Raw genomic sequence first — 288358 nt, forward strand, 5'->3', positions numbered from 1 at the left:
ATCAAAAGGTCTGGCTCCCCTGAAATTCACATTCAAGCAACCGTCTGACTACCCTGTCAGTATTTTTGCTTTTAGTTTCGATGCTAGCAGTTAGAAGTTTTCATGAGAGAATAGGGTCTAGGGGACACAGTCCTCCAGATGCAGGAATGCAGGGAGTAGCTTAGAGAGAATGCCATCCTGAGACGAGGAGGTAGAGCTCAGGGGAGGCAACCAAGAGAAGCACCCCAGGTGTATGTTAAGGGAACAAGAGAATGTAATACCCCACCTCCCCTGGGACCCCAGACCTTGGAGCTCAGAGGAGAGAAGGTAAACTTCATGCCAAACAAGGACTGTCCTGGGCCCAGTGATGGTTAATGACATAGCAGAGGGGGCTTAAATTTGGGGTGCTGGAAAGGACATGGAATGAGTACAAACCAAATACTGTCTAGTGTTTCACTCACGTGTTCCTGAGAGGAATTCAGATTAAATGTTTGAGTTAGAGCAGAGAAGGACGTGAGGACATCAGATGATCCTGTCCTGCCCCAGAAGAGAATGAGAGTCTACCTCATTTGGCCAAGGGCTTTGGTGGGGAGTGAGCATGAAGAAGTCTTCCCACCTCCCCTTTTCTCAAACTAGCTGTGCCCATCTGCACCCTCTTCCTGCAGGCCTCTCGCCGTATCTCAAAAAATTGAGGAAATCAAAAACTTTCTGCTCTCGGCGGGGCAAAAGGACACCAAATCTGTCAAAATCAAGGGAAAGAATAATAATGTGAAATTTAAAGTTGAACACAGCAGATACCTTGCTTATTATAAAGACGAAGCAGAGAAAATGAAGGAGTCTCTGCCTCTGGGGGTTTGGCAGTAAGGTGCTGAAATGAACCAGACACATTGATTTGAACTGTATTAACATTTTTGAAATCAAAAAGAAAAAAGTATGAATAGAAACAGACAATTAACACTAAGCATGGCCGGGCACAGTGGCTCACGCCTGTAATCCCAGCACTCTGTGAGGCCGAGGTGGGCGGATCACTTGAGACCAGGAGTTTGAGACCAGCCTGACCAGCATGGTAAAATGCTGTCTCTATTAAAAATACAAAAAGTAGCTGGGCATGGTGATTACAAGACCTGTAATCTCAGCTACTTGGGAGGCTGAAGCTCGAGAATCACTTGAACCTGGGAGGTGGAGGTTGCAATGAGCCAAGATTGTGCCACTGCACTCCAGTCTGGGTGACAGAGCAAGACTCTGTTTCAAAAGGAAAAAAAAAAAAAGACTCTTAAGCATAACAGTAATCACATGTGTTGTTTTGGGTCCTCCCTCTCCTGCCTTCTCTTTGCCCCACAACCATTGCCTCCTGGATCTTTGGTTTCTGCTGAAGATGAGATTCAAGGCCCTGGGCAAATAAATAAGATTAGAAACTTACAGAAGGTAGCAGGTTTATTGAACAAATGATATGAAAAAGGAACGTCTTCCTTAAACTAGTCATCGTAAGTCCTTTCTAGACAAAGCAAGGTAGGTAGAAAATAATGAAATAAAATAAAAATTAATATTGAAATTAAAAAGGGAAGGGTGATGATGCTGTTTATAAAAATTCTTTGAATATAGAAATATAGAACTTAAACCTACTGAGTCATCAGTAGCACCCATTGGGTCAGCTAAAGAAAAAAGCGTGTCAGCATATACACCATGGAATACTATGCAGCCATAAAAAATGATGAGTTCATGTCCTTTGTAGGGACATGGATGAAATTGGAAATCATCATTCTCAGTAAACTATCGCAAGGACAAAAAACCAAACACCGCCTGTTCTCACTCATAGATGGGAATTGAACAATGAGAACACATGGACACAGGAAGGGGAACGTCACACTCTGGGGACTGTTGTGGGGTGGGGGGAGGGGGGAGGGATAGCATTAGGAGATATACCTAATGTTAAATGACGAGTTAATGGGTGCAGCGCACCAACATGACACATGTATACATATGTAACTAACCTGCACATTGTGCACATGTACCCTAAAACTTAAAGTATAATAATAAAAAAAAATAGCATGTCAGAAGGGGAAACATTCATTACAGAAAGAACAAATGATGATCTTCAGAAATCAGTTTGGCCTTTAAGAGTGAGCATTATATAAGAATGCAAAGGCCGTATCCCACGTGGAAATCATTGCTCCTGTTTGTGGAAGCAATGTGTTTAAACTTGAATGTCAAAAAACTACATGAATCAACAGTGACTGGGTGAAGCAATTGAAATGCATCCAACTTCCTACCTGTAAAAGGTAATAATGTTTCACAATTATGTATGATAATAACCTTTGATGGCATGAGAACACAGCAAGGCTGAAAAAATCGTGTAAAATGGAAGTGACTTTTTGAAACTGACTCTCCTGAAATTCAAATTCAAGCAAACATCTGACCACCTTCTTAGGAGGTGGGGGCTCCTTCAGCGATTGCTGTTTGGACCACACTAGATTAGCCTTTTTTACTTCCATAAGTACTCAAAAGACATTTTGAATGCTGTGTTCTGAAAAATATTTTTATAATGATTAAAAAAGAAGTTCAGATGCAGATGCACATTTTTTATTTTAGTGTAGATGCTAGCCATTAGAAAGTCTTATGAGGGAATGGACACACACTCATACACACACACACACACAACACAGAGGCTTTGTGCTGCTCAGTTACTTCAACTGAAAGTCCTTCCATGGAAAAAGTCATTGAAGATCCACCTGTGTTCAAAGCACAGGTATACCATGGGATAAAATTGACGAAAAATAGCCAAGAAAAAATAGCAGCTCAACTTCTCTTCAAAAGAGGGAATGAAAAGTTATGCTGTTCAGATTCCATTACTATATGTAAATATACAGAATAAATTCAGAGAGTATAATTCCTATGCTAGCAAAATTTCAAAGAAACTTTGTAAATTAATACCAAAGGAAACATTTTTTACCAGTCTATTGTGTGTTCTAGAACTTGCCGAGGGCTTTGTGAGATACAAAGGAAATAAGACATCATCAAGTCCCTCCAATTTAAATCTAGTTGGGGCCGGGTGCGGTGGCTCATGCCTGTAATCCCAGCACTTTGGGAGGCTGAGGCGGGTGGATCACCTGAGGTGGGGAGTTCGAGACCAGCCTGGCCAATATGGTGAAATCCCGTCTCTACTAAAAATACAAAAATTAGCCAGGTGTGATGGCAGGCACCTGTAATCCCAGCTACTTGGGAGGCTGAGGCAGGAGAATTGCTTGAACCCAGGATGCAGAGGTTGCAGTGAGCTGAGACCGTGCCACTGCACTCCAGCCTAGGCAATAAGAACAAACTCCATTTCAAAAAAGAAAAAAAAAAAATCTAGCGGGTAGACAAAACAAATGTACCTTAAAAGATGAACAGTCCAGGCCGGGCGTGATGGCTCACGCCTGTAACCTCCCAGCACTTTGGGAGGCCGAGGCGGGCAGATCACGAGGTCAGGATATCGAGACCACCCTGGCTAACACAGTGAAACCCCGTCTCTACTAAAAATACAAAGAAAAAAAAAAAAAATTAGCTGGGCATGGTGGTGCATGCCTATAGTCCTGGGAGGCTGAGGCAGGAGAATGGCGTGAACCCAGGAGGCGGAGCTTGCAGTGAGCCTAGATAGCTCCACTGCCCTCCAGCCTGGGCGACAGAGCGAGACTCCGTCTCAAAAAAAAAAAAAAAAAAAAAAAAGATAAACAGTCCAGAGCAATGGGTGAGGGGGAAGGAGGGTTGTGTGGCTCAGATGCCTGGCGACAACATGTGCTACGGGACTAGACAGAGAAGGATTCACAAAGTAAGTGAATCTAAAGAAATTACCTGGGGTTATAATGTCCAGTTCTGGCCAGGATGCCCAAATAAATAATCATCACAAGGGTACTTGATGAATATCTCCAGAGCTTGTTACACTTTAGGGCTTACCATCTGCAAAGTGCCTTAGGTGTGTTATTCCATCTAACTCTTACACCAACACCAAAAGGGGTCCCTACTACCATCCCTGTTTTTCAGATGAAGAAGGGAGGCACAGAGAAGGTGCTCATCTTTCCTTAAGTGACAATATCACAAGCAGCCTGCAATATTAACTGCTATACTAGCCAGAGAGTAAATGCTCAGTAACTGCAGAGGCTTCTGGTCAAATGGAAAAACTATCACAAGTCTCAGTGTTAACCTACATATTTCTGCTATAGTAACAACTACTTTAAAACACAGAAATCTGGTTTGGAAATCTCATAGATATCAGTGCATTATATAACGTAGCTATTGTACAAAGGATTTTCAATGAATTACTACCACTCGGGATGTTTGCCAATGAAATGTTGAGGTCTTCTCAGCATTCCATTCAGCTTATGATGCTGATTGTTAACAAGCAGAGTTTTGGCAAAATGTCATTCTTTCCTAAATTGGAATGTCTGATTCTGCCTAGCTTTGTTAGTGGAGGTTAGGTTTAATGCATGCAACTGGATTTCATCTTTGGCCATATTTAGCCTGGAAGAAGATCTGTTAAGAGCCACCGAAGTTAGTAGTCTTTTACCTAATGGCATTTAAAACAAGCCAAGACATGGCTACATTTCACAGAGATTTTGCTTGAGGTGACCCAGTGGTCCCTGCTAGTGACTGCCCTTCTGTTAAAATTCAGCCTGAAAGGGTATCAGGATTAAATGAAACTAAGATCCCAAGATTCCCAGCTCTTTTTGTAGCATTAGGAGTCTGATTATTTTCTTACTGCCATTCGCACATATTGTTTGGGCTTATTATTATAGTCAAACAAATACAAAACACTTGGATTTTTTTGCGTATGTTGCATACGTATGTTGGAGTAAGTGTATCTATTATACAGAAACACATAAATAATGAGACATAAAATATATATCTTATAGGCCAGAGAGACAATTTTTATCACAGATAAATTCTCATTCTGGTCCATAAGGAGACATAAGCAAGGATGATTACTGCAGAGCTGAAGTGTTGGGGAGCTGGAAGCAATGTGGATGGATGTCACTGGGGGCGTGCATGGAAAATGTGGGAGAGCACAGACTGGAATACTTTGCAGCAGTTAGGAGCAACTGACTGGATGTACTCACAGCAACATGGATGGAGTAAAAAATTAACAATCAGAATGAGTCTTGAAGACAATATATCTACATAAAGTAAAACTGCAGGCATAAAAAGTGGCAAAACAGGCCGGGCGTGGTGGCTCATACCTGTAATCCCAGCACTTTGGGAGGCCAAGGTGGACAGATCACGTGAGGTCAGAAGTTTGAGACCAGCCTGGCCAACATGGTGAAACCCCATCTCTACTAAAAATACAAAAAATTAGCCAGGCGTGGTGGCAGGTGCCTGTAATCTCAGCTATTCAGGAGGCTGAGGCAGGAGAATCCCTTGAGTCTGGCAGGCAGAGGTTGCAGTGAGCCGAGATCGCACCACTGCACTCCAGCCTGGGTAACAGATCAAGAGTCTGTCTCAAAAAAAGAAAAAGCAGCAAAACATGTTTGTGTAAGAATGCATATAAACACATGTATGTACCATAATTCATCAAAGACATTAGAATGGTTGGTTGCCTCTGGAGGAGAAACAGGAATAAAGAGGCAATGTATAAAACCAGAGAAGAGTCTTGCATGGGCCAATGAAGCCACTGTGCTGTGAACTGATGAAAAAGGCAGACTCAACTCTCTGCACCTGAGGTCCAAAAAGCAGAGAAGAAATGCATGCAACTCAAAAAGATTTTCATCTTGGGTGCTCAGCCCTGTGGCTCCTGAACGAGACGTTTGAGAGGGCAGTTAATGGTTACCAGGTGGGTTTCTTAAGCACTTTCGATGTGCTTGGATGCTCTTTAGGCCAGAGGTTCCCAGTCATGGCAGCACATTAGAGACATGTGGGGACATATTAAAAAATGCCACTGCCAGGCCCCACCCTCAGAGATTCTATTGTGCCTGGGCATCAGCATGTTTCAGAGCCTCCAGGTGATTCTAACGTGCACCCAGGACTGAGAACCATTGATTAGATTTCTGCATTTTTTTCCTAGTGGCAAATGTTTCATTCTTTGGCATTTGGAAAGAGACTACTGAAATCAGGTTATTTTCCTTTAGCCAAACATTAATTTCATTATTAACAGAGAGCACCCAAAATAGCAAAATTAATTTATTCATTTGATCATACATCCAAAACTTTTTGCTGGGCCACTGTGTGTTTAGGCTGGGCACTGCATAATTCTATGAGGTGCTTCCACAGTGTAGTCTATGCAAATGGAGCCCCCTGAAGTTACTCAGTGCACAACCTACCCCATAGTATGTAGCAGCCGGTCTGAGGGTCCACTGTGTGGCATGCATTGAACTCAGTGTCTTGACTATACTAGTGAACAAGATGATACAGTCCCTGCCCAATGGACCTTCCAGCTTCTAGGGAAGGCAGTCACACATGTGACTCTTGGGAAGTGTGACTGTGCTGTGGAGGGAGGGGTACTGCCGGAGCTCATGTTAGGGCTCCTCACACAGTCTGGAGGGGGCAGGGAGGGCTTGCTGGAGAAATTGAAATTTGAACCAAAACATGACAAATGAGTACTGGAGCTGGGGGAGAAGAACAGTGTTATACACCCAGAGGAAGCATCCCTGACAAGACAGGGAGAGGTTACTGTGCTCCTAACACAGCAAAGCAGCTGCATGCAAAATGGGACTTCAAAGGAAGACAGGGCCTGCTGACACAGGGGCTAGTGGGCCAAGTTAAGAAGTGTGGACTTTATCTCATGGGCGATAAAAAAGGAAATAATCATAGATGAGGCTTGAAAGAACATTCTGGAAACAAATGGAGTTGGGCGGCAGGGAGCTGAGAGTGGATGCGGGGACTAGTTATGGGACTATTGTGCAGGTCTGGGTAGGAGAGGGTGGTGGCTTGGATGAGAGCAGAGGTTTGGGGAGGGAAAGAGGTGGACACATGTGAAAGGTGTTTGGGAGAAACGGGACTGGAGAGTGCCTGGATCTGGGGCTGGGGGAGAGAGCTGGCACTAGACAGAGTCAGTTGGGCATTTGTTGAAAAAAGGCACAGAGAAGAGAGGAAGTCCTGGGTGGGGGGAGAGCGTGGGGAAGATGGTGACTTTGTTTTGGACATGTTGCTTTTGAGGGGCTGGTCTCACAGGCTGAGCTCCTGAGAAGTAGGCTCTGAGACAGAGTTTAGAGAGTAGGGTTATTTCTTAAAGTGCGCTCTCGAGGGCAGCACAGAAAATGGGAGGAGGACACAGAAGTGCAAAGAGGGAGATGTTGAGCTGCAGGGCAGGCCTAATGACAGACTTGGCTCTGGCAGAGTGTACTCCTCAAAAACAGCCACATCAATGTGTGTTCTCACAGTGTAATGCTGGCTCTCCTCCATGGAGGGGTGGGGTTCACGTTCCATACCTTTGAAACTGGGTGCAGTTTTGTGACTGTGTGACCAGTGTGATGTGGCATGACTTCTGAGGTCATATCATAGAAAGGAATAATAGCTTCCACCCAGCTCTCTCTCAGGTGCCTTTAGTCCACAAGTAAGAAGCCTGGCTGTCCTGAAGCCTCCATGCTGGAGAGGGCACATGGAGAAACCACACACACACACATACACAAAGATGCCCAAGGAGCCCAGTGGCTCCAGCCCCTACAGTTTGAGTGTGCCCAGTCCAGGCACCAGACCTGTGAGTAGTTGGGTTTTAGATGCATCCAGCCCCAGCCTCCAAGCCATCCCAGCAGACACCAAGTGGAGCAGAGACAGACTAGCTCTTCGTTTTCTTCCCTCACCCCAACCCCTGTCCAGAATGCAGATTCATGAGCAAAGTAAATGTCATTGTTTTAAGCAGTTACATTTGGAGGTGGTTTGTTACACAGCTTTACATAACCAGCACATCAGCTCACCCTTGGGGAGCTCTGGAGCTAGGAAAGCCTTTCAGAGCTGTTCCAGGTTGAGCCAAGACGGCTGAGCTTCTATATTCCTGCACTGATCAGTGATTGAATATGAGCTTCCCTAAAAAGTGACATGACCTTGGACAAGGAGATTGTTTCCAGTGGAGGCAATCCTGGATGATGACAGCACTTCCTGCATCTGGGGGCAAAAAGTCCCTTCCTGAAGGGGGAGTTGAGTGGCACATCACTGTGACTTCTATGGCCAAGGAGACAGCAAATCAACTACGTAGTAGGAAAGTAGCTATTCAGGCCTGGAGTTTGGAAATACCAGTTTGTATAGCTCGATGTGTTTCATCCTGTGGTCTGAGAACTGAGAGCAGCCTGCATCTGATCATCCTAATGCAGCCTCCCTGCCTGACCCAACAAATCAGTAGTCAGGATTATTGCCCAATCATCCTCATGCCCACTAACATTGAGAAACTCTGGATGAAGATGATATAAAAGCCAAGGGGGAATAGATAAGGCATCCAAGGGAAACTACATAGGATGAAAAGAGAACCCCAGAGACACCACCATTTGGGAAGAAGATAGAAGTTGCAAAGGAGATGGGGTGAGAGTGGGGAACAGATGTGGCTTCCAGGGGGAGCAGTCAATAGTAGCAAGTGCAGAGAAGAGATCAAGTAGGGTGAGAATGCTGGAGTGTCTGTGGGATTTGGCAACAAGGAGGTTATTGTTGGCTCTAGCCAGGGCAGTTGGGGTGACTGTTATAATTTCATGGTACAGCCTTGGTGATATTTATCCTGAGCCTTTTGGCTGGGGCCTCTGGTGCAGAGGAAGGGACTAGAGCCGAGAAGGACCCCAGAGGACTTGATGGGATTGTTTAGGATGGGCCCTCTGCTCAGAGTAAAAAGAAAGGGACTGACTAAGCAGAGGCAATGCAAAGTAAGATACAAGAAAGTAAACGAGTGATAAGTTAAAAGGAAAGGAAACAGCCCATCAGGGGAGACTAAGGACTAGCTAAAGGAGCTAAACCCAGAAGACTGTTTATTAAGCAAGTACCCATGAGGGTACAATCAAAACAAGGCAACCTAGTGGAGGCCCTTACTAGAATAGTCACTTTAGTAGCCAGGAGAGCAAATGTGTTTGGAATCAACCAACTGGGATGTAGTTCCCAGCGCCACAAGGCAGTATCTCCTAGGAAGCCGTCTCGCTTTGAGCATCCATTTCCTTATCTGTAAAATGGAGATGATCATGCCTAACTTGCTACTCTGCTGCAAGGACTGTAGCTCATTCATTTGTTCAATGAGCGTTTACTAAGCAATGCCACATGCCAGACACTACACTAGACACAGACTATATAACGGCAAACAGCAGAGACCAGGCCCACACCCTCCTGGAGTTTGTCATCTAGTGAGCAAGGTAAACATGAAATAGATTGTGACAATAGTAATGATGTCATGACATTTGTGATTAGTGCTATAAGGAAGAAGAAAGACAAAGTATATTAGATGCCAAATAGTGCTTGGGACATGGTAGGTGCTCAGAAAATGGAATTTACAATCATCCTTACCATTGGGAGGATGTTTAATGGGACCATGTTCAGCAAAATTGTGAAAAGAGATATTTTATCTTTATCTTGTCTCTGCAGATTCTCTTTCTCTGCTGTTTTTCTCTTCTGAGGCAGTATGAAATTTCATTTTTGTCTTATTAAAATTTGTGGGTTTTTTTAACACCATTAAATACTTGCAGGAAGAAGTGAACATAAAGGTCCTTTTCTTGTGAGGGTAATCGGTATAGTATATTGGTGCCTCTTTTTTTAAAAAAAATATTTTGGAGCAAGGTTGACACAAAACTGACTCATTTGGCAGGAAAGTTTGCCAATATGAGTTGAGAGTGAGTCAGAGAGACATTTTACAACGTATCAGCCAGAAGAATCACTGATAATGACCTTTGTTGCCATAGCAAGTTCCTGTCAGCCATGGGATTTGATACTCTCTCCAACTCCATAACATATTAGCTCCATTCTACAGCTGAGGAAATCAAGACTCAGAAGTTTCAGCAGCTTATCCAAGGTCCCAGAACCGTGGCTTGCCCCAGGCCTTATTTTTCCCAAAGCCCTGTCCACCTGATCAAACTGTCTCCAGAAGAAGAAAGAGCCAGAGGGGTGCGAGATGCCAGTAGCCCCTGTGAGAGGCCAGCTATGGGGCCTGCCTTTTACCCCAGTGACCACACAGTCAGAACGGTCACACTTACTTGCAGTGGCTTCGGGTCTCTCACACAGTCATCATTTGAAGTGCAGGAGAGTGTGACCAGGCTCTGAGGGAAAGGTGAAGACAGCATGGCAGCCCGGTGAGCCAGGCCTGAGGATGCACAGGCTGGGGCTGGGCCCAGAAAGAGACCTGGGCAGGTATAATGGCCACAGGCTTGCCAGGAGCATGCATGTGCAGACAAGAGAGAGTAGGAGTGTGTGTATGTGTGTGAGGGAGAGAAAATGCGTGCCTGTGAATGTGTAAATGTGTGAGTGTAATGTGAGCTTGTGTTTTTGCACATGGATATGTCTGGGTGTGAATGTGTAAGAGAGCATGCATGTGTATGTGCGGGTACGTGTCTGAGAGTGCCTACATGTGTGCATGTGAAGAGTCCACCTGAAGAGGTTCAGAGTTAAGGTGATTTGCTGCCCTGGGTCACTCTGAAGTATATCTGTTCCCTGTTGACCAGGATGCTACAACCGCTTACAATGTTTTTTAGGGGGAGTCCGAAGAAACACAGTCCCAGAGCTACCCCGAGTCTCTAATCCCCCAGGAATGAAATCCCTGCACCCCAGCAGCTATCATTTAGAGCCTTTCTCAATTAGCAATCATAACGCCTAAAGCTTTGAACAGTTGTTGTATGTTTATCTTTCTCTTCAAGTTCACTCTGTTGGCTCTCATAACCAGCCAAGTTCAAACAACCTTCTGTCTGGCAGCCACCAAGACAGCTCCCCCAGCCCCCACCCCAAAGCAGTTATAACCAGACAGAGGTTGGAGCAGATTTCCATGATCTCTGTGTGTGTTCTGCTGCTTTTTAAAAAAACTGAGCTTTGTGATGTGCCTATTTTCATCAAGGATTTGCGGTGGCTTACAATATTAAAAATACACATCCAGCAGAAATACTTCAAAAACTCAGATCAAAACTCAATTCTAAAGAAGAGAAAGAGGTTTCATTGTGTGTGTTCTGTTGCTTCCCTTATGGTAAAATAAAGCCATGAGAGGTGCAACATTGGGTAATGGTTAAGAATATGCCTTGTCTGAGCAAGGTGGCTCATGCCTGTAATCCCAGCACTTTGGGAGGCTAAGGTGGGTGGATCACTGAGGTTAGGAGTTCGAGACCAGCCTGGCCAATGTGGCGAAATCCTACCTCTCCAAAAAAAAAAGAGAGAGGAGAATATGCCTTTAGGAGTTACACACTCTGGCTTTTAATTATTGTACTGTTTGTTTTCTCTAAGCCTAAGTTTACTCATCAATAAAAACAAGGACAATGATAGCCCTACCCTGTATGATTGAAGAGTGGAATAAGATAATGTATATAAAGTGCTTAACACAGTGCCTGGAATACAGTGAGCAGTCAATTTAGCTAGGTGGTTGTTATTTTCACTGCCATGGTAGGATTTGAATGGTATCCACGTTGCATCTCTTTTTGGTGGTATGCAGAGATCCAGGTGGAAATTCCCCCTCTCTTCTGGTCCGCTGGGAAGAGAGGTGAAATGAATACAGTACTAGAGCCCCATCATCCAGTAGCCAAGAGCAGATGTGTGGCCTGACCTTGTGTACGGCAGCAGGGTTGTTTAGGCTGCATGAGAGAGTATGTGATGGGATTTCCTTTAATTTTCTGTTTTTTAGTTTTGGTTTTGTTTGCAAGCTCTGCTGGGCATTTGCATGGGCTGGATTGGCTTGCAGGCTCTGTGATCACTAGGAATAGGGCTGAGCTGAGCCAAGGTGATGGCTTGTGCTCAACTGCAGGTCAGGTGTGGCTCCCTGGGGCATAGTCCTGGAAGACCTGTGGGCCTCCTTCTAAGGCCTCCTTGAGTTCTGTTGATCTTTGAGGAACAACAGATCTTAAGGGCAACTAATCTCAGAGAACATGGTAGCCTATTCAACAGACCCAGCCTATAGCATAAACACCTCCATGTGGGTTTTTTACTCAACCCGAAATATCTAGACACACAGTCATCACATGCATACATTCCTGATGTCTCCATCAGGTGGGTGAGAGGTGATCTGTGATCTCTTTAAATGTAGTGAAGTGCTCAGGACAGTCCCACTGAGCCTTCCTACCCACTCAAGAACACTGCTACCTTCTATCTTCCCCTTGGCATTACCTCAGTTTCCCAGATTTCTGAGGCAAGCACCCTCTGTACAGGCCTGTGTGGGGAGTTACCCCAGGAGCTATCAATCAGATCCCACCCAGTAGTATTATCCATGTAGATGTCTGTCTCACATTCTCACCCTCCACCCAGCAAGTTGGATTCAAGGGTTGGAGCCGCCCATTGTTTATCTATGCATCCCCATCCCCACCTCCAACTCCAGGTCTCCTTTGTGCCTGGCACTGAGCAGGTGCTGTATAAATATTTGTTGAATCAGGGCATGAGTATGAAAGTAAGTGAGCAAAGGAAGGGCGCATTTCACAGAATGAGAAAATAGTAAAGCAGAAGTCAACCCTGCCAGTCTTTAGATTAAGCACCCATATAATACAGTCATGGACACAGAGGCCAGGACTCCCCTAAGAGGTGGAACATCTCAGTGGCAGGACCAGAGTCCAGATGTCCCATTCTTGCTGTGACCCTGGGCTGCTGCGTGTTCCCTCTCTCAGTCTTCATCTGTCATTCTCAGAGAGAGACTCCAGAAAATGCCTGAGAAACAGCGGAGTCCACCTGGGTCTCTGTCAGCCCCACCTCTCATTGAAGTCAGTAGTTCATTAACCAGGATATAACTTGGTCTGGCCTCATTACAAAACCAAATCAATAAATATTGATTGAGTGCCCCCTATGTGGACAACCAGGTGAGAATGAGGGAAGACAGGAAACAAGAGAAGAGAGAAGCCTTGTGCATATCTGCCTTACAAATGGTTGGTCTGACACCGCAAGTCATGTCCCTAACACAGTCCAGAGGACGTAGCAGGCATGCCTGTGGGCTTTCAGCACTAAAGATAAGGGGAGGTGGTGTCTCTCCTGGCTCCAGAGAAAGCCCCTTTCCCCCTCAGGTGAGAGGGAGAGGAAAGAAAAATGTTATGTAAATAATGAGTCCACAACTACACCCTGTTCATGCACGAAAATTCCAGGAATGATTAAACCTGACTGTGGCTCCAGGATAAATGAAATTTAGCGTTGCAATTGCCTTGTGCACTTGCACGCACACTTTCTCTTTCTCTCTCTATGTCACACTGACACACACACAGTATGTTGGTGCGTGTCTATCAGCTTGTAACCGGCCCACAAGGAAGGCAGTTCTTCTGATGAGAAGGTGATACTGGGAGCCCTCAAAGACGCCCACTGTCCCTGCTCAGCCACTCTTTCATTGTGTCCTGGGCACATCGGTTAGCTGCTCCAGGCTTCTACTTGTCCATTTTAAAAAAGGGAATACTACCAGCCGGTCATGGTGGCTCACACCTGTAATCCCAGCACTTTGAGAGGCCAAGGCAGGAGGATCACTGGATCACTTGAGGTCAGGAGTTCAAGACCAGCCTGACCAACATGGTGAAACTCCATCTCTACTAAAACACACACACACACACACACACACACACAATTAGCCAACATGGTGGTGCTCACCTCTGTAATCCTAGCTACTCGGGAGTCTGAGGTGGGAGAATCACTTGAGCCAGGTAGGCAGAGGTTGCAGTGAACTGAGATCATGTCACTGCACTCCAGCCTAGGTGACACAGTGAGACTCTGTCTCAAAAAATAAATAATGAAATAAATAAAATAAAAAAGAGAATACTCCTGAGACACATTCCTCCTGGGGAACAAAGAAAAGAACTATAAATATCATTATTTATCTGCTTTACACTATGCTGTGACTATAATCGTGCTTCATAGATATAAATACACCTTAGAAGTTGAAATACTGTATGCCTCACATAGTCCAAGTATTTTTCAAAGGCCAAGTCCATCCTTCAATATACTACTTTCAATGGTGGATAGACCAACTGGACAGATCAACAAGGAAATAAAAGACCTGAATAACATGTAAAACAACTAGGCCTAGCTGCCATGTGTGGAACACTCCACCCAACAACAGAAGAATGCACATTCTTCTCAAGTGCAAATGGAACATTCTGCAGGATAAACCATGGGCTAGGCAACAAAACAAACCTCAATACATTTTAAAAGATAAAAATACGGGCCAGGCACGGTGGCTCACGCCTGTAATCCCAGCACTTTGGGAGGCCGACACAGGCAGATCAACTGAGGTTGGGAGTTCAAGCCTAGCCTGACCAACATGGAGAAACCCCAACTCTACTAGAAACACAAAATTAGCTGGGTGTGGTGGTGCATGCCTGTAATCCCAGCTACTCAGCAGGCTGAGGCAGGAGAATCGCTTGAACCTGGGAGGCAGAGGTTGCAGTGAGCCAAGTTCGCACCATTGCACTCCAGCCTGGGCAACAAGAGCGAAACTCTGTCTCAAAAAAAAAAAAAAAAAAAAAAAAGGAAATACTACCAAGTGTGTTCTATGAACACAGTGGAATAAAATCAATAGTAGGAAAAAAGTTGGAAAACTCACAAAAAGAAATAGCCTGACATGAATGAAAGTGAAGATGCAACATATGAGAACTTACGGGAAATATCTAGGGCAGTGACTAAAAGGAAATTTATAGCTCTGAATGTTGACATTAAGAAAGGACAAAAATTTCAGATCAGTAACCTAACCTTCCACCTTAAGAAACAGGAAGACAGCAAACTAAATCTAAGGCAAAAAGAAAGAAGAAAATTACAGAGATGAGAGCAGAAATTAATAAAATAGAGACTAGAAAAACAATAGAGAAAAATATCCATGAAACTGAAAGCTGGTTCTTTGAAAAGATCAACAAACTGACCAAAAGTCTGCCAGGTGCTGTAGCTCGCACCTGTAATCCCAAGACTTTGTGAGGCTGTGGAGGGAGGATTGCTTGAACCCAGGAGTTCAAGACCAGCCTAGGCAACAAAGGGAGACCCTGTCTCTACAAAAAAAAAATACAAAAATTATCCAGGTCTGGTGGTACACACCAGTAGTCCCATCTACTTGGGAGGTTGGGGCAGGAGGATCCTTTGAGCCCAGGATGTCCAGGCTGCAGTGAGCCAAGATCGCATCACCACAGTCTAGCCTGGGTGACAGCGAGACTCCACCTCAAAAAATAAAAATAAAATAAATAAAATATATTGACCCAAAGTCATTCCTAAACAGAATTCACTGTGGATAGGGCCCTTAGACAACTTACTCATGCTTTACCATGGCCAAGGAGGTTGAGGCTTCGAGAGCTGGTGGTGTGGCCAAGGCAGAGGTAAGATTGGAAACCAAATGTCCTGATCTCTACCTGAGGCTTCTGACACTCTCCCTCCTCATTAAACACCTAATAGCAAATCAAATGCTTGTATGTCCACTTATATTTGAAATGCAATAGGAAAACCATTGGAGAGAATTTTACCATTATGTAAGATAATAAATATTCAAATAAGTCAAATCATTGTCTACTATTTTGTCTCCAACATAAATCAAAAAGTATTTATTTTTATTTGCTTGAAGTAGATTACTCTTCCAAGCAAGCTTGAAGTACATTACTCTTCCAAACGACCTATTTTCTCTGGTTGTTTAAGAACAACCGAAGACCGCAATAGATGTGGCAAAAGAGAATTTGAATAATGTGCCTATAAACAACTATTCTCCTGCAAATTCAGGTAGTTCAAGACCAGCCTGGCCAACATAGAAGTATTTTATATAAACTCAATTAATCTTCTAAAAAATTCTATGACATAGTTGCTATTACTGACTCCACTTTACAGACGAAAAAACTGAGATGGAGAAGTTAGGTAATATGTCCAAGGTCATAAGCAGCTGAGCTGAGCATCATTAAGTCTGTGTTCTTAACTATGCCACATAAACAGCCCCTTGAGGAACCCAGATTTAAGATCTGGCTCTATCAACTATTGTTTATGGTGATGATGATGATTTTAGCCTCTTTCTTTTAAATTCCTACTTATTTCCTCCAGCTGAAATCCTCTTCAGGAATTGGAGCAATTAGGAATCATAATATGATAAAATGTTAGAGCTGGGAGGGACCTTGGAAACCATATAAGCTAAGCCTCTATTCTACAGATGAGGAGACTAGGGTCTAGTGTATTTACATAGTTGTTGGGTGGTTGTTAATGATAGAAGAACGATTTACATATGGTACAATCAATCCAATAGCTCTGGTTTTGTAGTTAGAGACCTCCAAACAACAAATTTATTTTCTAGATCTTTCTAAAATAAATTCTGGATCTTTCTGTAAAGGAAAGAGCCTAGCCCAAGTGTTCTGAACCCCGGCTGTCTATCAGAATCACCTGAAGGGCTTATAAAAGATACTCAGTGCCAGACATGGTGGCTCACACCTGTAATCCCAGCACTTTGGAAGGCCGAGGTGGGCAGATCACTTGATGTCAGGAGTTCAAGGCCAGCCTAGCCAACATGGTGAAACCCTGCCTCTACTAAAAATACAAAAAAAAAAAAAATTAGCCAGGCACAGTGGCACATGCCTCTAATCCCAGCTACTTGGGAGGCTGAGGCAGGAGAATCGCTTGAACCAGGGAGGCAGAGGTTGCAGTGAGCAAAGATCACGCCACTGGACTCCAGACTGGGCAACAGAGCTAGACTCTGTCTCAAAAACAAAAACAAAAACAAAAACAAAAAAAAACAGAAGACACTTAGGCCTAGGCTCATAGAACCAGAATCTCTGGGGGGACAGAATCTGAACTGCATGTTTTTTGACCACCCCAGGTAAATCCCATATACAGCAAAGGCAGAAAACTACTTGCTTAGCCAATATGTGATATACTCAGGTCGGGTGCGGTGGCTCAAGCCTGTAATCCCAGCACTTTGGGAGGCCAAGGCAGGTGGATCACGAGGTTAGGAGTTCGAGACCAGCCTGACCAAGATGGCGAAACACTAGCTCTACTAAAAATACAAAAATTAGCCGGGCGTGTTGGCGCATGCCTGTAATCCCAGCTACTTAGGAGGCTGAAGGCAGGAGAATCGCTTGAACCTGGGAGGCGGAGGTTGCAGTGAGCCGAGATCACACCACTGCACTCCAGCCTGGGTGACAGAGTGAGACTCTTGTCTCAAAAACAAAAACAAAAAAGTGATATACTCTTGCTGCTTGGCCAAACTAACACTTTATTTTGTCAAGGAGTCCGTTGGTGATTGTGGAACAGTTTTTCATTCCATAGGTAGTCCTTCCTAAGTAGGGTTTGGGCATCTCAGAAAAACAAAGTTAGTTAAGTGTTTTCTCAACCTACTGAAAAATAAAAGTAATTATAAAAGAAAAATTAGTGTGACTGTTGGTGTCTTGAACTCTTTTGTGAATAAAAAACCACCTCATGGCATGCAGCCACTTCCTGCTATTCCATAAACAAGACACTAAGTTTCAGAAGGTGAGGGTGGTAGAGGCAACACAAGCTTTTGGAAGTAATTGGCATGTGCTGTCTAATCCAGTAAAGCCTTGCAGACCTACCTGATATCCACACTGATCTTGGCCTTGGCCTTCCCTCTCTCAACATGCAAAGCCATTCCTCTCCCAGGCCCACCATGTGGCCCCTAAGTTAAAACCAAGCTAAAATGGAAATATATTTAGTTGTTATAAAAAAGTAAAATGTGGGCAGTCTCCCAACAGAAATAATCAGCCTGCTTGCCCAGAGGGCAAGTGCTAATGTATCAGAGCAGAGGAATGAAGTGGGGAGGAAACAGAAGGCTGTCTCCCAAGCCTGGTCCCTAACGCCCTGTGCACTCAATAAACAAACAGCCATTTGAATCACTTTGGTCCTCCTTTTTTATTATTCTGCAGAATGATAAAGACCTAAAGCCTGTTTATATAGTGTTTTCATGGCTAGAGTTGTATAAAACTGCATTTTGTCAGTTTGAATAAGTCCATTTGAATGAGTCAAATTTTTTAAAAGCCTCGAGATCCAACAGAGCTGGACGAAAGTAAGGGTGGGGGTTAAATGGTTCATTTGAGATGTTTGCCTTCAGTAACGTGAGAGGGAAAGCAGAACAAATGGGCGGGACAGGCAAGGAGGGGCACGGGCTAACACCAACTCTGAAGGACACAGAGAACATGTTGGGATTCAACACCCGCTCTAAGGCAGAACTCCCTGAAGCCTTGTGAGTTAATGAAAGCTCTTTGACAACAGTGGACAGGAACTAAAGCATCAGGGTCCAAGGGAAACAATTATACATGGAAAAAATAGTTGAAATGCTTCTTATACTTCTAAAGGAGAAACAAAGTGCGTGCTAAGACTATTGAATGTCTCAATGAGTTGTACCTAGGATCAGCTTGATATTGATGAGAAAATGTCAATAAAATGATCACAACAACACATTACGATCTTACCTTAGATTCTGAAATCTGTGAGTCTATATGAATTGTTACTCTACAGGCCCTGGTTCTCTCTTTTTGGCATATTTCATAGCACACAGGAAAACTCAGCTGTAACAACCTTCTATTCCCCCCACCCTCTCCACCTCTAGTCTTCCTTTCTAAGGTTTGGTCCTTCTGCTAATGACAAAGGGGGCACCAGGAGGGAGGGCTTTTCTCCCCAAGATCCTTTTGTTCCCAGCATGGGCTGGAGTCAGGGAAGGGGCAGGCTCACCCCTGTCAGAGACGGAGCATTGCAAACAGGAGCCTCTGCTGTTTTCCAAGTTGGAAAACCCTCCTGATGAGCCAGATGGTAAGCAGAGATAGGGATACCACTGGCCAAAGTTTCTCAACCACTCTTTATTTTTGGCTTGCATATTCACTGTCAAAGATTCTCATTGTTAGAAGCAGTCTGAAGCCTTTTTATACGCATTTAAGCAAAGTGATGTGCTTTCCCTAATCCCTAGGAGAAGGGAGGAAAACCAATGTGTATTAAATTCTTAATACATGCTAGATCCCTTAAAAACACCATCATTTTAAACTGTGTCATTTGTGACCCAGTGAGGTCAGCATTATTAGTCCCCTTTACACAGATGGTTTCAAGCCCAACTGTGCCAGGCTTTTGAATTTTGCTCTTGTTCTCTGTAGCATGCAGCCTCTTTCTCTATTTTCTCCTTTTGGCCCATCATTATCTTACTCAATTCTCTTGCCTTCTTTCCTAAGGGGAGGTTTTACCAAGGACAACATATTTCCCACACACTCTACTTATTCCCAATGACAGGGCAGTTGCCCCTGAATGAGGCTCCCTGAAGGCTTTATTAAAAGCTTGGGAATTTCTGATCTGAACAATTACAACCTGATGGTGTTTTACGACCAGAAGAGAGGATAAACCATAGTCCATTCCATGATATTTCAATCTTGCATCTCTCCTCTAGCTGTTCTTATGCTCCTTCTTGATAATAGGATGGCATTTCATTTCCATCTTCGGTCATAAAGGCTCTGGAATGAAAGACAGCCAAGTCGAAATGCAGTGTGTGGCTTTTCATCGGTGACTTCAGTTTTCACATTTCTAAATTGAGGATAATCATGGATTGTTGTGAACAGTGCAAGAAGCAATGTAAGTAAGAGCTTAGTATGGTGACTGCTCATAGAAGATGCCTCAGTAAGCATTTTCCCTCATTTCCCTCCTTCTTCATCCCTGGAAATTGGAGACCAAGCAGGGGTGCAGAATCATATGTCTGCCAAGGGGGTACAGTCGTGTTACAGGAAAGGGGTCCCAATCCAGACCTCAAAAGAGGGTTCTTGGATCTTGAGCAAGAAAGAATTCAGGGTGAGTCCATAGAGTAAAGTGAAAGAAAGTTTAAGAAAGTAAAGGAATAGGCTGGGTGTGGTGGCTCATGCCTGTAATCCCAGCACTTTGGGAGGCCGAGGCAGGCAGATCACGAGGTCAGGAGATCAAGACCATCCTGGCTAACATGGTGAAACCCTGTATCTACTAAAAATACAAAAAAAAAGAAAAAAATTAGCCGGGCTTGGTGGCGGGCACCTGTAGTCCCAGCTACTTGGGAGGCTGAGACAGAATGGCATGAACCTGGGAGGCCGAGCTTGCAGTGAGCCGAGATTGTGCCACTGCACTCCGGCCTGGGCAACACAGCGAGACTCCATCTCAAAAAAAAAGAAAAAGAAAAAAGAAAAAGAAAAAGAAAGAAGAAATAAAGGAATAAAAGCTGGGCATGGTGGCTCATGCCTGTAATCCCAGCACTTTGGGATGCCGACGTAGGCAGATCACCTGAGGTCAGAAGTTTGAGACCAGCCTGACCAACATGGAAAAACTCGTCTCTACTAAAAATACAAAATTAGCAGGGCATGGTGGTGCATGCCTGTAATCCCAGCTACTTGAGAGGCTGAGGCAGGAGAATCACTTGAATCTGGGAGGTGGAGGTTGTGGTGAGCCGAGATCGCGCCATTGCACTCCAGCCTGGGCAACAAGAGCAAAACTCTGTGTCAAAAAAAAAAAAAAGAAAGTAAAGGAATAAAGAATGGCTACTGCTCCACAGACAGAGCAGCCCCGAGGGCTGCTGGTTGCCCATTTTTATGGTTATTCCTTGATGATATGCTAAACAAGGGGCTGATTATTCATGCTTCCCCTATTTAGACCATATAGGGTAACTTCCTGATGTTGCCATGGCATTTGTAAACTGTCATGGCACTGGTGAGAGTGTATCCATGAGGAAGACCAGAGGCCACTCTTGTCACCATCTCGATTTGGGGGATTTTAGCTGGCTTCTTTACTGCAACCTGTTTTATCAGCAAGGTCTTTACGACCTGTATCTTGTGTCAACTTTGTATGTCATCCTGTGACTTAGAATGCCTTAACCGTCTGGGAATGCAGCCCGGTAGGTCTCAGCCTCATTTTACCCAGCTTCTACTCAAGATGGAATTGCTCTGGTTCACACAGTTTTGACAGTCTGGCCTCCAGTTCAGCCATCAGCAGGCTGTCGGGATGGTGAGGAAACTGAGCAGGTCAGTGGCTATGCATGTGAGGCAAGTCCTCTAGTCTTTGCCCTTTCCTCCCGCTCCAGTGGTATAGGCCCGGGATGACCACCTCACAGACTTCACTGATCATGTGACTAAGAACTGGCGGTAGACATTGGGGATTGTGGGAAGAGAGCTGTTAGGGCTACCAAGACTGGAGCTTGTATAAAATCCAACCATGGGAGTGAAATGGAAAGAATGTGGGTTTTGAATTCAACCAAAAATGCTGGTGTTTGTTTCCACTATGTATCAACTTTATCTTCAGACCTGTGATTTCACTTCTCCATCCCAACATTCACTGAGCTGCTAACACATGCCAGGCACCTTCTTACTCACTTTTTAAAATTTTTTTATTTTTGTGGGTACATAGTAGGCATATACATTTATGGAGTACATAAGATGTTTTGATACAGGGCATGTGGTGTGAAATAAGCACATCATGGAGAATGGGGTATCCATCCCCTCAATAATTTATCCTTTGAGTTACGAACAATCCAATTGCACTCTTTAAGTTACTATAAAATGTACAATTGAGTTATTATTAACTATATCAGGTATACTTTTCATATATATAGTTTTTGTATATAGCAGGGCTTACATTCATAAACATTCTGGAAGATGTTGTCATATCCCAGTCTATTTTATGCCACTGCTTAGCATTTACTTGCTTAGCAAATAGCTGAGCCATATACTCACCCTCACATTGTTTATATTCCAGAGGTAATTTGAGGTGTAAGTGGGTTACCAAGCCTAGTATATATTGTCTTCAATAAATATCAGTTCCCTACTCCTTTAGCCTACATCACTTTATTGTAGGCCACAGAGTTCAACTATTAAGTTGAATGACATAAAACTGACATTTAAAAAATCAAAAATGGTAAAATTATTGCAGAAATAGTAAAGCCCATACTAAAATTCATATGGAATCCCTAGGGACCTAAAATAGTCAAAAATCTTGAAAAAGAAAAACAAAGCTGAAGGACTCACACTTCCTGATTTCAAAACTTAGTACAAAGTTACAGTAATCAAAACAGTATGGTATTGGCATAAACACAAACATATAGGCCAATGGAACAAAATAAAGAGCCCAGAAGTAAACCTTTATATGTATATATGGTCAAACAATTTTTGAGAAGAGTGTCAAACCCATTCAATGGGAAAAGGACAGTTTTTTCAACAGACGGTGCAGGGAAAAGCGGCATATCCACATGCAAAAGAGTGAAGTTGGACTCGTCTAACACCATATAAAAAAGTCATTTCAAAATGGTTCAGAGACCTAAATGTAGAACTTAAAACCGTGAAACTCTTAGAAGAAAACATAGGGCAAAAGCTTCATAGGCCATGTGCAGTGGGCTCACACTTGTAATCCCAGCACTTTGGGAGGCCAAGGTGGGTGGATCACCTGAGATCAAGAGTTTGAGGCCAGTGTGGCCAACATGGTGAAACCCCGTCTCTACTAAAAATACAAAAATAGGCCAGTGCGGTGGCTCACGCCTGTAATCCCAGCACTTTGGGAGGCTGAGGTGGGCGGATCACCTGAGGTCAGGAGTTCGAGACCAGCCTGACCAACATGGTGAAATCCCGTCTCTACTAAAAATACAAAAATTAGCTGGGCATGGTGGTGGGCGCCTGTAATCCCAGCTACTCAGGAGGCTGAGGCAGGAGAATCGCTTGAACCTGGGAGGCAGAAGTTGCAGTGAGCTGAGATTGCGCTATTGCACTCCAGCCTGGGCGACAGAGTGAGACTCCATCTCAAAACAAAAATTAGCCAGGAGTGGTGGTAGGAACCTGTAGTCTCAGCTACTTGGGAGGCTGAGGCAGGAGAATCACTTGAACCTGGGAGGTGGAGGTTGCAGTGAGCTAAGATCATGCCACTGCACTCCAGCCTGGGCACAGAGTGAGACTCTGTCTCAAAAAAAAAAAAAAAAAAAATAGCTTCATGACATTGGACTGGGCAGAGATTTTTTGGATACAACATCAAAGGCACAGACAAAAAAAGAAAAAAATAGATGAACTTCGCAAAATTTTAAAATTTTGGGCATCAAAAGGCACTATCAACAGAGTAAAACAGAAACCCACAGAATGGGAGAAAATATTTGCAAATCATATATCTGATAAGGAATTGATACCCAGAAATCTTAAAAATTAATAACAACAACAAAAAACAACCAGATTCAAAAATGGAGAAAAGACTTGAACAGACATTTCTTTAAAGAAGACACACCAATGGCCAATAAGCAAATGAAAAGATGCTCAACATCACTAATCATTAGAAAAATGCAAGTTAAAACTATAGTGAGATACCACCTCACACCCATCAGGATGGCTAGTATCAAGAAAACAGAAAATAACAAATGTTGGCAGGATATGGAAAAACAGAAACTCTTGTGTACTGTTGGTGGGAATGTAAAATGGTGCAGTCACTGTGGAAAACAGTTCCTCAAAAAATTAAAAATAGAATAACCATAGAATTTAGCCATTCTACTTCTGGGTATCTACTCAAAAGAATTGAAAGCAGAGTCTCAAAGATGTATCTGTATATACCCACGTTCACAGCAGCATTATTCACATTGGCAAAAACATGGAAGCAACCTAAGTGTCTACCAACAGAGGAATGAATAAACAAAATGTGGTGTTTTCATATAATGGAATAGTATTCAGCCTTAAGAAAAAAAAAGCCTGACATGTGCTATAACTTTGATGAAACTTCAGGACACTATGCTAAGTGAAATCAGCCAGTCACAAAAGGACAAATACTGTATGATTCCACTTGTATGAAGAAGAGTAGTCAAAATCATAAAGACAGAAGCTAGTGTAGTGGTTGTCAGGGTTGAGGGGAAAGGACAATGAGAAGCTATGGTTTAATTTGTACAGAGTTTCAGTTTTACAAGATGAGAAGCGTTATAATGATGGGTGGTGGTGATGGTTGCACAACATTATGAATGTTTTTAATACCATTAAATCATATGCTTAAAAATGGTTAAGATGGTAAATGTTATGTGGTTTTTACCACAATTTTAAAAAAATACATTTAAAAATGGTTAAATAGCAGCTATTGTATATGTCCTAACATAATATGGAAGGAAGAAGGCTTTCTTTAATATAATGCAGAAATAGCCAGATGTGGCGGCTCATGCCAGTTATTCCAACACTTTGGGAGGTCGATGTGAATGAATCACTTGAGGCCAGAAGCTCAAGACTAGTCTGGGCAACATGGCAAAACCCCTTCTCTACGAAAAATACAAAGATTAGCCAGGCATGGTGGTTGCACCCGTAGTCTCAGCTACTAGGGAGGCTGAGGTGGGAGGCTTGCTTGAGCTCGGGAGGATGAGGCTGAAAGTGAGCTGTGATTGTGCCACTGCACTCTAGCCTGGGTGACAGAGCGAGACTCTGTCTCAAAAAATAAGTGAATAAAAATAAAGCAGAAATAGTAACAATAACCTACCAGTGGAAGCTCGATTAGATTTGTTTTTCTTGACTTCCTAGGAAAATGATTCCATGCCTTGCTTTGTTAAACCTGGCTCTAAAAGCAAGGCGTCAAAACAGACTGTTGAACGCTCACTGAGGTAGAAAACCAAAGCCCACAGCAGTGTCCCACATTAGGAGCCAATGGGTGAAAATGAGGGATTGGAAAGGTGAAACAGCAAATGGAGGAAGGCTGACTGGCGCGCTGCCTGACTGGACAGCCTGACACAGCCACCAGCCTCAACCCGGGTCAGGGAGACCTGTGGGGCCCTGTCTCTTTCCCTGAAGCCAACAATAAAGTGACAGGCACCCAAGAGAATATACTGCCTGTCTGAACCCAGATGAAGCACCGTCAAGGGGGATTGCCAGAAAAACGTGCTCTATCCAAATGTAAGTTCCTTCCACAAAAATTGGGCAGCTTCTAGAATTTAACTCTATTAACATCTCAATACCTCCAAACATTTGATTACCAGAGCTCATCAATAGCTGCTCTCAAGGGCAATTATCTATCATTATCAATGTATTGCCTTACCCTTTTAATTAGGATGTTAATGTCCAGTGTAAACAAAGCCTTCTTTGCTAATTTCAGCTGTGCACAATGAAAAGCCCTTTTTTCTTTTCCATCCCCCTAGGGTTCTGTGGACTGAATTTACTCTAGTTCCTGAAGTGTGGAAAAAGTAAACAAGGTTTTGTTTGGATTCCAACCTTAAGTTTCTCTGGACTAAAACCCAGCAAAGTGGCAGAAAGTTATCCCAAAGGAAAAAAAAATTGTCCCTGAGGTATGAAAATAATTTCAGAGAATGTTACGAAAACAAACAAGAAAATCCCCACAAATCCAGAGGTTTTTTTAATAGTTAAAGAGATGAGAGGGGAAATGTTTGGCATATTTTCAATTGCTTTGTATTACCACAGAAAGGTAAACAATTTTAAAATCATGTTAAATTTTAGCTAAACAGGTATTCAGGTCATTAAAAAAGGGTCCCTATCCAGATTAACTATTTCATACGGTTATATCAATTTCTGACACAGGGACTTAAAACAATCAATACAAAATTTCTGAAAGAAAGATGAGATGAAACAAATATCAGAAATTTAAAAATACACGCACATAAAGAAACAAAAATCATCTACATAAGTGATCTTAATATTTCTTTGTTGTCCTAGCGATCCATGGAGTGGTCTGGTTAGTGAAAATTGCCTTATCTCTGGGGAATGTGCTAAGCGTTCCCAAGGTACTGGTGTCCCTCACTGGACACAGCCAGCTTGACTCTGGAAGAACCGCCTGGCACAAAGCAATCAGGCAGTGGGCGTTCCCTTTGACAGGCTGGCTGCCTCTACATAGAACCTACTGGAACCATCACATCTGCCTGGCCTATTTTGAACATTGTTTTGAGGCTAAAATGGGGCAAGACTCATTCAATGGTTTGAAAGTTTAGGGGAGAAAATAATTTGAAACAAAAATGTCACAGTTCAGTGGTTAGATTGAGTTGACTGTTGTATCCTTTCTCTCAATGTTGATTATTGAAATGAATTCTATTACATTTATAGTAGAAAAAATTAGTAAACTTTTTCTACTGTACAAAGTACCACTTGGCCACTTTGGGAGGCCAAGGTGGGCGGATCACGAGGTCAGGAGATCAAGACCATCCTGGCTAACACGGTGAAACCCCATCTCTACTAAAAATACAAAAAATTAGCCGGGCGTAGTGGCAGGCGCCTGTAGTCCCAGCTACTCGGGAAGCTGAGGCAGGAGAATGGCATGAACCCAGGAGGTGGAGCTTGCAGTGAGCCGAGATTGCGCCACTGCACTCCAGCCTGGGCGACAGAGCAAGACTCCATCTCAAACAAACAAACAAACAAACAAACAAAAATCCTATCTTGATTGGCCCACTCAAGGAGGTTTTTTTTACAATGGTTAATTCTTACTCCAATTTCCATTTGTAAATAGAGGTCTGGTTAATAAAGGGTAAACACATAAAGGCACTCAAAAAAATCTATAAAACCACTTCCATCTACCATCATCAAAAACTGATTGTTTTTTCCTTTTCTGTCTCTTATCAGCAAAATCCTTGAAAATTGTCTTTGATATATTCCTTATAAATGCCAAAAATACATTTGAATGTGCAAATATGTCTTTAAAAACACATTTTTCTTTGACTATAAAAAGTAATACAAGCCTACAGAAATTTTAGAGACTATAAAATAGTACCACCCCAAAGTATCACCCATAAACCTACAAACTGGTGTCAGCCATTGTCAATATTTCTGTGTAATAGGCAATTTGTCCCCAGACAGGGAGCCAGGATGGCTGGGAGAAACCTTGGCTTCCCAGGTTGAGGGGAATGCATGACAAAGCTCAGCTGAGTTTGCCACCAGACCTATTATGCTCCTTATAATGTAAGTGATTTACTTGAATATTACATAAACTAAAGGAATATGAGTGTGAAGACAAACAGAATTGTTCTTTTGCTTGTTTATTTATTTATTTAGAGATGGAATCTCACTCTGTCACCCAGGCTGGAGTGCAGTGGCACGATCTTGACTCACTGCAACCTCTGCCTTCCAGGTTCAAGCGATTCTCCTGCCTCAGCCTTCTAAGTAGATGGGATTATAGGCGCCTACGACCACACCAGGCTAATTTTTGTATTTTTAGTAGAGACGGGGTTTCACCAAGTTGGCCAGGCTGGTCTTGAACTCCTGACCTCAAATGATTCACCCACCTCGGCCTCCCAGAGTGCTGGGATTACAGGCTTGAACCACCATGCCCAGCCAGAATTGTTCCTTCTATGCAAACTAAATTGAATGCTTTAGAAAGACTCCATCAAGGTAAGATTTTTCGAATCAAAAGTGTTCTGCACTCAGTGGGCATTGCAATTGCCTGATTCCAGATCAAATGACACCCTTCCCAGGCACTACAGGCCAGTGTTCCAGGACGGTAGTGGGCAGGATTGGGGCAGGTGGCTGAGGCAGACACATGGGCCATCACAGATGCTCTCCTCAGCCCAGTAAATCAGGATCTGGAAATGAACACTGTGTGGACTTCAGCTCCCCACCATTTGAGATAAGATCACTCACTCATCTGGAGAATCTCCAAATCTAGAGGACTGAAGAGACTCCTAAGGGTGTCTGCTAGTTCCATACACTTTTGAGTCTACCCCGGATCTTTTAATTGAGGAATCTGTGGATGACATTGATTAATGCTTTAACTAAACACCAGCTTGTCTTCCCCTGCCACCCCCGGGAAAGTGTCCCACCTCTCTCCCCTACCCCACCATTGGCTTTTCCTTTTGGTTTTCCTGATTTGAAAAGTGCTGGAGGCAGTTTAGGAATGAGAGAAAAACCATCCACCAAAGCTGTGTTGGTCCAGGACCCCGAGGCAGAAATACTTCCAAGTGTGGGATGGAAGGGAACATTGAGACAGCATTCACAGATGGAGCTGCAGTGGGGTGCCAAGGCTGAGGGACATCTCCGTCTCTCCTGGGTGCCTGTATTAGAAGCTTCCGAGCTACTTTCCAGCAGGCAGAATGAAGGGGACAGGTAGCAGCCAGCTCACTTTCCATCGCGGTAACTGCCCCAGAGGTCTGAAGTGGCTCCTGCAGTAGACTCCACTACCTTTGCCTATCTAGACAATTTCCCTCTTCCCAGTCTTGATGTGGGGGCCCTACCCTTATTCCACTGGATGCCTTCTCCCTGGGCTCTGAGTATTGAACTAGGAGCAGAAAGTGGCGTGACAGTGCCCTGTGCCAACCATCAACTCATCCCCATGGAGAGCCAGAGGAACAGCCCCAGCTCCTGTTCCTCCTGAGCCCTGATATAAAGGTTCCCCTTTGATTCTGTCAGCTGCCCATATACTTCTATAGAAATCCATTTCTGGCCAGGCGCGGTGGCTCACGCCTGTAATCCCAGCAATTTGGGAAGCCTAGGTGGGTGGATCATTTGAAGTCAGGAGTTCGAGACCATCCTGACCAACATGATGAGACCCCCCGTCTCTACTAAAAATACAAAAGTTAGCCAGGCATGGTGACAGGCACCTGTAGTCCCAGCTACTTGGGAGGCAGAGGCTGCAGTGAACCAAGATTGCACCACTGCACTTTAGCCTAGGCGATAGAGCGAGACTCCTTCTCAAAAAAAAAAAAAGAAAAGAAAAGAAAAGAAAAGAAATCCATTTCTGATTAAAGTAGCCAGAGCTATTTTTTTTTCTCTGATTGTAATTAAAAAATCCTAAAGGACACAGCTCACAGCAGTATGTGTATATATGTTTGTGTGTGTCTATGCATATGTGCATATATGCACAGTTTGTGTTTTGCCCTCAAAGCACAGCCTGGGTCTGTGCATTTTTACAGTCAATAACTCAACAAAAACATCAATTCAGTTTACTGCATACATTCCCTTCACTAACATGTAGGCTACTAAGCTAGGTACAGAAAATACAAAAAGGAATAAGGTGCAATTATACAAAAAGGAATAAGACGCAATTACCTTGCTTCAAAGCACCCCCTGCCCATGTTCGGCCGGGAGAAAAATCAGATACATTTATTACACTGTTTTAGTGAGCACCTAGTGAATTATCAGCCCAGCCCTTCTAAATTAGTGATCTTGGTGGTGGTGGTGGCAGTGAGGTGGGGGGGTTGTGGGGCGGGGACAACCTGTCCCATGGAATCAAACAATACCTTATGATGTATGGCCACTGTGATCAGCCCAAGTGGGTTTCTGTGTTTGCAATCCAGAGTTTTAACTTTATGCTTTTTTCAAAGCATAAATCCCAAGTGCCATGGGAATCCAACCTAGAGAATGACTAATTCTCTAGGGATGAGAAGAGGCCTTGTAAGGCTGCCCGTAGGAGGTGACATTTCATTCCTCTTTCATGCAGGACCACAGAATGTTCCTTTACCTTTCCTGTTGCTATCTCAGGTCTTATTCTTCATGCTGCGCTACTCCAAGTTTAGCGTGGAATTCTCTAGGTGAGATTCTTTTAATTCTGTTTCATAATAGAAAACAACTATGTGCAAGTGTACGTACCTCTGTTTTTATAGGTAGGGTAACTTCTCCCAAGATACTTACAGAATTAGGTATTCCAGTATGGGCATGTTTTGCTTTTATGTGATACTCCATTCAGTAGCTTCCACTTCTACGTTCCATGAATGTAGAACATATTACCATCTTGGATTAGGATGTGAAGCGAGTCTGACATTCACAGTGTTCTTCATAGGAACATCCCCAGCGGTCACACTTAAAGAGTTTTACCAGTGCAGGTTTACACTACATACACAGTCATAAAACCAAATCTTTTCCTGTCGTGGTTGCCATGTCTAAGAATTCCGAGGTTCCCTCTAAATTCTCATTAACACCATTCATTCATAAAGCTAACTAGAGGATATTGTTTATATCTGAACTCTCATCAAAGAATAACACATCATTGGTAATTTTATTTTATTTTATTTATTTATTTTCTCGAGACAGAGTCTTGCTCTGTCACCCAGGCTGGAGTGCAGTGGCATGATCTTGGCTCACTGCAACCTCCGTCTCCTGGGTTCAAGTGATTCTCCTGCCTCAGCCTCCTGAGTAGCTGGGACTACAGGCACCCACCACCTCACCTGGCTTTTTATTTTTATTTTTAGTAGAGACGGTGTTTCACCATGTTGGCCCCGCTGATCTCAAACTCCTGACCTCAAATGATGCACCCACTTCGGCTTCCAAAATTGCTGAGATTACAGGCGTGAGCCACCGCACCCAGCCCATCATTGGTGATTTTAGAGTGACTTGTCTGATTTGAAAATTTAGGAAGGGAAACGGGACATACTTATGATGGCTTCCAGCTTTCCTTTCTTCTTTTGAACAAAATCTGCCTATGGGTTTGGTCTCACATAGTGTCAGTTTGCAGGTTGGGGACTGGAATTCTGGACTTCAACATGCAGGCTCAATTCTGCTCTCTTATGAAGTCACAACCTCAACTGTACCTCTCTCAATTGTATTTGACATTTGTAATTGTCTTTTGTAGTTGACATTTTGGCCTCCACCTTTAATCTTTATTTTGTTTCTCACGATGTTAGAACATAGGTAGGAAAAAAAGAGTGCAATTTATTGGGGGTCCCCTTGGAGACTCCAACAAACTATTTCTCTAATTTTTCCAGCCCTGTCTTCAACATGCTGAGTTACATTGTTTCTCAATGCTGGTTGGGGAGGATATATTTTGTTTTCTATGGTCAATAGATACTTTTTTTACAAATTCACCATCTGTAACAGGCTTAAATGTCCTGACATCAAATTTATAACTACATTGTTGCAGCAACTTTGCTTGTAAAAACAAACTCTTGAAGTGGCTATCCTCTTTCAGTTTGGTAACATTTTCATTCTGTATTGTTTCATTTATCCTACCTCTTAATGTAGTTTTAAAAATGGCAATTGTTCATTTGTGTTCTTTAAATACAGTGATTCTTTACATAATAAACACACAGCAATTTTCTTTATTTTCATAGAGAAAGAGGATCTCTTGTAATTTCTTAAAATAGGTGATCCTTTTAGTTTGGCCTTTTTCCTCATTAATGATAAAGACATATGCTCAGAAAAAAATGTTAGAAAAATAGTAGAAGAGTGATTTTAAATGGCAGCTGACACCCAGCCTGAAGATTGTGGAGATGCAGAGCGTGGTAGAGACGGAGCAAATAGGAGGTGTCTATCTTTGCTTAAGGCCGTTATTGCCATGTGGGCCCAGTGTTGTCAGATCATGTGTTTTTTTTTTTTTTTTAAGAAGATAAAATCAGACTTTTAAGTGACATTTTACTTTAAAAATACTGTCTCAATTTAAAAAAAAAGAAATCACTAAAGATATCAACAAAGTACACTTTAGGGCAGAATTCCCTATTCCCTCCCCCACCCCCAGGCTGCCAGTTTGTCTTTTTTTTTTTTTTTTTTTTTTTTTTTTTTTTTTTTTGAGACGGAGTCTTGTGTCTCGCTCTGTTGCCCAGGCTGGAGTGCAATGGCATGATCTCGGCTCACTGCAACCTCCGCCTCCTGGGTTCAAGTGATTCTCCTGCCTCAGCCTCCTGAGTAGCTGGGATTACAGGCACGCATCACCACGCCTGGCTAATTTTTGTATTTTTGGTAGAGACAAGGTTTCACCACGTTGGTCAGGCTGGTCTCGAACTCCTGACCTCAGGTGATCCGCCCTCCTTGGCCTCTCAAAGTGCTGGGATTACAGGCGTGAGCCACTGCGCCCAGCCTAGTTTGTCTATTATCAGAGACAACAGAGGGCCTCTAAGGTTGTTTGGCATAGGTGGCTGCCTATATCATAAAATCTGAGGCAGGGAGGGTTGGGGCCCCTCTTAGGGACAGGCTGTCTTCCTTTCAAAGAGCTGAGATGCCTGCAGCAGGGAACGGAGCGGGTGGGGACAGTGGGCAGATCCTGGCTAAGGACCCATTTTGCATTTTGCCTGGGGCAACTCAGGCAGCTGGTGACTCACTGGAGAATTTTACTCTCAGGCTGTTCTTTCACTCCCTCCTAATCTGCCTGTTCTCGCTGATTCTATTTTTTAAACCAGAGAATTTCAGACTCAGTTGAGATTCTGTAGATTGGTAAATTGGTAAATTCCTACCAGCTGAAGGACACAGCTAGACAGCTGAGACAAGGACACAATCGATTTAACCAAAAAGGCAAAATGCCTTGGATGAAAATAGAGCAGCCAGGAAAAACAAGAAAGGATTGCATTTATTATGGAAACATATAATCATTAAAGCATACCAAATATCTTGTTCGAAGTAGCATGCACTAATAAAAATAAAAGGAAAAGATAAAAAAAAAAAGGAAAAAAAATCCAAAATAAAAGACCTATGAAACACTTTAAGCTCTCCTGTTAAGACTGATTCGACGTTCTAACAGGATGCATACACAGCTATATATTACACAATATCCTCACACCTATTTTATTTTTATAAGCATCTTGTTTGAATAAGGTGTATTACAAACAAGTTGTTTTTTTTTTTTAAGCTTTGGAAACTACCCATATTGGGTAGGCAGTCTTTAAGACAGCCCCTGAAGATTCTGTGTCCCTCATACATTTTTTTCTTACACTGCACCAAGATTGGTCTATATGAACAATAGGAAACAGCAGAAAGAATAGTTTTTCACTTCCAAAATCAGGTTATGAAAGATGCTGTGACTTCTGTTTCTGTCTCTCTCTTTCTCTCTGTCATTTGCTTTAGGGGAAACCAGCTTTTGTATGTCGTGAAGATATTCAGACATCGATGTGGAGAGCTTCACAAGGCCTATAATTAAAGCGTGCCCAGCAGTCTGTGGAACAACCATGCGATCCTCTGACCTTCAGATGACCACAGCCCCTGCTGGTAGCTTGACCATAAGTTCATGAGAGACCTTGAACCCTGGCTGAGCTGCTCCTGGATTGCTGACTCTTAGAAACTATGTGGTATGTTCAGTGTTTGTGTTTTAAGCTGCTAAATTTTGGGATAGTTTGTTACACAGCAACAGACAACAAACATACCATTGTTTCATTTTAAAAATGCTTACTTAGGCGGGGCACAGTGGCTCACGCCTATAATCCCAGCACTTTGGGAGGCCGAGGCACGTGGATCATGAGGTCAGGAGTTTGAGACCAGCCTGGCCAATATGGTGAAACCCCGTCTCTACTAAAAATACAAAAAAAAAAAAAAAAAAAATGAGTGGTGCGTGGTGATGGACGCCTGTAATCCCAGTTACTCAGGAGGCTAAGGCAGGAGAATTGCTTGAAACCAGAAGGTGGAGGTTGCAGTGAGCCGAGATCACACCATTGCACTGCAGCCTGGGCAACAAGAGTGGACTCCGTTTCAAAATAAATAAATAAATAAATAAATAAATAAATAAATAAATAAATAAATACAGTTAAAAAGAAATAAAATGCTTACTTAGTTACAAATACATACAGAACTCTTAAAATTGTTACTTTTGGTGGGGCGTGGAGGCTCACGCCTGTAATCCCAGCACTTTTGGAGGCCGAGGTGGGCAAATTACATGAGGCCAGGAGTTTGAGACCAGCTTGGCCAACATGGTGAAACCCATCTCTACTAAAAATACTGGGTGTGGTGGTGCACGTTTGTAATCTCAGTTACTCAGGAGGCTGAGGCACAAGAACTTCTTGAACCTGAAAGGTGGAGGTTACAGTGAGCTGAGATGGTTCCACTGCACTCCAGCCTGGGTGACAAAGAAAGACTCTGTCTCAAAACAAACAAACAAACAAACAAAAACAGCTGAAAAATGCAATATTTAATGTGCAGAGCAGAGCAGTTCAACTGGTGCACAGAGTCAGTGAAGGGGAGTATTGGGGAGTAAGATTGAGAAAGGTAAATTGATGTCCTTTTATTCTTGGCCCTTAGGGCTGGGACGAGCAACCAGTGAGCCAAGCACCAGGTGGTTGTTAATTGTCTAAATCAAGATCCAAACCAGGTCCACAGATTACATTTAGTTCTTTGCCTTTTAAATCCATTTTAATGTAGGTTCTTCCCCTCTCCAACCTTCACATGTTTTCCCCCATGCCACTGACTTGTTGCAGTAACTAACTCTGCTGCCTGTAGGCTTCCCAACATTGGAGATTGTTTTCCCTTGGCTCTTTGGAGTGTCATTCAACTTGTTTTCTTATCTCCCTTATTTCCTGTAGGCATTAGCTCTGGAGGCTTGATTCAATTCATCTTACTTTTCAGACAAGAACACCTCAAAGGTAATGCCATGGGCTTGGCCATGTTGGTCCTTCAGGAGGCCCATCAGGTCTGGTGATGTTAAGATTGATCAACGGGTTTAGGTGGTGACCAACTCATAGCTCATTCTAAAGTTTCCCATCAACACTTCGCCATATTAATTTCATTCATTGATAATCACAGCTGATTTTTGAAGAGTAATCTCTGATACAACAATACACTTGGTCCATTGGTCACAATTTACCTACAAAAATTCATGTCATTCTTTACCCTGAATCCCCAGAAGCTACAGCTTCCACTCATGGCTGTATCTCCAAGCCTTAGACAAGTGTTTCTCAAACTCTAATGTCCATACAAATCTTGTGAAACTGCAAGTTTGATTCAGGAGGTCTGAGGTGCAGCCTGAGATTCTGTACTTCTAGCCAGCTACCAGGTTATTCCAACAGCAAACTGGTCTGCTGCTGCACTTTAAGTAGCAAGCCTTTAGTGCGTCTCTAACATCTGACATCCAGGCAGGAGACAGAAGGAGCTGTAGGTCACTCTGAGAGATCCTCTCTCGTGACTGAAAGGCCAACTGCCTAAGAATTAGAGAGGACACCTGAATTAGGTAACACTGTAGGGCTCTCTTCCTGGCAAATTTGCTGTCTCCCAACCTGGAAATCTGCTACGTGGGACCAGTCATGGCCTCAGATGCCTCCTTCACTTGTCTTCTGCTGCTAATGCCCGAACACATGACAAGACCCCCCCACCAACTGGGCTGGAACACCTAGATCTAGCCATGTCCTACTCCCCACCCCACAGATATCTCTGCCCGGATCTCTGCAACTAGAGATAGACAAAGTACAGTGGAAATGTACCGTGCTCTGGTTGTCTCCAAAACCTAGTATACTGAGAAGGGCATGAACCAGAAACTGTCACAGAGGCCTGTCTAATATCTCTGTAGTACCCTGAGAAATGTCAGGGCTTTTTGCCAGAACCACGTAGGAAGAGCTGACACCACCTTATGCAGGGGAGGGAGGGGCCGTGCTAAGACCAGGTCAGACAATAAAAGCAAATTATCCCATCAGCAAATGCTGCAGATGATTGTCCTAGGTTTTTCACTGTCTGAATCTTATGCTCCCATTTGGTTTTCACTCATTCACATCTCTTGGCTTGAGATCCTAGATTCCTGGTCCAGTTTTCTTTTTTCTTTTCTTTTCTCCTTCTCTTCCTCTTCCTCCTCCTCCTCCTCCTCTTCCTTCTGCTTCTTCCTCCTCCTCCTCCTCTTCTTCCTCCTCTTCTTCTTCCTCTTCTTCTTCTTCTTTCTTTTCTTTTCTTTTTTTTTTTTTTTGACCGTATCTCCCTCCATTACCCAGGCTGGAGTGCCGTGGTGTGATCACAGCTCACTGCAGCCCAGGCTGGCCTGGTTCTGTTTTGATATCTCTTTTCAGCCTCCTTAAGTTTTCCCTCCAAATGTCCTTTCTGGTATTTTTGACCTGCTCTCCAAATGTTTAGACATGGCTTAGGTGGTCAAATTTGTGATTGGGGCAAGGGTTGGGAAGGGGTCCCAAGGCTTGGACAAGAATGATTCTCTTCAGTCTGTAGCTCTGCAGACCTCATATAAGGCTACATCCACCTCGTTTCTTCTTATGTGGAAGACCACTGGGGATGGGTTCAGGCAATTGGGGTTAGAGGAAGGTTGCAACTGGTATGTTAGGTTGCCACATGTGTACTGAGGAATTGCTGAAGGTTTTCAAATAGGGTGGAGGAAGTTTCATGATAATAGGTTATTTGAATATGTTTTTCCAGTTTGAGACATTTCCAAGATGTTGAGGCATCAACAATAAGCATGTTTCATTAAAAATCTCAGAGGGAGCATTCTGTTCTGCTGTGGCCCCAGCCATGGTCTCTGGGTTCTCATTTTGGCATTTTCCCTTGGATAAATGTTATCTCAGTTTATTTATAGCTCATTTAGCCCATCAAAGCAATAATAATAATCCCCAAAATAGAGAGAGATGCTCTGATGATCAATAGGATACATAAAAAACATTTTTGCGCAGAGTGAAAGTCAAGAGGGTGCTATTATTAATACAACCTCCCACAACCACCCTCTCATTCTCTCCATCCACCCAGTTTGTGTTATTTCCTTCAAGACCTTTCCTCAAGTATTTTTCCTCTCTGAAGCCATTCCTGACTCAGTCTACCACATCTGTACACAGGAATAGGAACAACTTCATATTCAAGTCTAGGAGGTAGTGTGGTATAGGCTTTGAAAAAGGGCAGATCTAGGCTGGGCGTGGTGGCTCACACCTGTAATCCCAGTACTTTGGGAGGCCAAGGCGGGTGGATCACGAGGTCAGGAGATTGAGACCATCCTGGCTAACACGGTGAAACCCCTACTAAAAATACAAAAAAATTAGCTGGGTGTGGTGGCGGGTGCCTGTAGTCCCAGCTACTCGGGAAGCTGAGGCAGCAGAATGGCGTGAACCCCAGAGGCAGAGGTTGCAGTGAGCCGAGATCGCACCACTGCACTCCAGCCTGGGCAACAGAGCGAGACTCCATCTCAGGAAAAAAAAAAGAAAAAGGGCAGATCTAGATTTGAATTGTAGCTCTGCTACTTACATTATCCAAAGTGAAAGTCAAATTTATTATCTGTACTATGAAACTATTAATATTGTGGTATCACTGTTGGGTTTGTAAACATTATTTCATTTTATTATATATAATTTTTTGAGGTGGGATCTTGCTCTGTTGCCCAGACTAGAGTGCAATGGTGTGATCACAGCTCACTGCAGAGCTCAAGCAATCCTCCCTCCTCAGCCTCCTGGGTAGCTGGGATTATAGGCATGCATCACCATGCCTGGCTAATTTTTTTTTTAAATTTATTTTTAGTAGAAACAGAGGTCTCGCTGTGTTGCTCATGATGGTTTCAAACTCCTGGCCTCAGGTGATCCTCCCACCTTGGCCTCCCAAAGTGCTGGGATTACAGACTGTGCTCAGCTGCTGCTGGTTTGCTTTTGTTTTTGTTTTGTTTTTTGAGATGGAATCTCACTCTGTCACCCAGGCTGGAGTGCAGTGGTGTGATCTCAGCTCACTGCAACCTCTGCCTCCAGGGTTCAAGTGATTCTCCCTGCCTCAACCTCCTAAGTAGCTGGGACTACAGGCATGAGCACCTGACTAATTTTTTGTATTTTTAGTAGAGATGGGGTTTCACCACATTGACCAGGCTGGTCTCGAACTACTGACCTCAAGTGATCCACCCACCTCAACCTCCCAGGGTGCTGGGATTACAGGCGTGAGCCACCATGCCTGGCCCTGTTAAACACCTGTCTCTCACTTCTTTCTTGCTAAGATAACCCTGATTTGTTCAACTATTGGGTGGAGATTTTTTTTATCTCATGGACAGTGCTTCCAGCTCCTGAACCATTCTTGTCATGTGACCCAATTCTGGCCAATGAGATACAAGTGGAAGTCTGATGAGCGCTTCCGGGTAAAATGTTCATCCTGCACTGTCTACCTTCTTTATGCCTTTAAATTTGACTATGCAAGGACATGATATTTTCTACCATGAACAGTAGACTAGTGCAAAAACACTGATTCAGAGCTGTGAATTATGGAGTTGTTGATCTAATGTCAGCAATTGCCTCCCTCTGTTCCAGACTCCAGATCTCTTACCGTGCAAGAGAAGTTAAACAGTCTTGGCAAAGGCCCTACTAGCCCTACTAGCTGGCTGATCTTTGGTTTGCTGTAGAAAGCATCCTTAACCCTTATAATTACCATCTCATAGAGTACTGTTGAGATTTAAATGAGGAAGCCAGTTCACCTGGAGTATAGCAGAGGCTCCATAAACGTTTCTGGAATTTATCTGCTCGACAATGTTGATGAAGGTGCTCAATGTGATGCCTCACTCAGTTGAAGTTCCCCAACCATGGACTAGTTGTAGAATGGGAAGGGTGCTTGTAATTGAGAGTGTTTGTCACTTATTCATTCATCAGATATTTACTACCTGCCAGCTATGCACTGGGGAGATGATGGTGAACCAATAATAGACATGTTAGTTGCCTTCATGGAGCTTAGAGTCTAGTGGTGGGAGATGGTTGGTGATCAAAGACCACACAAGTAAATGTTAAATTACAACTGTAATTCAAGAAGAAAGATGTTGCTCCATACATAAATTATAGAGAGATGTATCTTTCCAAAATACCTATCTCTCATCTGGGAGAGTCAAAGAAGTTTCCCTGAGGAAGAGATGATTGAACACTGATGTGAAGGAAGGTTGGGAGCTAGTTGGGTGAAGGAGGAAAGAAAGCAAGAGTTTTGAGGAAACAGATCTGTAAATGGGCAAAAGAGTGGATGGTATGTTTGCAATTTGTACTTTAATTTCTTAAATTAACTTTATCTTGATTAAAAGTGTGTGTATATGTATATATGTGTATATAAACTCTACATGTATATAAAACTATATATGTAGTTTAAAAGTCAAGTGATTACATTGATTAATAATACTGAAAATAATATTGTTTATAATGCATGCCTCACTCCTATCCATTTGCCAGTCCTGCTTCTTAGAGGCAATTCTTTCTTTCTTTCTTTTTCTCTCGTTCTTTCTTTCTTCTTTCTTTCTTTCTTTCTTTCTTTCTTTTTCTTTCTCCTTCAATCCTCCCACCTTTGCCTGGGACTACAGATGCACGTCGCCATGCCTGGCTAAAGGTTTGCATTTTTTTTATAGAGACAGGGTTTCCTCATGTTGCCCAGGCTGGTCTTGAACTTCTGGGCTCAAGCAATCCTTCCACCTTGGCCTCCCAAAGTGCTGGGATGACAGGTGTGAGCCACTGTGCTTGGCAGCAATTCTTTTTCATCATTTGAACTTTCTCTTAAAAATTCTAACATTTACTCCTGCATTTCCAAATAATATGCTGATTTGCTAACCCAGAACACATTTCCAATTCCTTCTTTCTTGCCTGCCTTAGGGCTTGGAAAAGCTTGATAGCCACTCTTCCAGCCACTCTAGCAGATCGGGGTGACTGTGTGATCCAGTCCTGGCCAATGGGACATCAGATGAAGACACGTTGGAAGCTTCTAATATCAATGCTGGTATTGCTTTTTTTTAATGAATACCATAGCTGAGGCTAGCATCACTCCTCCCTCCTTCTTGCTGCCTTAAACACAGGTGTAATGGTTACAGTTGAAGGGATTATCTTTTGCCCATAGGGAAAAGGCCAAGAGAATCTTGGAGATACCAGAATTGACATCACTGAACATCAGGTCTGAAGCCAGTGTTGCTAACTTTGAGACCATCATTTATTTAAGTGAGAAAAACTAAATTCTATTTTTTCTAAAAAACTCTTAGCCTTGATTTACTAGCAGCCCAACACATTCCTGACTAACACTAATGCTGCTAGTTCATGATTTTTAAATTGCAGGCAGCAACTATGGACTTACTACTATGGCAGCTGGTTTAACTCTTCCACAACCTCCACTTCCTTTTTATCCATACAACTTCAGTACCTTTCTCCCTTTACCTTTCCAATTGAGTTTTATCACCAATTTTAGCAAATTATCATTCAGTAATTCTATTACTATGACCATATGAATATTATTCAGTTAAGCCAAGTATGTATTAATATGATTGTATTTCCATTCTTGTACTTTTTTTTTTTCCTGGAGCTACTGAATGCTAAATATCTCCTTCATTTTCCCTGTACCTATTGATAATATTTTCCGTACTCACAAAGACTATCAATATAATTTCCTACAATCTTAAATTTAGTAGTTGGATTCTCCCCCTCTATTTCATCCAGAGACCTCTGTTAAAGGAGAAGTTTAGTTACTCTCTAAGCTGGCTACAAAGCCATCATTCTCTGACTTTCCTTTTTTTTTTTTGAGACAGGGTCTCACTCTGTTGTGCAGGCTGGAGTGCAGTGGCACAATCTCAGCTCACTGCAGCCTCTGCCTCCTGTGTTCAAGTGATTCTCATGCCTCAGCCTCCCAAGTAGCTGGGATTATAGGGGTGCACCACCACACCTGGCTAACAGAGATGGGGTTTCACCAGTTTCGAGATGCAGCCTCAAACTCTTGGCCTCAAGTGATCCACCCACTTTGGCATCCCAAAGTGCTGGGATTACAGGCATGAGCCACCATGCCCGGCCCTTCCTCTTTTTCTGTTGGCTACCCTGTTTTCTGAGTCTTAGGTCTAGTCCTTTTTTTGGTGTTTTCCCATGTTTTAATGAAGGATATCATCCAACACCTTTCTGGGAAAGAGTGCATGACAGGCAATTTTTGACACCTTGCGCTTCTGAAATTAAATTTTATTCTACTTTTATACTTCACTGATAACTTGTCTAGGCATAGAATCCAGTATTTAAAGGCATTTTTCTAAACTCTTCAAGCTGGCAGTATTGCTAAAAAGTCTAATATATTCTGATTCTTGACCCTTCATGTGCAAGCAGTTTTTCTTTGCTTATTTCATTTTATTTTTACTCTCTGGAAAGTTCAGTCAAGAAGTCTAATAATCACTTCAATTTATGCCTTTCAGAATTCACTGGGCTGAGCATTAAGTGGGTCCTATCAATAAGAAACATAATGCTTTATTTAGTTCTTAAAAATCATATTTTATCTTTTCTTTAATAATTTTCTCCCCATTATTTTTTTCTACTCTTTCTGAAACATCTGTTAGCCATGTATTATTGTTTCTTAATTGACTGTACACTTTTCTTTTCTTTTTATTGTCCATTTTGCTGTCTTTTTGTTCTACTTTCTGGGAGATTTCCTAGATCCTGTCTTTAAACATTCCATTAAAGACTCTATTTCAGCTTTCCTATTTTTAATGTTCAGAAGCTCTTTTGACTCTCTGATATTTGTTTTTGTTGCATTTATTTATTTATTTATTTTTTTATTTTGAGACCGTGTTTTGCTCTTGTTGCCGAGGCTGGAGTACAATGGCGTGATTTCGTCTCACCACAACCTCCGCCTCCCGGGTTCAAGCGATTCTCCTGCTTCAGCATCCCAAGTAGCTGGGATTACAGGCATGCGCCACCACGCCTGGCTAATTTTTTGTGTTTTTAGTAGAGACGGGGTTTCTCCATGTTGGTCAGGCTGGTCTAGAACTCCCGACTTCAGGTGATCTGCCCGCCTCGGCCTCCCAAAGTGCTGGGATTACTGGCATGAGCCACCACGCCCGGCCTTCATTTTTAGTTTTTTGAGACAGAGTCTCACTCTGTCACCCAGGCTGGAGTGCAGTGGTACGATCTGGGCTCACTGCAACCTCCGCCTCCTGGATTCAAACAATTCTTCTGCCTCAGCCTCCCAAGTAGCTGGATTGCAGGGGCCTGCTACCACGCCCAGCTACATTTTGTATATTTTGTACAGATGGGGTTTCGCCATGTTGGCCACGCTGGCCTCGAACTCCTGTCCTCAAGTGATCTGCCCACGTCGGCCTCCCAGAGTGCTGGGATTGCAGGCGTCAGCCACTGCGCCTGGCCCTTTGTTGCTCTTAAATAGTACATCGTTCTTGTTTCATGGGTGCGTTGTTTACGTATTAATTATATACTCTTTATTCCATCCCTGTACTATCAGTTTTTCTCAAAGTTATTCTTTTAGTTAGACTTTTGTTCTGGTGATTTTACTTCCTTTTGGAGGCTTTTCTCAAACACTGATGATCTCTGACCTCATGTTTATATTTAAGTGTGGTATAAGAAGCTCATTAGAGGCTCTGTGTGAGGGTGGAACAGAACGACTTTTTTGAAGGGAGATATGGTAGACAGCAAGCATCTTTCTTCCTTTTTTTCTCTTTCCTTTCCTTTTTTTTTTTTTTTTTTTGAGACGGAGTTTCACTCTTGTTGCCCAGGCTGGAGTGCAGTGGTGCGATCTCAGCTCACTACAACCTCCACATGCCTGATTCAAGTGATTCTCCTGCCTCAGCCCACCGAGTACCCGGGATTATAGGCATGTACCACCGCGCCTGGCTAATTTTGTATTTTTAGTAGAGACGGGGTTTCTCCATGTTGGTCAGGCTGGTCTCCAACTCCTGACCTCAGGTGACACGCCCGCCTCGGCCTCCCAAAGTGCTGGGATTACAGGCATGAGCCACTGCACCCGGTTCCTTCCTTTCTTTTCTTTCTCCCTCTCTCCCTCCCTCCTTCCCTTCCTCCCTTCCTCCCTTCCTTCTTCCAGATTGGGGAACACCTACACATTCACATCTGTAGATCTTTTTCTAGGACCTTATAATTTATTTAAAGAAACATCCTCTGATCTCTTGCCTTGGGGGAGAGGCATGGGTGGTGGTGGTATAAACTTGGCTCCTGGCTTACTAAGCTGGGTGGAGGAAACTATGAGATGATATCTCACTGATTAGCATACGATCTTTCACTTGCTCTCCTTCTTGTAGGTCCAGTGGCTCTCTCCTGATAGTTCCCCTGATGTACCCAAGTGGGAAGTCCTCCTGGTTCAATTTCACTACAGTACACTCTGTCTCCTGCTAGCATGGAGGAGGGATGGAGTTTTGGGCTGAATCGTATCTCCCTAAATTCAAATGTTGAAGTCCTAACCCCCTCATACCCCAGAACGTGAGTGTATTTGGAGATAGGGCCTTTAAAGAGGTAAATAAGGTAAGATGGAGTCAAATGGGTGGGCCCTAATCCCATGTGTTTATAAGAAAAGGAGATTAGAACACAGACATGTGGGCTCACAGTGAAATGACCATGTGAGGACCCGGTAAGATGGCTGTCTGTAGGCCAAGGAGAGAGGCCTTCAAAAAAAGTATCTCTGCTGGCACCTTGATCTTGGACTTCTATCCTCCAGAACTGTGAGAAAATAAACTTTTGTTGTTTAAACCACACTATCTGTGGTATTTTGTTATGGCAACCTGGAAAACTAATATGGATGGGAGCGTACTTGCACTGGGTGGAGGTGGGGGCCTAGGGGCCTAGGGGCCTAACAGCTTTGTATCAAGCTTTTGAATCAATTCCTCTGGCATCAGCCCTATCACTTACTCCCACCTTCAATGATAATCAGACACTTGATTTTCTAGGCCAAGCTTGTCCAGCCCTTGGCCTGTGGGCCACATGTGGCCCAGGATGGCTTTGAATGCAGCCCAACACACATTTGTAACCTTCTTAAAACGTTATGAGATTTTTTTTTTTAAGCTCATCAACTATCGTTAGTGTTAGTGTATTTTATGTGTGGCCCAAGACAATTTTTCTTCTAATTTGGCCCAGAGCAGCCAAAAGATTGGACACCCCTGTTCTATGCCTTTCTGATGTTCTATAGGCTAAATGGTCACGATCCTCAGTGTCTACATATGATTAAGCTCATCTGTCTCAACTCTGCTAAATCAGTTTTTACTCCTTCAGTCACTTTCCAATTTCCCAATTTCCCAATTTTGTTGTCATCTTTAATACTTTCATCTCCTTCCTTACTGTTCTATCACTGAGGATTCAGGAAGGACTAGAGGGCCAGGATGTGGTGGCTCACACCTATAATCCCAACACTTTGAGAGGCCAAGCATTGCTTGAGCCCAGGAGATTGAGGCAGCCTGCAGTGAGCTAGGATTGTACCACTGCACTCTAGCCTAGGTTATAGAGTGACTCCTTGTCTTAAAATTTAAAAAAAAAAAAAAAAGATGAAGGAATAGAGATAAAGATACATGCTCAATGCTGTTTTAACAGGGTAGTGCTTTCTGTGAAAGGGTTACCTATGGCCAGTTCCAGCAACAGAAACACTTGCTATCCTTAATAAATATACAAACCTCAGCTGGCTGCTGGCTGAAAAAGAGGCTCCAAACTGCAAGGCAACTGCCATTGAATGTTCAGTTGGTTAAGTTATACATCCTTAGGTGGATTTCAAATTCAGGTACATTTTATTCTTCTCCAGGTTCCTTCTTGGGGATAATAGTCAATTTAATAAATTAGTGTTTTTATAGCGCAAAACAACCTAGGAGGAGATAGTACCTGTCATGGCTTCACAACAGATTCAATGGCAGATCTGCTATACTGGCCCCGCATATGATGACATATGGTGGAAGATGGTCAGCAGGCAGACTTGTTCAACTAGATCTGCAGCCCTTTAAAACTGGATTCTGGCTGGGCACGGTGGCTCATGCCTGTAATCCCAGCACTTTGGAAGGCCAAGGTGGGTGGATCATTTGAGGCCAGGAGTTCCAGATCAGCCTGGCCAACATGGTGAAACCCCGTCTCTACTAAAAATACAAAAATTAGCCGGGCGTGGTGGCAGGCACCTGGTGGTGGGCACAGCTACTCAGGAGACTGAGGCAGAAGAATCACTTGAACCTGGGAAGTGGAGGTTGCAGTGAGCAGAGATCACACCACTGCACTCCAGCCTGGGCAACAGAGCAAGACTCTGTCTCAAAAAAACAAAAACAAAAACAAACAAAAAAACACAACTGAATTCTTCTGCCCAGATGCCATAGAATGGCATCCTTTTCCCCAAGTCTCACTATAATAAGAGATTCATCATAATGAAATGACAATTTAGCATCAAATTCTAAATACTTTTTACAATAAGAAAATGAGATTAGCCATCTTAATAGATGCTAAAGACCATTACTTAAATGATAATCAAAATAACACTATTTTTCCCCAGGAATTTAATTAGAATTTTTACCTCATAAATAATTTCATTAGAAACAGCTCTATCTTGTTACCAGTTTTTATATGAACATTTGCTTTGTTGCTGCCTCCTAAAATAACCATCAAACTCTAAACTGTGCTGAAACTTCCAAGTTCATGATGCATACTGCAGCAGATTCCAGGATCATTATTTTGAGGAGCTAACTACTCCAACTAAGGACAGTGGCCAACCATTAAATAAATAATCACTAGGTTGAGACTGGAAGAATCCACACAGGTAAAATCCATTATTTACTCTATGGCTGTCTATTGCAAAACTGCATGTTCAGCATAATTTAGGATGATGGTCTTCAGTGGCTAAGGGTGTGCAACTTTATGCTGTCAGAATACTGTACTGTGTTTCTCAAATTTTAAGACGCATCAGAACCACCTATAGGCTTGTTAGAAACACAGGTTCTTTAAATTTCTGATTCCATGGGTCTGGAGTGAGTTGGTGAATCTGCATTCCTAACAAGTTCCCAGGGGATCTGATGTTGACAGTCCATCCAGGGACCACACTTTGGGAACCACTGCTGTACTTAAGTGTTTATGAATAAAGATATTTGGAGACAGAGTAGTAGAGTCTCATGGTGAGCGTGGCAGAAACTTTCATATTTATATACTACTCTTCTGCCAAAGGAATCAAAATATTTGGGTAACAGGTAATTTCATGGTTGACAATTTAAAATGGTCCTTTCGAACATTTTCCTTTGCTAATCTAACCAATGAATACAGCAGTAGTTAGCCAGTAGGGGGACAACAAGCTATCTGAACGAAGTTGAGTTATTAGATACCAGAGAAGAAGAAAAGATTCTTGACTATCATAAACCAACAAAAGGAATGGTTTAACCATAAACACTGGGTTTCTTTGCACAAACAATTTGGGACAGTTTGGTAAAACCTTTTGTATAATTTTGGAAATGGACTTCAGATTAAAGGATTAAACACACGTGTTTATCTTCATTCTCCCCTGAAAAGGATAGTAAAAGAACATGAAGGGATAAATCCAAAGGGGCAAAGAAGATAGAGGAGGAGTCATCAGCAAAAGCTATATTTCAACACAATTCTGAAGAATAGAGAGGGTCGATGGAGGAGTGAAAACTAGTTTAACAGAACAGTGAAAGCTACACTCTAATATGGCCATAGTGGTCAGTACAGAAAGAGCCCAATTCCCTACAAAACCCTAGAGTGGTCTGGGCCTTGGAGATGACAGAGAGCACTAGAAGAAAATGCTGATGAGGGGCCCCAGGATCCCGGAAGGGTGAGGGAGAGGTGAGCAGCTAAAAGCAAGAGGCCAGGTCAATGTTGGCACTTGGAGTTGCTGCAGTCTCAGGTGCCCTGTCCCACTCCTCGCAGTCAGCATGAGAAAGAGGAGAGAGGCTTGTCCAGCAGGCACAAAGAAGGGCAGGAATAAGGCAACTGCAGGAAAGAAAAGAGTGTGAAAGATTGCACCCTAAGCAGTTACTCATCCAGACCTCTTCCCCTGAACTACTTCCAGAACACTGGCAGCCAAGTGAATGCCTCCTCAGGCAAGAGATTATAAGATATTTCTCATGAGAAACTGACAAGCCCCAAAGAAAAGACATCTAGCTTCTGACATTTGAGGTACCTTCCCATGAAAAAATCAGCTTTCGTCTGATCACCATACAGCAAACCCACCAGTGAGCAAGCACACTTTTCTCACCCACATATAGAGTTTCTGGTGAGGTTTCTATTACCTCATTCCTACTTATGAAAGGAGAGGAAAAGGTTTGCAGACAGTTGATGAAAGCCTCTAACGTGATGGGATGAAAGCCTCTAACGTGATGGGATGAAAACAAATACATGAGAAGGGAAGCTAGAGAAAGCCAAGACAAGGCAGGAGGCAAAGAAAGCCCTACGGTAAGTAAATACTCTCAAAAGATAGAAAAAATTAGTGCGACTGTGACATAATCACTAAATTCTATTTATAACAGACAGCATGAAATGAGCTCTTTAAATAGTTGAGGTAACAACTGCAGTAGAAAGTAAAGCAAGAAAATATCTTCCAAAATAGGACAAAAGGTGAAGAGATGTGCAACAGGAAAAAAAAAAAAAAAAAAAAAAAAGAACATTCTGAGATTAATCCAGTTTAAAAAATAAATAATAAGATTGAATAATAATTGAGAATTTAATAAGTGCCTGGTAATGTTCTAAGTGGTTCAGACATATTAGTGAGATAATTACTATTATAATCTCCATTTTATAGATGAGGAAACTGAAGCACAGCAAAATTAAGTGACATTCTCAATAGTAACACTGGAAGCTAGAAGATAAAAGAGCAATTTTTGCCTGTAATCCCAGCTACTTGGGAAGTTGAGTCAGGAGGATCACTTGAGTCCAGAATTTTGAGGCTGCAGAGAGCTACGACCATGTCACTGCACTCCAGCTGGTGTGACAGAGTAAGAACTTGTTTTTAAAAATTTAATTATTTTTTTTAGAGACAAGGTTTTGCTCTGTAGCCCAGGCTGGAGTGCAGTGTCATGATCTTGACTCACTGCAGCCTTGACCTCCCTGGGGTCAGGCAATCTCCTCTCCTCAGCCCCCTGAGTAGCCGGGACTACAGGTGCACACCAGTATGCCTGGTTAATTTTTGTATTTTTTGTAGAGATGGGGTCTAGCTACATTGCCCATGCTGATCTTGAACTCCTGGACTCAAGTGATCCTCCTGCCTTGGCCTCCCAAAGTGCTGGGATTACAGGTGCAAGCCACTGTGCATGGCCTAAAAATTTTTTTTAATTAAAAAATTAAAATAAATAAGTGAAAAGCAATTTCTATAAAATTATGAATGAAGAAATTCTGGTAAGAATTCTACACTTGGTCAAACTCTAGTAAAAGTAAAAGTTGAATAAAGACATATTCAAGTATGTAATAACTCAAATTTTTACCTTCTGTACCCTTTCTTGGGCTGTTACTAAAACACGTGCCATGGAAAATGAAGCAGTAAACCAAGAAAGAAGGCACAAAACACAGAAATGAGGGTTCTCACACTACAGATTAAGGAGTGTCCCAGGCCGGGCGCGGTGGCTCACGCCTGTAATCCCAGCACTTTGGGAGGCCGAGGCAGGTGGATCACCTGAGGTTGGGAGTTCTAGACCAGCCTGACCAACATGGAGAAACCCCATCTCTACTAAAAATACAAAATTAGCTGGACGTGGTGGTGCATGCCTGTAATCCCAGCTACTTGGGAGGCTGAGGCAGGAGAATCACTTGAACCCGGGAGGCAGAGGTTGCAGTGAGCTGAGATCACACCGTTGCACTCTAGCCTGGGCAACAGAGAGAGACTCCGTCAAAAAAAAAAGGAGTGTCCCAGGATGACACTTGAGAAGCGGATCCATAGAGCAACTCATCTCCACTGAAACAGTAGAACAATGAATTTCTGGAGGAATTGTTTTCAGGACAAAATTGGAATTGATTGTTTGATCATTTGGAAAATAAACATGATAGTCATTTGATAGATCAGTTGTAGAAAAATATCAGGATGGGGCATAACAAACTAAGTAAATAGATACAAGGTTTTATAAGGAAGAAAACAAGAATAGTACACTATTGGCTGTGTTGTCATTGCTATTGGCATAGTCACTTACTTAGCTCCTAAACTGTGAAAGTGCTGTGTTGGAAGGAGAAGTTGCTTGGCATGAAAGAGCTAAATTCTAATCTGAAGCAACAGGTAGTCAGAGCACAACATCTATTGGCAAATCAAGAGATGGCAGTATAAATTATTTAGAAATAGGGAGGTAAATGACAGAAGAGACAGATAAAAGTAGAATATGGCTGCTTCTAAAAAGGAGAGGAACATGATAGGTATTGCATTATCTTAAAATATTATATTAAAATAGTACCTGCATTGTCTTAAAATAAAATATATATATTTTTAAAGTGTGTGTTTATATTGTTTTTTAAAAATACAATTTTGAAATTTATTGTTGAAAATGGACACATGGAACAAACCAAACCTTGTTTTATCATGTAATTTTCAGAAAATATGTGATCCATAAAGATTAAAAGAAAGTTGTATTAAGTCTGGCAGCTTTAGTATTAACTTGAAATAAAATATGGCAAGCTTTCCACGTCCTCCTTTATTTCCACAATCCATATGTACGAGCTAGATTCCAGTCAGAACTTCCACAAATACTTCACTCTTTGGTAGCAGCGGTTATAAATTACACCTTTGCTAATTTGCGTTGTTCCCAACCAGGAGAAACATTACCACAAAAAAAGTCAGTTTCATCCTGCAGTGTTTCCGTAGCAACCATATTAAGCTGGAAGAATAAAGCTCCTTTGTAGTAGTAGCGTCTATTGAATTACAATGTAAATGTTGATGCCTGCCTGGAAACGTCAAATGACAACAGGTTTACAGAACGAATTCAGGGGTTGTTTGCAGCTCTGGAATCCCAGGCTGCAGAGTTGAGATCGAAGAGGTGCGTCTGGCCATCTTAGCGTTCATTCAACCAAATCTCCTCACTCCATCAAAACCACGCCACTCCCCACCTGCCCAGCTCGTAAAAGGATGCTCACCTGTTTGAAAATCTGTAATATATCTGATGTCTTTTACACAGCAGGACACGAAAAAGTGTTTGTTGTGGATAAGAGTGTTAAAAATTCAATTACGCAACAGACCAAACTTTGTGCTTCTTTCCCCCTCTCAGCACAAAGTAACTTTAGTCGCGTCCTCTTCTGCCACTGTCAAACAGCCCTGTTACTGTGGGCATTAAATGCCTTGTGGCGTACTGCGCATTTGATTCTGGTTGACTTGGGATACCTGAGCTTGGCTCTCATTAGCTCTTCCGCTCGACCCACAATCCCTAGTGTTTGCAGGTGTTGCATTCCCCTAACCCCTTTCTTCTCTTCAACCAGTAGCCTCCACCTTCCCATCCCTGCTTTGGAGAAGGAGGAAAACGCAGCTTGAGATCTACTCGAAGAACTGACCCTCAGCTCTCACGGGCTGCCGCCGAGCTGCAAGCATGCCGCCGCTCCACTCAGGTAAACTTCGGAGTGAGTTACCTGCACTTGGAGAAGGGCCTTACCTGAGCGCGCCTCTGCCAATGGCAGCTCACCTGAGGGAGCTCCCCAGCCAATCATCGCGCAGCTCGTCCCTCGGGCTTGTACCCTTTAGTGAAAGAATTCAGCTCCTTGCGAGAAAGTTACCTGTGGCCGCCCAAGTCCGCCACTTTCTGCTCTGTGTCTGCCCATTGCCACGATCCAGGAGGACTCCGCGCCGCCCGGCCGCCTCCGAGCTCGGGCCCCATGTGAGGGGCCCCCCCTTATCCCACCTTTCCGGCTAGGTGAGGGCGCGAGCGGGCGAGCGAGCGAGAGTGGTGAGGGGGGACGGAAAAGCAGAATTACCTGTAGCTCTTGTTCTGCCATCTCGGGCGCTCTCACACACCTTCACCTGCACAGACTTGAAAGTCCAGTTTCACCAGAGGCTGAGGCTCCAGGAAAAGGGGAGCAAGTTCATTGGATCAAACATGTCACAAGAGTCGGACAAGTAAGTGGATCACACGCGCCGGCTGCTGCTACTACTACCACTTTGGGCTGATGGCAACTGGTTTGTTATGTTTTTGTTTTTAAGTTGCTATTGTTGGTATTTTTCTTTCTTTTTTCTTTTTCTTTTTGGTGGATCCAGACTTTTCCGCATTATGTTTCTACCCTGATTAAGGGGAGAAACCCTACAACAATGTGAATGTTTAATATCCCCTTTGGGCCTTGATAGTAAAAGTGGGTTTTCCTTTTCCTTCCTCCCTTAGGAATGGTCTCAGCTCCCGCTCCTGGATGAATACTTGGATATTGCCAGAGGTTTTGGTAGATGGGCGCGGGAGGCCTGCTCTTCCTTCTCTGTTTTAGCTGCTCCCACCGATCTGGCGTTTAGGGCCATTTGGAAGTTCAGCTGAGTTCCTTCGATTTGTCCAAAGGGCCTACTGGAAAAGTGGGGCTTGGCCGCTTTTGTGTGACCGCAACAAAGAGCTTTTATATGAGGCAGAAACGGCCATCTTCTCGCACCGGGCAGGAGGGTGGGCGTGAGTGCGCGCCCGCGTGTGGCCCCGATGGGAGGCTAGGCGCTGGGAGGCCGGGGGGCGCGGGGGCGGCCGGCGCCGTCCCCCACTCCCTCGACATCCCGCCTTCCTCCCCCCCTCCCCCGCCTCCCTCCCCCGGGTCCGCCCCCGCATTGTTTGGCCACCTTCCTCAGGTGCCCGGGGGGAAAGGACGGTTCGCGAACTGGGGGAACTCATGTGAGGCCTCGAGTTAGGGCCTCGGCGGGGCGCGAAGGGGCGCCTGCCACTGAGCGATTCACCCGCGCCCCGACGGCGTCTGCACGCCCCTCGAGCTCGCGGCCCTCCACGCAGTTGGCCGCCACCTCGGACGCGGCAGGCGGGACTGCGTGGGGCGCGCCGAGCCTTCTCGGGGTGCTCTCGCCGTCAAGGCCGAGGGCTCGGGGCGGCGGGAACGCTGGGCTCGCGTCCTTCCCGTCCTGGACAGGCACTCCAGACGCGCCGGGGAGCCACAGCCTGCGCGGCCGGAGCCGCCCGCGAGTCACTGGGCCCGGTCCGGCCGCGTCCTGACGGCCTCCCCGCGGGCCGGCCCCCGCCCTCGGAAGGCTTTGTGCGAGCCGGGGGAGGTGGGGCCTGGGCGGGCGCGGGAGGGAGCCGGAGGTGGGTCCCGCGGCCTTTCTCGGGATTCGGCGGGGACACTCCCTTCCCCCTCCTCTCGGGCGCGTCCGGGCCTGGGAACTGGCTGCGTCCTATTGGAAGTGCGCGGGGCCGCCCTTTTGCTTTCACCGGTAACTTTGCCGTGGTGTTGCGGCCACCCCGAGGGGACCTTCCTGAAGGTGTCTCGCCGGAGAGGGCCGGTGCCCCAAGGCCGCGGGCCGCTGGGCCTGTCATGGAGAAGTGGCGGGGACCCATCCCAAGTTGAGGGACCACGAGGGAGGAGTGGGAAGGCCCTGCGGACCTGTTCAGGGGTGGAGGGGAAGGACTAGCCTCAACATAAAGCCGCTGGCAGGTTAGGCGAACCTAAGAAAATGCGCTGTCATACTTAAGAAGCAAAAAACTGCCAGATAGTTGTAATCCGTTAGCCACCGATGAGGAATTAACCGAGTACAGCATACCGGAGGGGAAGAACTAGCGTTACCAACACGGGAGAGGGTCAGAGGCAGGGTAGGAAGAGGAGAGTGTGTGGTTGTCTGAGAACACCCCCAGCTCCTCCCCATATCTCTCTAGTCTTCAAGGAAACACGACTCGAGTTTGAAATTTTCAGTAGCCAAATCCGGAGGCGACAGCAAGTTTTTGGGGTTTGTTTTGATCCTTGCCCGCGTCAAAGATGATTGCAAATCTAGTTTAATTAATCGCGCAATTAACATTTAGTTTGCTTAGTTTTGTGATACAACAGAACTCGAATTCTGAATGAAAACGGGTCGGTCTTTATTTTCACCAGTTATACTTAGCAGCAATAAGAACAATGTGTTTACCATCAGAAATAAGTACTGAGCGCCCGCAATCTGGTTTCACCACACGCATCACCTGGTTTTTACAGGTGATAAGTATCTGGGATTACATATGCTTGCATTTAATCAACGTTGCTTTTATCTAGTCGTGGTTTTCAAGACGAAATTTTGTATCCTGGGAAAAGTAGTCGTTACAATGGTGCAAAGAGATAATTCGACTGGTTTTTTTCTCTCTCATTGGGCTGTTGAAAATGCTTTAAGTCAATACATGACTTCTGGATCATTTTTGCGAATTCTAGCCTAGTTTTCTTAATATCAGTATTCTAAGGGAGCCCCGGCAGGGGTGGGTCTGAAGCTTATGCAACTATGTGTGTGACATGGGGTGGGGACTGTAAGTAAACGGGCCCCTGGGTACAGCGTGGGGCTTCCTTCCTGAGCAAGTGAGAGGCTTCATCAGCCTCATGGAAAATCCACCTTACGAGGCCTGCCTGTAGTTTCTGGAAATAACATGAACGAACACACACTGGATGTTCTTTCATAATCCCATTGAGATTTAGGCAATCTTTGGGATTGCACAGGAAGATATTTCTGGTTAACAAGTCTGGACTGAAGTAGCATGGTCTTTTTTATGGTGTGGACTTTTCAGATTGAAACGTTCTGCTTTTGATGTTCTGCAGTGTTGATGCTATCGCCAATTAAAGTATTTTTAGGACATTTTGTCTTTGTACATATTTTAAAATTCTCTACTCCTCCATCTTAAATTTTATGAAGATTTAAGATCTTTGTCAGCAAGCATGTGTACAAGTGAAGCAATGCTAGATTAAGAAACTCTTATTTTACTGCCAAAATGTATAAAATATATTCAGAGAACGTGTAGGTACTATGTGATTTGATACTCACAGGTGTTTTTCATTAGGTAAGTGTATTTTCTGGTTACCTACTATTTGTAACACGTTCAGATAGGCGTAATAGAGGCATGCGAAGATGGATAAGATGAGCCCTGTTCTCAGGGGGCTTACACTGTAGTGGAAAGCAACTCATGGACAGACATACTTCTAATAAACACAATGCCTAATAGAAAAAATACAATAGTTACAAAAATGTTTTTAAAAATACAATACAGGGGCCAGGCGCGGTGGCTCACACCTGTAATCCCAGCACTTTGGCAGGCCGAGGCAGGTGGATCACGAGGTCAGGAGTTCATGACCAGCCTGATCAACATAGTGAAACCCTGTCTCTACTAAATATAAAAAAAATTAGCTGGGTGTGGTGGCAGGTGCCTGTAATCTCAGCTACTTGGGAGGCTGAGGCAGGAGAATCCCTTGAACCTGGGAGGCGGAAGTTGCAGTGAGCTGAGATCGCACCACTGCACTCCAGCCTGGGTGACAGTGCGAGACTCCATCTCAAAAAAAAAAAAATAAATAAAGGTCATGATAAACTGCCTCTCCCTACTCATCGCGTTTTTGCTTATGATAATTTCAGTCATTTTGTGTGTTTTTTATTAAGGAGTCCTGCTATTATTCAGAAAATGGCTGAAGTTATAGGTCTCTCATGTGGATAACCTTTCAAGTAATGGGATGACTACATTTTAATTAAACTCTCTAGTCTTTAGTTTTATAAATGCATATGCTTGTTTACATTTGGCTATGCAAAATTTCTTTTAAGGTTAGAAACGTCAAGAATTTATCATATCTTTTTCAAACCAATACATATACCCATTCACTTTTTGAAAGAATATGCCTTGAATGCCACTATATACTTGGCATTGAGATTCACTGGTGAATAGAACCTAGTCCCTGCCTGCATGGTGCTTACTGTGTGTGTGTTGGGGGTGGGGGAAAAGGGGCAGGCTTGTTGACACTAAATCAACAAAAAAGTAAACATATATTTAATTAGATGATGATAAGTGCTGTGAAGGAAAGCAAAACCAGCTGGAGGGACTGAGAATAATGGGGAGGTCTTTTGTATAGGGTGATCATGGACAGCTTCTCCAATGAGGTGAGCTTTGTGTGGAGGCCTGAGTGAAGTGAGGGATCAAGCCCTAAGATACCTGGGGTAAGAGTGTTACAGGCAGGTGGAAGAGCAAGTGCCAGGGCCCTGAGGTGAGAGTGTGGTTAGCATGGTCTAGGACCAGAAAGGAGCTCTGTGTGGGTGAATCAGAGTCAGAGATAACGGCACCATCAAATAAATTAACATGATCAGTTCTCTACTTATTAATCTGGACAGTTGCATACTCAAAACAGTCAAAATTATTCTTGTAAGTGGTCTTGGTAATCAAGAGATAGTAATACCTAAGGAGTAAATGATGAACCATCAGTCTTGTTTCTTTCCCTGAGTATCACCAGTTTAATGGTGAGGGGTTCAGAGTTCTGTTCCCTACAATGGATTAAATCTTGTACACTCCTTGATTCAGAGATGAATAAATGCATACACTCTGGAGGATCCCTGGGGATTCAAACTAAAGAAGAGAGACAAAGTACAGATAGTGTTTGCTCAGACACGCCCACCTCCCTAAAACTTGTAGTGTAACCTACTACCTTCAGCTACCATCTCCACTCCTTAACATTAGGCTTGTGCAAGGTAAAATTTGCCCTTGCTGCCTTCCTCTTGCTCTTGTTCAGTTTCTATAAACTATATCCATCAGAAAACATGGACTTGTCCACTGTGTCTGGAGGAACACTGCATAGCATGTGCTTTAGTGAGTTTCCCATTTTCAATGAAGTAAACTGACATACAGGCAAAGTTAACCTAACTGAAAAACAAGTTGTAGATGATGCACATGCTTAAAAACAGGAATCTCCACAGGAATTTCTAAAATCATTGTATCTCAAACTCACCTGAGTTTAAAACATATAAAATATCATCTGAGGCACCCTGGGTCCCAACCCAGCAGTGTTGAATCAGATTCTCCAGGCGAGAGCACAGGGAATCTGCATCTAAACAATGTTCCGGGCATTATAATTGCCTTAAATAGGGCAACACTGCTTCAAATTAAACTTAATGTTAGTTTACATAATAGATGCAATTTATATGCACCTTTTCAGGTGCATATCCAATGTGTAAGTGAAAGAAATCTGTGGACTTTTACTTTATGCTCCCTTAGATGAACAGCCTCAGATATGATTTTAACATGGATATAAGACTTCTTAGGCCTGCCCTAGATGTTGTTTGCTTTCATTGTTTTGCTGAACTGCTGCTTCTGGAAGAAAGGGGTCTTTTTGCAGGGGAATATGTTTCCAGAGCTGCAAAAGAACTGATTTGAAGTGATGTCACCCACATGGGCCTCCATCAGGCTTGCCAAAGGTCTAGCTAGGATTTCTGGCTGAATCCCACTCATGTGCGAGCTGGTGTTCAATTTTTATTTATTTATATTTTTATTTATTTATTTATTTTTGAGACAGAGTATTGCTCTGTTGCCCAGGCTGGAGTGCACTGGCACAATCTTGGCTCACTGCAACCTCCACCTCCCAAGTTCAAGAGATTCTCCTGCCTCAGCCTCCCCAGTAGCTGGGATTACAGGTGTGTGCCGCCACGCTCGGCTGATTTTTTGTATTTTTAATAGAGATGGGGTTTCATCATGTTGGCCAGGCTGGTCTCAAACTCCTGACCTCAAGTGATCCACCCACCTTAGCCTCCCAAAGTGCTGGGATTGCAGGCATGAGCCGCCATGCTTGGTGTTCACTTTTTTGAGGACTGTTGTTTCATTGAATTCAGATTCTATTTTGTAGCGCAAAGTCAAAGGTAAAGAGCGCTAGTTTGATGTTGGTCTCTGGTGAAATGATTTGATAGGATGATGATTGCAGTTTCATTTCTAAGGCTCATGGTAGCTTGAAGTATTACTCTGATAAGATGGTACTAGATCTTCTGTTGGCCTACAGTGAGGGTCTGTTTTAAACTGACTGCAGGGTCTAGGCCATTCAAATGATCCCAGTGCCACCTGACTTAAGGGAGATTAGGAGTAAGTATTAGAGCAATCAATGAAAAGCTATGTCTAGCAATTTCTACTAGGCTCAGGAAAGTAAAAGGAGAATTTAGAAAAGTAGCTGGATAAAGCCGGGCGCGGTGGCTCATGCCCGTAATCCCAGCACTTTGGGAGGCCGAGGCTGGCGGATCACGAGGTCAGGAGATCGAGACCATCCTGGCCAACACAGTGAAACCCCGTCTCTACTAAAAATACAAAAAATTAGCCGGGCATGGTGGCGGGCACCTGTAGTCCCAGCTACTTGGGAGGCTGAGGTGGGAGAATGGCGTGAACCCGGGAGGCGGAGCTTGCAGTGAGCTGAGATTGTGCCACTGCACTCCAGCCTGGGAGACAGCAAGACTCTGTCTCAAAAAAAAAAAAAAAAAAAAAGTACTTGGATAAATCAAACATACACAGAAGCATTTAAGCAACATTAACAGTACCCAATCACCTGAAGAAGTGTTTGTTTCAAATGTACAGAAAATTCAAATCAGATTTTTTGGATGTTAGGTTGTTAAATTTACTTTTTAAAAAGTTTTAGATAATTCAGGCAACTGCCTCAGTTCCTCTTTATGGCTTTGGTCTAACTATAGACATACATTTCTGGTTAAAAAATTAACTATGGTTACATAGTATTTTTCCCCTTCCTTACTTCCTCCCTCATTTAAACATTTTCTTCTTGTTCCCTCCTTCCCTTCTTTCCTTCCTTGGTTTGTCTCCCTAATGTCACTTTCCTGGTTTTTTTTTCCTCCCATATTAACTTGGTGAGAACTTGGTGAGAACTGCACAGCTTCTGCGCATAGAGATAATGGTGAGTCTGATTTTAGGTGCTGCTATAGTTAGTGAACTTTGCTGCATTCTTTCAGTATTTACAGCATCAGCAGCCCATCCTTGTTACCTGGGCCAAGAGGTAAGATCATTGCAGCAGATGATGTCAACTAGGTTTAACCTTGGAAAAATTTAAAGTCATTTTTAGTATAAGAAAAGCCTTACCTTAAGTTAATTAGAGTTCTCACTCATGATCCCTGGCATTCACTAGGGTACTGATACTCTCTTCCTTTTTAAGAGGTTTTCAATGACTCTTGTTCAATTATAAAAACTAGGCCTGGCCAGGCGCGGTGGCTCATGCTTGTAATCCCAGCACTTTGGGAAGCCGAGGCAGGCAGATCACGAGGTCAGGAGTTCGATACCAGTCTGGCCAATATGGTGAAACCCCGTCTTTAGTAATAACACAAAAATTAGCCAGGCATGGTGGCACGTGCCTGTACTCCCAGCTACTCGGGAGGCTGAGGCAGGAGAATCGCTTGAACGCAGGAGGTGGAGGTTGCAGTGAACCAAGATTGCACCACTGCACTCCAGCCTCACTCCAGAGTAAGACTCTGTCAGAAAAAAACAACCAAACAAACAAAAAATAAAAACAAACAAACAAAAAACAACAACAAAAAAAACTAGGCCTAACCTGATAAAGGGTAGTGATTGGTTTGGCAAACTTGTCCAGGGAAAATTCCTTAATGAGCAGCAACAGGCTGGATAGGAATTTTTGCTTTGGCCCAGGAGGACTGGTGGGTTGCTTAGTAACAACAACATGTACCTGGGAGTCCCTCAGATAGCTTCACTGGTCTTCAAATTTAGGCCTCCAAATTTCAGATTCACCCTACCATCTACCTGCCTGCATAGTTTCTTCCTTTGGATTAATTCAGGCTCTTCAGATCAGTTTTGTTTATTTTTCCATTACCAGGAGAGTACATTTTATGTTGTAAGTTTCTTATAATGGTAAATGGTAAACTGTATTATAATAGGTAATAACAAAAGTGTATATATATATATTTTTTGAGTTGGAGTTTTGCTCTTGTTGCCCAGCCTGGAGTACAATGGCACGATCTCGGCTCACTGCAACCTCCGCCTCCTAGGTTCAAGCAGTTCTCCTACCTCAGCCTCCTGAGTAGCTGGGACTATAGGTGTGCGCCACTACGCCCGGCTAATTTTTTGGTATTTTTAGTAGAGACAGAGTTTTGCTATTTTGGCCAGTCTTGTCTCGAACTCCTGACCTCAGGTGATCCATTCACCTTGGCCTCCCAAAGTGCTAGGATTACAGGCATGAACCACCATGCCCGACCGAAAGTGTGTTTTATGCTGTAAGTTTCTTAATGGTAAATGGTAAAAAAAAAAAAAAAAAGTACTGGATTATAATGGGTTAAGTGGGATAGAAATAAGAAAGCATTCCTTTGGGGATCTCTACCTCCCATCCCCAATTATACTGGGAAAAGAGAAGTGTTTCAGCTTCATGAGTTTTGGTGAGCAGTAGTAATATTATTTGTAAAAAGAGCACCTTTTGATTTGCCACATACAATACTAATCAAATAACACATTTTAAGAATTCTTATAGGAAGTGCTAGAAAAGCTGGTGCATTTCAGGAGACTTCAATGTATATTTTGAAAATAAGTCAGGGTTCTGGAGGTTGTTCATGCATTTGAATGGGCATTCAGTGGAAAGCAATCAATGCCTGTGGTAGATGAAGTACCTTATTTTACTTTGTAATGAACATGGCAATGAACTTTGTGGGGAGCACTTCACTTTCACTCCCAAGGAAATGCTTCCTTTACAAGTGTGAATGCAGATACCCTCCGGAACAGAAACGGAAAGCAAGAATTGCTTGTGGCTTCTCTTTATTTTGGCGCCAGCCTTTCATCTGAACTCTGAATATACAAATATAACTAACCCTGAGAGCCAGAGTCCCTTCTTTTTTAAGGCCCATGAATTTAGATCAGGGTTTTAGGAGACAAGGAAAGGCTGAAGTGAAGGAGAGAGGAGTGGAGAAAGGAAAGGACAGGAAGGAGCAGGAAGAAACTGCTTAACTACTGTTAAGTTGCCAGTGTTTTCTCAGTGGAGTGTGAGCGGCCAGCAGGGGCTGCTGCCGGGGCCTAGGGTGCGACAGCATGTGGCTGTTTGGCCTCCTAGATAATTGGTTTTGGTTTTAATTTGCAATCTAGAATCCTAGAGCTAGAAAGAGCCTTAGGGATCATCCAAATGCATCATAGGGCATGTGAGTGAGCAAGTATAGGATTTTGATCTAAAAGCCTGGATTGAGAAGAAATGTAAGAAGAAATCTTACATTTTTTCTTCTGTGTTTCATTTTGGGATTCTAAGTATAAATTGAAAATTTGGAGTTTTGATTAGTTTGAAAAAACATGCTTTTTTTTTTTAAGAAAGATTGAGAGCAAGATAAGCACTGCATGTTTACTTCTTAAACCATGAACATGAGTCTGTGAAATACCTGGTTAAGATTCTGATACCATTACTGGGGAGTTAAAATTGACTTTTCTTCCCACACTCACCCCAAATCATTGTTTTTGGTTCTCAGTTCAGTGAGTCCCATAAAATAACTGCCTTCTGTACTTCTTGGATCTAACTTTTCAAAGAAACAAGGAACAAAGGTAGCTTTTGCCTCTTTCCTGCATTGCCAATAAGATAATTAACATAAGATCAGAAGATTCTTCTTTCATTATTTTTCATCTGTAAAATGGAGTTGAACTAAATGATCTCCGTGAATAATTACCTGCTCCTATATTCTGTGTCTCATTTTCTCCCTCCAGAGGGGTCTGGGCTGGTGGCGGCTCACAGCAGGGGCCATGAACATTAGCAAGACAGGAGGTTACAGGCACAGTGGGACCTGCTTCTGCTCCCAAGCCCCCTCACCTCCTTCACCAAAATCAACGGTGGTCTGATTCAGATGACAAACAGACTTTTGGAAGGCAGGAGGAATTCAGAGGATCACATGGAATTCAGAAGGGCAGCAAGGCAGTGAAATCAATGGTTTAACTAGTGGACTCCTGCACAGCCTTGCTGGGATGGTAGAAAAGTGGTACAAGAAAATCAGATAAAATGGGCTGGCAGGGACGCTGAGAACTTCTTCCCAGAGACAGCCCAGGAAGTGTTCATTCTGGCAGGCTCATGGAGTGAGAGTGAGGCAATATCAGAATGAATGGAACATTGACTAAAATTTAGTAAGCTGAAAACCTTAAGTAGATGAAAGGGATGACCTCCTCCTCCTCCTCCTCCTCCTCCTCTTCCTCTTCCTCTTCCTTCTATTCTTTCTCCTCTTCCTTTTCCTCATCCTCTTTCTTCTCCTCCTCTTCTCCCTCCCCTTCTCCTTCTTTTTTTTTCTTTCTCCCCCTTCTCCCTTTCCCTATTACTCCTTTTAATAAAATGTAATTCACAGACACCCACTGTCAAAAAATATTGCCAAGTGAATAGTTTAGTAAATGTTCAGAAGAGATTTCAAATAATATAAAGATAAGAATAGCAGCTGCAGTTTCACTTCAAGGATAAGGTAATATATTATTTCACTTCAGGGCACACAATGATCATTTATTTAGGTCAGGAATAAAATCTCCTCTGGTATCCTACTGTGTTATAGAATTTAAAAGTCTCTGAAGTCGACTTTTTCTGAAGGCAATTGCCCCTGAAAGGTTCTCATGTTGGAGGGAATTTTGATTAGGTCACAGGACATTTATGTTTCCTCTGCAAACTAGGATTTTTAAGTTGCTCTGGAGTCCTGGTGTATACTTTTAAGAATATGTGTATCTTACATATTTTGGAAAATAATTTTAAAAAGAACAAATACCTCAATAGAAAGGTGGTCAAAGAGCATGAGTAGACAATTAGTAAAAGCTGTATAAGTGGCTAATAAAGACAGAAAATAATATTAGCTGTAAGCTGTATTAGTGATAAGAAAATACAGATGATATAACAGAGATATTCTAAGTCTCTCTGTCAAAGTGGCTAAAATTAACAAAACCGGGTTTGGGTAAAATATATTTGTGGAGTATTATAACTTATCACAAACTTTCTGGAAGGCAGTTTGGCAAAACTGGTTGAAATGGGTCTACCCATTGATAACTAAATTCCAGTTTCAGGGATTTGTCTTAAAGACATAACTAAAGATATAAAGTACCACATGATTTTTAAAAGTGAAAAATCAGTATAACCCTAAAAGCCTGGCTATCAAGGGTTGGTTTAGTAAATCATGGTTTAGTGAGATGATGGCACACTATGCAAGCATTACACATCACATTAATGAAAAAATCCTTAATGATAAGAGAAAGTGTTCATGATGTGTTATATCAGAATGTTTATAGGCATAAAAAGATGAAGAATAAAGAATTCAGAAAAAACACAAAAAGTTAACAGTGGTTTGCTCTCCTAAGTATAAAATAAAGGTACTTTTTTGTCCTAACAGACAAAAAAGTGTTTCTCTGTGTTTTCCTACTGTGCTGATGTGAGCTTGCACTGCTTTTGTAATTAAGGATAAATTTTATTTATGCATTTATGTATTTATGTATGTATTTATTTAAAAAAATTAAAGATTGTATATAAAAATAGTTATTAAGTGGAGACACTTAAGAATAATACACACTTCTCTAAATAAAATGGAAAAGCCTACTTGCTGCTTGCTTGTTGCAGGTAGAATTGACCCGATCCCCTGCAGAAGTCCCTGCCCTCTCCTCTCTGTCCCAGGTATGCCGCGCTGCCCTTCACGCTGGCATGCTGCCTGTCAGTTCTGTGCTATTCCTCAGTGACCTGTAGATTCGTTATCTGTGTCTCCACAACCTTGTCCTTTTAGATTTGCATATGTGTTAAGTCCAATCATTAAATCCAGTGATTTTTCAAAATAGCAAAAGTAGGTGTATAAGTTTCCAATATGTGTATAATTTGAAGCTGAGGAATGACTAAGAATGAAAGAAACTCAGTTTGTTCCACTCAGTGGGCTGCATGTGCCTATGGAGTTTCACTTGAAGCAAACTCTCTCGAGGCAAACCTGCCGGCCTCACCACCTCAGACCCCGCCTGAATGTTCATGGGAGAGACTTGGTGTTGGGCCCAGTTTTGAGCTTTTTTGAAGGGACAGGGAGAGCCTGGAATATGACTTCCTTTAAAAACAAAAGGTAGTTGTAGGCAAGGTCAGGTTTTTTTTTTTGTATTTTCTAGAATAAAAATTTATTTTTTTTTTTTAGAGTATAGACTTGCTTCTCCCTGGAGGGCCACACAGTGACTCATCTGACTGCTTCTGCAAGCTGGTGCATAGATCATGCCAGACCAGCTTGGGTCTGTTAGTTAAGCTGCAGGAGATTGCATCATAGGATTTACTGCAGGCGTCTTTAATGGAATTGTTGTCGCCAGCGTGAACTTCTTTGCTTATCAACCTATCCAAGAAGCATCCACAGCAGGGAACAAAAAGTACCTGATGGGAACTTGCTGGGGAAACTGGCCTCCCAGAGTCACTGAAGTTGCCAACATTGCATTAGGAAAAAAAAAAAAAAAAAAGAGAGGAGGCTAAAAATACAACAACAACAAAAAGGTGGAAATGAACTTTTGTAAAATGTGAGCAAAACCAAAGCAATCTTCGGCTGCAGAATAAACACAGAGGTGGTGAAACAGGAACTAGTAGGTATACATTTTGGCCGTGTGCTCAAAAGTGAATTTGCAATCGCCCCTTCTCTCCCACTCCCAACTGGCCCTCCCCTCCCCCATCCTTTTCTTCATATTGTATAGAAATTCTTCAAACCTCAAATACTATATCTAATATTTTCAAAAAATCATGATCTTCTTCGGATGTTGAAAGTCTAAATGGGCCGGGCATGGTGGCTCATGCCTATAATCCCAGCACTTAGGGAGGCCGAGGCGGGTGGATCACCTGAGGTCGGGAGTTTGAGACCAGCCTGACCAACATGAAGAAACCCCATCTCTATTAACAATACAAAATTAGCTGGATGTGGTGGTGCATGCCTGTAATCCCAGCTACTCGGGAGGCTGAGTCAGGAGAATCGCTTGAACCTGGGAGGCGGAGGTTGCAGTGAGCCGAGATTGCACCACTGTACTCCAGCCTGGGCAACAAGAGTGAAACTCTGTCTCAAAAAAAAAAAAAACAAAAAAAAAAAACAGTGTAAATAAAGGCACCTATCCTTACGGGGCTTGTGGGAGGGTTGAGGGAAGGACTACAGTCTCCCTTTATCTTGTGTTTATCTTTAGTTTTAGCAAACATTCTATAAGGTATGTTTTGTATCATATTCAGCCACATGAAAAACACAAATTTGCATTTCGATTTTGTTCACAAACTTTGGGACACAAGTCGTTTATCACTTTTAACATCCTGAAGTTGAATTGGTGCAGCAGTAGTATCGTTATGCTTGTTAGCCTTCATAATCCTTCCTAAGCAATAAAATACCCATGTGGTCAAATCCCAGGACACATTGAATTACAAGCTCCAAGTTTTTCCACTGCAGCGTATCCAAGTGTGCTTGGAAAGAAGAACAAAATTAAACATGCTATTTAGAGCTTTCAGGGCTAACTAGATTTTGATGTTGTCATTGTAGCAAATAGTTCTAGAGTATGGAAGAAGTTGAAAATGTTTTTATGATAACAGAGATTTTTATTGTACTGCATATTTAATGAATTATTTTATAAATTGCTGTTGTGAAGCATTTCTGAATGACCTGCCTCCTAGCTTTCAATGCTATTGCCCAGGCTGACTTTTATTGCAACTGTTTTATGATACAGTTTTGCATTGTATGTGTTTACTTTTTAAAGAAGCATTTCCTGGGAGGTTTCTTTTTCTGGTTATGAAAATAATATATGCTTATGGGGAAAAATTGGAAAATAGAAACAAGTATCTAGAAGAAAAATCACTCATAATTCCAGCACCCTGTTAATACTTTGTCTTTTCTTACAGTTTCTACTATGTGCATGCATAGTATATCAATGTGGTTTTACAAAGAGTGTGCAAATTATGATTCTCTTTTTTACATCATTCATGCCATTCTGCATTTTCCACTTAATACTATACTATTGGTACTTTACCAATCCCTTAAGTATTCTCCTACATAGCATTTAAAGGTGAAATCTACCACCTCCTGTTTTTAATATTTATGTTGTTTTGACTTTTCAGTATAATAAATCATGTTTATATGTAAAGGTTTTTATCTCTGGTTATTACCGTAGAATAGATTTCTGGAAGTATAAGAACAAGAGACATAAATATTTTTAGGTCCTTGATACATAATTTGAAAATGACTCCTAGAAAGATTTTAACAATTTGTGTTCTACCAACAGTGTTTGAGGGTGTCTTTTTCTCGTTGTCTCACCAGTAAATGACAATTGTAATTTGTTTATTTGCAAGGCAAAAAAAAAAAATTGCAATTTGATAGTTAAAGAGATTAAACATTTTCTCAGATTTTTATTTTGTAATTTGTATTTCTTTTTAGTGAAGCTCTTGCTTTTACCCTGGCTACTACCTATGATTGTGTTATGTTCTGGAGGAGAGAGAACTTGGCTGAGGGGGACTTTGGGGCTGAGATCCAGCTGTGCTCCCCTCTGGCGTCTACCCAAAGTTGTACCTTGCAACATGTGTACAGTTGCACCCTATGGGCTAACAGAGGCCTGTTCTTATTTTTCATTTATTAAAAAATAAATTGAGATACTCATATTTTTATCATTGACTTGTGAGAGCTCTTTTTGCACCTAAAACTATTAACCCTTTTGTTAAAATCCTGGCTATCATTTCAACTTGTTACTTTAATTTCAAGATTTAAAAAATGTTCAGAGGTTTAAATTTTTAAATGTCAAATATGTTGGTCTTATGCATGTGTGAGTACTTTCATTCCTTTCACATATGGAAAGCTTGAGATTATGGATTTTACTCATTACATTTTTTTCTTTCATTTTAGCCTTTTTTTAGTGTTATTTAAAAGATTCTATAAGAGGTAGTTAATTTATACTTAAATGTAAAAGTATCAGAAAATAACACTTTTCTACCACTCAGAGATGTTAATACTGTTAACAATTTGAAATCTATATCTTTACTCCCTTTTCTGTGCATGTATATACAATTACACTATGTATGAAAAGATAGTGATTTATATACTGTTTAGTAACATTTTTTAAATTGATACTTATTACAGATAGCTTTCCACGACAATAAATATTTTTAATGGCCCAATAGTTTTACACTGGGTAAAAATATCCAAATTAACCATTTCTCCTGTGTTGTATATTTAGATTTTTCCCTGTTTTTTACTACTAAGGTCAATACTTGAATGATTATCCCTTTTTTTTTTTTTTTAAGACAAGAGTCTTACTCTGTCACTCAGGCTGGAGTGCAGTGGTGCAGTCTCAGCTCACTGCAACCTCCGTCTCCCGGGTTCAAGCAATTTTCGTGCCTTAGCCTCTCGAATAGCTGAGATTACAGATGTGTGCCACCATGCCCAGCTAATTTTTGTATTTTCAGCAGGAATATTGGGGTTTTGCTATGTTGGCCAGGCTGGTCTCGAACTCCTGGTCTCAAGAGATCCACCCGCCTTGGGCTCCCAAAGTGCTTGGATTACAGGCGTGAGCCACCGTGCTTGGCCTTGAATGATTATCCTTATCACTAAATTTTGCACACTTCTTAGTTATTTCTTTGAAATACATTCCAATGAATAGAAATTCCTAATAAAAAGGTACGCACTTTTTGAAGACATTTGGTTCATATTTCCAAATTGCCATCCATATGTTTTCTCCTAATTAACACTCCTACCAATGGTGTATCTGAGAGTAGAATTCCACATTCCATCTCTAACAATGCATATTATAATCCTCTCTTTAGTCTTTGCCAATTTGGTAGATTAAAAATGGTACTTGTTCTGAATTGCATTTCTTTCCATTTACTCAGGGTTTTTTTTTTTTTTTTTCATCACGGGAGAGCTTTATCTTTGTTTGCTTTAAATATATAGAGAGTATTTTGAGATCTTGAAAGTGCTTAGGGTTTTGTACAGAGTTAAGCTGTAGAGCATTTACAGTCAGTAAAAAAGAGTTTGTTAGCAGAGTGTGGAGCCATGATCTCTTCTCTCAGTACGTCATTGGGTCTGAGAATAATCCCCAATTCACAGCCCTCATTCCTTTGCCAGTGAAAGCAGTGACTCAGATCAGCATTTAAAGTCCCCTGATCAATGCCCACAAATTCAAGGTACCTAGTCAAGGGTGAGTTCGGGATGAGTTCAGGATGAATACATCCAAACGACAACAAATGAGTGGCCACCACATAAGTCTATTTGACTATATGATTTATTGAGTGCCTATAGCCAGACACAAAGCTGGGCATCAAGCTAAATGCAGAGACCCCAAAGATGAGACAGTTAGGTCAAGGTTTAAGATTGTAATTAGAAAAAACATAATTTAGGGGGAAAAAGCAATTGCACATTTACCTTCCATTATTCAGATAATTAGTTGTGGGAAATGTGGAAGCAGGTCCAGAATGAGGCAAGACAGTGTGAGTCTTCAAATTTTGTACTTTTATTTCGATTTCAAAGGTCTGCCACTGTTTTTCATTTCTCAGGCTTGGTCAGGCTTTCATCCCTTCCCTGTTTGTTTGTTTTCCTTTCTTTCTTTCTTTCTTTCTTTCTTTCTTTCTTTCTTTCTTTCTTTCTTTCTTTCTTTCTTTCTTTCTTCTTTTGTGTGTGTGTGTGTGTTTTGGCCTATTAGTGGTTAAGAAACACTTTGGTTGTTTATCTAAATAGTAGGGCTATTTAAAATGAAGTCACTTTTCAAAGATAAGGCTCCAGGGCTCTGCAATTAAACTTCATATTAAAAACCTTTCCTAGAGCTGCGGGTTAAAACATCTGTCACATGCACGTTGCTTATAATGTTAAACATAACATCTGTGGAAAATGGCAATTTATGGAAGTAATTTGGTACTTTTCTAAACTGAGATACAACATTAAAACATGTAGGGCAATTAAGAATTTGTCTTAAAAGTGTTGATGGCATTAGAGCCAGCTGCTTTAATCAGGAGCTCATTATCTGGTCTGTGAATTATTGAGGCTATTTTCTTCAATTTTCCTCTTATGGTTAGCCTTTTAGATATATATATTTTTTTCCTCTACAAATCTTGCAGAGAGGGCATGAACAGAAAAATTCAGCTTAATTAGTTTGGCTACTGATTAAGGGGAAAACATACTTAATTCTAGTAGAAGGTTAAACTCACTACTTTAAATACATTCTTAGATTATCTAGGATTTCATGTGATCCAAGCTATATCTTCTACTTTTTTTACAAAATGTTCTTGAAGCTGTAAATATAAGAATTGCTTGATTAGGAAGTCAACCACTTGCAAGCAACAAATAATGGTTCTCCTCCATAAAACCTATAAAGCACTTATGTAAATGAAGGGTAATCTTTAAGTAATTGGTTGTATTGCATATTTTTATTTATTTATTTATTTATTTTGAGACAGGGTCTTACTCTGTTGCCTAGAGCAGAGTGCAGTGGTGTGATTTTGGCTCACTGCAGCCTTGACCTCCCAGGCCCAGATGATCTTCCCACCTCAACCTCTTGAGTAGCTGTAGCTGGAACTACAGGCTCACACCACCATGCCCAGCTGAATTTTGTATTTTTTGTAGAGATGGTGTTTCACCATGTTGCCCAGGCTGGTCTCGAACTCCTGGGCTCGAGTGATCAGCCCACCTCTGCCGCCCAAAGTGGTGGGATTACAGGCATGAGCCACTGCAACTAGCCATATTTTTAACTTTTTGCAAACTAACTCTATAAGTATTTGTCCATGAGTTTTACGACTTTTTCAGTAAATATTTTAATGTCAGCAGAGCATTATATACAGTGGATTTATCATCATTGACTTACATTTAGGTTACATGTAGGTTGTTGCTAGAGTTTTCACTATTATAAAGTCATAATTCTATAAAAATCCTTAGGCATAAAATCTTTCAAGATTTTTATATTCCTGAATTAAGGGCCAGTGAGCGAACAAAAAAGATTTTTAGATCATTTCCTAGAATAAATTTCTACAAGTAGAATTTCCTAGCTTAAAATTTACAAATATTAAAAAATATATGTTATTACACAATAACTATCAATTTAGTGAGAAAAAAGATAAACTTGCCTTTTATATTTCTCTCCTACCACTTTCAATAGAACTTTAACAATTTTTGTGTATATTCTTCCAGATGTTTTTCTAGGCATTGTACCACATATAAATGCGCATGCATTTGTGAGTTTTAAAATTTTTCACTTGTCGGCCGGGCGTGGTGGCTCACACCTGTAATCCCAGTACTTTGGGAGGCTGAGGCGGGTGGATTACTTGAGGCCAGGAGTTTGAGGCCAGCCTGCCTGGCCAACATGGCGAAACCCTGTCTCTACTAAAAATACAAAAAAATTAGCCAGGCATGGTGGTGCATGCCTGTCATCCCAGCCACTCAGGAGGCTGAGGCAAGAGAATCGCTTGAACCTGGGAGGTGGAGGTTGCAGTGAGTGGAGATCGTGCCACTGCACTCCGGCCTGGGCAACAGAGCAAGACTCCGTCTCAAAAAAAAAATTTTTTTTTTTCACTTGTCTTATTATTTACAAAAATAATTTTATACATGTTGTTTTATGATTTTGGTAGTTCCATATCAATAATACAGTCACTTCATTTTTTGGGTTGCATGATATTTCACAGAAAGAATATACAAGTGACTAAAGGACAAATTCATAGAAGCGGAACCTTTGGGGCAAAGGCTAAGCATATTGAAGCCTTTGATAGATTGCTCTCCAAAAATGCTACTTTAATTTATAATCCAATCAATAATGGTCAAATATGCTTATTGCTGCCTACCATCCCAGCAGTGCATCTTATCAGTCTTTTTCAACCTCCATCTCCTGGGTTCAAGTGATTCCTCAAGCGACGCCTCAGGCTCTCGAGTAGCTGGGACTACAGGTGTGTGCCACCACACCTGGCTAATTTTTGTATTTTTAATAGAGATGGGGTTTTGCCATGTTGGCCAGGCTGGTCTTGAACTCCTGACCTGGGGATCTGCCCGTTGCCTTGGCCTTCCAAAGTACTGGGATTATAGGCATGAGCCACTGTGCCCGGCCTCATCTTGTTTTTTTTTTTTTGTTTTTTGTTTTTTTAAATGGCTTCTAGGTTTTATGCCTTGCTTAAGAAGGCTTTCTCTGCTCTAAAATTAAATACAGACAACTTTTCCCCCACGCAAATTTCTCCTAAATTTTATTCTATCATTCTATTTATTTTATTCTTTTGTGGTTTCACATTTCCACTAAAAGCTTTGATCCACCTGGAATTTATTCAATGAAGAAATGAGGTGAGGTTTTTACATAATTGTTTTTCTAGATGGCCAAACTATTGTGCCAATGCCATTTATTAAGCAATACATAATATTTCCCTCACTTGTCTGAAATCCAGCCTTTATTATAGATTAAATTCCTTTGTGTATTTAAGACTATTTTTTAACTCTTCAGTGTGTTACATTGATCTATTTATGCCTATGAAGCAACTATTTATTTAAGTTTATACAATGTTTTAATATCTGGAAATCTTGTGCCATCTAATTAGTCTACTTTAAAAACATCTCTCTGGTTATTTTGGCTTTTTTTTTTTAATGCAAACTGGAATCAGCTTCTGTAGTTCTTAAGAAAACCTGATTTGAGAGTGAGGAGAAGGGAAGGGATTCATTAAACTTTATGAATAACTTTAGTATAGAGTTGATATCTTATTCACATCATGCATTCCTATAAAAACAAATACGTTTTGCTCTATTTATTTAAATCATCTTTGATGTTCCTCAGTATCATTAAAACATTCTCTTCATTAGAACTTGCACTTTTATTATATTTACTTTCAAAAGTTTATCCAAAAATATGTTATCTTTTTGGTACTATTTTAAGAGGTATCTTTGCTTATTAAATATGTTTTATTTTATTTACATTTTGAGACCCCAGTCACTCTGTCACCCAGGCCCGAGTGCGGTGGCACGATCTCAGCTCACTGCAACCTCCGCCTCCCGGGTTCAAGCAATTCTCCGGCCTCAGCCACCCGAGTAGCTGGGATTACAGGTGTGCACCACGATGCCTGACTAATTTTTGTATTTTTAGTAGAGACGGGGTTTCACCATGTTGGCCAGGCTGTGTTTTGATTTCTTAAATCTTTCTCTTTTATTATGCTGGTCAGGATTGGCAGAGGATGCTTTCAGTATTTCACTGTTGAGCATAATGGTGCCGTTGGTTTCTTGGCTATTGTCTTAGTGCAATCAGACTGCTGTAGCAAAGTACTGGGTGGCTTATAAACAACAGAAACTGATGTCTCACCGTTTCATAGGCTAAAGGTCTGAGATCCGGGTGCCAGCACGGAGGGGCTCTGGTGAAGTCCCTCTTCTTAGCTGGCTAGTTTCCTGGCCTCTCCACCTCTAAATGCCATCACATTAGGGATAGTATTTCAACATATGAATTTTAGGGGTGTACAAACATTCAGTTTATTGCAGCTGTTAATAATTTTTATATTGGTTTTTTTCCCTTGTTTTCTTAATATAGTGATATCAATCAATAAATTTCCTAATTTTTTTTGAGTAGTTTTGCATTCCTGGGATAAGCCTTACAGGGTCATGTTGTTGTTGTAGTAGTTGTTTAAATAATAGGTTCAGTTCATCAATATTTTTCTGAGGATTTTATGTCTGTATTCATCACAATCCCATTACTTACTGGGGTTGTGGCCTTGGGTAAATTACTTAATTTCTCTCAGTTTCTCATCTATAAAAAGGGAATAATAGTGAGAGATCTTGCCTCCCAGCATTATGGTGAGGTATATAACCCTTAGAACAGTCTGTGAGACATGGTAAACACTCAGTAAATGTTTGTTCTCATTGCTGTTATTGTAACTGACACGGGTCTCCTCCTTCCTGGGTGTGTGTATGTGTCTCTGTGTATGTGGGTGCAGGCTATTGTTGTGCTTTTTTTTTTGGAGATGGAGTTTTGCTCTTGTTGCCTAGGCTGGAGTGCACTGGCTCGATCTCAGCTCACTGCAACCTCCACCTCCTGGGTTCAAATGATTCTCCTGTCTCAGCCTCCCTAGTAGCTGGGATTACAGGCGCCCGCCACCACACCTGGCTAATTTTTGTATTTTTAGTAAAGACAGGGGTTTCACCATGTTGGCCAGGCTGGTCTCGAACTCCTGACCTCAGGTGATCTTCCCACCTTGGCCTCCCAAAGTGCTGGGATTACACACGTGAGCTATCGCGCCTGGCCATTGTGCATTTTGATATCTGTGTTATACCAGCTGATTTTAATGAGCTGGGAAACTTTCCATGCTTTATTATGCGCTGCAACAATTCAAACAATGTTGGAATTATCTATTCCTTGAAGGTTGCTGGGCCCATGAAAGTCCTTGACTAACCTTTCAATGTCTTCTATGCTCCCTTTGTGTATCTGCTGAGGCTTTCACACTAAGGCGAAGTTTCAGCATTTATGTTTTACAGGAAGTCATCAGCTTCAGGTCTCCCTTATCTCACTGGGTCTGTCTTCTCACCCTTTCTTCATCAGATTTTACCTCTCCTGCCATTCTCTTCACCCCAGCCCCACTCTTACACACATACACATACATTTACATGCTCATACCCATATGTGCACACACACAGGACAGTTCAGTGCTTTTATGAATACTTGGCTAGAAAAACTGGAGCCACAGTACATTAGACTTATACAGTGATTCCTGTGGATAGAACTGGGACCAATAAGTGAAAACAAAGAGACTTTGTCTCAGTTTATGTATGTGTTAGTCCAGATGCTCCAAGAAGCAGACACCATGATGAGGTTAAACATGCGAGGATCTTACTAAGGGAATGCACCTGTGAGGGAATGGAGTGGGGGAGCTAAGCAAGGGAAGGAGAGCCCCCAGACTCTGAGGCAAGCCCAGCCCAAGGGCTGGAGAGACCCAGCAGTCTAAGAAAGCTTCCTCAAAGCCCTAGGAGTCCTTTATTTTGTGCCATCAGAGGAGTCCTGCATCTGCCATGGAATCTGGGTCAGTACAACCTCTGGCTGGGAGCAGCCTGTGGGAGGCCTGGCTGCAGCCGGGCCCATGGGCAGCTGCTCTCCCGGCAGCTGGAGTGCTGCAAGGTGCCTGCTAGTGGCTGCCACAAAGTGAAAGTTTCCTAACAACTCGAGCTTTCTGCCAGTGGAATGAAGAGCTTTTTCAGGTAGTGACTTATTTCTAGAGATGTTTAGGCAGACGAATGTTAGGATGGGGCTCTCTGTTTGAGGGAGAAAGTCTCAACCTTTAAGTTCCACTTCCATGCTCACTTCTCTCTCCTCCTCTTCTCCTTCCTCTACTCTCTGTCCTTCCCCCTTTCTTCTCTTCCTCCTTGTTCTTTCTTCCTCTCCTTTTTTCTGCTCCCTTTCCTTTCCTTTCTTTCCCTTTCTTTCCCTTCCTTTTCTTCTTTCCTTCCTTTCCTGCTTCCTCCCTTCCTTCCCCCCTTCATTTTCCTTCCTTCCTTCCTTCCCTCGTTCCTCCCTCCCTCCCTCCCTCCCTCCCTCCCTCCCTCCCTCCCTCCCTCCCTCCCTCCTTATAGGGATCACTGCAATGAGGTCTTGCAGTAGGAAAGAGAGAATAGACTCAACTCCCTCTCTCTTTCTCTCTCTCTGTCTCTCTGCACACACACACACACACACACACAGACATTAATATTATATATGAGGTTGGGGTGTGGCCATCACTTTTCCTACTTCATCAGCTTTTCTTACAAATTTAAAAAATGTCTTATGACGCTTACATTCAGCAGTTCAACATCCTCTTCCCCTCTCCCAGCCTGAGAATGTCTTTCTTCCCAGAGTCCTGTCTCATTGTTGACAAGTTCAGGAACTAGAGGTTTACTTAAGTCATGGATTCTGTCCTTGTTACAATATACTGAGGAAAAAGAAAATGTAAAATGGGACCAGGAAGCCTATGTCTTTCCTGCCATTTCTGCTCTTTCCACCCTTCAGAGTCTGTTGAAAACCAAGACGTGTTGCATGCTGGGCACTGCATTTTCATGTTTCAATGAGAGGCATCTTAAGTGTTTTCACATGGAAGCCTTTCTCCCGTGAGGCATGCCCACAGTGCAGAGGTTGGATTGGGGGTGATTTCCAGGATCAAGGAGATAGGGTGTCCAGGAAAGCCTGGGGATTGCACCTAAGAGGTCAGCTTGACCTTCCTCTTCCCTTCCTCTCTAGCGAGTTTCCCATTACAAACTCCTCCTGTCTTTTGCCAGCTGACTGGTGTTGGGGCCACTGTACTCTACCAAAGACGGCTTAAAATATTGCACTTTACAATAATGTTAATATCAAGCTCTTTCATAGTTACTGTATGTAGTGTGTCACAGGCGCCCCTCTAAGCACTGTCCATGGATAACTCAATTCTCGAATCACATCTGTGAGGGTTTATGAGAAAATGGGAGCGCAGGTTGGCTCAGTAGCTTGTCAGAGGTCACAGGGCTGACAGGCAGCAGAGATGGAACTTGAACCCTGTGGTCTGACTCTGTGGTCTATGAATGTAACCTCATGCTTCACTGCCTGTTTCCTGAAAAGGGACCAAATGGGGTTTTGATCTCCTGCTTCTCAGGAGGTCCGGTGCCCATTTGCCTACTGCCTCCCTCCAGAAACCTGGTGGTTTAGTGGTTGACAACTGACAACCACAGACTGCCTCTGGGCTGCAGACATGTTGCAAATGGCCCACATAATATTTTCTTAAAATATAATTTTAATTTTTATCAAAGAAGTATATTTAGTTCAAAATATCAAATCATACTTAAAACAATCTGTAAAAAATAGCAGTTTCCCCTACTCTTCTCTCTGATTCTGATCTCCAGCAACTGTACTGGATTTCTTTTTACCTCTTTTCCTTTTTTTTTTTTTTTTTTTTTTTTTTGAGACAGGGTCTCCCTCTTTGGCCCAGGCTGGAGGGAGTGCAATGGTGTGTTTATGGCTTACTGCAACCTCGATCTCCCAGGCTCAAGGGACACTCCCACCTCAGCTTCCCAAGTAGCTGGGACTACAGGCACATGCCACCATGCCCAGCTAATTTGTAAAGACTGAGTCTTACTATGTTGCTCTGGCTGGTCTCAAACTCATGAGCTCAGGCGATCCTCCTGTCTTGGCCTCCCAAAGTGCTGGGATTACAGGCATGAGCCACCGCACCCGGACCTATTACTTCTTGTTTACCTCCATATGTCTCAGAAATAAATACTGCTATTTCTTGATCTATCATTTTACGTATTATCTATTCACTTCCAACCATGAAGATAAAGGTTTGGCTCTGCCACAACCCACTTGCATGAATCAATTGTTTCTTCACTTATTGCCACCATCTGAAACCTGCTTGCATGGACTTTTAAGGCCAGTGAAAAGCCTGGGCATTTGAAGGTGTGGCAGGGTGGAAAACTCACATACCTTGGTTAAATGTTCTGGATCAAGTTCACTCCATATCTGCAGGACAGCATCATCCTGTTCCTGTGGTGGGATGCCTTTGGGTTTTAGGTCCGTCCTCTGCTTGATCATGGAGTCCTGGGGCCTCTGCTTTGATTGAGGACTGTCGCTTTGGCTCTTCACATCTCCCCTTTCCACCCTCACATCTCCTAGTCACTAGGGCTAAAAGTAAAGGGAAGCTGGGGATACTGGAGCCATGTCAGTAACTCACAGTGGAAAACTCTTATGAAACTTCATCCGGGGCTTTCAGCAGTCTTCTCCCTGCCCCCTTCCCAGTTTTCCTTCCTTCAAAGGGTCTTACTGCATTTATCTCCCATTTTGTTTTCAGTTTTGCTAAGTTCCTATTCTCTGCTGGGGATGATTCATGGACGCCTCCTTCCACTCAGCCTAACTCCTCTGGATGGACCAGTACCCCCGGGACAACAAAGAGTGCAGGGAAAGTGTCCAGGCAGCTGCCACAATAACATTAAGCAAGCCACTAATGGCCACCAGCGCAAAGGGCTGTACTGTCAGTCTAGTGGACTCTTTCTGCTAACAAAATCAGGCTGCATTTTGTATTTGATTCAGCTCTGCAAGACACTTTCCTTGGGCAATATTCCAACAGTTGTTGGGGAGTCTGTGTAGTTAAAAAAATTCTCACTTTCCTCAGAGACAATGTAGACAAGATGAGGCTTTCATAGAGCATCAGACAATATAAAAAGTACAACACTGACCTTTGTTTTTTCTTCAGACTTTCATGTCCGTTTGCAGTCATTTGATGCAAGCATCACAAATGTTGTAATTAAGCAGCTATAGTTCCTAGAAAGATTTAAGGCTTTATGCTTCTTGCAACCCTACCTGACTTTCTAACAGGATTGCTTGGCTAGTACCTGGTTGATATGAGTGAACCTGGGAGAGAGAACTCCACATTTTCGTGCAGCAGTGACACCAGATAGAAGAGACAGGCAACTCGGGCTCACCAGCACCTCGCTTATTCCCACTACATCACATGGCCAGCAGGAGAGCCCATGTAACTGCAGGGTTCTAGAAGTTCTAGAGCTTTCAGGCTCCACACACTCTTCCCTACTGTAACACAGCTCACCCTTCTGATCTGAGACTTGGTCCACAGTGTAGCAGCCTTTCCCTAAACTCTTCTGTGAATCTTCCCCCATATCACATACTTCCCTGCCTCTAATAATCATATCCTCCACCTCCTTGTGATTTTCCCTATTAGAAAATCATTAATCCAGCCTGGTCAACGTGGCAAAAACCCGATTCTACAAAAAATGCAAAAAATTAGCCGGGCGTGATGGTGCATGCGCCTGTAATCCCAGCTACTTGGGAGGCTGAGGTAGGAGAATCACTTGAGGCCTGGAGATCGAGGCTGCAGTGAGCTGTGATTGTGCCACTGCACTCTGGCCTGGGCAGCAGAGTGAGACCCTGTCTCAAAGAAAGGAAAAAATAAATAAAATCCCTAGTATAGGGATGGGCAGCCATTTCCAAGGTACCAGGAGTAGTACCCATACAGGATCACCTCCTCACTTGTAGGAACTCCACTTGACTTCTCCTGGTGTGTTTGGTTACAAGAATATAATACAACCATTCTGCAGTGCCTGGTCTTCAGCTATTTTTGCCATTGCCTCCCTGCTCATCACCCATGCCACATGTTTTCTTTCTATGCACTGATCAATGTCCCTTCAACAGAACGATTCACTCCAAGTCAATGAGTTAGCTCTGTATGTATGAGATCGTTCTGTGCTGCTTCTCTTTTCTCCCATACTAGAAAGACCCCCAAGTTCTTTCCATCTCTGCTAAAGTCTGAAAGTGGAGGTAATGACATCTCAAAGAGTTTTCTAAGGTGTTGTCTACTCCTTTGGGCTTCTGTCCATATTGGGAGGATATTAGCAAGCACTCTACGTAATTTGTTGATTTAACTTCTGTCTCCTGTGCTGCTGTTTGTGAGGCACATTGGTACGAAAATCTTCCATTTCCCCCACTGGCCTCGTCTGTTGGAATGTATGGCATGGGGCTGTGCAGTTGACAAATTTTTGAGATGTCTGCACAGTCACATACACACATACACAATTTCTGTCTATTTTTGTTAGGTTTTATGGGAGAGTGGGTTTGTAATGCAGCCCTACTCTAATGCCTTTCACCTGAAATCTCTACTCATTTTTAGGTGTTTCAAGTTTTGTAGTCAAAGTTATCACTTTTTCTTCATTGATTTTTTTTTTTTTTAATTTTAAGAGATAGGGTCTTGCTATGTTGCCCAGGCTGATCTTGAACTCCTGGCCTCAAGTAATCCTCCCGCCTTGGCTTCCCAAAAGTGCTGGAATTACAGGTGTGAGCCACTGTACTTGGCCCTTCATTGATTCTTCTACTGTTTTTATGTTTACATAGCTATTCCCAAATCCAAGGTCAGATAAATATTCATCACTTATTACTTGAATTTTTTTAAAGGGTCTTGCTCTGTTACCCAGGCTGGAGTCCAGTGGTGTGATCATAGCTCACTGCAGCCTCAGACTCCTGGGTTTAAGCAATCCTCCTGCCTCACCCCAGAGAAGCTGGGATTACAGGTGTGCCGCCATGCCCAGCTTTTTTTTTTTTTTTTTTTTGTATGGTTGCATATGAAACAACTAAAAACAATTGTCTGGAATTTATTTAAATCATCTCAAGTAAAGGTTTAATTTAAATAAGCTAACATACAAATGACCTTCATCCACATCACACACACCCCACCCTAACCCTAAGTGTATTGCAAACACACATATGTACGTACATATGAAGATATATGTATATGTGCATGTATATTCACATAACATATGCATATACAGATAAAAGGCTTTCTCCCCCCTCTATTCACTGCTAATAATCAATTTAAAAATGAGAATATTTTAAAATCCATGCACAGATCCAGGACTAGAGGACTTGAGTGCTTATAATTATTGTCTAATTATTGAAAAACAAATAATTAGTTCTTATTTTCCTAATAGTTCCATTAGAAGCCCATCTAAATTTTAATCAGGCAAACTCAAGTTTAATTGGCTTTTATTATTTCCAGCATTTTAATTTTAGATCAAACTTATCATAAAGTCAATTTGTTTGCCCTATCTCCTTTTCTAGAAGGGACATCTTGTGTAAGCAACATATTTTGTATGGATTTTATACAGATTTTCCCATTACTTTCTTGTGGAACACTTGTAAGTTTCTAATCTATTCTCTTAGCTTTAAAGACAGAGGTGGAGTCCAACATTTTTACCGTAGAGTATCTCTGTTACACAACTTTGGAGGAGATTATAGACTGATTCACGTAGTATGTGAGATTACAAATTGAGTGAGACATAATACCCACTTGCACAAACATGTAAAATTTAAGACGGTTATCTGAATAAAGAAAATGGCAGAAAATATTGACTGCCTTGAAATAAAGAAAAGGGCTACAGAATCTTAAGGAAGACCTTATAAAGATGATTTTCCTCATTATGCAGAAAGCAATCCTTAGTTTATCCTTCCTGGGCCATTTCAGTAACTGCCTTGTTGGTCTCCTACAACCTCTTTTCTGTTCAATCCCACGCAGCAGACAGGGTGATCTTTTAAAGGTCACAAGAGAACATCTTGTGTTTTTAAAAGATCACCCTCTGTATGGATTGAACAGAAAAGAGTTTGATCAAGATGTTCCCTTCCTAAAGACCTCACATGAGTACCCTGTGCACTTAGCATACAAAATGTAAAATCCTAAAAGTGAATTATAAATCCTGGCATAATCTGGCCTCTGCTTATCTCTTAAGTTTCATCAGACACTGCCCTCTTCCTTCTTGAAACATTACGATCCAGCTATACTGCCCTTCATTTAGTCCTTCGATTGGGAGAAGTTCCAACCTGCCTCAGGGACCTTGCACATGCTGTTCCTGTAATGACATTCCTTCCTCTTTTCCTTGAGAAATTCCTCCTCCTTCTGCAAGTCTCAATTTGTGTTTGAATACTTTCACAGTAACCCCATCCTAAGCAGCCCCATCTCAATCTAAATTAGATCCTCCATCAGTCTGAGTTCTTCGTGATGAATAATCTAAGATAGGATTACACATGCAATACTTGTATTAGGGGAACCACTTGTGAGAAAAAAATACAGAGGGAGCTGGCAAAGTGGGGGAGCTGTCAGACAACAATGTGAGTCTGACTTGGAGTGAAGGAGAGAGGGAGGAAATGTTGAGCAGAAGCTTCCAGGACTGCTGTGCAGTCTAAAGAAGATGCAGCAGGGCCATGGGGTGGGGGTGAGGGTCTCTGAGTCAGAGCCAGCCATCAGAGGAGTCCCTGTTCCCCAAGAATGTGCCGCTTTGGTAGTCCTACCACACATGATTGCTGGCTGGAAGCAGCCCATGGCGAAGTGTGGTCTCCGCACAAATGTGGTGATAAATTTCAGTGACGGGCAACAGGAGCTTTGGCCCATGATGCTTTCTGTGGTTGGAAGTGTTGTGAGGTGCTCCTGGCTACCACATGGTCCCCATGATATTTTCTCTTGTAGCACCCTGTACTTTTCTTCATTAACACTTGTCACATCTGCAATTGTATATTCTTCTGTCAGAGCTTCACCAGGGCAGAGACTGGGTCTGTCTTTTTCATCGCTGTATCCCAGTACTCAAAGCAGTACCAGCTCACAGTAGTTGCTCAGTTAAGACCTGTCAAATGAATATGATCTTAACTTTCATGGTTTTTAAGTAGCAGTGTTTCCGTTATTTAACAAGACATAACTTCCATGATAAGATTTTTTATTACATCTTTATACTTGGACTTATATACCTAGGGATTAGGACCGATTATAAAAAAATAGTTCTAAAAATGTAATTTTTTGTTAGCTTTTAGAGAACGCTGTGGTAATAAGCTGACTTGAACTAATCAATTCGTAGATGAAATGCTCCTTAACAGGAGAGACTGTGTCTGGCTTGGTCAACACTGCCCCCTGCACCTAGCTCAGAGCCTGTAGTACAGCAGGAGCTCAATAAAGGTTTGTTCAATGAACTGAGTGGGAAATTTAGGGCAGGGGTGTGAATGGAGGAAGCTGTTTATAATTTTGGTTTTGTCCTCATGGAAGAGTGCTTATATGTTTGCAAAGCACTAAAGATTTTTTTTAAATATATATTTTTATTATACTTTAAGTTCTAGGGTACATGGCCCCAGTGTGTGATGTTCCCCTTCCTGGCAAAGCACTAATGATTAACCAACAGTATGCAGTTGGTTCTTCATATCCAAGGTTCCAAAACTGTGGGTCTAACCAGCTGTATTTCAAAGATACTCAGAAAAAAAACAATAACAACAATAACAGTAAAAAATAATACAAATGAAAACCATATAACAACTATTTTCCTAGCATTTACATTGTATTAGGTATTATAAGTAATCTAGAGGTGATCTAAAGTATATAGTAGGATGTGCATGGGTTATATACCTAAAATACCAGGCCATTTTATATAAGACACTTGAGCATCTGTGGGCCTGGAACCAATCCCCTGTGGATATGTGTCCTCCAGCAATTTGTCCTTGAATTATTTCGGTGTTAACAAAAATAACTGTGTAATCCCAGGGAAATGGTATAACCTCTCTGGACTTCAGTTTTCCTATTTGTAAGATGAGAAGTTTGGAGTGGATGATCATGAAGATTTCTTTGCAGCACTTGTGTGCTACAGGTCTATTCATAAACACAAAAACGAGTACCTCAGGCCATTGCCAAGCCTTACAAATACAAGTATGTTTATACATATACATATACATATATATATATACATATATATATAAACATCTATATATATATAAACATCTATATCTGAGTTGTTTTGGAATTGAAGTTGCATGAAATATAACTTGCTTTTTTTTTTAACTTTAATTTCTAAATAGGCCTTCTGTTCATATACTGATTGGGACCACAAAGTAGAAATCTATTATTCTTTGTTTCTTTTTTTTTTTTAGATGGAATCTCGCTCTGTCACCCAGGCTGGAGTGCAGTGGTGCGATTTCTGCTCACTGCAACCTCCGCCTCCCTGGTTCAAGTGATTCTCGTGTCTCAGCCTCCTGAGTAGCTGGGATTACAGGCACCCGCCACCATGCCCCGCTAATTTTTTTTTATTTTTAGTAGAGATGGGTTTCACCACATTGCCCAGGCTGGTCTCAAACTCCTGGCCTCAAGTGATCCACCCACCTCGGCCTTCCAAAGTGCTGGGATTACAGACTTAAGCCACTGCGCCCAGCCAACATCTATTATTCTTACAAGGAATGAAAGGGGATTTTTTTTTTTTTTCCATACAGGTTAAGAGAGAAAGGTGTACAATAAAAACCTCTTTCCTTGGAGAGGGGAACTGCATAAAGATGACTGTGACCATGCTTTTATGTATGAAGCAGAGGAAAGGAAATCAAGAATGTTGGATGCTATGGAGAGAAAACACCCAAAATTATTAGTTCCCCACTACCACCCGTCCCAGCTTGTTTCTTCAGTCCAGTACTTTTATATCCACTGAAAGTTTGTTTTTTTTTTTAAGGGGGGTGGGGTCTCACTGTGTCACCCAGGCTGGAGTGTGGTGGCACATCACGGCTCACTGCAACCTCAATCTCCAGGCCTCAAGTGATCCTTCCACCTCAGCCTCCCAAGTAGCTGGGACTACAAGCATTCACCACCATGTGTGGCTAATTTTTTAAATTATTATTTGTAAAGATGGGTTTTTGCCATGTTGTCTGCTTGGTCTTGAATTCCTGGGCTCAAACGATCCTCCCACCTCAGCCTCTCAAAATGTTAGAATTACAAGTGTGAGCCACTGGCCCAGCCTTCTTTTCCATTTATATTCAGTTGCATAAGCTATATATATATTTAAAACCACTAAATAAAGACAAATCACGTACCATCCCACCTCCAAAAGTTACTTGTTTTGTTTTCTTTTGGTTCATAACCTTATTTGTTTTGACTCACATACTTATTGGTTTAACACAGTTGCTACCATAATCACCAATCATCAGGTGCGTAATAGAATGCCCCACCATTTGGATTTGTCTGATGTTTTCTCTTCAAGATGTGCCTCTCTCAGGGTATAACTTGGTTAAGGTAGTAGCTGCCAGGTTTCTGCACTGAAAAATCACTGTTTTTCTCTTTCCAAATAATTGAATCACTTTGGATTGTTTATATTTTTTCAGAAATGTTCCCATTTTGTCTGTTTTCAAATATTAGCATAAAGGGAGTCACAAAATTGTCTTTTTTCAGAAGAGAATTGTCACATCTAAAATTGTCTTCCTTTTCTAATATTTGATTATCTTTGCCAGTTTGTTAGTTTTCTTTGCCATTTCAAAGAACCAATTTTCATCTTAAATTGTCCTTTCTGTCAAGTCTTTACTTCGTTAATTTGTTTTATCTTTATTACATCCATCTTTCTAAGTTCTTCAGGTTAATTCTTTTATTTTTTTCTAACACGTTATATGCTTAGCTCTTTAACTTTTTACCCTTTATTCCCATCTAACATAAGCAGTTAAAGTATGAAATTTGCCTCTAAGTGCTGATTTATCTATATCCCACAACATATAGTATTTTATCATGGAGTTCTAATTAAAAAAAAGCTTCCTTTAAGAGCTGTTCTTTGACCTGTGAATATTTAGAAAACTATGTTATAATTTCAAAACATATAGTCTTTAAATTTCATCTTCTTTGCTGTTGGTTTAAAATTTAACTATGTTGTGGTCAGAGAATTTGGTTTGTATTATAAGAGTTCTTTGAAATGGGTAGAGTCTTGCTTAATGGCCTGATATTAGGTCAGTTTTCTTATGTATCATGGGTACTTAAAAAATAATACTGGCTTTAAAAAAAAAATCCAGTTTGAAAGTATTTATCTTTTAAAGGTAGAGTTAACCCATTTTCATATATTATAATTGCTGATATATAGAGTCTTATTTTTTCTATGCCATATCATTATTTTTATTTTTGTTGCATTGATCAATATATCTTTTTTTTTGAGATGGAGTTTTGCTCTTGTTGCCCAGGCTGGAGTGCAATGGCGCGATCTCGGCTCACCACAACCTCCGCCTCCCAGGTTCAAGCGATTCTCCTGCCTCAGCTTCCTGCGTAGCTGGGATTACAGGCACTGGACACCAGGCCCAGCTAATTTTTGTATTTTTAGTAGAGACAGGGTTTCACCATGTTGGTCAGGCTGGTCTCGAACTCCTGACCTCAGGTGATCTGCCCGCCTTGGCTTCCCAAAGTGCTGGAATTACAGGTGTGAGCCACTGTGCCTGGCTAATATATCTTTTTTCATTATTTTTCTCTGGTTATTTTCTAGAGCAGTGCTTCTCAAATTTTTGTTCTCAGAATTCCTTTAATACTCTTAAATTATTGAAGTCCCAGAAGAGTTTGTATTTATGTGGGTTATAGCTATTGATATATATCATATGAAAAATTAAAGACAGTAAATTTTAAAAAATACTTATTTATGGCTCAATTAAAATAATAATTGTAAACCATGTGATAGTTATAAAGCATATTAACATATTGTTTTATTTTATTATTATGCTTTTTAACCTTTTTTTTTTCTTTTTGAGATGATATCTTGATATATTGCCCAGGCTGGTCTTGAATTCCTGGACTCAAGCCATCTTCATGCCTCAGCCTCCCAAGTAGCTGGGATTCCAGGTGTGTACCACCACACCCAGCTTGAAATAACATTTTTGAAATGAAACAACTGGTTGGGTGTGGTGGCTCATGCCTGTAATCCCAGCAGTTTGGGAGGCCGAGGTGGGTGGATCACTTGAGGTCAGGAGTTTGAGACCAGCCTGGCCAACATGGTAAAACCCCATCTCTACAAAAATTACCAAAAATTAGCTGGGTGTGGTGGCACATGTCTGTAATCCCAGCTACTCGGGAGGCTGAGGCAGAATGGCTTGAACCCAGGAGGTGGAGGTTACAGTGAGCTGAGATCATGCCCCTGCACTCCAGCTGGGCAAGAGAGCAAGACTCTGTTTCAGAAAAGTAAAACCTAAACTAAAATTTTCAAAACATACGAATTTAATGAGAAGAGTAGTGTTATTTTACATTTTTGCAACTTTCTTTAATGCCTGGCTTAGCAGATGACTGCTGGATTCTCACATCTGCCTCTTCATTCAATCTATTACAAAATGTTATTTTGGTTAGAGAATCCTGCTTCACACTGATAGTTGGAAAAGGAAAATATATTTTCATATAACTAGATATTCTTTGATACCTCACCAAAATTCAAAACGGGTAGTTTTTAAAGGTTAATTGCAATGTGGAAACTGAAATCATACACTGAACTTTCTCTGTTACATTAAAATCTGTAGGCTTGTCTTGCACTTTGAATAGAACTTATACTTGTGTGTTATTCTATAACATCATGCATTGGCATTTGGAATTATTGGTTGACTGAGTTATCTGGATTTTCCAAATGTTAATGTGCTTCATGATACATTAGCAAAAAATTATATCCATTAACCTCATCAGAAAATAAAGTACTAGAAAGTTATCAGTAGTGGTAGATGCAAGTTTCCAAAAATTTTCTTTTTTTCCTTTTTTTTTTTTTTTTTTTTTGCTTGAAAGCTCAAATTTTACCATTGGCAACAAATACTGTCTGTTGTTTTCTGTGAAGTGATAGACTCTCGCTTGGTTTATTTTTGAGAAGACATCAGCCAAACACTCAAGTTTGAACACGTAGTTTGTCAATATGTCATTCTTTCAGGTAAAAATGGAATCCCTTAAAAAAAGCAGCTAGTTTCAACTCCTACTCAAAGTACTGCACGAGTGCTTTTCCTTGAGGCAATTGCTGTATTTCGGTATGCAGTCAAAGTGCTTTACACGTACTTCCTGCTTTGTCACACAGAATATTAAAAAGGTTGGTACCCAAAGTGTGAGGTTAATAAAATTAATATTCTACACTGCTTCATGAAGGACATTCTCAAATGAAACTAGCACGTATTTGCTTGTTTGTTTGCTTGTTTTGTTTTTATTGTATGTGATGATAAAAATATAATACCTCAAGTATAGTTTAATGCCGCTGTCTTCATTCATGTCAGAAGCTTGAACTTTTGCCCAACATTAGTTTTATACCATTACTACAAATGTCAACAGAGGGAATAAGGCACATATATCTCAGTATTATTAGGGAAATAGTTTTAAACTCATAAACCCTTGAAAGTATCTAAGTGATTTCTCTAGGTGTCTGCACACCATACTATGGAAATTGTTGCTCTTTAATTTCTATATCCTATCTTTATCCTAGTAATTGTTACCCTTGAACTTTTAATAAGCATAAACTTTCTATCAATATCAGGAGTTAACCATTATGTATTACTCTCCTTACGTACAAAGAAAAATCAACATGCTTTTTATTTTACCTCATTATTACATAAAAATTTTTTTTGTAGAGACAGAGTCTTGCTATGTTGCCCAGGCTGGTCTCAAACTCCTGGCCTCAAGCAATCCTCCCACCTTGGCCTCCTAAAGCACTGGAATTATAGCTATGAGCCACTGTGCTGGGCCCACTGCACCTTTTAAACAACTCTTCTCCTATCACCTCTCAGGTGTTTTATTTTAGTTTGGTATTATATTTAAGAATTCTTTCTTAGTGGCATACATTTCATTTCTGTGATCAGAAATCAGCTACAATTAATATTTTACTGACTTATTTGATATTCTCTGATGGCTGTATCAATTTTCTTCTTTATCCATGCATATCTTTCTTTACTTTGGCTGAAGGGATAAAGTTTTCAAAAGGGATATATGAGTGGAATCGTTTTTTAATCTTTTCACGACTAAACAGGTATTTTATTTTGCCATCACACTTTATTGATCTTTTGCTCTGTTTAGACTTTCATGTTCAAATCCCTTTCCTCTTGTCTAGCAGCATTTAGTGATATGGATGAGAAGTTTATTGGCTGGCAGTTTCTAGTTCTGTTCTGTTGAATGTTACTTAAGTTTTTTCCCAGTATTTGTAGCATTTTAAAATTTAATCTTCAACCCAAAAATGTCACCAGGATATGAATAGAAGTGCCACTTTTTCATTATTCTTTCCAACACTTTGGTGCCTTGCCAATACTCAAGTTTTTTTTCAGCTGTAAGACATTATTATTCTACTCTATTCTAGTCTTCTTTTGTGTATTTGTTTCTTCCCTTTCATCCTCTTCACTGCTTTCTTCTGTAACTCTTGTTAAATTGAACTTTACACCTGTAATCATCCTGCATACCTTTTAACTTTGTCTTATGATTTTTTGTTTGTTTAAAAACTGGACAATGCTTGATTGCTCAGTTTATTAATTCATTTTGTGCTGTCTTTCCTATTCAGTCCTCATACAAACTTTTATTTTTATTCTAAAAATCATGTAACTTGTTTTGTGGTTCTTGGTTTCTAGTAGCCTGTGCTTGTGTTGTAGGTGCAGTAGCTTCTTTTTACCCCCGTCTCTTTTCAGATTTTTTTTTTTTTTAACTAACAAGCAAAAAATAAAAAACAAAAACACAACAGCTTTAAGTTGGAACATCAATAAGTCAAATTGCTGCTGGAGTTCCCACATGTAGCTGGGGTACATGTGCCCTCATTGCAAGGCAGGAGGTAGGTACGTGACTGTGCATTTAGGTATATTTGTGACCGAGAAGAATCACAGAAATGGAAACCACTGGAGAACAGAAAGCAGCATGAACTTTTCAGCAGGCAATCCCATAGCGCGCGGCTCTTTTCCTATTCTTTGCCTCTGTATCCTCTGTGTTCCTTCGGGTTCCAGCTGAACCAGTGATAATCCCAAATCAGTCCTGCCTTCTTTCCAGTTTCTCATCATCTTCAGACTTTCTGGAGATTGAAGAGCCATTCAAACCAAATCTTTGAGCTCTTTCCTTTAGCTTATCCAGGTTCATGATAGGTATGTTGTTAGATGACAGACCTTTTGTTGAAACTGAAGAAGTCCCAAACCTAGCTGCCCGGGCAGTTTTCTTACTTTACAAGCTCACAGGTACATGGACTTGTTCAGCCCTCTTCTGCATTCTCTCTCCCTGTGGTATTTCAGATGTAATTTTTACCACTTTCTTCTCTGCTTCCACGTCAACAGTTTTTTCAGGGAGTTCTTCCTCTTTGACAGGGATTTCTATGGGGCTTTGTTTCTTCTTCCTCTGTTTCATCTCCCAGTACATCTTCATTTGCCTCTTCAGCATGCCCTGAAAAATATGCCTGGAGCCAGCACTTTGGGAGGCCAAGGTGGGCGGATCATGAGGTCAGGAGTTGGAGACCAGCCTGGCCAACATAGTGAAACCCCATCTCTACTAAAAATGCAAAAATTAGCCTGGCATGGTGGCATGTGCTTGTAGTCCCAGCTACTCGGGAGACTGAGGCAGGATAATCGCTTGAACCCGGGAGGCGGAGGTTGTGGTGAGCCAAGATTGAACCACTGCACTCCAGCCTGGGCAACAGAGTAAGACTCCCTCTCAAAAAAAAAAAAAAATGCCTGGAGCCTTTTGATGGCATCTTGTTTCATTTCCTTGGTCTCCAAACCACAAGGAAGACATTCTTGCTTTAGTTCAGCAATCTTCCACTTATGGTGCACCACCGTCTTGGTCGCCATCTTGTTACCCCTCACTCCAGTAGGCCCCCACCCACTGCCTCTCAAGTATCTTCCTTTTAACATTATTTTCTGTATCTAGCATTAATTATTTTCCTCATAAATAACCTTTTTTGCTCATCTTGGGGCTTCTCTTTTACTCATGTAAGGTTTCCTTAAATTTCCTTAAATTCTCAGTTCTCATATTAAAAGTGAAGAGTTAGACTGAAGACCTTTCAGCCCTGGCAGGGGGCCGCTCTCTTGATGGAAGCTCTGGCTACAGGCTCTGAGGATGCCTGGAGGGTCCTTTGTATATATACAAGTGAGGCCCAGCAGGGTAAGCTGGGGGTTAGACACATGAAAGGACTTTCATGTTGCTTTAAGCTCATGTTTTTTGTCTGTTGCCTTTGTGGCAGTTTGAAGTTACGCTAGGTGTTTTACCATGTTATTTCTCTCTCTGGCCCTAGGAACCCCAAAGGCGGACTCCTCTGTATTTAAGAAGCCAGCTAATGTTGTAATTAGTTCCATTGGGCACACTGTACAGGAACTGGCTTGGCCATAGGCACTGAAGACTTGAGTTTTCCAAGCTCAGAGAGAAAAACAGTCCTCAAGCACACATTAACCCTTCCTGCACCAAAGGTGGGGTGCAGCCTTCTCAACTCTGGCTTCTCCTTTATTCCAGTCTCTTCTGCTTTCTATCTCCTAGAATTGCATTAACATTTCTTTTCCATATTGGCTGTAAACATTAGAGGTAAACCCATGAAATGGTGTTTAAATGGAAATCGGTCCGCAGGCTTGTAAAGTGCTTTTGTGCTTTCTCTCTTACTGCTAGAGATTCAACTGCTGTAATTTCCTCAGAAAAACTGACTCTCTTTTTAATTTTCAAAGCTAATTTGGTTATAACACAATTCTTTCCTTTAAAAATCATATTTTTGTTTGCTCTTAAATATAATAGTTCCCTTATTTCCCAATTCTTTAATCTATATTTCTGTTACATGAATCATTTGCTATCATTTTTCTGTAGGACATTTAAAAATAGATGACCTCTAGTTGTATTATACTAAAGATAAATTAGGACTTGCTACCCATCACCCCATTCAATTCATTCAATAAATATGTGTTGCCTGCCTTCCTGCCTGATATGTACTCTCTAGAATGTTCCAGGACCTTGGAATTCTACAAATAATGTAAACTTGTTATCTTTCTTCAGGGAGCTTACAAACTCCGCTTTTGCATAATTTCTCTATTACTCTGAATTTGGATATCATCCTCTGTTATATTGGTCTTTTGTATCCTGTCTGTTTATGAGTTTTCCCTTTTCAACTAACTTTTTTCTAATTGTGAAAATAGAGCATGGTCAAGAGTAGGAAATAGAGAAGGATGCATAAGAACTCAGGCTCCGAGGTTGTGCGTGGTGGCTCACACCTGTAATCCCAGCACTTCGGGATGCTGAAGCAGGTGGATCACTTGAGCTCAGAAGTCCAAGACCAGCCTTGGCAATGTAGGGAGACCTTGTCTCTACAAAAATAAAAAAATTATCAGGCATGATGGACCACTCTGGAGGCTGAGGTGGGAGGATCACTTGAGCCTGGGAGGTTCAGGTTGCAGTGAGCCATGATTGTGCCACTGCACTCCTCTAGCCTTCTAGCCTGGAGGACAGAGCAAGACCTTATCTCAAAAAAAAAAAAAAAAAGAGAGAGAACTCAGGCACTTGGATGCAATGCTGATCTAATGCTGACTGCTACCTGAACCTGGGCAAGTTACTTAACACTCTATTCTCAATTTACTCATCTGTATGAAGGGCATGATATCCATATCTGACTCTAAGTTTATTATTAACATAAGGAATACATGAGTTAACCCATGTGAGGGGCTTAGAACATTAGCTGGCATATAGTGGATGCTCAATAAGTAGTATGATGGTATTGTTGAAGATTACTTGAAAAGTCAAAAAGTAGAAAGGAGAAAATAAAAATTCACCTATAATCATTGTTAACATTTTAGATTTTGATTTACACACACACCACACACACTAACCAATTTTAGTCATTTCATAAGTTGCCATCTCTACAAATTCTCTCCATTTTTAAATTCTTTTCTTGTCCTCTTCCTTTCACTTTCTATTGTAATATCCTTCTCATTGTTTCTAGAGCTCAGTGGGTTACCTTTCCTGTAGCTCTTTAGTTTTATTTCTAATCCTTTTACTTAATAGGTGAAGTAAGAGCATGCTTAGGGCACTACAAAGCTGGGGCTCCCGAGAGGGGGTGGGGGAGAGAGAGAGAGAGAGACCATGCTTCAAGTAGTGGATCAGTATATTTTGCAATCAGTATCTAAAACGAAACCATCTTAATTTCAATGGACATAAATTTTGTTTTACAGTTTATTGTTTTTAAAAACTATGCACTTTATGTGGTGGAGGGCATTATAATATTTTCACTGAATTAATTGAATCTTCTCTTTCCCGAGCATAGCCATCTTTAACGTGAAGCTATCAATATCGTCCTGGGCTTATGGATTCATTTCACTTCTAACATGGAAAGTATCTGTTATCTCTTGTGATTTGCCTCTAGCAAGCACTAAAAGGAGGGATATTGCTGAAAGCAACTAGCAGTCAAACAATCATTTGTGGCATTTAAATTGTGACATTAACCCTGGGTAGGAAAATTGGTTCATTAATTTCCATTTGAAAGTCTTATTCTGTTAATGGGAAAAAGGCCAATATTCCAAAAGAAAAAAGTAGTTATCACATTTTAAACCTTTGCTCTTTCATTTTTGGTCTGAATATGGTCATTTTTTTGCTAGGGAGATGAAGTGATTACTTAAGTCAGTAATCAACCGTAGTGAATCAGCTACAAGAAAATGAGACCAATCTCAAGTGCTCAAGACTCAGAATATAAACTATTTAGAGAGTAGAATTCAGCTGGCCGCAGTGGCTCATGCCTGTTATCCCAGCACTTTAGGAGGCGGGATCCGCACAAGGTGGGCGGATCACGAGGTCAGGAGTTCAAGACTAGCCTGACCAACATGGTGAAACCCTGTCTCTACTAAAAATACAAAAATTAGCTGGGCGTGGTGGCATGCACCTGCAATCCCAGCTACTCGGCGGGGGGCTGAGGCAGGAGAATTGCTTGAACCTGGGAGGTGAAGGTTGCAGTGAGCCGAGGTCATGCCACTGCACTCCAGCCTGGGGGACAGAGCGAGACTCCATCTCAAAAAAAAAAAAAAAAAAAAAAGAGAGAGTAGAATTCATGTGCTCTCAAGATAAAGGCTATGCTTGTGTGTGTGTGTGAGAGAGAGATAGAGAGAAAGAGAAAGAGGTGGGGGAGAGGACAGTTGAGACAGAGTACATAGCATGAAATCCTGGAAATTATATAAATGTTTCATTACTTCTTCTTAAGGAAAGGGTAGTGGGTAGAAATTTCTTTTTGCCCCTAAGTCAAGTCAGTGTTGGGAATGATGGACAACAGGTAGACGAAAGGAATTCTTAATATCAGGCCTTTGCTGATTGAAGTTTAGCCTTCCCCTCCAGTTGCCTCAGGTCCAAATGTAAATATCCTTGGTTTCCTAGGTCACATTTAAGGAGAATAGAAGAATGAATCTCCACTTTTTTTTTTTAATTTGAAGGGGAGAGTTAAGAGGGAGGAGAAAGATAGTTCAAATTGGATTGATGCTTATTAAATTAAATTTATAATTATGCTTCCTAAAATCAAGGCAACTTACATTTGCATACAACTTTATAGCTCAAAACCAACTTTACAAATATGCTGTGAATTGATTTTATGAAAACCTGAAGAATGCAGCTCCTCCCATTCTCTTATTAATATTTTAAGCCACAACTTTTACTTCAATTCCTCAATGGCAATGGAGCTTTTATTCATTCGTTTAACAGATGTTAATTGACTACCAAGTATGTCGCAGGCACTGTTCAAGGTGCTTGTGATATATTCATGAACAAAACAACCCCAGCCCTGTGGAACTTAGGTTCTAGTGGAGGTAGACAGACAAGGAGCATTGACCATAATAAAAAAGTAAGTTACATTGTGTTTAAGGAGGTGATGGCTGTTATGGAAAAAAGAAAGAGTCGAGAGCTGGGTAAGGGAGATAGAAAGTTTTAAAGGAATTGGAAATTCCAGCATGGGTGGAGGCAGGTTGCTGCATTAAATAGGGTAGTCAGGTTAAGTCTCATTAAGGTGAGATTTGGACAAAAGCTTAAAGGAGATGAGAGAGCTAGCCTTAGGTATTTGGGGGAAGAACATTCTGGGAAGATGAAACAGCTGAAGTCAAGGCCTTAAGGTGGGACCTGTGCAGCAAGATGAGAATGAGTGAGAAGCAGAGTATGGGGAGAATAGACTGTAGAAGTAAGGGACCCATGATCCTGGGGGACCTGGTAGGTCATTGTAACAACCATCACTTCTATTCTAAAGGAAAAGGGGAGTCATTACAGAATTGAGCACGAGAGGGCATGATGTGATTTCGTTTCAATGGGATTTCTCTAGATGCTGTTTTGTTGAGAATAGACTGGAAAGGAGGGAGGGGGTAATCATAAAAGCAGGGAAACCTATTAGGAAACTGTATTCATTTTCTATTCCTGTGTAACATACTATCTCAAAACTTAGCAGCTAAACTAGCATACATTCATGATCTCATGCACTTTCTGAGGAACCTGGGAGCAGCTTAGCTGTGAGGTTCCGGCTCAGGGTTTCATAAAGTGGCAGTCAAGTTGTCATCTGGGTTCATAATTGATTCAAGACTTGACTCAGACAGGAGAGTCTACTAGGCTCACTCACCTGGTTGTGGGCAGCCCTCAGTTCCTCACCGGCTGTTTGTCAAGGCTTCAGTTCCTTGCCAAAATATGCCATGATACGGTAGTTTGCTAGCGCAAGGGGATGGGGTGGAAGTAGGGGAGAGACTTACAAAGATGGAAGCTGCAGAGTTTTATTATGTAACTCTGTAGTAATATAATATCACTTCTGCTATGTGCTATTGGTCATATAGACCAACCCTGGTCCAGTGTGGGAGAGGACTCACGAGGGTGTGAATTCTAGGAGTCAAGGATCAATGAGGGCCATATGGGAGGCTGGCTACCACAGAGACAGTGCAATAATCCAAGTGCAAGATGATGGTGGCTTGGACCAGGGTGCTAGCAGTGGAGGTAGTGAGAAGTGGTCAGAGTCTGGATATATTTTGAAAGTAGAACCAATGGGATTTTCTAATGAAGTGGATGTAAGAAAATGAGGAATCAAGTATGACTTCAAGTATTGCAACTAGAAGGGTAGAGTTTTCACCAACAGAGACAGGAAAGGCTGAGGGCAGATAAGGATTTAAAGTGTTGTGTGGTGGTGATTGAAGAGCAGATGTTTGGCTTCCCTATATTATTTATCTTGCTCTTCTCTAATCCTCATCACGGCCCAATTAGAGGGCACTACTCTGTGTCTAGTGCTCTGCCAGGTACATCACATGCATTTCTCTCATTTAATTTATCAGCTCTTTCACAAATGCAAAAGCTAAGATCCAGACAGGTTGAATCACTTGTTCTATGTGATAGGGCTGGTAAAGTTCTATATGATAGGGATTTGATTCAACGACCATCTCCTGTGGTCACATTCTGGATGTATTTTGTAGCTGTGTTACCCTGGACAACTTAGTTAACCTTTGTGTGTGTTAACATTTTCTACAAACAATCTGACACACTTTAGTTGTAACTGCCTAAGGCCAGTCTGGGTGTGTAGGTGTGTTAATTTACTCAGGGAGATGTGTGTGTGTGTGTGTGAATGCACTTGGGGATGAAGTAGAGTTTCATGCTTCTAGAAGAAAGCCAAAGACTAAGCTAGAGAAGAAGGTTTTCCAGATCCCAGGGTGAAGCCAGGCTGTTGTGAATCCAAGGCAGGACAAAGGCCAGTGACTGTGCATGGGAACTGCCGGGCTTTTTATTTGATGGAATGCCACTGTTTTGGTGTCATTCGTGGATCTGACACCTCAGTGACAGTTTTCCTCTTTCTCTTTCTTTTTTTTTTCCTTTTTTTTTGAGACAGAGTTCACTCTGTTGCCCAGGCTGGAGTGCAGTGGCTTGATCTTGGCTCACTACAGCCTCCGCCTCCCAGGTTCAAGCAATTTTCCTGCCTCAGCCTCCCAAGTAGCTGGGATTACAGGCGCGCACCACCACACCTGGCTAATTTTTTTGTATTTTTAGTAGAGACAGGGTTTCACCAAGTTGGCCAGGCTGGTCTCGAACTCCTGACCTCAGGTGATCCACCCGCCTTGGCCTCCCAAAGTGCTGGGATTACAGGCATGAGCCAGTGCACCTGGCCTTCAGTGACAGTTTTCTTCGCATAGTCAGTCATCTTTGCATGATACAAATTAAATGGTAGATTATGTAATAAATAACACATAGGCTGTGAAAGTTTTTAGCAAAGGGAGGCCCTGAAAGACTAAAATAGGGAAAATCCTGGAAAATTTTCTGGAGGATGGGATGTTGCAGCTGGACTTTGATAAGAGCACAATTTAGACAGAGAAGCAGGAAGGGAATTTCAGGCAGGGGAACAGTCTGAGGAAAGGTGTAGAAGTAAGAATGGGCATCTTTAGGAAGCTGCAGAGAAAATGGCTTAATTCCTTAAATTAAATAAGTACAAGGAAGTAAATTTTGAAAAGTAGGTTGGAACCAGATAATGCAAGACCTTAAATGTCAGACAGAGGATTTTGGACTTGATGTTATAGGCAGTAAAGAGTCATAGTATACTCTGAAAAAGTTATGTTCTATGAAGATTATTTCACTAGCCTTCAATATGGATCAAAGAGGGGAAAGTTGAAGGCATGAAGAGATAAGACTGGAGCTGTAATAATAAATATGGTGATTGACTTCATGTAAGGGATAAAGAGAAAGAATAATAGCTAGCATGTATGCAGCTTTTATAGTGTGTCAGTATATTTAATTCTGACAAAAATAGCAGGAAGTGAATATCATTATTCTGTCTACATTGGGATACTTCTCCATTTTATAGATGAAGAAACTGATACACAGAAAGGTTAACTAAGTAATCCAGGGTAACACAGCTAATAAGTGGTGCAGCCAAGATTTGCACCCAGGCAGTCTGGCTTCAGAGTCTGGATATTAAAACAGTACATAAGGTTCAGCCTTGAGTGACTGGGGACAGATAATGATGAGGAGTGCCTGGTTGAGAACTGATGATTAGCTTAGTGTTGAAGACATTGAGTTTAAACTGACAGCAAGATTCTTTTTTTCTTTTTAACTTTCATTTTACATTCAGGGGTACATGTGCAGGTCTGCTATATAGGTAAACTCATGTCACAAGAGTTTGATGTACAGCTTATTTCATCACCCAGGTACTAAGCCTAGTACCCAATAGTCATTTTTTATGCTCCTCTTCCTCCCCTCCCCTCACCCCCCGCCCTCTGGTAGGCACCAGTGTCTGTTGTTTGTCTCTTTGTGTCCATTTGTTCTCATCATTTGGCTCCCACTTATAAGTGAGAACATGCAGTATTTGGTTTTCTATTCCTGTGTTAGTTTAAGGATAATAACCTCTGGCTCCATCCATGTTCCTGCAAAGGACATGATCTTGTTCTTTTTATGGCTGCATAGTATTCTATGATGTATATGTACCACATTTTCTTTATCCATTCTTCTATTGATGGGCATTTAGGTTGATTCCATGACAAAAGGATTCTATGTAGAAATACAGAAATGGTTCTCAGGTACTATATATCTGTTAGTCATTAAAGTAGAGCAATGAAAGCTGTAAGAACAATGATGTACAGAAATAAGAAAAATACCAAGGAATGGTCAGAGTTAAAGAAAGAAGAGGAGAACAGGTAGAACAGAAATTAGGAAAGAATGGTTGGCTAAAGAGAAGAACCACCTTAGCATAGTGTCTCACAAGTAAAGCAGGATTTTACAAAAGCAAAAAAATGGCCAAGAAAATTCAAGGAGTTAAGACCTGAAAACAGTCCATTGGACTTTGAGCTGGTTATTAGTAGAATTAGTTCTATGGAGCGTACTACTACTATCTAACTATTATCTATGGAAGATCTATAATGCACCAAGCACTTCAAATGTAAATATCTGAGTGATTCCTTTAGAATAATATTATAAAATATCATGATACAGAGGAAGAAATGGAAGCTCAAAGAGACACCTGCTCATCAAGGAGATGAGCAACTCATCTAAATTCACTCATTGATAGAGCTGAGATTTAAACTGAAGTTACCCAACTCCAAAAGCATCCTCCCCCTATATCAAGACAAAAATTCCATAAAACACAAACAAACCAATGTCCTTGTAGAAATGGATATGAGAAGTTGATTAAAAGTAATAATTTGTGTGCATACTTCACCATCCTAATTTTTTCCTTTGTTATTTTCTTTTAAAAAAAAATTTCTTTTCTTTCCTTTGTTTTGTTCTCTACAAACCCTTGTGTCTAGGGCTGATTTTCAACAGATCACGGTGAGGGAGCTGCCCTGTTACATAAGAAGCCCTGACCCAGAAGCAGATCATCCACTAATGGTTTAGAACGGGGTTTCCCATGAACATGCATTGTGTGACGGGCACTGTCCTAGTTTTTGTTTTGGATCCCAAGTGTCTTTATAAGTGGATTTGTGTCTGGATCTGTTGACCGTAACTGCACATATCTTTAGACGGGGAAAATGTTATGTGTTAAGCTTCCTCTGCTTCTCCCCAGCAAAGCATTCCTGCATTTGACTGCTATTATACTTAGGGGAGCATGGAGGGGGCTGTCCAGGCAGAATGATCTGGAGCCTTGGAGACTGGCTGGTCTTGGTCTCAGTGGCACAGCTGCATGGTCCCTTTCATCACTTCAGCTGATGACTCATCTCTCAGCCATCTCCCAGCATCCACACAGAAAAGTCATGGATTAAAGAAAACTAACAAGAAAAAAAAAAAGTTGTCTGTGTGACATGGCCTTAGCCTTGCTGTGATTGCTCTGGCGATCCCCAAAATTTTCCTCCAAAGCAGGACCTTGGGATCGAGTTTACAGTTGCTGTTTACCGTTCTGTGTTTGAGGCTACCCAGGACATAGCCCACCTAAAGCTTCACAAAGGATATTTAAGAAGCGGACCAGAGCAGAATTAGAATTGCCCTTCCAAAAGAGCAATGATAAAACAGCTTCAGAGTGTTCCTAACTGTGGTGAAAGTTGTTCTGTGAAACTTTCCTATCTTTACAAGTCTACATTTTTGCTCAGTGTACCAGAGAGATTATTCTGTTTTTATTAAATTAAACTTCATTCAACAGTGCTGTGTACCAGAGAGATTATAATTTGTGAAGAGAAAACCAAATTCATTGCATAGTTAAAGGGAAGAGCATAAAAGGCCCCTGTGGCTGCCAAGAATGTGAAAAGAAACAGCTAATAATGTTGTGATTTCCCAAAATACTTTTTCCACTGATCATGTAAGGATTCATCAACAATTTCATTTTAGGGGAAAGGCTGATGGCGCTCTTAAATTTATGAGCAAAGCTTTGTGCTAGGAAAGATGAAATCAGCAAGCTAAGAGACTCAGCAGGAGGAAGTAGGGATTTCAAGAAGGAAGATTTAGGGAAAAATCCCTCCAGTGAATCAGGACACATCTTAGTGTAAATCGAGAGTTGGCTCTGATCCTTCAGCTTGGTGCTTCCTGCTAAACTTTTGGAATTTATAATTAACACCTCACCCCACCTGCACTCCTCCACAGCAATGTGTGCATCTCTGAGGCATGACAGAGTAAAATCCTCATCCTTTTCAATGGTGTGATCACTCCAAATAACATGAAGTCCTTCCTGCAGGACTGGGCATTTTTGGAAGTGTGCATGCCTGTGCCTTCATGGGCAACGACTGAGGTTCCAAATCCTCTGTTTTACTCTCCAAGTGGAGGCTGCAGACCAGGCACCGAGGGTGGCCCCAACTAATCAATTGTGGGGGGCCGGTGACATTGTCACAGCCAGGGCCCACCACCTCTGCTACCTTCTTAGTTCTTTCTGGAGGCCTCATTATAGAACCTCAGGAGTCCACCAGCATATCCTGTCTCCAAATCCAACCCTGCATATTTAGAAGTTTTCTACATGGAAATGCTATTTTATCATTAGATTAAATATGTAAATTTTTCTAATGGACTCTCCAAAATAAATACAAATATGCTCCTTTTGTAAGAAAATCCCATTATTCTGCACTACCAAAGTATCCTTCACTTTAAAAAGCATTTCCCACATCTCACCATCTCAGCATTGACCAGCACATTCCTACCTATGCTTCAGCTTTGTTTAGAAATGTTGGCCCCTTATTTGTCCTGTCATTAGGTTAGTCCCCTCTGTCGTGTGCCCTCACAGCACCACCCATGTCCTTTCTCACACGCATGGCCCTGTGATAGTGATATTCTCTCTCTCTGGCAGGTACGTGGGGTAAAGAACATTATGTCACGTACCACTCCATCCTTAACAACCAGCACAATGTCTGGCAACTATTGGGCTCTCAATAAATATTTAAAGAATATTGTTGAATGAACAACTTCAATTTCCCTTCAATTAATGATTATCTTTAAGACTTTTAAATTATACTCAACTTTACCAAAAATTGATATATCCACAAATTTTACGGGAACATAAAACTGTGCAGTGATAGTCATACCTGTTATTTGCAAAGTACTATGCAGTTTGCAGAATCCTATTTTATCAATTATTTTATTTGATCTTCATAAGCACATTGTAAGGTAAGTAGGCACTGAACTATTTAAGAAAGTGAACGTTAGACATTACCCAGCTTCTCACCACTGTAAATGGTGAACAAATACTTACTTCTAAGGCCTATACTACTCCATGTCACCACAGTGCCTAACAGTGTGGTAGTAAGCCCGCCAACCAGGGTGTTTTCTCATGTATTCCAAGAAGCCTGATTATACCCTTGTAATCTAACTCATTTGCAATTGAGTCAATGTTCTCTCTTTCCTTCCAATCAGTTTCACCAAACCACTGGCTCAAAGAGCCTGACTCAGAGGCCTAGCGACCGGAATTCCACTCTGCTAAACGTGCATTTCCCATCTGCCCCACCCCAAACATATCTTACCAATGTGAGTGTCTTTTTTTCTGACCTGACACCAAAGCATGCATCATGACAGCACACAAAGGGCCCTTGACACACTTTTCATTGTGAATTCACGCCAGTTCTCCATCACGAAGTGAGCTGAGGAACCATCTACCATTAGGAGATCCCATAGGGATGTCAGCAAAAATAGACCTCTTTTTTTTAGTCTTTTTTTATTTTCCATTTTATTTCATTTCTATATTTTTCATTTCAATAGCTTTAGGGGTACAGGTGGTTTTTGGTTACATGGATGCATTGTATAGTGATGAAGTCTAGGCTTTTAATGCACCTGTCACCTGAATAGTGTACATTGTACCAATGTTTATTATATCACTCTGTTTGCCTTTGCATACCCATAGCTGCTTAGCTCCCACTTATAAGTGAGAACATGTGGTATTTGTTTTTTGTTGTTGTTGTTCCTGAGTTACTTCACTTAGGATAGTGGCCTCCAGTTCCATCACTGTTGCTGCAAAAGACCTCCTTTCATTCTTTTTTAATGGCTGAGTACTATTTCATGGTGTGTGTGTGTGTGTGTGTGTGTGTACACCACGTTTTCTTTAACCACTCATAGATTGATGGGTACATAGGTTTTTTTCCATATCTTTGCAATTGTGAATTGTGCTGTAATAAACATACAAGTGGAGGTGTCTTTTTAATATAATGACTTCTTTTCCTTTGGGTAAATACCTAGCAATGGGATTGCTGGAAGTAGTGGTAGATCTACTTTTGGTTCTTTGAAAAATCTCCATACTGTTTTCCATAGAGATTGTACTAATATACATTCCTATCAACAGTAAATAACTGTTCCCTTTCCCACATCTGCACCAACATATGTTGGTTCTTGGCAAAAAGGGACCTCTTTTATGACTGCATGATCATCAGAATTCCTTGGCAGTTGAATTTCTATTGATTGATGTTGGTGTTGCCTTTGCCAGCCTTGTCACATGTCCCTGCCATGTTACGATGTGCTGACATAGGTGTTAACTGAAATACAATGTCTCATTGTTCCATGTTGGTTCCATTTCAATGAACAAGCATATGAGGGCTAGGAGAGAAGTGACCAAACCTCTGCAGGCTCTGTTATTTGATAGCCGAGCACCCAGCAGGGGAAATGCTGAGGACTGTCATGGTCTTTGGGTACTTGAGTCATCATATTCACCTGAAGACATTGCCTTGTTTGTAAATTGCTGCTTTATGCAAGGCTGGCTTGGTTAGGATTGATTGACTCCCACCCATTTCTGTTTCTACTGTAAATTCCCCATATAGTCTCCCTCACTTTCCATGATGGTCTTTGTAGCTTGTAGTTTTTATATCACCTAAATATTGTAGAATTCTGTTGTAGCACAGGATCTACAATAGAGTCCGTCTCATTGCTGCTGTTCCATATCATTTTACACAGCATTACCTGAATACACTGTGTTTGCAAAGTAGCTTACATTGCCTTTTACATTGAGACATGGGTTGGTCTATAATTTGCTAGTAATTTCAAGTATAGATTAAACTAGATAAAACAGTTTTCAATAATCATTAGCATATTGATTACATTTAATGTCTTACACATATTTATAATGAGAACTCAGAGAATTAAATGAAACCTGCTCTCTCTTAGGGTTCCATTCTTGCATTCATTAATAAAGAATAATTAGGCCAGGCATGGTGGCACATGCCTGTAATCCTTGCACTCTGGGAGGCCCAGGCACATGGATCACCTGAGGTCAGGAGTTTGAGAACAGCCGTCTCTACTAAAAATACAAAAATTAGCCAAGCAAGGTGGCGGGTGCCTGTAATCCCACTTACTTGGGAGGCTGAGGCAGAGAATCCTTGAACCTGGGAAGCGGAGGTTTCAGTGAGCCGAGATTGCACCATTGCACTCCAGCCTGGACAACAAGAGTGAAACTCTGTCTCAGAAAAAAAAAAAAAGAATAAATAAATAAAATTACTTGGCCCCTAGAATGACTGGATACAGAGCTCTGAGTTTGAAGAGGACCAATTGTTTTAGTCAATTTTGTGCTGCTATAACAGAATACCTGACCCTGGGTAGAAATTTATTGGCTCACAATTCTGGAGGCCCGGAAGTCCAGGATCAAGGGGCAGCATCTGACCAAGGACTTCTTGCTGCATCATCTTATGGGGAAAGATGGAAGGGTAAAGAGAGAGTAAGATGGAAAGAGAGCAAGAGGGGGTGAAGCTATTTCAGTCACAATGAACCCACTCCTTTGATAATGGCATTGATCCATTCATGACCTAAACACCTCAACACCACGTGGGAGCCCTACCTTCCAATACCATCACAAATGTTGACTAAATTTTAACTTAGGTTTTGGAGGTGATGAACATTCAAACCATAATACCAACTTATACTACTGGTACTACTTTTTAAAGACTTATTACTTCTCATAGACAGTAAAAAAATAAATCAGCAGTTGTCACTTTAAACTTCTTCCCTTCCTTCCCCCCGATTCTGGGGAAATAAAAATTAATGTTTGTAGTCATGTAATATGTATATTATTAGGGGTAAAAAATTTGCTCTCTCTGAAAATGAACCTCACATTTCTCTTGTTTTTACAGTAATAAAAGACTAGTGGCCTTAGTGCCCATGCCCAGTGACCCTCCATTCAATACCCGAAGAGCCTACACCAGTGAGGATGAAGCCTGGAAGTCATACTTGGAGAATCCCCTGACAGCAGCCACCAAGGCCATGATGAGCATTAATGGTGATGAGGACAGTGCTGCTGCCCTCGGCCTGCTCTATGACTACTACAAGGTAGGTCCCCAGCCTCCACTTTTCTCTTCTTCCTGCTCCAGGACAACCCTTTGCTGGTGGGAAGAAGGAACAGATTGTTTGTCCCAGGCCAGGGAACTAATAGCATTTCCAAAGTCAATATAGAATTCAGCCTCTTCCTGTTCTCCTTGCTCCCTGCTTCCCCATCTACAAAGCTCAACTTTATCACCCACCCAGAGGAAGTGCTCATTTTGGGATAATATTTTTTGTGTTCCTTGTTCACACGCATAAATATTATTTGCATATTATTCTTACCATATTATAAATACTTCCTTGTTGCTATGTTTACTTTAGGATTATTATTTTTGCTGAATGAAGTATATTACATTGTGTGGCTTTATTAGTCCATTTTCACACTGCTGATAAAGACATACTGGAGACTGAGAAGAAAAAGAGGTTTAATTGGACTTACAGTTCCACATGGCTGGGGAGGCCTCAGAATCATGGCGGGAAGCAAAAGGCACTCCTTACATGGCAGTGGAAACAGAAAATGAAGAAGATGCAAAAGTGGAAACCCCTGATAAAACCATCAGATCTTGTGAGACTTATTCGCTATCACGAGAACAGTATGGGGGAAACTGCTCCCACAATTCAAATTATCTGCCACAGTGTCCCTCCCACAACACATGGGAATTATGGGAGTACAATTCAAGATGAGATTTGGGTGAGGACACAGAGCCAAACCATATCAGTGGCTGTACCATAATTTAGTTATTGCTCAGTGGTTGAACATTTAGGTTGCCTCTAGATTTTTCTATTTATTAGAAACATTCAGGGTTTCTAGATTTTTCAGTTTTATAAGGAACATTCCAGTGAACACTTTCGTGGAAGACTTTTGCAGGAATTTCAACACCTAATTTTGTTACAACCCTAACTTTCTCCATTTGTTTTGATGAATAGTAAATTTTTATTTTGAAAAAGTCTTAAGGCAAAATAAATGTAATGCACTTATATTTCAAAAATATAATTGCCATATACTACCTATAAAATAGGAGTATTTCAGGAAATCAAACAAAAAACAATGATTTTTCTCAAGCATAAAGAACTATGCCTGGTATGACCTGCTCCTTTTGAATTATTGAAGTATAAAAAGTTGACAAGTATTTACTGAATGAGATTTATTGCCTGCCTTGATTGTAAACACCTTTGGCTGATGCTGGGAATTGGCACAAATGTGAGGATGGCTGTGTTTATTTTGCTGGTTGGGCACAATGAACTCTTATTAACTCTTATTTTAGAATAAGAACTGAATCCCACCTCCCCTTCTCCCTCCATCATGGAAAAACCAGAGAGTTCAGCAAAATCATGCAGGAAAGATAATTTCCCTTTTAGTAACCTTTGGTCTCGCTTCCTGTTTCCTTTCTGCTTCCTACTTCCTGTTAACTTCCAGCAGCCTCCACTTTGCAAGCTATTGTCTCCTGTCTCTCCCCTAGAACAGTTCTCATGCTTTCAAAAAGTCTCCCACCACCACCTCTGGCATTGCCACCACACCTATTCTTCTGCCAGAGTTTTCTAAAATTACACATTCCTTTCCCAACTTCTTTCCCATTAAAACACTCAGGAGGGATTCCTTCTTGGGGAGATGATTGAAAACAAAGCGAGGCTTTATCTAAGATGAAGAGCAAGGTATGAGTGGCAGGTGCAAGTGACTGACAGGTAGGACCATCCAGGGTATTTTAAATAAGGATATTGCTAACTCAAATAAATGCATCCTTTATAGTTAAGAAGTGCTAGAGAAATATATGAAGGGCTTTCTATTGGTCTAGGCTTTCTCCAGTCTAGGCTGACTTTCCCACTTATCAAGAGAGCCAGCATTGGCAGATCGTGACCACCCTCTTATGAAGGCATAAAACTCCCAGCAGGACTCCTGACATAGCAAGAAGGACCTTAACTTTGGGGGACTTGGGCTCCAGATGAAAGGATGCTTTAAGGCCTAAACTACATTGCATGTAACTAAGGCTATTTTCTCTACAGTGAAGGGGAATTCCTGAAAAAAAAAAAAAAAAAAAAGTCTGAAAACCAAAATGATTTCATGGTAGGCTTTTTATTCTTCTTCTTTTCTGGCTGTGGTTGTTTTATAGTTTTCATTCTTTCTGATTCAGGATCTCATTTGAGAAATGCAAGGATAAATTCTAAATGTTTCAAATTGAAAATTTTCAAAATGTATTGAGGATAGTTGGGAAGCACAGAACTCATCAAATTAGGCTGCTTCGTGTACTGGGCCACTTCTTGAGGGCTTAACTGTTTTTGGTCTCATCGTTAGAAAGAAATTGAAAAGTGATTTTCTTCTATGATGAAAAAATAGTCAAAACTTGACAGTTGTATTGATCTTCAAAATCTATAAATATATCTTTAAAGTGACCCTGATTTGATTATTCAGATCATTACAACTTCTCTTTGTAACATTTTTTTTTTTTTTTTTTTTTGAGATGGAGTCTTGCTCTGTCACCAGGCTGGAGTGCAGTGGCACGATCTTGGCTCACTGCAACCTCCACCTCCCGGGTTCAAGTCATTCTCCTGCCTCAGCCTCCCAAGTAGCTGGGATTACAGGCACACTCCACCATGACCAGCTAATTTTTGTATTTTTAGTAGAGATGGGGTTTCGCCATATTGGCCAGGATGGTCTCGATCTCTTGACCTCGTGATCTGCCCTCCTCAACCTCCCAAAGTGCTGGGATTATAGGCGTGAGCCACCATGCCCAGCCTGTTTGAAACTTTTATAATGTTAAATTAATATGTCAGTTAATAGTTTTCATAAGGCTTTGAAGAAATATATTGATTACATTTAGGAGAAATATGTTGTTCCTATTCTTTAAAATATAGATTTTATTCTGTTATTGTGAAATGGATATAATTTCATATATCTGTATTTGATGACAATTCTTTTTTTGTGTTAGTGAGAAAGAGAAGCATATCCTGAAACAAACATAATTAGTAATTTTTTTTTTTTTTTAGACAGAGTCTCGCTCTGTTGCCCAGGCTGGAGTGCAGTGGCATGATCTCAGCTCACTGTAACCTCTGTCTCCCGAGTTCAAACAATTTTCCTGCCTCAGCCTCCCAGGTAGCTGGGAATAAGACATGCATCACCGCAACCGGCTAATTTTTGTATATGTATTTTTAGTAGAGACGGGATTTTGCACATGTTGGCAAGGCTGCTCTTGAACTCCTGGCTTTGAGTGATCCACCGGCCTTGACCTTCCAAAGTGCTGGGATTAGGCGTGAGTCACCACGTCCAGTCCATAATTAGTAATTTATGAAGGCAATATATTTTATTTCCCACAGATGCAGAGGATAATTAAGTATTAGTAAATATGGGTGATTAAGTACTAGTAAATATGGTACCTAGATTACTTGTCCTCTTATGCTAGCATTTAAAGGAAAGTTGAAATATTGCTTTCTGTAACTATTCTGAGATACCAGGTAGGGAGTTTACATAAAACTCAAGTTGCAGCCAAGTCTAGAACTCCTTCTGTTGAATTAATATTTCCAAGACTGTGTGGACTACTAGAGTTACATAGCTTCTTTTATTTCACATGAGCTTTGCTATACTTTTGCTTGAAACATTTTAGTGTTTCTGGAAAGAATTGGTCTTATTTTCAAACACTGTATGTTCAAATGATCATTTTGAAGCCCTTTTCAGTTGCCTGGGTGTTCACAGCTTATATATGTTGGTGTTAAAGTTATAACAAAGTTAAATGTCCCTTGAGGATAGACCTTTTTCTGTAGTCAAGTGAAATGTTAATGAAACACAGCAGTCTGTTTTTTTGGTTTAAATGCGTGTAAACTCTGGGAAGTTAAGTTATTGTAAAAATTGCTGCCATGTTATCATTCACATTTTATAGACTTTGTATGCCTCTTCAGAGGATGAATTGATTCTATTTTTGTCAAAGAAACCATTTTTCCTCACTCCTGAAGTTGGAGTATATCACACCTGTGGGGACAGTCATGGACTCTGTCCACAGGGAGGAGTTCATGAGCTACACGCAGGCACTCCAGAAATGGTGGTCCCTGTCCTGTGAACGTGGCAAAGGCATACCTTTGCATAATACTTCATAAATTTCAAGGTCTTTTCACCTACAGTTGATAACTGTCACCACAGATCATTGCAGTGAAGTCCATCAGGTTTTACATTTTATAGTTCATGCAACTCAGTGGGATTTACCCAAGATCACAGGACAATCCTGTATGTTTCCTAATAGCCATTGTTTTACAATGTCCACCATTTACAAAATGCCCTTTTTTCAATCCATTTAAAAATTTTAAAAGTATGCATTTGGAGCTTAATAAGTTGCTTACTCATAAAGTGGTGTTTATTTTTAAAACCCAAATATATAGAATCAGTCATAATTTAGAGACTAAAATTCTAGCCCAGTTCTCTATCAAGTTTAAACTACTTACCAGTAATAGCTCCATAGTTGTGCGACCTTTCCATGAATTCCAGGCATGACAGAAAAATGTGACAGATTCAATTAGCCAGATATTTAAAAAATGTTTTGACTTACTTTATGTAACTTTATTTTCCTCTTGAAAGAGCTGGTTTATCATCATCTGGTTCCAGCTGTAGTGAAAAATAGGCTTCCCTGGTCAGTTGGTTTCTATCTGTTCTATTGACCAGTACTGCTGGAAACCAATTTGTTGGTTGATTTGTTTGTCCATCTATCCATCTATCCATCTATCCATCCATCCATCCATCCATCCATCCATCCATCCATCCACCCACCCACCCACCCACACACCCACCCAAAAAATATTCACTAAGTAGCTATGACCTCCCAGTAATGGGGGTAAATATTGGATATCTAATGGCAGATGATATTCAGTTCACCACCTCAGAGAGATCACCGACAATCACAGTCCAGGACAAACACATTGCTATAAACCTATAACCATGGTTTATGGAGGTCAATGGTCAAAAAGGGACATGTTCCAAGAGCAGTGGGTTGACTGACAACCTCCCAGATAATTCACCAGCTTTCCAGAGGAAGCAATGCCTACTCTGCCACAGAGTAGAGGATGATCTGTCACATGCACAGACCAGGACAGAAAGAGAGAGAGACAGAGAGTTGGTGAGGGGAGTTCATAACAAGGGTAAGATGCCTAAGATGATTCCTGGATTAATCAAGGCAGAGAGTACAGAATAAAGGCTCTGAGGAGAACAATAATTAAGAGTTGAGTTTGATGTGCCTGCAGGATGTCCAGGTAGGGACATCTAGGACTCAAGGGAAGAGACCAAGTTCAGAGTTCTCAGTTTATCTAAAGATGGTTTGTAAAGCCAAAGTTTCAAAAAAGAGCATGGTTCAAAGAAGAGCAAACCCGCAGGTTAATAACCACCTTTATGGTATTGTGCCTAGCACCTTAAACCGAGCACAGCTGTCAGCACAGAGCTCACATCAGGGGCTCTTGGCAACAACAGCATTCACTTCCATGAACCTTTGGGAGTCGCTAACATGTTTCAGTGTTTGGAATCCCTATTCTTCTATTTCTTTGGTCCTGCCCTTTCCAGGCCATTTTCGTTGATCAATTGATTCTTTCAATAAGTATTTAGTGAGGGCCTACTACATTCCAGGCATTGAGGACATAACCATGTACAAGGTAGGCATAGAGACTGCCATATCATGGACACAGAAAATTAGATGGGACTCAAAGTATGGGCACAAGTTAGCCTGGAGAAGGCATGGGTGGTAGTGTGGGGGTAGGAGGGGTGGGGCATGTTCTAGGCAGAGAGGACTTTGTGTCATGGCTCTTTTATGAGAAGGAGCATATGCATGGTCGTAGATATAGTTGGCCCAAGTGTGAGAAGCAAAAACAGGGGCTGCCTACATTGAGATGGGAGACGTATTTGAGACTACCTACCTGAGAGTAATGGGAAGCACTGATGGGCTTTAAGTATAATAGCAACACGACAAGATCAGACTGCATTTTAAGCAGACCACTCTGAGTCTTCCTAATGGATCCAGAAATAATTCACAGTTATGAAATGAAGGAGAGGAGAGACCAGTTAGCTGATTCAGCAGCCCAAGCAAGGGACCCTGGAGGCTGAGCCTGGAGGCTGGTGTCCAGGGGCAGGGGATGGGTTTCAGAGGCACAGGGGACTTTGTGCCACCTGGTTGGAAGAGGAGAGGGCGAGGGATGCCTGACAGTCCAGAAAAATGTGATGGTGCCATAGCACACAACAAAAGAAGTAAATCATCTGTCCGTGCTTCAGAGGCCTTTCCTCGTCTGGCCTTTGCTCATCTCTGAGGCCACATCTCCCCCAACTCATTCCTCATGCGGGACATGCCTTCCTTGTTCTGTCCTGCCCTCTAACCTTTTTATAAGCAGCCCTGGTGGCTAGAAAGCCTTCTCCATCCACCTGACAAATTCCTACCCATGGCTCAGCCCCTCTGGGGAGCTCTGTCCTCTAGGCTTCCAGAGAACCCTGTCAGTAGCACAGTTTTATCTCGTATCATGGGGTATTAAATTTTTAAAACACTATAGGAATAACTATATTTTAGGAAAGAAACTAAGTGCTCTCTAATGGGGTGGGCGAGTCATAAACTCAGGGTATAGTGGCAGGCAGAGCTGGGGAGGCAGGTCTCCTTTTTTCTATATATGTATAGTTTTCCAGTTTATTAAGTTTTTAATCTCAATGCCAGTGGAATTTCTTTCTCCTTTTTTCCCTCTTTTATTATTTATTTATTTATTTTTAATTATTATACTTTAAGTTCTGGGATACATATGCAGGTCTTTTCTTTAAAAAAAAATTATCATTTCAACTTTTGTTTTAGATTTGGGGATATGTGTGCAGGCTTGTTACATGGATATTTTGTGTGACACTGAGGTTTGGGATACGACTGTGCCCAGCACCCAGGTAGTGGGCATAGGACCCAAAAGATAGTTTTTCAGCCCTTGCCCTGCATCCATGCCTTAGTAGTCCCGTGTCTGTTGTTCCCATCTTTATGTCAATGTGAACCCAATGTTTAGCTCCCATTTATAAGTCAGAACACGTGGTATTTGGTTTTCTGTTCCTGCATTTATTTGCTTAGGATTATGGCCTCCAGCTCCACCCATCTTGCTGCAAAGGACATGATTTCATTCTATTTTTACGGCTGTGGGGTCTCCTTAAATACTTACTTCTTCCTTAATGCCTTTAAAAAAATTGTCATAAAAGATATATAACATAATATTTACCATTTTAACCATTATTAAGTGTCCAATTCTGTGGCATTAAGTACATTCACACTGTTGTGCAAACATTGCCACCGTCTATTTCCAGAGCCTTTTCATTTTCCCAAACAGAAAACTCTGTACTCTTTAAACAATAATTCCTTTCTTATCCTCCTACCTGCTGCTTCTCTCTGTTTTACCTTCTGTCTGTGAATTTGAGTCTTCTGGAGTACCTCATATAAGTGGAATCATACAATATTTGTCCTTTTGTATCTGGCTTAGTTTTTTAGCATAGTGTCTTCAGGGTCCCTCCATTTTATAGCATGCACCTTAATTTCATTCTCTGTTAAGGCAGCATAGTATTCCGTTGTATGGCCATGTCCCATTTTGTTTTTCCATTCATCTGCTGTTGGACATTTGGGTGGTTTCCTCCTTCTGGCTACTGTGAATAGTGCTGCAATGAACACAGGTGTGTTGAGTATTGAAATTGTATGTTTATCTGTCATCTCCAATAGATGATGAGAACTATCATTTATCTCATTTCTATCCAGTGTTTAGCAATGCCTGGTATAGTATACACTCTGAAAGTTAACATGAATGATTTATAATTGATTTATTTTATTTTTTATTAACAAATATAAAGTACCAGACACTCCAAGTGCTTAGAAAATTAAATTAACTCATTTAATTTTACTAAAAACCTGTGAGATAAGGGACTATTGTTATGCCCATTTTTCAGATGAGGAAAGTGGGACAGAGTTTACTGAGTGGTAGAGATGAGATTTGAACCCAGGCAAGCAGCCTCTAGGTCTGGACTCCTGGCCACTCTGCTCTGTCCCCACACTAAGCCAGGTATCTGGGCTTGTGTACATAGTCAGGTAAGTGGAAATCACAGGAATTGCTAGAGGACTCCAGTAGAGGGATGATTTTCATGAATGTTCTTTCATCTCAAGAAAGCAAAGGCTGCTTTTTGGGTGCAAAGGAGTTTGGCTAGAAGGAAGATCTGGAGATAGAGCAAAAAAGAAAGAAAGAAAAATACACAAACAAAAAATTCAATCAACCAACCCAATTCAAGCCTACTTATTCATGTGTTTGAAAACAATGGCAGAGTAAAGTATCTAGGAGGCAGTAGACGGATTAGATGATGGTCAGAGACAGAGCTGGTGGGATGGCCCTTCTTTCAATGAGCACTTTTTCAGTATTTTTCAGGTAATATGTTGGCATTGGGAGTTTTTTTTTTTTTTTTTTTTTTTTTTTTTGAGACTGAGTCTCGCTCTGTCGCCCAGGCTAGAGTGCAGTGGCGCGATCTCGGCTCACTGCAAGCTCCGCCTCCCAGGTTCACGCCATTCTCTGGCCTCAGCCTCCTGAGTAGCTGGGACTACAGGTGCCTGCCACCACGCCCAGCTAATTTTTTGTATTTTTAGTAGAGACGGGGTTTCACTGTGTTAGCCGGGATGGTCTCTACCTCCTGACCTCGTGATCCGCCCGCCTTGGCCTCCCAAAGGGCATTAGGAGTTTTAAGACAATAATGAAACAAAGTTGTGGAAGCAAGTCCACAAGCTGTGTAGGAAGGTGGACAAAGGGGGGCCCAGGTATACTGGATGCTTCCCCCAGCTACTGGCTCAGTATGGCCCCCCCACCCCGCCGTGCCTAAGCACTCCCAACCACGTCAGCACTTAAAGTTCTCATCAGAGGGGAGGGTAGCTCCCTGTTCTTTATGGTGACACTTGTTGTAACTCTATTATGTTTTTGTCTGATCAAAGGCACCCAAGTCTAGATTCACCTCTGCTCACATTGCTCCTCTCCCCTCTTACACTCCCAAGGTGGGGAGCGCATGAGAGGTGCTCGGGTCCAGGGAGAGTCACCTAGGCCAGCAGTGAGCAGCTGAATCATGTCTGTTGTGGCCATATGTTTATCACCAACCCTTTGTCTCTGGCTCCATAATCATTGTCACTCAGGCTACTAGCCTTTATCATCTCCTGGTGATAGCAACTTTTCCACCATTTCCTGGAGAACATCCCATTTTGGTTTCTTTGCTTATGCCGGTGTCCAGCTCTGAACATGGTCATGGTTGCATCTGTGTATGTCTGATTGATGGTTGGTGATGTTTCCAGGTTCCTCGAGACAAGAGGCTGCTGTCTGTAAGCAAAGCAAGTGACAGCCAAGAAGACCAGGAGAAAAGGTAAAGGAATTTGCCTGGCCCCCAGAATAACTCTATGTTTTCTAAAAAACAATGTTATTAAACTGTATGTTTTGTTCTTGAGAGGAGATGGGGTCAAGAAGCTTAGCATCATCTATCTGTCTTTTGAGTCTGGACCAATGCTAGATCTCTCAATGAGGAGAGCAAATTGCATGTTTGGTTGTGCATCCAAAGGGTCTCTCCACCCTCTTCAGATACCCCTCTTCAGATTCCAAGGAGGCTTAAAATCCTGAGTCAGAGGTGAGATGCTGGTAAGATAGCCCATTGCTGGGATTAACTTTTCTGATCAATCCTATGGCATTATAACTGCAATTAGGCCCCTCAGGAAGTGAGACACTTGAAGGATTGCTTTTGATGATCAGGGAAGGGGAAAGAAAGGAGGTTGGGCTCTTTCTCAGCCAAGGGAGGCATAGGTGGAGGCGACTGTAAGGGCTATCGCTGTCAGGGTGAAGGGGAAGGACAGCTGCAGGAGATCACTATGGAACACCCCTTGTCTGCCCTCCTCAATCAAGAACCAGCTGAAAAGCAAGGCACAGTCAGATAAATTAAGATTCAAAAGGGGCAAAAAAATCAAAAGCAGCTTTATTTCTGATGAAGCCAATTGGAGAATGTGACTTGGAATCTGTAGCTTGTAACATTTCAGTCCTGAATTAGGTAAGTGTACCCATTCAGTCCCAGGCATGACTTTGTACCGTTTATGGCACAGCAGGGGTGACTGGAGGGTGAGTCCCCTCTCTTTAGCCAGTATGATCCAGAAAAAGAGACAGGACCAGAAGGGACCGAATCACCCTGCTCAGCTACTTCTTTCAAACTCATCCACTTCTTTTTTTTTTTTTTTTTTTTTTTTTTTTTTTTTTTTTTTTTTTTTTGAGACGGAGTCTCGCTCTGTCACCAGGCTGGAGTGTAGTGGCACCATCTTGGCTCACTGTAATCTCCGCCTCCCAGGTTCAAGCTATTTTCCTGCCTCAGCATCCTGAGTAGCTGGGACTGCAAGTGCGCACCACCATGCCCGGCTAATTTTTTGTATTTTGGTAGAGACAGAGTTTCACTATATTGGCCAGGATGGGCTCTATCTCCTGACCTTGTGATCTGCCTGCCTCAGCCTCCCAAAGTGCTGGGATTACAGGTGTGGGCCATCGCACCTGGCCCAAACTCACCCACTTCTTTCAAACTCACCCATCAATAAATCTCTTCCCCTGCAGTGGGATGGAGAGAAGCCATAGTGTTTTTCTATTGGAGGTTCTTCCATATGGAAGTAAAATCCCCTACTAGCACATGTGTCAGAATCTGACCTGGCCTTGATAGGAACTGCTTGTGACATTACAGTCTTCTGTGATTAGCAGCAGGGGCCTCTCCACCAACCAGCAGCCATATGCTGTGCAGCATCTCCAGGGCGCAACCCCAGCAGAACATGAAGGCTGCCTGCATCTGAGTCACTGTTCCATTAGGGATCTCCTGAAGCTCCACACTGCCCTGGGGTCCTGGGACCTCACTGGAAGAAGAGGCTGACACTCTTCAGGCCCTAAAACTTTTCCTTGACCCAGCCAGTTTTATTGAGTTAAACTTGTGCTATCTGCTTAGTCCTGTGCCAGAATTATAGCAGGATCAGGGAAAAACAAGTTTAAGCCATGTGCTCTGTCTACCTTTCACATCACAGACAAGTGAGTATCTCTTAGGACAACATTACAAAGCAACAGCTGCTCATTGTATTTTAATGGTTACTTTTGTGATTTTCACAGAGCACTTTAAAAAAAAACTGCGGTGAAGTATAGACTAAACTACCTTATATAGATTAATTATGACTTAGAGTTTTCATTGAATATAATTTGGAAGGATGTCATTGTGATCTGCAGCATATTCATGAATTAAGTTGCTATATGTTAATATAGTATCATTACAACTGTTTGTATACAGAAGTTGCTACCTGGAAAAATAACAGAATCTCAATGACATGATCCGAATTTTCTAAAAAGTATGTTTAACACACCATTATTATCATTGCATTTTTCTCGTATTATAATATTTGGTTCAATTTTAAATTCTATTGCAGGTAATTTCTGTCTCACAATAATTCTTAGTTTTAATTATTCATTTTTTAGATGTATTTGTGAAGTTCTCTGGTATTAGCTTCAAAAGCTAAAACTGTTTAACAGAGGCATAGTTACACATTTTAGGTTGGTGCTGAATCTGTTATTTTCTGGTGGTATGATAACAATATTCAACTAGATTTATACAATTCCATATCTTGCTTATTTGTTTGTTTATTAGGACACCAAAGCCAAAAAATATTTTGACTTGTATTCTTTCTTTAGAATTCCTATGTTTTGCATGAATTAAAGAATTAAGAAACTTGGCCCCAAATGGACTCTAACTATAGAGAAGTTGGTTAACTTTAAATATTTTGGCAAAGCCAATGAGGCTGTGTGTGTGCAAAGCCTGGGGTGGAAACTGGGTAACAACTTTGTAGCCAATAAATGTAGACCAATTTATGTACTCCTAACCTGTAGGGGCTTATCCCCAAGTATTAATGGTTATTTCTTCACTCAAGGATCTGGGCTGACATGAGTTCGGGAAATCCTGGGTTTTGACTAAACAGGTGAAGGAATGCTGGAACCTTTACTGGGTTCATGATGTTTGCAACCCAGTCACGGTGGTCTCGTTATGGCAATTTTGTTTGTTTTTTATTACTGATTTCATGATGGACTCTTTTTTTGTGTGTATGTGAGGAATATCTATTAACATTCCATGCAATGTTTAAACAATGAGGTTTAGGACATGGTAATGTAAATGGGTGGTCTGGGTTTTGGCATCCTCCAACTAGCTGGATTCAGATGAAACATAAATTCTAAATTTTCACTCTTTCTTATATACAGGTTCACTCTATTGATTTGATCATGAAATCAGGTCATTACTTAAGGCTAGAAAGTGTGTAGACTTGTGATTTTACTCCTTAGGAAATTATTTTCTAGACTTATTTCTTCTACACATAAAGTTTTAGATATCTTAAATATTTTTCTATTTGCTGTGTTCATGTGGAGAAATTCTTTTTGCAAGTTTCACTTTGAAGTTTCATCTGAAAAATCAAAGCTGAAAATATCAAGTCCTGCTTGGTACTTAGGCAAGCTCAAAGGCTAATGGGCTTCCTTCTTTACACACAGGAGCCAGAAGAGCCCAGTTCTTGGAAGAACATTTTTTTTTTTGAGATGGAGTTTTGCCCTTGTTGCCCGGGCTAGAATACAATGGCATGATCTCAGCTCACTGCAACCTCCGATCCCGGCAGGTTCAAGTGATTCTCCTGCCTCAGCCTCCTGAGTAGCTGGGATTACATGCATGTGCCACCACGCCTGGCTAATTTTGTATTTTTAGTAGAGATGGCGTTTCTCCATGTTGGTCAGGCTAGTCTCCAACTCCCGACCTCAGGTGATCCATCCACCTCGGCCTCCCAAAGTGCTGGGATTACAGGTGTGAGCCACCAAGCCCGGCCTCAGAAGAGCAAATTTTAAGAGAATAGCCCTCACAATGAGAGATGCCACAAAGCCCCAGAAAGCACATGCTAGATAAAAAACAGAAACAAACAAACAACCCAGGCATCAGAGAGGGGGCAAAAGATGTATTTTCTCTCCACATTACTCAGAAGAATCCATTAATTAGTGAGAGGTGGCCCCAAAATTGCACTGACCAGAGGGACTTGGCTAATAAAATCATTTTGCTGTCAACAATAATTTTCCATTAATGAGTTCTTATTTGTTTCTGCTCTCTCCCAGACTTCTTTAGTATAGATGAAAGTATTTTATTCTAGTCTGGCAAGAATTAATATTCTACATCCTCTCCTTTCTCTCTGTACCACCCAGGAGGTCTGAGATCTGGGAGATCTTGTTTTACATAAGCCAAGCTACACCACTTCCTTAAGCCCCCAAAGGAATTCAGTGCTAAGGACGTCAGTGAGCTCATGTTCTCTCTCAATTTGGTGAAAATACTTGAATGATAAATTCTCATTATTTTATTTCTCCTTTAAGATGCCCACAGAATGGTAAAAAATATCCTCCCCACTCCCTAGTCCTTCAAATTACCATGTTTGTCCTAGTCCTTCAAATTACCATGTTTGTCCTCCTCCTGCTTTTTTCTTTTTGTGTTTTAAAACTAACTTTTTGGTAAAAATTTTCAAACACATACAGAAGTACAGAGAATAGTGTAATAAACCCCCCAAATACCCATCCCATTCTCCAGTTCAGCAATGATAAATTTTTGCCACTGCTTAATATCTGCTTGATACTGACCTTTTCTCTCTTTCCTTTTCTTTTTTTTTCAAATTGCAATAGTATTTAAATCCCTGTCATGTCATCATATTAGTTAACCTCTAACTACTTCTGTGTGTCTAAAAAATAAAAAAGGACATTTTATTACATAAGCTCAAAATCATTATCACCCCTAACTGAATTAACAATACTTTTTTTTTTTTTTGAGACAGAGTCTCGCTCTGTCCCCCAGGTTGGAGTGCAGTGGTGTGATCTCGACTCACTGCAACCTCTGCCTCCTGGGTTCAAGTGATTCTCCCACCTCAGCCTCCCGAGTAGCTGGGACTACAGGCGCATGCCACTGTGCCTGGCTAATTTTGTATTTTTAGTAGAGATGGGGTTTCACCATTTTGGCCAGGCTGGTCTGGAACTCCTGACCACAGGTGATTCGCCTGCCTTGGGCTCCCAAAGTTCTGGGATTACAGGCGTGAGTCACCGCACCTGACAACAATACTTCCTTAATATCGCCAAATCCCAGTCCATATTCAGTTGCCTCAAAATTCCCGTTGCCTGATAAGTGCCTTTTTGGTTTGTTCAGGTCAAGATCCAAACAAGAGCTGCTTCTCATACTTGATTTTTATGACTTTTAAGTCTCTTTTAATCTAGAACTTCTTCCACCCTTCCTCCTTTTTTCATGCCTTTGACTTGTTGACAAATTTAGGTCAGTAGGATGTGCTGCATTCTGGTTTGTCTGATCGCTTCTTTTTGATGTTGTTTAAGTCATTCTTTGTGTTCCTGTATTTCCTAAGAGCTGAAAGTTAGATATGAAGGTTTGATTAGATTTAGGGTTAGGTTTTGTTTTGTTTTGTTTTGAGACAGTTTCATTCTTGTTGTCCAGTCTGGAGTGCAATGGCGCCATCTCGACTCACCACAACCTCTGCCTCCCGGGTTCAAGTGATTCTCCTGCCTCAGCCTCCCGAGTAGCTGGGATTACAGGCATGCACCACCACTCCTGGCTAATTTTTTGTATTTTTTTATTAGAGACGGGGTTTCACCATGTTAGCCAGGCTGGTCTTGAACTGACCTCAGGTGATCCATCCGCCTTGGCCTCCCAAAGTGCTGGGATTACAGGCATGAGGCACCGCGCCTGGCCTCGTTTTGTTTTTGTTTTTTACAGTGAGACTGAGTACTTCAGGTTGCATGATACCAGGGGGCGCATGGCTCACTCGTGGTCCTACTTCTAGTGACGCAAGGATCCCATTGCGTTTCGTTGTGAAGTTTGCCAGCCCCCTGTCCCTTAATGGCATTAACATCCAATAATTATTGCCTGCATTGGTTATTTTATTAGGCGTTGCCGAATGGTGATTTTTCTAATTCTATCATGTTGCGGGGGGTTTCAACACACAGAAACTGCCTTGGCACCAGTGAAGCCCAGAGTAATTTGAGTGGAGGAGAAAACCGAGTGCAAGTCCTAAAGACTGTTCCAGTGAACCTTTCCCTAAATCAAGATCACCTGGAGAATTCCAAGCGGGAACAGTACAGCATCAGCTTCCCCGAGAGCTCTGCCATCATCCCGGTGTCGGGAATCACGGTGGTGAAAGCTGAAGATTTCACACCAGTTTTCATGGCCCCACCTGTGCACTATCCCCGGGGAGATGGGGAAGAGCAACGAGTGGTTATCTTTGAACAGACTCAGTATGACGTGCCCTCGCTGGCCACCCACAGCGCCTATCTCAAAGACGACCAGCGCAGCACCCCGGACAGCACATACAGCGAGAGCTTCAAGGACGCAGCCACAGAGGTGAGTCCCAGGCTCCATCGACGGCCGGAACCCAAACCCAGAGTCCCTAGCTAATATTTTTCTATTTCCTTTCAAAGTGTGATAAATGAATTAAACAGCAAGTTTTAGTTTCAATTAGTTTTTTAAAAGATGTGTTTGTTGGTAGTCTGGCATTCTTTCCAAACAGGTATTAATAAACCTGTCGATGTGTATGTGTATGGAGGAATATTTCTATTTTTCTTGGTTCTTAGATGATGGATTTCTTCGTTTTCATTTTAGTCTTAAGATTAAATATTTATGAGGAATTAAGAGATGTTTGTGTGGAAACTTCTGCTTTGTAAAGTTTTCACCTTGATCTTTTCTAGTTTGTAACCTTCCAAATGGTAGGTAGCTAAAGGTAGGGCTTGTCCATTCTTTTTAAAAAAACAATGTAACTTTGGCTGGATGCGGTGGCTCCTGCCTGTAATCCCAGCACTTTGGGAGGCCGAAGTGGGTGGATCGAGGCCAGGAGTTCAAGACCAGCCTGGCCAACATGGTGAACTCCTGTCTCTACTAAAAATACAAAAAAAAAAAAAAAAAAAAAAAATTAGCCAGGCCTGGTGGCAGGCACCTGTAATTCCAGATACTTGGGAGGCTGAGGTGGGAGAATCGCTTCAACCCGGGAGGCGGAGGTTGCAGTGAGCCGAGATCATGCCACTGCACTCCAGCCTGGGTGACAAGAACGAAACTCCATCTCAAAACAAAGCAAAACAAACCAATAACTTTAAAAAACCTTGTCTGATGGAATACTCAAGAAGGAGAATTTGCGTTATCAATAATCAAGTGTGTGTATGTGTGCATTCTTTCTACTTTACAAATAGAGAATATGTATTCTTCTCAGGAGCTCATAGGACTAACTTTGCTTGTTTATTTTAAATTCAGAAGTTCTAAGTGCACAGTTGAGAATTTTGGTAATTGTATACAATTGTGAAACCAACATCAGAATCTAGGTATAGAAAGTTCCCTTGCCCTGAAAATTTCCTTGAAGCTCTTTGCATTTGAAGCCTTCCCTGCTCACCTTGCATTTGGCGAGCGTGGATCTGCCTACTGTCACTATAGTTTTGCCTTATCTAAAATTTCATGTAAATGAAGTGATAGAGGATATAGTCTCCTATGTTGCCTTTTATTGCTTAGCATATTTTTGAGACTTATTTATGTTCTTGCTTTTTTGTTTGTTTGTTTTTGAGATGGAGTCTCACTGTGTGGCCCAGGCTGGAGTGCAGTGGCGAGATCTTGGCTCACTGCAACCTCTGCCTCCCCGGTTCAAGCGATTCTCCTGCCTCAGCCTCCCGAGTAGCTGGGATTACAGGTGTGCACCACCATGCCTGGCTAAATTTTGTGTGTGTGTGTGTGTGTTTGTGTGTGTGTGTTTTTAGTAGAGACAGGGTTTCACCATGTTGTCAGGCTGGTCTTGAACTCCTGACCTCAGGTGATCCACCTGCTTCGGCCTCCCGAAGTGCTGGGATAGTGGTGTGAGCCACTACGCCCAGCCTTGTTGCTTGTTTTAATAGTTGTTTTTTAAAGTTGCTGAGTAGTATTTCATAGTGAGTGTATACCACTATAGCTAGTCACTAGTTGATGGACATGTGGTTGCTTCCAGCTTTTGGCTATTATGAAAAATGCTGCTGTGGACATTCCTGTTTATATTTCAACGTGGACATATGCTTTCATTTCTCTCGGGTAAATACCTAGAGCTGGAATTGCTAGGCCATGTGGCTCCTGTATGTTTAACTTCATAAAGTACTACCACACGGTGCTTCAAAGTGGCTATACCATTTTGTTCCTACCAGCGACATATGAGGATCCCTGTTTTCCACACCCTTGCCAAAATTTGGTAACTTTTAAACTTCAGCTCTTTTAGTGGATATGTGATGGTGTCTCATTGTGCTTTGAATTTGCATTTCTTTATGTGTAGTGAGGTTGAACATCATTTCATGTACTTATTTGGCCCTTCCTATAACTTCTTTTGTGAAGTGTCTATTCAAATTATTTGTCCAATTTTTAAATTGGGTTTTCTTCCTTTTATTAAGTTGTAAGATTTCTTTATATAATGTGAGTATAGGCCCTTCATTAGTCACATATTTTGCAGTCCATTAGCCTTTTTGTCTTTTTAACTATATCTTTCCATGAGTGACGGCATTTAATCTGATTAAGTCTACTTTATTAATGTTGTCTTTTATAGTTTATGCATTTGTTATATCATTTAAGAAATCTTTCCCTAACCCAATGTCACAAACTTTTTTTGTTTGTTTTTTGTTTTTCTTTAGATGTTTATTAGTTTCATGTCTTTCATGTAGGTTTCTGATTCATTTCGAAGTAATTTTTTTTTTTTTACTTTTTAAATGGTTTTATGTGCAAATAATGAACAGATGTTGTACCTATAAATTCTACTTTCCAAAAACAGGAGCTTTTTAAAAGAAAACCACATAATAACTTTTAAAAGGCACTGGGATTCCTCTGCTTCTAGATCATTGCTAGGCTAGAAAAATAAAGTTTGTTCTACCAGGAATCACAAGTTAGAACTAAGCATTCTTCAAAGTGGAAATTCTAGACTATAGTGTCATTCCAGGCAAAGATTATTCAGTTCTCATCCCCAACATCCACAACTACCTATCAGAAGGGTTAAACCAGGTCAAAACAGTCCAGCATAATTAGGCTTCATCAAACAATGTCATTATGCTCTTCTAAGATGCAAATAAACCAAGCAGGAAATACTAAAATCAAAATAATATTTGACACTGTCATACAAATTGTTAGTTCCTTGTTGTATCCCCCTTCTATAACATTAATAAAGGGAACATTTTACTGCAAAGAATATTTTATTTTATACATCACTAGCCATGAATTTTTGCCATTAGTTATTGTACAAATGCTGTCTAGTGCCATTATCCAAATGGCATAACCATTTTACATCCACAATTCACTTCTATAGTTATAAGTAGAATTTTCATGATTTATGTAAGTACATCTATCAGTAAAGATTTAACACTGAGATGCAATCTAACATCTGTAATATCTGATGTTTTGTAGATGGCAATGTAGGAAAGATATATTTTAATCACTTTTCATTTAAGTGACCTTATGTAAAAAATAATAATTTAGCAGTTCCAAGTCTCCAAAGGGCATTTTCAAATGTACATAAAAGAAATGGTTACAGAGATTTTTAAGAAGCATCTTCCATGTCCACATCCTCTTGTAACTGTTGTACCATTTTCTCTTCCAACTACTTCCCTTTGCCTGCAAGGGGGGCTCAGATAAGATGGATGTTTTGCTTTACTTCTTTGATATCCTGAACTTTTGTAGCTCTTTATTTTTCTTCGATCTGTTCATTATAAATTTAGCTTGGCATTTCTGTTTGATTTCTTCAACTCTCTTCATTGAATCAATAGTTTTATTCCATAGCTCTCACTGGTATTTGATAGGTTCATTTCTACATTTTTCAAATTCAAATGAATTATACGCTGTAAGCCCTTTACCAGCTGCTTTCTGGAATGCTTTGGTTCACCTAACTTTGGAGGACTGTGCTTCTTTTTAAAGTTTTTATGACATTTAGATTTGCAAAATCTGAACACCTTGCAATTATTGCAGACAAACATCATGCTGTGGCCAGGGTAGATGGGCCCTGAACAAATATAACACTTCTCAATATGCATGTTGAACCCGTGTGGGTCCCCACCAACCAAACACCAAGCTTGAGAGGTGATGTAATTTTTATATATGGTGTGAGGTAAGGATTGAGACCCTTTTCTCCATACTGATATTCAGCCATACTGGTTTCGTTGCGGCACCATTTGTTAAAAAGATGATCTTGTATTCATTGAATTGCCTTGGGATCTTGGTAAAACAGCAATTTGTGATAAAATTGTTGGTACCTTTTCCAAATTTTGATGTAGAATATGTAATGTGTATTTTTATTAGCTCAGATCAGCTTCTTCACTGTTTAGGAGCGCTGCCTCTGCATTCAAGATGGGGGTCATTGGTTCTCTACTTTTCAGCCCACCTAGGCCAATAAAAGACAATGGCAGAAGGAGAGAATGTGTGGTTTTCCAGTTTCCTAAAGAGGAGTGAGTGTAGTGGCAGCATGATAATATCTTTAGCCTGCTGCCTATTTAATTTCCATTGGGGAAAATGCAGCTACCTGAGCTTGAGATTTCATCTTTAAGTAATAATATTTGAAAATAATGAATATTTGGTGGGTACTCACTATGTGCTGGGCATCATTCTAAGGATATATAAGCCTCACAAAAGCCCTATGTGGTAGGTACTATTATTGTCATCTCTATATTCTAAATGAGGAAACTGAGGGATAGAGAGCATAAGTATGCTCATGGTTATTTAGCAGTAAGCAGGAGGGATAGGACTCAACCTAAGCTGTCTGGCTTCAGGACCTAAATCCTTAACCATATGACTACACACTCAGAGAAGCCTGGGGCCTTCTAATTCTCAATAGTTCCATTGCTTAAGACAGTGATTCACCAAAATCTTTTTAAAAATATTTGACTGTCCTTGGTCCATCTCAGATTTTTTTTTTTTTAATCTTTCAGGTGAGCAAAGAGTACAAAAGGTTGATGAGCAGGGACTGGCTCTCTGCAAAGTTGCAGAGAGCAACTGTTGTATACTAGGACATAGAAGTTGCACTAGCAGCCCTGCCACTCCTGGCACCAGTCATTTCTGAGTGCCTGCTGTATTCTCTGGAATCAGGGAGTGATGAAAGTGACATATGATAAATTCCTTGTCCTTAAGAGGCTGTCATATTTCTTGGGTTCTGGTAGCTTTACAACCAAACTTTCAATGCTCTTGAAATTTAAAAAATGGTCTTAAAATTATCTTTCTTAGCTTCCTGCATCATGTTGCTTAAAACAGTTAGCAAAGTTTCTTTCTTTGTTTTTTTTTTTTGTTTGTTTTTTGTTTTTAAACTGAGTGAAGGATCTTGTAGAGTCTTTGGTATTGTTGATTATTTGATTTGCTCTTAAGTAGTGAGGGGTGCTTCTGTAGAAGAAAATAACTGAAATTATCACTCCATGATCCCATGTGAGGTACATGTTTTTTCACCAAAAGATTGCCACTGATGTATTTTCTCACACAGTGTAGAAATATTCCATTAGTCACAGAAGAGTGTATGGATGTGGTCCAATGTCAACGGAATCATCATGCTATTTGGGGGATGTGTTATCAGTTATGTTTGTATTGTAGATAAAGAGGCTTGTGAAAGGAAGCTATTGTATTTTGGGCTTTATTTTGAAGTAGATGAGAAAGTAAAGAAACTTACCAGAAACGAAATATAAAGACTATTCCCACTGATTTTGGTTGAGCTGCTGTCCTTGTCTTGGAAATCAGTGTTTACATGGCATGTTGTATTTCAGCCTGGTGTAAATTAAATTGAATGACCTACTATGATCTTTAGCTATTTCATTGTCAACTGGTTATAAGATTAAGTGATTTCAGAGTAATTTCACCAAGAAAATTTCATTAAGGAAAATTTGTCTAAACTCATTTATTCTAGGCAAACTATTAAAATATCTAGAACCCGGGTTGAATAATCAAATTTATTTTGCCATTTGAAACCAATTCTTCTGTGTGTATGTGCACGTGCATGTGTGCACAGTGGTAGCAGGGAAGGGAGTAGTTTGCTTTAACTCAGGCTGGGATTTTTGAAAAGACAGTGGTAGCATTAAAAAGTGCTTTAGACTGGGAGTGGTGGCTTGTGCCTGTAATCCCAGCACTTTGGGAGGCAGAGGCGGGTGGATCATTTGAGCCCATGAGTTCAAGACTAGCCCGGGCAACATAGTGAGACCCTGTCTCTACAAAAATACAAAATAAAAAAATTAGCTAGGTGTGGTGGCGTGCACCTGTAGTCCGAGCTGCTTGGGAGGCTGAGGCGGGAGGATTGCTTCAGTCCAGGAAGTTCAGGCTGCAGCAAGCTATGATCATGCCACTGCACTCCAGCTTGGGTGACAGAGCAAGGCCCTGTCTCCAAAAAAAAAAAAAAAAAAAAAAAAAAAAGCACTTTAATGGATGAATTTTAGCTAATTTGATCTATATTTTATTCTACATCCTCTTTGTAATAACATTTGGCAAATATGTGTTGATTTATACTGGGTATTAGGCACTGTGGTGATGTGGAAGCTTAGGGCAAAAGGCATACTGGTTTCTGCCTTCTAGAAGCTTACAATCTGTCTGTATGTGTGAAGGGAAATAATGCTAGATGCCATTTATTGAGTTCTACTCTGTGCCAGGCACCATGGCTTACTCATTTTACGTCTTATCCTTACTGTCATCCTGCAAGGAAGGTGCATTATTTTTTCCATTTTACAGATGAAGAGACAGAGGTTCAGAGAGGTTAAGAAACAAACCAAAGATCATGCCACTAATAAGCAAAGAGTATAGTTGATAAATATACAATGGAGTGGTATTTAAGACCAAAAATATTTTAAGAACATTTAAAAATTAAAAGATGGAAGGATTTTTATCAAAAATCATATAGATATATAATCATAATAAATCAAAATGGAAGGAAGAATTTGTTTATTCTGTACTACAATTTTCTATAAGTCAGTTAACAATAGTTTCTGGTTTAGGAACAAAGCAACATCAAGATCTCAGTGATTTAATATAATAAAATATTATTTCTTGCTAATAAAACACTGATGCATGTCTGTACAGTTCTCTTCCAATTAGTGACTCAGGAATCCAGGGTCCCTGCATCTTGTGACATTATCATCTCTATGTGTGGTTTCTAGTGTCTCCCCAGCAGAGGAAAGGAGGCCATGGAGATGGCATACTGACTTGTAAAGTCATACTTTACTGACTTTAGTCATATTGACTAGTTGACCTGGAAGTGGCGCAACTGCACCGTCTCACATTTTGTTGGCTAGAACTAGTCACCTGATCAACATAACTGCAAGAGGGCCGAGAAGTTTAATTCTCCCGTTAGTCCTCCCATGTGCTCAGGAATTGAGAATTATTTATAAGTGAACATCGGACAGCTCTACTGTGTATTTCATAACTCAACTCCAGGCATGTTATTTGTAGAATTAACATAGTTTGCAGAGCATCTTGAAATGAAAGCAAATAATGATTCTTTGTCATTATCTGGATAGATGTATGATCATTAGTCCATTGATTTTATATTCATCTAGTCTGAAACTGGAAGTGATCCTGGATCTAAACCCTATCCAACTTAATTAATTGACAGCTGGTAGTCCATTATCCTCCACACATTTAAAGGACAAAATCTCAAAAACGTTGATTCATCTACTACATTGGAACATGGCCTCACTTCGGATTAATGCACACAGTTTTATTATGTTTATCTTAAGCATATGATGCAGTGGCTATGATAACACCAAATTTCTTTCACTTTGTTAATGTGTTTTAGCATCAAGTAAAATTTTAGAAATTCTCTGGGATACACATTTTATACCTTAGGAGGATTTAAATCTATATGTAGTCAAAGTTGATAAGACTAGATCACTCATTATTTATATTAACATGGCATTTACTCATCTCATGCATAGAATGTCTATGAATGTCCCAGTTCTGTTAAAGCTGTTATTTAACTTTGCAGCACCATTTGACACTGTTGATCACTCCTCCCTCTTGCAAATGCTCTTGGCTTCATGTCCACAGCTTCAGTTATCATCTGTGTCCAAAAGACCTTCCAATTTCACTCTCCAGCCCGGTCCTCTCTTCTGAACTAATATTTATTATAATGTAATAATATTTATGTTATAACTATAATAATACAAATATAATAATACTTATGTTATAACTATAATAATATAAATATAATAATACTTATTATTATATATATTATTATAATTAATATAATTATATTTATTATATCTAACTGCCCGATTGATTTTTTTACTTATCCCAAGTCTAACTTACGATCCTCCCCCATACAACCTTATCCATGTTTCTCTGGAAACATTGCACTCTGTTAGGAACATTAAGGTTGACTGCCAGTGATGCCAATTTTCCCTTTCTCATAGCAGTGAATTTGATGAGCTCATATAGAACTTTTGCTCTTCTTCAGAGTGCCTGCACACAGTTTGTAGTTTTTAAAATATTTGATTAGCGTTTTTTCCTACTTTACCAGAAGCTTCATGAGAGCAGGGACCTATTCTCCTTTTGTTCACCACTGTGTCTGTAGCACTGAGCACAGTGCCTGATAAAAAGTAAATGTTCAATAAATATTTATTGAAAGAGTGAATGAATAAATGATGGGACCTAAAAAATTGTGGCTAATCAAAGACAAGAAATGGTTTAGCAATTTATGATTTCCCTACAGTTAAAGAATCATTGTCTTTTTGAGACATATTCTTACCAGATATCTTGTCTTTGCAACCCAAGAGAAAGAACAGAATTCCAATATTTGAGATTTAAATATGTTTACTGTTGCCTAATGTCTAAGGTCCTTTAAGAGTAATCTATCAAGTATATGTTAGCATACCTTCTTTACTATCATTTTTCTGAGTTCAAATTTACAGATGCACTCTATCAAATCACAGTAAACTACAGTGATGTTGGCTGTCTGACTGCCTTTTAGCATCCTACAAATTATATTAATAGGTCTCCGAGCAACTGTGGAAACTTGATAACTGTAGCCAGAATGACCTGAGCATTTTGGTTCTAATTCCTAATACTAATTTACTTACAGCCATGTAACCCATCAATGTAATCAGGTCTCATCTAAAGGATGGTGACGTTTTCTAGGTACACTATCCATTTAATTCTTTTAAAATTATAAAGATAATGTAACAGAATTGAAGAAAAAATTTTAAGCTTAATGAAAAGTAATATCTATGTTTGTAACATGGTAACTACAGTAGTCACCACTACTATAACATGGAACTGTGAAAAACGTTTATTTTTTCACAGTTCTTGTTCTCATGCATTCATGCATTGAAGTGGGATTCTCTATTTCAGCAGCATGTAGTTGAGTCTTTCTGAGTCTGAAGATTTGTAGTATCATACCTTCTCATGCCATCTGGGGGATTAGAACCACAGAATTTACAAGTCCAATATGCTTTAGGAGGTTAGCCTATCCTCAGGCTGCAGAAATCTATGGCATGGATGGTAATTCATTCTTGCCATGTTTACTAATGCTGATTCACCATGGTTTTTATGGATTACTGCATATTCCTTCAAGCAAACACTTTGGAAATGCATCTGTGTCTCCAATATTTTTTTCATCATATTACCCTCCTACTCCAAAATTTTCTAATTCCTGACCATATTAAATGTAAATACATTTTCCTAAATCAGCCTGTCCAGTAGAGCTTTCTGCAATGATGGATATTTTTTTTAATACTATCCAATGTTAGTCACTAGCCAATGTGTTAATGTATACTTGAAATGTGGCTAGTTGACTGAGGAATCAGATGTTTAAATTTATTTCAGTCTAATCAACTTAAATTTAAATAGCACATGGAGCTAGGGGCTATCATATTGGGCAGCAGGACCTACGTTTTCAAGTCCCTGCTAAATAACCAGGCAAGGCCTGTGTTCTTGGCCTCATGTATGCACCACATTTGTACTCATCGTTTTTGTCTTGACTCATGGTGGCCCTCCCTTGCTTGGGTTACTTTCTCTCAGTTCCTTCAGTTAATCCAGGCTGTCTTTGACTTCCAAGGGTCAGAGCAAAGCTCACCAGCTCTATGAAATCCCCCTATAATTTTGCTGATCTTCCTTTCCTGGTAATGCCCAGTCCATGCTTTTCCAGTCAAGACACATGAAAGAATGAATGATTCAACATAAACTTTCATATATAGTCATTTGCTGTATTTTAGTTTTTTTTTTTAATGTGAATTTATTCCATCCCCTCAACCAATTTTTATCTCTCTGAGGCCAGGACAGTGTTATATATAATTTTGTGTTTCTTCTGGCACCAAAGCAGATTGTGAAGCCCCAGAAAATTCCCATTGAATGCTTTGCTGATTATCTAATTTATTGCAAAAGAAACACAAATCTGTACCTTTGATTCTCTGTCATGATTATTTATTCAGCCAACAATTATTTGGGCAATGTTCATGGGATTCATGTGGGTAAAGTTTGAAGGGAAGATAATCTTCTTGAATTCAAGAAGTAAGATTGGATAAAAAGAAGGATCATAAATATGTATGGAAACTGTGATATAAGGTATGCTGAGTTCCAGAGATGATGGTTAGGAGTTGTGAGGAAGTCTGGAAAATAGCTGTGGTAACATTTTTCCTTTAGAAGGAAACCCTTGAAATGCCGGTCAAAGAATGTAAGTTTATTGCACAGAAATGAGAGGCAGGAAGGTTATCTCTTAGGAAGAGACACTTGAAAAATGGTCATAGTGAAAGAACAAGATACGTGGTCAATGAAATGCTTTTTCATCAGTATTCTACAATATTCGCTTCAGATCAAGAATTAGGGCTTTTGGTCATCTACTTTTGAAAAGATTCTAAGATGCAGCAAAGCACATCCTATATGCACTGTACATACAATTGAACATCTTGAGACCCAAGCTTCTTTGTGTGTAATACTAAACTTAGTTTCCCCAGAAAACCTACTCTTAACAATATTGTGATAATGAAGATCCTTAGAGAAGGGCACTGAATAGGGTCAAATTATTACTTTATAATAGTATTTATACATGTACATAGTGCTCACTATGTACCAGGCTCTATTCTTAGTAACTTCATTTTTTTAAGAAAATAGGGTCTTAATAGGCACTCCAGCCTGTCGCTCAGGCTGATCTGAAGTGACGTGATCGTAGCTCACTGCAGCCTTGAACTCTTGGGCTCAAGCGATGCTTCCGCCTCAACTTTCTGGGTAGCTGGGACTACAGGGATGAGCCACCACACAAAGCTAATTTTATTTTATTTTTAGTCAAGACAGGTCTTGCTTTATTGTCCAGGCTGGTCTGAAACTCCTGGCTTCAAGCAATCCTCCTGCCTTGGCCTCCCAAAGTGCGGGATTACAGGCATAAGCCACCATGCCCAGCCTATTCTTAGTACTTTTTAAAACTTATTTAATTCTTCTAATTATTATAAATAGAAATTTTATAGATGAAGAAAATATAGCATTTGCCTCATTTTATATAGGTAACAGGTAAAAGAGCTAGAACTTGACCCTATACAATCTTGCTTCAGAAACTATGTTCTTAACCATTCTACTGTATTGCTTTTTGCTGCGCTATATGACCTCTGTGTAATTCATGTTCTGTTAATTCAGAATTTATGACATTTGGAATAAGTGTTGGAGACAATAGCAAATGGAAGAGATGTATTATGTATTTGAGGAAACAGCTTCCAGTACCTCAAACTCTGTAGGAACACCTGTGGACACGTGAATAACATACAAAGCACGAATGTATTTTCTGTTGAGTGTAGCTCTCAGTGAGGAGGTGATAGGTGAGTTCTATGACTACTTTTGCTGTAGTTGAAAACATAATATCAAATACATAACTTTATTTTATAGTGAGAGAATAAAATAGTTTGGATACATTTATTATTATCATTTTTGCATAATGACTTACCTATTTGTTTTAATTCCGATGACTCATATTTTGCAGAAATTTCGGAGTGCTTCAGTTGGGGCTGAGGAGTACATGTATGATCAGACATCAAGGTGAGTTACCAGGAGATGCATCCTTAGAAACTGATTAACTGATAAACCTTTAAATGTACATTTGAGTTATACCTTTAAACCTTTTTTCTTTGTAAACTTTTACAGAACAGTGTGATTTCCTTTGCCTCAGTGCTTTTTTCTTTATACAAAGGACTTCTATATCATTATTTCCAGTCTTGGACAATTTTCTGGGGCCTACACCCCTTTTCTTCCTTCTGTTGGCTAGACATTCTTTTGTAGGTGTTCCTCTGAACCTCATACTCATGTGCTTCCAGCCCAACAAGTGTAATATGAAGCTCCATCTTTTTTCTTCTTTCCCTCCTTTTCCACTTGTTTCACACCTGGTGTTCTGCTTTTATTTCCTATTGTGGCTAATGATGTTCCCATTCTCCAAGCCACCCCAGCTAGAGGTAAAGGATCTGGCTTCTTTCCTGTTGGACTTTCTCAGCACTTGCTAAATGCTGAATTGTCTGTTCCACCTGTCATCTCCTTTCCAAGTTACCCTTGTCAACTTTCTCCTGAGCTATTGCAATACATTGGATCTCCCTGCCAACACTTCTTTTTTGTTCCACTGTGCACATAGCCAGCTACCAGCTATCATGCACTCAGGTGCCTTCCATGTGCAGCAGTGTGAGTAGGGTTGGGGATAAGATATAATCTCTCCTTACAAGAGGTCCACACTTTTGGAGGAGACAAATGTGATGACAGACAAATTGAAAAACATTTGCTAAGAGATGAGTCCTGCTACAGAGATATATAAACAGAACTAAATGGACCTATAGGCCTGCACATGTGTGTGGGAGTAGGAAGGTGTGTGGGGTTGAGGGCAAATATTCACAGGAAGTGGCATTTGAGCTGCATCTTGAAGGATTAATAGCAGGTGTTTTCTAAGAAAAGAAGGAAGATTAAGAACATTCCAGGTAAAAGAGTCATGTTTTAAGACCTTGGTTATGATCATGTCTGAAGACAGGAGAGAATGGCAGCTGGGCGTGGTGGCTCATGCCTGTAATCCAGCACTTTGGGAGGTTGAGGTGGGAGGATCACTTGAGCTCAGAAGTTCAAGACCAGCCTGGCCAACATAGTAAGACCCCATCACATAAAAAAAAAAAAGAGTGAGAGAGTGGCAAGAAATGAATTTATCTCCCCCATTTACAAAACGTACCGAAGATTTTATCATTTCAGGCAGAATTGAAATCAAATTCCTTATGAAGGTCATCAGGGCCCTCTATGTTTTGGTCCCTCTTTACTTAAAATCCCATCTCCCACTGTTTCTTGCCCCTTTGCTTTTACACATATGGCCCTTTTCCATTCTCCTGGTTTCCTCTTAAAGTCCTCTGGTTCCAATCTCAGGCTCCCCACTCATCCTCCCCAGATCATCTTATTTAGAATTCCTGGGGGCAGGAAGCGGGAGGCAAGGAAGAATGGACTTGAAATTGCCTTCTAAAATGTGGGAATAGGAGTCTAATTTGCATGCTGTAAATCCAAAGCACCATGTCAGCAGCTGCCAGGCCAGTGGGAAGAGCAAGGACCTACCAGTGACTTGACCTCGTTTCTCTTTCCGCTGCTGCCATGGTCCAGCAGAGCGAGCACGTCTCTTAGCCTCTCCTTAGCTGTGAAATGAGGAAGGTGGGCTGAATCTTGGGTTTTTATCCTGTGTTATGGGCAGGCTTGATGGACACAAATCCCTGAAATTATATTAAAAATCATTTATGTTCATAAGTGCCTTTATCTGGGAAGGAAAATTCACTGCTTTCTTCATGTTTTCAAAGCAGTCTGTGCCCTAGACAAGATGCAAGCTAGTGGTCTAGGTGATTCCTAATATCCTGTCCAGGTCTAAAATGTTATGATTCAATGGTACTCTGTTGAAATTGCTTTTTCAGACAAAATGACAATGGAATCAGTTCTGTTTTGAATGATTTATTTCCCAACTTCTTTTAAGACACATATTCTGGAATTTGCTTAGTTTATTAGCTTAAGCCTAAGATTTTTTATCATAAAACAGGAATATTATTCTGCCCTTCAGATTTTCTTCTTATTATAAAAGTTAAAAAATAAATAAAACATTACAGAAATATTTAACATAGAAAGCAAGAGCCCCCCATAATCCTGTCAGGAGGCCATTTTCAGAGATAAAGTTTGAGTCATTTTTGTGCCCAGCCTTCCAAAGACTATGAAATAAAAGAGCTAAAGAAATAAACACAATGGACAGTTTCTGATGATCTAGAAATTATGTGGTGTTTGTTATTGGGTTGTCACTGTGAGCCGTCCTGCAGTATAGCAGAAATAAATAGTTCTGAATGAATGTGTTAAACAAAAAATGATTGTGGTTCATACCTGTTGTGTTATTTTAAATAATTGATATACTCTTCGAAGTTGGGAAAAATCAGTGTTTTTCCTTTGTAAATTATATCATGTTTTTTAAAAAATGTGAGGGACACTATTTAGAGCAGGGATCTGCACACTTTTTCTGAAATGAACTAGAGAGTAAGAATTTTAGGTTTGGCAGGCTATCGTCTCTACCACAACGACTCAACCTTGCTGCTGTAGTACGAAAGCAGTCATAGACAGTATGTAAACAAATGAGTGCAGCTGTGTTCCCATAAACCTTTATTTACAAAAACAGGCAGTGAGATGGATTTGGCCTATGGGCCATCATTTGCAAACCCCTGATTTAGAACAACCCTGCCATGAGTTCTTCCGCAGGCTTGAAAACAAGAAGCAAAATACAAAAAGTACTCCCTGTTATTAGGGAACTAGATTCTCAAGTGAATGTTTGAGTTTTGGATTTTCATGTTTTGAGATGTTTTATAGTAAGATACAGCTATCTGTAACACCTTGGTTAGACAAAAAAAAAAAAAAAAAAGGTTAGGTATATACATGAATTGAACAAAATTATTTATTTAGTTGTTTTGTTAGGGTAAAAATGGCAAATTCTATTAATTCTTAAGCTTCAAGCATTACCTAATTGCCAGCTAAGATCTACCAGGGGTTCTCCTGGTAGAGCTGTTTTTTGCACAATTCGCCAGGCACATCGTGGACTTTCTCCCCTTCCAAACCATCTGGTTTATGGGCCACTGTTAGAAATGTTGTATACATTGTACTAGCAATGACCTTTGATCTGGTCTCATCTCTTTTGCCATATGCTGTGTTTTGTCTCTAAAACAGTAAACATTGGTTAATATTCATGTGAAATGCTATGATGTGAAATTGGTCAAAAAAGCAGAAATGTCCAAGTGAGTGGGTCTGACCGCTGTTTGTTTTCTTTCACAGTGGCACGTTTCAGTACACCCTGGAAGCCACCAAATCTCTCCGTCAGAAGCAGGGGGAGGGCCCCATGACCTACCTCAACAAAGGACAGTTCTATGCCATAACACTCAGCGAGACCGGAGACAACAAATGCTTCCGACACCCCATCAGCAAAGTCAGGGTAGGGGCCACATTTCTCAGATAAAGTACAAAGGAATCCGATGAACGGAATGGCTACCTCACAGCCTTGTGGAATGGCATGGAAAAAAAATAAAACCTTCAACATAAATAATTCTAGAACGAATGTCAGAGAGTTGGGGCAAGAGCACTTATTGGCTCGTAATTGATCATTGTAATCAGTAACCAGTAAACCCCAGGGAAGGGGCACGGTTGGAACATGCTGTCTGACTGTATCCGAGGAATTTTCCCGCTTCACTCACTGCTTATGTGCTTCCTTGTTGTTGTTATTTTCAATCAATTGATCTTAATTTTTCAAGTAAGTAGCTGTAAGTCAGAACCCCTCTGTGGGTGAGAAAGAGCTTTGTTCTATTCTGTAAAGGAAAATGCGGTTCACTCTGAATCCCTGGGCCTGGTGGAACTTGGTTTCAAAGCCTTCTGCAGCCCAGGGCTTTCTCAGGGTTCCAGAGATGAGGCACGATCCCCACCAGGAGTCACTTGGGGGAGTTTTCAGATTCATGAGTATTATTTCTACTTGTGGGAAATGAAACTGGCTCTCCCTTTTCTGGAAGCCTGCCAGCTTCTGGCGTACTTGCTACTGCCAAGAAGGGAGAGGCCTGGTAATCCTTCTCTACTGAAAAGGAAAATTATAGCACAGCTCTGAAAAGAGGTAGAAGGACTTTCCCATCTGTTGTAAAATGATTTATGGTGTTGGGTCCATGATGCCCAGCCCACCTTATTTTAGTCACAGCTCCCTCCTCCTACCACTTCAGAACACTTAAGAAGGGGGCACATGGTGTGCCTACAGCGCCACAACACGGGCATGCCCCCAGTGCAGGTGGGGCGCAGGTTCCACACAAGGCTGAGCTCACTGCAGTGAGAAAGTTGCTGGTGTGCTGTGTGCCCATCAGGAGAATTAGTAAATTCTAACGCTGTGGTCAAGACTGCGGTGAAGAATATGCCCTCACAATAATAATAACAAGAGTCATAAAATAACAATTTATATTTATTATCTTCAAGCGCCAGGTATTGTATTAGGTGCCATCTGTCTAGTAACTCACTGAAACTGACAACAACCCTATGAAAAAGGCACTGTTGTTTTTATGATATTACAGATAAGGAAACTTGGTGATAAAGTTTCAGAAACTAGTAACCGGCCAAGGTTACATAGCTAAAAGGTGAGGGAACCAGGATCTACCCCAGGGCGTCAGACTCCTGAACCCAACTCTCTTTACTGTGAGGTTGTGCTGTGTTGAGCAGCATGGAGGGCTGAAGGCAGGGAAATGTTAGCCTGGATCTATTTCTCTCTGGATATATTTCCTATAAATTACATCCTCCCCCTCTTGTATATGAGCATCTGGTAAGAAGACACTGAATAAATTTGCTTTTTTTTTTTTAAGCCTTATAAATTCCAAGTGTTAGTATAACTCATATACACCCTCTTAACATCATTATCATCAACCTGGAAAAAATGGTGGGTAGTTAGTATTCTAAGGTCATGACAACAGTTTGGAGTACAGGGACTTTCCCAAGAATTCTACTTTGCTGAAATCATGAAAATAATTTAATAAGAAAATTTTATTTCTTTATGTTCCATTTTGGCTAAAGTGAAGAGTCCCCCCTTTCTTGTAAGGACTTCAACCTCCACCCTTGGAGACTAAGTTGGCGCCTCTCAGAGTGGCTCTTTCTTACTCCCCGGCTCTGGAGCAGGAAGGAGAAATGTGTTTGTCACCTATCAGCATTTATTTCTGAGAACAGTGTTTCATTCCAAGTCGAAGCATGTAGGGCGTGGTAACAACAGTTTCAAACTGCGTTTTCCTTTATCATTGAAGAAATAAATTTCCATACCAAGAATATGCCATTATTTATGCTAATTTAGACACTTGCCAGAAAAAATATTACTTTAAATGTTATTTTTATTTTGCGACAAATAAATACCAGGAAGCCACGCAGTAAACTTTTACACATAAATGGAAAAGTTTGAGGCGTGGCAGAGGGTAGAATGAAAAGCTGGCTGAGCTCATAGTTGCACCAGCACAGAGAATGGTTTTCTTTGTTGTCATGTATCCAGTGCCTCTGAAGATCTCACTGCTTGTGAATTCGAAACAATATGGATACATATTTCTAAACAGTTTTCCTAACAAACATCTGCTTTCTTGTGTAAAAATTGTTTACACATACTTTAGGCAAGAGCCAGATTTCAAAGTGACAGCCAGCCACCGGCATGTATTTGCTGTCTGTTATTCGTCAGGTGCCAAGGTGAATGGCAGACACAGTTTCTGTCCTTGCTAAGTTTGATGTTAATTGGGAAGACATTGCCATTGGCTGAATAATGGTAAATAAGTAAATGACTACTAATGTGTAAACTGCTACAAAGGAGAAGGTTGTTTTGGTTTTGGTTTTGGTTTTTGAGACAGGGTCTCTCTCTGTCACCCAGGCTGGAGTACAGTGGCATGATCACTACTCATTGAAGCCTCAACCTCCCAAGCTCAAACGGATCCTCCTGTCTCAGCCTTCCAAGTAGCTGGGACTTCAGACGTGCACCACCATGCCTGGCTTTTTATTTTATTATTTTATTTGCAGAGATAGGGTCTCACTATGTTCCCCAGGCTGGTCTTGAGTTCCTGGACTCAAGAGATCTTCCCACCTCAGTTTCCCAAAGTGTTGGGATTACAGGCATGAGTCACCCGGCCCAGCCCTAAGAAGTTCTTAAGGAATGAGAGTCCATGAAATATTTTTCAGGAATAGTAGGAAAGTGCCTAAGAAGTGTTTTGGATGTGGAGTGAGAGGAAGAGTATTCCTGATACTGTAATTAAAGGGTTTTTTTTTGGAAGAGGGTTGTTTTTGGTACTGTCTCCATTTCATAAGTGACGGTGAATTAATGTGTATTTAGTTTAATGAGGCTGTTTATAATTTAGAACTGAAAAGAGTTTTGAATTCTTATTTCTGCAAGATATAATTAGTTTCTCAAGCTCATTTTTAAAGTGCATCCACATTAGATTTAAATAGATATCATAGTTGCTCTTGCGTTTTTCAGTGTATGAAATATCTGTAGTTTAGATCTATGTTCACCAATATGAATTTGTCTTTCAGCATTTTCCTCATTTCCTTAGTATTTTTCTCATTAATTTTGATATTCCAGCCTGAGCCACTTAATTAGACCACAAACAGATGTTTGCTTCTTTACAAATGGCATCACATTTTATGTTTAATGAGTAGAAATTTCAAAAGAATGCTTGTTTCCAATACAAGAAAAAAAAATTTGGGGGGTTTTCTGCTGACCTCACAAAATAATACATTTGCTGCTAATTGGTTAATCTGGTTGTTTATAACCTCCTGGTAAAACTGATGTAGGACCCTTTTTTTTTTTCCTTCATGCTTCAAAATGAATTTGAAAGACAAATTCATTTTTTAAGTAGGTCCATTTTATAACAAAACGGACCATACAACCAAGCTTGTCTGGGCTTTTCTAAAGCAAGAAAAGCAACATGACACAAACACACCTCTGGTAGAACTTCCAGAACTGGAGACTGAGGCAACAGAGGCACTGAACAAAAAGTAAGCTCCACGATTCTCCCCTCTGCAGAGTGTGGTGATGGTGGTCTTCAGTGAAGACAAAAACAGAGATGAACAGCTCAAATACTGGAAATACTGGCACTCTCGGCAGCATACGGCGAAGCAGAGGGTCCTTGACATTGGTAAGTTGACCTTGACTTCCCTGTATAGTCCTCGATAAACTGACATGTTGTCTCAATGCCAAGGGGAGCCTGGCGCAGTAATCACAGCTGGAGCCACAGAGCTCTTATGATGTGCCCGGCACTAGTCTATGTCAGGACATTTAGTGCAGATCAGACTGAGTAACCAAAATCAGGCTAAGCAGAGAGCAAAGCGTTTTCTATTCTATGAAAGTCAACTGTGTCTCATAAAATCATAGTCATATAGTTAGATTTGCAATGACCATTTCAATTCCTAAAACGTGTTTTCATGGCCTCCCCGTTTGAGCCTAGTAGGCAGTCAGCAGGTCAGATGAACTCTTATCCCTGTGACATAAATAAACTCAAGCTCGTGTGACCCTAAAGCCATTTGGCAAAGGTCATGTGACTACACATTAAGTTTCTAGTTCTCTGTCCAGTGTTCTTTCCATTTCAACACATGCCTAGTGCAAGCAATGCTAGGTGGTCACGCAAGTGAACCATTTAAAGAAGGAGTGAATCTGCCAGGAGTCTGTATACCCCTAAACTTGAGGTCCGTTCTGTAGAGACCAGCAGCCCCCTGGATGGCACATCACTCTGGGTCCAGTCTGGAAGGCAACACTCATGGCCCAATAATTCACTGGGCATGAATTCATTGCCAAGGTTGGAAAGGCTGAAGGCACAATGAGACAATCCAGCTATTACCTGCAGGGCTGGAGAATCAAAGGGAGGAGGAGGTGGGTGTTGTAGGAGCCACCCAGCAGGAGCTGGGACCACAGAGAGAGCTGTTTTCCAATGGGAGATGAAAGCACAGCAGAATTGCTGCCAGAGACATTCTCAGTGCCAAGAGGGAGGAGAAGAACTGTCCTGACTTCTCTCTGCCTCGTGATCTCCTGCCAGTGCCTCCCATTGGCAGAATTTAACTCGGAGTCAGAGGGCACATTACCCCGGAAAGTGCAGTTTGCAGAATCAACCTCTGAGATGCAGAGCAAAGTAGGGGAATTCAGGGAATAGATCTTAAAGCTTCCAAAAATTACTTAAAAACAGACAGTAATGTATGTGTTTCCAAATAATTTTACCACTGTTTCCATAAGAAGTAAGTCATTTCTCATTTGTAGACTTCATTACCCCATTTTGCTGACTAAGATGCTTCAGTCCAAATGAGTGTGGGCTAAGTGAAGGTTCCCATCCTGCTGGGTATGAAAAGGTATTACTGAGCCTTGCAAAGGACAATTACTTTGATTTCTTACACACTACAATGAGGACTTTTCAGATCTTCCATTTCACCCTGGCTAGGACTTCTTGACCACACTGGCAGAGTTTAATGACTAGGATAGGGTCAGAGGCTCACTGTAGAAGACAATGAAACTAGTTACTGGTTTTTCTTGCAAAATAGTTAAGCCGCTCCTCACCTCCGCATCACACACATACACCTATTGTATTAACTAGTCAAACATATTTATCGAATAAACAAGGAAACTGAGGCCTAGGAAGTCTCACTGGCCCATATCACATGACTCCCCCTCAGATAATTAGTGCAAGAGCCGGGATAAGATCTGTGTTCCTGACCTGAGCTGATAAACTAAACCAAGACCTGGTGACTAGGACGGGGGTTGGGGATACTTGCCTTAACCTGTTTAGTTAAATCTGCATAGAGCAGAGGAACAATTTTATTTTATTTGAAAAGTTAGCCTTATAATTATTACCCAAGAAAATGAAAGGAGCAATTAAAGAGAAATATGGAGTAGGTCCAAATAAGGCAAATAATAAAAGCATTTTACTGGCATACCTGTTGATCCAACTTTGATATTGTTACAGGGTTTACTTTTCTGAGACTAGAATGATTTCTCAGATCTTGTAAGACTTCAGATCTTCTTATCTTCTTTATCATCTCTTGCCTGCCTTCAGACTTTTCTTTCTGTATACACATGTGTCCCCATAGGCACACACATGCTTTATCTCTGAGATTTGTGACCTTTACTAAGTAGCTTCATGGGTAGCTGGGCTACTTGCTTCCAACCTGAGAACAAGGCATTAAATCCATCAGTTAGCTTCAATGAGACATGAATCTTCTGAGCACAGTCTCTACCCCAATCTCAACCTGACATCTGCTCACATAGAGAGAGAAAATATGCAAAAATCTCATACAATTCATTCTTCTGCTAGATTAAAAAAATCAAATCATGCATTTCTCTGCCAGTGGGTTGTAAACACCATTTCCCACATAAAGGAGCACCGATGGTGTCCTGGCACATATGTCTGCCTGTTGCACCGTCATCTGCTTTAACTCTGGAGTGTGATATTGAGAAGGTTTCTGAGGTCACTCTTTGTCTCCACTAGGACTATCATGGAGGGTTATCAGTGCCTGCAGAGGGTGAAGGAAGGCAGAGAGTGCGTGGGCCATACATTTGCTAGTTTTGGTTAGGAACATTCTAATGGCCTAAAAAATAAAAAAATTAAAAAGTATCCCGAATTATTTAATGCATTTCTTTTTTGAAACCCCCGTGAAACTGGAGGTTAAACTCAGGGCTCAAAAGTCTCAATTCCCAAATCTCCACCAGCATCTATGATCTGCAGGTTCAACCAAGTCAGCCAGGCAGTGACCCTGAGGCTGGAGTTAGAGACCGAGATGAGGGCCCCTTAGCTAAAGCAAGGGTTCTTTTTTTTAAATTGATACATAATAATTATACGTACTTATGGAGTACCTGTGATATTTTGATACAGGCATACAATATGCAATGATCAAATCAGTGCATTTAGGATATCCATCGCCTCAAACATTTACCATTTCTTTGTGTTCAGAGTATCTCAAATCTTCTCTTCTAGCTATTTTGAAATATGCAATAAATTATTGCTAACTCTAATCACTCAGCTCTGCTATTGAATGCTGGAACTTATTCCTGCTCTCTAACTATGTTTGTACCCATTAACCAACCTCTCTTCATCCCTCCCTCCCCGTCACTCTTCCCAGCCAGGGTGACCTCAAGTGATCTGCCTGCCTCGGCCTCCCAAAGTGCTGGGATTACAGGCGAGAGCCACCGCACCTGGCCAAAATATCCCATTTTCTTGTTTAAAAGCCAAGATGCTAAGAGGGAAGAATTTTACGCAAGATCACACATGTGATAAGTGGTATGTAGGTGGGATAGAAACCCAAGAATGCCAAAATGTGCACCATTTTTATTTTTATTTATTTTATTTTATTTATTTATTTATTTTTGAGATGGAATCTCGCTCTGTCGCCCAGGCTGGAGTGCGGTGGCATGATCTCGGCTCACTGCAGCCTCCGACTCCCTGGTTCAAGGGATTCTCCTGCCTCAACCTCCTGAGTAGCTGGGGCTACAGGCACACGCCACCACACCCAGCTAATTTTTTGTATTTTTAGTAGAGACGGGGTTTCACTGTGTTAGCCAGGATGGTCTCGATCTCCTGACCTCGTGATCTGCCCGTCTCAGCTTCCCAAAGTGCTGGGATTATAGGCGTGAGCCACTGCGTGCCACCATTTTTTAAAAAACAATTATTTGAAGCCCTCTCTCCACCATATACTGCCTTTGTATTCCAGCTTCTAGCCAGTTCTTGGCACCCACCAGGCCCTGTCTACATGGAGAGAGGCTGGTTCACAGACGTCCTGATTCTTTGGTCTGTGCCTTCCTCTCCAGATATGGAGGACGTTTTGCAATCTGAGTGGTGGACTTCTTGGCTGCTGCTAGTTCTGACATTGGTGGAAGCCAGTTTGATATGCGGTTCTTGTACATTGGGTCGTAAACTGTTTGGCAGGAGTTGGGGGCAGGGGAAGAAAACATTAGCAATGAGCTCGAACTTGATGTAAGTAAACCAAACAAACCCAGGCCCAAGTGGATTCTGCTGCTTTTCAAAACACATAAGCAAAGTTCTCTGAGTCTCACAAGTTCACTCTTGTGAGCTCCTTGAATAACAACAATTATTCAAGGTCATAAATAAGTTTACATTCTGCAGTCCCAGGAGCATTCCTATGTCCACCTATGTCCACCTCCTGCGTGGAATCTCTATTTAAATTAAATTTGTTGTTTGATTTTCTCTGAGTGAGAAAGCCCCTTTAAAAGAAGACTTGGAGTTAGTGATGGCCCCATATTAGTTAACACTGGTTTGAGGAAAAGCACAGTTATTCCACATTCGTTCTGCAAAAGTTTACTGAACACCTACTATGTGCCAGACCCTTTGTTAGGCACTGGCAATACAAATGTAATTAAGGCAGAGCCCTGTACTCAAACTGCTCAAGACTAGGGGCAAGAAGATGACTAGCTAAGATATCACGTGGTAAGCGGCAGCATAGAAGAGCGCTTCCCAGAGAAGTTTCTGAGACTCATCTGGAAGGATAACTAGGGCATGTGAGGTCAAAAAGGTAGGAAGGGTGCTGCAAGTCGTGCAATAGCACATTCATAGGTACAGTAATCAAGACAAAAAAAGTGGGACTGAAGCTGGGCGCAGTGGCTCACGCCTCTAATCTTAGCACTTTGGGAGGCCGTGGCAGGCAGATCACTTGAAGCAGAAAGTTCCAGACCAGCCTGGCCAACATGGTGAAACCCCATCTCTACTAAAAATATAAAAATTAGCCGGACGTGGTGGCGGGCACCTACAATTCCAGCTACCTGGGAGACTGAGGCAGGAGAATCCCTTGAACCCAGGAGGTGGAGGTTTCAGTGAGCCAAGATCACACCACTGCACTCCACCCTGGGCAACAGAGCAAGACTCCGTCTCAAAAAAAAAAAAAAAAAAATGGGACTGACAAATTATTTAATAAAGTCTGATAACACTATTAGCCAAGGTGGAAGGGGTGGATACTCTCATGCACGCTAGTGAGAGTGCTAGTTGATTTGTTGATTTGACCCATGCAGAGAGTAGGGTGAAGGAAGGAAGTCCTCAGTACATGGGGCTGTGGAAAGGCTTACATTTTTTAAGGGCATCTTAGAATGACAGGGAGATGAAGCATAGATGGAATTTTCTGGTCTCAAACTCTAAAAGAAACCCTGATTAAGCTGTTTCTATGTGTCACAGGCTGAAGCCTTGGGTCCCCAATGGAGGCTGACTGAGCCCAGGAAGGATTCTAGGGGTCCACAGACCCAGAAGGCTCTGAGTGTTAGAGGTTCATTGATTCTTGACACCTCAGTCCTGGTGGCAAACCTCAGAGCTGCAGGTAGAATGTTAGGGAAATGCTATTTGAGTTCCTCTGCGACCACCCACCTCAGCATCTTTGCAAAGGAACGTCACTAAGCCAGAAGTGGAGCTCAGAGTTTCTTGCTCTTTGTTGCTTTAACAGTATCTTGGCTCCACAAAGTCTTGTTTTACAGTTTTATTGGGGAGATATTCAAGTGTGTGTGTGTATGTGTGTGTATTTATACTTTTTTATACTGAGGTTTAACATGAATATCTTGTTTAGCCATGTTTTTCTGTTGTTGAATGAAGCAGATTTTAGAGATCCAAGATGTGTAAGAGAGGGTAATAATAGAAATTGTACCTGCAAATTGCCATCCATCCAAGTGGCTGTGTTACATTTGCTCATCAGTCCTCCCAGAACTTTAATAAGGACAGACAGTGGAGAATGTGCAGAAGTAATAGTCAAATAGAATACTGTGACAAAATGAACTTTCTCTTGAATGAGTTGCAGTGCTTGATGTTGGAGGCTTTAGATAACCATTGGGGATGTTTGGCAGGTTTGTAATGGGATATCTGTATTTCAGGGAGGTAATTCTGAGCCAGCATATGGGATGGATGCAGTGAGGGATGGACTGGCAATGGAAAACCAGCAATAGCCAGGTGAAAGACTGAGATTGGAGGCATGAATTGCAAAGGAGAAATACAAAGTTAACCCAGGAGTGAGAGACAGACTGTCAAGCTGATAGAGCCTTGATGACTGATTGGCTGTGGGGGATACAGGGGAACAAAAGGATCATGAAGAAAAGCACAGCTTTGCTAACTGGTTGGATGCCCTCCCCAGAGGCAGGTGAGTCAGAAGGAGCAGCGTGGCCAAGTGTTGAAGGAGTGGAGGTTGGCCAGGTACTGAGTTCAGCCAGGGGCATGTTGATTTTGAGGCACCGTCTACACATAGAACAGGCTGGGAGTTTCCCAGGACTTATTTGCACAGTGGAGTTATCCAGTTTTGCACAGTGTGTGAGCCATTTAAAAAATATTTAAAATGGATCACAAATAAAAAAGTTAACTAGACTAGATATCAGTCCAAATCTCCTCAAATAGTGGATAATTCCAAAACCACGTTCTCGGGAAGGCATATTTTTCTATTTGTTACCTTTCAAACAGGGAAGGAAAATTAGAAGAGGTTCAACAACCAACATTAACTTCATAGAGTGAAAGCCAGAAGCTATGACAGTTAATTGGTAGCACATTCATATATAACTTCTCCCTACAGAAGAGAACTAAGAATTCCTTTACTACTTTCTGGTGCAGATGTTCCAAAATAATGCACATAACAGCTCTTGTGCTTTCAGAACGGGCAGTACAGGTTGTGATGTAGTGAGCCTGATTCCAGAAACACATCCAAATAAACATCATTGTAGTCACATCCAGTGTAAGCATTATTGACACAAGGTTGTAGTTAATTGTGAAATAAACAGTATGCTCTTTATTCAATCTCTGTCTTCAATGTTGGTTCACAGTAATCTTTCCTGTATCAGGATTTATTAGTTACATTATTAATATTAATCCTGTAGATTTCCCTGGTAATTAGCAGGCAATTATAGTACAATTTCAGTTATTAGCATATGATTATAGGATTTTTGTCTGTGTCCTAATACAAATCTATTTCTTAAGAGTCAATGTTTAAATTGTGCTCTGCTGAAAGTAGTTTTATATTAAAGTCACACTTTTTTGAAAACTTAAGTTTTCAAAATGAAATCAAAGCATTTCTTCACATTTGATTCTCCATAGTTCTCTTTGAGGGCAAAGGAAGCCTCTTAAAAGACTCTTGATCACAGATTTTGTTGACCTCTGTGAATGATTCAGCATGGCTATCCTGTTAAGGTCTAGAAGCTCTTTTTAATCTGGAGTCATGCTCCACTTTCAAACAAGAATCATAATTAAACAGTTTATTTAAACTGTTAAAAAAAAAGAGTTTTTTTATTTGAGTTTTTTAGAGGAAGCTGGCTTTGGATGAGCCCTATAAGCATGCTTTCTCAGTTTTTATAGCCAGTCCTGGGCTGGGCTACTCCGAGAGCTATGCAGAAAAGTGGGAGGGTGGAGATTTAAGGTGGTGTGTAGGAAGAGGTGACGTCCACATGTTGGGAAGTCAGGTAGCCAGGTGGCTAGGTGGTCAGGTGGTCAAGTGGCTAGGTGGTCAAATGGCCAGGGGGTCAGGTGGTCAGGTGGCTAGGTGGTCAGATGGTCAGGTGGTCAAGTGGCCAGGTAGCTAGGTGACCAGGTAGCCAGGTGGTCAGGTAGTCAGGTGGTCAGTTGGCCAGGTAGCCAAGTGGTCAGGTAGTCAGGTAGCCAGGTGATCAGGTAGCCAGGTGGTCAGGTGGCTAGCTGGCCAGGTAGCTAGGTGGTCAGGTAGCCAAGTGGCCAGGTGGCCAGGTGATCAGGTGGCCAGGTGATCAGGTAGTGTGAATTTGTGGCCCAAACAGGCCTGGGAGACAAGAGCACCAGCAACTCTCCACTTTCTTCAGCAGGGCCTCCCACCATCCCACCTAGTTTAGTTCTCTGGCTCTCTGGAGGGCTGTCCTTTTCCCCAAATTATACAGATTTGCTGTCTCCCTACAGTCTGGAAAATGTAGGTCTTCCCTCCTTTAAAAATAACTCAAGTAAATAGGATTTCATTTTTTGATGTTTTTCTAGGCTGTTTCCATACTTCTGAATAGATATGAAAAATAAATTTGATTACAAACCAAACCAAACCTCTTGAGAACTCCCAAATTAAAAAAACAAAATCCAAGGGCTGGTGAGAATTAAGGCTGTAGTTGGAGCTCAGTCAGAAGAGTGAGCTCCATCCCCACGTCCTCCATAGGACTAGATGCGAGGGGAACTCTGGGGTGTGGGCCAGCAACAGCCTCACTTGCAGCTCCAGATCCTTCCTCTGTTGCATCCGCCCTTGCTGTTATCACGAGTTCATGTGCAGTGTAAGACATGCTCTGTTTTCTAGAGACGTGCTAAAGCTGCAGTTATGGAAAACTCCTTTTCATCTCAACCTTGATTAGAAACATTTATGTGATAAAAGTACAGTAGGCTGTGAAGGTTAATTGACTTAAAACACTGTAAATGCAAGTGTTCTTTAAAGTTTAATATTTGTTTAGGCAGAAAATAATTTTCGATCATAATTGAGCCACTGTGGGTTTTCAGTTACTGGATACCTGTCTCAGGATGAATCCTGGAAACTCATTCTGTTGAGGCCAGTATCTTGGGAAAATCCCTTCCGCTGTGTGTGTGATGGGGGTGGTCCTCGGGCTCCCTCTGGTTCCCTCCAGGGAAGGGTCAGGATTCTATCCCCAGCTCCAGTCCCTGATCCCTGCAGACTCTCTTTCAAGCTATTGCTGGGCCCTCTTCTTTCCTTCCACCCCATGTTTCTTAAAAGAGGAGCCTACACTTCCTGCCCGACATCTTAAACTGTCACCCATTTCTCAATCCAGCATAATCTGTCTTTTATTAATATTTTAAAATGACAGATATCTTTTCACCCTTCACTATTTTTTTCCTACTTACTTCCAACCTCTTGTTTGACCCATCTCTGCGGTTCTCCTTGCCTAGAATAGCCCTCTCTCGCTTCTTCACCTGGAAGACATCTCACACCTTGAGACCTTGTTCCCTGTCCCCACTCGGGTAAGATCTTCTTAATCTTCCCAGGTAGAGTCCACTGTTCCCTCTGCGGGCTTTGGTTTAGATCTAAACAATAGCACTTGGCAGTGTTTCACTTGGTTTATTCATTCATTCACTTATTCATCCTACTAGACGCTGAACTTTTTGAATGAAGAGAGGATTTTTTTAACCTTGAATCTTTGTATGTTTAGCAGCTGGTACAGAACCTGGCAGAGAACAGATGCTCAACCAATGTTGCATAATCGATGAGCACACTGCCATGTGTGGTTTTGTGCGTCTAGGTGACAGTGACAGTAAGCAGGACTGTGCCTGGTTCACTGAGAAATCTGACTGGGGTTGGACTCTCCTCTTTCATGCTGAAAGAATCATTTCTGGTAGTATCTTTCTGATACTAGAAGACTAAATATGCCTTTAGTACTTCCATTTCTTATATTTAAATATATTTTATTATACTATAAACATTTTGATATAACTTAAATACCTCTGAGACTTAATTGCTAGCTACAAACATAATATATATACTCATAAACAAAGGTAAATGTCTCCTTTTAAACTTAACTAGAAATTATTTCTGTTTTCCTGAAACAGACATGTGGAAAATTGTTGAAAGCCAAACTTTTTTAAAACAAGTAGCTAGATGTGGAATTAAAACTTACAACGAATGTGTCCCTTCATCATTTTCCTTCACTGTTCCTCGGAACTCAGTTTATCTGGTTCCAGCACATTATTGTTTAATAAGCCTTTTCTGATATTTCTCCTACTCCTGGAAATGTTAAAGCCATGAGCAGTTAACCAGAAGGAATGTTACAGAGAAGATAAAAGCAGATGATGGATGCTTGAAGAGACCTCTGAGAGTCTGTTTCAATGACAGGGTAAAGCTGTCCTATAAAGATACTGGTTTAGATGACGAGATTTCAAAATCAAAACACACACACACACTCACACGCACAGATAACTGAAACCACTGATAGACCTGCTGTGTTTAGTGCTATACAATGCTATATTTCCTATCTGTCATTTTTTTAAATACACATTTACTGGACATTGAGTTGTTTTTCCCCTAACCGGTGGGACTTTTGTTATATCCATAGCTATAACATCATTCTTTCATCTCCAATGTGGAATTTATACTTTTATTTGATTTCATGTTTTCTGTTTGGGACCTCATTATTTTCTTTTTCAGATGTGCATTTAAGGAAACTTCAGGCACTCTCATAGTATTATAGTTTTTAATATTATTGGATTGGCTTAAAAATGACAAAAAAAAACCTAGAGATACAATTAGATAGTTCATGAAATCATATGTTTCATGAACAAAACTATAGAGCCGGTCTATTCAGCCACCCTCTAGCATTTGCTAGAAGTTTCTCTCCCTGTGGCCTTCAATAGAAACAAATGTATGTCTTTGTAACATCCACAAGAGTGAAATTAGGCAAATTTAAAGTTTTTCTTCCTTGTTTACAAAACCTAAAACTTGCCAAGTTTTTTCAAAATTAAATTAAACTCTTTGAGGTTGTAGAAGCCAAAATAAGGTAAAGCTAATCTGAAGAAAACTCTTTGAACAGGCTTCAGGAATGTGGACCACCACTAGTTTCTCTGCTTTTGGAAAGACATGTGTTGAAATAATTGAGTGCTTAATAAATGAGAGTCTCGTCATTGTTTAACAATCCTGTGCCGTAGGTGCTGTAGTGTCTCCATTTCACAGATAAGGCAGCCAGCTTAATGAGGTCATGTAGTTCTCCAAAGGTTGCTGTGGACTCAAGTCCACTCACACCTACAGTCTGGGGTCAGCATTAGAACAGTAAACTGTAACGGCAACAGCAGTTTCCCTCCTTAAGAGAACTCAAAATCCTATTTTGACATAATATCAAAATCCTCTAATAATTTCAGAATTGATTAAAAATAAGTAAAAGTACACAGGACTAGCAACATGAGTCATTCAAGTAGCAGTTAATGCAAAAATCATTCCTGCAACAAACTAGAATAGTGCATGAGCCACTTCCCAGTGGCTCCCCACCCCCTTAACACAGGTAAGAGGTTTACCTTCCTATGTCACTTAACTCATTCTGTGTATGTGATTTGGGCAGCCAGGGGTAAGTGGGAAGCTTGAAAATGAACATTTATCTTACTGTATTTTGAGTTGCTTAAGTAATTGGGCTTGTAGTTCAAATTTAGTGAAAGATAATCCACTTGAAGATTTATAGTCTTTCTTCTGCACTGCCAATTACCAAAAAGTTATTTCTAGTGTTTGAATCTATTCAGTCTGCAACTCTGAAGTACAACTATAAGTGTTTGAAAATTATTTCTCACACTGAGGGTTGTTAGACACTAGAATGAGGCTGTGGAATCTTATAGAACAGACATTCTTGAGTCTCTTGCCAATAATATAAAATACCACCACTTCAGAAACAGTTCAGTTTCCTTTTATAAATTATAGCTGGTTTAACCAAGTGTTATAATTTCTGGATATGTCATCTGGGGTGGGAAAAGATTAGGGAGCTTTGTGGTAGAAGGGGCCCTGTTTGTCGGGGTGATTACTGCTGATTAACCACTTTGGGCAGTAACTTCTAATCCTACGTGCCTATAACTTCTTGTCTCCACATGTACTCCCAAGAGTGTCAGTATATTAGACAAAAGCATGAAGAATGGAAAACTGGCATATGCTTGAGTAGTTCATGCAGTGTTTTAAGCATGTTACTTACCAAAGCACAGTTTGCATTTTCATTCATTCAGAAAACTGTCAGAAACTGCCAGGTACTTTTGTGTGATTTACAAATTAAATTTGTGGACAGAGACAAAATGGTTATAGTTAAAATCTCCCTGAGCCACATGGACTAATGAAATGAGTTGAATGTTAAGCCTGTCTGAGTTACTAAATCTGGAGCTATGTGCTGTGGTGCAAGCATGGGCACGCGTGCGTGTGTGTTTATGTGTGTCTATGTACAGGATATGACCTATTGTCAGTTTGAAATCAAGTTTGTTAGTCAAGACCAACATTCTTAAAAAATGAAATCAGACAGAATAAAAAATACTAGCATACACAGAACATAGTAATAGGTCACAATGTCAAATGTTCATACTCTGTGCTTATGGTCAGTACAACTTGAAAGCTGTAACGTTGTCTATATAATTCCTTCTCCACAAACAGGAGGGTGAATCAAGCACATGTAAAATATTAGATGTAGCCTAAAGAGAAAGTTCTAAGAAACACAAATGTTATCTGTGAGGGTATTATACTAAGCCATGGAGAGTAAATAGTAATAATATTACTAATAATTATGCCTTTAATAATATATTAATAGACGGGTCACTCTATGCTGGTCACATATGTTTTCATAATTTCAGTTGTTATTGTCCTGGATTATGTATGGAAAGGTGCTCATCTGGCTGTGTAGCAGAGGAGTCAAAGGCCTCTGGCATGTATGTAGATGAATTTCGTAAGTTCTAATCCCAGCCTGGCCCGTTACAAACTGACTGTGGGGGATGGGAGAGTACTTACATGCTTGCCTGTTTCCTATTCTATGAGGTGGGAATAATAATAATAAAAAGATACCAAGAAAAACTGTCTGAGGTAATACTTGTGAAGTATGTATGTTTAGCACAGGGCTCTCAAAAAATGGTGGCCATTATTATTATTTGCTCATGGACCAGTATTTCAATGATGGAAATACTTTAGTACCTCTAAAAATCAGCTCTAGTGTTAACACACTTAAGGAAACCCAGCCAGTTCACCTCTGACTCTGTAAAGCATTATAAAGAAAATAATGAACTCATAAGTGAGTTCTTGTGAGTCATTCAGGTTTTAAGAAGCCACTGCTTTGATTTTGAAAACAGACAAAAAAATCTCAGAATCTACTTAGACTAGGGTTCATTTATTCTGCCTGTTTCAAGTCAGAGCAAATACTCCTGGAATGACCCTCTCCTGTTTCCTGAGTTTGAGCCGATCCTATTTGGCACTGCAGACAGGGAGAAGTGGATGTTTGAGGACAGATGGGAGATGCAAAGTGGAGACAAGTATTGGTCCCACCTTCCACTATGAGACTAGCAGGGCCCAGTTCTCTTAGCTATTGTCTCTATTTTGTAGATTAGGAAATTTCAAGTTCAGAGAAGTTGAGTTAACTCACCGAAGATCTCAGGGCTTGGTGGGAAGAGGGACGGAAAATTAAATTCAGGTCTGTGTGTCTCCACCACCATGTTCTTTCTCTTTATACCTTGATTGCCACCCTGTAAATAGAATTCTAAGCACCACGACCCCAAATATATAAACTATGTCGAGCTCTCAGCTTTTGTTAAAAGCATCTTGTTAGGCCATGGTGTATGTACCTTGAGTCGGCAATCGTGCCCAGAGCCATTTTCAGCATTCCAGCTTCGTTATTTCACTAGTCCAGACAGAATCCGCACCTTTCAGAAGAGAAGCAATCTTTATATTAATTATGCCACTGCTTTTAATCTCCAACAATATATACAAAAATAATTAAAAGGGGTAGTTATAATTTACCAAGCGTGTGAAGCTTAATTAAGGTGGAGGAATTAACACTGCCTTTGACGGGATTTCCAGAATCACACTTGCACCTACAATCCGTTTGAAGAAAGCTCAGCCTACAGAAGTCTGAATTTAAAAACCTATTAACAGGCCAGTGATTATATGCAAAAGATAAAAAATTAAAAAATAACAAAAGGATTCGCCATAACAATTCAAATAGAATTGGATCCTATAATTTCTGTGCCAAATATAGCTTGCCAGAAACACAAACACAAAGCATTGCACTTTCACACATCCTCAGCAGCCCTTTGCAGAAGCACTGCAACGTTTATCATCATTTCCCCAACACTGACACCTCTTGTTTTCTTAGAAAGGCTAACTTTGGAATTTTTCTTTCAATCTTCACAGCGCTTGCAGTATGTGGAGATATTTTCTTGTTTGTCTCCTCTCTACTGAAGCACCCCAACCTTGTCCTTCTTGTCAAGGAATTTGCAATGATCCCAAAATGTCCAGTCTCTTTGCCTCATCAAGCTTACATTCCTTCAGTGCTTCCCAAGAAACTAGTAGCCATTGTAGGACATACTATGATCCCAATATCTGCTGATAATGTGTTGTTGAATTTGCAAGACAAATATGGGCAGTGGTTAAAAGTGTGGCTTTTTGCATCAAGCAGACCCGGATTCAAATCACAGGTTGGCTTGTTACCAGCTATGTGATTTTCCACAAACAGCTTAACTTCACTGTGGGAGGAAGATGCTGATTCCTGCTTCATAGAGTGGCTGCCAGGATTAGCAGAGGTGATAAAGGCTTCACATAGGCTTGGCATGAGCTTGTAAGTTCTCTGTTTGTGGCAGTTAATATCCTAAGAGCATTTGCATTTTAATGCCAGGAGATGACAATGTCTTTATCCAAAGGATAGAGTGTTTCAGGATGAGCTTCCAGGCATAAGAATAAGCAGACATCCTGGAGCAGGTGGTGCTCGAATCTTACTGTGCAGGTAACTGCCTGTCCTCCCATATTGGTATTTAGTCCTCCTAAGAAGGGAAATCTGAGAAGCGAAGAGGAACTGTCACATGGACTTCATTGACAGTTGACGTAGGACCTTAATGACAGGTACAGCACTTTCTTTCTTTCTTTTTTTTTTTTTTTTTTTTTTTTTGAGACAGAGTCTTGCTCTGTCGCCCAGGCTGGAGTGCAATGGCACAATCTCGGCTCACTGCAACCTCCGCCTCCCGGGTTCAAGCAATTCTCCTGCCTCAGCCTCCTGCATAGCTGGGATTACAGGTGCCCACAACCACGCCCGGCTAATTTTTGTATTTTCAGTAGAGATGGGGTTTCACCACATTGGTCAGGCTGGTCTCAAAGTCCTGACCTCGTGATCCACCTGCCTTGGCCTCCCAAGTTGCTGGGATCACAGGCACGAGCCACCATGCCCGGCCAGATATAGCACTTTCTAATACTGTGTGGAGTGAACCAAAGGCAACAAAATAATCCAATAATGAAGTTGTTCCTTTTAATTATTTTGGCATTTCCATTTGCCATCGAACAATATTAAGTGTGGTCCCCAGACCAGCCACATCAGCTCTACCTGAGACCTTGCTAGAAATGCAAATTCTTGGCCACATTCTAGACCTATGGAATCGGAATCTCTGAGAGTGGACAGAGAATCTGCATTTTACCAAAGCCCTCCAGGTGATTCTGGTGCACTGCAACATTCGAGAAGCACCGTTATAGAATATCCACTCAAGCCTGTAAGCCATGGGAATTTGGAAACACTTGTTCTGCTTTGGGAGGATCCTAGCAGGCCCTAGAGAATTTCCATGTGTTCCCATACACTTCACTCTGAGATTCCAAGGACACACACAGCCTTAGAGAGGACCTTGAACATTTTGGCTATATCTCTGGCAGCACATGACATTAACAATGAGATTAAGTTCATTCTTATTTCATTAGAAAGACTCCCATTTTTTCTACCCATGGTTTTATTCTTTTTGTTGTTGTTGTTGTTGAGATGGAGTCTCTGTCACCCAAGCTGGAGTGCAATGGTGTGATCTCGGCTCACTGCAACCTGTGCCTCCCGAGTTCCAGTGATTCTCCTGCCTCAGCCTTCAGAGTAGCTGGGATTACAGGCACTTGCCACCACGCCTGGCTAATTTTTGTATTTTAGTAGAGATGGGGTTTCCCCATGTTGGCCAGGCTGGTCTTGAACTCCTGACCTCAGATGATCCACCTGTCTCGGCCTCCCAAAGTGTTAGGATTACAGGCGTGAGCCACCACGCCTGGCCGGCATAATTTTTTTAAACCTGTTTCAGCCAATAATAATATTGTTGCATCATGCCTGTTTTGGGAAATATTAAGCCATTTTCCTATTTGTTCACTCATTCTCACCAGGTAGATGTTAGTATTGTGTTTACAAACTAGTATTTAAAATATGTAGTTTTTATGTTGCCTTGTCACTTTTTTTAGGGGAAAAAAGTCCATTTGAAATTCAATATGTTCACAAAGATGTATTTATAATTGTGTTTTATAATTCGTTTAAAGTGGGGTGATTATTTTTCAGCTATGGTAACTATCATTGCAAAAAGAAGCCATTCACTCAGATCACATGAGTTCTAATCACAGGAGGGAATCCCAGACGTAGGAGGTTGAGTGGGACCCTCAAAAATGATATGTCCTCGTCCTAACTCCCAGAACCTGTAAATATGACCTTATTTCAGAAAAAGGTCTTTGCAGATTGTGATTAAGGATCTCAAGATAAGATCATCCTGGATTAAGGTGGGCCCTACATCCAATGACAAATCCTTAGAAGAGAAGGGGGAACAGGCTGGGCACGGTGGCTCACACCTGTAATCCCAGCACTTTGGGAGACCGAGGCAGGTGGATCACCTGAGGTCAGGAGTTCAAGACCAGCCTGGCCAACATGGTGAAACCCCATGTCTACTAAAAATATCAAAAAAATTAGCCAGGCATGGTGGCTGGTGCCTGTAATCCCAGCTACTCGGGAGGCTGAGGCAGAAGAATCGCTTGAACTCGGGAGGCAGAGATTGCAGTGAGCCAAGATTGCACCATCGCACTCCAGCCTGGACAATAAGAGTGAGAGTCTGTATCAAAAAAAAAAAAAAAAAAAGAGAGAGAGATAGTGAAGGGGGAACAGATGCAGAGACACAAAAGAGAAAGCCATGTGAAGACAGAAGCGGAGATCGGAGTCACACACTGCTAGCATGGCACAGCTTGATTTCAAACTCCTGGCCTCTGGAACTGTGAGCAAAAATATTCCTGTTGTTCAAAGCCACCATGTTTATGGTAATTAGTTATGACAGCTCAAGGAAATTGGCACAGCAGCTCATTACTATGCCTTTTCCTGACTACAGCTGTCAACATTTACAACATTCGGGTTTGAGAAACTTTCTTGAGGAAATAAGTTGAGGAAGGCTCAACACCAGGTTACTGAGTTTCCATTCCTACCGTGGGCCGTAAACTCTTAAGCATACAACACTCACCCAAGGACATTCACCCAGCTTTCAGAAACCAGAGGCACATCTGTTACCATTTTATTTGTCGGACAACTATGCATGTGGAAGAAGCCACATTGGTGTGCATCAGCTGTTTAGTCCCTTGGAAGACTTTGAGAGTCGTGAAGTGGGAGCAGAGCTATTGTACCACCTGTGGAGACTGAACACAAAGGGTAGAGATGAGCAGACATTTCTTGTATGGTATAAGGCTAGAGAGGAGTGCATGACATTAGTCTCTTAGTTATCTTTCTTGTTTAGAATGCCTAAGGATCCATCCATTCATTCACTCAACAAACTTATGGAGCACATCCTATGAGTATGATATTAAGAACTGAGAAAGCAGCAGTATTTAAGATAAGTTCCTTGCCCTCATATAACATATATAACTAATGAGAAATGTTGGTGATAAATAGTAAACAAATAAATAAAATACTTGTACATGCCATGAAGGACATATACAAGGTAATGGAACCACCCAATAAAAAGTAGTCTTACTATCCTTTTGTTTTGGGCATAAAAAAGCAGATTAAGGATAATCGTCTTGTTCATTTATTTATCTATATACTTATTTATATTCTGTCTCTAGGACTGAAAGAGCCAAAAGATCAGGGACCTAGTTTTGTTTCTTGCTCTTTCTCAAGCATGAGGACACTGCCTGGCACATAGAGGGCTCACAGTAAATATTTCCTCAATACATTTGTTGATTAAGTGAAGGTGATAGAAACTGACAGGGACCTTGAACAAGATTAGAGTATTTTATCTGTATCTATATTGCATTTGTTTTTGAAATTCTTTCCTTATTTGAGCTAATACAATTTTAACAGAAGACATTTTTTATGTGGAGAAGCTATAGGAAATGAAACCTCATAATGTTGTAACTCATGAGAGCTAGGATACATGTTTGAACAAATTTTCTTGGTTTGTCTTTATTTCTAGATATGACATTTGCTTTCTTTTTTACAATTCACCTAAAGGCTGCTTATTTTTAAATGTGTATTTAAAACTTCAAAGTTGCGAGACTATCTTTTAGAATAATTAGCTATAAAGAATCAAGGACTTCAGTTGATCTAAATTCAACAGTCTTCTTTTCTCTTCAAAATTTTAAGAGTTTGGCTGGCCTGCTGGAAGCACAGGTTTATATTTAAAATCATCCCAAGTATAGTTGTATAACCTTATTCTAAATTTGAAAGATATAAAATTGTTTTTCTTTGTTTTTTGTTTTCTCTTTTAGCTTTAACTATTTATTTCAAAATCAGTAAGAAAACTGAATACCCTAAGAAAAAAAAATGGGCAAAGGACAGAACAGGAAGTGTTTCAATAAATAAATGCATTTTTAAAACAAAGAAAAGGGCTGGGTGCCGTGGCTCACACCTGTAATCTCAGCACTTTGGGAGGCCGAGGCGGGTGGATCACGAGGTCAGGAGATCGAGACCATCCTGGCTAACACAGTGAAACCCCGTCTCTACTAAAAATACAAAAAATTAGCCTGGCGTGGTGGCAGGCGCCTGTAGTCCCAGCTACTCGGGAGGCTGAGGCAGGAGAATCACTTGAACCTGGGAGGCAGAGCTTGCAGTGTGCTGAGATTGCACCACTGCACTCCAGCCTTGGTGACAGAGCAGGACTCCATCTCAAAAAATAAAAATAAATAAATAATAAATAAATAAAACAGAGAAAAAATGAAGAAATACAAAGAGTCAAAAACAAAATGAAAGATGGTTCAACCTCTTTCACAATCAATAAATTACAAATTAAAATAATGAGTCACCATGTTTTGCATATCAATTTGGAAGGAAACATTTTGAGGAAACGAGAACACATGCACATGCGCTGTTACTGTGAATGTCAGTTGTTTCAACTTTAGCAGGAACACTTTGACAAAATGAATTAAAAGCCTTAAAAATTTTTTTTCCTTTGACCTGCTACTTTCACTTCTAAGAATATATATTAATGAAATATAATTAAGCATATATGAATTTTTAGCTGTATAGATAATTAAATAAAACATTATTTGAAATAGAAAACTATTGGACATCATCTGGCCAAGACAGCAAAATAAAGTCCTGGCACATAATTCAATTTAGTAGTATTTGGCCATTAAAAGTAATTTTACACCAGTTTATTGACATGGGAAGATGCTGATGATGCATTAGGCAAAAATAAAGAAATAATTGTTACAGTATTGTATAAAATATTTACATATTTTTGAGAAAGGGAGGCAGAGAGAAAGATAGGAAGGATGAAGTGTACCACAGATCTGTTTATAGTTGGTTATTTGTGGGTGAGAAAATTGTGATTGCTTTTAAATATTTTTCGTATTTGTTCATGGTCTCTGACTTTCCTGTGGTGGCCACACATGCTTTTATATTGAAGTATGTGCTTTATTTAAAATGTAAACATGTAGTTTGGCTTTAAAATTTCCATAGGGGGAAACCATAGAAACACAGCAAAGGACATTAGTAAGCAGTTTCTGTAAGGAGACACCTGGTTGGCTACCCTGTGTGAGAAGAGATGTTTGAACTTAAAAGCGGTAGAAGAAGTGCAAATATGTTGTCAGTGGAATGCTGCCTTGTGCTCATCAGATTAGCAAGAAAGTAGAGAGAAAAAGGGAAATAGAGTTCTGGTGGGAGGCTGCACTGGCTGATCCATCCTGGAGAGTGAGTCTGGAGGGCTGTTCTGGAGAGCACATTTAGTAACTTTTTATGTGATCAGTCATCAGTTCAGCTCCCAGGAGTACGAATTTTTATCACAGAGTTGTCTGTACCAGAGAGCAGAGACCACTGAAGGGTCCATCTCTGGGATGGGAGATAAGTAAACTGTGGTGATGGTCCCTGGAGCCACAGTTAGAAATAGGCATGCAACTATGCTGCTATAAAGACACATGCACACGTATGTTTATTGCGGCACTATTCACAATAGCAAAGACTTGGAACCAACCCAAATGTCCAACAATGATAGACTGGGTTAAGAAAATGTGGCACATATACACCATGGAATACTATGCAGCCATAAAAAATGATGAGTTCATGTCCTTTGTAGGGACATGGATGAAGCTGGAAACCATCATTCTCAGCAAACTATCCCAAGGACAAAAAACAGAATACCGCATGTTCTCACTCATAGGTGGGAACTGAACAATGAGAACACATGGACTCAGGAAGGGGAACATCACACATCCGGGTCTGTTGTGGGGTGGGAGGAGGGAGAGCATTAGGAGATATACCTAATGCTAAATGACTAGTTAATGGGTGCAGCACACCAACATGGCACATGTATACGTGTGTAACAAACCTGCACATTGTGCACATGTACCTTAAAACTTAAAGTATAATTTTAAAAAAAAAAGAAAAAAAGAAATAGGCATGCAACGAGCAGTGAGGTTAGATCCGAAAAGGTCTGTAGTCTGGATTGCCAGATGAAATACAGAGTGCCAGTTAAATTTGAATTTCTGATAAATAATGAATACATTTTGAAGATAAGTATATCCCAAATATTTGCCCAATCTGGCAACTTTAGTCATGGAACAACAGAATTTATGAAAATTAAAGCTATGTACACAGGCAATTCAAACCAATATATTCCGTAAGAATATATATAAACACATTTATAGCTATTGCATTTGTGGGAAGGATAATAGGAAGAAAAAGAAATACATAGTAACCAAATAAAATCATAAAATAAGAGAAGGCCTTGAATAGACCAGCTATGATTAACTCAACTCTCCGTACCTAAGTCCAAAAAGTTTTTTTTTTTTTTTTTTTTTTTTTGAGATGGAGTCTCACTCTGTCACCCAGGCTGGAGTACAGTGGCATGATCTCAGCTCACTGCAGCCTCTGCTTCCCAGTTCAAGTGATTCTCATGCCTCAGCCTCCTAAGTAGCTAGGATTACAGGCATGTGCCACCATGCCCGGCTAATTTTTATATTTTTAGTAGAGACAGGGTTTCACCATGTTAGCCAGGCTGGTCTCAAGCTCCTGACCTCAGGTAATCCTCCTACCTCGGCCTCCCAAAGTTCTGGGATTACAGGCATGAGCCACCACACCCGGCCCCAAAAAGAAATTTTAAAAAAGCTTTACTGTGGTCTCCTGAATTTTTTTTTTTTTTTTTTACTAAAGTCCTGATGACACTGCCTGGCTGATAAACAGAATATTCTGTTCTATAAAAAATTCCATATGAAGTACCCTGATACTTCTAGCAAAATTAAGTGGCAGAAAAGTGAGCAGGAGGGAGAGTGGGTAGGTGACATAGGGCTTGGGAGAAAAAAGAAAACCTTAATAATTTTATAAAACTAGTAAAAAATGAAACTAATGAACAAATTAGCTAAGAACATTGGTTTGCTTAGTTTTACTCTTTTAATAGAGGAACACGCTTACATTCTTATAGAGTAAGTATTAGTAAAAGCACATCAGTGAGCACCAGTCCTTAACTGTTAGCATGGAGATAGCCTGAAAAATAAGCGAAGTTTAAATTTACCCATTGGAAAATGATGGTTCAGTACATGTCACTGAGTCACTCTTACTCCTTTAAAAGCTTGTTCTTTTTTTAATGTTACAGCCGATTACAAGGAGAGCTTTAATACGATTGGAAACATTGAAGAGATTGCATATAATGCTGTTTCCTTTACCTGGGACGTGAATGAAGAGGCGAAGGTGAGTGACGTTGATTCATTGTTTATACCTCTTAATATGTGCCCATCCTCAGCAGTTTATTCTTTTTTAAAAGCCTGTATCAGTAGCCTCCTATTAAAAAGAAATGAACCTTTCATCTTTTGCCTTTGTGGAGGGTAAGGGAGAAAAGGGAGTGTGCTCCTCTGTGGCTTCCTGTAGAATGTAATGAGCCAAGCTGCGTGTCCCACCCAAATCCTTCAGGCCCCAAGCTTCATTTTAGCACTTGGAGCTGGGAAGATGGGGCCTGAAAACCTTTCCCTCTGCAGTGCAGATTCCCCCAAAGGCGTCTCTGTGCAGCCTCCTCTAGACACAGAGAGGAGCTCAGAGCTGATGTCTTCGTAGGTAAGCTACTGGGTAGACCCCTGACCCCATAGCCCCTTCCAGGCTTAAGCTGGTTGAAGGATGGAATACAGGAAGCAGGCTGCAGGTCCCTGAGCTCTACTGATGGAGGTGTGGTCACCACTGTGACCTTCAGCCACTTGTTTAATGTTGGCTGCTTAACTAACCTTTTTCTGTTTTTTGGAGTGCCCACATGGTTAAGAAGTACAAAGGTAAAATCTGTGGCGAAGTGAGCCCTGAGAAGAGAGGTCCACCATTGCAACGGTTTGGATAAAAGAAGGCAGAGTCATTGATACCTAGATTTGCTTTCCAGCCACGAGTCTCTTTGATTTTATGAAAACCCCAAACCATTCTGCTATGCCCACTCTCCTTTCTGTGTTCCTTAGCTTCTGATCCTTGATTCTTATTTTGCACTCATGGGAAGGTGCCAGATGAAACGTAAGCTTGTTTTTTGCTTTGGTTCTGGACCATCTAGGAGGGTGTTAGAAGAGTTTGTCTTCAAACTAATGAAAAGGTCAATGTACACTGCTCTGGTCAATGCTTTATTGTCTGCGAGCAGGGGGAAGGCTGGGTGAGAAAGGAAATGGGTTGGGAGTTTGCAGGCACGGCCACAGAAGAAGAATTGCCCAGTGTCTCATTTCACTCAAGTATAAAACAATGTAGAATAGGCCTGAGAAAGGCGGCCCAAATGGGCAAGTGGTGATAGAGTGCCCGTACAGCCTGGAGAAGTTTCCATGGCTCAGTGCCTCCCAGAAAGGAAGCAGGCCTTGCCATGGGGTGCGAGGTTGGTCCCACACAGAACTGTAGGCAAATGTGTCTCTAAGGTCCACTCCTTCATTTAAAGTTTCCTGCCCAAGCCATGTGCTTTCGGCACTTTGTTAACCTCCTCGGCTACCCGAGCCCCGTTCTCCCTGCCCCTGCCCTCTCCTGAGAACATCGTGCTCCTGTGCTTAGGGCTGTCTGCACCTTTCCCACATCCCTGCCTAGTGCCTCCTTATTCCAGCCAATGCTCGCCCTTTCTCATCGTTCCCTGTTCTCTCAGAGGCTAGATTGCTGAACCTGATTGGTAAGAGGCAGTCTGTGTGACGGCACAGGACTAGGATGGCCACTGAGTCATCCTGAGCAAGTTATCTGACCTCTCTGGGCCTCGGTTCTGGCATGCAGACAAACACACAGATTTCCAAATGTCTCTGCTGCAGCCAGCATCATGCTGAGGGCATAAAGCATGATGATCCAATGCTCTGGGGAGGGAGGCCTGGAAACAGTAACTGAGCAACAGTGTGACCAGAGAGAGGCAGGGCCTATGTCAGAGTCCTTGGGAAGAAAATGGGATCGTGTAACTGGAAGTGTCTTATCAATGTTAAAGGACCAGGCATGGTGGCCGATGCCTGTAACCCCAGCACTTTGGGAGGCCAAGGTGGGAGGATCCTTGAGGCCAGAAGTTCAAAAGTAACCTGGGTAAATTAGGGAGACCCCATGTCTACAAAATAAAAAATAAACATTAGCTGGGCAGGGTGGCATGCATCTGAAGTCCTAGCTACTCAAGAGGCAGAGGTGGGAGGATTGCTCAAGCCCAGGAGGCAGAGGCTGCAATGAGCCATGATCATGCCACTGTACTCTAGCCTGGGTAACAGTATGAGACTGTCTTAAACACACACACACACACACACCCCACCACCACCACCACCACCACCACCAACAACAACAAAACAAATGTTAAGGCAAGCTATAACTATGAGCTGTAATCATTACCATAATTTTAATTATCATGCAATCTGTGATAATGAGTGCTAGTGGGTGAATGTTTTAACTGTTCTGCTTCAATAGGGACCTTTTATAGAAAATGCCTAACCTGGAAGGTACACTTTAATGATGGAAGCTTCAGACTCTGTAGTAAACCAATGAGATAGTTAATGTGGACTTGAGTTGATCTTCCAGCCCAGTTCATTCCATACCACTCATTCACCATAAGCAGGAGCTTACTTTCCTTGTCTAAATGTGTGTGCCTGTGCTTGTGGGTGTACATGTGAGTGTGCATGTGTATGAACATGCATGTTGCTCAGAGCAGACAAGTTTAAGCTCACATACGCTTTGAAAAATGGCAGTGGAGGATATTTTATATTGCATTGTTTTATATTGCAAAATTTTTTTAACTTCATTAATAATATTTTAAGTGACTATTACTTGGTCGCAGCAATTGTTTGAGGTTTGGGTTAATCAATAAGTAATGAAAAAAGTTCCAAATATTTTTCTCCAGACTACTGAAGAGCATTTAATGTTTTATTTTACTTTAAGCTCCTGGATACAAGTGCAGAACGTGTAGGTTTGTTGCATAGGTATATGTGTGCCATGATGGTTTGCTGCCCCTATCAACCCATCATCTAGGTTTTCAACAAAGCAAGAAGTAAAAGCCTTGCATGCATTAGGTATTTGTCCTAAGGCTCTCCCTCCCCTAGGCCCCCACCCCTCGACAGGCCCTGGTGCGTAATGTTCCTCCCCCGTGTCCATGTGTTCTCATTGTTCAGCTCCCACTTATGAGTGAGAACATGAGGTGTTTGGTTTCCTGTTCCTGTGTTAGTTACTGAAGAGCTTTTAAAGAGAAATCATAAAAGTTAAATCTACTTCATTAGAAAGGCTGAGAGGATTTTTTTGTCTGCGGAGCCTAAGGCATTTCTCTAAAATATCATTGATTTTATAATAAGCAGACTACAAAAGGCAAAATTGCACGATTGTTGACAGAAAGGTTTTCAACAAAGCAAGAAGTAAAAGGCATCCCTCTCACAGTGGAAGTGTTTGTGATGTTCATGTTGTGGACTTATCTATCAGGAGCAGTTGCATTTGCATTCAAATTCCCGTTGGTAACGTCTGCACAGAAACTTTCACAGGCTTCAGGGCAGCAGGCCCTTTCAGTATCACATGATATTTTGGTTTGTGTGGCCAGAGGACACAAACCTGTGGCCTACAGCCTTTTGATGGTCCACAGAATGCATATATGTATGTGTGTATTATGCATTTTTGTACTTCTGTTTAGAATTTTAACTTTTTTTTGCCCACATTAAATAATCAGAAGATTATTATTTTTAAAAATCCAGGTTTTTAAGTCTCTTGGATAATTAAAGATTCTGGCAACCATTAGGCCTGAGTGTTTGCAAGGCTCTAATGAGGTACTGGGCTCTTTCTTTATTGTTTTCTCTAGCATTCTCCATTCTGGAACTTTCCCTACCTAGCTTTGGCGAACATTTGAGTTTTCATGCCCAACTATGTCCCCCAGGCAACTGATATGCAGTTTAGCTCTTCACTGCCTTTCAGCATTCAGGAGGGTAGGCTGAAGCCATAGGTAGGTTCAGTCTTTCTGCCCTGGAGCTCAGAGGAATGGGGCGAGCAAGGCCACCAGAATTCCTTGGCTCCCTGGCTCCTTTGGCCTGGTCCTCATGGGGCCGCAGTGTCAGCAGGCCAGACACTGATTTGTGTCCCCACTGTTGAAGAGAGAATGTGTGACATTCTTCTGAATGCTCACAATAGTGGTAAATCTTGATCTTTCAAGATGTTTAAAAAAAAAACACCAGAAACCACCTTGATCCAAATGTGAAGACATATCAACAAGCTGGATAATACCACTTGAGGATTAAGAATGAGGTTTTTTTTGCACCAAGTTTTATATATCATCTTTGAAGCCGGCCATATCAGAGGAGACCCTCTAAATATGCTTTAAAGCCACGGCAGCATCATTGGAGAAACCTGTATGCCTTCCCAAGATGATTATGTTAAAGGATAGCTTTTATTTGGATATTTAAATTTTGATGCATTTATTTAAAAAACAAAAAACAAAAAACCAATCCAGTATTTGGTATTCTTGCCACAGATCTGTAATCAAGACCTGATAATAAGGTTTATGGATTTCTCCAAAGCATACATTTTCTTTCATTGCTGACTTACATTTTATTTCTACCTCTCATTTAGCATGAACAGAAAAAAAGGAAAGACATGAAACTCTAATCATTTAATTTAATTAAATTATAGGAAAACGTTTGGCCAGGGAAGGTGTTAAAGCTATTAGTTAAAATGAGATTTGGGGATTAATTCCAGATTTGCAGTGTCCATTGCAGGCGGATTCTGGCAGAACTATTGCAGAGTTCTTCAACCCAAAACCCGTTTTGCTGGTTGTGAGACAGAGTCTTTCTGCACAATGACACATGCAGCAGAAATAGTCTCCAACAGGATCAGCTTTTGCCCTCAGGGTCTCTGCAGGCTGGAAGCCTGTGTAATGTGAACAGGCATCCCTGGGCTTCTGATATCTAGGAGGACAAGGTTCTGAGTGTCCACACTGTCACTGCTTGGAAATTGATGGCGGACAGGGCCCAGTATGTGGCAGCAGAAAGAGCACTGAAATGGAGTTCAGACCTGAACTCCAGATTCTAGCCAGATTCTAGGCCAGATTCTAGCCCTGGCACTCGGGTAGCCGGCTTTTTACTTCCCCTGTTGAGTTTTTTTTTGCAAAAAAAAAAAAAAAAGCCATAAAACAATGGGAAGTGTGTTTGTGTGTATGTGTGTGCATATGTGTATGTGTGTGTGTAGATCAAGATCCCATCCATATGATCCCAATGGGAGGACTTCTGTGTCATATTCTTTCACATGACTCCCATTTACAAGAATTTTTTAATTTTCTTTCTCTCCTTACCCAAACACCGATACCTAAGAAGTAGATTTGTTGGTCACTAATCCCTAAGATGAGGAATTCCCACGCAAGACCCTAGTGAGTTATTAAAGGGCTGTGAGCTCAGATTCCTGGCACCGAGCACTGCCTTTCTCTAAGTGATGACATCACCCCCAGAGCAGAGTGCAGCAAACCCTAATTACAGGCTTCCTTTCCTCCTAGATTTCTAAGGAGAGCCTTGAAACTGGGCCCCTTATTTTTGTCCAGGGCTGTTTTCTCTGTTCGCAGTGATTTTAAGATTAAACCAATCTTGGTGTGCTACAACGACCTCTGTCATGTGACCACAGAGAAGAATTACTTGAGCATTAAAGATGCTGCTTAGTGCTTTGTGCTGACTTTCAGGAACACTTTTCCTTCTTGGATCTTTTCACTGGAACACCATAACAATTTGTCCACGTCTCTATGCTTCACCCTTCCTTGGTTTATTACACATAAGATTAAAAAAAGCCTTCTTTCCATGAAGTTTTTTTAAATTGCTCTGCCTCCAAGCCTTTTAGAATGACCTTAGTTCAGGATTCAGTGAAAATGTTCACTACCATCACACTAATCATGCTGACAGATAAGTCTACTACTGGCCATCTCCGATATTTATGATTTTTAGAAAAGTCTATTATAATTCAATAATATGAAACTCTGATCTCCCAGGGTTATTCTTTGCTGCCTTCTAGCCCAGTGCCTCTGTTTTCAGAAGCAGAGTGATTACTTTCCTGAGCGATGTCTATCCTGCTCCTCCTTCCCGCTGTGTGTTGAGTTGCAGGAGAGGACTTAGGGGTATTGGTTTGTCTAGCCTTCTGCTTTGTCAGAGCATCAGCAAATGTTCTTCCTGCATTTTGGGATTAGGGAGGACTTTCCAGACAGGAAGTTGTTGCAGTTTTAGAAAGGGCCAAGGACATAAGTAAGGCATCTGTTTTTATCTCTGTTAACAAATTTTCCTAATGAGATTGGAGGTGGGCAGGGCTGAGACCCGATGGAGGTGGGGAAGGGAGCAAAGAGCCTAAGAGACATCATGGATAATCTTCTTGGGCCTTTTAGATTCTGATTCCACTAAATATTACCTCTCAACATATCAGGCCCTGCAAGATTGGGCAAATGGAAAAAGTTAATTTAGAACCCAGGGCCCTATGAGTCCAGAGCCCATGCTGTTGACTCTCCCAATAGAGAGAAATCTGATTTTTGTTTTAAGCCAAAGCAAGCTATGATTTTCCTTCTTTAAGCAATCTATAGGGTACAACCTGTTTGTATCCAGAAAGAAAGAAAATGAATGGCTGACCCCATTTCCTTGAGCAAAGCCGTTCAAGCAGGCCACCCTGCTTTTGCCACCTGCCCTGTCCTCACGCCACACTTTCTCCTTCCCCACAAAGATGGGCCTGCTGGTGCAGCACTTCCAGCACATAGGGCTCTCTCTATCCACGTCTTCTGTTGCCCTGGTACATCACCTGTCCATATCGTGCATATCATTGACCGGAACTGATGTGGGAGTGAAAACTCCTTGCACTCTTCAACGGAGCATTTGCATGCTGATTAACCTAACACTAGTGAGCTCATCTGCATAATTCTTACCTCACTCCAAAGATCAGTGCATGCTTTCAATTACAGTGCTGAGACATATCAGTGTTTTCTTCTCCATGCCTTTACACATCTATTCTTCATTTCCCCCATCTCTCTCTAGCTCCTTTCCCTGGCATCCTGAATTTCATTTTTATTCATTTACATGATCTCTGCACACCTTTCTTTAGTATATTTTTTCTGTTATGAATAGTGGAGGCAATTCCTTGTTCTTTTTTTGCAAAACCATGCAAGAAGCACAGCACTGAGAAATTTCCAAAGCAAGAATGAGGATTATGATCAGAGAAGATGAAGCTTGCAGGAGGCATACAGTGACCCTCCACTCTACATGTGCAACTTAAGAAATTCAACAAACAAATCCTCACATTTACCAGGGTGGTAATTGGAAGTGACTACTTACACATAAGCCAATGTTCCTTTTATAGAGAGATTCCTCTAATCTTGGGTCTCTTTGGAATGCTTCAAATGCATTGGATTTACAAAAGAGATGTGCATGTAATTTTTGAAACTGTGGGAAAATGCAAGGTGAGGAGACATGTTGATATTTCCTCTGGGCCCTATTTGCATTAATAGTTTCGCCCCATTGCCTTCCTGTTGGATTTTGCTTTAATACTAACAAGGAGGTATCATCTAAGAACTGAGAGCCAGTCTCAGGGAGGTAAACAGGGATGTGCTAAGATGAGTTGGCTGGTGAGAAGAAACTAAAAGTGCAAGTTGAAAGTAAAATGTTCTCATCTATATTTGTAAATCCACTTTAAAGGGAGAAAATGAAGTTGATTTAATGTCCCAGCACTGCCTGACAGCTGCCCTGGACTTAAGAGTGCATTTGATGTGGCCTGGGTCATGGTGACTGCAGTGACTGGCTTCATGTTGTGAGATGTGACTAGAGCCATCATATAGGCTGACTTACTATTTCTATAGAAAACCTAGCTCTCTTCCTCCTCTCACTTCCTCCACTCACCTCCTCTCTCAGTGTTGTCTTTTCAAGGTGAGCAAGCCAAGCCTAGCTTCCTGCTCCAGCAGCTGCTACTAGAGAGGAAAAATAACTCTGTGTCCTCATTATCTCAATTTTAGTAGCTTAAAAGATAAGATGGTGAGAACTGCAGGGCTTTGGCCATAGCTTATGGAAAAGGAGTAAATTGGAGAAAACATAGGTGTTCTCACTTCTCATACGCTGCAAATTATTCAGTCTCTTTGGGTGAAAAATAAGGTTATGCTAATTGAAAGGCTGGCTTGTATTCGGTACCAAATCATGGCAAATCCATCAACTTGTCTCAAATGTGTTCTTTTTTCTCCTTTCCCCCTTCCCTCTATCTCTCTTCCAGTTCTTTTTGGTCTAAACTGCTTAACCAGTTTTTATTGAGCCTCCATTGTGTGCCAAGCACAGTTCTTTTGAAAATTAAAGTTTTGATAGTCTTAACGGATCATGCTTTCCAAAGGGCTGTTCCTAAATGGACAGCGTTCTTAATCTGCTGACCTCCATTGCTGGATACCAAAGGAGAAGGGAATATGTGTAAACACTGTTTTTCAGGATGCAAATGGAAACCAAAGGACTGTCTGAAGGAGACTACACTCCTGAGTGCCCTGTGGGTTCATGACCTTGCTTATTCCACAGCCCGCACCCCTCAGCGCCCCAGTGCTTTTGTCTGGGGAGTTCTCTTTCTGCTTACAAGACAGTCTAGGATGATATGGGGTTGATAGATATTCATGATTAAGAAAAAGTTATACTCCAATTTTTTGCCTAAATTAATGTATTGGCTGATTTTAAACAGGCGATCTTGTGGAAAATTACAGAATATTACAGAACATATCTCATGGTCTCAAAAGTAAAAATAGGGCTGGGGGGCACTCCTGGGAGGGGTCTTGAAAGATTGCATTGCACACTGCAAAGCAGGGCAAATGGCATTTTTTTATGTGTTTGCTGAGGTGTGGTGTGAGTAAAGGAAGCCTTAAAGGAGAAAAGTAAACATTTGCTGGAGTCTTTGGTATTGAACTTAAACAAAGCCATGCCTTTGTTCCAGTTTTATAAGGTAATGGATGTTAGGAAAAGCTATAAAGCTGGAGTTAATTCATATATAAAAGGAATAATCTTTGGAAGGCATCTCACCAAAGGTATCAATGGCTAGATCTTTGTTAGAATGTGAAGTATCCATGGTTTCTGGACTGAATTTTGCTTAGGACTCTGTAATTAACATGTACGAACTATTGTATTGTGCAGAGAATTAGATTGCATACTTGGATTTCATAAAATGATTGTGTGTGCATGTGTACACAATGACTAATATTTGTTCAGTGATTACCATATACCAGGCACTCTGCCAGGCAATCTATATGCATTATGCAATATTCATATTTTTAAGTAAATAGCAGTTTCCATTTAACTAATGAGGAATTTGAAGCCCAGAAAAGTTAACTAGCTTACCTGAGGTTGCACAGCTGGCGCCTGGTAGAGCTGGAATTCTAACCTTAGGCTGTCTGGTTCTGAAGCATGTGCTCTTTCCATGGCACCTTTTTGTTTTGGAAAGACCTAGTAGTAACATCTCCTTTATTATCTCTGACAAGGGAATAACCATTCCTGTGAAGCTGCGCACCCACTGCATATCAGGCACTGGGCCAGGCGGTGGAGGGTCCTGAACAAACAAGCCAGGCAGAATCCCTGCGCTCAGAGAATGTTTGGACTAGGCTAGCAACTGAGACACAGATGTAAATAATTGTAATACAAGGTAGGTAAGTGACAGTGGGTCTATGGGAGATAAAGTGCTAGAAGAGGTCTGAAGAGAGAGGCAGCTCCATTTTTTATTTTTCTACATTTTATTTTTTAAAATTTCAAGTGAAAATTTGAAAGACTAATACATTTGATACCACTTACCCTTTACCTAGATTGACTCATTGTTAATATTTTGCCAGATTTGCTTTGTCTCTGCTCTCTCTCTCTCTCTCTCTCACACACACACACACACACCTATACCTCATTTCTAAGTACTTCAGCATGTAGAGAGGTCCTCTTTCTGTGGGATCAGGAAGACACAAGGAAGGACGTGGCATGTAGGGTGTGTCTTCAGGGTCAGGTGGACTTAGACATAAGGAAGTTGGAAGAAGAGTGTGTGGTAGGGAACAAGGGGGTGTCCAAAGGTGCAGAACCTGGAAAGCACAAGGAGAGAGGGCACTGTGCCACTCAGGAGAGTGTGACACTCAGGAGAGAAGTTAGTGTTAATTGTAAAGAGGGGATGATTGAAGTCATGAGAAAGGACGAGATTGCTGGGGAGAGAATTGGAGGGTGGGCAAAACAGGGTGAAGTATAGGACTTAGACACTCTCCATTTAGAAAATGTAGAGGGAGGGGAGCTGGAGAAGGAAGGGGTGGTGAGTAAGAGCAGAGAAAAAGAACAGGGAAGGAAGGAAGGGGAAGGAGAACGAAGAGGACAAGGAGAGGGCCACCAAAGTCCAATGGTTCAGGCAGTGGTTGCTCAAACTGTGGTCCTCAACAAGCAGCATCGGTGCTGACTTCGTAGATTGTTACAAACACAAATACTTGTATCTCCCAACCCAGGTCCACTGAATTAGAAACTCTGGGGGTGAGGCCCTTTAACCTGTGCTTCAGCCAGGCCTCCTGGCGATTCTGATGCACACTAAATTAGGAAACGCCCGATATAAAGATGCTGCTAAGAAGGCTGCCCTTGATTTAAAGAAAGCAATTTCAGAAGTAAATTTATACACGCACATGTGAACAAAAGCCACGTAGAAAGACATTCATTGCAGCATTATTTATGACAGGAAAACACTGGAAACAACCTAATGTTGAAGAAATTGTCATTCCATATTTCATACTTTTTTAAAGGGAGAGAGAAAGCGATCTTCGGACTTTATTGTTAAGTGAAAAAAAGCAAGATGCAGACCTGTGTGCGTTTTATGCTACCATTTGTGTAAAATAGGAAATGAGGTGTATTTGTATTTGCATAACATATTTCTAGAAGGATACTCAAGAAATTGTTGGTTGGCTGGGAAACAAGGAAGGGAGGTCATTTTCACAGTTTACCCTTCTGTGCCTTTTGGATTTTGCACCATATTCAGGTGTTAAAAACTCAAAACAAGTTTTAAGTATTAAACATGAACAGAAAAAGCTTCACATAACAAATGCCAAAAAAGTCGAGTGAATGAATCTTTCAGTCTGTACTTAAATTCTTCTTCTGCCTGGGAGCTCATTATTTCACCAAGCAGCCCAATCTCTCATTATGCACATCCCTCATCCTGATGTGCTGCTTCGCAAGATCTGCTCGAGTGACAGAGCAGAGCAGGAGAAACTGTTGTAGTTTGAAGAGCAGTGAAGGTTTCTGCCTGAGAGACTTCCCCGTGCTCTCCCCAGCAATACCTGGGATTCAACCCCTCCCAAAGTGCTGTGGGGAGAGAGATTTAACATTTTCAAATCAATTCTCCTTAATTAAATGTTTGTTCCATTAATGCAAATCATAACTAATCTACCTTTGGATCATTTGAAGTTAGCTTCACAAAATCCCCAGGGACAGAATCCAGCTGGAAGGTAGCAATAGAAAGAGGAAGTAGTAATCCTGCAGGAAGGAGGGCTTGAACTGGGGGACCCTGGGAATGCTAAGGAGGCCACCCAGGCAGGAGCATTAGGGAGGTAAAATGGAGAGGGCTTTGTTGACTCTGTCATGGGGGTGAGAGCTTGGAGTTCAAGAACAGGACCAGCTGAGAGACTAGGTGTCTGAAAGGAGAGAGATAATGTTGATGATAGTAAAATTCTTTCGATTTTCATGACACTCTACTGTTTAAAAGTATTATTTCATATAAGTGTCACAGTACCAACGTAGGGGTTGTTATACCTATTTAAAAGAAGAAAGTGAGGCCCAGAAAGGTTAGACAATGAGTCCAAGGCTGTAGTGCTAGAGTTTGCACCAGGCACACCATTTTGAGCCTCTTGGCAGATGTTTTTTTCTGGCTTTGCTTTACTCTCGTTATAAGCGAACCCAGGTTTGACTTCTCACCACTTGAAAGCCAGACTCAAGAGACAAGGGTTGGTGGAAGGAAAAGCAAGTTTATTCAGAAAGCCAACATAACCGAGAAGTTGGTGAGCTAATGTTCTAAGGTACCATCTTAAGTCAGTACAAACTTTAGGCTCTTTCGATATTAAGGGCAGAAGGATAAGAAGAGGATTGAGATCAAGAGGTAACCAGCGACTGCAGACATCTGGACAGCAGTGAGTGTCCGAGGAGGCTGGGAACTTCCTTGTCCTTGGTCAGGTCACAATGCTCCTAAAAATCTTTAACAAAACATAGTTAGTTGTTTACATACTTCCCCATTCATCCCAGGATTAGTTTTAAAAGCTACATGACTGCTGTTTTCACATATTATGTCAGTGCTCTGAAATCATCCTTGCCTATGTGCAGGAATGGGTAAAGACCCCTTAAACAAAAATGGAGTTAGTTATGTTAGTTCTTTTGCTTTCTTACTGTTACATCTTCTCACCCACCACCTTCAGAGAAAGCTCTTTCTTCCTCTCACAAAACTTCACTTGTGAGTTGATCTCCTTTATCCCCTGATTCTGAGGCTCTTGACTCCCACAGCCACTCCTCTCTGGAGCCTCTTACATACCTCATCTCTTGTCATGTGGACACCTCCTTCATCTCAGAAGTGCCCCGCTGCTTGGACAGCTGCCCGCTCCCAGTACTCCCATCCCTCCCTTAGCTGAGGTGCTTCTTCTCCATCTCCTTGACCTGTTTTACTTGCCCAGCAATCACCTTCCTCTCCTCCCTTCCATTGGTCTGGCCTCTGGAAGTAGCATGGATGCTCTCTACTACTGAACACAATGGCCTTTTCTCAGTCCTCATGCCCCTATCCTCTCTATAGCTTGGATGTCGGAGGCTGTGGCCACAGCTCTATCTGCCTTGGCCTCAGAGATGCACACTTGGCCTCATTCAGTGCTTATTACTGGATCACAGTGATAAACGCAGATTGATTTGCCTTTTTCCTCACCACTCCCCGCCTTTCAGGTTCTTTCTTCACCTTCCAGATATAAACCCTCCTTTTCCATTAGGGTGATCTCTCCATTTTTTCAGAGCCAGCATGCGCTTTCTTTCTCTTCCATCTCTCTTTCTCCTGTCTCAAGACTCCTACAGGAAATCTTCCCTGGCTGCCTTGTTGAGCTCTCTTCTTCTTCTTTCTGTTTTTAGAGATGGAGTCTCGCTCGCTCTGTCACCTAGGCTGGAGTGCAATGGCGGGATCTCAGCTCACTAAAACCTCTGCCTCCCAGGTTCAAGCAATTCTCCTGCCTCAGCCTCCCCAGTAGCTGGGATTACAGGCATGTACCACCATGCCCGGCTTATTTTTGTATTTTTAATAGAGACGTGGTTTCACCATGTTGGCCAGGCTTGTCTCGAACTTCTGACCTCAGGTGATCCACCTGCCTTGGCCTCCCAAAGTGCTGGGATTATAGGCATGAGCCACCATGCCTGGCCTTCTCTCTCACTTCTTAAAGCAAGCAGAGTCTGGAGTATTCAATTTAATATCTAATTACATACCTTCTACAACAGTGAATACTGTTGGACCCCCACCTTTTCCTTGAGGGCAGGGCCCTGCCATAGATAGACTTCTGTATTTCCCATGGCCTCTATATATAGCATCTTCAGAGTGTGGATGGATAGATAGATAGATAGATAGATAGATACATACATACATACATATTGATGAAGATATTCATGCTGAATATATAGTTGATGCTCAATTTATGATTGTTGATTGATAGATAACATCCAGTCAGAGCAGCTAACTCCACTATATTAAATTGACTTCAGCTACTCATATTAATCTCTGCTCTTAGGAGGTATTGCTTATGAAAGCAAGAGCATAGATAAAGTTGTATTTAGAAAAATAATTTATCTTCTCTTAAGTTGTTGGACAAATATTTGTTGACTGTCTACCATGGGCCTAGTACTGGGAATAGAGTGAGCTTGAGGAAGGCAAGTACCCTCCTCTTAAGGGCTTTTCAGCATCATGGAGCAAACAGATAATTAAACACTAAACAAATAAATAATAAGATAAATTCAAATAATTGTATGGGTGATGAAGAGAGGTGAAAAGAGAAATTTGACAGACCGTGCCACTGGTCAGGGGCCAAGGGTTTGAGAGGAGGAGGGAGAGGAGGTAAAAGGCAGCTCTCCATGGGATGGTCAAGGCGGGTATTTCCGAAGAGTTGACATTGGACTGAATCTGAATGAGAAGGAGCTGGCAGTGTGATGATCTGCAGGGACAGCACAGAAGGCAGAGCACACAGCAGGCAGCAAAGCCTCTGAAAGGAGAACAAACAAAAAGTGAGCACTGAAAGAATATGGGGAACTACAGTAGAGTATGTGAGTCCACCAAGCATGCATCTGCGTGTATACATACATACCCGCAGAATTGAGAGGAGAAAATAAATATTTTATCAGGAAGAAAGGAAGAAATGAAATAAAAAAATTTGAAGAGTACTTTCTAAAAGTGCTATATAATTGTACGTTTTATGAAATCTAGGCATTTCTTATGTCCTCAACAAAACAGCAAGATCCCTGGGGGCGGGTAGTCTGTCTTGCATCCCGTATTCCCATCTCCCAGCAAAATGCCAAGCACAGAGAGAAGATATTAAATCACTATTTGATGAATACATGCATAAAAAAAAGATGGTTACCCAAAGCTGAGATTTCACATTTTAATATTGTCTACTTTTAGTCTATCTTCCGTCTCAATTTGGCATTGCATCTGCACACAAATACAATCCTATCAAAGTGGAAGAAGAAAGGTAAAATGTGAGAAAGCTGTCTGTAGAAGTTCTAAAACCGAGAAAGGAACAGAGTGGAGAAACTGGCAAGAGCACATTTATATAGTTATATATTGTTTGTGAAAGGAAAATGTGTTCTAGTGTTAAAATGATTATTTCTTATGTATACCTTGTACCTCTAATTTAGAGGCTTCTCCTGTGCAATTTCTTGGAAAAGAATTTTTTTTTCAGTCTCGATTATCAGGATATAAGTAGCTTTCTTAGTCTTTAAAAAGAAACATCTTAAAAGTGCAAAATACAGTTGCTTAAAGAGGAAAATAAATACATTGTACCAAATCACAGATGTTACAATTTTTTGAATCCCGAATTGCTTTCTGAATCAAAGGTAGGCCCATTTATTTTAATGGAAAGCTCTCAGAAAAAGCTTTAGGAGTTAATAATCAAGTTAATATAGCAATTCTAAAGCTCATTGATTTGTGCTTATTTTAATAAATCTTACTGTATGCATAATGTACAACTGAGGGGTATTATAATTTCAGCAAAGTCACTTGTCTTGGGTAGAAACCACAAAATGGGAATTGTAATTCATATGTAACAAATGATTTTGTAAAAAAATGCCAATGTTATGAGACTGCTTCTATTTCTGGGAAAGATCTTGGTACATTTAGAAACAATCTTTATCTGAATCAATCTTTGAACTGATGACAAAATTAAAATTGTATTTATTATCTGCCTAAATACACCTGATCTAATGAATTCTTTCTTAAAAAATAAATTGTGTGCTATTAGCATTATAGGAAAACAAGTAAGAGAGGTTTTAAAAATATTATATGAGCATTTGTAACTTTCTTAACGCTTGGGAGACAGATAGATTGTTCACGGCATTTATACATCCTTTACATAATCAAGGCTTCCACCGAAGTGAAAAATAACTTTCTGTGCTTGACATTTGGATGAACATTTGGTAGAGGAAATTATACCTTTTCCTTAAGCCCCTCTAATACATATTTACAAACAAGTGCTTTGTAGATACACTTCCAAGTAATTTGCTTTCACATTTGCCTGCTGTGCATGGAGCTGAGACATGGTTGGGTTTGCAAGATGAAACAAATGAATGCTTATCAGTTTCCAAGCTAAGCCTTTAGTTAATGTCTTTCCATGATTTCCCAAACTCCTCCCCACCCCCAATTTCAGTTAAAGTTCAACCATTTGGGTTTTGAGTGCAGCACAGCGAGACTATGATTGATACCATCAAGGTACTGAAACTGTGCTTTGCCAGTGGGTCAGGCAGCTAGGCAAGAGGAAACAATGCCAACCCTATTATAATTTCCTTCCCTTATAGGTTCACTGGGAGCTGACAACACAATGTAGCAGAAAAGGCAGATTCTTGTGTTGTTTACTTTTAATGGAATTAGAGAGCCCATTAGAGCTTCTACTAAGGACCTCTCTCTATTGAGAGAACCTAGCCTAAGTGTCTCCCGGTGAAGTCTGATGTGTGGTAGCTCATTTGACCTTTAAAGACCATCTCTACTGGGTGGTTGGTTTTTATAACTCCTCCAGGGAAAATTTAGACTATGTATTATAGTATATCGCCAGTAAGCAGTTATTTCAGTGGATCTGGCGGGTCTGTCCCACTTAAATGGCCCTTGTAAATATTCACAATCCATCACGTCGGCTCTTAGTTGAGACTTGAGCTGATAAGGCCACATTTAATATTGCTTCCTGCCTGTCTGAGTGTATGTATGTCCACTGTGATTGACATGTGGTTAAATCACTGAGCCAACCATGAATCTCAATAGCTTAGGAAATATTCATCAGAACACTTTTCTCCTCTGGCTCCTGTAGTTCTAGGCAGGCTTTATGAGGGAGTGGAAAATAACCAGTCTGCGTTAAGACTCCTGTGATTATGGCCACCAGCAGGAAGATCTCTATGAAGCACATGGCCAAAACGATGAACAACTGCATAGCTCACCAGAGTGATCATTTGCTTTGCTGACATACAACTGCATTTTATACACTCTGGCCAAGATGTTTTTCAGGTGTTCCCTGAAAAGTATACTTTTTTTTTAACCTAAAGGTTAGTGTTTGATGAAGCTGTTGTTATCTTTAGAGCACCATCGTATGTTCTCTCTCAATCTTCCCTCTGACTTCTGTGATTGCAGGAACCATAACCAGTGCATCTATGCTAGTGCCTAGCACAGCTTCAGGAACTTGGTAGGCGCTTCAAAAATATTTGTTGCATAAATGACTGTTAAATAAAAATTCTCTGCCATTAGGGCTTCTCCAGGGACAGCAGACAGCATTTTCTGTCTGTGTGATTGTAGTGGGCAAAATACTTACACCATGGAAAGTCAGTAGGAGAATCGGACATAGCATTTTCTTTTTCTTTCTTTTTCTTTCTTTCTTTCTTTCTATCTTTTCTTTCTTTCTTTGTCTTTCTCCCCTCCCCTCCTCCTCCCTCCCTCCCTTTCTCTTTCTTTCTTTTTTCTTTCTTTCTTTCTTCCTCTTTCTTTCTTTCTTTTTCTTTCTTTCTCTTTCTTTCTTTCTCTCTCTTTTCTTCCTTCCTTTCTCTCTCTCTCTCTTTCTTTTTGACAGAGTTGCACTCTTGTTGCCCAGGCTGGAGTGCAATGGCACGATCTCGGCTCACTGCAAACTCCACCTCCCAGGTTCAAGAGATTCTCCTGCTTCAGCCTCCTGAGTAGCTGGGATTACAGGTGCCCACCACCATACCCAGCTAATTTTTGTATTTTTAGTAGAGATGGGGTTTCACCATGTTGGCCAGGCTGGTCTCGAACTCCTGACCTCCAGTGATCCACCCGCCTAAGCCTCTCAAAATGCTGGGATTACAGGTGTGAGCCACCACGCCCAGCCTGTGTGTTCTTTCTTAGTAGTCTTTGTCACTCATTTCCTGTGAATCACCTGACATTTGCATCTTTAGTCATTCTCTTTTTCTTTACTGTTCCTCAGTCCTTGTCAGACCCCTGCTCTAAGCCCAGTGAATGTGTGGGTTTGTATTTCACTAGTGTTCTCCATGCCCAGGGCTCTGTTTTGTCTTGCTGGGGCCTCTGTGCACACCTGCCTCTCTGTACACACAACACAGAGGACCACCCTGTGTTGGTCACTGCTGGATCACTCGTCCGTCTCCCTCTTGGACTGTCAGCTCCAGGAAGCAGGGGTTTGAGTTTCTTTTCTATCCCCTATATCTAATGTTGTGTTTGACCCATTGTGGGCTTGTGTGGATGTTTACAGACTGAATGAATGAATACGTGAATTAAAGAAATGAATGAAGGAAATGAATGTATTGGCAGTTAGATTATCTTTTCTTAAAAGCAACTTTTAATGGTATATATTTAAGACATACAGCATGATGTTATGGAATACATGTAGATACTTTATCCATCATCTCACATCCAACGTCTCACACAGTTACCCATTTCTTTTTGTTTTTGGTAAAAGCAGCTAAAATCTACTCATTTAGCATTGATTCCATATACAGTACCTTTTTTTTCTTTTTCCCCTGACTTCCCATCTACAGTACAATTTCATTACTGATGGTCCTCATGTTGTACCTTAGTTTGCTAGATGTGTTGGCATAATTAGATCGTTGTTGGGCACTTGTTTTCAGGCAGTGGCTGGAAGCGTGAGAGCCCAGGGGTCAGGGCATAGGGTTGCTGTAATCAGCCTGTCACTAAGCCCTGTCATCTGGCCTGATTGGTGTGGATGTGGTACCCCACTAAGACATTCCTCAGTGCCAGGTGAGGAGCTCAAAAATAAAATAAAAATGAGGTTTATAGAGATATAGCACTACAAATGAGATGCCTGGATTGCCAAAAGCCTACAGGCTTTGGGTTTGAAATGAACTAGATCAGGTCTAGTAGTTAAATCAAAAATTCAAAAGGCTTTTATTTTATTTATTTATTTTGAGATAGGATCTCGCTCTGTCACCCAGGTTGGGAGTGTAGTGGCGCAGTCTCAGCTCACTGCAGCTTCAACCTCCTGGGCTCAAGCAATCCTCCCATCTCAGCCTCCCAAGTAGCTGGGACTACAGGGATGCACCACCACATTCGGCTAATTTTTAAACTTTTTGTAGAGATGGGATGTTGCCCAGGCTGATCTCAAACTCCTGAGCTCAGGTGATCCCTCTGCCTCAGCCTTCCAAAGTGCTGGGATTACAGGCATGAGCCACCACGCCCGGCTGAAAAGCCTTTAACATGCAGTCCGTTTCTCATGGCTTTGCTTCCTTGAGGGCTGCTCTCCATAGTGTCGCTGTGGTGTGAGGGACTTCAGGTCCAAGGCTTAAAGGTGAATGGAAAACCCAGGGAATCAAATAAGACAAGCATTAAATAGTATTTCTAATGAAATAGTTTTCAGAATACATAATTTTACAATTTTAAAGCAATGAATAGTTTAACATTTTATTTTAAATAAAAAGAATACATGTGGCATCAAATGAAAATAGTACCAAGAGTATAATATAGTGTGCCTGGATCTCCCCAGAAACCACCTCTTAATCATCAGCGTAGTTACCATGTAAACCTGGGTGCTACACTGATACCTCAATTCCGTGATAAATCACTCTTAAATGGTATCAATGGACTGCCATCCACTATTTAAAATGAGGAGAAATTTAGCTCATTTACACTCCTCCCTCTCTTCTTACCAATATTTTATAATAAAATAAAATAATTATTTTTAATTCTTTTGTTGGTCAGCACTGTAATCTTAGTAATTTCCTGGAGTTTCCATTTTTTTGAATTCATGTGATTTCTCTTATATCTCTTGATGCGCTGTGCTGTAAGGTGAGGATGTTGATGCCTTCACTAATTCACTATATTTTCTCTCTCCTGTTTCAGATCTTACATTTAACAATCTTTTACTTTTTCACTAACCTGGAAGTATATTTGTATCTACATTTTGTCCTGCAGGGAGGGATCCTAAAGGGAAAATTGAAATCTGAAATTAAGTGACTTGTGTAAGGTTTCTTAGCTGGTTAATGTTACAGCTGGAGCTAAAACCTGGGGCATTTGACTCCCAATCTCGTAGGCTTTCTGCAGATAAACTCAGTGATTCGCTCATCTAATGTTTATTGAGTGCTTATTTTCCTCCAGGCACTAGGTACCAGTAATACAAAAATAATAAGTGGTCTCAAATTGCATGCTTCATAATCAAGGAACAAAGACAGACATGTAAACAAATAACTAGGTTTCAATGCAATAATGTGCAAAGGAAGGTGTTATCTGATTTTTTTTTTAATTCCACAGGCCAGAGATTAGAATAACTGATATAACTATTAGAAGTGGCAACTTTGATATGTTGAGGAAACAGTGTTTTACCCAGGCCACTTATGCAGGTTTAAAAAATAAGTAAGACTTGGCCAGGCACGGTGGCTCACGCCTGTCATCCCAGCACTTTGGGAGGCCGAGGCAGGCGGATCACGAGGTCAGGAGACTGAGACCATCCTGGCTAACACGGTGAAACCCTGTCTCTACTAAAAATACAAAAAATTAGCCAGACGTGGTGGCAGGCTCCTGTAGTCCCAGCTACTTGGGAGGCTTAGGCAGGAGAATGGCGTGAACCTGGGAGGTGGAGGTTGCAGTGAGCTGAGATCACGCCACTGCACTCCAGCCTGGGTGACAGAGTGAGACTCTGTCTCAAAAAAATAAAATAAAATAAAATAAAATAAGACTTTGCTGATATACTTCCAGGAAAGCAGTTTAAATGGTCTGTTTCAAGATTAAATATGAAAGCAGATTTTAAAAATAATGTATAATTATAAATTATACGTTTTATGCTCAGCATGTTTTTATGTGAAAAGAATATCAAAATATTCTTCGGTTGTCTTTATGGGGTTGTTTAGTATTTTGACTTAAAGTCTAAAGTTTATGCATTTATTGTACATTCTTTTTATGGTGACTTGTGAACTTTTTCTTTCTCTTTCCCTCAGATTTTCATCACCGTGAATTGCTTGAGCACAGATTTCTCCTCCCAAAAAGGGGTGAAAGGACTTCCTTTGATGATTCAGATTGACACATACAGTTATAACAATCGTAGCAATAAACCCATTCATAGAGCTTATTGCCAGATCAAGGTCTTCTGTGACAAAGTGAGTAAAGATGACAGTTTTTTATAAAGGTATCTTTTTTATTAGATATTACTTTTAATGGCATTTCTTCCTTGTCACCTTCACTTGTCTAGTGGTGTCAAAATATTCACTTTACTCATCACAATGGGAGTGGTAATCTTCTATTCTCAGTTCCTGTTAGATATCTAGGAAGTCTTCAGTCAACTATTTTTTTTTTTAAGTTTATCATTTTTATCACTAATTTAATGACTGACTGTTTCTTAGTCAGCTCGGGCTGCTATAACAAAAAAACATAGACTGGATGGCTTAAACAACTGAAATGTATTCCTCAAAGTTCTAGAGGCTGGAAAGTCCAAGGTCAAGGTGTCAGCTAATTTGGATCTTAGTGAGGGCTCGCTTTCTGGCTTGCAGACAGCTGCCTTCTCACTGTGTCCTCACATGGCATAGAGAGAGAGCACGTGCACAAGCTCTCTGGTGTCTCTTTTTCTAAGGACACAAATTCTATCATAAAGACTCTACCCTCATGACCTCATCTAAACCCAATTACCTCCCCAAAATTTCACCTACAAATACCATCACATTGGGAATTGGGAGTCCAACATATGAATTTTGGGGGTACACAAACTTTAGTCTGTAATACATTGTGCTATAAGTTTGATCCAATTAGATAGCTCAGATAACAGATTAATATTCTTTACTGGGCATAGACCCTGTCCCAGAGCATATCAGGGCATCCGTTATTATTTTGTGGGTTAAATGGGACCTCATCTAGGACTTTTTGGAATGGAAATAGCACTTATAAAATAAGTTCATTAGTACATATGCACTTAGTAAACATGTACTTTGAATCTCCCTGAATCCCACCCCAAAAGAGTTGAAAAATGTGAACAGCAAAACTTAAAACCCTATGATTAGGTGACAGAAGATCCTCACAAATTCCAAATATGAATGGGACCAAGCATCAACAATTTCAAAACCTGTGTGATATCAGCATTTGTGAGGGAAAGTAATGGGGCCACCTGATAGCCAAAGAACAGGAATCCTACAAAGTTTTCCAAAGTACTCACTGGAAAGTGAAGTGGGCTGTCTCAGGAGAGCATGTGAGACTCGGGTGGGAGGGTACAGATCTAGTGGATTCTAATTTGCCAGTGAGTGCAAGAGGACTGAGCATTGAAATGTTTTAGGCTCTATGAATTCTGAGAAGTCAGAAACAAAAGTTCCCTTCTAAGACAAAATCCTGCTTTGGAGAAAAAAAAAATTATCGGAGTAAAGTCTAAGCTGAGTTGAGAAAAAAAGGTGAAAAGGAAAGAGGTCAAAATAAAAATGAAGAGGAAGGTGGGACGGGATACAGAGTAGGCAGATCTCAGAAAATCTGACTATATTTGTATCACTCTGTGAACACACCAGATGGGCATCCTGGGAGCCATGAAGCTAGAAGAAATCCTGGCTCACTCATTTCACTTGAAAATGACCAACAGAAAAGAAAAAGCAGTTGAATCCCATACAATGTTTCATGAAAAAAGAGATTAAGATCAGACTGACTTCCCCATGAATAATGAATGCCTATCAAAAAGGCCCACAGAACAGGTGAAAACTGTAGCCTAACATTTCAAAATAAGCTAAATGAAATTAAGGAAATAATGGAAGTTATGAAGATCAATGTAAATCACAATTTGAAAAAATCAACTTGAGATGTGTAGAAAATAGAATGACTTGAAAAGAGATGAGATGGAACTCAAGGAATTTAGAAATAAAAGATTAAAATAGATTAGAATTAAAAACTATGCTAGAAGCAACACAAGAGTAAATAAATATAAAAGATAATGCTCTAAGAAAACAAGCTGGAAAACAATAACATTTTTAAAATCAGAGAAAATGAAAGAGGTGTGAGAGAAAATACAGATATAGAAGAAAGGTAAAGAAGATGTAATATAGGCCAGGTGCGTGGCTCACACCTGTAATTCCAGCACTTTGGGAGGCCAAGGTGGAAGGATCACATGAGTCCAGGAGTTCGAGACCAGCTTAGGCAACAAAGCGAGACCCCTGTCTCTACAAAAAAATGTAAAAATTAGCCAGGTTCAGTGATGCATGTCTGTAGTTCTAGGTACTCAGGAGGCTGAAGCAGGAGGATTTCTTGAGTCCAGGAGTTTGAGGTTACGGTGACCTATGCTCCAGCCTGGGTGACACAGCAAGACCCTATCTAAAAAAAATAAAATCCAATATACATATAATAGGAATCTTTGAGGAAAAAAAATTGGGGGGATGGAATACTAAAAATACATTGCTTTAAATATGCGTTTAAATACATATGCTCTAAGGAAAATTTTAAACAGAAAGCATATGTATTTAAACAGCCCACCACCCACTTGGGAAAATTGATCCAGTATAACCAATACAAAATAGTTAAGCTATTGGACTTTTTGAAAAAAGAAAATAATATTCTTTGGGCATCTAAGTAAATAAAATAAATATTAAATCACTTATAAGGAAAATTTGATTATCAAACTTTTCAACAGCAACACCTTGTCAGAAGACAATGATATTTAAGGTAATCAAGTAAAGAAAATGTGAGCCAAGGATTTTATATGCAGCCAAATTGACTTTGAAGTATAAAGACTGCAGGCAGAAACAAAATAAACAAACCCCCAAAATCCAGAGAATATTTCTTCTCGGGGACTCTAGTACTCAACAAACTTTAGACAAGCAACATTACTGTAAAGACATTGATAAAACGATGGGTGGTGAGCATTCAGGATCTGTTTACCTGTAGATCTAATTCTAAATGATGGTGGAGACAGTGTGACAGTATATTCTGACAAGGTATAGACATCGTACAATTATTTTAAAATTGGGAAGGATAGGAGGGGTATGTGAGAAATAAGTTGACTAACTGCTTACAGAGATTAACTGTAAGTGAAAGGATAGTACTTCATATTAGATGCTGGGAAGAGAGAGGAACAGGGAGCAGATATTAGTAGCCAGTTCACTATTGCCCAACACTCTTTTTTAAAATTATTTTTCCGTAAGTTATTGGGATACAGGTAGTATTTGGTTACATGAGTAAGCTCTTTAGTGGTGATTTGTGAGATTTTGGTGTGCCCATCACCCGAGCAGTACACACTGCATGATATTTGTAGTCTTTTATCCCTCAACCCCCTCCCACTTTTCCCCAGAAGTCCCCAAAGTCCATTGTATCATTCTTATGCCTTTGGGTCATCATAGCTTACCTCCCACATATCAGTGAGAACATATGATGTTTGATTTTCCATTCCTGAGTTACATCACTTACAGTAATAGTCTCCAATCTTATCCAGGTCACTGCAAATGCTGTTAATTCAGCCCATCACTCTTAAAGGTGCTGCAGTCAGTTGTATTAAAGGTGTATGTACTGTTAACATGTCTGAGAGTTCTGGTTTAGCAGTGGCAGGAGAAAGCAGAGATGGTAAGGAAAACAGAAAGAAAACGCATTAACAAGAACTGCACAGGGGTTAGGGACATGTGGCATAGCAGTAAATATCCCTAAAGTCTCAATGGCCTTTCAGGCCATGATGATTTCAGTTAATGCCAATCTTCTAGCCATCACAGCAGCACAGCAATCAATAGGACAGTTTCCATGACACTGGTAGGACAGTAGGACAGTACACAGTAGAACAGTTTAGGACAGTTCAGAGTACACAGTAGGACAGTTCACAGTAAGACAGTTCACGGTACCCAGTAGGACAGTACACAGTAGAACAGTTCACAGTGCACAGTAGGACAGTACACAGTAGGGCAGTTTACAGTACACAGTAGGACAGTTCACAGTAAGTTCACAGTACACAGTAGGACAGTTCACAGTAGAACAGTTCACAGTACACAGTAGGACAGTTTACAGTACACAGTAGGACAGTACATAGTAGAACAGTTCACAGTACACAGTAGGACAGAACACAGTAGAACAGTTCACAGTACACAGTAGGACAGTACACAGTAGAACAGTTCACAGTACACAGTATGACAGTACACAGTAGGACAGTACACAGTAGGACAGTTTACAGTACACAGTAGGACAGTTTACATTACACAGTAGGACAGAACACAGTAGGACAGTTTACAGTACACAGTAGGACAGTACACAGTAGAACAGTTCACAGTACACAGTAGGACAGAACACAGTAGAACAGTTCACAGTACACAGTAGGACAGTACACAGTAGAACAGTTCACAGTACACAGTATGACAGTACACAGTAGGACAGTACACAGTAGGACAGTTCACAGTACACAGTAGGACAGTTTACAGAACACAGTAGGACAGTTTACAATACACAGTAGGACAGTACACAGTAGAACAGTTCACAGTACACAGTATGACAGTACACAGTAGGACAGTACACAGTAGGACAGTTCACAGTACACAGTAGGACAGTTTACAGTACACAGTAGGACAGAACACAGTAGGACAGTTTACAGTACACAGTAGGACAGTACACAGTAGAACAGTTCACAGTACACAGTAGGACAGTACGCAGTAGGACAGTACACAGTACACAGTAGGACAGTACACAGTAGGACAGTTTACAGTACACAGTAGGACAGAACACAGTAGGACAGTTTACAGTACACAGTAGGACAGTACACAGTAGAACAGTTCACAGTACACAGTAGGACAGTACGCAGTAGGACAGTACACAGTACACAGTAGGACAGTTCACAGTAGGACAGTACACAGTAGGACAGTACACAGTAGGACAGTACACAGTACACAGTAGGACAGTACACAGTAGAACAGTTCACAGTACACAGTAGGACAGTACACAGTAGGACAGTACACAGTACACAGTAGGACAGTTCACAGTAGGACAGTACACAGTAGGACAGTACGCAGTAGGACAGATCACAGTACACAGTACACAGTAGGACAGTACACAGTAGAACAGTTCACAGTACACAGTAGGACAGTACACAGTAGAACAGTTCACAGTACACAGTAGGACAGTACACAGTAGGACAGTACACAGTAGGACAGTTCACAGTAGGACAGTGCACAGTAGGACAGTTCACAGTACACAGTACACAGTAGGACAGTACACAGTAGAACAGTTCACAGTATACAGTAGGACAGTACGCAGTAGGACAGTACACAGTACACAGTAGGACAGTTCACAGTAGGACAGTACACAGTAGGACAGTACACAGTAGGACAGTACACAGTACACAGTAGGACAGTACACAGTAGAACAGTTCACAGTACACAGTAGGACAGTACACAGTAGGACAGTACACAGTACACAGTAGGACAGTTCACAGTAGGACAGTACACAGTAGGACAGTACGCAGTAGGACAGATCACAGTACACAGTACACAGTAGGACAGTACACAGTAGAACAGTTCACAGTACACAGTAGGACAGTACACAGTAGAACAGTTCACAGTACACAGTAGGACAGTACACAGTAGGACAGTACACAGTAGGACAGTTCACAGTAGGACAGTGCACAGTAGGACAGTTCACAGTACACAGTACACAGTAGGACAGTACACAGTAGAACAGTTCACAGTATACAGTAGGACAGTACGCAGTAGGACAGTACACAGTACACAGTAGGACAGTTCACAGTAGGACAGTACACAGTAGGACAGTTCACAGTACACAGTAGGACAGTACATAGTAGGACAGTTTCCATGACACAGCAATCAGTAGGACAGTTTCCATGACACTGGTAGGACAGTAGGACAGTACACAGTGGAACAGTGTAGGGCAGTTCAGAGTACACAGTAGGACAGTTCACAGTAAGACAGTTCACAGTAGGACAGTACACAGTAGGACAGTTTACAGTACACAGTAGGACAGTACACAGTAGAACAGTGTAGGACAGTTCAGAGTACACAGTAGGACAGTTCACAGTACACAGTAGGACAGTACACAGTAGAACAGTTCACAGTACACAGTAGGACAGTACACAGGACAGTTTACAGTACACAGTAGGACAGTACACAGTAGGACAGTTCACAGTAGGACAGTACATAGTAGGACAGTTTCCATGACACAGCAATTAGTAGGACAGTTTCCAAGACAGTAGAGAAGTTTCCATGACACAGCAATTAGTAGGACAGTTTCCAAGACAGTAGAGAAGTTTCCATGACAATTTCCAGAGGCCTGTTAACTCAATAGACACAGTTGAATAGAAATGGTGAAATATCAAAGGTACAGACAGCATAAGCAATTTGCCCAGAGACACACAGTGAGAATGCAGAGTAGTTAGATGGAAATCTAGGCCTGATTTCAAACTCATTCTCCTGGAATTGATAAATAACTTTATACATAAAATACCGAAATGACAACTGGCAATTCAAAACCTCAACAAAGAGCCAAGGTAGGCTTTAGAAACAAAACCGAACCAAAAAAATCAGCTTATGTCTTTAATTCAGCATATTAAATATTAAGAAAACACTTTCAAATGATGTATAACAGATAATTTTTTAAAGCACAAATAAGGAAGCATTTAAATAATTTGAATTTCCTTACTTTATTTCAGATATTCCAGGGGAGATTGTAGAATCCCCCTCCATGAATCCCCTTCTTGGAAATAAAGAATAAAGTTAGAGATGAAGAGAAAGAGGGGGAAGAATTGAATAGAGGAACCTGGCAATCCATTCATATTCACTTTGGTAGTTGGAAATGAAAGTGAGAGACAGGGATTAAGGATTCTCCTGAAATTATTTTACATTATAGTGTTAATATAATAAATAATAAGAAAAACAAAGAATAAAAGCATGCAGAATATACAGAGGATGTTATATTGTTGTTCACCCATGTCCTAGAATGAGAGGGACTTTAAGACACTAAGAGGGCAGAGACAATTATTGATTGATTATACCTTTTGTTTGAAAATATTTTTATACATTTTCATTCAGTTATTTTAAACTATAAAAGGGAGAGGGCGAAAAAGAGGATTATATGGATTTTTCCAAAGCAGTTGTTTCCTGAAGTCATGTTAAGAGGGTAATCTGTGGCAAGGAGATAAATGGTTGGGAGAACCACTTATTTGTGTGAACATGTTTGTAAATATGCATAAAAACTGGGAAGGACTATGTCAACAAATACCTTGCCAATCAGAAAGTAGGTGGCATTTCCAATAGCTCCTATTTTACGTATCGGTCAGTAAATATCAGTGCTAAGTAAAAGAAAATGGTTGGAGAATGTTGGGTAAATGATAAGCATTTATTCCAAGTGAGCAGTGATGTCAAGAGGTTCTAGCAGGTAGTTACACATCCTGATATTAAGGGTTGGAGTCGGGGATGTCAGGAAAATCATAAGGAAGAAATCTCACGAGTCCTGCAGGGTGTATTCATCGTAATTACTGTCAATTTCTTTAACAAAGTAGACCTGAAATCTTTTGCTGTAATTTGTCATCATTTTTGAAGCTCTAATTTCAAAATCCAGGTAAAACTAATTCCTGGGAGATTAAAAAGAGATATTAAAGTTTAATTTTTAGGCTTTTCAAATGGGTGTGTAAATACAAATGCCCACTTTGACTTATCCTGTTAGGCAAAAGAGTTGAGGGCTATTCCATTTTAAAACCATACATTTTCTCATCACAGTCTATAGTTTTCAAGAGATGGAATTCTGTACTATTTACAGTTCTCCAGCTTGATTTCTAATTAATCAATCAATTAATTCTAATTAATCTCACACCTGTGAGACTGCAGCTGAAAATAAAGCGCTTCCCTAATCATTCTTGGTATTAAGATACTTCTATTGAGATGCATGCGTTACTACATTTTAAAAATTCAGGATCTGTTTATATAGCTACATACATAGATACCTATGTGCATATCTTTATGCTAACATTAAATTCTTTCACAATCTTTCGTGAAGGTTTTGTATTACTGCAAACAATAGCTACATATTGTGGAAATACAGAGAAATAAAGCCACATTCTTAAAATACATGTAGAGGAGCAACTTAAGTGTTAAATAAAAAACAAAGACAGCCATCACCTCTCAAGCGGTGGCAAAAATGATCACAATATTGGCAGGAATTTTTCAGATATATTTTCCAAATTTAACACTCTATAGTGAACATTTAGATGGAGGGAATTATTTTCAAATGACAAATTTAGTATCTGTAGCAAATTATTCTCCTCTGGAAGAACTAGACTTTTGCACTTTAATAACAGTAGAAAGAATATTTTCTAAAAGTCTGAGGTCACAAAGAATCATAGGAAGAGGTGGAATACTCGGAAGGTCTTGCTCAAGGAATGTTTTCTTTACTTTAATGGAATGTATCGAAGCTTCCCAGGGTCACTGTGAAGTCAAAAACTTTATTCTAGACATAAGAATTGTGGTTCTCTTGAGTGGATACTATCAAAACTGTTTTGTCATGCTGATAGCTGGGCATTCTGGGCAGGAAATTTCTTTTGTAGAAGGGCCACCATCTGCTGTATAGATACTCTATGTTTTATGTTAATTCTTTGGGTTTGGCATATGAAAGAATGCCTGAAAAATAAGCAAGTGATTTTGCTAAAATTCTACATTGAACATACAGGCTTACCTCGTTTTATTGTGCTTTGCTTTATTATGTTTCACAGAAAACAAATTTTTACAAATGGAAGGTTTGTGACAACCCTGTATTGATCAAGTCTGTCAGCTCCATTTTGCCAACAGCATGTGTTCTTGTCTCCGTGTCACATTTTGGTGATTCTCTCAACATTTCAAACATTTTCATTATTATTATATCTGTCATGTTAATTTGTGATCAATGATCATTGGTGTTACTATTGTAATTGTTTTGGGGCACCTCCAACTGCACCCATATAAGATGGTGAACTTAATTGATCAGTGTTGTGTGTGTTCTGATTGCTCCACCAACCAGCTGTTCCCTAGTCTCTCTCCCTCTCTTCCTTTGGTCTTCCTATTGCCTGAGACACAACCATATGAAACCAAGCCAATGAATAAACCTACAATGGCCCCTGAGTGTTCAAGTGAAAGGAACAATTGCATCTCTTTCACTTTAATCAGAAGCTAGAAATAATTAAGCTTAGGGAGGAAGGCATATCAAAAGCTGACACAGGCCAAGAGCTGGGCCTCTTTTATCGGTTAGCCAACGTGCGAATGCAAAGGAAGGTTCTTGAAGGAAATTAAAAGTGCTACTCCAGTGAACACACAAATGATAAGAAAGTGAAACTGCCCTACTGCTGTTGTGGAGAAAGTTTTAGTGGTCTGGATAGAAGATTAAACCAGCCACAACATTCCCTTAGGCCAAAGCCTAATCCAGAGCAAGGCCCTAACTCTTTTCAACTCTATGAAGGCTGAGAGAGATGAGGAAGCTGCAGAAGAAAAGTTTGAAGCTAGCAGAGATGACTTCGTAACATTCAAGCAAAGAAACCATCTCCATAACATAAATGTGCAAGATTAAACAGCAAGTGCTGATGTAGAAGCTGCAGCAAGTTATGCAGAAGATGTAACTAAGATCATTGATGAAGGTGGCTATACTAAACAACAGATTTTCATTGTAGAACAAACAGCCTTCTATTGGGAGATGTCACCTAGGACTTTCATAGCTAGAGAGAAGTCAATGCCTGGCTTTGAAGTCTCAAAGGAGAGGCTGACTTTCTTGTTAGGGGCTAATGCAGCTGCTCTCTTAAAGTTGAAGTCAGTGCTCATGTACCATTCCAAAAATCCTAGGATCCCTAAGAATCTTGCTATATCTAGTCTGCTTGTGCTCTGTAAACAAAACAACAAAGCCTGGATGACAGCTTATGTGTTTTTGGTGGGCTTCATTTTAAGCCCACTGTTGAGACCCACTGCTCCGGAAAAAATGATCCCTTTTAATTGACAATGTTCCCAGTCACCCAAGAGCTCTGATGGAGATGTACAAAAAGATTAATATTGTTTTCATGCCTGCTAACACAACAACATCCATTCTGCAGCCCATGGATTGAGGAATAATTCTGATTTTCTAGTCTTTTTATTTAAGAAATATGTTTTGTAAGGCTGTTGCTGGTGTACATAGTGATTCCACTGATGGTTCTGGGCAAAGTAAGTTGAAGGCCTTTTGGAAAGAATTCACCATTTTAGATGCCATTAAAAACATTCATGATTCATGGGAGGAGGTCAAAATATTAAAATTAACAGGAGTTTTGAAGAAGTTGATTCCAGCCCTCACGGATGACTTTGAGGTGTTCAGTGCTTCAGTAGAGGAAGTAACTGCAGATGTGATGGAAACAGCAAGACTAGAACTAGAAGTGGAGCCTAAAGATGTGATTGAATTGCTGCAATCTCATAAGAAAACTTGAACATATGAGGAGTTGCATCTTATGGATGTGCAAAGAAAGTGAGATAGAATCTACTACTGGTGAAGAGGCTGTGAACATTGTTGGAATGACAAAAAAGAATTTAGAATATTACATAAACTTAGTTGATAAAACAGCAGCAGTGCTTGGGAGGATTGATTCCGATTTTGAAAGAAGTCCTACTGTGGGTAAAGTGCTATCAAACAGCATCACGTGTTACAGAGAAATCTTTCTTGAAAGGAAGAGTTAATTGATGCATCAAACTTCATTTTTGCCTTATTGTAAGAAATTGTTACAGCCACCCCAACCTTCAGCAACCCTCACCCTGATCAGTCAGCAGCTATTAACATCAAGGTAAGACCATCTATTAGCAAAAAGATTACAACTTGCTAAAGCCTCAGTGTGTATTTTTTTTTTTTTTAGCAATGAAGTATTTTTAAGTTAAGGTATGTACATTTTTTAGACATAATGCTATTGCACACTTGATATAGTATAGTGCAAACATAACCTCTCTATGCACTGGGGAACAAAAAAAGTGCGGCTCTTTTTATTTCAATATTTGTTTTTTTATGGGGGTCTGGAACTGAACCCACAGTACCTCTGAGGTATGCTTGTATATAAATCTTGAAACAGATTAATTCTTGTCCCTTTCCTCATAAATAGTACAAAATAAAACATTTAACTCAGAAATCAAATTCCTTGACCCAACTTGGGGTGTTTCTGGGGGCAGCTATAATTTATACAGGTTAACAAATATCTAAATTTTATTTATATTAAATGTTATATTGTACAGAGTCCCTAGCACATAGAAAAATGCCTTACATGGACCCAAGAAAAAAATAGTTCCTATTACAGACTTTAGTATTTTGAAGAACCCCTTTGCTTATGTTTCACATCCAATTGAAGACTGTATCTGCGCATTTAACACTTCATTTTTTGAAAATATGTTTTCTAGCACAAAACTGTATAAAACCTTTATATATCATGAAGAGACTTCCCAAGCAGATAGTTTTATATTTTATGCCTCTTTTGCTGTGAATTTCCATGATCTGCAAGTGTCAATGACAATTCAAAACTTCATATGAAGCACTATAAAATCCCCCCCTTTGGTAATAAGATAATTATTCCATTTGGTAGTTTTTAAAATATAAAAATGCATAATTAAATGATCCGGTTAAAATATTCAGCTATTTCAATTCTATTATGTAAAGCTCTTAGAAATTCCCTGGCACAGAGTTAGCTATTATTACTCATTCTCCAAAAATTAGTTTAAAAGCCATAAGGCATCTCTTTTGTGAAGCCTTCATTGACCATAAATTCTCACTGTGTCATGGCGTCATGCTGGCCAGAATTGGGAATCTGCTTTTCTACAAAAGCCAATTTGATAAACAAAAAATATATCTCATTGTTTTGTAATAATTCAAACCATTTGTGTGTCTTTTTCTGTGAATTGCCTATTTCATGACTCTTGTCCATTTTTCTATTAGTATGTTAGCTGTTTTTAAAAATTTGAACCATTATTTATTTATATATTAAGGATTTGATATTTTATGTGATATTTTATTGCAAGTATTTTCACCAACTTGTCCTTTGTCTTTTAATTGATTTGTTTGCATACAGAAGGATTACATTTTTATATTGTTAAATCTATCTGTTTTGTATGTGATGATTTGGGCACAATTTCGGAAGGGTGAAAGGTTGCTGGCCATTCTGTGCATTACTGCTCCCTAAATATGCCACCACAATGGGCAAGAACTGTAAATGTGAATCTGAAACTTAGGGAAGGAGTTTAGGTTGGAGATGTTGATCAGAGTGTCACCTGCCTAGTGCCTTGTGAAAACAAAGATACAGGTTAATTCTTCCACAGCAAGAGTAGAGATAGAGCAAGGAAAAGGAACCCACGTTGGAATGTCTATATTTGGGGGATAAGGAGAAGAAAATGAGTTCTCAAAGCTCATATAGAGAAATAACCAAAGAGAAAATATAGGGCATCATTATAGGCCAGGAAGTAAAGAGATATAAGGTGGTGGTCAATTGGTTAAGTAGGGTGCGATTTGGCAATTTGGCAAGAGGTGCCCATGGAAAAGCCAAATTGCAAAAACAGAGGAGCAAAAAGGAGTTTAATAGACTAAACATTTTTCTATTTGGTTGAATGAGCACCATCTCTAAGAACATATGGAAATATTAAAACAAAAACAAAAACCATGCTTACACGTACAAAGTGGTCCTACATCTTGTGTGGTTTCCTTATGGCTTCTTTCATTTCCAACACTGTAATAATTTTTTAAAGCTTAAAAGGAAAGCAAAGGAAACATTTTATAGGGAATTCACACTTTAAAGCCCTCTCCATGCCTAGGAATAAATTTAATGGGTCAATCATTCATCTTCTGACATTTTATTATAATCACTAAAGTCACTTAATGGATTTCACTGGTTTAGGGAACTGGGTTGATTCTTTCCATATGGATTCAAAACTGAATTTCTTTAAATAGGAAAGATACCAAAAAAGGAGAGAAAATCTGGGAGAGGTGGGATCCCTCACAGGTCACAAATGTGGTATAGACTTATGAGTGGTCTTGGCTTTCAGAGCCAAACCCAACCTTGCCAGAGGAATGGAAATGGGGCTGCTTGGTTACCTCCTCCCCTGTATTGTTTCATATCCTCATGACTTATGTGTGACATGACTTTTGCATGCTCTGCTAATATGCCTGGCATTTTTTGTATTTGTTTTTTTCCTATCAGGGAGCAGAAAGAAAAATCCGAGATGAAGAGCGGAAGCAGAACAGGAAGAAAGGGAAAGGCCAGGCCTCCCAAACTCAATGCAACAGCTGTGAGTTTCACTGAGACTAATGTTGCTTTCTAAAGACTCCAGGTGGGCTGTGTCCTCTGGGGGAACAGGTGGAAGAAGTGGGTTGCAGGTAAAACTGCATACATGCAAGGCATGGTTTGCTTTCCCCTGGCAGTGGAGACAGGGTGATTGATTATCCCTGTGAAAAGCAAATAGAATCACATGAGCACAGTGTGTTTGAGCTAGGAAGGACTTTGTAATAATGTGGACACCAGCATCCTCCTTCTGCAGACAAGGAATCTTGGGTGCATGAAAGGACAGGAGGGTGTGAGGGGCCTCGAGCTTCACCTCAGCAGTGCTCACTTGAAGTCTACGCTCCTGTTTGTTTTGCTGGGATGAGGTGGTGGGAGGTGTTGAAGTGTGTTCACATCTATGGTATTCAGAAAGCTTCATATGAGAAAATCGTGGACTTTAAGACTAGGACTTACAGTTGAGAGTTCTTAGTCATATATGACTCTCTCATTTATGAGTTTTGTGATCCCATCCAGCCTCTGATGGGAAGTTGGCTGCCATACCTTTACAGAAGAAGAGTGACATCACCTACTTCAAAACCATGCCTGATCTCCACTCACAGCCAGTTCTCTTCATACCTGATGTTCACTTTGCAAACCTGCAGAGGACCGGACAGGTATGACCTACCAGCTGACGCCCACCTCCCATCCATCCACAGGGCAAGTAGGGCTTTAAGATAGAAGCATTTCAGACAGTGTTGACCTCAAAAATAACTTACCTTCCATTCACTAGAGAAAAAGTCAATGTCATTCCCTATAGTAAATGCATTTTTATAGAAAGGAATGTCTCAGGAGAGGAAACTAAGTCGAAGAGGAGAGTAAGCTGATATTAGTGAAGCCTTGACAAAGCGTGGAAGAGGAAGAAAGTGAGAAGGCTGATAACCTGTTAAGAAGTTTTGTTCTGTCAACTTTGTCATGGCCAGGATTATCCTGAAACACAATAGAGCTCCACCTAATGGTGAGAAGTTGAACTGCACCTATAACTGCATAAAGTTGCACAAGGGGAAAGTCTCCGCTTAAATAAAACTCATTCAACAAATTTTCGCTTAGTAAATAAAAAGTTCCCATTTAATAGGTAAATCATTTCACATCAAAAGAAAAATGAGGTTGTAGGCAAGCCCCCTTAAAAAAATTCCTGTCTTCTAGTTATATCTACAAGTGAAACGAAAGATCTCAAACTAACATAAATGTCCAATAATTAACTCATTATGGTAGCTCAAGTTGATGGAATATTATGCAGTCACTAAAATTTTAATTATGGAAACTACATAGCAACATGGGACCTAGTTATGATAATGTTCAGTGGAAAAAAATGTAGAGTAGTAATTTGTGTTCATATTATGATCCCAAATATATAACTGAATTTGAAGGGAGCAAGAAAAATTGCAACACTTTTTACAGGGTTATGAGATATGGCTGATTTTTTCTTTTTATTTTTAGTATTATTTCTGTTATGTGATAAACAAAAAATTGTGTGAAAAAAGAAAAAATCATTATTTCCTTAGCATTAACCAGAATTGTTTTTCACCAAATCAATTGGGTTTTAATGAATTTTTGTATCAATTAGTTTTCTTTTAAACCCAAAGTCCTTTGAGGAAACATCTGTTTTGAGAAACAGGAGCATACTGACACATTTAAGTTTTTCTTGCATTCTAAGCATGCAAACACTCAATGGAATTGACCTTGGTGTAGAAAGAGAAATCCCTACTGGCTTTACTTTCTCTTTTGGATGTATTTTGTCCCCTAGTATTCTGTGTTCTTTTATTAGATTCATGAGACAGAGCAACTCTACAACCACGGCTTTTTTGTTATTCATGACCCAACATGGTAATAAAATGCCTATAGCTGTTTCTTAAAACACATCAACACTAAAAACCCATTTAACATTTTCATCCAGTCTTACTTGTTGGATAAGAACAAGGACACAAAGTAGGGAGGAAGAATTTTATAATTTATCAAGATAAGCATGCCAGTACCTATTTTTTTTTAATTCCCAAGACCATGATGATGATTTGTGTCTGCACTGTCTGTGCCCCATGGGATTTTATGGGGCTAGGTTTCCACACCTTCCAGAAGAAGGGATAGTTGAGTTAAATTGTTCTTATTGTTTAGTTTACTGTCATAACTCTGGCCTCAGTTCCATGTCAAAGCTGGCAACCTGACCTGTTCTGTTGGCAAGATTTCTCCAAAATATACAAAGTGTAAATTAATCTGAAGAGGAAAAGTGGACTTACCTAGCTGCTCCTGACTGTCAGTCCACTGACCTCTCCTGCCCCCGGGTGTCATGAGCCCAGCTGTCAGCCTGAGGTGGAATCAGAAGGAAAAGTGCAGACTTTTCAGTCTGTTGGTTTCAGCATTTGCCAGGCAGTCCAATCAGCACCCCCCTGTATATCCTGCCTGTATATCCCCCTGTATATCTGGAGGCCTTCCTCAGAGCTCTCAGGCTTCTCCCATGGCCTTGGATTTGGAGATGAGGGGGTCAATGAAGAAGCCTGCCCTGAGCTTCTGGCAAAAAAGGAACACACTCAGCTGTCCCTAGAACAACCTGTGACTATCCTGTGGTTGATCAGCTGGCTTAGCTGAAGGAAAGGAGCTTGGACAGTGGCTAGGGACTTTCAGACTGCCTTTTCTCAAAAAAGCTAGATGCCTGGGAGATCCTTCCAAAGACAGGAGGGAAGAGGCAGTGCCATGGCCTTAGATTTGGGGATGGAGCAGAGATTGGCTAACTTTGACCTGCAGAACAAGAGCCAGCAGTGGCAGGTCAATGGATATGGCTGGTTTCTCTTAAGTGGGTAGAAAGAGAAAGGGGAGCAAGAGAGACACAAGGATTGGTGTCCATCTCAGAAACCGCCGCAGTCCTGAGACTTGCTAAAATTAGCTGCAATGCAGTTGTGCACAACTGCGGGGCCAGCAGCCCTGTGGTTCTCATGGCCAGTGAGGCACCCTCAAGCTATGCTGAAGCTATGGGGCAGCAGTCCTTGTTCACTCAAGGACATGACTTGGGGAATGGGTATTTCACTCTCAGGCCACCTGCCCCCCACCCCACTGATGATCTCATTGATTCACTTGTGGATTGAAATATTCTTCAGACACTTATCAAAACTAGTATGAAGGAATAAATCCAATGTGCAGGTGCTATGGAGCCCTTCAGTCTCACTCGCCTGATACTGAAGCCCTGATATTCAGGTTGTTTATGTCTGGACGCCTTTAAAGGTCATGAGATTAGGCGAGATTGGGAAAAATGGTGGGATGCAGCGGCATCATCTTTTTAGATAATGTCTACTTTGCAGGCATTAGCCTTCCCCAAAGTACTTGAACCCAAGGAGGACTCCTCTCTCACACACTCAAAAACCATCTCTTGCACTGTTGTTTGTAAAAAAACTTTTCCCACATCACAGGAGTTCTTGATAAGGATTCGGATTCCTGAGTTCCATCCTTCATCTTTTGAGTTAAAATTCCCCAAGTAAGTTCCAGGAATTTTTATTTATGATAAAGTCTCCAGATATTTCTATGCACTCTAAAGTTTGAAAAACGTGCTCTAAAAATTAAGTTAGTGCAATGGGCCCAACAGCTGACATGGAAGAAATAGTGGGTCTTTATGGGCAAGGAGGAGAAATGACAAAGAAGGGACAGTGATAGGACAGTGATGTAGAGGCCATTCAGGAGGGTGGGAAAACACCTAACAGAAGGCTGCTTCCATGTTTTAGTCACCAACCAACTTTGTAGAGGCCAGCAGTCAGGCCAGATAGATACACTATGCCATGTTTAAAGAAAGCAGCAAAACACAAGCCAACATGGGGAACTTTATCAAAATAATCCAGTTGCATGGCCAGTGGAATGCCCCAGCCTCCTTCACTTAGGTGGGTTACTCTATATTCGTTAAATTAGGCAGTCCTATTCCTAGTACATCCCAATGACAGTTGCTCTGAATGCCACACTGAGACTTGCTGTGGGGAGAAAAAACTTACCTCCACTGTTTTCTGTTTAAGAAGAAACTAAATAAACAATACAACAACAGCCATTAAAAAATTAAGAGGAAAAATTCCTGTAGAAATCTGAGCTAATGACTAGAATGACTCATTCCCAGAGAGTTCCAGGTAACCAGTCTTGTTTTGTAACTAGGTCTAGGCTTGGCAGCATCCCAGGAACTGCCAAGAGCCTTTGAGAAGGTTTGCAGGGAGGCTGTCTATCTAGACACAGCTGTTTCTCACCCAGGCAGGGGCAGGGACAGTGACTAATATACTAGGATCAGAGGCTACTTTTGAGTTAATATGTAAATGTCTGATACTAACTCAGGTATTATTCTTCACTCAAAGGCAACAGTCCTGACACACACAGATAAAGATGACAAAAGACCCACAATTAATGTTTACAGATAATTGGGTCAAGAGGACATATATGCACAGCAGATGCCCTCTGGGTTTCTCCCATGGTTCTATAAAATAATAAGGATGCTTCATAATGTCTTTAATCTGATTCTGCCTTCTGCCATGCCAACTACCTAAAGTCTGTCTTTGGAGATCTTCCTTCTGGCCAGGAACACCTTCCAGAGCTAAATGACCTTTCCTGGCCTGAAGACTGTTGACTCCCAAATTTCTGTGGTTGCGGGATGCCAGGATACCCCGGGCCCCTTTGGGGAGTAAGTAGACAGGCCTAGTTACTGTCACACTGCCCTCTTACCCGACTCTCCATCCCCCATTTGGTCCACAGACAAGCTGACTCCAGACACTGTGCTACACAGGGGGCAGGAAAGGACCCACCCTGCAAAGCCAGAGCCTTTGTAAACAATGGATTTTAGATCCCGCCAAAATGTCTCCTTAATGTCAAAAGGAAGATTTGACTTAATGCCATAGTTAATCTAATCAGACTGACTTTAGCTAGAAATAATCAGATTTCCAATTTTATTTTATTAAAATCTAGGAATTAACCCCATGGAGATTATAAGGAACTTAAATATGCATTTCCTTAGAAATACGCACACACACACACACACACACACACACACACACACACACTGTTATTAAACAGATTAGTCTTTTGCCTTTTTAAGAGACAGTTTATGCCTTAGGAAAGTCTGTACATCACGTAATATTTTTTCCATTTCTTGTCTCTGACCTACAGTAAGCCTATTGTTTTGTTCCACAGGTGTATTACAACACGGATGATGAACGAGAAGGGTAAGACACTCGGTTCTTTCATTTCAACACTCCAAGTCAGCTCATGTCAGTGGTAATGGCTCTTCCAGCACTTGGTAACCCTAGGCAGGAAGTGAAACCCTCCTCTCACCTCAGGACTCAGAGCTGAGAGACGCTTGATTCTGGGGACCATCTGGGAGGGAGGCTGGGGGCTGGAGGAATGAATAGCTTTCTACTTCCAGGATTCTTTCCCTACCCGCTTCCTCCCTAAGACCCACCCCTTTGAATAACTAGCTGTTTTTCTAAGGGACCCATCCCTTCCATTCCATCCTTTCATCAATAATCCAGTTGGTGAAATCTTCTCAGTAGTCCTTCTTAACTATTGTTTGGCCCCAACACAAGATCAAGATGAGCTTGAGGCAAGAGTCAAAGATGACAGCCTACCCTTCTTCCAGTACTGCCTGGGATGCACACACAACTCTCAAAGCCCTGTCCCTGAGAAGTTAGCCTGGCAGGCCAGTAGTGAGGCTGGTTTGAATACCAATTGGACTGAGAGCCTTTTCAATTGTAGGTAAGAGACAGTCACAGAGACTCCCAATGTCTCCACATCCTGAATGTGGTTCTGCAGGCTTTTAGGAGCAGCCAGATCTTCAAAGTGCTTTCTATCCATTAATTCAGTTTGTAGACTCAGAATTTTAGGGCCAAAAAGAAACCTTAAGGTCATTTAGCTGACCTCCTCTCGTAGATGATGGTAACAGCTATACCACCTCTTTGACAAGCAGTCAGCCATTTTCTACATGAAAATTCCCAGTGATGGAGAGTTCATGTGTGTGAGATAGCTCATCACACTATTGGACAATTCCAGCTCGTAGGGAGTTCTTTTGTCTGTTGAGCTGATGTCTACCTTCTTTTGACTTCTACCCGTTGGCCTTAGTTCTGCTCTCTGGATAAGTCTCATCTTCCCTCGTCATTCAAACACCCCTGTCCTCCCTACAACTGTTCTTGGTAAAATACAGTTTTACTTCTCAACATCTTAATTTCCCTCCAAGGTATAGTACTAAATTTGTTAGTAGTCTCCTTAAAATTGGCTGGGTCAGAATAAATATATGTTCTGAACCACATAAGTTGCAGATTATATTGGGAGATTTCTTCTTAGGACCTGGATGCTATTTTATACTCAAAGCAATCTAGAACTACATGCATTTTCAATAGCTACTTTATGTTCTTGGTTGCGTTACCTGTGTGTCACTAAAATCTTTAGATCTTTTTTCTTCAAACTACAGTCAAACCAGGGCTTCCCTATTCTTATATAATTAATATATTTACTTGCAAAACATTTCACAGTTGGCAAATTGGAGCAGATATTGCTGAGTTTATTCCTAGAGCAGAGGTTGGCAAACTATAGCCAGAGGACCAAATCAGGCCCACCGCCTATTTTAGTATAGTCTGCAAACTACAAATGGTTTTTACATTTTTTCAATGGTTGAAAAGAATTCAAAAGAAGAATAATATTGCATGACATGTGAAAATTAAATAAAATCCAAGTGTCCTTAAGTAAAGTGCTACTGGAAACAGCTGTGTCAATTCGTTTATGTATGGTCTGTGGCTTCTTTGCTGCTACAGCAGCAGAGTTGAGTAGTTACAACAGAGACCATATGGCCTGCAAAGTCTAAATATTTATTGCCTGCCCCTTTACAGAAAAAGTTTGCCACCTTCTATCCTAAAAGATAGAAAATCTCAAAGGAGTCAAATGGTTCCCTAGCTGATGAGGAGCAGAACCTCATCCAGCACTTAACCTCTAAATTCTGAGTTCTAAATTTTCTAAATGCCTAATTAGACTGTTCTTTTTATCTTGGCACATAGATAATGCATTCCCAGTGGTTAGAATGAACATAAATGACTAGCACTGTCAATTCTAATCAGTAATTCCCATGTTTAATGAGGCACAATGTGGCGTCACAGAAACAACATTGACTCTGAGCTCAGGAAGCCCAAGTTCCACTCCTGGACTGCCGCCTACCAGTGTGAAGCCTTGGGCCAGCTCCTTGATCTCTGGGCTTTGGTTTCCTTAATTTGACATTGAGGATCTTGCGTAAGATCTCGAAGATTCCATCCAACACTAACATGCTATTGTTCTCATGGGAAAACTTAGTATTATGAGTGAGAAGGGCCTAAGATCCTGAATGCTCCTTGATGTGCAGGCCTCAGTTGTAAATCTGTCTCACCTCAAACTGTCCTTCCTTGCAAGCTGACTGCAGTTAGATGGCCATCGACCTACTTGTAACTCCATTGGTTTGACTTCTCTGTGTTGGCTCACCCTGTGTTATTGTACAAACTTGAGGCCCAAGGTCTGCATCTTTTGCTCTTACACATCTCACTAGAGTTTGAATGAGTGACATGAACAGCGTTGGAACCAGAGTGTTAAGACATGGTAGGTGTGTAGCTATTGTGATGTGTAAAAGTAATAATTAACATTACTGGATACCTTGGCTAGGCACTGTGCTAAGTGCTTTATGCATGAACTCATTGAATTCCCCCAGATTTCCCATGACTCCCATTTTATAATGAGGACACTGAGGCTTCAAGAGATTAGGAGACTTGTTCAAAGACACACAGCTGGTAAGTGATGGAGGCAGGATTTAAACCTGGGTTTCGCTGCATTTCCCATCACTGGCTTTTAGCCATGATGCTCTACTGTGTAACCCTCTTAATTCTTGACCTGTGGCTACAAAGTATGTATTGAGAGACAGGCCCTCCCTGAGATAACTTTCCAGCCTTGACAAAGGCACACCCTTGGTTCATTCCTTGGAGTGTAGGACCTAGATTGTGACAAGCCCAGATGAGTGTGTCTGGCAGAGGGGAGCAGATCTGAGGCGACCATATGTGTTCACCTAGCCCTAAGGAGTGCCAGCTTCGCTGGTATTTGTACAGCTTCCATCAGGACTGCTTATTGGCCACGTTCTTTCCTCTCCCTGCCACATTGATTAATACTCACATAAATTAATGCTCACATTAGTGTTCAAGTATGCAAATAAGTGCTTAAAATCATCACTCACACAATGACCAGACTGAGGATATAACACACAAGAGCCCCTCTTCTGGTAACCCCACAATCATGCAGATGTGTTGACTTCTCTGCATTACCAGTCTGGTAGGCAGGGGATATGACAGTTAGAAACAGTCTTTCAGACAGCAGTTCTCAACACCAGGTCCCTTGCTGCACAATCGAATCATCTGGGGGTTTAAAAAATATCATGCCAGTCAGCCACAATTTGAATCTGGTTTTGATCTTAGAAGTTCTTAACTTAAAATAACAATCTTTTAGAGTCTCAGTTTTCTCATCTAAAAATAGCAGGATAATAATAGCCACCTGCTAGCGTTATTATACGCATTAATGTATAGAATGTCCTGACACACAGAATTTGATTTTTTTAAAATCATAGCTATTGTTATTGTTAAGATTCCTATTCAGACCATGAAAAAATGATATTCAATTGAGAAATGGAAGAGAGGGAGATAGAGATGAAAAGAAAGAACAAGCCAAACAAATAATTTTCTGTAGAGAATGGTCCTTTAATGTGGAATTTATGGATGTCTCTTATGGAGAAAGAGGGGCAGGCTTTAAACTCCCCTGAAATAATATGCAAGTTGATATGCAAATAGCATGCATGATGATAAATTCTATTTCCATTATTTCTGGAGATCTGGTCTTCATCTACATCTGACCTCTGGTTTCTTGGAAACCCCTCTTGCCCTGATCCTCTGTCCCCAGTGGGCCCCGCTGAGGTCCTCTTTTTCCAGCTTGCAGCAAGGTCCCTTCAAGTCAAGCAGCTCTGTGGCTTCTACACTGCATTTGGGGCAGTAGGATCCTTGGTAATGTTGGGTGATCATGTGTTCAGAGGTCAGTGGTTTCTCTTCAAGATCTTACCATTTCCAGGCTGCTTGGGATGCTCAGACCTCAACTCTCTCCAAGAATTTATTTTCTCCCATGCTTCTTAAAGGCACACCACATACCATTATCTCCCTTGGAACCACCATGTATAAACTCTTCAATGGTTTTTCAAGTCTTCTTGGCTGGAACATTGGTCTGCCACAAGCTATAACATTTCAGCAGGAAACAGAAATATCTGTATTACCTTTGAAAATGATTCCTCTGGGGCCTACTGACCTAGTCATGACTTGCAATTTTGAGCTCATAATTCACTAACAGTTACTAAATCTATGTTGTGTGTTTTTTGTTTGTTTTTGGTTTTTTACTGATTCTCTCAAATGATTTATATTAAACATCTTAAACTAGCATTGATTAAAATCATTTTGGGCTAAGTTCTTCCCCAAAGAGTAATTCATTGAAAATAAATGGATTCAGACCCTACTTCATAATGTGAAAGACTTTGTGCAGATTTGAATATAAGATGACCTCTTTTCTGAGGTTAACATGGGCAAGGGACTTCCATTTAGGTAGAGCATTCATGGTAACAGCATACATAGGCCACAAGCAGAGTTGAGAAATAGGCAAACTACATCTCCATGGTGCCTGCAACCCCATTCTTTCCTCTTCTTGAGCACCTCCTCAGTAGGCAAACAATGCCTAGTGAAGTTGACCCTGGCAGGTAGGCTGCAACATTGCCTTTTACAGGTATGGCCAGAGATCCATGGTTCAGACCTGACACCTTCCCACTGTTTTTCCGATGAAACTTAACACTACCTTTATACCTCAGGGACTTGATTTCCCTGAGCTGATCCTACAACGTAATGGCTGAATGTGCTGCTGGGCCTAGAATCATTCTACATAATAACCACCACATTGTGCCAGGGAGATGGAAATTGATGTCAGAGAAAGCACCCTTTTCTTGCTCTCCAGTCCTTTTGTGGTACATTTATCCCTCAGTATCTGTGGAAGATTGGCCTCAGGACCTCCCACGGATACCAAAATTTACAGACTGAAGAGTCTCTTTTATAAAATGGCATAGTATTTGTCTATAACTGACACACATCCTCCCTTAAATCATCTCTAGATTATTTATAATACCTAATCCTATGCAAATTCTGTGTAAGTAATTGATATACTGTATTGTTTTGGGACTAATGATAAGGAAAAAAAGTCTGTACATGTCCAGTACAGATGCAAATTTTTTCTGAATTTTTTTATTGTGGTTGGTTGAAGCTATGGTTGTGGAACCCACAGCTACAGAGGGTGGGCTGCAGTTGGACTGGGCATCAGGAGACCTGAAATTTGCTTTCTACATCTGTCAAATGGGGCAGTCATATTTGCCCTTCTTTTCTTGCCTTGCTTTGAAAACAAATGAAACAGTTGAATTTGAACCACATAAACTTATTCACTCCTACTGAGTTGATAGATTCGAAAGTGTGAAAAAGTATTTTTGAACTCCCAGAAGAAATGTGGTTTATCCAAGATGTTATTTTAATGGCAGAGTTTGTCATGGTTCAGAACAGGGAAAAAAAGTCAGCAGAACTGGAAAAATATAAATAAATCTTGCTTGGTGAAAAAGAAAGTCACTAGCTTAGGAACCCTCACACAGCATGATGGAGTGTCTGGTGATATTTCAGGCTATTTACCTATGATTAACCTACTAGTCACTGACTGCTGTGAATGGGTTTTCTATTCTTCTAGCCCTGAGGCCATGGTCACTTCAGTTCCAAGACGTGACACAGTAACATGACCTGCTTTTACGACAAGGTAGTAAGAGGAAGGCGGAGGGAACACTGCCCTAAAAACTTTAATAAGTTACCACCTTCAGCTGGGATCTGGGTTTTAAGTTTTTTCTCTAGTTGTTTCCACAGTTTGACTTACTAGGAAATAAATTCGGAGGATGTTGACACTGAAGAGCATTTCTCACACCCTTCCTCATTATCTCAGGGTTATTGAATAGCTTTATCATGAGGTTGCTCCCTCAAAGGTGCTTCTCTGAACAGCCTGTTTCACATATTAGTTGCATTGCCCTGCATTTGACACTTAACTCGTTGTACCTTTTGTCATCAATGAAATGGGATACAATTTTCTTAACAGCCTCCTTTTAAATATAAGGAGACTGAGGCCCAAGACAGTTGAGGAACTGGTCCGGGCTCCTACAGCAAATTGTAAGGCAGGGATTTAAACCAAGGTAATGCGGTCTCAGAATTCCTGTCTTAACAGTTCTGCTGAGCTACCCATCTGGCATTTCTTCACGTGCCTGGTCCCTGGAGGCTTGGCCCTTAATCCTGAATATTGAAATCTCAAAAGATCAAAAGTCCTGAAGTCTAAAATCCCTCATGTCATATTTTTGGGATTTCAACATTCAGGATCATAGCATCTGGGATTGCGTCTTTCGGGATTGTGATCAGCACCGGGTCCCAGGACTTCAGAGACACTAAAAATTTCTAAAAACCTGCATCTGTTCCCTTGAAGGTTTGAAAAACAGTAAGATTCCATTCGGGGACATTTTCTCAGAATCAATGACTTCTATCCTCTTAGTTTCTGTTTCTCTCAAAAACAAAAAACAAACAAAAAAAAAACCAAAAAACCCTCCCCTTGCTTAGGGTACCCGGGAGACTAAGCAAGGACAGTGACTGTGGGAGGAAATGCAGAAACATCAGAACCAGCCGAGCTGGGGACATGCAAGGCCTCAGCACCACAGGCTTCTGGGAAAGGGGACTGCAAACCTCTCCCGAGAAGGAGCAAAGGCCTGGGCAGCCAAGGTCTGGGTGTGTAAGGAACTTCCACCACTGCAGTCTCATCTGCTGCGGCCAGAGGGAGAGATAGAATGGCAGGAAAGCCACATCACAGAACTCATGTCAGGCTCACAGCATTTCCAGATTTCTCTGCTGTTCCCCCAAGGGGGCTGGCAAAAGGGGGCAGGCCACCCAGGCCTCAGCTGGTTGGGAGGGGATGATGTGACTTGGACACCATATGGACACCAGGGATTTACTTCCCCCCAGCCCCGATCTTGAGCAGAAAGAAGGGATAGGTGTAGGACGGAGTGGGTAAAATCCACTTTTGAAGTCTAACCTTTGTGGATCCATATTCCGCAGTGGGAAGCACGTGTTAAGTCCATGCCCTAAAGATAGTGGTGTGTGTGCTGCTTCAGACAGGGATTGCTTGGCACCTGCAAGGGGAAGAAGGAGGTTGGTGAGTAGATCCAGTTACGGAGCATAGGGATGGTATAAGCAAAGGGAAAGACAGAAACTGACACATATGTGAACGTGTGTTTTGACACCTTGCTGGTTTTACTTAAGGATTTCTGCTTATCTTTTCTAGTGGCAGTGTCCTTGTTAAACGGATGTTCAGGCCCATGGAAGAGGAGTTTGGTCCAGTGCCTTCAAAGCAGATGAAAGAAGAAGGGACAAAGCGAGGTATCTCTCCTGCTGGGGCATGCCCTCTCAGAAGGGATGCGGGGTGTCTCTCCCAAGAAGAGCTTGCAGCCCTCTTGCCCAGGCCCCCATGGCTCTGTGCCAGCCTGGTGACTTTCTTTTCACACAGGAAGTCCACAGTCGTCTTCTTTGCTTTAAACTCTGTCCTTTCAACGCCTTGAGAAAACATTTGTTATTCCTGGGTGCTGGTTCTTTCCTTTGCCTTGGGAGAACGTAATGAATAAACAGACTCATCCAGCAGCAAGGTACAAGGTTAAGAATGAAACTCTTGCTGCGTGTGTGGACAGTCATACCTCATAAGAACTAGTGATTGAGCCTCATTTGATACATGCAAACTATTCATCTCACCCAAATAAATGAGCCTCAGGTTTCTGTGGCATCACCACTTACTCATTTTCTCCCAGTCAAAGGTCTTATTCTGCTTCACCAAGAGGGTAAGAAACAAAGCTTGACTGTGTCCATGTCTTGCCCAGCATGTCAATGCCATACAGGATTCCATGCCCTTCCTCAGAGTAAGAGGAAAGTGTGTGGGTGCACATTCCCCTCAGTATCCTGCTGCAGCCAACACTGAGGCTTCTATAGACCCAAGACCTAGCCAGTACTGGATTTTTTTTTTTTTTTTTTTTTTTGAGACAGGGTCTTGCTCTGTCACCCAGGAGGTAGTGCAGTAGCACGATCATGGCTTACTGCAGCGTCTACCTGATGACTTTCAGCTATCCTCCCACCTCAGCCTCCTGAGCAGCTGGGACTACAGGCATGCACCACCATGTCTGGCTAATCTGTCTAATGTTTTATAGAGATGAGGTCTCAATATGTTGCCCAGGTCTCAAACTCCTGAGCTCAAGCTATCCTCTTGCCTCAGTCTGCCAGCTGTACAGATTTTTTTTTTTTTTTTGACAAAGTCTTGCTCTGTTGCCAGGCTAAAGTGCAGTGGCGTGATCTCAGCTCACTGCAACCTCCACCTCCTGGGTTCAAGTGATTCTCCTGCCTCAGCCTCCCAAGTAGCTGGGACTACAGGTGCGCGCCACCACGCCCAGCTAATTTTTGTATTTTTAGTAGAGACAGGGTTTCACAATGTTGGCCAGGATGGTCTCGATCTCTTGACCTTGTGATCTGCCCGCCTTGGCCTCCCGAAGTACTGCATGGACTTTTAATGAGTCAGTTCACCATATTAAATATGCCCGCCATCTGCATAGGCTTGAGTACTTTGTTATTGAGAAATTTTATTTTTTTCCTGTTTGTTGTAATGGGATTTGCACTGTGGTCAAGAGAACCCCTCTGTAGCCTGCCACAGCCACCTGCAGTTGTGTGACCTTGGAGAGGTTCCTCACACTTCTGCTCCTCGGCGTCCTCATCTGTAAAAAGGAGATGGCAGGAGTGCCTACCTCATAGAGCTGTGTGAGAACTGAGGAGTTAATACCTGGGAGACGCTTCAGGCAGGCACCTCCCACATAGGCAGCACTCCATGTTCGCTGTTGTAACTGTTAGTTTTATTATTAGTAACTAGTTAAGTGATATTATCATAACTGTGGATAAGTAATTAGTGCTTCAGAATGGAAACAGCATAAATGCATAAATGCTACGTTAGAAACATTTAAAGGTTTACAAAAATTTCTTTAAAAAAATTTTTTTTTGAGACAGTCTCATTGTCACTCAGGCTGGAGTGCAGTGGCGTGATTTCAGCTCACTGCAGCCTCTGCCTTCCATGCTCAGGCGATCCTCCCACCTCAGCCTCCTGAGTAGCTGGGACCACAGGCACATGCCACCATGCCTGGCTAATTTTTTGGTAGAGATGGGGTTTCACTATGTTGTCCAGGCTGGTCTCGAACTCCTGAGCTCAAGCGATCTGCCCGCCACAGCCTTCCAAAGTGCTGGGATTACAGGTGTTAGCCACCATGCCTAGCCAAACCTTTAAAAAAATTTCTGATTTCACAAACTCACCATCAAATATTCCAGTACATTTGAACCTCATTCTTGGATGGCTTTTCTATAGAGTCAGGGCAGTAACATGGAAATCAAGAATCACGGAATCACACAGGCGAAACTAATTATGGCTAGCCTTCATACAGAGTGCTTGGAGGTTAATCCAAAGACTGTTTTTCAGATTATTTTGAGATTGTGAAACCAGCACAAAAATTGCCTCTAGAAATTGTACTGGGCTGTGGCCTTTGAAACATCTGAATCATAGACACATGAGGGCGCTGTAACCTTCCAGCAATAACGGGCACTTTCCTCGGGAGTGATTTTTCTTTGGAAAAGGTCAGTGGGGTTACTGGGCCCCTTGCTTGGAGCATCCACTGAGCTGGTCTTTGACAAGTAGGGGAATAAGGCTCAATTACTTTGCCTATTTGTTTATTTGTTAGAAGTTCTCCAAGAGAGAGAATTGAACATAATTATTACCAATGCCACGATTATTGGTTTTTGCCTTTGTGGCAGGATGTCTGTGTGGGAGTCCCTTGGGGGCTGCCCATGTGGCCACCTGCCTTTGGCTGCACAATGCCTGGGATGCATGATGGTTGTTCTTGCGACTATCAGCAGAGTGATTACTTCAGTTGCTCTGCCACAGACACAGAGTAATGAAAGCTGGCTCCCTGGGAAAGCTGTGGGGGTGGACTGTGAGCCCAGCACACCTTGTGAGTTGCTGTCAACAGGCCCAGCAGGGGAACGGTGGAGCTGCCCTGCCTGGTGCCACTCCAAGGCCCATCAACGCGGCTCCCTTTAACACTTTCCAGCCACACCTGAAGCAAGAAGAGCAGCCATATCATTTCAAAGACCACGATTTCAAAAGAAGAGATTTGTAAATCCAGTGGAAAAAGTACTCATAATAGAAAATGGTTTGGGGGACCAGGCGTGGTGGCTCATGCCTATAATCCCAGCACTTTGGGAGGCTGAGGCGGGTGGATCACTTGAAGCCAGGAGTTTGAGAAACCCCCTCTCTACTAAAAATACAAAAACTTAGTCGGGTGTGGTGGCACATGCTTGTAATCTCACCTACTCAGGAGGCTGAGGCATGAGACTCACTTGAACCTGGGAGGCAGAGGTTGCCGTGAGCTGAGATCATGCCACTGCACTCCAGTCTGGGTGACAGCAAGACTCTGTCTCAAAGAAAAAGAATATAGTTTTGGGGGTCAGCCTGCTGGAAATTACTTTTTTTTTTCCTGTTGGGGGCTGCAGAGAGAATTGTAGACTATTTATCTGCAGCAGCAATCAATGGCTTTTTTCCTTGACTTTAATTTTCCTTATCTGGATGTAACTAAGGTCCTGTATTCTAATTATTTTTCCTTGTACCGCTAACATTGAGTCCTCTTATAATAGCCATTAGGTCATTAGATTATTTTAGCTGAAATGAAGGCTATAAAATATTCCTTCCAAAGAACTAAATTTGGAAATCTTTGGAGATGCATTCTATTTATTTAATTGGTGTTTTACTTTTATATTTGGTAAAAAGAAGAGACTCGGCAATACCTGTTCATTATTTTCTTTTTCTTTTTCTTTTTTTTTCATACACTAACTGAACATCCACTGGCTGCAGAAAGGAAATGCAGGCAGAAGCCACATGCACCCGTGTAGACTTGGCCTTTGTGAAGCAACCAGCTTTAATGAAGTCCCCCCGGGATTGGGAGGAGGGGGAGGAGGGGTGGGAGTTTGGATGAGAGCTGATTTCATTTTCTAGCTTCAACTTTGTTCTTCTGGTTGATGGCTCTGTTGGTGTCTGAGTGTCGCTGGTACCCAGAGTTGGCAGGGTTTTTTGCCTTGTGCATTTTCCCTAGATGGCCATGGAGCTTCAGCCTTAACCTTTTTCCTTCCCTCTGAAGGAAGAATCAGAGGCCACATCACTGGGAGGAGGGAGACCACTCAGTGGGGATGAGGGTGGCCTCTGAATGACAGTTCCAAGTTTATTCTGGGAGCTGAGCTGCAACACAACTGCTGTAAGGATGGGGACAGGCAGAAAGGGCAATGGTGGCAGAAGGAACATCAGCCAGCAGCTGTTACGTCTGTGGGACCCTGGGGGAGTGTCTCAGCCTCTCTGAGCCTCAGTGTGCACATCTTTAAAGATAGCCAAGACTTCCCTATCATCTCTCATACTCTCTACGTTCTGAAATTCAGAATGTTATTTTGCAGAGAAATAAATAGAAAAGCTGTACTCCACTTCACTGAGGGCACTAGAACCATGACAACTGCTTCCCCCACTGATCGAGGACGGGTGCTTGCTGTGTGCAGGCCCTGGGCTAAGCGTGCCACATGGCTTTTATTTCATTTAACCCTCACAGTAGCTCTGCGAGGCAGATGTTATTATCCATGTTTCGCAGAGAAGACCAAGGCTTGGAGAGTTTAAATGACCAAGGCCCACAGCAGGGGTTGCACTCTGGGGTCAAACACAGCCCCGTGGGACTCCACATCCTAAGCCTGTTCCTCCCCTTGTCTCGGACAGTGCCCCGTCTCCCTCCCAGGCCTGTGCAAGTTTGTTATCTGCCTGGAGTTTGCTCTCCCTCTTCTCCCTTTCTCCCCACTGCCCCCATCTCATCACTTGCCTGCATTCACGCACACACAATTCACAACTTGGATCTCTCCTTCAAGGGACCCTTCCAGGAACTTACCCCAACCCCTCCAGGTCACGGCCAGGCCCCTATAAGCACTGTTTCCTGACATTTTCCTCCATAACCCTGTGTCTAGTTGTCTGCTTATTTGAGGAAAGCCGGCTTCTCTAAATGGACTGCAAAATCCTTAAGGACAGGGGCTGTGATTTAACTAACACTGCCACAACCCCAACTCCTAGCACACATAGCCTATGGGCCCAGGTGGGCATTCAGTAATATTTGTCAAAGGAACAAATAACACAGAGGAAAAGAGGTTGCAAAAAGGGATGCGATGTACCCCTCAGGAGAAATTCCAATGGGAACATTTGTGTCAAAGCATCTTACGGCCGGGTTGTCGGTTTATCTCATCTGATCACTCCTTAACAGTCCCTAGCCACAGGTTGTTTATGGAGATGTCTCAGTCACCCTTGCTGAATGTTATCTGGACCAGGGTTCTGAGGCTTCGCAGGAGGTGCCACTCTCCAACACCTGTGTGACAGGAAACAGTCCCCTGGAGCAGCTGTGGAATTGTGCAGCCCCTCGGTCACGTGGCTCTCTTGCCCTTCTCTTCCAGTGCTCTTGTACGTGAGGAAGGAGACCGACGATGTGTTCGATGCATTGATGTTGAAGTCTCCCACAGTGAAGGGCCTGATGGAAGCGGTAAGCCATATACTCCTTTCAGCCTCCAGGAAACCTGCTGTGTTCTCTCTCCTCTGGAATCCATGTACTAATGTGCAGCCACCGAGATGGCTTCAGAATGAGCTTTATACAGAACAAGAAAAACCTAAGATTTGTGGAGGCATTGATCTCGCTACTGTCAGGGCTTATTAGCATCTTGAGGAGAAGGAAACTGAAAAACTGCCAATTCCCTGTCAGTTTAAGGCTAATCACAGTTAGATGCTATGGAGGAAGGTGAAACTGAGTTCTCACTTGTCTCTTGGTATGAAACCAAATTAGATATGATTAACTCCCAAATATATACAAAACAAAAACAATTAACAAGTGTTTCACTGGCCATGATGGTGTAGTCCAAAAAAAATATGATCTCTTGGTTAAGAAAAAGAATAATGCAGAATTATAGTGATTTGCAGTAACACTTTTCCCTTCCTACCCATGGTCTTGTCTAGTATTACCCAACTTGGGCTCACAAGAAGCTATTTTACATTTTGTTTGTATGTTATTCACCTGAATATAACCTCACTAGAACTCTACTTTGAATACACTCCCTAACTCCCTTCACTCCCAACTGCTCCCCCACTGGACCACTGCCCCATACAACTATATTGTAGAAGATTTGTTTTTTTATAGTGATAGAGACAACAGGACTGCCAGGAACACAGTTCAAAATTGTTGGTTGGTTTGAAAAACTGCTACATTGGAGCAGCATCTTGGGTTATGAAGCTAAATGTTAAACTATATGGGATAGTTCCTGTAAGTGGAATCATACCATTTCTTTCCTTTGGGATACTCTTTTTTGAGCTTCCTTTGTGTTGTAGTAATCGGGACTTTGCTCTTTTTATGATTAAATAATATTCCATTGTGTAAATATACCACATTTTGTATTTCCACTTATCAGTTGATGGACATTGGAATTTTTCTACCTTTTGGCTATTGTGAATACTGCTACTATGAACATTCATGGACAAATTTTGTTTGAATACTTGTTTCCAGTTCTTTTGGGTATGTTCCAAGGCATGGAAATGCTCAGCCAGATTCAAAAAGCCACATGTGGTATGATTCAATTTATAGGACATATTCAGAATAAGCAAATCCACAGAGACGAAAGGCAAGTTAGTGGTTGCCAGCGGATGGGGGTAGGAGGTGGAACAACTGCTTAATGGGTTTTCTTTGGGGGGGATGAAAATGTTTTGGAATTAGATAGAGGTGATGGTTGTACAGTATTGTGAATCTACTAAACAGCACTGAATTATACACTTTAAGATGGTTAAAATGGTGAATTGTGATATCTATCTTTCCATCTATCTAGTATTCATTGTTCACCAGAAATTTTTAAAAACTGTGTAGGAATGTTACCAATGTCATCGCGCTGCCCTCTGTGATCTGTTATTAACAAGTCCCCAGGCAATTCCGAGTGGAGCATCAAGGACCTCCGTCTAAGAAACATACTGATGGAGGATTAGGTCATCTTTTTTCTTCTATAGGATTTTTCCATAGTATGGAGTTTGTTATTACTGGATCTGCCTCACATTAAGGAAAAACAAAAACAGAAATCAATGCCACAAAAATATGACCTATATATATTCAAATAAACCAAGATTTTTAAAATGAGTCTAAGATTGCTAGGGGATAGACTAAGCTGGAAGCTCATAAGCTGGAAAAGCTCATAAAATATTCAGACCTCTCTGGACAGCTTTGGATAATTTCATACTCCAATCTGGCCTTTAAGACTATATTACCAAAACTGACTTAACGGGGACAGTGGTATTTGAAAACCACAGAAGCAGTTGCTTAAATGCATATTCTCTGACTTCAACTCTAGAGATTCTGATACTTCTGAATTGCAGGTAGATCAGAGAAGGGAGGAAGTGGGGATCAGGAACTTATATTTTTAACGAGCTCCTGAGGATATTCTGAGATGAGCTAGGTGTGAGAACCTCTGATCTAGACCATTTCTGAATTGATTCATTACACTCCGAGTCTTCCTTTTTCCTTGGTGTCTTTTCTTTACCTTCCATGGCATCTGACCAGTTCTATAAGTGTTCTGTAGATGCAGTTGGAATGGACCACAGTGGAACTCAATGTCACCTTCACTCCCACTTAAACAGCAGCTCAGCAACCTCTGCCTACCCTCCCCGCCTCAGCAGCATCTGGCTGTTGATCCCTTTTAGTGGGAGCTCATTACACCTGCCTCACTTTGGTTAGCTGAAGGTACAGTGTGAGGGGTGGGGATGTATCCTTTGACCCTGTAAGCCACAGAGAGGTCAGGTTCCCTAGGCTGGCTCTGGTCAGATGTCTTAGGGCAATTCTGATTTCATCTCCCCTTTATGTCTAAAAAGAAAAGGTTTCATTGAAGCACCAACACAAGCTATCTCCTTGCTTCCTAAGTTATGCAAATGGGAAAGCTGTGCAAGAGAAGTTCCTCCAGGATCCTCGGGTGATGCAATCTGGAATGACAAAGCAGCCCCGGCAACTTGGGGGCAGCCATGAAGGACAGCAGGCTCCGTGTAAGCAAGGGCATAAGCATGCTGTGAAATGAAGCGGTAGAATTTTCAAGAACAGTGGCTCCTGCTCACTGTAGTTGTACCCTAAGTTTATTTGGGATCTGGGTGGGGTAAGAAAGGGTTTCCTTTCAGGGTGTGGGTTCTCTTTAGACGAGGGCCTTACTAGTGCACGACACTTTACCATAGTGACACCAGTGCACCCTCGTATATTGGTAATATGCATGTGTATAATATAAATATATACAATATGACATATTATATATCTATATTGGTATATACAAATGTATATTGGTAGTGTGTGTGCGTGTGTGTGTGTGGTGTGTGTGTATGTGTGTGTGGTGTGTGTGTGTCTGATGTGTGTGTGTGTGGTGTGTGTGTGTGGTGTGTGTGTGTGTCTGGTGTGTGTGTGGTGTGTGTGTATGTGTGTGTGGTGTGTGTGTGTGTGTATGTGTGTGTGGTGTGTGTGTCTGGTGTGTGTGTGGTGTGTGTGTGTGGTGTGTGTCTGGTGTGTGTGTGGTATGTGTGTATGTGTGTGGTGTGTGTGTGTGGTGTGTGTGTGGTGTGTGTGTGTGTGGTGTGTGTGTGGTGTGTGTGTGTGGTGTTTGTGTGTGTGGTGTGTGTGTGTGGTGTGTGTGTGTGGTGTCTGTGTGTGTGTGGTGTGTGTGTTGGTGTGTGTGTGGTGGTGTGTGTGTGGTGTGTGTGGTGTGTGTGTGGTGGTGTGTGTGTGGTGTGTGTGGTGTCTGTGTGTGTGTGGTGTGTGTGTGTGTACTATACAGACAGTATAGCTTAGGGGTCGGCATATGGGCTTGGCCTCAGAAAACCTGTGTTCAAATTCTGGCTGTGCCTCTTGCTAGCTGGACAAGTTTCTTAACCTCTTCTTCATTGTTAAAATGGAAATAATAATACTACCTAGCTCGTGGGATTGTTGTGAGACAACAACAAATGAGACAACAGAGATCTGAAACTCTGCCTGGCCCCTGGTATATACCAAGTCCACAGTTAAATTAGCCTTTGTTACTAAATCATTGTTTGGGTAGAAATCCTCAGATTTTGGATTTCTCAAGTGCTCCTTTTCTACTGTCCAAAAGGCAGAATGTTATTTTTGCTCGATTCCATTATGTAATATCCTATGAATTTGAAATTTCGGAGGAGGCACAGCATGGGGCTGTGGAAATGGTGCAGGTATCTGCATCTGAAACTCCGAAGTTGTGTGGGGAGGTCCTCTCTCCTGAGCCCAGAGGCAAAAAGCTGCTCCCAAGAAATGATCTTTATGCCCCACAGTCCAAAGCCCCACATTAAACAAAGTCTCAAGACAAGAAGGCAATGTGACCCTGGCCCCCATGTTTTGTTTTGACTTTTAATTTCAAAATAATATCATTGTGGGGGAGCTTATAGTTTTTAACAGCTGAAAGTTATATAGACAGAAAAAATGCTCAGTGCATAGAAAAGGGAAAAACCTTAACTTTTAAGAAAACGTGATTAATCAAGAGATATTATGCTTGACCTCAGGCCATCACTTTGAACTCTGTCACTGGTTGAAAATGGCTTCCCATAAACACAAACATAGTCCCCTACTCATTACTGTGGACCTAGGGCATTGCTTATCTAACTGGGCCCGTCAGAATCACCTGGGGTACCTTTCAAAGATGCCATCCCACGGATGGATCACTTGAGGTCAGGAGCTCAAGACCAGCCTGGCCAACGTGGCGAAACCCCGTCTCTACCAGAAAATTAGCTGAGTGTGCTGGCATGCGCTGTAGTCCCAGCCACTTAAGAGGCTGAGGCAAGAGAATCACTTGAACACGGGAGGCGGAGTTTGCAGTGAGCTGAGATTGTGCCACCACACTCCAGACTGGGCGAGAGTGACTCCATCTCAGAAAAAAAACAAAAACAAAGATGCCATCCCAGAACCCCACCCATTATCTTCAGAATCAGATTCTATAGGGGTAGGCCCAGGAATCAGCACTGATAACAAGCTTCCTGGTTGAATTGAAGCCCGTTAATGTGAGAGCCACTAGCTGGTGTGTACCTTGGCTGGGAACTGGTATTAGAGTCTGATTCTGCCCTAAGGTCCTACATGCATTATTCACTTAGGATGGTAATAAGTCACCTTATGACACTCTTTTGGTTGCACATTCTGCAAAGGTAGTTTTAAACCAAGACGTGGCCCTACAGACTATTATTTCATAACCGCATCGCAGCGGATTTTAGGAATTGGCCTGGGTCGAGGCTACCACCTTCATCAAGGGTTTGGGAAGACTAAATGCTCTCTGTTGAGAAAGGAACTCATAGTCTTCCAGGGCCAGCAGAATTCACAACTCCAAATGTAAAAGTATGCCTTGTGTGAGTCTTGCAATTGTTTTGGAAATAGAAACACCTGCTTCATATCAATATTCACATTGTTTTGCTCTCTTCCTGGACTAATTATTGAAAGGTTGATTGTGCCTCAACTTCCTTATCTATAAAATGAAGTCATCAACAGCATTAAATGAGCTTAACACATATATTCAGTAGATCTTAGCTGAGCAGATGATGGCAATGATGTTGATGATGCAGCTATTTCCACATTAGGGATGTTTGGATTGCTTCCCATTGGAGAACCTGCTGTTATTGCCCCTACTGAACACCCAACTCCCTATCCTCAGCCAGGTGTTATTTAGGTGTAAAAGAAAGTCTGAACTGGAGAATAAGGAGCCAAAAAACGAAAAAAGAGTTTTCTTTAAAAAAATAATTTTTGGCAATTGGTGGTGAAATGTGGATTTGTCATCTTGATAGAATAGTGTTGCCACCCTTCCTTCCGAGCAACTTAGGATTGAGTCAGAAGGTGTCACATCAGGCAGATTTGTTGAACAGTTTGGCAATGGTGACAGTGTTCCTACAGCCTACAAGGGTTTCCTGGAGTCTGTAATTTAAGCCACTTCATAGGTTGGAGTTCTGCTGTTTAAAAATTGGGCTGTTCTTATACTCAGCAGACATTATATTCTTCCTTGAGATAGTATTTTTGAGTTTGTCTTCATTAAAGAAGTCTCCAGGCCAGGGGTAGTGGCTCACACCTGTAATCCCAATACTTTGGGAGGTTGAGGCGGGCAGATCACCTGAGGTCGGGAGTTCGAGAACAGCCTGGCCAATATGGAGAAACCCCGTCTCTACTGAAAATACAAAATTAGCCAGGCGTGGTGGTGCATGCCTGTAATGCCAGCTACTCGGGAGGCTGAAGCAGGAGAATCCCTTGAACCTGGGAGGCGGAGGTTGCGGTGAGCCAAGATTGCGCCATTGCACTCCAGCCTGGGCAACAAGAGCGAAACTCCAATCTTAAAAAAAAAAAAGAAGAAGGAAGTCTCCCTGTAAGAGTGAGGTCAGGACACTGCCATAAATGCAAGTGCAGCAGCATGAGAGGAGAGGGTAGACTGGGGAACTTGACTGACTTGGTTCAAATCATAACTATGTAGTCTTGAGTACGTCCATTTTTGAATGTTTGGTTTCCTTCCTTGCAACATGTGAAAAATGCCTACCATGAAGAATAGTTTTGTTTGTACTACCCTTGACCTCTTACTGTTTTGGAAAGAACTCTTGACCACAACAAAGAGGAATGTAATTATGGCTTAATCTATGCCAAGCTGAGTCACTTTTCTGGATTATTCTTCTTATTCAATAGTCCTAAACCCCCCAGACCTTCATTTCACCTGCCAGAAAATCATTATCTCTACAGATCTATACACCCAGCTAGAACAAGAAAAAAAGTTCTCTATCAGCCAGATATTACTAAATATTCCCATACTTGGTATCATTTGGAGAATATAGACTATTTTTCTTTTCATTTGCATATTTAGTATTACATCAATCAAGCCATCCACATAACTTTGATGATTCAATTTGGCTTCTTTATTGTTATAATTAGGTTTTAAACTGCCTTAAAGACAAGGAATTTGGTGGTGGTGATGGTGGTAGTGAGATGAGTTTCCAATTCTTTTTATCTGCATTTCTAGTGATTTTTACCTAGTAATCTTGCAAATAAAGCATCTCCGGCCACTGTAGCTTCTGGCTAATCCCCAAGGCCAGCAGGGCCACTCATACCTCAGGGCCTTTGCACTTGCTGTTCCCTCTGCCTGAAATGTCCTTCCTCCATATGGACAAGGCTCACTTCTTCCAGGCCGCTGCTCACATGTTGCTTTATCAGATGGGCCTTCCCAGCCCACCCACGTAAATAGCATCTTCATCGTTCTCTGTCATTCACAGCACTTATCACCACTTGACGTAGTTATATTTGTTCCATGTTTATTGTTTCTCTCTTCCCCAGTTGAATGTCAAGTTCATGAGATTAGGGGCTGTGTTTCTTTTCTGTGGTGTATTCCCAGAGCCTTCAGCATAAGTTTTGCTGACTGAATTGGGCATCTGCTGTATGTATACCCCTAGACTGAGTGCTGTGGGTGGTGTGATCTTCACATGCCCTGCTACACTAGATTTTTATAATATCCCCATGAACATGGCAGGTAAATAGCATCATCACTACTTTACAGATGTAGAAACTGAGGTCCAGAGGGGGTGGTTTCCAAAGGGCTGACAGCTCCACAAATTGATAGAGCCAACTTAAGTCCTCAAGCAACTTAAGCCCAATTAGGGAGACATTTACATCTGAAAAGTTATCACAAGAAGGATAAACATTCCCATTCACAGCTCACCACATCTAAAGAGATCAGGCAATACTAAGCCATCAGGCAAGACGTAGTCTGTGTGGTGTTGATCCCATGTAGTCAGACAGCTGAGCTGGGCGAGTTACTCAACCTCTCTACACTCCAGTGTCATCACTTCTGAAATGAGAATAATAATATGAGATAATATTATGAGGATAATAAAATGGGATATAGGATTGTTGTGAGGATAAATGAGTGTGTATACATGGTGCTTAAAGTAACACACAGAAATTATAAATTAATATATACTGGGTGTGTGTTCATGTGTCTGTGTGTCTGTTAGTGTATTTTATGTGTCTAACAGACACACACACACACACACACACACAGGCAATGACCATGAGTGCTATGAGGTGGAGAGACAGATTGTGTTTCCCCTAAGGTGAAGAGGCTAGAGAAAGGGATAGGGATGTTCTCTCTCAATGAAGCTAGCTGATGTCTGCAAAGAAAAAGGTCGCTCATGGCCTTAGTAGCACCCACTTTTTGTCCAACTGTGTCATTCATGTGTGGAGGCGATTCATGGATCATACCTGGTTCTCCTGAAATGTCAAACATGGCCACCTAGGCAGCATTTACAAGCAAGAGTCCACTGCTTTTTTGATGTATATCTTAAGCGCCCCCAGTGAATGAACAGCATATAACTCCACATAAAAATCATTAAACGTAATTGACTTCCAGAGCAGGCAGTTCTGTCGTATGCCTCTGGAGAAGGCTGGCTGAATTGGAACTGGTCTGTAACTTCTGCCTATCATGTACATGACGTTTCTGGGCAAAGAGAACTTTCCACAAAATAAGTCCAAAAATTATAGATCATCAGACAACCAATAACATATTGATGAGATATCTCCAAGATCTAGAATCGTCCTGGGTGTCAAGGAAGTCTTTGGGGTTTTTACAAATATTGATAATGCACTTTTTATAAAATGCACTTTTTATAAAAATGCATGCTCAGTTGAGACAACTTGAAAAACACAAAGAAAAGGCCGGGCGTAGTGGCTCACGCCTGTAATCCCAGCACTCTGGGAGGCCGAGACGGGTGGATCACGAGGTCAGGAGATTGAGACCATCCTGGCTAACATGGTGAAACCCCGTCTCTACTAAAAATACAAAAAATTAGCAGCGTGTGGTGGCGGGCACCTGTAGTCCCAGCTACTCGGGAGGCTGAGGCAGGAGAATGGTGTGAACCCAGGAGACGGAGCTTGCAGTGAGTGGAGATCCCGCCACTGCACTCTAGCCTGGGCGACAGAGCGAAACAACAAAAAAAAAAGACAGAAAAAGAAAAAAAGAAAAACACAAAGAAAAAAACCCAAGCACTCCAAATCACCCTGTTCTGACAGAACGATCATGTGCCACAAGTTTTCCATTCATAGAAGGAAGGATTGTTGTGTGGGTGATCTCATCCAGCCCCTGGGCAGAAGGAATTTTCTGCCACCCCTGACAGACAGCCAGCTTCCTCTGCATGATGATATCCTGCCTGGTCTCACTTTCCAGGATTCTGAATTTGGCAAAGCGCATCTCCCTGACGTGCATGCAGGCAGGGAACACTGTCCCAGGGTGGCACATTTGCAAGCTGCCTTTGATGCTGAGAGTTGCACTGAGAGCAGGACTTTGCCCTCCTGGAGGCAGAGGTTTCTGCCAGTTGCTTCTTTGTACAGTTGCTTCTTTGTACTGGATGGGGTCTGTGAGTCTTGCCCCCAAACCATCTCAACATATGCCCATTTTCTCTAGCAGTTGAGAATCTAAAGCCATCTGCCAGGTTGTTCCCTTTCAAATTCTGTCTCTGCCACTTATTAGCTGAGGGATCCTGGGTGAGTTACTTACTAACTGGAAGCCTCAGTTCTCTAATCTGAGAGACAGAGCTCACAAAAGCACTTATTCCATTGTCATGATGTGAGGACTAAGCAAGTGAATAGATGCAAAGCTCCACATGCCTGTGTGCTGGGGACCCAGTGACTCAATAAATGCTAGCTATGGCTGGTGCCGCTGCTACCCTAGATTTTATGCCCTTACCCAGTTCTGACTTACATCAGTTGATTTGTGAGCCGAGGTGTTCCCTTTCATGCTTTGGGGAGCTGGGAATCAAACCCCCAAAAAGAGAAAACCCAAGCATCAGATTCACTTTTCTTTAGGAACAGGGGGAACTAACAGATATAAGCTGGTTGATGTTGAGTGGAAAAAAGTCCCTATTTTATTTTTCCATTTTATTTTAAAAAGAAGTTCCAAGTAACCCTAACCAAAGTTCAAAAAAAACCAACTCTTGAAGGGCAAGGAAGTCAGAATGGTAGTTAGGTACAAATAATGTCATCTATAGGACTTCCGAGTATGCAACAAGCTCTTATACACAGAAAAATGTTTATCGGGGTGCTTACCTTTTTGTGCCATGGATACCTTTGGCAGTCTGGTGAAATATATGGACCCTTTACAGAATAATGTTTTTAGATGTATAAAATAAAATACATAGGATTATAAAGGAAACTGGTTATATTGATATTTATCATCAAAATAATAAAAAACCATGCTTATGATATAGGAAACATGTGCTCCTTATTCATGCATTAAATATGATCTATGGGTGAGACTAATAACTGTAATTTCAAAGTATGACGAATGAATGTCATCAGTATTTTGGAACATCTGCAGGATTCTAGTTTGACATGAAATATCTGTGATTTCCATTGTTAGAAAAGACACAGGTACTGCTAATGTTATTTTATGTTCATACTTGAAGAAAATGCTACATTCCAGTTTGAGGTTAGTGAAAATAAAGATGAATGTTTTCCCCATCCAAGTTCATATATATACTGTTTGGGCATCTGTAGACCCCCAGGTTAAGATCAACCGTGCTGAGGAAATGGCAGCTCTAGAAATGATGTGGAAGCAGGTTGTCCTTCAAGGACTTTTTCCAGTCACCAGCTCTGTTAACTGGGTCATTCTAGAATCCCAGGGAATGGGGAAGGTAGTGAGCTGACTCCTGAGAATTGGCTACGTCTGGGGTTCTTTTTCCTTCATCCCTTCAGCAAAACTTCGCTCAGAGCCCTCTGGATGCAGAACCAGCTCCCCTTGGCAATTCCCTTTTAATTTGCATGTGCAAGTATGGCCACCAGGAGACATGACAAACAGTGCAGATGCCAGGCATGGGAGGAAGAGAGAAAGAAAGCATAAATTCTTCAAAACGGCGTTTTGGGGGAGGAGTGATGAAAGCTATGTCAACTGTACCTTATTGAGTGTCTCGCCAGATTTGGAAACAGCATTAACAGCATTAAGATGTTCAAGGAAACTTTCTAGTGTTCATTTAGACAGATACAATATCTTCTCAAGGATTCGCTAAAGGAATTTGATATTCTAAAGAGATGGTGAGCTGCTATACAGCCAGGGTTACGTAGAAGTATTTCAAAGAGGTTAAACATTTCTGGAAACTTTTTTTTTTACCTAGCCATCTACTAGATTTGTTCAATTCTTAAAAAGGTCTATTGAAATCTCTCACTATAATTGCATTGTTTCAAGGTTTTCAAGTGAATCTCCCACAATAATTGCATTTTCATTTTGCAATAGCAAAGCACTTAAGCAAAAATTATTACATCTGTAACAATTACCTATAATAATTTTTGCTTAAGTGCCATGTTATCAGATGCATAAAGTTTTATGATTGCTGTAGCTTCTCCATCAATAGTGCTTTTTATCATTATATCATATATCCATTCATATCCATGTATCATATCATTATATCATATCCATTCTTAACCTCGTCAACCTTAAATTATACCTTGTCACTCCTCTTTTGCCTTGTTTGCATTTGATTGGTATGGTCACCCATCAGTCATCCTTCACTCACCACATTGTCTTCAGTGCTTTTCTTTTAAACACCGTATAGCTGGGCTTCTTTCTTTATCTTTCTCTTTATTTATTTATTTTCTTTTATACTCACTGAGACACTCTGGCGTTTGCTGGAAGAATGAAGTTTATTCTCATTTGGTGTAATAACTGATACACTTGATTGTATTTCTTCCATCTTTTTGTTTATTATTTATTTCATTTTGTGGCTTCTTCTTACTTTCTCTTTAGTTTTGCAGTCAGATTCTAAGTTGTTGTATTTCAACTTTTAAATTTGAAAATTATTATTTACGTTTCCTAAATTTTCCAAATTCCTGAAGTAATTCTTCACTACTATTTGAAAATAAACTTCCAACTATTTTCTCCACCAGTGCCTTCCAGCTCCGCTCCTCCCTCTGTGAGATGAGACTTCAGAGCTGTATTTTCTCCCTTGCCTCCTTCCCTCCTCTCACTAAAATTAGCCAGTTGAAATGCCTACCCTCTCCCCATCAACTTCCAACTTCCAGATTTTGCAAAAATAGTTTAATGCTTTATTTCTAGAAAACGATTAGATTTTTCTTTGTCCTTTTTACTTCAAGAATATTTAGCACATACATTTCACATTTGCAGTCCACATGACCCTATGTGCCAAGCTTGTCCAACCCACGGCCTGCAAGCTGCATGTGGGCCAAGATAGCTTTGAATATGGCCCAACACAAATTCGTAAACTTTCTTAACACATTATGAATATTTTTTTGCAATTTTTTAAAGTCCATCAGCTGTCATTAGTGTTAGTGTGTTTTATGTGTGGCCCAAGACAATTCTTTCAATGTGGCCCAGAGAAGCCAAAAGATTGGACACCTCTGCTATATATACTCAAGTTTACAGCATGACACTGGTGGCTTTTTTTCCTTTCCCTTTTCTCTAGTTTGATATCTCCATTTGGATGCATTTGCTATTTGGATGGGGCTCTTTTGTGAATCTAGTGGTCCCTTGAGGTCCTGGGGAGGACTAGTTCCAGGACACCTCCCCCAAACTCAAATCCACAGATGCTCAAGTCCCTCATGTAAAATGGCATAGATATTTGCCTGTAACACACACACATCCTCCCATGTACTTTAAATAATCTCTAGATTACTTTTATAATGTGTAATACATTGTAAAGGCCATGCAAATAATTGTTATACTGTATTGTTTTGATTCATATTACTTTTTGCCATTGTACTTTTATTTTTCATTTTTTCTAATATTTTCAATCCATGGCTGATTGAATCCAAGAATGCAGAACCTGGAGATACTGAGGGCCAACTGTATTTTTTCAAATGAGATATTTGGGTGAAATACACTGCTCTTTCACCCTGATAAGTGAGAGATAGCTTGTTGGTGTATGGGATTTATGGAGTGAAATACTTTTTTCCTGTAGTCTGTAAGAGTTCCTGTCCACTGTCATTTGGTTTCTAGTGTTGAGATGAGAAGACTGAAGCCAGGCTTATCTTTTTTGGAGGTAACTTGCTATTTCTGTCCAGGAAGTTCGAGGATGTTTTCAAGTCTTTCTTCTTTTCCGTCATGATTTCCATCTATGCTCTATCCTTTTGCTTTGCACTTTGAAATTGTTTTTGACTTGATATTTTCTGACACTATTGAGATTGCTAAATTGACCACCTATCCTTTCATTTGCTCAACTTCAAAAAATGTTTAGATCAATAATCATATTTGTATATCAGAATTTTGCATGCGTGTGCTCCACAAGTCTTCTGTTTTTCTTAAGTGCTCTTTTATGTTCTGTTCAAATTGATGCCTCCAACAGAAGTTCTGCCAATTTTCTTTGCAGTCCAAAGGCCCCCACTGGATGTGTTGTTTTTCATTCTTGGCTCGTTTGGCTCAGGTGTGACTGTGAGGTAATCTCATCAGTGATGGATTAGTGATGTCTGTCAGGCCCGCTACTCGGTCCCAGTCTCCTTCTGCTCTCCCAGTTCTCTGCTCACCTGTTCCATGCCTTTGGGCCTTATTAGGGGATGGGGAGTTCTTCCCGTGGGGTGAGATAGATGGAAGGGTGGGAATCTGTGAGTCTCTGTAGAGTGAACTCTTCTTAGGATCCAAAGCTCCTCCAGCTCTGCTCTAGACCTCTTCAGCCTCTCTTTCCAGCCTCTGCTAGACTTTCCAATAATCCACATTTCAAACTTCACCTTTCTCAGCTGCCTGTGAGCCCCACCAGCTGCTGGCTCAGAAGGGGCAGACAGAGTTGATTTGGGAGTAGAGAGGGTATGAAAGACATTTAGGGCAGGGCTTTCCCGAATCCATCTGTAAACTGTTACTACTTTATATTTATAAAAGTGAAACACAATGATTGTAAAAATAAATAGAATAGAATTTTTCAAAATAAAAAGTAAAAGGATCTCCTTGTTTCTGTCCATTCTTCAGTGGTAGTCCCTGCTAATATTATGTTGGTGGGTCCTTCAAATATTCTCTATGTACTTACATATATATATATATTTAAAAATACAAGTGGAATCACACCATAAACACAGTTTTGCAACTTGGTATTTTCTCCTCAATATGTTAAGAATATTTTTGTTAATGTGAATTCATGTAGGCTTTCCACATTTCTTTTGATGACTGCATGATTTTTAAGTGTGAATTATTAAAATGTGTTTAACGGATGTTTGTTATATGCAGTTTTCTCTATCCTAAACAGTGATGCTTTGAAAATCTTTGTGTACATCTGAATGTATTTCTGTAGACCTGATTACTAGATATGGAATATGTGGGTCAAAGGAAATATGCATTTAAAATTTTAATAGCTTCTGCCAAATTTCTTTCCCAGAGGCTGAGCATGTTATTCTTGCATGTGAGAGTAACAATATGGAATATGAGAACTGCTGTTTCTCATACTCTGGCTGATGCTGTATTATCAAGTTTTAGTTTTTTGTTAGTTTGAAAAATAGGCCGGGTGTGGTGGCTCACGCCTGTAATCCCAGGACTTTGGGAGGCCGAGCTGGGTGGATCACGAGGTCAGGAGTTCGAGACCAGCCTGGCCAACATGATGAAACCCCATCTCTACTAAAAATACAAAAATTAGCCAGGTGTGGTGGCACTCACCTGTAGTCCCAGCTACTCAGGAGGCTGAGGCAGGAGAATCACTTGAACCTGGGAGGCAGAGGTTGCAGTGAGCCGAGATCATGCCACTGCACTCCAGCCTGGGAACCAGAGCAAGATTCCATCTCAAAAAATAAATAAATAAATAAATAAATAAATAAATAAATAAAAATAAAAGTAGTATCCTACTTTGCTTTAATTTGAAAATTTTAAATTATGACTGTGTGGTGCATTTTTTTATATGCTCATTGTCCAATTATTTTTCTTCCGTGAATTGCTTCTTCAGGATTTTTCTTCCTTTGCCCATTGAATTGCTGATCTTTTTCTTGATTTGCAGGAGTTCTTTTTAACTTAAGGAAGTTAGTTCCATGTCTGTCATTTCTGTTGCAAAAATGTTTCCCAGTGTATTTTTTGTCTTCAGCATTTTAGTTTTTTTTTTCTGTACTGCATTTTTAAAGTTGTGTTGTTTTTATTAACCTTTTGACCTTTTTCTTTAGGTTTCATGTCTTGTTTAGAAAGATCTTCCTTACTTTAAGATGACAGCTATCCAAAAAATTAACTCATGGTTTCTTCCTCTACTTTTATGGTTTCATCTTTCACATGTAAATCTTTGATCTGTATCAAATGTATTTTGGTGTAAGGAGTGGAGAAGGAATCCAATATAACTTGTTAAATTTTTTTCTAGATGGCTACTATTTCATCCAACATCATAGTTACAGTCCATCATCTTTTTCTGACTGACCTGGAACGCCACTTTTATCATAGATTGAATTCCCATGAGGCTGGGTTTTTTGTTGAATGATTTAAAGTCTATCCAAAGGGAGAGGCTCATAAATGAGTGTTTTGAGAGTTCGACTCATGAGTGAAGAGCACTCTATCCCTGGGAAAATGTCCAAGGGAGTGAAATTGGAACTTTCCCCCTTGCCTCCAGTTGGGCGTCCTTCTGTGCTCATCTGCCTTCTTGTTATTGGTATTACAGATATCTGAGAAATATGGGCTGCCCGTGGAGAAGATAGCAAAGCTTTACAAGAAAAGCAAAAAAGGGTAAGAAAGAAACTGAACTTAAATTGACTTTCAAATCAGATAAGTCCACATGATGCCTTAAAAATAAAATGATGCCTGTCTTTTGTTAGGTCTGTTGCCCACTTTTCATAAAAATTGTGTCCTTCTTCCAGAGAATTGCAGAGGAGATTGCATTTGGAAGATCTTTAGGAGAGAGGGAGGGAGGGAGGCAGTGCATTGGCACTATGTCAACTGAGATGCCTATTTCAATGACAAGACAAGCAGGAAGACCACAGAGGTCTGGAGGTGCTGTGGACACTGGGGAGAATGGCAAAGTCACCTTTCTGCAGGGAGTGGAGTTTATAGGGAATCACGTATGGCCCTTGGGGTTGGTTTCTGGGTGGCATACTAGGAACAAAAAATGGTTGGGAACATAGGGGATTCCTCTAAGGTAATTATCAAGAAAATGTTCTCAAATGATCATTGGACCTGTGTGTTCTCATTGTTAAGAACAACAGGTCATATTTACTCGGTGTTCAGTAGGTTTGGGGTCCCTTCCTAAGTACTTTACATGTATTCCTCTATTTAGTTCTCACCACTGTATGAGGTGGAATCTCTTATCTCTGATTTATTGATGAAGAAAACAAGCCAGAGGTGGCTTAAGCATGTCGCCCAAGGTCTCATGTTCAGTAGGTAGAGGACAGATTTGAACCCATCTGTGTCCTCAAAGCTCAAGTGCTTAGCTTCCATGTTCTGCCGTCTGACTTTCTGTGTGGGCTTCCTATGTGTGACGGTCTAAGAGTAGGGGCCACAGGAGCTAGTGGAAGTGCCAGGAGAGGGTATCTGTTGACTCAGCTTCTGGGGTATTTTCCTACAAAAGGCAGAAGATGAGTCAACTCTTCTCTGGATCACTTTCATAAAGGAAATTGGATTATCTGGGAAGCTCAGGCTTTCTGAGTGATGAGTCCTGTTGGTTGATTGGAGGCTCTGACAGGAAACCCTTTCCACCTGAGCTCTTGTTGGAAGATTCACTAAAATGCACGTTATACTTCTTGCCGAGGTCAATGTAGTAGGCTGGGTGTATTACTGACAGTGAGATTTGAGTCGTGTCTCACAGTCTTATTGCCGAGCAGAAATCCTCAGTGCAGCGGTACATGCTGATGATAACATTTTGCTTTCATCAAGCTCTGTATCAGGTGTTGTGCTAAATGTTTTTATCATAAAAACAATCCGTTAAAGCTAAGTGACTGTTCTTATTTTTACAGGAGGATAAACTGAGGCTCTGAAAGGCTAAACAGCTTGCCTGCTGACACATAACTGTAAAATGATAGAGTCAGTGGTTCATTCTCAAACCAGCATCTGTCTGACTTCAAATCATGAAATTGGCTTAAGGAAATTATGGAAGTCTCTGGAAGCTGTTGGCTTTCTTAAAACTCTACCAGGGATAGTTAGCCACAGGAGTAGGTCACAGGTGGTAAAGTACAAGTGTCAGAATGAGGTAAAGCTAATTTCAAAATCAAGCTCAGCCATGTGCTAACTGAATGAACTTGGGGAAACAATTTAACGTTGTTGAGGTCAGTTTTCTCATTTGCAAAATGGCGATGACACCTACCTTCACAGTTGCTGTGAGAACTAAACACAAGGTCATATTACATGCTCAAAAAAGGGTAGCTGCAATTCTTGCTTGTTTTCTTCTTCCTCCTAAGAGCAGAGGCAATGCATTTTTAAAAATGCATTTTCAAGGGCAACATGGTTTACTGAAAAGAGTTAGCCTAATGATTTAGGTTCTGGCCCTGGTAATCAGTAACTGTGATTCTGGGCTTCCTAACTTCCCTGGGCCTCAGTTTACTCATCTATAATGCAAGCGGTTTGGGTTGAATGTTAGTTCTGAGAAACTGAGGCTTTGCTTTCCTCAAACTAGTTTTTGGGGAAAGAAAACAGAATGAGGGTCTTTCCCTGCCTTGTGTCCTCTCTCCTCCACTCCTCCCAGCCTCCACCACAAAAGAATGGCTATGAGAACCCCCAGCCTGGAGCTCCCCTTGCCCTGGGCACATTGTTCACGGCGTCTTTGTTTTTCACACCCCTCCCCACTCCATGGCAGCATCTTGGTGAACATGGATGACAACATCATCGAGCACTACTCGAACGAGGACACCTTCATCCTCAACATGGAGAGCATGGTGGAGGGCTTCAAGGTCACGCTCATGGAAATCTAGCCCTGGGTTTGGCATCCGCTTTGGCTGGAGCTCTCAGTGCGTTCCTCCCTGAGAGAGACAGAAGCCCCAGCCCCAGAACCTGGAGACCCATCTCCCCCATCTCACAACTGCTGTTACAAGACTGTGCTGGGGAGTGGGGCAAGGGACAGGCCCCACTGTCGGTGTGCCATCCACTGGCACCTACCACGGAGCTGAAGCCTGAGCCCCTCAGGAAGGTGCCTTAGGCTTGTTGGATTCCTATTTATTGCCCACCTTTTCCTGGAGCCCGGGTCCAGGACCGCCAGGACTCTGCAGGCCACTGCTAGCTCCAGATGAGACCGTCCAGCGTTCCCCCTTCAAGAGAAACACTCATCCCGAACAGCCTAAAAAATTCCCATCCCTTCTTTCTCACCCCTCCACATCTCCCGAGTGGCTGGACAAAATGAGCTACTTCTGGGTGCAGTAGTTATAGGTGGGGCAAGAGGTGGATGCCCACTTTCTGGTCAGACACCTTTAGGTTGCTCTGGTGAAGGCTGTCTTGCTAAATACCTCCAGGGTTCCCAGCAAGTGGCCACCAGGCCTTGTACAGGAAGACATTCAATCACTGTGTAATTAGTAACACAGAAAGTCTGCCTGTCTGCATTGTACATAGTGTTTATAATATTGTAATAATATATTTTACCTGTGGTATGTGGGCATGTTTACTGCCACTGGCCTAGAGGAGACACAGACCTGGAGACCGTTTTAACGGGGGTTTTTGCCTCTGTGCCTGTTCAGGAGACTTGCAGGGCTAGGGAGAGGGCCTTTGGGATGTTAAGGTGACTGCAGCTGATGCCAAGATGGACTCTGCAATGGGCATACCTGGGGGCTCGTTCCCTGTCCCCAGAGGAAGCCCCCTCTCCTTCTCCATGGGCATGACTCTCCTCCGAGGCCACCACATTTATCTCACAATGATGTGTTTTGCTTGACTTTCCCTTTGCGCTCTCTCGTGGGAAAGGTCATTCTGTCTGAGACCCCAGCTCCTTCTCCAGCTTTGGCTGCGGGCACGGCCTGAGCTTTCTGGAGAGCCTCTGCAGGGGGTTTGCCATCAGGGCCCTATGGCTGGGTCTGCTGCAGAGCTCCTTGGCTATCATGAGAATCCTGGACACTGTACTGTGCCTCCCAGTTTACAAACACGCCCTTCATCTCAAGTGGCCCTTTAAAAGGCCTGCTGCCATGTGAGAGCTGTGAACAGCTCAGCTCTGAGTCGGCAGGCTGGGGCTTCCTCCTGGGCAACCAGATGGAAAGGGGGTATTGTTTGCCTCATTCCTGGGTGCTGGGTTTTAAGGAAGTGAGTGAGAAAGAATGTGCCAAGATACCTGGCTCCCGTGAAACCAGCCTCAGGAGGGAAACTGGGAGAGAGAAGCTGTGGTCTCCTGCTACATGCCCTGGGAGCTGGAAGCGAAAAACACTCCCCTAAACAATCGCAAAATGATGAACCATCATGGACCACTGTTCTCTTTGAGGGGACAGGTTTAGGGGTTTGCGTTCGCCCTTGTGGGCTGAAGCACTAGCTTTTTGGTAGCTAGACACATCCTGCACCCAAGGCCCTGGGTCTAGGACAGGTTCTCTACAAAGGCCCAGATTTGTTTGTAAAGCACTTTGACTCTTACCTGGAGGCCCGCTCTCTAAGGGCTTCCTGCGCTCCCACCTCATCTGTCCCTTAGATGCAGAGCAGGATGGAGGGGCTGCTTCTAGCTCAGCTGTTTCTCCTTGAGGTTGCGGAGGAATTGAATTGAATTGAATGGGACAGAGGGCAGGTGCTGTGGCCAAGAAGATCTCCGAGCAGCAGTGACGGGGCACCTTGCTGTGTGTCCTCTGGGCATGTTAACCCTTCTGTGGGGCCAAAGGTTTGCATCGTGGATCCAGCTGTGCTCCAGTCTGTCCCCTCCTCCTCCACTCTGACTGCCACACCCCGGACCAGCAGCTTGGGGACCCTCCAGGGTACTAATGGGGCTCTGTTCTGAGATGGACAAATTCAGTGTTGGAAATACATGTTGTACTATGCACTTCCCATGCTCCTAGGGTTAGGAATAGTTTCAAACGTGATTGGCAGACATAACAACGGCAAATACTCGGACTGGGGCATAGGACTCCAGAGTAGGAAAAAGACAAAGATTTGGCAGCCTGACACAGGCAACCTACCCCTCTCTCTCCAGCCTCTTTATGAAACTGTTTGCCAGTCCTGCCCTAAGGCAGAAGATGAACTGAAGATGCTGTGCATGTTTCCTAAGTCCTTGAGCAATCATGGTGGTGACAATTGCCACAACAAGGGATATGAGGCCAGTGCCACCAGAGGGTGGTGCCAAGTGCCACATCCCTTCCGATCCATTCCCCTCTGCATCCTTGGAGCACCCCAGTTTGCCTTTGATGTGTCCGCTGTGTATGTTAGCTGAACTTTGATGAGCAAAATTTCCCGAGCGAAACACTCCAAAGAGACAGGAAAACTTGCCGCCTCTTCTTTTTTGTCCCTTAAATTAATCAAACTCAACTCAAATAAGCTTAAAAAAATCCATGGAAGATCATGGACATGTGAAATGAGCATTTTTCTTTCTTTTTTTTTTTTTTTTAACAAAGTCTGAACTGAACAGAACAAGAGTTTTTCCTCATACATCTCCAAATTGTTTAAACTTTATGAGTGTTTAGAAGTTCGGACCAACAGAAAAATGCAGTCAGATGTCATCTTGGAATTGGTTTCTAAAAGAGTAAGGCATGTCCCTGCCCAGAAACTTAGGAAGCATGAAATAAATCAAATGTTTATTTTCCTTCTTATTTAAAATCATGCAAATGCAACAGAAATAGAGGGTTTGTGCCAAATGCTATGAACGGCCCTTTCTTAAAGACAAGCAAGGGAGATTGATATATGTACAATTTGCTCTCATGTTTTAAAAAAAAAAAGGTAAATGTAACTTAATAGTTTTGTAAATGGGAGAGGGGGAATCTATAAACTATAAATACAGTTATTTTATTTTTTGTACATTTTTAAGGAGAAAAAAATAAATATTCATAACATAAGAGTAAAACAACAGTGTCTGGTGCTTTCTGTGCAGCCAGTGTTGCGGATTTTTACCTTGTTGGAGAGAGGTTTCCATGTGACGTGGGAAAATTCTAGCTGCCCACCCTGCCTTCAGGTCCTGGGCTTCAACAGAGCAGGGATTTCCTGGTAAAGTTACTTTGCTGTGCTTCACCCCAGTGTTAAATGTGAAGAGGGCTGAAGAACTTCCAGGGCTTCTGTGTGACCACGGCAGGCTCCCCAGGGTGGTTATTCTTGGCCAGTCCCTTTGGGCAGGGAGTTGGTTCTGTTCACTTGCTTCTGCCCATCCTCACTCCCAGGCACACTCGCCTGCCCTTGAATTCCCACAAAAGCTTTCTGCTTCCTTAGTTCACCTGCACCAACCTCCACATGGAGGCTGAAACCATGTGGCTCTAACTCCAGTTTTCTCACAATCTCTTGCCCTGGAACCCACAGGCTCCCTAAGATCTGTTGTTGGCTCGATTGTGAACACCTGGATGCACTATCCCAGTATCTACTGGGGTTTCCTTGGTGGGTACCACTCTGTGGAGCCACCCACACTCCTTTAACTGCTGTCCATGATTATCTCCCAAGAGCAGCTCTGTTCCAAACAAGTAGCGTTTCTACATTCTTCTACATCTTCCTATCTCTCTGTCTATACATGTCCACAGCTTTCAAATCTTGGCTAAACATTTGCCTTCAGGAAGCCTCCCTTGACCAACTTCAACCCCAGCAGCATCTCCAGCAGCCTCTGTGCCTAGACCAGGGACTGGGAAGTGAGGGCCTGGAGGAAGCGCTCATTGCAGAGTCTTCTGGAGAGATCCTGGGATTAGAAATGGGCTCCAAGGCTTGTTGTCATGACTGTGTTCCACAGCCTCATTAGGAGGTCTTGGTGCTCTCCCCAGCTGTCCAAGTAGGTCCAGCTGAGGATACGAGCTGGTCTCCACATCTCGCGAGGCAGCCTCCCCCTTGGCCTGTGGCAGCCACGGTCCTGCTGTTAGGTGCTCGCCATGTGTGCCACCCAGTTCCCTGGAATGAGACGCTGGTTGGATAGGCGATGACAGTTGTCAGTGTCGTGAAGTTCAGTACCAGCTCTCGTCTCCCACTCTCTACACTGATTCAGTTCAATTACTCTGGACCTGATGTTTTGCCGTGTGCTGGAGAGAGAGGCAAGTTAGACACAGTCTGCCCTCATAGGAGGTGGGGTGCAAAAGGATAGTGATCTGGAAACTTGGGAATGGATTTTGGGGACTCAGGAATTCTATAGTGGGACCTCTGATCAGCCAGAAGCAGCAAGAAAGAGGATGGTGAAAAGGCACCAAGGGGGGTGGAACCAAGATGGCTGAATAGGAACAGCTCCGGTCTACAGCTCCCAGCATGAGCAATGCAGACGACGGTTGATTTCTGCATTTCCATCTGAGGTACCGGGTTCATCTCACTAGGGAGTGCCAGACAGTGGGTGCAGGACAGTAGGTGCAGTGCACCCTGCGCGAGCCGAAGCAGGGCAAGGCATTGCCTCACTCGGGAAGCGCAAGGGGTCAGGGAGTTCCCTTTCCTAGTCAAAGAAAGGGGTGACAGACGGCACCTGGAAAATCCCACCCTAATACTGTGCTTTTCCAACGGGCTTAAAAAATGGCACACTAGGAGATTATATCCCACACCTGGCTCGGAGGGTCCTACGCCCATGGAGTCTCGCTGATTGCTAGCACAGCAGTCTGAGATCAAACTGCAAGGTGGCAGCGATGCTGGGGGAGGGGCGCCTGCAATTGCCCAGGCTTGATTAGGCAAACAAAGCAGCCGGGAAGCTCGAAATGGGTGGAGCCTACCACAGCTCAAGGAGACCTGCCTGCCTGCCTCTGTAGGCTCCACCTCTGGGGTCAGGGCACAGACAAACAAAAAGACAGCAGTAACCTCTGCAGACTTAAATGTCCCTGTCTGACAGCTTTGAAGAGAGCAGTGGTTCTCCCAGCACGCAGCTGGAGATCTGAGAACGGGCAGACTGCCTCCTCAAGCGGGTCCTTGACCCCCAAGCAGCCTAACTGGGAGGCATCCCCCAGTAGGGGCAGACTGACATCTCACATGTCCGGGTACTCCTCTGAGACAAAACTTTCAGAGGAACGATCAGGCAGCAGCATTTGTGGTTCACCAATATCCGCTGTTCTACAGCCACCGCTGTTCTACAGCCACCGCTGTTCTGCAGCCACCGCTGCTGATACCCAGGCAAACAGGGTCTGGAGTGGACTTCTAGCAAACTCCAACAGACCTGCAGCTGAGGGTCCTATCTGTTAGAAGGAAAACTAACAAACAGAAAGGACATCCACACCAAAAACCCTTCTGTACGTCACCATCATCAAAGACCAAAAGTAGATAAAGCCACAAAGATGGGGAAAAAACAGAGCAGAAAAACTGGAAACTCTAAAAAGCAGAGCACCTCTCCTCCTCCAAAGGAATGCAGCTCCTCATCAGCAACGGAACAAAGCTGGATGGGGAATGACTTTGACGAGCTGAGAGAAGAAGGCTTCAGACGATCAAAGTACTCTGAGCTACAGGAGGAAATTCAAACCAATGGTAGAGAAGTTAAAAACTTTGAAAAAAAATTAGACGAATGGATAACTAGAATAACCAATGCAGAGAAGTCCTTAAAGGAGCTGATGGGGCTGAAAGCCAAGGCTCGAGAACTACATGAAGAATGCAGAAGCCTCAGGAGCTGATGCGATCAACTGGAAGAAAGGGTATCAGCAATGGAAGATGAAATGAATGAAATGAAGTGAGAAGGGAAGTTTACAGAAAAAAGAATAAGAAGAAACAAACAAAGCCTCCAAGAAATATGGGACTATGTGAAAAGACCAAATCCATGTCTGATTGGTGTACCTGAAAGTGATGGGGAGAATGGAACCAAGTTGGAAAACACTCTGCAGGATATTATCCAGGAGAACTTCCCCAATCTAGCAAGGCAGGCCAACGTTCAGATTCAGGAAATACAGAGAACGTCACAAAGATACTCCTCGAGAAGAGCAACTCCAAGACACATAATTGTCAGATTCACCAAAGTTGAAATGAAGGAAAAAATGTTAAGGGCAGCCAGAGAGAAAGGTCGGGTTACCCTCAAACGGAAGCCCATCAGACTAACAGCTGATCTCTCAGCAGAAACCCTACAAGCCAGAAGAGAGTGGAGGGCCAATATTCAACATTCTTAAAGAAAAGAATTGTCAACCCAGAATTTCATATCCAGCCAAACTAAGCTTCATAAGTGAAGGAGAAATAAAATACTTTACAGACAAGCAAATGCTGAGAGATTTTGTCACCACCAGGCCTGCCCTAAAAGAGCTCCTGAAGGAAGCGCTAAACATGGAAAGGAACAACCGGTACCAGCCGCTGCAAAATCATGCCAAAATGTAAAGACCATCGAGACTAGGAAGAAACTGCATCAACTAACGAGCAAAATAACCAGCTAACATCATAAAGACAGGATCAAATTCACACATAGCAATATTAACCTTAAATGTAAATGGGCTAAATGCTCCAATTAAAAGACACAGACTGGCAAATTGGATAGTCAAGACCCATCTGTGTGCTGTATTCAGGAAACCCATCTCACGTGCAGAGACACACATAGGCTCAAAATGAAGGGATGGAGGAAGATCTACCAAGCAATTGGAAAACAAAAAAAGGCAGGGGTTGCAATCCTAATCTCTGATAAAACAGACTTTAAACCAACAAAGATCAAAAGAGACAAAGAAGGCCATTATATAATGGTAAAGGGATCAATTCAACAAGAAGAGCTAACTATCCTAAATATATATGCACCCAATACAGGAGCACCCAGATTCATAAAGCAAGTCCTTAGAGACCTACAAAGAGACTTCGACTCCCACACAACTTTAACACCCCACTGTCAACATTAGACAGATCAACAAGACAGAAAGTTAACAAGGATACCCAGGAATTGAACTCAGCTCTGCACCAAGAGGACCTAATAGACATCTACAGAACTCTCCACCCCAAATCAACAGGATATACATTTTTTTCAGCACCACACCACACCTACTCCAAAATTGACCACATAATTGGAAGTAAAGCACTCCTCAGCAAATGTAAAAGAACAGAAATTATAACAAACTGTCTCTCAGACCACAGTGCAATCAAACTAGAACTCAGGACTAAGAAACTCATTCAAAACCGCTTGACTACATGGAAACTGAACAACCTGCTCCTGAATGACTACTGGGTACATAACGAAATGTAGGCAGAAATAAAGATGTTCTTTGAAACCAACGAGAACAAAGACACAACATACCAGAATCTCTGGGACACATGCAAAGCAGTGTGTAGAGGGAAATTTATAGCACTAAATGCCCACAAGAGAAAGCAGGAAAGATCCAAAATTGACACCCTAACGTCACAATTAAAAGAACTAGAAAAGCAAGAGCAAACACATTCAAAACCTAGCAGAAGGCAAGAAATAACTAAAATCAGAACAGAACTGAAGGAAATAGAGACACAAAAAACCCTTCAAAAAATTAATGAATCCAGGAGCTGGTCTTTTGAAAAGATCAACAATATTGATAGACCGCTAGCAAGACTAATAAAGAAGAAAAGAGAGAAGAATCAAATAGATGCAATAAAAAATGATAAAGGGGATGTCACCACTGATCCCACAGAAATACAAACTACCATCAGAGAATACTACAAACACCTCTACGCAAATAAACTAGAAAATCTAGAAGAAATGGATAAATTCCTCGACACATACACCCTCCCAAGACTAAACCAGGAAGAAGTTGAATCTCTGAATAGACCAATAACAGGCTCTGAAATTGAGGCAGTAATCAATAGCTTACCAACCAAAAAAAGTCCAGGACCAGATGGATTCATAGCCGAATTCTACCAGAGGTAAAAGGAGGAGCTGGTACCATTCCTTCTGAAACTATTCCAATCAATAGAAAAAGAGGGAATCCTCCCTAACTCATTTTATGAGGCCAGCATCATCCTGATACAAAAGACTGGCAGAGACACAACCAAAAAAGAGAATTTTAGACCAATATCCTTGATGAACACTGATGCAAAAATCCTCAATAAAATACTGGCAAACTGAATCCAGCAGCACATCAAAAAGCTTATCCACCATGATCAAGTGGGCTTCAACCCTGGGATGCAAGGCTGGTTCAACACATGCAAATCAATGAATGTAATCCAGCATATAAACAGAACCAAGGACAAAAACCACATGATTATCTCAATAGATGCAGAAAAAGCCTTTGACAAAATTCAACAACCCTTCATGCTAAAAACTCTCAATAAATTAGGTATTGATGGGACGTATCTCAAAATAATAAGAGTTATCTATGACAAACCCACAGCCAATATCATACTGAATGGGCAAAAACTGGAAGCATCCCCTTTGAAAACTGGCACAAGACAGGGATGCCCTCTCTCACCGCTCCTATTCAACATAGTGTTGGAAGTTCTGGCCAGGGCAATCAGGCAGGAGAAGGAAATAAAGGGTATTCAATTAGGAAAAGAGGAAGTCAAATTGTCCCTGTTTGCAGACGACATGATTGTATATCTAGAAAACCCCATTGTCTCAGCCCAAAATCTCCTAAAGCTGATGAGCAACTTCAGCAAAGTCTCAGGATACAAAATCAATGTGCAAAAATCACAAGCATTCTTATACACCAATAACAGACAAACACAGAGCCAAATCATGAGTGAACTCCCATTCACAACTGCTTCAGAGAGAATAAAATACTTAGGAATCCAACTTACAAGGGATGTGAAGGACCTCTTCAAGGAGAACTACAAACCATTGCTCAATGAAATAAAAGAGGATACAAACAAATGGAAGAACATTCCATGCTCATGGGTAGGAAGAATCAATATCATGAAAATGGCCATACTGCCCAAGGTAATTTATAGACTCAACGCCATCCCCAACAAGCTACCAATGACTTTCTTCACAGAATTGGAAAAAACTACTTTAAAGTTCATATGGAACCAAAAAAGAGCCCACATTGCCAAGTCAATCCTAAGCCAAAAGAACAAAGCTGGAGGCATCACGCTACCTGACTTCAAACTATACTACAAGGCTACGGTAACCAAAACAGCATGGTACTGGTACCAAAACAGAGATATAGATCAATGGAACAGAACAGAGCCCTCAGAAATAATGTCACATATCTACAACCATCTGATCTTTGACAAATCTGAGAAAAACAAGCAATGGGGAAAGTATTCCCTATTTAACAAATGATGCTGGGAAAACTGGCTGGCCATATGTAGAAAGCTGAAACTGGATCCCTTCCTTACACCTTATACAAAAATTAATTCAAGACGGAATAAAGACTTAAACGTTAGACCTAAAACCATAAAAACCCTAGAAGAAAACCTAGGCATTACCATTCAGGACATAGGCATGGGCAAGGACTTCATGTCCAAAACACCAAAAGCAATGGCAACAAAAGACAAAATTGACAAATGGGATCTAATTAAACTAAAGAGCTTCTGCACAGCAAAAGAAACTACCATCAGAGTAAACAGGCAACCTACAGAATGGGAGAAAATTTTTGCAATCTACTCATCTGACAAAGGGCTAATATCCAGAATCTACAATGAACTCAAACAAATTTACAACAAAAAAACAAAGAACCCCATCAAAAAGTGGGCGAAGGATATGAACAGACACTTCTCAAAAGAAGACATTTATGCAGCCAAAAAACACATGAAAAAATGCTGATCATCACTGGCCATCAGAGAAATGCAAATCAAAACCACAATGAGATACCATCTCACACCAGTTAGAATGGTGATCATTCAAAAGTCAGGAAACAACAGGTGCTGGAGAGGATGTAGAGAAATAGGAACACTTTTACGCTGTTTGTGGGACTGTAAACTAGTTCAACCATTGTGGAAGTCAGTGTGGCGATTCCTCAGGGATCTAGAACTAGAAATACCATTTGACCCAGCCATCCCATTACTGGGTGTATACCCAAAGGATTATAAATCATGCTGCTATAAAGATACATGCACACATATGTTTATTGCGGTACTATTCACAATAGCAAAGACTTGGAACCAACCCAAATGTCCAACAACGATAGACTGGATTAAGAAAATGGGGCACATATACACCATGGAATACTATGCAGCTATAAAAAATGATGAGTTCATGTCCTTTGTAGGGACATGGATGAAACTGGAAACCATCATTCTCAGCAAACTATCGCAAGGACAAAAAACCAAACACCGCATATTCTCACTCATAGGTGAGAATTGAACAATGAGAACACATGGACACAGGAAGGGGAACATCACACTCCGGGGACTGTTGTGGGGTGGGGTGAGGGGGGAGAGATAGCATTAGGAGATATACCTAATGCTAAATGAGGAGTTAATGGGTGCAGCACACCAGCATGGCACATGTATACATATGTAACAAACCTGCACATTGTGCACATGTACCCTAAAACTTAAATAATAATAATAATAATAATAATAATACTAAAGAAAAGGCACCAAGATGAACATCACCTGCTTGATCCCTGGCAGCAAACACCCCTCATAGACCACTGAGGAAAGAACTTGATTTCTGTTCTGCCATGGGTTGTAGGTGTAAGCTACTTTGTAATTGTTTTCAAGGCATTGGCTGTGAGCTTGGGTTTCCTACTTCTTTGCTAATAACCCCGACCATCTCCAGCCCCACGCCTACCTCCAAGATTGTATATAGTGCTTGGTTCTATGTTCGGCTGCCACTAAACACTCAACAGGAACCCAATAAAGTGATTAAATACTGGTATTGGAAAAAAAAAATACATCTTGAGACAGTGTCTTTACCTGTCTGTCTTCATGAGGATTATGTATTGGTAGCAGAGGTGAGTATTTAATAAGAGTTAGAAGGCCCCACTACCCATGCATTTTGAAGTATTTTCACCATTTCTTTTAAGGAACCATACAATGTCAGCCATTTCCTGGAAAAGTGATTAAGGCTGGATGCTCTCAGAATAATCATTGTGTGCATTCCCAAGGGTGTCCGGGACCATACATTTTATGTTAGCACCCAGTACAGCAAGTGCCCAGGACCTAAGTCCTGGACATGTGGTCAGCGTTCACTGTAGAGAACCCTGCTTGAAATGAATAGATCATTGGTTATACCCTCAGCCTGAACATCTTTCCCTATGCAATAATCTGTCTTAGGTGGATTTGACTGATATTCTACTGACTTACAAAACATAAGACTCAACATTTTTTTCTCTGTTTCTTCGGCCACCTCAAAAACCAGAAAATTTCAGGAAAGTGTTCAGCATACTTCCGGCGAAGACAAGCGAGGCAAGAGAAGGAGGTCCGGAATAGGAACAGCTCCAGTCTACAGCTCCCAGCGTGAGCGACGCAGAAGACAGGTGATTTCTGCATTTCCATCTGAGGTACCGGGTTCATCTCACTAGGGAGTGCTAGGCAGTGGGCGCAGGTCAGTGGGTGCGCGCACCGTGTGCGAGCCAAAGCAGGGCGAGGCATTGCCTCACTTGGGAAGCGCAAGGGGTCAGGGAGTTCCCTTTCCGAGTCAAAGAAAGGGGTGACGGACGAACCTGGAAAATCGGGTCACTCCCGCCCGAATACTGCGCTTTTCCGACCGGCTTAAAAAACGGCGCACCACGAGATTATATCCCACACCTGGCTTGGAGGGTCCTACGCCCACGGAGTCTCGCTGATTGCTAGCACAGCAGTCTGAGATCAAACTGCAAGGTGGCAGTGAGGCTGGGGAGGGGCGCCCGCCATTGCCTAGGCTTGCTTAGGTAAACAAAGCAGCCGGGAAGCTCGAACTGGGTGGAGCCCACCACAGCTCAAGGAGGCCTGACTGCCTCTGTAGGCTCCACCTCTGGGGGCAGGGCACAGACAAACAAAAAGACAGCAGTAACCTCTGCAGACTTAAATGTCCCTGTCTGACAGCTTTGAAGAGAGCAGTGGTTCTCCCAGCACATAGCTGGAGATCTGAGAACGGGCACACTGCCTCAAGTGGGTCCCTGACCCCTGACCCCTGAGCAGCCTAACTGGGAGGCACCCCCCAGCAGAGGCACACTGACACCTCACACGGCAGGGTATTCCAACAGACCTGCAGCTGAGGGTCCTGTCTGTTAGAAGGAAAACTAACAAACAGAAAGGACATCCACACCAAAAACCCATCTGTACATCACCGTCATCAAAGACCAAAAGTAGATAAAACCACAAAGATGGGGAAAAAACAGAACAGAAAAACTGGAAACTCTAAAAAGCAGAGCGCCTCTCCTCCTCCAAAGGAACGCAGTTCCTCACCAGCAACGGAACAAAGCTGGATGGAGAATGACTTTGACGAGCTGAGAGAAGAAGGCTTCAGACGATCAAATTACTCTGAGCTACGGGAGGACATTCAAACCAAAGGCAAAGAAGTTGAAAACTTTGAAAAAAATTTAGAAGAATGTATAACTAGAATAACCAATACAGAGAAGTGCTTAAAGGAGCTGATGGAGCTGAAAACCAAGGCTCGAGAACTACGTGAAGAATGCAGAAGCCTCAGGAGCCGATGCAATCAACTGGAAGAAAGGGTATCAGCAATGGAAGATGAAATGAATGAAATAAAGTGAGAAGGGAAGTTTACAGAAAAAAGAATAAAAAGAAATGAGCAAAGCCTCCAAGAAATATGGGACTATGTGAAAAGACCAAATCTACTTCTAATTGGTGTACCTGAAAGTGATGGGGAGAATGGAACCAAGTTGGAAAACACTCTGCAGGATATTATCCAGGAGAACTTCCCCAATCTAGCAAGGCAGGCCAACGTTCAGATTCAGGAAATACAGAGAACGTCACAAAGATACTCCTCGAGAAGAGCAACTCCAAGACACATAATTGTCAGATTCACCAAAGTTGAAATGAAGGAAAAAATGTTAAGGACAGCCAGAGAGAAAGGTCGGGTTACCCTCAAAGGGAAGCCCATCAGACTAACAGCTGATCTCTCGGCAGAAACCCTACAAGCCAGAAGAGAGTGGGGGCCAATATTCAACATTCTTAAAGAAAAGAATTGTCAACCCAGAATTTCATATCCAGCCAAACTAAGCTTCATAAGTGAAGGAGAAATAAAATACTTTACAGACAAGCAAATGCTGAGAGATTTTGTCACCACCAGGCCTGCCCTAAAAGAGCTCCTGAAGGAAGCGCTAAACATGGAAAGGAACAACTGGTACCAGCCGCTGCAAAATCATGCCAAAATGTAAAGACCATCGAGACTAGGAAGAAACTGCATCAACTAACGAGCAAAATAACCAGCTAACATCATAAAGACAGGATAAAATTCACACATAACAATATTAACTTTAAATGTAAATGGACTAAATGCTCCAATTAAAAGACACAGACTGGCAAATTGGATAAAGAGTCAAGACCCATCAGTGTGCTGTATTCAGGAAACCCATCTCACGTGCAGAGACACACATAGGCTCAAAATAAAAGGATGGAGGAAGATCTACCAAGCAAATGGAAAACAAAAAAAGGCAGGGGTTGCAATCCTAGTCTCTGATAAAACAGACTTTAAACCAACAAAGATCAAAAGAGACAAAGAAGGCCATTACATAATGGTAAAGGGATCAATTCAACAAGAAGAACTAACTATCCTAAATATATATGCACCCAATACAGGAGCACCCAGATTCATAAAGCAAGTGCTTAGTGACCTACAAAGAGACTTAGACTCCCACACATTAATAATGGGAGACTTTACCACCCCACTGTCAACATTAGACAGATCAACGAGACAGAAAGTCAACAAGGATACCCAGGAATTGAACTCAGCTCTGCACCAAGTGGACCTAATAGACATCTACAGAACTCTCCACTCCAAATCAACAGAATATACATTTTTTTCAGCACCACACCACACCTATTCCAAAATTGACCACATACTTGGAAGTAAAGCTCTCCTCAGCAAATGTAAAAGAATAGAGATTATAACAAACTATCTCTCAGACCACAGTGCAATCAAACTAGAACTCAGGATTATGAATCTCACTCAAAACTGCTCAACTACATGGAAACTGAACAACCTGCTCCTGAATGACTACTGGGTACATAATGAAATGAAGGCAGAAATAAAGATGTTCTTTGAAACCAACGAGAACAAAGACACAACATACCAGAATCTCTGGGACGCATTCAAAGCAGTGTGTAGAGGGAAATTTATAGCACTAAATGCCCACAAGAGAAAGCAGGAAAGATCCAAAATTGATACCCTAACATCACAATTAAAAGAACTAGAAAAGCAAGAGCAAACACATTCAAAACCTAGCAGAAGGCAAGAAATAATTAAAATCAGAGCAGAACTGAAGGAAATAGAGACACAAAAAACCCTTCAAAAAATTAATGAATCCAGGAGCTGGTTTTTTGTAAGGATCAACAAAATTGATAGACCGCTAGCAAGACTAATAAAGAAAAAAAGAGAGAAGAATCAAATAGATGCAATAAAAAATGATAAAGGGGATATCACCACCGATCCCACAGAAATACAAACTACCATCAGAGAATACTACAAACACCTCTACGCAAATAAACTAGAAAATCTAGAAGAAATGGATAAATTCCTCAACACATACACTCTCCCAAGACTAAACCAGGGAGAAGTTGAATCTCTGAATAGACCAATAACAGGATCTGAAATTGTGGCAATAATCAATAGTTTACCAACCAAAAAGATTTCAGGACCAGATGGATTCACAGCCGAATTCTACCAGAGGTACAAGGAGGAACTGGTACCATTCTTTCTGAAACTATTCCAATCAATAGAAAAAGAGGGAATCCTCCCTAACTCATTTTATGAGGCCAGCATCATCCTGATACCAAAACCAGGCAGAGACACAACGAACAAAGAGAATTTTAGACCAATATCCTTGATGAACATTGATGCAAAAATCCTCAATAAAATACTGGCAAAACGAATCCAGCAGCACATCAAAAAGCTTATCCACCATGATCAAGTGGGCTTCATCCCTGGGATGCAAGGCTGGTTCAATATACACAAATCAAGAAATGTAATCCAGCATATAAACAGAGCCAAAGACAGAAACCACATGATTATCTCAATAGATGCAGAAAAAGCCTTTGACAAAATTCAACAACCCTTCATGCTAAAAACTCTCAATAAATTAGGTGTTGATGGGACGTATCTCAAAATAATAAGAGCTATCTATGACAAACCCACAGCCAATATCATACTGAATGGGCAAAAACTGGAAGCATTCCCTTTGAAAACTGGCACAAGACAGGGATGCCCTCTCTCACCACTCCTATTCAACATAGTGTTGGAAGTTCTAGCCAGGGCAATTAGGCAAGAGAAGGAAATAAAGGGTATTCAATTAGGAAAAAAGGAAGTCAAATTGTCCCTGTTTGCAGACGACATGATTGTATATCTAGAAAACCCCATTGTCTCAGCCCAAAATCTCCTTAAGCTGATAAGCAACTTCAGCAAAGTCTCAGGATACAAAATCAATGTGCAAAAATCACAAGCATTCTTATACACCAACAACAGACAAACAGAGAGCCAAATCATGAGTGAACTCCCATTCACAATTGCTTCAAAGAGAATAAAATACCTAGGAATCCAACTTACAAGGGATGTGAAGGACCTCTTCAAGGAGAACTACAAACCACTGCTCAATGAAATAAAAGAGGATACAAACAAATGGAAGAACATTCCATGCTCATGGGTAGGAAGAATCAATATCATGAAAATGGCCATACTGCCCAAGGTAATTTACAGATTCAATGCCATCCCCATCAAGCTACCAATGACTTTCTTCACAGAATTGGAAAAAACTGCTTTAAAGTTCATATGGAACCAAAAAAGAGCCCACATTGCCAAGTCAATCCTAAGCCCAAAGAACAAAGCTGGAGGCATCACGCTACCTGACTTCAAACTATACTACAAGGCTACAGTAACCAAAACAGCATGGTACTGGTACCAAAACAGAGATATAGATCAATGGAACAGAACTGGGCCCTCAGAAATTACGCTGCATATCTACAGCCATCTGATCTTTGACAAACCTGAGAAAAACAAGCAATGGGGAAAGGATTCCCTATTTAATAAATGGTGCTGGGAAAACTGGCTAGCCATATGTAGAAAGCTGAAACTGGATCCCTTCCTTACACCTTATACAAAAATCAATTCAAGATGGATTAAAGACTTAAACGTTAGACCTAAAACCATAAAAACCCTAGAAGAAAACCTAGGCATTACCATTCAGGACATAGGCATGGGCAAGGACTTCATGTCTAAAACACCAAAAGCAATGGCAACAAAAGACAAAATTGACAAATGGGATCTAATTAAACTAAAGAGCTTCTGCACAGCAAAAGAAACTATCATCAGAGTGAACAGGCAACCCACAAAATGGGAGAAAATTTTCGCAACCTACTCACCTGACAAAGGGCTAATATCCAGAATCTACAATGAACTCAAACAAATTTACAAGAAAAAAACAAACAACCCCATCAAAAAGTGGGCGAAGGACATGAACAGACACTTCTCAAAAGAAGACATTTATGCAGCCAAAAAACACATGAAAAAATGCTCATCATCACTGGCCATCAGAGAAATGCAAATCAAAACCACAATGAGATACCATCTCACACCAGTTAGAATGGCAATCATTAAAAAGTCAGGAAACAACAGGTGCTGGAGAGGATGTGGAGAAATAGGAACACTTTTACACTGTTGGTGGGACTGTAAACTAGTTCAACCCTTGTGGAAGTCAGTGTGGCGATTCCTCAGGGATCTAGAACTAGAAGTACCATTTGACCCAGCCATCCCATTACTGGGTATATACCCAAAGGACTATAAATCATGCTGCTATAAAGACACATGCACACATATGTTTATTGTAGCATTATTCACAATAGCAAAGACTTGGAACCAACCCAAATGTCCAACAATCATAGACTGGATTAAGAAAATGTGGCACATATACACCATGGAATACTATGCAGCCATAAAAAATGATGAGTTCATGTCCTTTGTAGGGACATGGAGGAAATTGGAAATCATCATTCTCAGTAAACTATTGCAAGAACAAAAAACCAAACACCGCATATTCTCACTCATAGGTGGGAATTGAACAATGAGATCACATGGACACAGGAAGGGGAATATCACACTCTGGGGACTGTGGTGGGGTGGGGGGAGTGGGGAGGGATAGCATTGGGAGATATACCTAATGCTAGATGACGAGTTAGTGGGTGCAGTGCACCAGCATGGCACATGTATACATATGTAACTAACCTGCACAATGTGCACATGTACCCTAAAACTTAAAAAAAAAAAAAAAGACCTTGTCTTATACCTTAGGATCATCACTGCAAAAATAATAAAATCAACATTTAAAAAAAAAAGTCAACACATATATATATATGTGTGAGAGAGATATATCATATCTCTCATATCACATATTATATATGTGAGAGATATATGATATATATATCATATATGTAAGAGATATATATCATATTTCTTATATATATGATATATATGGTAAAGAGTGCTCTGTAATTGTTGGATATAATGTTCTATAAGCCAAATTAGGTCAGTTTGGTTAATGTCATTCTAAACTTCTGTATCCTTTTCTTTTGTATGCTTTTTCTATTAGTTATTGAAATTGGTCATAGCCTATGATTGTAGATTTGTATATGACTCCTTTAGTTCTTTCAACTTTTGCTTTATACAATTAAATTTTGTGCTAATTAGGTATTGAAAACTTTGTGATTTTATAGCTTGCTATGGACTTAACCCTTTTATGACTTTGAAATGTACATCTTTATATTTTGCACCTCTACTTAAGATCTACTTTTTTCACTATTAAGTTAACCATATAATTTTTCTTTTTGTTAATATATGGTAGACTTATTTTTGTCTTTATACTTTTTAACTATGTAGTCATACATATGCTTACAATGTTACTTCTGTAAACAGAATAAAACTGCATTTTTTTCAAAAAAAAAAAGACATTTATGCAGCCAAAAAACACATGAAAAAATGCTCATCATCACTGGCCATCAGAGAAATGCAAATCAAAACCACAATGAGATACCATCTCACACCAGTTAGAATGGCAATCATTAAGAAGTCAGGAAACAACAGGTGCTGGAGAGGATGTGGAGAAATAGGAACACTTTTACACTGTTGGTGGGACTGTAAACTAGTTCAACCATTGTGGAAGTCAGTGTGGCGATTCCTCAGGGATCTAGAACTAGAAATACCATTTGACCCAGCCATCCCATTACTGGGTATATACCCAATGGACTATAAATCATGCTGCTATAAGGACACATGCACACGTATGTTTATTGTAGCATTATTCACAATAGCAAAGACTTGGAACCAACCCAAATGCCCAACAATCATAGACTGGATTAAGAAAATGTGGCACATATACACCATGGAATACTATGCAGCCATAAAAAATGATGAGTTCATGTCCTTTGTAGGGACATGGAGGAAATTGGAAATCATCATTCTCAGTAAACTATCGCAAGAACAAAAAACCAAACACCGCATATTCTCACTCATAGGTGGGAATTGAACAATGAGACCACATGGGCACAGGAAGGGGAATATCACACTCTGGGGACTGTGGTGGTGTGGGGGGAGTGGGGAGGGATAGCATTGGGAGATATACCTAATGCTAGATGACGAGTTAGTGGGTGCAGTGCACCAGCATGGCACATGTATACATATGTAACTAACCTGCACAACGTACACATGTACCCTAAAACTTAAAGTATAATAATAAATAAATAAATAAATAAGAGAACCACCAAAGCAAAAAAAAAAAAAAAAAAAGGGAAGGAGGTCCATTCTTTCAAAGGCAGTTCTTATGCTCTCCTTTCTACCTTGACTGAGAGAACACTTGGACTCTTCCTCAGCTGGTGGGTACCGAACTAGGATGTGTGGGGACTCAGTTGGGTTGGGGCAGCAGAACAATGTCCTGAAAATAGGAGCCTCGGGTTTGGAAATTTGCTGAAAATTCCCAGGTTGCTGGTAGGCAGGCTCCTGATGAGATTGGAGACGCCCAGCCACCTTCTCAGGATCAGAATTGTGTTATTCATGCTCAGGACTCATGGTGTCAGGGCCATCACTGGTCCATAGTGGCCAACTGTGTGCAGTAGGAAGACTCCCTCGAGGGCAACTCTGCCCCCACACATGGTCTAGTTGGCCCGTGAAGTTCTCCCATAGCTAACACTCAAGTTAGCAAGATGGCAGCTCCTTTTCTCTACATTAACGGCCTCCTGTGCTGGAGGCAAGGCCAGTGACAGCAACAGCCAACACCATGATTGGAACTGGCTTTCAGAGTGTAGGCTCTGCCTCATGTCATCTTTTTCACTGAATCTTGTCAGGCTGAGAGGGGTGAAGAGGTTATTTATTTCCTGAAGCTTACCCAGATCCCATTGAAGGGGAGGTTGCCTCAGTTTCTCCCTTTATTGTACCTAACATTTGGACTCTAGTTTGAGGAAGGAGAGGATATGGGAAGGAAGTGTAGACCATGGAGGGAGGGATGTAAGGAAGCCCATATGAAGACCAAGGATGCCTTTGGACAGAACTTTGGGGTCAGCAGCCTCTCTCATCCCCCACTCACAAACCTTGGTTCCTTGTGTCACTCTAGGCAGGAAAAATACCCAGGAGGAGGCTAGTATCAGAAGCTAGAGCCTCAGTAAGGCACAGATTCAGCTGGGGCAGCAGTTTAGGCATGAAAATCTCATGAAAATCCTGTTAAACCAAAAACATGCTTTAATGCCAGGCAAGAGCTACACAGTCAACTGATTTACGGGCCACTCCATAGGCTATGATTTATAAATTATATATTATTAAATCCACCGTGGGCATACTGATGGGATGGGACAGCACCCCCAGCTCCCTCCCACTCTGAATGATGTATGAACAGTTGAGCACTCTGTAGAATCCTTCAGGTCGTAAGCCACTTTATTCCAGTCCCTTGAACATCACAGGCTGGTTTTATTTGGGACAGAACAGGTTTTATTTCCAAAGGTCCCTGAACACAGCAATGACAATGAACAGCCCAGCAGAGGAGTGACATAAACCTTGAGGCATGCAGTCTTCTGGGTGCTGTGGAGTCCCTTGGCCAAACTTGAGTGCACTGGATTCGACATACAAAGACCTTCCTGGGAAGGAGAAGGAGAAAAACAACCTCCGAGAAAATACAGACAGGATCAGTGGCAGGCCAGGACAGGGACTATTTCTATACATTCTGGAAGTGTCGGCATTCATCAGCCTGCATGTGGCTCACTTTTCTTTCTGGAATAGCCGGAGACCTCTACTCCTCACTCCAGCTGTAGGTTCCAAGGAACAGAGTGGGTCTGGCTCAGTGAGATGTCATGACTAAGGGCAGAGCCCAGGCAGGTTTCTCAAAACATTAACTGATTCCACCTACCAAAGGAGAATCAAAGGAAGGAACTAGGACTTCGATTCAGAGCAGGGAAAAGTGGGATGCAGCTCCTGAGCACTGCCAATAGGGCATGCTAGGTCTCCTCACCCAGTCTGCCTTCTGTGTCTTAGGTTAATTCGCTATTTTCCAAACACAGATTTTAACATTTGGCCATGGAGGAATTTGGCAAGTCTTGGTACAGAACCACTGTGAGGAACTGACCCCTGGAGGAAGACTAGGATTATTTTTACAGAGTCTAGGTCTCAAAATTTCACCCTATGGATTTGGTTCTTTTTGGTCTACCATACAAATTTGGATTTCTGCTGCCAATTACAGCAGACTCAAGTCATATATAAAAACCTGGAGGTTAGCATGTCTAGCCACATTTTTCTCCTGGTCATGATGTCTCTCTTTCTGTGGTTCCTCTTCTTTGGCAAGTGGCTTGGCAGCAAATATACCCACTAGGGACCTCTCTGCCTTCTCTTAGTGGCAAGGTCCCCATCAACAACCTTGAGAATTTGGGCCTCCCTTTGCTAACTACTTGCAAGAGTATGACTCGCCTGTAACCAGCAAATTTTTACTCTTAGCTTTCAATTCAAATTAGTGTGTCTGAGGTCACCAGACCAAACAGCAACTCAGACTTGTGCTGTCGCTTCTGGAAATAGAAGTCTGCATTCAAAGAGCACGGCAATGGAAAATACTTTTGGATTCTCCATAGGGGGGCCTTGGAAACCACAGACACACTTGCCCATGTCTTTATGATGAATTTGATGACTGCCCAACCTCTGATTCTTTAACAGGGGCAGGGAAACTGAATATTCCAGACCTGGCTCCCTAACCATGCACATAGATTAAACCACTGGGAAGTTCCAAGAATGTATGTGATGTTTTTTCGAGTCTGCAGAGTATTGATCTGCTCAGAAAAGCACCATGCCGCCAGTCTAATGCTGTCAATGGGCTGCTGGGCCTGAGAGGCAAACCACCCTACTGGTCCCCTGTCATACATGTTAACATTCCTGTGCTCCAATTGTCCTGTCCCACTACCACCTGCTCTGCATCTGCCCTCTAGGCATGGCCACTCTGGAAATGCATTCAAAATTAAAGTTGGGCCCTAGTCAGGGTTACTTTGTATTTTTATGGAATATATAAAATATACTTGTCGATTGGTACATTTGTGCAAAGACAGATATGACTTCAAAACAAGACAGACATTCATTATAGTTGTCTTACTTCACAATAAGCTACTAAAAACAGTCTTCTGGAATAAGATTGTATTAGTGCTCACTAAACATGCATTTCATTTAAACAAGGCAAAACACTTAATTTGGTCTGCATTACCCAATATGTTATATACAGCCGTCTTTTTATTTTATCACAATAGGCAACAAGATGGGTCTGGTTTTGGAATATGTTACCATTTGTGTTTAATTTCCAAAGACACGCATATTAGCTCAACTAGTGTAAACCTGTGAAAAAATAGCTGAGCCATCTTTTTCCTCTCCTCTGTTAATTTATCTTGAAATGTTCACAGCTTAGAAACTACAGCCTGCTGGGGAAGAGAGGGGAGTGGGCCCCCATGGGGAAATGTCCCAGCTCGCTGGAATAGCCTCACCCCAGAGGGTAACTTGTTCTTGGGGAATCCAGCATCCGGTGCCATCCATCACCCCTACTGCACGTGTGACAACAGACCCAGGTGGGGAGTTTTGTCTTTCAAACAAAAGCCCCTTGAAGCTTGCAATAGAATCACAGGACTGGATGGGTTTCCCTTCTTTTGCCCCAACCCCCGAGTCTTACGTTTTAGAACAGAGACATTAGAATAAAAAAAAAATAGTAACGATTAAAAATCATCAAACAATGAACACCACGAAGTCTGTCCATGCTCTCCACAAGCACACTGGGGCTCTGGGCATTCCCACGAAGCATCCACGACAAAAGAAGCTGAAGGCGTCACGGAGGAAGGCGCATCAGACCGCACAGGGGACAGCATCACCATTGATATTGTTTGGCAAAAAAAAAAAAAATTGTTAAAAAGAAGAATCAAAAGGGAACACAAGCAGCTCTACAATTCGATTGGTGGGCGCAGGGCTCAGAACTGGCCGGCACTGCTCGGGTCGCACTGCAGGAGGCGCACAATGGATGGGTCGCTTTTGGCTCCTCGGATGAACTCTTCCAGGGAGAGTTTTCCTAGGAAGCAAGAGGACAGGTGAGTGGTGGCTGGTGGCAGCTGCATGAGCTTACACCCTTCCCACTACTGCGTGCTGGGCAGTGTTGATTCATCTGCCTGCAGCCTGACTGCCACTGTGACACACAGCACTCACCTGTCCCGGGGAAGAGCCCAGTGGAATCTCCAGGAACACTGCTGCCTCATTCACCATGGCATTGCCAGCACTTAGGACAGTACATGTGGCAATCAAACGCCGCTGCCTGAGAGCCCACTGTGTGCCCGGCCCTGGGCCCGGGACTGGGGAGAGGGTGGTGGATGATGCTGACTTGGTCCCTGACCGTCTGGCTCCAGGCGCCCTGGAGAGGCTCACTCAGCATTTGTAAAGCAAGTGACCCTCCTGCATTTATGAGAATGAGCTGGGCCCTGGCAGCACCCAGTTGGTTCCCATAATGTTCCCTGGAGCCTTCTGAGCCACTTCGTGTTCTTCAGGCCACTCTGTGTTCTTAGGTTTGCTGCAAGAGCCCATCCTATCTTGGGGAAGAAGCCATGGACATAAGTGTTTGTTCATACACCACGGGAAGACAGCTGTGCCTCCATCTGAGGTCAGGGAAGAGCAGGGTATGTTCAAGGCAGAGGGTAATCCATGGGTTTCTGCCTCTCAGTTAGGGTGCTCTCCTGCTACCCTGATGTGCTGGAGGAGGGAGGCTCAGCAGCCTGGGCTCCCACTCCGACCCCGGTGACCTTTCCTTTCTGCTTACTCTGGAGCACGTACAGAATTCTCTTCCAGGAAGGCCTTTCTGTCACTTGTGGAGAGGAGGGGAGGGGGTGGGGTAGGAGTTGGGGGACTGCAAGGCTTTTCCCATTCCTGGTGCTTCCAGAAGGACCCTTCCTCTTTGTCTACCCCGCCCTGGGAGTGAAGTGACATGCTCGACTGGTAAATTTGGGAGGAATTGCTGGGCATCTTCGCCAGCTTTGCCCTCCCTTTTTCTCTTGAAAGGAGCTGCCCCAGAGAGGATTTATTTCCATCTGCTCCTCCAAGGGCAGCACCCGGCCTGCCTGGCTCTGCACGCCTGTGGGTTTTTCAGCACGCCCTTGGACTCTCACGCTAAGCCATAGCCTCCAGTGTCTATCTTTTGACCTCTGTCCTCTTTTATTTCTCAACTTACTCCAAACCCGACAGGAGGGGGCCTCCCCCAACAGAAACACCAACAAACATATCTTCTCCTCAGCCACAACTCCCTCCCCGCTAGAACCTAGTTCTTGTTTAATGAAACCCACTTTATCTCCATGAAGGAAAAAGATAGGGATGTATTTATTAATTTATTTTTAATTTGTAGAGCTGATCCCCTCCAAGCTTTGTGTGCTGGCCATTTTTTATGAGCCCAGCCCTGCCCACATAGTAGTTACAATGGTAATGACTTCCTCCAGCTTGGCAAGGCATGAGGGAAGGGAGACAGGCGTGATCTCTGAACACTTTGCAGTCTCTCAGGGGTCGGCTCTGGGAGGCACCAGCTGGAGGTAGCAGGGGCAGACCTGGAGCTCGGCATGACGTCTGGCTTTCTTCAGTTAACTGTCTGCATGATTCAGAGTTGGCTCCTAGGAGAACTTGCCTGAGGGCCCAGATTTTTCTTTTCAAATCGGAGGCCAGAAGTTAGATTCCAAGAGCATCAGGCAAGCTAAATCTAAGGGTAGGAGACTCTAGGTGAGGACTGCTCTGCTCTCGGCAGGGAGGGGTGCAGGTGTCCTCAATCCTGGGGTCCAGCAGCCAAGCACTGAGCTGAAGCACCCAGTCTCCTGGTTGAGCTAAGATTCCTCTGACAGCTGTGAACTTACAGCCCCTCTTCCTCCTTCCTTCTACAGCTCCCACCCCCCTCCCCCAACCCTAACCTTTGAAAATTTAATTTAATTTTAAACATGAGGTTTTCCTTTGGAAAGGCACAGGTCTCTAGCAGTAAGTTGTGCTCTGAGAATGCTAACTCAGTCAGGGCTCTGCAATCCCATAGCAGCAGAGTCCCAGTGGAAAGACCCTAATTCATTGCCTATGATCAACACACAGTTAGGGCTTTAGGGCTTTATCCTGTGACATCTGATCTTCTCCCATCCTTCAGCCCTATCCTAAAGAGCTGTCTGGACCTAGAGCACAGCACAAACCCATTGTGCTCCCTTGAGTACCAGTAAAACCTGCGGTTTAACATCAGCAAGTTAATTAACTATTAAAATAATCCCGTGCTTGTTTAGTCACAACTGTTCATTGTGAATCAAAGCAAATAAGGGGACATAGGATGTTTCCAAATGGAATGGCACCTTTGTGGAGGAAACAAAGCAAGCAGACAGGCCCATACCACACAAACCCAGATTCTTAGGCAGCTGTACCTGGGCGGGGGATAAAAGGAGACAGAGGCTCTCTGTACTGCGAAGCTGCCTTCTGCTGCTCTATAGATCAGCGCCAGGTGGGGGACCCAAGTGCCTGTGCACATGGTTGACAAGAATTGCTGAGGCCTCTGAACAGATCGGGTGAGCTGATAATAACAGCAAGAGCTACAGAGCCGGGCCCTGAGCTGAGCTCTTTAAACTCAAGTATAACATTTAAATAGGGTTGCCAGATCTGGCAAATTAAATACATGATGCCCCGTTAACTTTGAATTTCAGATAAACAGCAAGTGACTTTTTTAGTTGGCTAAACAATTGTTAGGCTAATCCTAACAACTGTTGCTGTTTATCTGAAATTCCAGGATAATTGGGCCTCCTGTATTCTATCTGGCAATTTAAGATCTAAAATCCTTCTGTTCTTAAGTTGGAAATGCAACCTTCTTTTTCACTTCGTTGGGTTTGAATTGTGGGTAGCACCATCAGGGTGGGAACCTGCTGGGCACCTTACTCCCTCACCACTACCCCGGGCACCCCAGTGACTATGGGAGCCCACTGTCTCTGGGAAACACAACATCTCAGTGCATGCACAGGAGACCCCAACAAAACCCCTTTGGCAGGCTGGAGTGAAAGCTGTCGGCATCTGGGTAGGATCACAGAATAACAACCCTCTCCCCATTTTGATGAACTGGACTGCAGGGACCCAGCCTGCTATAGCCTAGGCCTGTCCCAAGGATGGGTCTGTGCTAACAATGGTTTCTTGGTTCCTTTCATTCTTGCCCCACAAGATCTATTCTGTTTTCTTGGAGGTAGAAGTTGACCTACAAGGAGGATAGAAAAAACTAGAAATAAGGCATTTCCCCCAATTCTGGGCTCAGCTCTCCTGTGGCCACCTGGTCCTCTCCCCTCCTACCCACCCAGGAGGCTTGGAGGATGAGCCGCTCACATGAAGGGCCTCGAGTGGCACTTCCCAGTCTGGACTCTCCAGTCCTTCCAGCAGCCCCCATCTGAGCAAAGCAGTGTAGCCCCCGCCTCCTACCGTCTCTATTGGTGTCCATCTGGCGGAAGATCTTTTCTGTTCTTTTCTCTGGGGTTGACTCATCTTCAGGCATTTTCATTACGGAGGAAACCATCTTATAGATTGCCTGGGGACAGAAGCGACATGGTGGTAAGACAGAAAAACAGTATGGCACACAATAGACCTATCATTAAACCTCCCAAATGCGGGCTGAAGGGAATGTCCCCATCCGCATTGGACCTAGTCCTACCCCTATTGATTGGTATAAGATGTGGAGGCACAGGTAGAAGAAGCCGGGCCCACAAAGCTTGTTCTCCAGTGAGGACCTTCAGGAGGGACAACCAGCAGGAAGACCCAGTAGACCCCTGTGTCTCCAATGTTTTTTGATTGTTTTTTGAGACAGGGTCTCATTCTGTCACCCAGGCTGGAGTGTAGTGGCACGCTTACGGCTCACTGCAGGCTCCATTTCACAGGCTCAAGCAATCCTCCCACCTCAGCCTCCTGAGCAGCAGCTGGGACTAGAGGTACTCCCCACCACACAGGGCATTTTTTTTTTTTTTTTTTTTTTTTTCTGTACAGACAAGGTCTCATTATGTTGCCCAAGCTGGTCTCGAACTCCTGGGCTCAAGCTTCTCCTACCTCGGCCTCCCAAAGTGCTGGGATTACAGACATGCGCCACCTCTCCTAGCCGTCTCCATTGTTTATGTGCATACAAATCCCCTGGGAATCTTGTTAAAATGCAGAATCTGATTGGGTAGTGTGGGGGAAAGGGGTGGGGCTGAGAGTCTGTATTTTTAATGAGCTCCGGTGTGATGCTGATGCTGCTCTTCTGAAGACCCTGCTTTGAAAAGCAAGGTTCCCACTTTGAGGAGCAAGGCTGCAGATGACATTCTTCAGGCTAGAGAGGCAAGTGGATGCCTATCATGGACCCTTGAGAGTCCACAATGACTCCTCAAGGATGACAGACATGTAACACTCTGTAAGTGCATGCCACATGTTTCCCCAGGCAGACTTCTAGTCCATTCCAGTGCTTTTCTCCCTGTGTGTGACAATGGTCTCAAGTTCCTTCTCAGCAAGCTTCCAGGCAGTCCTGAGATGGAAGCCACCTGCCATCAGAGCTCTGAATTATTATGCATCCTCAGGCCTGAGCTAAACTGGGTACAGCTATGAGATCTGATGGGCGAAAGAGGATTCTGTGGAGTTTTGTAAGCACTACTGAAACTATCACCCCACTGCCTGTGACCTCCACATGGGACTCAGTAAGGGCCCTTTGACCTCTGTGGTCAAAGGTAGTTTTTATTTGGGAAGAGGAATGAAAAGTCATTGTTTTTATCCCCAGATCATGACTTTGCTAATCAGAGTCACTTTAGGCATCTTGGCCCTGGGGACAATTTTTAGAAAAAATAGATTTTGCCAGGGAGTAGGCAGAAAATTTCTGAAAGTTCTGGAGCTCTAGGGGCAGCAAGGCAGGTGCAGAGGACAGAGAAAGGAAAGCAGCTGAGGGGAGTCGCCTCCAAATGGGAAAGGTGAGAGCAGAAAAAGACACTGAAGTTTCAACTGAGCTGCTTTACAGTCTTGCTCAGGACCAACCCTGCCAGAAGTTCCTAACATGTTCTGGATAAGGTAGGGTAAGTACTCTAATCTCAGTCAAAATAAGAATGAAAACAGACTCACCCAGTGTGCTGGCCCTTAGGCTGATCCCATCCCTCAGGGATGCTTCTGGACAGGCTCCCTGAGTCTGTCTCAAACCCACCCAATGTGCTTACTGAACTCCATAGCTGACTCTGCAGCGACTTGGTCTGGGAGGTAAAGCGCAGAGTTAGGGTGCTGTCTAGGATTATGGGTGTCCCTGGGGTAAGCTGAGCCATTTCATTCCCAAGAAATGCTCACTGAAGTGTGCTCTGGAGACAAGAGGGGAGCCATCGTCTGCCCTCCTCATCATGGTCCCCTGCCTGCTGTCATCCCAGCCCAGGTCTGCTCCACCAACTGTGCTGGGGCTGTAGTGCCATGTGCCTCACTGCCGGGGACACGTAAGTTCTTGGGGGAGCTAGGAAAGGCCGGAGAGATGGAGCTGTTTTTGCAAATGGGAGAAGAGAGGCCCTGAGATTTAACACGCCCAGGTGAATATTTAGTAACAGTAGACAGCAGGTGTCTTTTCACACCAGCAAAAGTCTTGAGGTCTAGCAACCTCTCCCCAGCTTGCTTTGCTCCCACAGTGGAAGCTTTCGTAACTCTTGACATAGTCAAAATGGAATCGGCACCAACTATGAAAACATGCACACCCCTCACATACATTTCAAGCTCATATGATCTAAATATTTGGTGAATTCATAAGCCCAGGAATCTTAGGACAACAATAACACAACATCTAGAAATTGGCATCCCTGCAGATCACATTAGCACAACCTCTTTAAAGGAGAGCGCATGGAGCTGTTTCAGGAGTTGCAGAGGTGTTGCAGGGAAGAGCACTTACGGACAAGGGATAAGTTTATTTTTGCCAGAAGTTTTAAGGGGGCTGTGTATTTATTCATTATCAATCTTCTTTGGGGCTGGATTGTTCCTTCTCCAAGTCTGTTCTGGCCTCAGTAAGTTTGTCTCACGTGGTCCTTCTAGATGCCACTGGCTTTGTGCCTGTGACTGGCCATAGGAGGTGTCTCCCAGCTCAGATGCTCCACAAAGGCTGTTGTCAAGAGTCTGACAACATGATACGCTCCTTGGTGTCCTGGACCAGCAGCTTTGTTTATATTCTTCTCTCACCTGAGTGCTCACCTACCCCATCTCCCCTCCTCCTTGGACTCTTACCCATGTGTTAAGAGCAGATCGAAATGTTACCCTCCTCCAGGAAGCCTTCCATCATCTTCCCTTCTTCTATTGCTATGTGCAATCTCCCTCCCTCTGTGCTAGCAAGGGGCTCCAACCCAACCTCTCTCATATCACTTCCTTCCATTTACCTTGAATTCACACCCAGAATGTTCTTCTTTTAGATGTGAGGGTAGCAGTCACATCTGGCTATTTTTTGAATCCCTGATAGTACCTAACATAGGGTCTTGAATACAGTCAACTTCACTTAGTTTAAAGAATTTATTCAGGAATAACTGTCCCCCAGTTGCCCTCTCATTCTTTCCCTCTCTCACCTTTATTCTGCACTGCTCCAATTTATAAAGTTCCCCTTTATCCTTTTATATGTTTTTTTCAGTTTCCTCTTTTCTTTTTCTTCTCTTTCTCTTCACATAATTAAACATATTCATGTGAAACCCCTTAGAGACTTAATCTGTCAAAAGATTTGAGCTTTTCCCTTAGAAACCATGCAAACCCACCCACCATTGCAGACGATCTCAGAGGTTTGGGTATTTAGAAGCTGATCCATAGACCCCAGGTCATGGAAATCCCTGCTCTTAGGTGACTGCCTCTTCATCCATCCACTCACTCAGTCATTCATCAAATATGTATAAGCAACTAATGTGTACCAGGTATTGACATTGACCTAATCCTTTCCCTCATGGTTTTTGCTGTGAAATAAGGCAGACATTAGTAAAATAAAGAAATACATGTAAAACCATTGTTGAGAAAAGTGCTAGAAAGAAGAGTGCATGGCTTCTGTGATGATATAGTGGGAGAGTTAGGTTTTGCCAGGAGGGTTAGGGTAGGCTTCTCTGAGGAATGATGATTGCACAAAGACGTGAAGAAAGCATAGGGCTTAAATAAATCAGGGGTGAGCAAAACACCATGTGGAAGCCCAGAGTGGGAGCGTGGCAAGGAGGTCAACAGAGTGTGGGGGCGTTCAGTACACAATGTGGCTCTAGAGCAAGCAGGGAAAGACCACTGAGGCCTCACAGTGTTTAGGGATCTGTATTTCTCCAACGAGCAACAAAAGATGGAAGTGACATTAAATTTGATTTTCCTATTCACATTCATTTCCCAAATTTACCTCTCTTCCCTTCCTTATTTGCAGTCAGTGGTGTTCAGAGAATTGAAAACTAGTCATTTGCAACATACCAGAATCTCTGGGAGACAGCTAAAGCAGTGTTAAGAGGGAAATTTATAGCACTAAATGCCCACATCAGAAAGCTAGAAGGATCTCAAATCGCCACTCTAACATCACAATTAAAAGAGCTAGGGAAGCAAGAGCAAGCAAATCCAAAAGCTAGCAGAAGAGAAGAAATAACTAAGATTAGAGCAGAACTGAAGGAAACAGAGACACAAAAAACCCTTCAAAAATCAGTGAATCCAGGAGCTGTTTTTTTTTTGAAAAAATTAACAAAATAGACCACTAGCTAGACTAATAAAGAAGAAAAGAGAGAATAATCAAATAGACACAATAAAAAATGATAAAGGGTATATCACCACCGACACCACAGAAATATAAACTACCATCAGAGAATACTATAAACATCTCTATGCAAATAAACGGGAAAATCTAGAAGAAATGTATAAATTCCTGGACACATACACCCTCCCAAGACTAAACCAGAAAGAAGTTAAATCCCTGAATAGACCAATAACAAGTTCTGAAATTGAGGCAGTAATTAATAGCCTACCAACCAAAAAAAGCCCAGGACCAGATGGATTCACAGCCAAATTCTACCAGAGATACAAAGGGGAGCTGGTACAATTCCTTCTGAAACTATCCCAAACAATTGAAAAGGAAGGACTCCTCCCTAACTCATTTTATGAGGCTAGTATCATTTTGATACCAATACCTGGCAGAGACACAACAAAAAAAGAAAACTTCAGGCCAATATCCTTGAAGAACATCGATGGAAGAATCCTCAGTAAAATACTGACAAGCCAAATCCAGCAGCACATCAAAAAGCTTATCCACCATGATCAAGTTGGCTTCATCCCTGGGATGAAGGCTAGTTCAACATATGCAAATCAATAAACATAATCCATCATATAAACAGAAACATATAAATGACAAAAAACACATGATCATCTCAATAGATCAGAAAAGGCCTTTGATAAAGGCCTTCATGTTAAAAACTCTGAATAAACTAGGTATTGATGGAACATATCTTAAAATAATAAGAGCTATTTATGACAAACCCACAGCCAATATCATACTGAATGGGCAAAAGCTGGAGGCATTCCCTTTGAAAACTGGCACAAAACAAGTATGCCTTGTCTCACCACTCCTATTCAACATAGTTGGAAGTTCTGGCCAGGGCAATCAGGCAAGAGAAAGAAATAAAGCGTATTCAAATAAGAAGAGAGGAAATCAAATTTTCTCTGCAGATGACATGATTCTATATTTAGAAAACCCCATCATCTCAGCCCCAAAACTCCTTAAGCTGATAAGCAACTTCACAAAGTCTCAGGATACAAAATCAATGTGGAAAAATCACAAGCATTTCTATACACCAACAATAGACAAGCAGAGATCCAAATAAAAATGAACTCCCATTCACAATTGCTACAAAGAGAATAAAATACCTAGGAACACAGCTAACAAGGGAGGTGAAAGATCTCTTCAAGGAGAATTACAGATCACAGCTCAAGTAAATAAGAGAGAACATAAACAATTGGAGAAACACTCCATCCTCATGGATAGGAAGAATCAATATTGTGAAAATGGCCATACTGCCCAAAGTAATTTAAAGATTCAATGTTATTCCCATCAAACTACCATTGACATTCTTCACAGAACCAGAAAAAAAAATTTAATTTCATATGGAACCAAAGAAGAGCCTGTATAGCCAAGACAATCCTAAGCAAAAAGAACAAAGCTGGAAGCATTACATTACCTGACTTCAAACAATATTACAAGGCTACAGTAATCAAAAGAGCATGGTACTGGTACCAAAACAGACATATAGACAAATGGAAGAGAACAGAGACCTCAGAAATAACACCACACATCTACAACCATCTGATCTTTGACAAACCTCACAAAACAAGTAATGGGGAAAGGATTCCCTATTTAATAAATGGTGCTGGAAAACTGGCTAGCTATATGCAGAAAACTGAAACTGCACCCCTTCCTTACACCTTATACAAAAATTAACTCAAGATAGATTAAAGACTTAACTGTAAAACCCAAAACCATAAAAACCCTAGAAGAAAACCTAGGCAATACCATTCAGGACACAGGCATGGGCAAAGACTTTATGATGAAAATGCCAAAAGCAAAAAAAGCCAAAACTGACAAATGGGACCTAATTAAACCAAAGAGCTTCTGCACAGCAAAAGAAACTATCATCAGAGTGAACAGGCAACCTACAGAATGGGAGAAAATTTTTTTCAATCTACCCATCTGACAAAGGTCTAATATCCAGAATCTACAAGGAACTTAAACAATTTTACAAGAAAAAAAAAAAACCATCAAAAAGTGGGCAAAGGATATGAACAGACGCTTCTCAAAAGAAGACATTTATGCAGCCTACAAACATATGAAAAAGCATATGATCATTAGAGAAATGCAAATCAAAACCACAATGAGATACCATCTCATGCCAGTCACAATGGTGATTATTAAAAAGTCAAGAAACAATAGATGCTGGTGAGGCTGTGGAGAAATAGGAATGCTTTTACACTGTTGGTGGGAACATAAATTAGTTCGACCATTGTGGAAGACAGTGTGGCGATTCCTCAAGGATCTAGAACCAGAAATACCATTTGACCCAGCAATCCCATTACTGGGTATATACCCAAAGGAATATAAATCATTCTACTATAAAGACACATGCACATGTATGTTTATTGCAGTACTATCTACAAGAGCAAAGATATGTAATCAACCCAAATTCCCATCAATGATAGGCTGGATAAAGAAAATATGGCACATATACACCATGGAATACTATGCAGCTATAAAAAGGAATGAGATCATGTCCTTTGCAGGGACATGGATGAAGCTGGAATCCATCATCCTCAGCAAACTAACACAGGAACAGAAAACCAAACACCACATATTCTCACTCATAAGTGGGAGCTGAACAATGAGAACACATGGACACAGGGAGGGAACAACATACACTGGGGCCAGTTGTGGGGTGGGGGTCAAGGGGAGGGAGAGCATTAGGACAAATATCTAATGCATGCAGGGCTTAAAACCTAGTTGATGGGTTGATAGGTGCAGCAAACCACCATGGCACATGTATACAAACCAACACGTTCTGCACATGTATCCAAGAACCTAAAGTAAAATTTTAAAAAAAGAAAACTAGTCATTTGTAAATTATTTAATAATTATGTATTGTCCACTATGAGCTAAGCAGTGGAGATACAATTGTCAACAAGACTGATATGCTCTCTATATTTATTTATTTATTTATTTTTTGAGAAAAGGTCTCATTCTGTTGCCCAAGCTGGAGTGCAGTGATGCTATCATGGCTCACTGCAGCCTTGATCTCCTGGTCTCAGACAATCCTCCTGTCCCAGCCTCCTGAGTTGCTGGGACCAAAGGCATGCACCACCATGCCCAGTTAATTTTTAAAAAAATATTTGTAGAGATGGGGTTTCTCTATGTTGCCCAAGCTGGTCTCGAACTCCTGGGCTTCCTGCCTCAGTCTCCCAAAGTGCTGGAAATACAGGCGTGAGCCACTGTGCCTGGCCACTCTCTCTTATCTCATGTCTCACAATCTTCTAGCACAGGACTTGGGAGGTCTCATATGTGGCACAAAAAGCACCTTATTTTTCAATGATCCCCATTTAGATGGGTATAGTCATCCCAGTAATGCCTTGATAGCTGTTATGAAAGCCCTTGCCTAGGCTACATCTGGGTCCCCTGGTGGCAAGTAAAACCCATTGGTCTGGAGCACTCTTTGGACCTTTCAGCCTCTAAGGTTGTGGCTCACGAAATTCTTCTTCTTGGGATTCTGATGAAAAATCAACTGTGTAATAATCTAGGGGTTATTCCCTTAACACCCTTGAAGAAATGAATGAAAGCTCAGGCAAGCACATGAATGTATGTGAAGCTCTCACACTCAACGGAAAGTCTTCCAGTCTTGCTATTCAGTATTAGGCTAAAGGAGTGGGGTTGGCACAGAGAAACGAGAATCAGTTAATACAACAAACAACTCCCACTACTTCCCCCACAAAATGAACAGCGTCCGAAGTCCCCGATGTGAACATATGTGCAAGCAGGGCTTCTGGAATGGGGTGGGAGGCACCACGTCTGAGTGTGTTGTGAGTTTGAGGAGGAAGTGGGGTCTTCTTTAAGAGGCTCACAGATGACTCTTTCGTGACACTCAGATCAGATGGGAATTAGTGGGTTATTTACAAAGCCAGGCCTATGCCAGGGGTGGTACAAGAACGGTGAGCAGAGAGCCGAGGTGACGAGTCCCAGTGGCCCCCAGAGTGAGTGGGTGACAGCCCTGCAGAGCCACAGTGGCAGGATTGTCTGTCCCTTTGCTCCCTTCCCACGGCATCAACAACCGAGACCTGATTGTATCAGAACTTTAAAATCTGGGACTGCATAGCACAGAGGAGAAAAATACAACCCCAGACAGCCATCTGAGACAAATCATGTCTTTTACTAGCTTCAGTCCCCACCCCTTCTACATTTAATGGGATTAAACCGTGAAGAGACCAGGCTACTTCCCTACTTTATTTTTAGCAATGTCAATGAGAGGTCTAGCAGGGTCATCCTGTTTTCAATTAAACTTGAAAAGTCCTTTTCTTGTCTCTGGGTAAATGCAGAGCTTTGGGACACCCAGGAGCCCAGCCCTGACTCTGCCCCAGCCAGGCTTGAGACAGCTCCCCAGTGTGACCACAGCCCCTATCAGCTTCCTTGTGGTCTACCTATATATATATATTTATTTATTTATTTTTAATTTTTCTCTTTGAAGGAACAACCTCTTGGGATGTTGGAAAGGGAGGACTCAGGTCTGGGAAGGGAGGACTCAGGTCTGCATTGATCAAGGTTGTGCAATTAACTGAGGGCAGGCAAAATTCCAAGAGTTAACACTCAACCTCTTTTCTGAAGGAAACCAGATATTTCATCACAAAATGTAGGGTGTTCTAACAGGAAACCAGACACCCACGTCTCTCTGACAGCAGACTACGGACAACAGAAGTTTGGCAGCACCTGGTTGTCCTTAGACTTTCTCACCTTGCTTAGACTAAGCACCTTGCTTAGAAGGATATTACATATCAGGAAAGGAGAAGAATGAAAATATTTTCAGGAAATACTTTTAAAATAGAATGAACATCTATATATCTGGAATAGCATAAGTACTTTCTCATTTAGAGCTAGAAGAATCAATTAAATCAGTAATTGTCATATTTTTGTAGTATTCTTCCAAGGTGCTTTAAGCATTTTCACAGGCAGAGAGAGTGTGAGAGACAAGCAGGAGCCCCACGCCTTCTCAACCGAGCAGTTCCATGTAAGATTTCATGTAAGATTTTACTCAGAAAACGAAGCAAAACAAAACCATTTTTGCTGCTGAAAATGGAGTTTGAACCACTGAACCACTTTGTGTACTGGTCCCTTTGTGATAGTGTGATTCTTTTTTTTTTTTGCTTTGAGACAGGGTCTCACTCTGTCTCCCAGGCTGGAATGCAGTGGCGTGATGATAGCTCACTGTAGCTTCGGACCTCCTGGGCTCAAACCATCCTCCCACCTCAGCCTCCCGAGTAGCTGTCTGAGACCACAGGCATGTGCCACCACACTGGGCTAATTTTTTTTTGTAGAGACAGAGTCTCACTATGTTGCCCAGGCTGGTCTGAAACTCCTGGGCTCAAGAGATCTTCCTTCCTCAGCCTCCCAAAGTGTGGAAATTACAGGTGTGAGCCACGGCGCCCAACTAGATACTATGATTCTTAAATGGAATGAGAATGTCCAAGATTTGTACACTGTACTCTCTGCACACTAGGGGAGCTGACTATTTAGAATAACCCAGCACTATGCCCTTTTATAACTTGAAGACTTATGGGAAGTTAGATGTAGCCTTAACATGGGAAGAACTTTATGTTCTGTGGTGCGCAACGGCAGAAGAGCAAGAGGCTGCTCCGCAGAAGCGGCCTCATGGATATTGGAGATACAGAAACAAAGGCTGAACAATCACACATTGACGATGCTATAAAGGTGTCTCCCAACGTGCTTTCCAAGAAATGTCAGCCTTCCAAGATGTGTTAAGATCAGAGAGATCCCATCATCAAAACAGTATTGGGAAACACTGCTTATTTTATCCCCTTCTCAAAACATCACAATGCACACGAACATATTAAAGATTCTGGTAATTCCTGCAGTAAGAGATGTGTTGAAATCTATTTAACCCAGGTTTTCTCAAACTGGTTTGACCAGAACCCTTTTGTTACAAAACATCTATGAACAGTTTATGAAAGTAGTGCCTCAAGAAAGTTCTGTCTGTGCCAGGACTGACTCTTACTCTGACTCCCTCTTCATCTGGGCTGCGTTCTCTGTTCCTCTTTTTTTTTTTTCCCCCAAAACAAATAGCCTAGAATGCTTCTTCATGAGATTTGTCTTCCCAGTGGTTTCTAAGTTTTTTCAAGACAGAGATATTGTAGATATTTTCTTATTCATCTTTGTATGTTTTGGAGTCTAACACTTACTTTATTCAACAAACATTTGTGGACTTTATGAATAGCACAAAAATGGTGCTAAATCCCTTGGCATCAGCACAGCCCTGCCTTGAAGGAGCTCACAGGACAGGTGGCAGCAGAACAGGTCAACACAGAAAACATCAGCATGAGATTAGAGAGTGTGGCTTCTGGCCAAGATGGAGTCACAGGGATTGAATTTATCCCCTCCCACCCGAAGCAGCAGCAACCACAAACCCAAAAAACAATGGACATGAAACAACAGTTTACCAGACGCTGGGAATTGGGCAACGAAGGACAGTGATCCCTGAGAAAATGAAAACATGAGAGCTAAGTCCTATGTTGGCCCCAGCTTAATGACTTGAGAGGGTTTCCAAGCCACAGTGCCAGGAGCAGGGACCTATGTGATACCTGGTGGACTCACTGATGGGCAGATGGCGCTGAGAGTTTGGAGACACTAAAGTGGCTAGTGATCACTGGACAGAATAAAAGAGAAGAGAGAGTGGCACAGAGAGAACTCCAGAGAGCTGTGGCAGGTCTCCCTCAAGTATTCAGCACAGTCAGTCTACACAAGACTGACTACACACAAGACAGTCTACACAAGTCCTGGGAAGAAACTACCCAGGACTGGGAAAAAAGAACCAAGTGAAAGGATTAGAGGAAAGACTGCCTGGCCCTCCCACAAGGTCCAGAAGCTTGCCTGTTTCCATCAGCCAGAGGGAGAGCCTCATGATTTGTGGGGCACTGGCTAGTCAGAAAGGTCTGGCCTCAGTAGTGGGAATAATCAGTCCTAGCTGAGTGCTGCTCTCGTGTCAGCTAATGAATCTGAAAAGCAAGACCTGGAAAGTTCAAATTGTTTCCAAGTAATTTAACTGTGTCTCGGAAGAAAGTTTAAGAACATTTATAGAGCTATAAAAATATCCAGCACTCAACATGGTAAAATCCTGTTGAAGAGACCATAAAGTAATTATATCTTTTAGTGGAGTTGTTCATGATTACAAAACAGCAATCTACTTGAAATTAACAACAACAAAAAAGAAAGCATTATTATGATGGAGATCAACAACAGAGTTAAATGCATAGGACTGGGGTGTGGGGGGCAGACGAGACACCTCCACTGAGTGAGAGGGAAATGTGGTAAGAGTGTACTCTAGGATACCGCATGAGAAAAGGCTGTGGGATGTGAGAGGCCGCGGTGACTTCTGGTATCTCCCAGCTGACACGTAACTGAGGCATGGAGAATTCAAAGATCACAAATGCGAGATGAGTCTTGAGAGAGATGGGGACCCAGTCACAAAGGCTGTTGTATGCCTCGTTAAGAAATTTAGACATCATTTAAAGTGAATGGGGGCCGGGCACGGTGGTTCATGCCTGTAATCCCAGCACTTTGTGAGGCTGAAGCAGGCGGGATCAGCTGAGGTCAGGAGTTCAAGACCAGCCTGGCCAACATGGTGAAACCCCATGTCTACTAAACATAAACAAAAATTAGCCGGGCATGGTATCGGGCACCTGTAATCCCAGCTACTCGGGAGGCTGAGGCAGAAGAATAGCTTGAACCAGGAGGCAGAGGTTGCAGTAAGCTGAGATCGCGCCATTGCTTTCCAGCCTAGGCGACAAGAGCGAAAACTCCGTGTCAAAAAAATAAAAAATAGGCCGGGCGCGGTGGCTCATGCCTGTAATCCCAGCACTTAGGGAGGCTGAGGTGGGCGGATCACAAGGTTAGGAGTTCGAGACGACCAGCCTGGCCAACATGATGAAACCCCGTCTCAACTAAAAATACAAAAATTAGCTGGGCATGGTGGTGTGCACCTGTAATCCCAGCTACTCAGGAGGCTGAGGCAGGAGAATCGCTGGAACTCAGGAGGCAGAGGTTGCAGTAAGCTGAGTGCAGTGAGCACTCCAGCCTGGGCAGCAGAGCGAGACTTCATCTCAAAATAAATAAATAAAATTAAAATAAAATTTAAAAATAAAAATAAATAAAGTGAATGAGGAGATACTCAAAGATTTTAGGCAGGAGAGAAACATGGTTAACATGATCATATTAGGTCTTGAAAGATTACTCTGGCATCAGTGGGGAAAACCGAAGTGGGGAAGGACCTGATGGGAGGCAGGAAGAGCTGTTAGAAACATGTTGTGAAGATCGTATTTTCCAAAAACAGCCAGAACAGGCTTTCTAATCCCACACAATCCTCCAGAACCTCGCCACTGCCTTTCTCGAGGTAAACTCTAGGTCCCCTCCCCTTGAGCCTGGAGGTCTTGGTGAGCCATAGAGACCTCTGTGACTGCCTGGAGTAGGGGTGGACAGGAGAAGTGATGCTCTGTGACCTCCAAAGTCAGATCATAAAAGGAGATACAGCTCTGCCTGGTTCTCTTTCTTGGGACCTGCAGTTTTTAAGCCCTGAGCTGCCATGTGAGGAGTCTGGCCACCCCAAAGCCACCATGGAGGAGAGAGACTACACAGAGGCACAGAGGGAGGTCCCAGGTCCAAGAAGCCTCAGCTGCTCCAGCTCCCAGGCAATTTCGAGCCACCCCAGCTGATGCTGCATGGAACAGAAATGAGATCCCACTGTTCTGCCCAAGTATCAGATTCATGGGCTAAATAAATGATTGTTGTTTTAAGTCAGTAACTTTTGTGTTGGTTTCAATATGCAGAATAGATAACTGGGGAAAAGTTATAATAATATAGGTTAGAAATGTGAAGCCTGAAACACAGTAACTCCAGAATGTCTGTTTAGGAGAGTAAAGGCCTCTTTGGAGGGGGTCATCCGAAACTGCCTTTTGCAGAGCACTTCACATAAGATTGGAAAACTATTAATTGCTCATATCTAAAAGTGAAGAGTACCACCACTGACTTGAAATGAGACAGTGGCAGAAGGAATGCACAGGAATGAAAAGGTTAAAAAATACCAAAGAGGCAAATTTAATAGCTCTGGTGACTGTCTAAATATGGAGATAGACGGTGGAGGAGTGCCAAAGATGTCTCTGACTTGATTAGAGGATAGATAGTAAGTCTATTTAAAAAAAAAAAAAAAGGGAGTGGTGGGGAGGTTTGGGCAATGATGAATTTGTTTTTGGAATATTGACTTTGTACCAGTGCAACATCTTAATAGAGAGGTCCATTAAGAGTTGGACACAGTAGAAATGAAGATCTGGAAGCAATTTGTTTCTTCATCCATAAAATTGGGCTAATATGGTTGTCGTGAGGATTAAATGAGATAGTCCCTTTGTACTAGGTTGAACAATGTCCTGCAAAAATCCTTGTCTATCTGAAACCTGTGAATGTGACCTTGTTTGGAAATAGGGTCTTTGCAGATGCAATCAAGTTAACATGAGATCATCATGAATTTGAGTGCTCCTTAATCCAACAACTAGTGTCTTTATAAGAAGAGGGAATATTGGACACAGACACACAGGGATAACACCCTATGATGACGGAGGCAGAGAATACAGTGATGCAGCTACAAACCAGGGAATGTCAAGGATTGCCAATAAGCACGAGAAGCTAGGAAGCACTCATTCATGTTTGCCAGATACCATACTTGATTTGACTTAAACTTTTAAGCCATAGTGTGATTTGCAATAAGATTAATCCCCTGATAAGAAAGGGACAAACCCAAAACATCCGATAAGCAAGCACTAAAGTCAGTTCTTGGAGGAAGTCACTAGCCTAAGCAATTGCATTGAAGAGTTTCTTCCAGGAAAGAAATCTAAGTTGCATTCCAGAGCCACATCTGTGGTCCATGCTCATAATTAAGAATTACTCAGGGTTTGGAGCTGAATTCCCAGGGGGTAATATAAGATGAACTAGAAACTCTTCCCCTGCCCCCTCCTTTTTTTCCCCCAGAATCAGAAGACCACAGTGTTTCAGGTCTCCAAGGACCATATTAAAAGTGACAGAGTGTCTATTTAGAACAGTCTTTGGGGGAAACAATGCAAATGGTACTCAGAATGTGCTTCTAAAAAGAATATAAGGAAGTCTCTCTGGCCCTTATTTTGATCCTCTGTGGCAGAACTACTAACAGCCTGGTTGTTTGAATTGGTCAGGTGGGCACTCTGGAAATGAGTGTGGATTAGTCTGTGTGTTCATCTGGTGCCCGAGGAGGATAAGCTGTTTTTGCATGGCTACCCCCATCCCCATAGCTCCCCATCCTCATCTGGCTGCTGTATAGATATGTATGCCTTATTCATCACAGGGGTGAATCAGAAAATTTTTTTCCCATACTGCTAAAAGTAGCAAAACCAAACTTTCCTGTTGTGGGTTGCCAGTATATTCCCAAATGCCTTCCTTCAGGTTTCACTCATTTAAAAGGTGTGAAATGTATACTGGGGTGTTTTTAAGTTCACCTTGCCTTCATCAGAAGATGTCAGTTAACCCTGAATCACAACTAGGAGAGAAAGTTTGACTCTAAAACAACAGATATGTAGCTGGGCATGGTAGCAGGTGCCTGTAATCCCAGCTACTTGGGAGGCTGAGGCAGGAGAATCTCTTGAACCCAGGAGACGGAGGTTGCAGTGAGCTGTGATTGCACCACTGCACTCCAGCCTGGACGACAGAGCAAAACTCCATCTCAAAAAATGGTAATAATAAATAAATAAATAAATAAATAAATAAATAAATAAATAAAACAGGTATGTGGACTCCAAGATTTTTGAAACAATCATTATTCTAAGTAGTAAAAGTGCTGATTACAAATTATTCTAACCTCGTCTTTAAAGTCAGAGCCCTAAGGACTGCTAGGAGTAACGTGATGTCAGCCTTTGGATGGTTTTCGAAAGGCTCTAACTTGAACTTAAGAACAAACCCAGACAGACTGTCCCCCAAACAGTCCCAATGCATGATGTGTGACTGTGGGCTCAGATCAATAAGGTTTGGGGAATTCCTGGGGCCAACTACATTCTTTCCTGGAAACATGATTATTTCTTTAATCTGAGTCCTGTGAACATCATAGCTCAGAAGTTTTAGCTTGTTCCCAGAGGGGCTGATCTCTGCCAGTAAAGACAGCAGGTAGAGAAGCTAGGGGTCCTAAAGTCAAGAATATCTCTTCTGTGATTTCCACCAATTGGAGATTTAGTGGGACACCTCCCTTTTCTTTGTGAACAAACATGTTATAACAAAATTTAACTGAAAGCTTAATGGAAGATTCTATCCATTACTTTCTCCATTGAAGTGGAAGTGAACTCCCTTCATTTAGTAGGAAGACATCCTGTCCCAGCTCTGGAAATTGTGGCAATAATAATGGTAGCCAACAATTATTGAGTGATAGCCCATGCAGGCGCTGTTCTAGGCACCTTACTTGTAATGACTGATTTAACACTTACAATCATCCATGAGTTAGGTGTTTTGATTAGCTGCAATCCACAAATCCGGAAATGGATGCCAGAGATGTTCAGTAACTTGTACAAGGGCATGTAGGTACTAAGGGAGCAGAATCATGACTGGAAGCCAGGTACTCATCCTGGGGTCTCTACCCTTAATACATGGATCCCTCCACCCCTCAAGATCCCAGAGCACATCTAAGCACTCACAGCAGAATCAGTGACACCGCTGCATTTGTAAAAGGAGAAGTTGAGCTTGCTGCTCAAGAATAGAAAATTGTGACTCAAGGAGATGGGAAATAAGGAAACGGGAAATTTTAAAAAGGAGAGGCAATATCAATCTGCTTTGTCCAAGATGGCTACTCTTTTTAAAAATGAAGGGTGTCTAGGTTCTTGGCATCTTAAACAAAGAATTGGATAAAACACACAAACAAAGCAAAGAAGGAATGAAGGGACTTATTGAAAATGAAAGTACACTCCACAGTGTGGGAGCGGGCCTGTGCATAGGGGCTCACAGGCCCCATTACAGAATTTTCGAGAGTTTAAATACCCGCTAGAGGATTCCACTGGTTACTTTGGGTACGCCCTACATAAATGGAGAGGATGAAGTAAAGTTACAGTCATTTATGGCGTACACCCTACGGAGAGGATATTTCCTGTTACAGCTGAAGTGTGAATTGGCCTTATGTTCCCTGCCTCCAGACTCTATTTTCCTGCCTCACCCTCACATGCCTATTCTTCCTTTGGTTCCTTCTTTATCTTTGCTTCAGGTACAGATGGTCTAATGTTGTCTAAGCCTATCATTTTCATTGAGTTGTAAGGATAAAGAATGCAGCGTGTATACATATAGTCAATGAGAATCCTGTAGTTAAAATTTGGCTTTTCAAGGGTCTTAGTTACTTTTGAGAACAGAAGGGAGGCAAATGTAATTCCATTTTCTTCCTACATTAGCTCCCTGGGAGTGCTGTGGTCCCATTGATGGATCCATAAGGTCAACATTCCCTCCACCCCTCAAGATGCCAGAACACATCTAAGCATTTATGGTAGAATCAGTGATGCCACTCGCTTGCTTGGTTGATCCCTTCCTCAGACACACAGCCTGTGCTGTGATGGGTGTGGGTATTCACACCTGTCTCCAGCAGAGCTGAGGGACAGGAACTACGTTGGGCAGGAAGAATTCTTCCTCTTGAGTGGTGGGTTGACCTCAGCCACCAATGGGAGGAGAGAATCTGCTGTAAGATGAGGAAAGGTCAGGGTTCTGATCTGGCCTAAGATTCCTGAGAGATGATTTTTGATGTGATAATAAAATATTGAGCCTAACTCATGTTCCTAAATTTGTCACTTATAAATAAACACATGAGGTTCCTGGGCAAGACAGCCAAATAGGAACAGCTCCAGTCTGCAGCTCCCAGCAAGACCAACGCAGAAGATGGGTGATTTCTGAATTTCCAACTGAGGTACCCAGTTCATCTCACTGGGACTGGTTAGACAGTGAGTACAGCCCACGGAGGGTGAGCAGAAGCAGGGTGGGCTGTTGCCTCACCTGGGAAGTGCAAGGGGTTGGGGAACTCCCTCCCCTAGCCAAGGGAAGCCATGCTGTGAGGAATGGTGCACTCTGGCCCAGACAGTATGCTTTTTCATGGTCTTCACAACCCATAGACTGGGAGATTCCTTCAGGTGCCTATGCCACCAGGGCCCTGGGTTTCAAGCACAAAACTGGAGGGCCATTTGGGCAGACAACACGCTAGCTGCAGATGTTTTTTTTCGTACTCCAGTGGTGCCTGGAACACCAGCGAGGCAGAGCCATTCACTCCCCTGGAAAGGGGGCTGAAGCCAGGGAGCCAAGTGGTCTTGCTCAGTGGGTCCCACCCCTAAGAACCCCTGCAAGCTAAGATCCACTAGCTTGAAATTCTTGCTGCCAACACAGCAGTCTGATGTTGACCTGGGTTGCTCCAGCTTGGTGCAGGGAGGGGCGTCTGCCATTACTGAGGCTTGACTAGGTGGTTTTCCCCCTCACAGTGTAAACAAAGCCACTGGGAGGTTTGGACTGGGCAGAGCCCACCGCAGCACCACAAAGTTGCTGTTGCCAGATGCCTCTCTAGATTCTTCCTCTCTGGGCAGGGCATCTCTGAAAGAAAGGCAGCAGCCCCAGTCAGGAGCTTATAGATAAAACTCTCATCTCCCTGGGACAGAGCACCTGGGGGAAGGAGCAGCTGTGGGTGCAGCTTCAGCAGACTTAAACATTCCTGCCTGACAGCTCTGAAGACAGCAGCGATCTCCCAGCACAGTGCTCAAGCTCTGCTAAGGGACAGACTGCCTCCTCAAGTGGGTCCCTGACCCCCGAGGCTCCTGACTAGGAGATACCTCCCAGCAGGGGTCGACAGACATCTTATACAGGAGAGCTTTGGCTGGCACCTGTCCAGGTGCCCCTCTGGGATAAAACTTCCAGAGGAAGGAGCAGGCAGCAATTTTTGCTATTCTGCAGCCTCTGCTGGTGATACCAGGCAAACAGGATCTGGAGTGAACCCTCAGCAAACTCCAGCAGACCTGCAGAAGAGGGGCCTGCCTGCTAGAAGGAAAACCAACAAACAGAAAGCAATAGCATCAACATCACCAAAAAGGACAACCACGCAAAAAACTCCAGCCGAAGGTCACCAACAGCAAAGACCAAAGGTAGGTAAATCCATGAAGATGAAGAAAAACCAGTGCAAAAAGGCTGAAAATTCCAAAAACCAGAATGCCTCTTATCCTCCAATGGATCACAACCCCTCGCGGGCAAGGGAATAAAACTGGACGGAGAATGAGTTTGACAAATTGACAGAAGTAGGCTTCAGAAGGTGGGTAATAACAAACTCTTCCGAGCTAAAGGAGCATGTTCTAACCCAATGCAAGGAAGCTAAGAACCTTGATAAAAAGTTAGAGTTGTTGCTAACTAGAATAACCAGTTTAGAGAAGAATATAAATGACCTGATGGAGCTGAAAAAGACAGCACGAGAACTTTGTGAAGCATACACAAGTATCAATACCCAAATCGATCAAGCAGAAGAAAGGGTATCAGAGACTAAGGGTCAACTTAATGAAATAAGGCATGAAGACAAGATTAGAGAAAAAAGAATGAAAAGGAATGAGCAAAGCCTCCAAGAAATACGGGACTATGTGAAAAGACCAAACTTACGTTGATTGGTGTACCTGAAAATGACAGAGAGAATGGAACCAAGTTGGTAACACACTTCAGAATATTATCCAGGAGAACGTCCCCAACCTAGCAAGACAGGCCAACATTCAAATTCATGAAATACAGAGAACACCACAAAGATACTTCTCGAGAAGAGCAACCCCAAGGCACATAATCGTCAGATTCACCAAGGTTGAAATGAAGGAAAAAATGTTAAGGGCAGCCAGAAAGAAAGGCTGGGTTACCCACAAAGGAAGCCCATCAGACTAACAGTGGCTCTCTCTGCAGAAACCTTACAAGCCAGTGAGGGTCAATATTCAACATTTTTAAAGAAAAGAATTTTCAGCCCAGAATTTCATATCCAGCCAAACTAAGCTTCATAAGTGAAGGAGAAATAAAATCCTTTACAGACAAGCAAATGCTAAGGGATTTTGTCACCACCAGGCCTGCCATACAAAAGTTCCCAAAGGAAGCACTAAATATGGAAAGGAAAAACTGGTACCAACCACTGCAAAAACAAACCAAAATGCAAAGACCATCAACACTATGAAGAAACTTCATCAACTAATGGGCAAAATAAACAGCTAGCATCATAATGGCAGGATCAAATTCACATATAACAATAATAACCTTAAATTGTAAATAGGCTAAATGCCCCCAATTAAAAGGCACAGACTGGCAAATTGGATAAAGAGTCAAGACCCATCAGTGTGATGTATTCAGGAGACTCATCTCACGTGCAAAGACACACACAGGCTCAAAATAAAGGGATGGAGGAAGATTTACCAAACAAATGGAAAGCAAAAAAAAAAAAAAAAAAAAAAAAGCAGAGGTTGCAATCCTAATCTCTGATAAAACAGACTTTAAATCAACAAAGATCAAAAAAGACAAAGAAGGGCATTACATAATGGTAAAGGGATCAATGCAACAAGAAGAGCTAGCTATACTAAATATATATGCACCCAATACAGGAGCACCAACATTCATAAACCAAGTTCTTAGAGACCTACAAAGAGACTTAGACTCCCACACAATAATAGTGGGAGACTTTAACACTCCACTGTCAATATTAGACAGATCAACAAGACAGAAAATTAACCAGGATATTCAGGACTTGAACTCAGCTCTGGACCAAGCAGACCTAACAGACATCTACAGAACTCTACACCCCAAATCAACAGCATATACATTCTTCTCAGCACCACATCACACTTATTCTAAAATCGAACACATAATTGAAAGTAAAACTCCTCAGCAAATAAAAAAGAATGGAAATCATAACAAACAGTCTCTCAGAGCATAATGCAATCAAATTAGAACTCAGGATTAAGAAACTCACACAAAACTGCAAAAGTATGTGGAAACTGAACAAGCTGCTCCTGAATGACTAGTGGGTAAATAATGAAATTAGGCAGAAATAAATAAGTCCTTTGAAACCAATGAAAACAAAGACACAATATATCAGAATCTCTGAGACACAGCTACAGCAGTGTTTAGAGGGAAATTTATAGCACTAAATGCCCACAGTAGAAAGCGGAAAATATCTAAAATTGACACCCTAACATCACAATTAAAAGAACTAGAGAAGAAAGAGCAAACAAATTCAAAAGCTAGCAGAAGACAAGAAATAACTAAGATCAGAGGAGAACTGAAGGAGATAGAGACACAAAAAAACCATAAAAAAATCAAGGAATCAAGGAACTGTTTTTTTTGAAAAGATTAACAAAATAGATAGACCACTAGCCAGATTAATAAAGAAGAAAAGGGAGAAGAATCTAATTGACACAATAAAAAATGATAAGGGGGATATCCTCACTGATCCTACAGAAATACAAACTACCATCAGAGAATACTATAAACACCTCTACACAAATAAACTAAAAAATCAAGAAGAAATGGATAAATTCCTGGACACATACACCCTCCCAAGACTAAACCAGGAAGAAGTTGAATCCCTGAATAGACGAATAACACATTTTGAAATTGAGGCAGTAATTAATAGCCTACCAACAAAAAAAAGCCCAGGACCAGATGGATTCACAGCCGAATTCTACCAGAGGTACAAAGAGGAGCTTGCACCATTCCTTCTGAAACTATTCCAAACAATAGAAAAAGAGAGACTCCGAAAAGGCCTTCAATAAAATTCAAAATCCCTTCATGCTAAAAACACTCAGTAAACTAGGTATTGATGGAACATACCTTAAAATAATAAGAGCTATTTATGACAAATCCACAGCCAATATCACACTGAATGGGCAAAAGCTGGAAGCATTCCCTTTGAAAATTGGCACAAGACAAGGATGCCCTCTCTTACCATTCCTATTCAACATAGTATTGGAAGTTCTGGCCAGGGCAATCAGGAAAGAGAAAGAAATAAAGCGTATTCAAATAAGAAGAGAGGAAGTCAAATTTTCTCTGTTTGCAGATGACATGATTCTATATTTAGAAAACCTCATCATCTCAGCCCCAAAACTCCTTAAGCTGATAAGCAACTTCAGCAAAGTCTCAGGATACAAAATCAATGTGCAAAAATCACAAGCTTTCCTATACACCAATAATACACAAACAGAGAGCCAAATCATGAGCAAACTCCCACTCACAATTGCTACAAAGAGAATAAAATACCTAGGAACACAACTTAGAAGGGACGTGAAGGACCTCTTCAAGGAGAACTACAAACCACTGCTCAAGGAAATAAGAGAGGACATAAACAAATGGAGAAACATTCCATGCTCATGGTAGGAAAAATCAAAATCATGAAAACGGCCATATTGTCCAAAGTAATTTATAGATTCAATGCTCTTCACATCAAGCTACCATTGACTTTCTTCACAGAATTAGAAAAAAGTACTTTAAATTTCATATGAAACCAAAAAAGAGCCTGCATTGCCAAGTCAATCCTAAGCCAAAAGAACAAAGCTGGAGGCATCATGCTACCTGACTTCAAACTATACTACAAGGCTACAGTAACCAAAACGGCATGGTGCTAGTACCAAAACAGCATGGTACTGGTACCAAAACAGATATATAGACCAATGGAACAGAACAGAGGCCTCAAAAATAACACCACACATCTACAACCATCTGATCTTTGACAAACCTCACAAAAACAAGAAATGGGGAAAGGATTCCCTATTTAATAAATGGTGTTAGGAAAACTGGCTAGCCATAGGCAGAAAACTGAAACTGGACCCCTTTATTACACCTTATACAAAAATTAACTCCAGATGGATTAAAGATTTAAACATAAAACCTAAAACCATAAAAACCCTAGAAGAAAACCTAGGCAATACCATTCAGGACATAGGCATGGGCAAAGACTTCATGACTAAAACACCAAAAGCAATGGTAACAAAAGCCAACACTGACAAATGGGACCTAATTAAACTAAAGAGCTTCTGCACAGCAAAAGAAACTATCATCAGAGTGAACAGGCAACCTATAGAATGGGAGAAAAATTTTGCAATCTATCCATCTGACAAAGGGCTAATATCCAGAATCTACAAGAAACTTAAACAAATTTACAAGAAAAAAACAACCCCATCAAAAACTGGGCAAAGGATATGAACAGACACTTCTCAAAAGAAGACATTTATGTGGAAAAACAAACATATGAAAAAAAGCTCATCATCATTGGTCATTAGAGAAATGCAAAGCAAAACCACAATGAGATACCATCTCATGCCAGTTAGAATGGTGATCATTAAAAAGTCAGGAAACAACAGATTCTGGAGAGGATGTGGAAAAATAGGAATCCTTTTACACTGTTGGTGGGAACATAAATTAGTTTAACCATTGTGGAACACAGTGTGGCAATTCCTCAAGGATCTAGAACTAGAAGTACCATTTGACCCAGCAATCCCATTACTGGGTATATACCCAAAGGATTATAAATCATTCTGCTGTAAAGACGCATGCACATATATGTTTATTGCAGCAATATTCACAATAGCAAAGACTTGGAACCAACCCAAATGCCCACCAATGTTAGACTGGATAAAGAAAATGTAGCACATATACACCATAGAATACTATGTAGCCACAAAAAAAGAATAAATTCATGTCCTTTGCTGGGACATGGATGAAGCTGGATACCATCATTCTCAGCAAACTAACACAGGAACAGAAAACCAAACAGTGCATGTTCTCACTCATAGGTGGGAGTTGAACAATGAGAATATATAGGCACAGGGAGGGAAGCAACACACACCGGGGCCTGTTGGGGGGTGGTGGGCAAGGGGAGGGATAGCATTAGGAGAAATACCTAATGTAAATGACGGGTTGATGGGTGCAGCAAAACACCATGGCACATGTATACCTATGTAACAAACCTGCACGTTCTGCACGTGTATTTCAGAACTTCAAGTATAATTTTTTAAAAAAGAAAAAATTATAAAAAAATAAACACATGAATGTAAAAATGTTCATTTGAGGTCCTAAAAATAAATCTGCATAGGGTTTTGCTTATTCACCCAGATGTTGATCCAGCACAAAAATATTTTCTTTAAAAAGGAACACAACTGCATTTTGGCATATGTGGTAGACTGAATGACGGCTCCCAAAGATGTCCACATCCAAATCCCTGAAACCTGTGAATACGTTAACTTGCACAGGACGACAAACTTTGCAGATGTGATTACATTAAGAATATTGAGATGGAAGGAAAAATTCCCCTAAATTATTCACATGGTCCCAGTGTAATCACAGGATCTTTTTAAGTGGAAGAGAAAAGCAGAGTAAAATACACAGAGGATGGCAGCCTGAGAAGGACTCAATCTGCTGTTGCTGCCTTTGAAGATGGATGAAGAGGGCCATCGGCCAAGGAACTCAGGAAGCTTCTAGAATCGGGGAAAGGCAGGGGAAAGGATTCTCCCCAACAGCCTCCAGAAGGAACACACCCCTGAGGAAACCTTAATTTTAGCCCAATGAAACTGATTTCAGACTTCTGACCTCAAGAACTATAGGATAATAAATTGTATTTTTAAGCTACTGGCTTTCTGAAACATTGTTATAGCCACCAGAGGGGAACTAATTTGGTATGATTCAGAGCTACACAGAATCCACAGTAGTCCCATAAATTTTAGAGTTTTTTCCTACCAATGTTATGAAATACAAAACAATTTCAGCTTGTCACTACAAACAATATTCTGTGGATACTAAAGCTAAACCACAGGAAGCGATGTCAGGGAATAGCAACTAGAAAATTTATGACTTGGAGTCCTATACCCCATTCATTGTCAAGCTTAACTAATTATAAACTTGTTTTCACCCCAGTCTTCACCCTGACCAGTTACTGGTGTTTGTAGGTAAACAATCATAAATTTGTATTTTTCATTAAATTGCTTGAATTTCTGAGTCGTGGAGGGACGGAATTCAGCTAAGAATTTATGCATCAACACTTGCTATCAAGTTACAGGTGTTACTCATATTAACAAATAGAACTTTAATTTGTTGATGGTTCTCCTGGTCCACAGCTTGCCCCCAACTCATCACTTTCTAAGAGATATTTAGAAAGGCACAAAACAGAAACTTGACAGTGACTGCTCTGAAGCAAAGGAGCATTTTCCTGAGTGCTGCAGACCAGCTACAACAAAGAAAAGATGGTCAGACAAAGGCACAAAGCTTCCTGCGGCAGTGACAAGGCTTGAGGAGTGTGGGTTTTCAAAAAGGGAGGGAAAAAACAACAACAACAAAAAATAGAATGGGAAGCTCTGTGAGATCCTACAGTAAATTCCAGTTTATCCAGAATAATTGAAAGCAGGGAGATTAGCAAAAGAATGTGGCAGAATACATGAATTGTCAGTTTGCAAAGTAGCAGAATAGAATAACATAGCCCTTAATATGAAAATGGTTCTTTAATCTCTTTGATGATTTGGAAGTCACCTCAGGGTGCTACAATATTTCCTTTCTGTGATCATGAATATTAATCATCAGGACTTAGCACTCTAGGAAACAGTTTAAGAAATTCAAGCTTTCCTTTGCAGTCTTCTTAAGAGCCATGAGTGTCTGAGCATTTTGTAAGGAATGGGTGTCCTTACAATTATAGCCTGGAAACACTGTGGGCCTGTGAATGGACTGAGGTGCTTTACAGTGAAGAAAATGCCTCTGGGAGGCTGAGGCACCTTCCTTTTATTTATTTCATTTCATTTATTTATTTATTTTTCCAAAGGACATTGCCCCAAAGCACCTTCCTTTTAATGATCACTTTTTACATTCCTTAGCAATGTGGTGGAGTGAAGTCAACAGGGTCTGGGTGGGGGTCAATTCATACCTTCTGCATATTCTCTGCAATTCTCTCTGTCTCTTTCACAAACTGGATTCCACAGAAAAGGGACAGTGTCCATTTTCCACCCTATACTATTTGTTCAGGGCTGAGTTCTTAGCAGGGAGTGTTGATTTCATCAGTCCACGAGGACTAAATGTTCCTCCCTGCCTCAGCGTCTGCATCTTCATCAGTACTGATCACAAAACCATTGACCAACAGCAGCCAGGACGACTGGGCAAAAGTGTTGAGCAGGAGCTAACATGGTGCTGTAAACCAAAAAATAAAATTCTAAGGCTCCCCCAATCATCTGAATGAACCTCTCCTCTCAGCCAAGGGCATTCTAAAGTTAACCTGAAAAACGTGCTCAGGCCATGATGGAAGGGGTGTTGGAGATGCCTCATTATACCCTCCTTCCTCTTGGAATTCAGGAAAAGCCCACCAGCATTAACAGCAACACAGATCTTACATCTGATAAGAAACATTTCCAAGCTATTTTCTCTGAAGCCTGCTACTTAAGAGTCTTCATCTGTGTGGTAAAACCTTGGTCTCCATAACCACTAATCATAATCTAGACATTCCTTTTTATTGATTGTAACTCTTACAACCAATTGCCAATCAGAACATTTTTAAATGCACCTATGACCCGGGAGTCCCACTAGTCTAGTTTTTCAAGAGATGCCGACCAGTGTGGATTTTTATGTGCAGTCTCCCCACACTGTAATGCAGTTTAAACTGTTCAAACGTGCAGGGTGGGCCAAACGAAGTGTCCTGGTGACTCACCAGTTTGCAACCTCTGCACCGTGCTATACTGTGCACCTTCCAATTCTTACTTGAGATGCATGCCCTTCTTTTTTTAAAGGGCTCAGTCTACATACCTGCACGATCTCTAGCATCTCTGCCTTGCTGATATAGCCATTTCCATCCAGGTCGTACATGCTGAAGGCCCATTTCAGCTTCTGCTCCAGCTTCCCCCTCGAAGTTACACTCAAGGCGATGATGAATTCTCTAAAGTCTATTGTCCCATCTCCATTTGCATCGAAGGTGCGGAAGACATGCTCTGCAAATTTGGAAGCATCCCCATAAGGGAAAAAGTTCCCATATATTTTCTTAAACTCTTCCATTGACAAATGTCCACTGGGGCAGTCTCTCAAGAAGCCTTTATACCATTCCTGGATCTCATGCTCTGTAAAGTCTGTGCTTTCCAGCAAGTCCTGCATGACCTCCGGGCGCAGCTTGCTGTTCTGTTTCCCCATCCTGGCGGCAAGAATTCAGCTGCAGATAGAAAAGAAAACATATATAATTTGTAGAGCTGCTCTTTAGGGCTGCATTTTATAATTTGTAATTGTTCCTTTGGGAAGAAGAAAAAACAAACAAATAAACTCTATACGAGTCCAGTAACACTGTCTAGGTTTTGCAACACACTGGTCAGCCAAACAAAATAATAGAAAGATAGGCCAGTAGAGGATGCACAGCAGAATTATCACTGACCAGAAAATGAATACTTCTTTTATACAGAGCCATCCTGAAAGCAAAATGTTCAGAGAGAGGGTGAGGTAGAGGGAAATGAGGGCAGGGAGAGAGGGAGAATTAATTGCTTACTTAATTTTGACATCAATTTGCCAGAGGTTGAGCTTAAATTTAAGAAGGCTGGGGTTCTGATAGCTAATCCAAGTATTAGCAGGGAAAATTAAAGGAAAGGAGGAAGAGAGAGACCAAGGGAAAGAATTTAGCAGGTTTTATTGCTAGAATATTTCCAAGTAAAATGCTGCTCGGATACCTTCTGAATATTATAAACACAGACATAAAGACAGAAAATGGAAGCAAACCTAATACCACCAAACTCCAACATGCTAGTTCAGGGATTTAAATGCATGGAATAAATCACTGACAATGTTGGGTTTTGATAGTAAAGATGATGCTTCATAAAGTTATGTCTTATGATTTTGGCTTATAAAATAGGTCAAATGTTTCTCTTTAAAATACAAATAACTTTGCATTTTCTTATCATAGCAGTAGCACATAGTTATAGTAACATAGTAAAAGAGTGATACATAAGGAAAAAAAGCAGTATCACTTCAAATACTAAACCTTAGAGATAACAATTGCTAGCATGTTGATATGTGTTCTTCCAGACTTTTCGTATGTGTACTTAAATATGCTGTTAATATATGTTTCCATAACAAGAATGCACACCTTTTTGTTACCTATTTTTAAACTTAACATGGTGTGGAAAATAAAGGTAACTTTTACTAGGTGGGGAAATACCTGTAATTATTATCGGCCTTGGGGGAAAATGCCACTTTTATATTTAAAGCTACTCCCTTAAAGAATGATTTATTTTCCTGAGTATAGAAAGCACCATTTCTTCAAAACCAAACTGAAGTTATTTTCTCAAGGTATAAAAAGTGCTTCTCATTTATAGTGCTTTTGCACTAGAGACAAACTGCCTCAACATTTGGCTCTCAATTACCAGTGTGTTTCTGGTTCTGTGGATGCAGAATAAGATGTGGCCCCTTTTCCCTAAGGGCACCTAGCTGTGTGTGCAGGGGATGGTGGTAACAGTGAGGGGACGATATGACAGATATGCTACAGAATAGAGAGTGGATTTGGTGAGAGTACCTGGAAAAATGCCCAACCCAAAGGGGGCATGGGTGCTCTCAGGGAAGCTTTCTTGGAGGAGGTGATACACGAGATTAGTTCCTAATTCCCAAGGTATATGATTTAAGTGTGGTCAAGATAAACCCCATCTCAAAAAAAAGTTCTGCACTTGTATTTTGCATTTTTCGTCTTTTGGAAAAAAAACCTGAAAGCAAAGCTTAGAAAAATTACAGAATACCTGAAAGACAGCATATCCCCATTTTAATGATTGCCAATCTTCTTTGCGATTTCACGCATTGTGGGGTTTGTTTCTGTCTCCCTCCTGCTACACAGTCAGACCCTTGAGGCAGAGTCTCCACTGGGGTTGCTTCATCTTCCTAGAGCCCACCACAAATGGCATTTGGTGAATGAATGAATGAAGGCATGACTGAGAAAAATGACTGATAGGAAGGTAACTACAAAGTGGAAACATGGAATAATTTTGGAAAAGGAGGCTCATTGCCAGAAGCATGGGGGCTTGGTTTTCAGAACGCTATTTTACACACTGAAAACTATCTGGTGGTTAAGACTTGAGCTTAGGATCTCTTATATTGAATTTAGTGAGGCCTGTCTGGTGGCCTCACTAAAAATAAACTTCTGCGGGGTGGTGTTTGTATCTCATGCTGCTCAAACTGCTTGCATAATACTCATGGTTCAGATAATGACCAGCAATCCTCATTCATTGCCAAGTTTATTGATTTTGTTTTCTGACTTCTGCACTGGAGGCAAAACCTGCCCTGCTCATATGCAGGTGTCCAAAGTGATGGGAGTATGGGGCACTTCACCTATGAGTATGGCCAACTGCTGTAGGAAGGAACTTACTTTTTGAGTTCCCCCTGCCTTTTTTTTTTTTTTTTAAGACTCTGTCACTCAGGCTGCAATGTGCTGGTGCAATCATGGCCCACTGCAGCCTCAAACTCTTGAGTTTAAGCAATCCTCCTGCCTCAGCCTCCCAAATAGCTGGTATTACAGGTGTGTACCACCATGCCTGGCTAAATTTTTTATTTTTTGTAGAGATGGGGGTCTCGCTTTTTTGCCTAGCCTGGTCTCAGACTCCTGGGCTCATGCCGTCTTCCAAATTGCTGGGATTGCAGGCATGAGCCACCACGCTCAGCCCAGAGTTCCCTCTTTAGGCAGAATCAAGCAAACACCATTTTATGCAAAAGCAAAATTCAACTGCAACTCAAATGGAGAACAAATGGAATTTATAAATTGAACAGTCTAATATCTTTCACTTCCCTCTGTGTCCTTTTTTTCCCCTGGAGATTAAAAAAACAGAGTTACAGAGGCTGGTTTGTATTAGAATTGTAAAGCTGTCATTTAGTTGCTAAGTTGGCAATTTGCCTGAGGCCAGAATTCAGAAACATCCGGTAATACATAATACCCGGCTTTCTAGAGCTCTGAGACATTTTATGGAATTTACAAGTAATTTCAAGTTTTCCTTTTGGGGAGTTCTTTAGAATATATCTCTTTGGTGTGGTTTTCAATCAAATCACCATTTTTACAGTTTCTGCAAATTGCTGCTTGCCTGGCCTTGGGGAAAAATGCCATTCTGATATTTAAATCTACTCTCTTAAAGAATGATTTATGTCTCCAATGTATAAAGCACTGTTTCTTCACAACCAAACTTAAGTGCCTTTCCCAGTGTTTAAAAAGTGCTTCAAATTTATTAGCTGCTTTTGCACTAGAAACAAATTGCCTCAACATTTTAGCTAAGTCTCCCACTGAGACTGATCTGTGTGCAGCTATTTTTTGGTAAACAGTAATTAAACCACATTTACAAATTCATCAGCACAGAAAGGCCATAACACAAACAAGTCAGAAAAGCATGGAATAAGTTATTGGGAAAACGAGTGTTCACAATTAAGCCTAGAATTCATCTACAAACACTTTACTAAGTATGAGTACTAAACTTGAGACACCATCTGGACTTGGTTAGATGGTACAACACAAATCTTAGGGGACACTTGACAGAGTTTCATTCCTTAGGTGGTGAGGAGGAAGACAGAGGGAAGCCTGACAATACCTTTTTCTTTGGGAAGACAGGAATTTCTGCCTGTTTGAGTCGAAGGGATGGGGCAGGATAACATTAGGGAAATGCTACAGTAATTGGCAGTTAAGAGAAAAACAGTTTGGGACAAAAGTTGCACCTTGGGTCAAATCGTTTTCATAACTCCAGTCAGTCATTAAAACATTTATTTTGTGCTAGTTGAACATAGGTATAACAGGCTGTCTTTTAATAATTTTTTCTCTATTAAGTTAATTGCAGTATTATTTCACCGTCGCCATTTACATTTACTTTTCAGGTATCAGAGACTTATTGCTTTAAGTAGCAAATTACCTAAATTATGAACACATATTTTCAAAACACAAAATTGAGTTCAAAATTACCAAGTGTATATATACACTGCAGAAGATTAAAAAAACTGAATTAGCATATATTTCTTTTCTAAAGTTCCTATGAAGAACTTACACTCTCCTATACTATCAATCCATTCTGTATATTTAAAATAACATTTGTTTTTATTTAAATAGTCAAAAATATAATGGCTTACACTTTTGTAAGACTAACCAATAAAAAAAGGACTCCAATTTTAAACCAATCCCTGAAACCAAAGCATCAAATATTTTAATATTAGTTCAATATTTCTACATAGCACAATAAGGTTTTCGCAAAGAGTAACTCAAAGTTTTGTCTTTATTTTTAATCACGGGAATGGCCTACAATTCAGATAAGCCCACAAATTCATACTATCTTATAAACAGCAGTAACATTAATATAAACAATGTTAATTCAGTTATCTTAGGGGCCTTACCATATCATTAACCTATTTACAGAACAAAAATGTTTCTATGAAAGCTAATATATCTTTTCATGTTTGTTTGTTGTTAAGTGTGCTACAACAGAAATAGAGGTAGAATCACATTTTTCTTAAGTAACACTCTATAAGCCAATTCTACACAATTAAGGCATTTTTGCAATCTAAAATAGTGATGCTAATACTGCTTCAGTAAACTAGATTTACTAATTTAAGAATCCTAAGAAATTACATATATGTGACTTTCAGACATCCATGTTAAACTACCAGCTAATCAAGTTGTGGAACTGTTGTTCTCTGCTCACACTTACCATTCTTGAATGACCATAAAGTGGACAATGCTAAAATTTTTTCTAATCACAGTTTTTCTTATAAGTGACTATATGATATTTTACCATTTCTAAGAGGAAAAAATGAGACCTACTTGGCAGTCTGCATAGGCTGGTGGAAACTATAATCAGAGTGTAAAGACAAATCTTCAAGTGACTCAAAAAAGTTTGTAGATAACTCAGAATATAATCTGTCGGGAACTATGACACGTTGGCCTCCTGGATGCCCTGTTGGATGAACATGGGAAAAACACTAGAATAAAAATGCTTGGCTTCAAAGCCTGGCTCTATTGTTTACTAGCTGGTGGGTAATTCACTTAACATTTTGGTTCTCCTCAGTTTTCTCATCTGTAAAATGAGTTTAATGATATGAGTTCATCTCTTATTGATTCCATGTGAGAGTTAAATGAGACAGTCAAACATGTGACGCTCTGGCATTCAGTCAGGGCCAGACGCTGCCATAAATGAAAATGATGCCTTATCCTAGATGATCTTTCATGTGACAGCCTATTAAACTTTCACAACCTGTGTGATAGGCAGGCAGGCTTTCTCTATCTCATAAGCAAATAAATGAAAACTCAGAGAGGCTAGGTGACTTATTCCAGGTGACACTGCTTGTGAATGAGAGAGCCTAACTGTGAGTGTGGGCTGCTGCTTGGTTGCCCAGTGGTTTTAGCCCTATGCTCTACTAGCCCCAAGGACAAAGCATTCATAGAGATTAAGACAACAATCCATAAAAAGTCAGAAAGAAGTAGTGAAGAAGGAGGAGACAACCTCCTTTTGGAACTCATTTATTCCACAAACAGGCACTAAGTGTCTACTGGGGGTGAGGCACTCTTAGGCACTGCGGAATTCAGCAGGGAGCAAACAGGCAAAGCCCCTGTTTTCATGGTGATATGGACAGGAGGCAGGGAAATACTGGGTAGAAGAGGGTGGTTCCCTGGCAAAGGCCCCACCCTCAAGCCTGGAAACCATGACCCTAAATAAGAACAGTTATCCCTGTTTTCCCACCCAAATGTTACATTTTTGGCCTGCACTGGTCCCCATCCTGTGCCTATATAAACCCCAGATCTCAGCTGGCAGAGAGACAAGCGGCTGAACATCAAGGGAGAAGAAGCAACTGAGCATCACAGACTATGGATAGACATGGCTTAACTTCAGACAGCATGACTTCAGAGAGGAGCCTGGCCAGAGACGGCGGGCTCCGAGGAAAGATCACCTTCTTCCTGCACCATCCCCTTTCCAGCTTCCCTTCTGGTGAGAGCTGCTTCTACTGCTTAATAAAATCTTCCACATTTATCACCTTTCAAACCGTTCATGTGACCTGATTCTTCCTGGACGCCAAACAAGAACCCGGGTACCAAGAGGGCAGGGTGTAAAAGGCTGTCACCCTGACTCTCCACTGAGCTGGTTAACACTTAGCCATCCGCAGACAGCAACTGCTAAAAGAGCATTAATTGTAACACACCACTAGACACTGCTGTGGGGCTGGAGCCCAAAAAGGCTCACTTCGGCCCCACACCTTCTTGCCTGCATGCTCCCCATCTCACAAGGGGTTTGAGCATGGCGTCCAAGTAAGCAAGCCACACCCCTGTTGCAAGTCCCACAGAGGGGTCAAGGGAGCTCTCCCATCTCCATGGCACTTATAGTCTAGTGGCAATAGATACACAATACATAAAATAAGTAAGTGAAATGATAGATGAAGACCAGGTGATGTGGAACCTGGAGGTGACTATAGGGACTTTCTGCTTTCACTCTGACTGAAGCTGAGCCAGTGTAGGGTTTTTATCAGAGATGTGATAGAGCTGATTTATATCCTAACAGGACCACTCTGGCTGCTGTGTTGAGAGTAAGCTAAAGAGGAAAAGGGCAGAGCCAGGAAGACCAGGTATGATGTCCATGCAATGATCCAGGCAAGAGGTGATGGTGGCAGGAACCAGGGTGGTATCAGCAGAAAAGGGGCACCTGGTTGTATTCTGGGTACTGCTTGAAGGTAGAGCCAACGGGCTTGGTTGATGGTTCATATGTAAGATGTGAAAAAAGAGAACAGTGCAGCATAGCTCCAAGGTTTGGGCCTAAGAAACTATAAGGATAAAGTTAACATTTATAGAAATGGGGAAAATGCAAGAGAAGCAGGGCTTTTGGATGAGGCATGAATATCATTATTTAGTTGTATACGTGTTAACCCTGAGATGCCTATTACACATCAGTTGGAGATGTCAAGCAGGCAGTTGAATATATAAGTCTATAGGTAGAGGAAGAGGTTCAGTGAGGCGATATAAATTTGGTAGTCATCAGTATATAGATAGAGTTTACAGCCAAGGACTGAATGAGTGCACCAGGGATGTGAATGTGGATAGAAAAGCACCAAGGAAGTGAATGTGTATACTGTTTCTACGCAAACACCAGATGACAGCACCAAAGAAGTCAATGTAGATCAAGGACTGAGCCTTTGATCACGTGGCATTTAGACTCTGGGAGATGAGAAGGAGCCAGTAAAAGAGAATAAAAAGGAATGACCAGCGAAGTAGGCAGACAAACACAAGGAAGCTAAAACCATGCCCTCTTCAGTGTTGTGTCCTTCATGCCCAGTTCAAGACTGGACATTGAAAGGTCTCAATATAATGAAACAAGTAAGAATTGGAGCTCTTGGTATTTTCTCTGAATCTTGTGCTCTCTTCAACCCCAACTTGCCTCATCTCAGTGAAGAACATCATCTTCCACCCAACTGCTCTCTCTAAAGCACTGAGGCTCATCCGAGATTTCTTCCATTTTTGTTCCATCAGCAAGCTGTTGGATCTGCATCCAAAATTTGTCTTAAATCCATTCACTTCTTGCCGTTTCCATTGTCAACACCTCAGTACAAACTATTATCTCCTACCTGATCTTCTACAACAACTCTCCTCACTGAAATCTTACTTTTCACTCATCTTCCCACTCCCTACTCCTTGCCCCAATCTATTCTCTACTCAGCCTCCAAGAGTAATGAGTAACCTTTTATAAAATATTTTCATTTTTTAGAGACAGGGTCTCGCAATGTCACCCAGGCTGGAGTGCAGTACCTATTCACAGGCAAGATTGTGGTGCGCTAGCATGCTACAACCTCAATTTCTGGATCAAGGAATTCTCCTGCCTCAGCCTCCTGTGTAGCTGCGACTACAGATGCACATTACCATGCCCAGCATAAAAGTATCTTCTTAAAAACACTTATCAGACTATATCAATCCTTTGCTTAAAGTTCTATGAAGTCTTCTCATGCACTTAGAATAAAGTTAGAATTCCCTCTTTGGCTCACAAGGCTCTGCGTGAGCTGGCCCTGGGCCATCTCTGACTTACCTCTCAGTTCTCTCTCTGCTCCAGGCACCTTGGCTTCCTGGATGTCCCATCTTTTACCTCTTAAGGGCCTTTGCTTTGGTCCTGCATTTCCTTATGTGACTGCGCACCCTTTTCTATTAGACACTGGCATCCTGTTATTCAGTAGTTTACACTGGGAAGGGGAATGTGAAATCTCTCAACTTATTTTGGGTCACACCCAGTCTCCTGGAGATCAAAAAATAAATCTGGAGTTGATATTGATTGCAGATGAAAAAGGTAAAATATATCCAAAGAGAAGACACCAAATCACCAACAAGGAACCACTATCAGGAATCTAAAATAAGAACTTAAGCTTCCACTAAAAAAGAAAAATCAAGGAATGACAACTAAAAATGACGCCACAGCAAGAGGAAATGGTGGCTGGTGAACAGGCTTTCAGGATGAGCACGTTCCCGTCTTTATTTTGTGTATTCGTGGAGGGAAAGATTTGCAGCCTTGCATTTCTGCGATTCCTCATAAGGTTCTGAAAGCTCCATGACTTAATTCCTCAGAGCCCAGAGTTAGATTTTCCAGAGAAAAGGACATAACTTATCCTGGACAGCCTGATTAACTTCAGAGGAAAAGCCTCAATGCAAACTGCATCGAAGTCTCCTAAAATGGAATTTGCAAGAATCGAGCAGCTAAAGACAAGCTTGGCTGCAACAAGGAACCCAGTAACCACAGGGATTCCTGAAAGAGACCAGTTTCATTAAAATGTTTGCCTAGGGTTGGGCGTAGCTCATGCCTGTAATCCCAGCACTTTGGGAGGCCGAGGCGGGCAGATCACGAGGTCAGGAGATCGAGACCATCCTGGCTAACACGGTGAAACCCCATCTCTACTAAAAATACAAAAAATTAGCCAGGCATAGTGGCACCTGCCTGTAGTCCCAGCTCCTTGGGAGTCTGAGGCAGGAGAATCACTTGAACCAGGGAGTTGGAGGTTGCAGTGAGCCAAGATTGCACCACTGCACTCCAGTCTGGGCAACAGAGCGAGACTCCATCTCAAAACAAAACAAAACAAAACAAACAAACAAACAAAAAGCACGCAAAAAAAGTTTGCCTAATTTGGGGCATGTAATCTTGTCCACTAACAGTTGCTTTGAATTTTCAGCCAATGGAATGTCTAGATTGTGGAGACGCAACTTAAAAAATGTTCTTAAAATATAAGGAAGAGAACTATCAAAGTTGTGGATGAAGAGGAGTATGTGTTCATTTACCATGACTTAGACATCAGATATTTTAGCTGCCTAAATTTTACTGGTGACTAAAATCCCACAAATTCATTTCTAGGTCAATTGTCTTTGATTTTCACTAAGGAAAAATAAGGAAGACTAAATAAAAACCTGAAGAGCACATTGCTTCAGAATTTTTCTTCAATGGAACCAGTGGGAATTTGAAAGAAGACTATACGTACAAACTTCATATTTATATATAACAGGCAAATTAGGAAATAAAACAGAGTAGTACATCAGGAAAAAATTAAAAGAGGGAGAATTAAAGAGTTATATAATAATCTCACTAACTTAGTCTTTATCTTGACCAAAGAATATTCTCTTCTCTCGCCTCTGCTAAGATGAGCCAGTGTAAGGAAATGAGACCTATGCCCTATTTGGATCACAAAATGGCTTTGCTGGAATTGCCCGAAATATGTTACAAAGCCATTGCCCCCAGTGAGGCCTCTTCCCAGCGAGGCTGGGCATGTGAGCTCATATCTCCTGTGTGAAGGGTCATGGTCTGGGGTTCCCAGCCACACACCTTGCTCTCATACCCCCTGCAGAGACGTGACTGGGTGTGAGATGAGAACTGAAATGGTACAAAAAAATCTGGTGAGCAAGAGGCTCACTAGAAACAAATGTACTCTTCTTTTGCATTCCCTACAGCATGAGATAAAGCCCAGGAAATCATCTTGTCTTCTCCAGGTGAGCAGAGGTTATAGTCTCCAAAATATCAGAGACCTTGCTCTACTAGAGTGTGCATTTCAGGCTGAAAGGGGCCTGGCCTGGGGGTTTTTCCAAGTTTTATTTTTCATAAAGTGCAACCACATTACTGCCAATAAAACATACTTCTGATAAGAATCTGAGCAGAACCTCGTCTAACAGCAACCCTTTACCCCTCCTCCAAATATGGAAATACCATTTTCTGTTTTGCAGATTACCAAAGTATTACATCATTATTGAAAAAATCTAAGTAATAAAGGGATGTAAAAATGAGAAAGTGAATATCTTCATTCCGATCCGATAGCACTCCATAAAAAGACACTATTAACAGTTTAAATCATACGTATCCCCTTAGACATTTAAATGCATATGTATGAAACCCATATACTCTAACCATAAACAGGATCATTCTATATTATTCTTTAACCTTCATTTTCACTTAAAAGAATATTGGCTGGGTCCGGTGGCTCATGCCTCTAATCTCAGCACTTTGGGAGGCCGAGGCGGGCAGATCACAAGGTCAGGAGTTCGAGACCAGCCTGGCCAACATGGTGAAACCCCGTCTCTACTAAAAATACAAAAATTAGCCAGGGGTGGTGGTGCAAGCCTGTAGTCCCAGCTACTCGGGAGGCTGAGGCAGGAGAATCCCTTGAACCTGGGAGGTGGAGGTTGTGGTGATCCAAGATCGTGCCACTGCACTCCAGCCTGGGCAACAGAGCGAGACTCCATCTCAAAAAAAAAAAAAAAAAAGAATATTGTGGAAATTCCTCCATGTTATACATATGGATGTAGCTCATTTACCCTTTCAAATTGCTAAATTTTCATTTATCAATGGATTCAACAAATAATCAATTGAGCACTGCCTTTGTGCTAAGCATCGAATTAGGTAACAGAC

General features: G+C 41.6%; 2 protein-coding genes and 2 pseudogenes across 11 annotated transcripts in view; 1 reads left to right on the forward strand and 3 right to left on the reverse strand.

Moving 5' to 3' along the window:
- Positions 1-48792: 48792 nt before the first annotated feature.
- Positions 48793-233289, forward strand: GRHL2 (grainyhead like transcription factor 2). Of its 2 annotated transcripts, none has more exons than XM_055116805.3 (16): positions 48793-50258; positions 100633-100828; positions 110107-110174; positions 115835-116228; positions 127792-127847; positions 131118-131274; positions 134857-134968; positions 156305-156399; positions 176748-176906; positions 189905-189992; positions 190499-190638; positions 195167-195198; positions 202412-202506; positions 207676-207761; positions 222860-222924; positions 224984-233289. In XM_055116805.3, the coding sequence occupies exons 1-16, from the start codon at positions 50239-50241 to the stop codon at positions 225096-225098; spliced, it is 1878 nt and encodes a 625-aa protein (XP_054972780.1). In that variant the 5' UTR covers positions 48793-50238; the 3' UTR covers positions 225099-233289. The 2 variants fall into 2 exon arrangements, with proteins under 2 accessions (XP_054972780.1, XP_008973440.1); XM_008975192.6 differs by having other exon boundaries at positions 48793-50055.
- On the reverse strand, positions 85579-87699 carry LOC106635057 (SAP domain-containing ribonucleoprotein-like; annotated as a pseudogene).
- Positions 119159-119913, reverse strand: LOC106635066 (probable ribosome biogenesis protein RLP24; annotated as a pseudogene).
- Positions 233290-244901: 11612 nt separating the features above from the next.
- The window catches only part of NCALD (neurocalcin delta), a 443184-nt gene continuing 399727 nt past the window's right edge, over positions 244902-288358 (reverse strand). For all 9 annotated transcript variants that reach the window (XM_055116808.2, XM_055116806.2, XM_063606457.1 and 6 more), the window contains 3 exons: positions 277263-277659; positions 251150-251255; positions 244902-247763 (listed from right to left, as the gene is read on the reverse strand). In XM_055116808.2, coding sequence (XP_054972783.1) covers positions 247666-247763; positions 251150-251255; positions 277263-277640 — 582 coding nt within the window. In that variant the 5' untranslated portion in view covers positions 277641-277659 and the 3' untranslated portion in view covers positions 244902-247665. The remainder of the gene's footprint in view (positions 247764-251149; positions 251256-277262; positions 277660-288358) is intronic.

Source organism: Pan paniscus, chromosome 7 (genome assembly GCF_029289425.2).
Source record: "Pan paniscus chromosome 7, NHGRI_mPanPan1-v2.0_pri, whole genome shotgun sequence".
Classification (NCBI taxonomy): Eukaryota; Metazoa; Chordata; class Mammalia; order Primates; family Hominidae; genus Pan; species Pan paniscus.

Coding starts and splice junctions, on each gene's coding strand:
- GRHL2 (XM_055116805.3), top strand. CDS start 50,239: ATGTCACAAGAGTCGGACAA. Junction 116,229..127,791: donor TCAAGGACGCAGCCACAGAG/GTGAGTCCCAGG, acceptor CATATTTTGCAG/AAATTTCGGAGTGCTTCAGT. Junction 195,199..202,411: donor ACGGATGATGAACGAGAAGG/GTAAGACACTCG, acceptor TATCTTTTCTAG/TGGCAGTGTCCTTGTTAAAC.